The 288358-nt window shown below is 43.9% G+C and overlaps 1 protein-coding gene across 1 annotated transcript; it reads left to right on the forward strand.

Moving 5' to 3' along the window:
- The first annotated feature begins 16760 nt into the window (after nt 1–16760).
- Nucleotides 16761–168258, forward strand: LOC121275999 (uncharacterized protein C10orf67, mitochondrial-like). The gene is made up of 9 exons (XM_041183943.1): nt 16761–16938; nt 18465–18585; nt 26752–26895; nt 35686–35760; nt 98731–98877; nt 131553–131700; nt 132951–133009; nt 133366–133431; nt 168169–168258. Exons 1-9 carry the CDS (start codon nt 16802–16804, stop codon nt 168256–168258), a joined length of 987 nt encoding a protein of 328 aa, XP_041039877.1. The 5' UTR covers nt 16761–16801.
- The last annotated feature ends 120100 nt before the right edge of the window (nt 168259–288358 follow it).

A 288358-nucleotide genomic window follows, 5' to 3' on the forward strand; every position in this document is an offset into this window, starting at 1 on the left:
TTTCACCTCATTTCTATTTTTCTTTAGTTCTGATAAAGAGTCATTCGGAGTCAAAATGTTAACTCTGTCTTCCTCTCCACAGATGTTGTCTGACCTGCTGAGTTTTTCCAGCTATTTCTGTTTTTGTTTTTGTTTGTGATCAACCTAAATTTTCAGTGATGTTTATCATCTCTTATTCTCTTCTTTAAGCTGGCAAATGATTTACAAGTGGAAATGTGGAAGAAGTGAAGAGAACATTGCTCAAGAAAACAAGAAATGTTGGAATCTATTGAGATATCATTTGAAGAGACTGCCTATGAAGGCAAAAACTTAAATGGAGGCAAAATATTAACAATGTGGTCCTCCAAATTAAATGGAATACATTGCACTGATAATTTGATTTGATTCTCTTCTGTTGCCTGGACTTTGAATTTCCTGTGAAACTGAGAATCTGAGGATAGAGTAAGGGCTTTGAGTCAGGCTGAAAGATTTTGACTTTAAATCTCAGTTACACCAGATTACTTAATAGCAAATATCTTGAGTTATACATGGCTTGGGTACAGTGCAACACTCCAATCAGTGAATTGTGACATTTTTGAAATTCATTTGCTGTAATGACTTTCTACTGCAGCAAATAATAACAGCTGTCAGCCTGCTTTCTGGGAAAAATATGTCCTAAAGTGTTACATGGAGACAGGAGTTTCTTCCAGGAGTGGGAGAGAATGGTGGATTGGTTGGTGCCTTCATATAATCACCGAGGAGCTCAAAATTAACCATTCGATATTCCAATCAAAATGAAAACCAGCTAGAAACTTGTTTTTAAATGTTTAAATGGATTTCAATAATAATTTTTGATCCAGAAGCCAGTGGCAGAATTTCAATACAGCTCGAAGTACTGAAGATGCAAAACGCAAGATTGCCCATAAATCATTTTAGAAAATACATTTTACAATCTAAGATCTCATTTTCCTCTTCTAAAATTTATAAAGTCACCAATGCAGACATAGGCTTATTATGCCATGACAGTTCTGTCCCACTGTGTGCTTGTTGTAAGAGCTTATTTTTGTAAATCATAAAATTCTGCCACTGGCTTTTGGATCAAAAATTAATATTGAAATCCATTTAAACATTTAAAAACAAGTTTCTAGCTGGTTTTCAGTTCTCACAGAAAGACAGATTGAGATGGAGAATGCCATCCTAAAAAACTAACACACACACACAGAAATACAATTTAACAAAAAAGTTTTTTTTTTGACTCGGTTGCTTTGAAGGATTGGCTTTGGTCATTGGATATTATGGGGCTGTTTTGCAGCTGCACATTGTTTTTTGAGCTGTCAGCTTTTCTGCGGCTGCCAACATTTTTGTTCAGCAGCTTTACTGAATTTTTAGGTTGACATGTATGCATCAGTGCTCACTTTATGCCTGTAAAACTACAAAGGTATCATCAGCCTGGCTGTAGAGATAGTCTTGCTCACCCAAAAGCTCAGAGATTTATCTTTATGTGCAAAATAGTAACTACCTTAAAATGAAAACATTCTTGCAAGTGCTAGGAAGTGAGAATTCACTTGGTCAATGAAGTGCTGCTGGTTATGAATGAGCTGAATATTTAGCAGGTGGAATCCTTTCCTATGATACAGGTCCTGTCACTCAGTAAAGCAGAACTCTTTTACTTCTTGGACATTTGGGAATCCTGCCAATCTGTGAATTTATAGTTTTTTTTCATTTACAGGGTGAGGCTGTCACTGGTTAGGCCAGCAATTATTGCCCATCCCTAATTGCCCTTGATAAGGTGGTGGTGAGCTGCCTTCTTGAACGGCTGCAGTCATGTGGTGCAGGTACATCCGCAGATTTTCACTCAGCGACAGTGAAGGAACGATGATATATTTCCAAGTCAAGATGATGAGTGACTTGGAGGGGGAACTTCCAGGTGGTGGTGTTCCCATGTATTGGCTGCCCTTGTCCTCCTAAATGGTAGTGGTTGTGGGTTTGGAAGGTGCTGTCTAAGGAACCATGGTGAGTTTGCATCTTCTGAATGGTACACACTGCTGCCACTGTTCGTCAGTGGTGGAGGGAGTGAATGTTCGTGGAGTCGTGAATGGTACTGAACATTGTGCAATCATCAGCGAATATCCCACTTCTGACCTTATGATGGAAGGAAGGTCATTGATGAAGCAGCTGAAGGTGGTTAGGCCTAGGACACTACCCTGAGGAACTCCTGCAGTGATGTCCTTGAGTTGAGATGATTGGCCTCCAACAACCACAACCATCTTCATTTGTGCTAGGTATGACTACAACCAGCAAAGTGTTTTCCCCCGATTCCCAGTGACTCCAATTTTGCTTGGGCTCCTTGATGCCACACTCGATCAAATGCTGCCTTGATGTCAAAGGTAGTCACTCTCAATTCATCTCTGGAGTCTAGCTCTTTTGTCCATGTTTGAACCTAGGCTGTAATGAGGTCAGAAACTGAGTGGCCCTGATAGAATCCAAACTGAGCGTCAGTGAGCAGGTTATTGCTAAGCAAGTGCCGCTTCATAGCACTGTTGATGACCTCTTTCATCACTTTAGTGGACAGATGAGCTGGATTTGTCCTGCTTTTCGTGTACAGGCATGAGGAAAACCTTATTCATGCAGCGAGGGTTAAGGTTTGGAATGCACTGCCTGAGAGTGGGGCGGAGGCAGGTTCAATCGAAGCATTCAAAAAGGTATTAGACTGATACCTGAAAAGGAAGAATGTGCAGGGTTACGGGGAGAAGGCAGGGGGAATATCACTAAGTGAATTGCTTATTTGAACAGCCACGTAGAAGGCGGTAGGAGGGCTGAATGCCCTTCTTCTAAGCTGTAACAATTTTGTGATTCTGGATGGTGGCAGGGCAAGTTGAGCAGGTGGTTAAGAATATGCATGAGATATTTGCCTTTGCAGATACGGGCATTGACAAAACAAGTAAGCCATGGCAAATTTTTACAAATCTCTAGTTAGCTGGAATATTGGGCTGAATTCTTCCTGCCCTCACCCCCCTGCTGAGGGCTGAAAATAGAAGTTGGGATTATTTCTGGGTCCAGAATGGAGGGCCCTCTTAATTGGCCTGGAGCCAAGTTCTGTCCAGTTGAGGGGCTAGGTGGGTTCTCAAAGCTGGAGGGCAAATCAGAGGGCATTCCAGCTTGAGAGGGGCAGCAGGCTGTAATGGAAGGTAAGTAATAGAGAGGGCGCTTCAACGTGGAGCACACTCTCTCTAACATTTTACATACTTAATTAAGAAACAAATTCAGGAGTCAGGCTACCACTTTGTGGGGGTGGGGCTGAGATATGGGGAGGCAATCCATCTAGATGGCAGCCTATGGCTGCTCAGATACCCAGGCAGGCAAGGAGGGCCTGGGACACTGGCCCCTGAATCTGTAGCTGGGCACCTGAACTGGCTGCCACCCACTGCCCCCTCTGTGCCCCCCACCAGTGTTGGAAACTGGAGGCTGTGGAAAATATCAATCAGCTTCTTTTAAAATGAGTTAATTAGACACTTAATGAGTTTGATCAGCTATCTGCTGCGTGGGCATGGGTGGCTCTGCCAAACTCGATTCCATCTCTGCAAAAATGGTGGGGATCAAAAATCCAGCTATTGTGTACAATTCTGGGCACCACACTTTAGAAGGGATGTCAAGACCCTGGAAAGTGTACGGGGAGGTTTTATCAGGATGACACCAGGGATAAGAGACTTCAGTTATGTGGAAAGGTTGGAGAAGCTGGGATTTGTCTCCTCTCATCTGCTGAAGTAAATAAGCTGCAGCTGAGTAAGCCGAAGGCCCCAGCAAAGGCAGTTTGTAGTAGCAGTGGTACTGCAAAGTCCTGTTAATGGTGCTTAAGCCAACACTGGGCACAGAATTGTCCACCTCTGAAGGCAGAGTGTGACATCTGCAAGGAGTCTGCCAAACCATGTCAAAAGAAGGTAAATGGAGGAAATGCCAGCAAACTGATTGAAGAATACCAGGCTAATGTACGGGTTCGGAGGAACGGAAGTCCAGTTTATTGCAGGCCTTGTCTGGTACTCTATGCTGTAAGAGATAAGGTAGAGCTGATAAGACTTGAGTCCAAGAACATTATCTTTAAAGTAGAACAGAGTCATTGGGCTACTCCCATAGTGGTAGTGCCAAAGTCAGATGGTAGTGTAAGAATATGTGGTGATTATAACGTAACCGTAAATCAGGTACTAGAATGTAATCCACCCAATACTTTGTGAAATGTGGAGGATCGGTTTACAATGTTACCAGGAGGCCAGATTTTTTCAAAGTTAGATCTGACAATGCCTATCTGCAGTTTGAGTTAGATGATGCGTGTAAATCATATTTGACTATTAATACACACATGGGTCTACTTCAGTTTCAGAGGCAGAAACATTTGGCATTTATTCAGCCCCAAAAATTTTCCCTGGGGTGATGAACCAAATTTTGCAAGGAATTCAGGGAATAGTGTGCTATTTGGATGACATACTTCTTTCAGCTCCAAACAGGCCGACCCATGAGAACAAGCTGCACAAGGTGCTCCAACCTTTGGAAAGGAATCACAGAATTGTTATGGTGTATAAGAAAGCCATTTGGCTCTTCATGAGCAACTACTCACCTACTCCCATTCTCCCAACTTCTCACTGTAACGCTGCACATTCTTCCTTTTCAGCTAACAATCTAATTCCCTTTTGAATGCGTCAGTTGAACCTGCCTCCACTACACTCTCAGGCAGTGCACTCCTCATATCCCTATTGCTTCTTTTAATAATTGCTGTAATTCTGTGCCCTTTTGTTCTGATCCTTTCACGAGTGGGAACGGTCTCTCCCTATCTATTCTGTATAGAATCTTCATGAATTTGAATACCTCTATCAAATCTCCTCGCAGCCTTCTTTTCTCTAAGGATCACAGTCTTAACTTCTCCAATCTATCTTCATAACTGAAGTTCTTCATCCCTGGAACCGTTCTCGTGAACCTGTTCTGCACTCTCTCCAATGCCTTAACATCCTTCCTAAAGTCCAGCACCCAGAACTGGTCACAATACTCCACTTGAGGCTGACCTAGTGACTTATTCATGTTCAACATAACCTCCTTGCTCTTGTACTCTATGCCCCTGTTAGTAAAGCCCAGGACACTGTATGCTTTATTAACTGAGCTCTCAACCTGTTCTGCCACCTCCAATGACTTATACACATAAACACCCAGGTCCCTCTGCTCCTGCACCCCCTTTAGAGTTGTACCCTTTATTTTATGCTGTCTCCCCATGTTCTTTCTACCAAAATGAATCACTTCGCATTTCTCTGCATTGAACTTCATCAGATTCCACCAACTTGTCTATGTCCTTTTAAAGTTCTACACTATCCTCCTCACCGTTCACAATGCTTTCAAGTTTTGTATCATTCATAACCTTTGAAATTGTGCCCTGTACACTAAGGTCTAGGTCATTAATATATATTAGGAAAAGCAAGGGTCCCAACACTAAGCCCAGGGAACTCTATTACAAACCTTCCTCCAGCCCAAAAACATCCATTAGCCACTACTCTCTTTTCTTGCTACTCAGCAAATTCTGTATCCAATCTGCTCTTGTCCCTTTTGTTCCATAAGCTATAACTTTGCTCACAATTCTGTTGTACCAAACATCTTTTGGAAGTCCATGTACACCACATTAACAGCATTGCCCTCATCAACCTCTTTTGTTATCTCTTCAAAAAACCTCCAGCAAGTTAGTTAAACATGATTTTCCCTTAAAGAATTCATGCTATCTTTCATTAATTAACCCACATTTGTCCATGTGACTATTAACTTTGTCCTGAATTATTGTTCTTAGAAGTTTCCCCTCCACTGAAGTTAAACTGACCAGTCTGTAGTTGCTGGGCTTATCCTTACACCCTTTGCTGAACTAGGGTGTAACATTGGCAATTCTCTAGTCCTCTGACACAATCCTTGAGTTTAAGGAAGGCTCCGCAATTTCCACTCTCTATTCTCAAAGTACCGTGGGTGCATCTGAACTGGTCCTGGTGCCTCATCAACTTAAGTACAGATAACCTATCCAATACCTCCTCCTTTTCAATTTTAAACCTTTTTAGTATCTGAATTACCACCTCTTTTACCATGGCCTCGGTTGCATCTTCTTCTTTGGTACACAGATGCAAAGTATTCCTTTAATAGCTCAGCTATTCCCTCTGCTTCCATGGGCATTGACTCTGAATTGGCACTAAGTGCAGTGGCGGGCATGAAAAAAGATGCTTTTTTTGCCAGCCACAATGGCCAGTTTTTGCACCATATCTTCCGCTTCCTGGCATGTCCCACCTTATTAATAATGCATGGACAGGAAACATGCCGGATTGCTGGCAGGCGGGCTCAGTGATCTCAGTGCTTCCTTCTCTGGGCGCCATATTTAAAGCGGATGCCAACTTCGTGTCTTCAGACCAGAGGACTGCTCCAGGCAACAGATGGCCCTGAAAGCAAAGAAGACAGCGGCCCCCAAATTTAGTGGCACCTCTCTGGGGTGCCTGCTGGACACAGTGGAAGTCCACTGTGAACTCCTCTACCCCCACCTTGGGAAAAGACCAGCCACCAAGCTTGCCAATCCAGCAAGGGAGGCAGTGGCAGCCTCTCCAAAAGTGGACAGCCACCCAGTGCCGCAAGAGGCTTAAAGATCTCCTCCATTCGGTCAGGGTAAGTCATTCTTCTCAGTACTCTCAACTCACACTCACACAAACCCATCACATATTCACAGGGTTTGCTAGCTCAAGGGACATCACCACTCACTATCTCACAAACACCCTCATCTCCCCTGCCCATCGTGTCTTCATGCCATCCATGGCACCCCTCAAACTCCACACATGCCAAGCATTCTTCCCATCAGGCCTGGTAGGCATCTTGCTTACACTCTCTCTATCTGTCTCCATGCAGGATAAGCTAGTGCACAACAACAGGGAGACGTTGCAGACTGGTGGAGGAAAGCCTGACATCAAGGTCCTCATGGCCTTTGAAAATAGAGCCATCCAGCTGGCTGGCGAGAATGTGGACCGTTCCTGCGCAGAGATTAAGGTCGGCGGCACTCAACCAAGTGAGGATCCATCAGCCAACCATACTGTGAGTGATGCCTTCTGTTTCACAGTTCCCTGCCATGCGCTAATTATCTCTCTTTTCTATCGCAGGCACACCCGGGAAGCAGCTGAGGGCAGTCAGGAGCCAGGTCATCGACTCCAGCCCTGAGGACACCTCAGAAAAGGAATGCGCAGACACACCAATGGAAGACTCGTCACACTGCTCGCCCACGCCCTCCAGCAGCGCAGCTCGGTGGGACTTAGTTCTAGATTAGCCTTGGTGTTACAATCTGATGTGCACACTGCACTGTCTGATCCACAGCAGGTGGAAGCAGGGAAATCCAAGGATGCCGACACTCGGAGGGCAGCTGGAGACGAGGAGTCTGCTGAGTCCAAGTCAAATAACAAGCCTCTGGACTTGGTTCTATCTCAGTTGCTGGACCTGCAAAGACAAGCTTGGGATCATCAGGAAGGGTTGTCTGCTGCATTCCTCAGATTGCAAGGCATGATGAGGGAGTCCATCCACCTTCAGTCTGAGGTGATAGTGCTGGCGTGCTAATGCATTGAGGTCAGTACTGGTAGGATGGCAGCTGCCATGGTAACCTTGGTCCAAGATATTCATCCTGGGCTGCTGCAGGAGCTGCATTCCATTGCTGATGCACTTGCATGAGTGTCAATGTGAGAGGGGGACGGAGCATCTCGAACTCATTCCAGCTGCCCCTTCCTCTCAAGGTGGCAGCTGGGGGCCCTTGAGTACACATAGGTAGGAGGATCCTCAGGTGCACACCCACCGACCATCCATCCAGATGACTCCAGGAGTGTCTGGCCCATCCGATTACCCTCTTCCTGTGAGTCCCACAGCTCCATCTGCGCAGGCCAAGGAGAATGCCACTGCCACATAGCAGTACCCCGAAAGCAGGCTGGGGCCCTACAGATTTTGGCCCTCCAAAGGACGCCCGCCAAGGTCATCACAAACAGGGCATAGCAGTCCGCAGGCTGCCTCCACCTCCGCCGTGGAAGTGAGGAAAGCACCAAGATGTAGCGGCAGGGTTAGGAATGCTAAGAAAATGTAGTTGCACAGTGTGGACATGGGGGCTCATCAATTGTACGTAATGTTCACGATTGTAAGTAAACTCCCAAGAATGTCTCCTTGTCTATGGCTCTTTGTTATGATGACCAGTGTTTGTGTCATTCAGATGTGAAACCTTGATTCCTGCACAAGATGAAGGCAAGCGTCTCAGTCCAGGGCCTCTTCCCTGTGCAGTGTGTAATCTTCAGACCAAAATGATTGTTCGGCTTCACAGTCAATCAATACATCAGTGATGCCTGCACCTTGATGTGGGTTGTCATTGCTGCTAGAATGCCATGGGCAGGCGTCACAGAGTTCTATGATTTTTTCTGTGTGCTTTCAGTACCTTTGAGGAGGGGCTGGCCCCCCATCTCTTCAGTATCTGTGTCCCGGTGATGGTGTGGTCCTGAAGGATACAGGCGATGAAGACTGCCAAAGCATCACTACTGTGTCTCCATGATATGACCCTTTCCACAGAGTGCAAGAAATTGCCCTCAGCTAGACAGGAATCTGACATTCACTGATGCAATGTGAAGATCTACGGAGTGTCCTCACTGAATGTTGTGATCATCCACCTGGAATTTTGTGACTATTAGGGCCTCCACTGCGTCTCCATGACATGAGCCTGATCACAGAGGGTATGTGCACTGCCATCAGCCAGACAGGTGTCAGACTTCACAGATGCAATGTGAGGATGTCAGGAGTGTCCTCATTGTCTGTTGTCATCATCCCCCACAAATCTTGCGGCTATTAGGGCCTCATGAGCATGTCTGCTTCATGTGGTTAATGCAATGGCTTCATCACCAGCATCCTCACTTTCCAGGACCTCATCACTCTCATCCCCTTCAACATCCTCCTCATTAAAGGAGACGTGCAGCCTCCACTCCCTCCATCTCCTACTCAGCCAGATCCTCCCCCTTTGCAGCACCAGGGTGTGTAGCACACAGCAAGCTATGTTGATGCACAACATCCTCTGAGGACTGTACTGCAGTGCTCCACCAGACCTGTCGAGGCAGTGGACCTAATATTTAAGATACGAATCATGAACTTTGCCAAGTACGGGTTGTGGCATGAGCCTCGTTGTACTGTTTTACTGCTGCAGTCTGAGGCTGTCGCACAGGTGTCATCAGCCACATCATTTGTGGGTAACCCTTGTACCTGAGGAGCTAACGCTGCAGCCTCTATGGACCCTGAGACCTGCTGAGGATCTAGGAGTCATGGAGGTCCTGGGGGATTGTGTGCAGACCTGCAGGATGCATTTGTTGTGGTAGCAGACCAGCTGAGCATTCAGCAAGTGGAAGCCCTTGTGGTTCGCATACTGGACTGCTTGTTGCCACAGAGATCTAAGCACCATGTGAGTGCAGTCGATGGCACTCTGCATCTGTGGAAAACCAGAGATCGCCACCCTTGATTCCTGTCTTGCCCAATCCCAGTCAAAATGCACAAAGTTCTGTACCTTCGTGAAGATGGTGCCCATGACCTCCTGGATGAACTTGTGGGTGTAGGCTTGTGAGATCCTGCACAGGTCACCTGTGGAGCCCTGGAAGGAGCCGCTGGTGTAAAAATTGAGTGCCGCAGTCACTTTCATTGCCACTGGCAGTGGATGCTCTCAGTCAGTTGCAGGGTATCCTAACCTGCACAGCAAGGCTGCACTGTTAGCTTGAACCATGAGGATTACTGGTCCAAAGCTGAATAAATATATTGCAAGGGGCTCTAAGCGCCTTCATCAGTGATTGCTCCATGCTCACCTTTTGCAAAGAGATTCTACAACTTGTCCATTCATCTGTAACCCCCTAAAACTCATTAATGTGCAGTCTATGCCTGAGGAGTGACAAGGTCAGGAGCATTTGGTGGCACATTCATGCTTTTACATTACTTGAGTGGGCAGAAATGCTTGAGAGGCCCAACGCCAAGAATTCAATAGAGCTGCTGCTGAGCAGTCTCAGCTGTGGAAGAATGCTCACTTTTGACAAGCTTTTCCCAGTGCGTAGCCACTTCCCTCAACCTCCCCACCCCCTCCACCAACCCCCCAACCCTGACATGTGCTTGTGTGCTTCCATCACTCTGCCTTACACTCCCCTTGCCCTAGCACCACACTGAAAGCCAGCCAGGAAAAAGCGACTTGCCTGTGCATGTCCCCGAATGTGATGTCCTACGGGGAATCCTTGCGAGTGCTCCACAAGGTGGTATATATTCACCTCTGAACTTCCCTTGAAGTTCAGCTTACCAGGTTCACACCTTTTCAATGTGGTTGTAAATGACGCTGTTCTGAAGTCATGCCAACATGGGAATTAAATTTGATGTGGTGGGATGATTCTGGTGTGCGAGCACAATAATGAGATGCAAACACATTAAAATTGGATGGTGGGAAACATGGCCCGCCATTGACTGGGAGGAGGGAACAATTGTGTCCTGGATTTATGTCGCTTGGAAATGCAACTAAAGGCATCTTGCGATATTTTCCACTCACGCCAACAAACATGCCTGCCACAAAGGGGAGCGGAATATTCTGGCTCATGTGTAAATTCCCTTTTTAATCCCTTATCCTGCTTTTACCACCCTTTTACTATAGAAGACTTTGTGATTCCATTTTATCCTAGCTGCCAGTCTCTTTTCATTTCCCTCTTTGTTGCTCTTATTTGCTTCTTTACCTCCCCTCTGAACTCTCTATATTCAGCCTGGTTCTCAATTTTAGTTTCTACCTGACACTTGTCCTGAGCACACTTTTTCTTCTTTATTTTAATTTCTATATCCTTTGCCATCCAGGGAGCTTGGGATTTGTTTGCTCTACCTTTCCCTTTTGAGGGGATATACCTGGACTGTTCTCAAAATTTCTCTTCTTTGAAGGTAGCCCATTGATCAGCTACTGTTTTCCCTGTCAACCTTTGACTCTAATTTATTGGGTCCAGATCTGTTCTTATCCCATTGAATTTAGCTTTCCTCCAGTTATCTTATCTTACTCTGAACTGGTCCTTGTCCTTTTTCATAGTCAGCCTAAACCTTAGGATACAATGATCACTGTCATGTAAACGTTCTCCTACTGACACTTGATCCACTTGGCCCACCTCATTTCTAAGAATCAGGTCTAGTAGGTCTTCCTCATTGGACTGGAAACATACTGCTGAAGAAAATTTTCCTGAACACACTCTAGGAATTCCTAACCGTCTCTGTCTATTATGCTAATACTATTCCAGTCTATGTTTGGATAATTAAGGTCCCCCATTATAAGTACCCTATAATTCTTGCACCTTTGTACTCTCTTGCAAATTTGTTCACTTCCCACTGCTTGACGGCCTATAGACTATACCGAGCAATGTGATTTTTTGTTCCTTAGCTCTGGCCAAATAGATTCTGTCCTTGACCCCTTTGGGTCATCCTCTTCCTCCAGCACTGCAATACTCTCCTTAATGAATGCTGCCACTCCTCCTCCTTTTCTTCCTATCCTATCTTTACCTAGTATCTGAGAATATTTAACACCCAGTCCTGCTCTTCTTTGAGCCAAGTCTCTGTTATAGCCACAACATTATATTTCCACATGGCAATCTGTACCTGTAACTCACCAATCTTATTTACCACACTCCGTGCAATCACACACTTGCAAAGTAACCCTGATTTGGACTCTACTATGTTCCTCCTTACTCTGACCCCACCTATTAACTTACTATTCCTTATTCTAGTTCTATCTATGTTTTCCGATATTCTGTGCACCCTGGTGTTCCTTTCTGATATTATCTCCTGGTTCCCACACCCATGCTGAGTAAAACCTCCTCAACAGCACTAGAAAAATGCCCTGGAACTCAGTCCTGGCTCTGTTCAGGTGCAACCTGTCCAGTCTATACAGGTCCCATCTCTCCCAGAGCCAGTCCCAATGTCCCAAAATTCTAAAGCCCTCCCTCCTGCACCACCTTCCTATTTCTGTACTCAGTTGTGTGTGGCATTGGGAGTAATCCGGAGATTACTATTTTTGAGGTCCTGCTTGCTAATTTTCTACCTAGCTCACTAACGTCTGACTGCAGGACCACATCCCTATTTCTACCTATGTCATTGCTACCAATGAGAACCACGACTGCTGGCTGTTCACCCTCCCTGCTCAGGATGCTCTGCAGCTGCTCAGTGACATCTTTGACCCTGGCACCAGGGAGACAACACACCATCCTGAATTCACAGCTGCAGTCACAGAAACACCTATCTGTTCCCCTATCAAATCAATTATCACTATTGCAATTCCCAATTTTCTGGGCCCACCCTGTGCAGCTGAGGCACCCGAAGTGCAATGGACTTGGCTCTGGCTGAACTTCCCAGATGGACCATCACTTTCATCAGTGTTCGAAACTGAATGCTGTTTGGAGAGTGGGATAACTCAGGGGACTCCTGCGCTCCTGCCTGTTCTTTTTTGACAGCCTATTGATCACTTATTTCCTCTCTTCCTGGACTTTCTTAAGTTGTGGGGTGACCACATCTATCCATATTGCTCTCAGCCTCACAGATGCACTGCAGTGATGCCAGCTGCTGCTCCAGTTCCAAAATGCAGAGCCTAAGCTGCTGCAACTGACGACACTTCCTGCACAAATGGTTGCCCCAGAACACAAAAGCATCCTGGAGTTCCCACACTGCACAGGATATTCACTCTAGAGGTTGGTGCAGTCCTGCCATTTCTTTATTTATTAGTTAATATTGCTACTGCTAAAAAAAAACCTTATCAATACTAATTTACCTTACTACTATTACTAAACCTTAATAGTACTGATAAATACTACCAATACTTAACACACTTTACTAGTTGTAATAAAAAGTACTTAAAAATAAAAAATAGTATTCACCAGCTACTCACTTGTTCCTTATTATTAATACTTAATAGATTTATCGTTTCTAATCTTCCACTTGTTCAGACTCAGTGCCTACATTGCAATACTCACCAGCAAATCAACTTCTGACTTTTCTGTGATGTCACACCCTGATTTCTATTTCTGAGCTCTAGCAGCAGCTGCAGCAAGAGCAGCACCTAGCCTCAAGGCTGCTCCAAACTCTCACTCTGTCTCATTCCAGTTTTTTTCTAGCCCCAAGTCTCTGCCAAACCCTCACTCTATTTTTACTCCAGCCCTGAGTGTCCTCCGACTCTTGCTCTGCCTCACACCAGGTTTTTTTCTAGCCCTGAGTCTCCCCAAAATTCTCGCTTTGTCTCATGCTGGAATTTCTTCTCACCCTGAGACTCCTCTGAACTCTCGCTCTGTCTCACACTTGTTTTTTTCTGGCCCTGAGTCTCCTCTAAACTCTTGCTATGTCTCATGCCGGGTTTTTTCTCAAGCCCTGAGTTTCCTCCGAACTCTGGCTCTGTCCCTCTGTCCCCATCTCGTCTTCCAATCCCAGCCCCGGCCGTTCATTCACCATACCCCCTAACCTTCCCCTCTCCGATGCTGAATGTTCAGTGCTCAGCAAAGGATTTAGTTTCATACCCTTACGCCCTCATCTCAATGAATTTCGGGCTCGGTAAGATGCTGAACTCTTCTTCCGCCGCCTTCGTCTCCGTGCTTACTTTCTTTGGCCAGGAGTACGCTCCCTGTTCAACGGATCCTTTTACCTGCCTCCAATATTCTCCCTCCACCTGGACCCCTCCCTCTGGATTCTTAACTTCTCTTGATCTTTTCATTGAGAACTGTCGGCATGACATTAGTCGTCTCAATTTCTCTACTCCTCTCACCCACTGTAACCTGTCTCTCTCTGAACTTGCTGCATTCTGTTCTCTCAGGTCCAACCCTGACATTGTCATCAAACCTGCTGACAAGGGTGGTGCTATTGTTGTCTGGTGCACTGACCTCTACCTCGCAGAGGCTGAGCGTCAACTTGCAGACACTTCCTCCTACCTCCCCCTGGACCATGACCACACCACTGAACATCAAGCCATTGTTTCCTGGACTGTTACTGACCTGATCTCCTCTGGAGATCTTCCTTCCACAGCTTCCAACCTGATAGTCTCCCAACCTCGGATGGCCCGCTTCTACCTCCTACCCAAAATCCACAAACAGGACTGTCCCTGTAGACCGATCGTGTCAGCCTGTTCCTGCCCCACGGAACTCATTTCTTTCTATCTTGACTCCATTCTCTCTCCCCTTGTCCAGTCCTTTCCCACCTACATCCTTGATTCCTCTGACACCCTACATCATATCAAAAATTTCCAGTTCCCTGGCCTCCTCTTCACCATGGACGTCCAATCTCTCTACACCTCCATCCCCCACTGGGATGGTCTGATGGCTCTCTGCTTCTTCCTTGAACAGAGGCCCGAACAATCCCCATCCACCACTACTCTCCTCCGTCTGGCTGAACTTGTTCTCACACTGAACAATTTCTCCTTTAACTCCTCTCACTTCCTCCAAATAAAAGGTGTGGCTATGGGTACCCACATGGGCCCCAGTTATGCCTGTCTCTTTATGGGGTATGTGGAACATTCCTTGTTCCAGTCCTACTCTGGCCCCCTCCCACAACTCTTTCTCCGGTATATCAATGATTGCTTCAGTGCTGCTTCATGATCTCATCTGGATCTGGAAAAATTTATTAATTTTGCTTCCAATTTCCACCCCTCCATCATTTTCACATTGTCCATCTCTGACACTTCCCTTCTCTTCCTTGACCTCTCTGTCTCAATCTCTGGTGATAGACTGTCCACCAATATCCATTACAAGCCTACCGACTCCCACAGCTACCTCGACTACAGTTCCTCACACCCCGCTTCCTGTAAGGACTCCATTCCATTCTCTCAGTCCCTTCGCCTCCATTGCATCCGTCCTGATGATTCCACTTTCAAAAACAGTTCCTCTGACATGTCTTCCTTCTTCCTTAACCAAGGTTTTCCACCTGCTGTGGTTGACAGGGCCCTCAACCGTGTCCGGCCCATCTCCCGTGCGTCCGCCCGCACACCTTCCTCTCCCTCCCAGATACATGATAGGGTCCCCCTTGTCCTCATTTATCACTCCACCAGCCTCCGCATTCAAAGGATCATCCTCTGCCATTTCTGCCAACTCCAGCATGATGCCACCACCAAACACACCTTCCCTTCACCCCCCCCGGCGGCATTCTGCAGGGAATGTTCCCTCCGGGACACCTTGGTCCACTCCTCCATCACCCCCTACACCGCAACCCCTCCCACGGCACCTTCCCATGCAACCACAGATGGTGCAACACCTGCTCCTTTACTTCCCCTCGCCTCACCGTCCAAGGGCCCAAACACTCCTTATAAGTGAAGCAGCATTTCACTTGCGCTTCCCTCAATTTAGCCTCCTGCATTCGTTGCTCCCAATGCGGTTTCCTCTACATTGGAGAGACCAAACGCAGACTGTGTGACCGCTTTGCAGAATACCTTCGATCTGTCTGCAAGCATGACCCAGACCTCCCTGTCGCTTGCCATTTCAACATTCCACCCTGCTCTCATGCCCACATGTCTGTCCTTGGCCTGCTGCATTGTTCCAGTAAAGCTCAAAGCAAACTGGAGGAACAGCACCTCATCTTCCGACTAGGCACTTTACAACCTTCCGGACTGAATATTGAGTTCAACAATTTTAGATCATGAACTCTCTCCTCCATCCCCACCCCCTTTCCGATACCCCTCTTTTTTCCCAATAATTTATATAGATTTTTCTTTTCCCACCTTTTTCCATTATTTTTAAATGTATTTCCATCCATTGTTTTATCTCTACCTTTTAGCCCATTTTGATTCCTTCACCCCACTAGGGCTATCTGTACCTTGCTTGTCCTGCTTTCTACCCTTAATTAGCACATTCCTTATATAATATCAGCACGTTCAACACCGCTTTGTCCTTTTGTCTATGACATCTTTTGGCTATTTCCATCTATCACTGGCCCTCTATCCAGCTCTACTTGTTCCACCATCCCCCTCCCCCCCTTAAACCAGCTTATATTTCACCTCTTTTGTATTTTTACTTAGTTCTGTTGAAGTCATACGGACTCAAAACATTAACTGTATTCCTCTCCGCAGATTCTGCCAGACCTGCTGAGTTTTTCCAGGTATTTTTGTTTTTGCCTAGCAATATCTTGCTGCTTTCAGCTGTGATCATAATTTGCCATACCCCCAATAATATGCTGACAGCAAGTTTTGATACTTGCACCTTCAGAGCTCCCTTGCTACATCAAAAAACTTCTAATTAACCTCTGCAAAAATTGGACTTTAGGACAATGAAAGGTAAAAGAATTTGACTTATTCAGTCACCTTGAGACAGTGAGCTGGGCTATAAAGGATTGTTTTAAATTAAGAGGTTGGTTTTCAGTCGTACGGTGTTTTTGTCGGATGTCAGGAGCTCAGTTAGGTAAACGTCAGGAACTCGATCCGGCCCAATTCCGCAGTAGATAAAAGCGGATGCTGGAAATCTGAAACAAAAGCAAAAATAGCTGGAAAAACTCAGCAGGTCTGACAGCATCTGCGGAGAGGAACACAGTGTTCCTCTCCGCAGATGCTGTCAGACCTGTTGAGTTTTTCCAGCTATTTTTGCTTTCGTTCCAATTCCGCAGTAAGCGCCTACACTATTTATATTGCAAATTCGACTCGCTCAGGAACAGGCGCCGAGCTGTCACCGCGCCTGCGCACTTGGTGCCGGTGATTTCTCCCCCCCGCCCCCTCTCTCTCTCTCTCTCTCTCTCTCTTTCGCTTAGGCACAGCCGAGGACAGCGCGAGAGGTCTTGCCGGCCTCTCCGTTCGGTTACCATGGTGACAGCCATAGCCAATGGGCCGGGCGGCTGGAACATGGCGGCTGTCACTTCGCCCCTCGAGTCCGTGCACAGGAATGATCAGGATCTGGTCCTACTGTTGTCTTACTCGACCGGAGCCAAGCCTTTCCCAGGGTAAAGGCGGGCAAGGTTTTCTTTCGGTTTGTCAAGAGTCGGCGGCCCGGGAGAGTTGGATTTTACCCTCGGTGCCCTGCCCAACACAGTCTGTCTGTGAACTGCTGTCAGAATTATAACCTGCCGACAGCAATAGTAGAAAAAACTGCATCACTCCTGTTATTGCCCGGGGCTTAAAGATTTGAAGAATGCCCCACCCCCGCGCTTCTTTTCGCATTTCCTTTTGCCAATCGCCCTCCCATGAAGGGCTGGTTGACTCTTTGCTGGGATGAAATTTAATGGGCGCTGTCCGGTATTTTACAGTACAAGTGGCCCTTGGTCGTATATAAGCCCTGACAGCGCAGTGCGTGTGGACAGGTTATCCAGTTGCAGTGGGAATTACAGAGAATTAGCCCAGTCTTGTTTTACGGTCCACCTGCAAATACGTACTTCTCCAATAGAGGGTTACTCATAGTGAGAAAGGGCCGGATTTTGCCCGTTCAGGCTGATTTCATGGTCGGGAACCTGGGCGCGCTCATGGTGGGACATTGGGTGCATTCTTCCTGGAGGTGGTCAGTTAAGAAGCTGCCTCGATTTGCGATCGACCTCCAAGTAGGGATGCTGGGTTGCCGGAGGGCTGATCTGTGCACCTGAAGTGAAAGGCGGCTAGCAGACCCACTTTGAATGCTGGGTGCTGCTGAAATGGATTGAGGAGAGGGCAGCATAGGGCTGATGGGACCAGCACTATCCAGTGGATCCGTCTGGAGGTGAAAAGCAAACAATTCCAAGCATTTGCCTGAAAATGAACTAAGTTTGCCAACTTTGTCATTGAAAGTGACCAGCGCATGTGAATCCCATGGCACTCCGCGCCCTCTTGCCTCTTTTGAGTTGCAGATACAGCGGGGGTTCCGTGCGCGGTTGACAAAAGTCCATAATTTTATAAAAATGCTGCCATAATTAACCTTAATTAGCTTCCTAACGCTAATGGATGGGTTGCCAGCATTTGACGCACCTGGGGAAATGTACGTGGAGAGCAGGAATACGTCGGAGAGCTGGCCCAATATATTTTTCCTCAAGTTTTCCTGCCCCTCCAAACCTGCGGCCAATGGGTTGGGAAAACACTCCCTCCCCATGATGGGAACCCTAACTGATCTTTGACTTCTCACCCCATAGACGTTAAGGCTATTTAATGCCAGCTAAATTGGCACAAACTGAGAATTAAATTTGGTTTGTATGTTTCAAGTACTCTTTGGATTAAACTGACTAAACCTTCAGGGCTACTTGAAATGTACCTCTGCATTTGTTTTCTTATTCTTGATTTTCTAACCCACTCTTCCCTTCATTTCCTAACTTCAATTTTCTCACATTTGACCAATGCACGTTCATTGTTTTTCCTGCTAAAGCACTCCATATTCCATAAGTGGTATACTGCCAAGAAAACTGCCCATTGATTTATTTAGTTTAACAGAATTATCTGTGCTCTTATAGAGTGATATCCGTTTTAAACCATTTTTATGCTGTTTCTGCTGTTACATGTTTTTTTCTAGCTCTGGCCCCTCAGATCAGTTGAAGATTGGTTTCTTTAAAACAGATCGTGCTACTCAAACTGACGTCAGTGATATATTGGAATTGAAGGAAATGAGTAAACAAGTCGAGTCTCTGGTAAAGGTACTCAAATTTTTATTGAGCTTTATGAGACAGCTATGCTTAATATTTAAATAAGAGAATATGGTAATGTAAAATGGGATTAAAAGAACAGTAGCAGCATAGATACAAAATAAGCAAAAGGACGGAAAGCATAGAATAGATGTAAATGGAGGGAAGTGTACATTGATGTTCACTAGGGGTTGGTATAACGGCCATTGTTCTTTTCGATTAATGATCTGAACTTCTATAAGGGGCATAATTTAAAAGTTTGCAGATGATGTGAAACTTGGTGATGTAGTGAACAATAAGGATAGTAACAGACTTTAGGAGGACATAGTCTGGTAAAATAGGCAGACAAATGACAGATGAAATTTAATGCACAGGTGTGTGAGGTTATACATTTTAGTAGCAGGAATGAGGAGACAATATGAACAAATGGTACAATTTTAAAGATGCAGTTGGATTGTTGATGAAGAAATTGCAAGGCTACAGGGAGAAGATGAGGGATTGTGCTATGTCAATAAGACATGAAAAATTTAAAACTGTATGTATCAAAACTTTGTTCTTTTTTGCTATTTTAAAATGGATGTCTGCTGAACCACAAAATGGCAGCTACAGGTCACATGCCATCTGTTTTAGAAGGTTCCAACAGAGACTACAAGAACAAAAGAGTTCCACTTCCCTCCTTGTGGAATCTCATACCCCATTTTCAGTCCACATTAAAACCACGAAACTAGGTGAACTGACCCCTCCAGCTGGGATGATAACAAGGACAGAGACATACAAACTTGTTATACCTGAAGAAGTGTTAACAGCCACCATTTTGCTCTTAGGGGAAACAATGGATTTTAGCCAGGAGCACCGAAACTGCTTGCATGGCTGCAATTAATTCATTAATGGGTCGCCTCGCATGGCCCTATGTTTCGAGCCTTTTGGATCGTTTTCATAGTGATGTGATGCGAAATCCTTTTTTGCCACTTTTGGTAAAGTAGCAGGACATCTAAAATGGCCATCAGATACCTGGACCTTTTTGATCCAAGGGCTGCTGTCAGGGTGGGCCCAAGAAGTCTATTCCATGCTGACTCCTGACATGTTCACTAATTATGAACTGACCAAGGCTGCTATCCTTAGTGCCTGTGAGTTATTCCTGGAAGCATATCGCTAGCAATCCCGGAACACTCGTAAGAAACCCATGCAGACATACATAGTGTTTGAATGGCTGAAGCAAGTCACATTTGACTGGTGGGTCTGTCTTTAAAAATATAGTGCACCTATGAGGGATTGTGCAACTTGATATTGTGGAAGAAATTTTAAAACAGCTTACCCCACAACTTAAGAATGCACTTGGAGGAACAGAGAACCCTCACAGCCAGGGATGCAGTTGTTACAGCTGACAGCTACCGTTTCATCCATAGGCCCGACAACTCAGGCAGACCCTTTCCAAAACACCCACCATCGCCCCCACCCCGCAAAAAAATTGGAAAGATAAGAAAGGCATTATGGATAAAAACGGGGCTACAACCAGAAAGGAAAGTAGAAATGAGGGAGCGAGAAACCCTCCCCAAGCATGAAAAGAGAACACCTGGAGACCAGTGTGGTTCCATTGTAGCAAAATGGGACACTCCAGACCTGAATGCTGAAGGTGGAAAGGGAAGCCTGTGGGTCTTATAGGGCTCCATAAGAGTTGCCTCCAGAAGGATATCCTAGTAGGTAGAGCAGCAGAGCAGGCAGCAACACTCACAGAAACTAACCCCCCCTGACGGCATGGCCCTATGTGTGGCTGAGCTGGACAAACACACAAAAAGTTTTTGGAGTTTTGTCCTTCCAGGATCAATATCCCATACCCAACCCAGGGTGTGAGCAAGTCCGTCGTACTGCTCAGGGATACAGGCGCCACTTAGTCCTTAATTTTGGATGGAAACATAAACTAATCCCCGAGTCCTCCCTGAAGGCCAAGACACTGCTTGGTGGAGTAGAAGGAGGATACATGTCTCTCCCTCTCCATCGGGTCCACCTGCACTATGACGGTAGGAATTGTCCCTGAGCTTCTGGTAGCAGGGATAGATTTCCAACTCGGAAACTATTTGGCTGGCAGTCAATTATTAGCTAGTGAAAGAAAAGAGCCCGAGAAGGCTGGCAAAAGCCTGCAGGAATGTGTAGAAATGCAGGGAACTACAACAGGTTTGGGGGCGGGGTGGTAGGGAATGTAGAATCCAAAATGGTTGGAATAGCTAAGAAAAAGCTGCTTGCATTTAAGGATGGCCTCCACCAGCAGGAATCTGCAGGTGTGCAGGGTGCTGGAGAATGTTCAGAGGCTGTCACCAAACAGGAGCCCATCTGAACTGAGTTGCGCTATGGACTTTGACTTCTTGGATTCTGGAAATCACATAAACTAATATTCATTTCTGTGGTTCTTTTACTGTTGTTGCCCATAGTTGTAAATCTTCTTTTCTATCCCTCCTTTTGTGTGTGTGTGTGTGTGTGTTTGTGTGTGTGTTTGTTTGTGTGTGTGTGTGTGTGTGTGTGTGCGCGAATGCTCCTCAATCCTTTGTCCCAGTTGAATGAATAAACTAACCTTCTGAGTTAATCCTACCATACATTTGCTGTGAATTAATTTTAAGTTGGATCACACAAACTGAGGGACTGGGGAAACATGCCATAGCATACTTTGAGTGCAAAAATCTTTGCTAGATTGGGGAGATTTGAGCATATAGAAGTGATCATAAATGATGGAGATCCCTGGTTTTGTTTGTATATTTGGGTGTATTTAAATTGTGTTCAGATAATTCACAAATTTGGGAATGGAGAGAATTACACAGTTGAGTGAGAGTAAGATTGTGCCACAAAGCTAGTAATTATTCAATTGATTGGTGCAATTTAATGACCAACAGTATTGGAATATAGCAAAATAAATGTAAGCAGGAATAGGCCAAACGTCGGTTTGAGCTTGCTCAGCCATTCAATAAGATCACACCTGATCTATCTCATCTACACCTTCCTGCACTATTAGCTTTTGTTTGATAATGCTTGTAAATTGCCTTGGGGTATTTTATTATGTTAAAGGTATATATAAATGCAAGTTGCTGTTCTATCCCCATTTTCCTTAATTCTTTGTTGATTTCTGCCTTGAATATATTCCCTGACTGAGAATCCGTAGTTCGCTGAGAGAGAATTCGAAATATTCACAATTCTTTAAGTAAAGTAATTTCACCTCATCTCAGTCCTGTATGACTCACCTCTTATTCTGAAATGGTGGGCTAGATTTTCATGGAGCCGGGAAGACTCCGCAGACTTTTAAAAATAGTGGGCGTGACCCGGATGCGGAAGCCTGCCCCCATTTCTGGCACATCCAGTTTTTGCTGGTAAGGGAAAGTAGGCCGGGTATGAATAACATTGGAGGGAAACCCAAACTCAACAGGGAAGTTTGAACACAGTGCTGAATTCAAACAGACTCCGTTTTGGCTGTTGCATGGGCCTTAACTCCATATGCGGGAGTCACGGATTGATGGAGACATATCCACCCTTCAAGAGTGTTTATATGGTCTGTATACCTTTCACAGTATGGATTTTTTTTTTAAGTGCCCTGCTCTTTAAACTTGAAAAATAAAGGCTATGGTTGTCAGTGAGAGTTTTAAAAAAGCCTCTGCTTGACTACTTTGGCATAGATTAGGAAAAATATATAATATTTGGCCGTGCAGTTTCAATAGAGATTTTTGTTGCCATTTCTACAAGGGACATCATTATGTATTTATGAATGTTTGGCTGAGTTTCAAAAGCTACAATTATCTCAGGGGGTTCGGAGTTCACAGTTTGATTGACAGTTTAAAGAGTTTATTAAATAATTAGCTGTCTTTGTGGAGTCTGAATAGAAGCTTGTTTGTTTGAATAAGAGATTAACCACTTGAGGTTTAAGAACTTTTTGCCATAGCCAACTCCACCTTCAAACCCACATAGTTTGTTTTGATTAGATTTAAAGTATCAGCTTTGGACTTAACTAAATCACTTTCAAACTCAATTTAATCTAGTGTGGCCACTGTTCCCTGGAGGTCCCTTTTACTACAAGATTATTAATTAACCCTTTTTAAAAAAAAAAATCCAAAATAGCCTGTTCCTTAGTTGGTTCCTTGACATACTGATCTAGAAAACTACCTTGTATATATTCCATGACTAACTCCTCCAAATTATTACTACAAATTTGGTTTGCCCAGTGTATATAAAGATTAAAGTCCCACATATTCCATGTGCCTCCAATTTTCTGATTAATACTCTGCCATACACAACAACTACTGTTAGGGGGCCTAAAAAACCCTCACCAATGTTTTCTGATTTCTGTTGTTTGTTAGCTTCACCCAAACTGATTCTACTTCTTGAAATGCTGAGTTATTAACTTTAATCCACCCTTTATTATCTGGACTACCACACCTATTTTCCATTTTTACTATTCTAAAAGTTAGATATCCTGGAATACTTAGTTCCCAACCTTGGTCACTTGGCAACCACATCTCGGTAATGGATATAGATCAAACCTATTAATTACTAATGTGACAATTGTGAGGTTTATAAGTTTACTTTGTTTTAGAATTAGATCTTTTGGTTTATAAGATAGTGATATTTTGCAACTGTCGATGGGTGCATGAAAGGGGTCATGTGACTTGTGCTGAAGTCTGCCTTACAGTAAGCCTGGGTGGTTTAATTTTTTGAGACCTGAGGAAGACTCAGATTGTTTAATTGAGAAGGAGGCGCAAGGTTTTTATGCCGAGGGACAATGATAGTAGCTTCTAAGTCCATGATGAGTAGAGAATGAGTCAAAGTCTCAGAATGGTGCAATAGATGGATACTAAGTTGTAAACAGTTGTGCTGTAAACTATCTCTTTATTTCTATGACTAGAATGTGTTGGGATCAAAACTAATTAACATATCAACATAGGTACAAAGCTAATGCATTTGCCATGTGGAACAGGGTAGAGGAACCCATTTTGAGATCATGTTACAGATTTCTGTTTAAATACAGGGATATCACAGACAGACAGCAGTTGCAGTTTTGTCTTGTGTGGTCTGTAGCCAACTGAGAAATAGAGAACTAGAGATGGAACCAGCCAAGCCTGCACCATACGGAGAAAAAATGCTGACACTCTCGTCCACCACACACAACATGAGTGGGAGCTTGCCCTCAGATTGAAAACTGAGTTTATGAGGAATTAAAGGAGGCTAGAAGACTTGCCTAGCTTGAAGCTAGAGCGTAACTCTCACAATGAGAATGAGCCTGGGATTAGAGGCTACCTGATTGGGAAAGTCAATGGGAAGCAACCCATTGGAAGCTGGGAGCACCTGTGAATCATTTGTGATAACTATAATTCTGTGGAGAGTGCAATGCATGGTAAATACAAAGGAACCGTTTATTTCTGTAGATTATAAGTTGCCTACGAAAGAAAATGGTGTTTAGTCAATAGTGTTGACAGCCCTTTGATACAGTAGAAGTTTTAAAATGTGTAATCTTGATGTGTTATTCCTTCCATTGTTAACTCGAAGTTCGTATTTCTCTTTAAAAGTTATCAATCTGTACGGAGATCATAAAACCACCTGCTATTAAGTCATCTAATTTGTTGCAGATGCTTTACATGTTCAGATACTTGATCTTTGACCTTTGATACATTGACCTTTTTTCTCATTTTCTCTGATAGCACCTTCTTCACTAATGTCTTATTACCTTTATTACTCTGTCCCTTCCTGACCCACTGTACTTAATTTTATCCAAAATACTGCACTGCCCCAGAGCCTTGACATTTTCCTTTTCCTGAATTCTCCCCACCCCCTGGTTTATTAGTTTAAAGTCCTGTCAACTACCATGAACCGTTTACCAGGACACTGGTCCCTGCCTTGTTTAAGTGGAGCTTGTCTCAACAGAAAGTTACCTCTTTACCCAATACTGGTGCCAGGGGCCCAGTTTCCTACATCGCTTTTTCAGCCACGCATTTAATCTAATCTGTTTATCTCTTTGTCAGCTGGTTCGTGGCTCAAGTAGAAATCCAGAAATTATTACTTCTGGGGTGTGCTTTTTAATTTGGACTCTTTAACTCCACAAACTATCTCAGCAGAATATCATTTTTAGTTCTATCTACAGCATTCGTTCCTTCATGGACTAGACAACTGGATCCTTCCCCTCCCTTCCAAGCTCTTCTTCAACCATGAAGGAATGTCTTTAACCCTAGCACCAGGCAGGCAACACAACCTTTAGAACTCCTGGTCGCAGCTGCAACGAAGATTATCTATTCCCCTAACTGTACTGTCCCCTATTATTGCCACATTCCTTTCCACTGTCCCACTTGAATGACCTCCCGCACCATGCTGATATGGTCACTTTGCCCAACAGACCTGCAGTCCTTGTTCTCCTCCACACAGGTAGCAAAATGTTTTAGTAACTCTCCCCTTCCCTGATATTTGCTACTCAGACTCCAGCTCAACAACTCTGTGCCCAAGTTCTTCAAGCTGCAGAGACTTAGCACAGATACAGTTGTCCCTGATAGCAATGCCCTCCATAAACTCCCACATGCTGCAGTTACAGCATGCCTCCTGCTCTACCATGTCTGCCTAACCTTATTTATTTATTTGATTAGTGAATTAGTCATTTTAAAAAATTTAACCCAATTATTTTAGCTTAATTTATTAATTAATATATCTAATTTAAGTAATTAATTTAAGTATAATAGTAAGTTATAGTTTTCTAACTTAGAGATTTAAAAAAACTCACCAAGCTACTGGGCTACCTTGATCAACCCTTTGTATAAATTTATCAAAGAACTCAATCAGATTGATCTGACTTTTAAAATCTGTACTTATTAATCATCATTAACCCATAGGGCAGAATTTTCTGTCTGCCGGGCAGGCGGGCCCAACCCAATCTCCGGTGGGCGGGGAGACGATCGCCGCCAGAGAAGCGGGCCCCGCTGCCATTTTACGTGTGCAGGCCAATTAAGGCCTGCCAAGCATGACGTCCAGCAGGAAGCACTATAGCACTATGCACTTTCTGTGCGTGCGGAGGTGAGGGGGCGGGGGTGTGCGGGATTCCCCAAAAGCGAGAGTGCGCTCTTTTGCGCATGCGCACATCTCCCTGAGGCAAAGTGCTGCCTCAGGGAGATCGCTTCCACTTTTAAAAAGATTAAAAATAGAAAAAAAAATTCCCTAACATGTCCCCCTCATGTGACAATGTCACACGAGATGGGACATGTTCATAAATTACAGTAAAACTTTATTAAACTTTTTAGGACCCTGCATGAAACCTCATCCTGCCGGTGGATGAGGTTTCATGTTTTTTCTATTTGCCGCCGTGGCTCCTGGCCTGCCCGCCAACCTTAAGGTTGGACGGGCAGGTCCTTTAATTGTTTAAATGATCCTGTCAATGGCCAATTGAAGCCATTGACAGATCGGCGGATGCACATCTGATTTTGATGTGCTTCCCCCCGCCTTCCTGAAAATTTAAATGGGGGTAGGATGACGTTGGGGGTTCCGCCCGATGTCATCCCGTGTCGGCAAGCGGGCCCCGCCCCCCTGCTTGCCGATGGCAAAATTCTGCTCATAGCCTGTAAATGTGAATTAATTTTTACTTTATGATGGCTCCCAGCAGTTTTAGCATATCTGATGGTAGACTGATTGGCCTGTAGTTACCAAGTTTATCCCTCTCTTCTTTTTGGAAGAGGGTTGTAACATTTGCAATCCTCCAGTCCTCTGCACCACTCGAGTACCCAAGGAGGATTGAGAGATTGTGGTTGTAGCTTGTGCTGTCTCATCTTTACTTCGCAGTGCACCCTAGGATGCATCCTAGGATAACATACTACATTTGATGCCATCCTATTTTGCAAGTCTTTTCTATCTATCTTTATCCAATCTAATATTTTTACTCCCTGGTCCTACACTCTGGCATATCCCCTTCTTTGTGAAGACAGATGCCTGTTCAGTATCTGGGCCATGATCTATACCTATTTGGGAACCATTTTATGCTATTTGCTAATCTTTTCTCTTACTCTCTCCTAGTATCCTTTTTCCAGTTCTACCTGTGCTGTGTAATCCACCTGGTATTCTTTTGTATTCTGTCCCTGACATTTGTCATAAACCTCTTTTTTCTGTACATCATATTACATTCATGCAATAAAGTATTACTGCAATATGTTTAATATTTTGTGTCTTATTCAGGAAATTACCATACTTAAGAGAAGTGTAGAATCCAAAACACAGCTCCTAAAAGCAGACTATGAAATGAAACTGGAGCAGCAATCCTCAGAACTCTACAGTAGGATTAATGACCACAATTCTTATCTCCGAGATATGTACCTACAGGTAATAATTAAATTTAATTTCCTTTGTTAGGCTGTTATGAAATTTTACTATATTTTGTGTTTATAGGATGAAGGTAAGAAGTTAGTTTCACCATAAATCATGCTGCAGTCTTCATTTTAATCTTAGTAGGTAGATGCATGAATTAACTGTTGAGCTAAAACAGATATGCTGATGCACAGAACTTGGGCTTTCGCAATAAATGTTCAGTTTCTCAGTCAATTGGCTACCAAATCAATGTGTTCTTGCTAACTAAAACAATTTTATTCCAAACCAACAGGATTAGTGCAATGTATGTATATGAAGTGAAATAATAGTTCTCAGTTTGATATGGTTCAATTTATTGATCACTTTTTGATATGATGGAATCTGTGGTTTCAAAGCTTATATTGTTGAGACAGATCCTAATTGTAAAGGGAAATTGAGAAAGGAAATTGATTCTTACAGTTTTTAAGGAAACTAAGATTGAAACTGAGATTGGAAACCAAAATTTCTGGAGAGACTGAAACTGGTTGAAATCATACCAAAAAACTGAGAACCAGCAGAGCTCAGATTATGATCTCAGTGGTGTGTTATAGGCAGGCTGAAGAAGATAGAGGCTATCCAGAAACTGAAAATAGCCAAATATACAGCTGCTACAGCTGTTTCTGTTACTTGAAGGTAACATTGGTGGATCTACATAGCCAGACATCCATTGTAGACAGAGTTGAGGTTCTGCAGACATGCCATTTTTGGTGAAAACCGTGCCTGTGTTGACTGTGTGCTGCTGTTCGCTGTGGATCAGACTAAATCCTAGAAGAAGAGGAGCTGAAACTCTTTGTGAGAAAGACAGAGTTTTGAAATACTTTGTGGCTGAGATTGTTGACATAAGTGCTGAGTGGACTGTTGAGCCATTTCGTAAGATCTGTCTTAGTTGTATATGCCATTTAATGTGTAATTTATAGTTCATAATCAATCCCAATTAGCCTGTTAATTCATGTTTACTTATGTTGGATCTGGGTTTTAGCGTACAAGTGTTTACCCCAAGATAGTATTTGGTGTTTGGTTTGTTTAACCCTTGAATAGTAAACATTCTTTTCTTTAAACCGTGGAATCTTGTGGCTTCATTCTTTTAGTAAATAATTGAGATTTCCAATTTTTAAAAAAAAGTTACTGGCCTTGACCAAGGTCATAACAATGACTATACAGTTCTGCTGTTGAATTTTGTTACTGGGTAAGAAAAAACAATACTTGTTTCTATTGGTACACATTATTTGCTACTGCATGTGTGTGAAAAATCAGCATGACTTAATAGGAAATAGTTCTTAACATCTGATGACATATAGCATTCCAAAATTCATTTTAAGGCAAATTTTGAGAATTTAGTGACAACATCCGGTGCAATGAGTGATGATATTTAGATTCTCCCCATTGAATCACTGGGTGGGGGGAAAGAGAAAATGATGAACCAAGTTATATTAAGTGGGGTGATAAAAGTGCCATTTGTATTCTACGGAGCTGTGCACACTGACTAAATGAACTGTTTCCTATTAGTAATAATGGGCTGAATTTTGCCCTTGACGGGTGGGTGGGCCTGACGGACTCGGCAGTGGGCGAGCAGCCGATCGCCGCTGCCAAAATGGGCCCCATCGCCATTTTACGTGGGCGGGCCAATTAAGGCCCGTCCAGCGTGACGCCCCATGGGAAGGGCTGTGCGCTTCCTGTGTGGATTCCCCAACTGCGAGAGTGCGTGAAAGAGCGCTCATCGCCCTGAGGCTATGTGGTACCTCAGGGGGATCGCTGAAAGGTCGTGAAAGTTGAAAAATTAAAAAATCATTAACATGTCCCCCTCATGTGAAAATGTCATACGAAATGGGACATGTTAATAAAGTCCACAAAAACTTTATTAAACTTTTTTAAAGCTGAAATTAAACCTCATCTGGCAGTGGGTGAGGTTTGTTTAAAAAATCACATACCCGCCTGCCCATTGGGCCCGTGCACGAGCCGAAGTTCGCATGGGCTCTTCAAAATCCTTGTCAATTGCTGACTTAATGGCTTTAACAAGGTCTTTAATTAATGGCGGGCACGCGTTGCGCTGCATAGCGGTCCATCGACCTAAACATCGCGATGCCGCGCGCGACGTCAGCGCACGATATTTTAAGCGCTGATGTGCGGGCTCCACCACCCGCGTGTCAGCCAGAAAATTTAGTCCAATCAGCTTGAGAGAACCTTTCATTTATAAAGCATGCTAGGATGGATAGGATTTCCGACTATAATTCGGGTGGAAATACCAGAGAAATGGCACAAATGGTCACTTAAGACTATTTCTGAGTTTCCCATCAAGCTTCTAAAGAGCCCTTGTGGATATTCCAGGCCTGGAACATTTTTGCACCTGCACATTTATGAATTTATTTCTGTATATAGGTAACAAAGTTCTCCATCAGAGCATAGATAATGCTGCTTCTTGGGTAGGGAGGGAAAAAGAGAGATGCTGGTGGCTAATTGCATCAGATGTATATTCTAATGGTTTGTATGCAACGTGGTATCTGCAAACCAGAAAATCTGATCAGGTGCAAGGCAAATAAGGATGAACGAAAACAATTTTTTTGGAATATTTAAAAATATTCTCTGTAGCAGAAGAAGTGTAGTAATAATTTAAAATATCGCTTTGCTGAACTCATTATAATTTATAAAACCAATGTCATTTCAAATCTTATACTCAGCCTTTATTGTGTTAGGTGTGTGTGTGCTATTGTGGCATGAAGCAAATATTGTCAGGTAGTAAATTATAAGAATTAGTAAAGTTTGCCATCTTGCTAAATCTTTCAAATTAAAAGATTATCACTGAGATTTTTTTTTGGCGGTCTTCCGGCATTTATGCCTCAAAATTATTATTTTTTAAAAATTCATCAATCTCATGCAATGTTCCATACAACTGTCAATTTAATTCAAATGTTTCAAGTTAAGTGAGGGCGAAAGGAGGTTGATAGTGGAAGTAATGGAGGAGAAGGAAAATAGGAATGAAGGAGGAATAGGTGATGGGAAGGGGATTGAGAGAAAGTGAGGGAGAAGACAGTGGAGTGAGAAATGGAAAGGGAAGGAGAGAGGATGAGAATGCCAAGTAAGGGCAGTTCAAATCGGCAGAAGATTGAGATATTGAACAGCCAGCCAAAAAGCAACGTACACTCATTGGAGAGTAGGGAATGTTGTGGTTGGGCACTGGGATGGAGGAAGTTGCTGTAAGAGGGAAAATGAAATGATGCAGTGTTAGCCTACAAGGGACAACTGCTGAGTTATTCAGTTTTGGGGTGCAGGGGTTTGAGGGCTGAAAACATGCTCAGTGGCTAGGGTATTGAGACAAAATGAAGTTTAGTGTGTGTCAGGAGGAGTATGTGAGCCTAAATCTTGTTCACTGTGTGAAGCAAGGTGTTGAGAGATAGCTTTCTCAATGGTGGTGGGAATGTTGCTGAAAAACCTCAATTTGGGGGTGTGATGCTCTGTGTGATTGGAGGTTAAGCTGCTGAAACCTTGTTGTGATGGGGTTGTTACGGTATGAAATCTTGATCAACAGAAGAGCCCGTGAATTGGTAAACATCCCGTTTTTATATTCTTATTTCACTAAAAGGAAAGAAGTACCTTTTTACAGTAACTGATCTCATCAAACTGCATTGGACACCAGCATCATTCCAAAAATCCTTTTTATTTGTATTTTGGAAAAGTTGTTGCAGCATAAATGCAATTCTTCAGACATCTGCTTGTGCATATATATTTATATAAAACTGAATCTTCAAGGACGATGTAGATCAATAATTTAAATTGAAAAATCTGCTCTTTTCAGATGGTTGTTTTTAATTTTTTAAATCTTGTACCAAGATTGTTTTGGTTTAAAAGTGTGGGGTTGGCAGTAAACTGGAGTAGTGCAGTGGATTAAGAACAAAGAACAAAGAAAATTACAGCACAGGAACAGACCCTCCGGCCCTCCAAGCCTGCACCGATCATATTGCCCGTCAACTAAAACATTTTGCACTTCCGGGGTCCGTATCCCTCTATTCCGTCCTATTCATGTATTAGTACACTGATTTCACCCTCTGGGCCTTGTGTAAAAATACTAATGGTATGCAGTTCTCTTTTTTTTTATTGTTTCCAAGAGGCCTGTGTGAAGTTTTATCCCAGTTAATAGTGGGCATAGGTCCATAGCATAAAATTATCCATCTCTTGTCAAAATTGGCTCTGTTTCTTAGACCATAAGGATGCTGATATGTGAAAGTGGGGAAAGGAGCACTTTATTCCATTTACTTTACTATTGCAAAATAATGGGGGAGGCAGTGACGTAGTGGTATTGTCACTGGACTAATAATCCAGAGACCCAGGGTAATGCTGTGGGGACCCGGGTTTGAGTTCCACCATGGCAGATGGTGGCATTGAATTCAATAAAAATCTGGAATTAAAAGTCTAATGATGACTATGAAATCATTGTTGTAAAAAGGCATCTGGTTCACTAATGCCCTTTAGGGAGGAAATCTGCCATCCCTACCTGGTCTGCAATGTGGTTGGCTCTAAAATGCCCTCTGGAATGGCCCAGCAAGCCACTCAGTTGAATCAAATCACTAAAAACCCACTAAAAAAGAATGAACTCAGACGGACAACCTGGCATCGACCTAGGCACCAGAAACAAAACGGCTAACTTGGCGCTGTTGACCTTGCAAGGTCCTCCATAATAAAGTTTAGAGGCTTATGTGAAAATTGGGAGAGCTGTCTCACAGACTAGTCAAGCAACAGCCTGACATAGTCATTCTCACGGAGTCATACATTACAGATAATGTCCCAGACACCACCATCACCATCCCTGGATGTGTCCTATCCTAAACCCAGCAGAGGTGGCGGCACAGTGGAATGCACTCGGGAGGAGGTTGCTTTGGGAGGCCACAGCATCGAATCCGGACTCCATGAAGTCTCATGGCATCAGGTCAAAGGTGGGCAAGGAAACCTCCTGCTGATTACCATACACTGTCCCCCTCAGCTGATGAATCAGTGCTCCTCCGTTTTGAACACCACTTGGAGGAAGCACTGAGGGTGACAAGGGAGCAGAATGTACTCTGGGTGGGCGACTTCAATATTCCATCACCAAGAGTGGCTCAGTAGCACCACTACTGACCAAGCTGGCTGAGTCTTAAAGGAGATTGAGTCTGCAGCAGATGGTGAGGGAACCAACAATAGGGAAGAACATACTTGACCTTATCCTCACCAACCTGCCTGCTGCAGGTGTATCTGTCCATGGAAGTATCGGTAGGAGTGATGGCCACACAGTCCTTGTGCATACAAAGTCCCATCTTCACATTAAGGGTCCCCTCCATCATGTGTGGCACTACCACTGTACTAAATGGGTAGATTTCAAACAGATCTAGCAACTCAAGACTGGACATCCATGAGGCGCTGTAGGCCATCATCATCAGCAGAATTGTACTCGACCGCAATGTGGAACCTCATGGCCCGGCATATCCCCACTCTACCGTTGCCAGCAAGCTAGAGGATCACCCTGGTTCAATGAAGAGTGCAGGAGGGCATGCCAGGAGCAGCACCATCATACCTAAAAGTGAGAAATCAACCTAGTGAAGCTCCAACACAGGACTAATTGCCAAATTAGCCAAACAGCATAATTAGCAAGTGATAGAGCTAAACGATTCCTCAACCAACAGATCAAATCTAAGCTCTGCAGTCCTGCCACATCCAGTCATGAATGGACAATTAAACAACTCACTGGAGGAGGCGGCTACACAAATATCCCCATCCTCAATGATGGGGGAGCCCAGCGCATCAATGCACAAGGTAAAGCTGAAGCATTTGCAACAATCTTCAGCCAGAAGTGCTGAGTGGATGATCCATCTTGGCCTCCTCCGGAGGTCCCCAGCATTACAGATGCCAGTCTTTAGCAAATTTGATTCACTCCGCGTGATATCATGAAATGGCTGAAGGCATTGGATACTGCAAAGTCAATGGGAACTAACAATATTCCGGCAATGGTACTGAAGACGTGTGGTTCAAAACTTGCCATGCCCCTAGCCAAGCTGTTCCAGTACACCTCCAACACCAGGCATCTACCCGGGAATATGGAAAATTTCCCAGGTGTGTCCTGTACACACAAAGCAGGACAAATCTAACCTGACCAATTACCGCTCCATCAGTCTGCTCTGGATCATCAGTAAAGTGATGGAGGGCATCATCAACAATGCTATCAAGCAGCACTTGCTAAGCAATAACCTGCTCAGCAATGCTCTGTTTGGGTTCCACCTGGCCCACGCAGCTCCTGACCTCATTACAGCATTGGTTCCAACATGGACAAAGGAGCTGAACTCCTGAGGTGGGGTGGGAGTGACTGCCCTTGACATAATTGAAGCATTTTACCGAGTGTACCATCAAGGAGCCCTAGCAAAACTAGAATCAATGGGAATCAGGGAAAACTCTCTGCTGGTTATAGACATACCTAACACAAAGGTGTGATTGTTGGAGGTCAATTATCTCAATCCCAGCACATTACTACAGGAGTTCCTCAGGGTAGTGTCCTAGGCCAAACCATCTTCAGCTGCTTCATCAATGACCTGCTTTCCATCATAAGGTCTGTTATGATGTGGCAAATGATGTGTACCAGGCGGACCAGACCCGGGAAACTTGATTGCGCTATCACAATGGTTTTGCAATTTGTGTTTGTTTATTTTGAGATGCATGCACTGAATTCAGAAGTAATAAGTCCACCAAAACTTTGAGATTTAAAAAAATTAAATTGAAATATTTAACAAAAGAAAAGATTTCATGCACATACACAAGACTACAAATTACTACCATAATAACTCCTAAAATTCTCTATTAACCTGACAACCAGTTACGCCCCTATTTACGGAAACAGTCCAAAAATAGATTTCAGATTTTAAAACAGATCCAGCAAATTAACACAACACCCTGGACAGTGGAATTCCAAATGGCTTTTTCCAGCTTCAGTTTTGGTAGACAGCAGACTTATGTACAAATACTGGAGGCTTCATTAAGGCTACTTCACACACCTCTGTTAGATCCCACAATGCCTTCTCCTGACACACTGCCTCATTTTCCTTTATATATGTTTCTCTCTTCTGAGTATGTAAATTATATTGTTTTATATGTCTTTGAAATTGTATCTTCCTCACAATATAAAAACTTTCATGTTGCTGCTATTTATTGTCAATAACCTTTGGGGAAGAATAAACCCATTCCTCAGTCTTGTTTATCTAGCTAGCTATAAACAGACTGAGATCCCTTTGAAATCCAAATCTCCCTTTATTTATCTAACAATGGAAATTCCCTTCACCCTTTACATGCTAAGCCAGCATCCTTGTTTACTCATTAGCGTGTCAAGCACCTAGCTTCTTTTGATCAGTCAAAGCCTGCAGTCTACTTGACTCCAAATGTAATTAAATCACCCACGGATAGACCCAACTACTACTCCCCATAAACCTACTTTACAATAAACCATAAAAATATTATGAAAATGATTATACTCTCATGACAGGTCAGAAGTGGGGATGTTTGCTGATGATTGCACAATGTTCAGCATCATTCATGATTCCTAAGGTTCTGAAGCAGTCCATGTCCAAATGCAACGAGACCTGGACAATATCCAGACTTGGGCTGACAAGTAGCAAGTAACATTCATGCCACAAAAGTGCCAGGCAGTGACCATTGCCAACAAGAGAGAATCTAACGATCACCCCTTGATTCAGTGGCATTACCATCGCTGAATCTCCCACTATCAATAACCTTGGGGTTACCATTGACCAGAAACTGAATTGGACTAGCCATTTAAATACTGTGGCTACAAACGCAGGCCAGAGGCTAGGAATCCTGTGGCAAGTAACTCACCTCCTTACACCCCAAAGCATGTCCACCATCTAAAGGCACAAGTCAGGAGTGTGATGGAATACTCTCCACTTCCCTGGATGAGTGAAACTTCAACAACACCCAAGAAGCCTGACACCATCCAGGACAAAGCCTGCTTGATTGGCACCTCATCCACAAATATTCATTCCCTCCACCACCGACGAACAGTGACAGCAGTGTATACCATCTATAAGATGCGCTGCAGAAACTCACTAAGGCTCGTTAGACAACACCTTCCAAAGCCACGACCGCTACCAATCTAGAAGGACAAAGGCAATGGACACATGGGAACAACACCACCTGGGAGATCCCCCCCCACCAAGTCACTCACCATCCTGACTTGGAAAAATATTGCTGGTCCTTCAATGTTGCTGGGTCAAAATCCTGGAACTCCCTCCCTAACAGCATTGTGAGTGTACCTACACCACATAGACTGTGGCGGTTCAAGAAGGCAGCTCATGACCACCTTCTCAAGGGATGGGCAATAAATGCTGGCCTAGCCAGTGACGCCTACATTCCATGAACAAATAAAAAGAAAAATGGTGGTTCTAGTGTTGACTACAAAAAGAGTTATAGTTGGCCTGTGCCTCTGACAGCACTGCTACTGCTAACTGCATAAACGCTTGATAATAGAGATGAACATGTTTTGTCCTGGCATTTGCTGGCTGAACTGTTTTGCATCCACTGTAGTGATTATTTCTCAGTTGTTGTAAATATGTGGCTATATGTTGAGGCAGTGTACTTTAAATTTTATAAAACTTGAACAGAGGGAAAAATACTTATGTATGATTCTGTATTTATATTTGGTCTTGCATGCAGTAAGGGGAAAGTACAGTCTTTGAAGTCATCCTATTGGACAATATACTGTAGCTCATTGTATTAACTAGCTTGCTTTAATTTTTTCAGAGAATTGAAGTTCTTCGTAATAGCTTTAAACAACAGCTTGATGATGAAATAGCAAAGATCAATGCTGGATTCAAGGTTAGTATGACTGACTGTTTATGTTTACCTTTCAATATTGGCACCAAAAAGGATGCATTTAACAGTCAATGGTACAGCCTTCCGGACTGAATATTGAATTCAACAACTTTAGGTCGTGAGCTCCCTCCCCCATCCCCACCCCCTTTCTGTTTCCCCCTTCCCTTTTTTTTCCCAATAAATTATAAAGATTTTCCTTTTCCCACCTATTTCCATTATATAAAAAAAAACCCCACTAGAGCTATACCTTGAGTGCCCTACCATCCATTCTTAATTAGCACATTCGTTTAGATAATATCACCAACTTTAACCTTAACACCTATGTGTTCTATTGTACTATTGTCGTTGACATCTTTTGATGATCTGCTTCTATCACTGCTTGTTTGTCCCTACAACCACACATCCACCCCCCCCCACCTCTCTCTCTCTCTCCGCCCCCCCACACACACATCTTAAACCAGCTTATATTTCAACTCTTTCTTGGACTCGAACTCAAGTTCTGTCGAAGGGTCATGAGGACTCGAAACGTCAACTCTTTTCTTCTCCGCCGATGCTGCCAGACCTGCTGAGTTTTTCCAGGTAATTCTGTTTTTGTTATGCATTTAACATGTATTTTTTAAAAATTTGCCTTCTTAATGCATAATCTGATTTTTTTCATTCCTTATTGTTTATGGCCATAATATTTGGCTCTCTATCATCACTAATTTCAGTGCTACAGGAGCCAGATGTAAAAAAAAACAGGCAGGGGCTCCTCTCCCAATGACTTCCAACTCAGCCTGTTTTGTAGTATAATAGAGCGATGTCCTGTGTGTGCACCAAAACATTCGGAGTGGGCAGACTGAAGTCAGCTAGTGATGAATGCTGATTTGGCACCTGACCTGCCATTTTAGACCCCATCATTCCTGTTTAAGCCCTCCCTTAAACAAGCACAGCTGCACTAGAGTTCATCTGCATGAGGGAACCTCCACTAGCTTTACTTAAAGGTTCAACTTTTGGATGAGGCGCTTTTGATTTATTTTTTGCTGCTTGAGAGGTAGTGGAACTGTTGTGTTATTGGAGGAGTTGACAAGCTTTTTTCAATCACAAGGGACTGTGCTGGATCTTTGGAAGGATTTGTGTGGTTTTGAAAGGATTCTGAGTGCACCACTTGCACCTATTTGTAGAGGCTATTGTAGTTCTTCTTGTGCAATCGCATGACTGTGAGATGGAGCAGAGGTAGCAGAAAGGAGAAGCTGCTCACAGAGAGAGTGCAGAGGAGGGCTCTCACCAGGATGCCTTTTGCACCTAATGTCTTCAGAGAGCACTTTAACCCTCACCTAAGCTATGAGCAGTGTCTGCAGGGGTTACAGTTCACCATGTAGATGGCCACAGAACTGTGCCACCTCCTTGACCCGGACCTGCAGAAGCAGGATAAGGACAGCACTGCTAGTAGCTGTCAAGATCACCATGGCCTTCAATTTCTATGCCAGTGAATCTTTCCAGGCTGGAGCCAGCGATATCACTGATATACCTCAGTTTACCATCCATCTCAGAGGTCACCGAGGAGGGAACTGCATTGCCTTCTCAATAACTAGAGAGAAGCAGGAGGCATGAGCGTAAGGCTCTGCCAGGATAGTGGGCTTCCCCCATGGTGCAGGGAGCCATTGATTGCACGCGTTGCATCTTAATAGGAAGATGTACTGAAAAGGCAAAGGGTTTTACTTCCTGGATAAGCAGATGGTTTTCGAACAGGCATTCCCTCTGTGCTGGTAATAGTCCCAATGCTTTCATCTTGTGCCAGTCAGCAGACCCAGACACCTTTGAACCAGACCGGAGGATAGCTGCTCAGTGACAAGGGCAATCCACTGTTCACATGGCTGGTAACAGCTCTCCATCACCAAGGATGTGGAGGATTTGGAGTGGAGCGGTCCATTAGTGAACTGAAGCAATGTTTCTGCTGTCTGGACTGCTTGGGGGGAGCCCTTCAGTAATTGTCGGAGCATATCTCCCAATTCGTGATGGTCTGCTGTATCTTAGGAACATGGAAACATAGGAAATAGGAGCAGAAGTAAGCCATTTGGCCCTTTGAACCCTCTGCACTATTCAGCTAGATCAGGGTTGATGATCTACCTCAATGCCATTTTCTCACGCTATTTCCAAATTCTTTGATGTCCTTAATATCTTGAAAGCTATCAATCTCTGTCTTGAACATACTCAATGACTGAGCCTCCACTGCCCTCTGGGGTAGAGAATTCCAAATATTCATCACCCTCCTTGTCTCCACCCTAACTGGCCTACCCTGTATCCTGAAACTGTGACCCCTTGTTCTAGACCTCCCAGTCAGGGGAAACATCCTTGCTGCATTTACCCTGTCGTGCCCTGTAAGAATTTTCTGTTTTAATGAGATCACCTTTCATTCTTCTGAACTCCAGAGAATACAGGCCCAGCATCCTCACTCTCTCCTCAAATACAATCCTGCCATTTGAGGAGCCTGGTGATGCTTCGTTGCACTCCCTTTATGACAATTATATCTTTCTTTGGATGAGGAGACCAAAACTATACACACTACTCCAGGTGTGATCTCACCAAGGGTCTATACAATTGCCGCAAGACATCTTTACTCCTGTACTCAAATCCTCTTGCAAGGAAGGCCAACATACCATTTCCCTTTCTAATTGCTTGCTGCATGTGCATGTTAGCTTTCAGCGCCTTATGAACGAGGACACCTAGTCCCTTTGGACATCAACACTTCCCAGTCTCTCACCAATTAAGAAATACCCTGTATTTCTGTTTTCCCCACCAAAGTGGATACTTCACATTTTTCCACCTGCCATGCTCCTGTGCACTCACTTAGCCTGTCTAAATCCCCTTGAACCCTTCTTGCATCCTCCTCACAACTCACATTCCCACCTAGTTTTGTATCATTAGCAAACTTGGAAATATTACATTGGGTCCCCACATCCAGGTCATTGATATAGATTCTGAAAAGCTGGGGTCCAAGCGTTGATCCATTAGTTACAGCCTGCCAACCTGAGAATGGCCCGTTTATTTCTACCTTCTGTTTTCCATCCGTTAACGAGGAGATGGTGGCGCAGTGGTAATGTCACTGGACTAGTAATAGAGAGGCCCAGACGAATGCCCTGGGGAAATAGGTTCAAATCCCACCATGGCATCAGGTGGAATTTGAATTCAATTAATAAAATCCAGAATTGAAAGCTAGTCTCAGTAATGGTGACCATGAGACTATCATCGATTGCTGGAAAACCTATCTGATTCACTAATGTCCTTTAGGGTAGGAAATCTGCCGTCCTTACCTGGTCTGGCGTACATGTGGCTCCAGATCCACAGCAATGTGATTAACTCTTAACTGCACTAGCAAGCCATTCAGTTCAAGGGCACTTAGGGATGGGCAACAAACAAATAAATATAGAAAATAGGAGCAGGAGTCATTCCTGAGACTGTGACCCCTTGTTCTGGACCCTCCCAGCCAGAAGAAACATCATCCCTGCATCCAGTCTGTCCAGCCCTGTCAGAATTTTATATGTTTCAATGAGATTGCCTCTCATTCTTCTGTACTCCAGTAAATACAGGCCTAGCTGACCCAATCTCTCCTCATATGACAATCCTGCCATCCCAGAAATTAATCTGGTGAAAAAATGGTTGCCTGCATCCCATGAATGAATAAAGAACCAATTCTCAATCCATACCAGTGTATTACCCCCCAGTCCCATGTGCTCTAATCTTGTTTAGTAATCTCTTGTGTGGTGTCTTATCGAAAGCCTGCTGAAAATCCAAATACACCACATTCACTGGTTTCCCCTTAATATTTCTTGCGAGTTGTCCTGATGTGTGCAAGACCACAGAATAGGGATGGGGAATCTTTTTCTTATCACAGGCCATTCATATATAGACAAAATCAGTTGCGGGCCCCACACACATACAAAAATCGACTTAATAACCTTTTTTTTAGAGCGAATACAGAAACGTTCAACTCAGCTGTTGTTTTAATGCGATGGCTGAATTTGAATATTATATTATTAAATAATATTATAGTAATTTAGCTGATGCTTTTACCCAATGCAAATTTGTAACGATGATGATAAATGTTATTTTGAAGGTGCTATTGTCATAGGTCTGTATTTTTAGGAATCTTACTGCAGGCTGGATGAAATCGAGTAACGGGCCGGATCTGGCCCATGGGCCGAAGGTTCCTCACCTCTGTGATAGTGCCGTAGAAAAGTTACGGTGCAGAAGGAGGCCATTTAGCCTATCATGTCTGTGCCGGCCAAAAAAAGAAACTAGCCATCAATTTTAATCCCACTTTTCAGCACCTGGTCCATTGCCTTGCAGGTTACAGCATTTCTGGTGCAGACCCAGATACCTTTTAAATGAGTTGAGCGTTTCAGCCTCAACCACCAATTTAGGCAGTGAATTCCAGATGCCCACTACCCTCTGGATGAAAAAGCTATTCCTCATGTCCCCTCTAATCCTTCTACCAATCACCTTAAATCTATGTCCCCTGGTAATTGACCCCTCAGCCAGGGGAAACAGTCTTTCCTGTCTATCTATGCCTCTCTTAATTTTGTACGCCACAATTAGGTCACTCCCTCAGCCTTCTCTGCTCTATTGAAAACAACCCTAATCTATCCAATCTTTCCTCATAGCTGCAATTTTCAAGCCCTGGCAACATTCTCTGTATTCTCTCCAGAGCAATTATGTCCTTCCTGTAATGTGATGACCAGAACTGTATACAAAATTCCAGCTGAAGATGAAGATAAAAAGTTTCTTCAAAAAATGTGTTGTTTTCAGCAATACTCAAGTTCTGTACTACCAAGCGACTATCTTACATTTATGACCTCTAGTTTTGGACTTGCTCTCAAGTAGAAAATATTTCCTTCACATCCATTGTGCCTGTGCCAGATCTTGAAAAGAGCTACCCAATTTAGTCCGACTCCTGTTATGATACAGCAGTTGATAAAGGCTGAGTTGTTTAAATCCCAGAGGAAAACTTGAACAACTGTCATAATCTATATTTTCAAATGGCATGTTTGAGATGCAGCTCTGAATTCAGGAGTAAGACCACCAAGCCTCAAAAGGTTTTTTATATAAAACTAAATTAAACATTTATTAATTCAACAAAAAATTAAACACATACACATGTCTACAAATTAATACCATTATAACTTTTAAACAAATCCCCAAATTAATCACTCCCAGGTAAATCTTCACCAAGGCACTAATAACCCATAGACTTTAAACAGACACCAGGCAAAGCACGTTTGACCGTACAAATTCAAAATGAGGTTCCTTGCAATTTGGTTCCTTTGCAGACACATTGTATGCTTTCAGGCTGGTTAGATCTTAAATGCCTCTGTCTTACACACAAACTCCTTTCTGTTTATACCTAGCTTTTCCTTTGAATGTAAATTTCCCATTGTATCACCAGGCTTGTAATGTTACACCACCTAACAATAATATTTTCATCCCACTAATTTTATTAGCGATATAAACACATTGCTTGGCATCTCCCAGCTAGTTGCATGATTTTACTCCCACTCTTGAATGCTTCATTCAACAAGTACAAATGTACACCTTTAACATCTATGTTTCTAAACTTCCCCACAGTTACCTAATTACCATTTCAAACCTGCTTCTTTCTATACATCAAAGCACCCAGACTAGCTGGTTTTAATCCAATTAAGGCACACACACATAGACACCACTGAAACTATTTTAAAAAATAATTTCCAATAATATTATAGACATTGATCTCTTCATGACACTCCTATGCTCTTTTCCCATAACCCTGCAAGTTTCCATCAGGTCCTATCCAGTTCCCTCATAGAATTGTGGAATGGTATTACCAAAACCTATCACAGAGACTGTTGTGAAGATTTTCAAAAGGATGGTTTGTCAAAATGATTATTGAATAGACTTGACTTGTTAACCTTGGTCAGACCCTGGAGCGTTGCATGCACTTTTGATCCCACACCTCAGGAAAGCTATACAAGCCTTAGAGCAGTGAAAATTTTCCAAAACAATACTTTGCCTTAAAGGCTTAATTTATTAGAACAGATTGCATAAACTTGGCTTGAATTCATTTGTGCTTAGAGGGTCTAGCAGCATTGTTTACAATTGATGAACTATTTTCTTCTGTTGGGGGACACAATTGAACAGGGAGGCACAATCTTAAAATTAGAGCTAGGCCATTTGGGAGCAAAATCAAGAAGCACTTTTTCACATAAAGGCAAGTGGAAATGTGGAATTCTCTTTTCCAAAGGTCGTGGATGTGGAATAAATTGAAATTTCAATGACTGAGAATTAGATTGTTTATTAGGCAAGAATGTTAAGAGATATGGATCAAAGGTAGGTAAATGGAGCTGAGCTACAGTTCAGCCATGATGTAGTTGCACAGCACTAGAACAGGCTAAAGGGGGTGATCTTGGCTTCAACTGAAAGTAGGTTATAAGGATTTTGCTGCTTGTGTGGAATAAATAATTTATCATACAAAAGGCATAGCATTACTTTAAATTAGAGAGCACACATATATACATGAATGTTCACTGATTAAAAAAGAAAAGGGTTGAAAATTGCCTTAATAAAGTTTAGAAATTGAAGCGCTGCTGCCCAAATGAGGATGTAAAACACAGACTATTTTAACAGACAGCTGAATCATTTACTTGTATTTAAATTAGACAAAAAAACACACATTGTTCATGAGGCCAGCCCCAAAATAAAAGTAAAAAGAAATTCAGCTTTCACAATATTGTCTCTGAGAATGTGAATGCTTTCCAATCCTCTCCAGCATTCTTGAAGTATAAGGAGGAACTAAACTTAGAGATATTACTGATTAATATTATAGTTATGGGAAATTTACCTAAAGTCATGGGACAATGTCACCAAGATAGAAGGAGTTTGCTTCTGCAGCAATACTTCTCCAAATCACCAGAAAGCTAGGACAATGACCAGAAGGAATTTATTGAATAAAGATTGGTCATTTGTATCTCTCATAATACTGCTTGTATGGGAGTACAGTTGAAAAGCACCATTCTCCTGACATTACTGTTAGGAGTACCATTCACCATGCCAACTGTAGCTCAATTGGTAACACTCTTGCCTCTGAGGTAGTAAGTTGTAGATTCAAGTCTCAATTCAGAGCAGAAGTACAAAAGTTGAGGCTGACATCCAATGCACTATTGAGAGTGTGTTGCACTGTTGGAGATGCTGTCTTTCAGATGATATGTTAAACCAAGGCCCTAGCTGCCCTTTCAGGTGGAAGTAAAACATCCTAAGGCACGACTTTAGAAAACAGCACTTTTCTCCACTGTCCTGGCAACATTTATCCCTCAATTTGGTAACACTTGAGAAAAGAAAACCAGTTTATCTGGTCATGATTATATTGCTGTTTATGGGAGTTTGTCGTGTACAAATTGGCTGTCTCCTATATTACAATGACTACATTTCAAAAGTACTTCAAAGCTGTAAAATCCTTTGTGATGTCCTGAGGCTGTGAAAGGTGTTACATAAAGGCAAGTCTTTCTTTCCATTAACTAGCTTCAGTTTGTATTCCATGGCCACTGAACATGCACAATGTGATTGTGACATGGTGTCCAGTGTTATCATGACTGGTTGAGGGTTTTGCCAAATCTGTTTTGTTTGACTTGGGGTCTGTGGATTGTGTTGCTGCTAGTTCTGTGCCCTTTCTAAACACAGGAGCTAAGATTCAGAGGAGAGAAAATTTTTTCTTTTCCCACCATCTGTCTCTAAACATCAGGCTGTCAGCTGCTGGTAGCCCAAGGCATAAGAGCCAAACGATAACTACTGAAAAGACCATGACAAGAAGTGAATAGCACTATTACATACTATTCGATGTGGTCTAACTAAGAGTCTATATAAGCTGAACATAACTTCTCTATTTTTAAATTTTATCTCACTAGAAATGAATCCCAGTGCTTGGCTTTTTCTACTTATGGCTTTATTAACCTGCATTGCTACTTATAATGATTTGTGTATCTGTGTCCTACTGTATCTGCCTGTGCTCCTCCATCATATTAAGCCTCTTATTATCCAAGTAGTATGGCCTCCTTATTTATCCTAGCAAAGTCCACCACGTCACACTTACCTCTTTTTGAACTAATTTACCAGTTACATGCCCATTCTGATGCTGATCGATGTCCTTTTAACATAGAAACATAGAAAATAGGAGCAGGAGTAGGCCAATCAGCCCTTCGCGCTTGCTCCACCATTCATTATGATCATGGCTGATCATCCAACTCAATAGCCTGCTCCTGTTTTCTCCCAATATCTTTTGATCCCTTTCACCCCAAGAGCTATATCTAACTCCTTCTTGAAAACATACAATGTTTTGGCCTCAACTACTTCCTGTGGTAGTGAATTCCACAAGCTCACCACTCTTTGGGCGATGAAATTTCTCCTCATCTCAGTCCTAAATGGTTTACCCTGTATTCTGGACTTCTCCACCATCGGGAACATCCTTCCTGCATCTACCCTGTCTAGTCCTGTTAGAATTTTACAGGTTTCTATAAGATCCCCCCTCATTCTTCTGAACTTAAGCAAATATAATCCTAACTGACTCAGTCTCTCCTCATATATCAGTCCCACCTTCCCAGGAATCAGTCTGGTAAACCTTCGCTGCACTCCCTCTATAGCAAGAACATCCTTCCTCAGATAAGGAGACCAAAACTGCACATAATATTCCAGGTGTGGTCTCACCAAAGCCCTGTATAATTGCAGCAAGACATCCCTGCTCCTGTACTCAAATTCTCTCGCTATGAAGGCCAACAAAACATTTGCCTTCTTTACCACCTGCTGCACCTGCATGCTTACCTTCAGCGACTGGTGTACGAGGACACCCAGGTCACGTTGCACATTCCCCTCTCTCAATTTATAGCCATTCAGATAATAATCTGCCTTCCTGTTTTTGCTACCAAAGTGGATAACCTCACATTTATCCACATTATACTACATCTGCCATGCATTTTCCCACTCACTCAGCTTGTCCAAATTACACTGAAGCATCTCTGCATCCTCTTCACAGCTCACCCTCCCACCCAGCTTTGTGTTATCTGCAAATTTGGAGATATTGCATTTAGTTCCCTCATCTAAATCGTTAATATATATTGTGAATAGCTGGGGTCCCAGCACCGATCCCTGCGGTACCCCACTAGTTACTGCCTGCCATTTGGAAAGAGACCCGTTTATTCCTACTCTTTGTTTCCTACCAGTTTTCTAGCCATCTCAATACACTTTCCCCAATCCCATGTGCTTTAATTTTACACGCTAATCTCTTATGTGGGACTTTGTCAAAAGCCTTCTGAAAGTCCAAATAAACCACATCCACTGGCTCCCTCTCAATCAACTCTACTGGTTACATTCTTGAAAAATTCCAATAGATTTGTCAAGCATGATTTCCCTTTCGTAAATCCATGCTGACTCTGTCCGATCCTGCCACTGTTTTCCATGTGCTCAGCTATTAAATCTTTTATAATGGACTCTAGAATTTTTCCCACTGCTGACGTCAGGCTGACTGATCTATAATTCCCTGTTTTTTCTCTTACTCCCTTTTTAAATAGTGGGGTTACATTAGCTACCCTCCAATCCGTAGGAACTGTTCCAGAGTCTATTAAATCTCAGAAGATGACCACCAATGCACCCCCTATTTCTAGGGCCACTTCCTTAAGTACTCTGGGATGTACTCAGGCCCTGGGGATTTATTGGCCTTCAATCCCATCAATTTCTCCAACACCATTTTCCTACTAACACCTGATTTCTTTCAGTTCCTCCCTCTCACTAAACCCTGTGTTCCCCAAATTTCTGGTATGTTATTTGTATTCTCCTCTGTGAAGAGAGAACCAAAGTATATATTTAGTTGGTCAGCCATTTCTTTGTTCCCCATTATAAATTCCCCTGTTTCTGGCTCTAAGGGACCTACATTTGTCTTCACCAATTCTTTTCTCTTCACATACCTATAGAAATTTCTAGTCTATTTATGTTTCCCGCAGGCTTACACTCGTACTCTATTTTCCCTTTCTTAATCAATCCCTTAGTCCTCCTTTGCTGAATTCTAAACTGCTCCCAATCCTCAGGGCTGTTGTTTTTTCTGGCCAATTTGTATGCCTCTTCCTTGGATCTAATACTATCTCTAATTTCCCTGGTAAGCCATGGTTTGGCCACCTTTCCTATTTTACTTTTGCGCCAGACAGGAATAAACAATTGTTGCACTTCACCCATGCGCTCTTTGAACGTTTGCCATTGCCTGTCCACTGTCATCCCTTTAAGTAACGTTTCCCAATCCATCATAGCCAACTCGCACCTCATACCATCGTAGTTTCCTTTATTAAGTTTCAGGACCCTAGTCTCAGAGTCAACCACATCATTCTCCATCTCGATGAAGAATTCTATCATATTATGATTGCTCACCCCCAAGGGGCCTTGCACAACTAGATTGCCAATTACTCCTTTCTCATTACACAATACCCAGTCGAGGATGGCCTGTTCTCTTGTTGGTTCCTCAACGTATTGGTCCAGAAAACCATATACACTCCAGGAATTCCTCCTCTATGGTATTGTTACTAATCTGATTTGCCCAATCTGTATGCAGATTAAAGTCACCTGTAATTACAGATGTTCCTTTATTGCATGTGTCTCTAATTTCCTGTTTAATGCCATTCCCAACATCACCACTACAGTTTGGGGGTCTATATACAACCCCCATTAATGTTTTTTGCCCCTTAGTCTTTTTCAGCTCTACTCATACAGATTCCACATCGTTGGAGCTAATGTCTTTCCTCACAATTGCGTTAACTTCCTCTTTAACCAGCAATGCAACTCCACTGCCGTTTCCTTTTTATCTGTCCTTCCTAAACACTGAATACCCTTGGATGTTCACTTCCCTGCAGTCCCTTGGTCACCCTGCAGTCATGTCTCCGTAATCCCGACTATATCATACCTGTTTACATCTATTTGCGCGGTAAATTCACCCACTTTATTGCAAATGCTCCTTGCGTTAAGGCACAAAGCCTTAAGGCACGTCTTTTTAACATTACTTGTCCCGTTCCCACTATTTTTCACTGAGGCCCTGTTTAATTCTTGTCCTTGATTTCTCTGCCTATCACTTTTCTTATTCCCCTTTCTGTCTTTTGTTCTTGTCCTTGATTCCCCCTCCTCTGACTCCTTGCATAGGTTCTCATCCTTCTGCCATTTTAGTTTAAACTGTCCCCAACCACTCTAGCAAATATTCCCCCTAGGACATCAGTCCCAGGCCTACCCAGGTGTAGCCCGTCTAGTCTGTACTGGTCCCACCTCCCCCAGAACCAGTCCCAGTGTCCCAGGAATTTGAATCCCTCCCCCTCACACCATCTCTTCAGCCACATATTTATCCGATATTTCCTGCGATTTCTACTCTGACTAGCACGAGGCACCGGTAGTAATCCTAAGATCACTACCTTTGAGGTCCTACTTTTCAACTTACTTCCTAACTCCCTATATTCTGCTTTTAGGACCTCATCCCTTTTTTTACCTATGTCATTTGCACCAATATGTACCATGACCACTGGCTGTTCACCCTCCCCCTTCAGAATGTCCTGTAGCTGCTCTGACACATCCTTGACCCTAGCACCAGGGAGGCAATGTACCATACTAGAGTTTTGTTTGAGGCCACAGAAATGCCTATCTATTCCCCTTACAATTGAATCTCCTATAACTATTGCATTCCCACACTTTTTACTCCTCCCCTGTGCAGCAGAGCCAACCGTGGTGCAACAAATTTGGCTGTTGCTACTTTCCCCTGTGAGGTCATTTCCCCAACAGTATCCAAAGCGGTATATCTGCTTTGCAGGGGAATAGCCACAGGAGATTCCTGCACTGCCTGCCTAGTCCTCTTGTTCTGCCTGGTGGTCACCCATTCCCTTCCTGCCTGTGGACTCTTAGCCTGCAGTGTGACTACCTCTCGATACATGCTATCCACGATGCTCTCCACCTCGTGGATGCTCCACAGTGTCCCCAGCCGCCGCTGCAGCTCTGAAACCCAGGCTTCCAGAAGCTGCAGCTGGAGACACTTCCCACACACATGTTGGCCCCGGGCACTGGAAATGTTCCCGGCTCCCCACATAGAGCAGGAGGAGCAAACCATGGCTTTGAGCTCTCCTGCCATGACTTACCCCTTTAAATTAAATTAAACCTTTTGGAAGATACTTACTATTAAATAATATCAATTACTCTAGGGCCCTTCTTCCCTGCTCCTCATTATTACAGAATATAGCCCTTACAAACGATGAACCACAAAATAAGAACTTAAAGACTATAAGTGATATAAGTAGTAAATACTTACCCAACTGTACTCACGGTACTCAAAGAATCACTCACTTCGTTCCCTCCTCACCCTCAGTCACTTCTGCTCTCCCAGCTCCTTTTCAACTCCCGGCTCCTCTCTCACTTCTTTTCAACTCCTGACTCCTCTTGCGTTTCTCTTCAACTCCTAGTTTGTCTCGTGCTTCTCTTCAACTCCCAACTCCTCTCACACTCCTTTTCAACATCCAACTCCTCTCGCGCTTCTCTTCAACTCCTGGCTCCTTTCGCGCTCCTTTTCCACTCCCGACTCCTCTCGCGCTTCTCTTCAGCTCCCAGCTTGTCACGCACTTCTCTTTTACTCCCAACTCCTTTCGCTCTCCTTTTCTACTCCTGGCTCCTCTCCCAGCTCCTTTCCCTTTTGCACAGGAACATAAGAACATAGGAAATAGGATCAGGAGTAGGCCTTTTGGTCCCTCGAGCTTGCTCCACTATTCAGTTAGATCGTGGCTGATCATCTACCTCAACACCATTGTCCCGCACTATCCCCATCTCCCTTGATATCCTTAATAGCTAGAAATCTATCCATCCCTGTCTTGAACGTACTCGATGAATGAGTCTCCACACCCCTCTGGGGTAGAGAATTCCAAAGATTTGAAACATTAACTCTGTTTCTCTCTCCACAGATGCTGTCAGACCAGCTCAGCTTTTCCCATTCACTTGTATTTGTGTCATCAATTCATCGACTGATTTGCGGCTGCTTAGGATGCCTTTAATTTTGCCTTTTTAACATTTTTTGTTAACATTGATTCTACTTGTTGCTGGCTTTTGTTTCTGCTGCCTGCCAATTTTGCTTATTACTTTTCTTCCTATCATTAGGAGCTTTGCTTCTTTCTTACCTGAATTCCCTCTCAGGTTTCCAAACCCCTGACAATCTAGTTTAAACCCTCCACAACTTTGAGGGTACACCCCTTGCTTTGGTGACCGTTTCAAGAGGAGGAGGCAGCATCCGGGATATCATTTCTCTGGAGGGGCTACCTGTGAGTGTCTCATCAGACTCCGATTTCCCTGAACATGTCCCCAGATCACCATTGCTCCACTCCCCATCTACTATTCCCATGACCATCACAGAGTCCTCTTGGCCAAAATCCTGAAATAAAAGAAAACACAAAACAATCATTCCATATAAACATTTTCCAACAACACTTCCATAATATACTCAGCTATTCACTCTTGCGCTTTCCCTTAGTGTCTCTGTGTGGCCCAGTGCTCCCATGCAATGAAAGTCCAATGGCTGATTGAAGGATGCTGATTTTTGATGGGGGAGACTGCAGGCAGCCTTGCAGAACGCACTCACGCAGTCTGGGCTTGAGGGCATGCCTTTGGACTGAATCACTTCAGCGTAGGCAGCAGCAGCAGTCTGTGCTAGCTGGCAAGCTGATAGGTAGCAGCAAGGTAATGGTGGAGTGGCAGTGGTGGTTGCAGAAATACTGACATTCTGAAAGAAGACAGCAGGCTGGTGTACCATCAAGCCACTGCCACTCCCCTACAGCAGTGCATCAGCAATCCTAGTAAATTGCTGGTTCACGGATTGTCATATACTGCTGAGGGACTATGCAGAGCTCTTTGAGCACTGGTATTCACGACCATGATAGCAGCATTCTGAGCTTTCATGGCACCAAGATAGTTTGCATTGTAACAAGCAGCAATCTCATGACCTTAGTCTCAGCTTCCTTTGTAGCACCCAAGAATTCGGTGGCTTCTGCCTGTGCTGTAATGGAAGCTGGGACATTGGCCATCACATGCTGCATCACAGCTGAGTCGGCAAATGTTCTCATGGAACTGGGCACCACTTCCAAACTGGAAAGGATGGACTCAAGCTTTATGCAAAGCCCTGTGTCAAGTTACAGCCAGACTCCTCCATTCTCCCTCACAGTGACAACAGACTCTGTGGCAGACCTGCCAATACACCAAGCATCCCAGTGTGCATACCTTTCAGTATTATCCTGTACAACACCCCATTGAAGCCCTTAACTGAGTACTCTGCAACAGAACTCATCTGGAACATTGCCCTCCAGTGAACTGTCACACACACTCCCCTTTCCCCTCATCTGGCTGTAGCCCACTCGTGCCTGGTGTCCCACTGTGTGCATATCTTACCTCTATACTACTTGCCATTAGGCGTATGCAGTGCCAGAATCTGAGCTGGTAGCTCGGTGTCAGATGAATTGATGGTGCTTCTTCCTCATATGCGCTCTTCCATTGGGTCTTCATCCTTAGGCAGTATTAGCTGGCCAGAGGGCACTTCTTGAGTATCTGAAAGCATAAATGCACAGGGGAAGCATTACATTGAGGGTAGGGTGGTTGGGTGGAAAGCAAGAAGTGCATGGTTACACCATTGGCAACTTCTACATCTTACCAGATTGCAGAATGAGTGTGAAGTGGGATTTGAGAGGGTGAATAAAACAGGGGCATAGTGTCATCCTGGATGGCTTCAACAATGCCTACTGCCATGGCCTCAGTGACTTCTGTGCCAATAATACCCAAGCACTTTTTCTGTTGAGGGCTTGCAGCCATGCCTGTCCCCTGCTGGTTTTTACTGTTGCCTCCTGTTATGTGCCACCTTATCCTGCAAGGGAGATGGGGAAGATGTCAGTAAATGTGTTGCAATATGTTTAGCTAATGTGTCTGTCTTGCTGAATAGCTGGAAATATGTGGAAGCTGCGACATGTGGCTGTGAGGCTTGCAGCAGTGATAAGTATGTGAAGGTGAATTCCAGCATATGAATATTAGGTATGTCCTGATTTCTAAAGATTGGTAATGGTTGAATAATGGCGTTGTGATGTATTGAGCAGTGTATGAGGTTGACCACTCTTGTGAGGTCATTGAGCTTTTTCCAACATTTTATCCAGGCCCTCAAGACCAGACTCCTGACATTGATAGCTTGTCTGCTCCCATTGTCTTTGTGTGTCCAGAAAGATGAATCCTCTCTTTTCCATCTCCTACACTAAGGCTTCTGGTGCTCCATCTGAGAACCTAATGCCCAGTAATGCTGGACAACTAAAGAGGACAACTAAAAAAAAAATAAGGAGGGAGAAGATTAAATATGAGGGTAAACTAGCCAGTAATATAAAAGAAGATCGCAAGAGTTTTTTTAGATATATAAAGAGTAAGAGAGAGGCAAATGTGGACATTGGGCCACTGAAAGATTACGCTGGAGAAGTAGTCGTGGGGAACAAAGAAATGGCGGAGGAACTGAATAGGTACTTTGTGTCAGTCTTCATAGTGAAAGACACGAGTGACATCCCCAAAGTTCAAGAGAGTTGGGGGGCAGAGGTGAGTATGGTGGCCATTACCAGGGAGAAGGTGCTAGGAAAACTGAAAGGTCTGAAGGTGGATAAATCACCTGGACCAGATGGATTACACCCCCGGAGTTCTGAAGGAGATAGCTGAAGAGATAGTGGAGGCATTAGTAGTGATCTTTCAGGAATCACTGGAGTCAGGGAGGGTCTCAGAGGACTGGAAAATTGCTAATGTAACCCCCCTGTTTAAGAAGGGAGTGTAAAAGACGGGAAATTACAGGCCGTTTAGCCTGACCTCGGTCGTTGGTATGATTTTAGAGTCCGTTATTAAGGATGAGATTTCAGAATAAAATCGGGCAAAGTCAGCATGGTTTCATCAAGGGGAGGTCATGCCTGACAAATCTGTTAGAATTCTTTGAGGTAATGAGTAGGTTAGAGAAAGGAGAGCCAATGGATGTTATCAACTTGGACTTCCAGAAGGCCTTTGACAAGGTGCCGCACAGGAGGCTGCTCAGTAAGATAAGAGCCCGTGGTGTTAGAGGCAAGGTACCAGCATGGATAGAAGATTGGCTGTCTGGCAGGAGGCAGAGAGTTGGGATAAGGGGGTCCTTCTCAGGATGGCAGCCGATGACTAGTGGAGTTCCACAGGGGTCAGTGCTGGGATCACAACATTTCAATTTATACATTAATGATCTAGAGGGCATCCTGGCTAAGTTTGCAGATGATACAAAGATAGGTGGAGGGACAGGTAGTATTGAGGAGGCTGCAGAAGGATTTGGACAGGTTAGGAGAATGGGTAAAGAAGTTGCAGATGGAATACAACGTGGGGAAGTGTGAGGTCATGCACTTTGATAGGAAGAATAGAGGAATAGACTATTTTCTAAATGGGGAGAGAATTCAGAAGTCTGGAGTGCAAAGGGACATGGGAGTCCTAGTCCAGGATTCTCTTAAGGTTAACTTGCAGGTTGAGTCGGTAGTTAGGAAGGCGAATGCAATGTTGGCACTTATTTCAAGAGGACTAGAATATAAAAGCAGGGATGTACTGCTGAGGTTTTATAAGGCTCTGGTCAGACCACATTTAGAATATTGTGAGCAATTTTGGGCCCCGTATCTCAAGAAGGAGATGCTGGCCCTGGAGAGGGTCCAGAGGAGGTTCACGAGAATGATCCCAGGAATGAAAGGCTTAACATGTGAGGAACATTTGAGGACTCTGGGTCTATACTCGATGGAGTTTAGAAGGATGATGGGGGATCTGATTGAAACTTACAGAATACTGAAAGGCCTGGGTATAGTGGACGTGGGGAAGATGTTTCCATTAGTAGGAGAGACTAGGACCCGAGGGCACAGCCTCAGAGTAAAGGGAAGACCTTTTAGAACAGAGATGAGGAGAAACTTCTTTAGCCAGAGAGTGGTGAATATATGGAATTCATTGCCACAGAAGGCTGTGGAGGCCGGGTCAATGAGTGTATTTAAGACCGAGATAGATAGGTTCTTGATTGGTAAGGGGATCAAAGGTTATGGGGAGAAGGTGGGAGAATGGGGTTGAGAAACTTAGCCCTGATTGAATGGCGGAGCACACTTGATGGGCCGAATGGCCTAATTTCTGCTCCTATGTCTTATGGTCTTATGCTGCTCATTACTCTGGTTTCTTCCTCCTTAGTGATTCTTCCATAGCCACTTCCAGCACCTGCTGAGCCAGAATGCACCTCCCACTGAAGGGGTGCAGGCTGGCTTTAAGAGGTGCAGGTTAGCTTTAATTAAACAAAAGCAAAATACTGTGGGTGCTGACAATCAGAAATAAAACAGAAAATGCTCGGAACACGCAGCAGATCTGGCAGCATCCTTGGAGAGAGAAATGGAGTAAACATTTCAGGTCAATGACCTTTCATTGGAATGAAGTTTATGTGCTGTGTGCATCACTTCTATTGGGTGCAGGATAATCATGCAATGCAATTCGTTGATATTTAACTGAGGTACTTTTACCAGATGTTATTCTTTTTCATTTGGTGTCTCAGTTTTTGATTTTTGTTTGACTTGGGCATATTTATTTTCATGGTAGGTTGGGTGAGGAGAGGGCACATGGTACTCTGAATTACAGGTTTTAAGGGCTCCTTAATAGTTAGTCCCTCAGGATCGTGGATGACTTGCTTCCACTCTACTTTGATGAGTTCTGAGGTGGCTGATAAGTCCAATGCACAATCTGCAGACTGCCATGACTTCGCCTCTGCACATTCCTGATGAAGCTTCTCGATGTGTTTGGTGCCTTTCTGAATGAGCCTTCAGGGACTTGCATGAGTCCTTGAGGATGTTTGACATCTTCAGGAATGCTTTGAGGTCAATCCTAAAGCATTTCCTCTGTCTTCCTGGGAGTCTCCTGCCGTGACCGAATTCGGAGTAGAGCAGTTGCTTTGGGAGCCTGGTATCAGGCATATGAAGGTTGTGCCCCACCCCTCAGAACGGCCTTTGAATGATTAGCCCCTCGATGCTGGGTAGATTGGCTTGGGAGAGGACACTGTTGTTGGACTGCCTTTCTTGCCATGGAATTTGGATGATCTTGTGAAGGCACCGCTGGAGGCTCTTCTCCAGTGCTTTAAGGTTCCTGTTTCAGATTGTCCAAGTCTCTGAAGCATATACGAATGTGAGGATCATTGCTGCCTGATAAACTATGACTTTCGTCTCAAGTTTGAGATCCTACTCCTCAATACTCTTCTCCTCAGCCTGAAGGCTGAGCTGGCTTATTGGAGATGATGATGAATTTTGTCATCAATGTCTGCCTTGATCGAGAGAAGGCTCCCAAGATATGGAAATGATCCACATTTTCCAGGATCTCACTCTTGATAAGATGATATGAAACTTGGAAGCATTGTGAACTGTGAGAAGGATAGTGTAGAACTTCAAAAAGGACGTAGCCAAGTTTAGTGATGGGTGGACAGGTGGTAGATGAAGTTCAATGTAGAGAAATGTGAAGTGCTTCATTTTGTTAGGAAGGACATAGAGAGACAATATAAAATAAAGGGTACAAATTTAAAGGGGGTGCAGGAACAGAGGGACCTGGGTGCATATGTGCATATGTCATTGAAGATGGCAGGACAGGTTGAGAGAATGGTTAATAAAGCATGCAGTTTTCCAGGCTTTATTAATAGGGGTATAGAGTACAAGAGCAAGCAGGTTATATTGAACTTGTATAAGACACTAGTTTGGCCTCAGCTGGAGTATTGTATTCTGGGAACTGCACTTTAGGAAAGATGTGAAGGCATTGAAGGGAGTACAGAAAAGATTCATGAGAATGGTTCCAGGGATGAGGAGCTTCAGTTATAAAGATAGATTAATTAAAGAAGTTAGGACTGTTTTCCTTTGAGAAAAGGAGGCCGAGAGGAGATTTGATAGAGGTGTTCAAAATCATGAGGAGTCTAGACAGAGTAGATAGGGAGAAACAATTTCTACTTGTGAAAGGATCGAGAATGAGAGGGCAAAGATTTAAAGTAATTGGCAAAAGGAGCAAAAGTGATATGGGGAAGAACTTTTTCACACAGCGAGTGGTTAAGGCCTGGATTGCATTACCTGAGATTGTGGTGGAGGCAGGTCCAATCAAAGCAATCAAAAGGGAATCAGACTGTGCAGGATCATGGGGAGAAAGCGGGAGAATGGCACTAAGTGAGTTGCTCATTCGGCGAGCTGCTGCAGACACGCTGAACTGAATAGCCCCCTTCTGCGCTGTAACAATTCTGTGATCTCAATCAATGGGGGAAGTGTTGTGTGTGGGAGCTGCTTGGAACAGCACCTTAGTTTTCCGGTGTTTAGTAAAAGGTCCATTTTCTCATATGCTTCGGCGAAGGAGTCACAAATGACCTGGAGCTCAGTTTCTGTGGAAGCACAGGCAAGCATCATTCACATACTGAAACTCTATGACTGAGGTTGGAGTGATTCTGGTTTGGGATTAAGGCAGTGTAGGTTAAACAGTTTCCTGTCTGTACTGTAGATTATCTCCATACCAGTGGGTAATTTATTGGAAGTGAGATGCAGTATTGCAGCAAGGAACATGGAGAAGAGAGTTGGTGCAATTCCTTGTTTGACTCCAGTCTTTACTGAGATAGGGTTTCTGGTGGTTCCATTGGTGATGATCACGGCTTGTATGTCATCACGAGTAAACAGGGGATGCTGACAAATTTCTGAGTGCTGCAAAATTTGAGGGTACTCTATAAGCCTTCATGGTTGATAGCGTCAAAGGTTTTTGTGAGGTTGGAAAAGGCCATGAACAGTGGTTGGTGCTGTTCCTTGCACTTTTTCTTGAATTTTCTGTGCAGTGAAGATCACATCTGTAGTGCCCTACAGTGGGCGAAAACTGCACTGGAAGGGGCTCCTGGGCCAGTGGGAGGAGGTCATAGAGGAGGATCCTTGCAATGATCTTACCTGTGGCAGACAACGAGGAGACCTCTGTAGTTATCACATTCGGACTTGTTTCCATCATTGAATATAGTCACAATAACAAGTTACAAGTATTGGTTAACACACAATTGTAATCGGGAAGTATAATTATCTATCTCTTCCTAAAGACCTCCCCCAGCATGCGCGCGCACACACACACACACACACACACACACACACACACAATGTCAAACAAATAGAGTCTCTCTGCAGAGATGAGCTTTGGAGGATGGGCGTTATAAAATAAAGGTTAAAGGTGGCAGGGTCTCGATGCTGTTGACCTGGGATTCTCTTGTATGAAGATAGGCCATTGATCCCGGTGGATGCCTGAGTATTCTCACCATTAGTCTCAGCTTTGCAGGTCCAAATGCAGACTGGTTACACCCAGATGAAGGTTCTCTGGCTACAGTTTGACAGCCACACACAATTTTAGGCAAGGTAGAGAGAGAGAGAGGGAGTTAGTCAAGGTAGCCTTCTTTCCTCAGCTTATTCTCCAACAAGACTGCCTTCCAAACAAACAGGTTCACGACTTAAGTTTTTTTACTCTGCCATTTGATTGCCTTTCAGTCTCCCAGCTTTTCATTAATTAAAATGCCTTGCAGTTCAACAAACCAACAACTCCTCCTCAAGGACCATATAGGTCAGGTGATTTCTTAGAAGAGGCTTGCTTGTTTATAGTTCCAAGATGAACTTAGACCTTTTTAAAAAAAAAAATCCCAGGTTCGCTTCCAGATGACCAGATCATGCCAGGTCCTTCCATTTTGTCAAAGAAAACTTCAGTCTTGAGAGATACGATTCTAACAGTTGGCAGAAGAGGCTTTGGAAGCTGAGAGAAGCTCATCTGCCATGGGCCTTATTCTTCCAGGTCTTGGGGCCCTGTTGAGGAGCAGCAGCAGTTGCGATAGAGAGAAGTCCAGACACAGACAGAGTGTTGCGAGGGTCTGCTTTGAGGTTGGGCACGGAGGGGCATATGACCAACCTGAGCATAGAAGAAGCTACCCTCAAGAAAGGCCCTACCATCCAATGCACAAATACATGCAAATGTTCAAGTAGCAGTGTCTTCAAAGATTACACCTCTCCAGGGAGGCTGTCACCAATCTCCCTACCAGAACATTTTGACAGTTTGCATTCAAATACGCTCAAAAATGACCAGTAATCATTTGACATCAAAAGATGTAATTTGGAACCAGTTTTTCACTAGTTATCAGCATTTATTGCCATTTTTTGACATCAAATGTAATCAAAAGCAATCACTAGACATCAAACCACTCACTCACAGCTTCTCTCCCTACTCAGCCCCCACTCACTCACTCCTTCCCTTTTCTCAGCCCCGACTCACTCACTCCCTCACTCATTTCCTCCTTCTTCACCAACACCTCCCACATCTTGCCTTGATGCGGAAGAACTCCCAGCCCCACTCCCAGTCCAGGCCCCAAAGCACAGCCCCCTGGCTTCACTCTCCACCCCAGGCTTCATACCACTCTCTACTCCCAAGCCGCAGACCCGCCTTCTTCCAGCCTCAGACCCATGCTTTCCCCCATTGCAATTCAGATGTCTGAATGACTCAATCCTGCAGTGTGGGTGATTTGGCCAGCTAACCTAGCTTAATAGTCTGCAGAAGTGGAGTGGTCTTCAAACAGGAACTGGGATTCTTCACATTTCCTCCCTACTTCTCCCTCCTCCCCTCAGTTCAGCCCTGGATCACTAAACTAAGCCAAATCCCCAACTCGAACCTGGCACACTGTTGGACAAGTAGTTCTGGTCAACCATGTCTCGATGCAAAGGGAACTATTCCAACTTTTCTGATCATTTTTCCTACTTGTCTCCAGTTTTCTTGTTGTACTGGGGGAAGCAGTCAGTGCAGACCCAGCTCGAGCTGGGTTCCATGGCTGTGTGAGAGTCACATCCCCACCCCTGGCCATTTCTGACCCATGACCTCATCGGTACTGATAACCTGTTCATCAGGGTTATTCCCTCCCTTTTTTTATTGGTAACCCTGTCAAGCTCCGTAAAAAATTGAAGAGCCGTTACCTCCGTGTCCACGTCTTCCACAGCAACCATTTCAAACCAAAAAAGACCTTAGGATTTTTTGAACACAAGCCCTTAGTTTCTAATTGGCACTCAGATCTGTGACACGACTTTGCCGCTGAATGAACAAATGCAACTCCATAAGTGGAAGGCAGCACCGTGAAGATGGCCTAGCACAGTAAGGCACTCTATAGGCTGCTCATGAGCTACTAGGGGTGAGGCCTCTGTATCTCCCAATCATGAAGCAAATTAAAGACAGGTGACTTTGGTTCAAACATTGCTGGCAATGCATACATCCATGTGCGTGCTTCTGAGGTATGGTCATATGATTTCTGAGATGTAGTCATATGATATTACTTCCTTCTATTGAGGCCCAACAGTGAAGAAGTGTGTTGGGGACTGAAGTGATTAAAATTTGTTGTCTAGAATGGAATCATAAAATAGATACCACACCGAAGGAGGCCATTTTGCTTATCATGTCTGTGCCGGCCCTCTGTAAGAGAAGCTCCCCTAGTTCCATGCCTTGCCTTTTCCCCAAAGCTGTGCAATTTTATTCTGTTTATGATCAGGCAAGCTCCCTGCTCCTGTAGCTTAACATGTATCTACACACTTCTGCAATACCCAGGTTTCCTCCCCATTTACTTAACAATGCAAATGATTCACTTTTTGGCAGCCAGTATTTTAAGGAGAAAAAAGTGTCTTGGTTAAAAATGGTTTAATTTTGAAATAGTACTTATTTAACCTTCGCTTTTTATCATAACCTCTGTCCATTCCCTTTTGTGTTGAAATCTGATCCATTTCCAGTTAGAGAACCTAATTGACTTGGCAGATATGGACAGAAAGTTTCATTCATGTTTCCTTCAAGCAGTGTGTGAGTTTGACAAATGTTACTTGTACTGTATTCTCCTTTGCTGCATTTTGCAGTGTACAAAAACAATGTTAAATCACTTTCAAAACACTGGCACACAAAGTGCCTGTGATTTGACATCCTTTGGTGGCAATATGGTTAGGGCATGACTCCCTGGGCACTATTACAGTTTGTAGTGGTCCCCATTCTAGGCAACAGGATATCAGTGTGGATTTGGTTACTAATATTTAGGTTGGCTAATAAGTCATTAGTTGGCACTCTTGGCTTGTCAGTACAAACTGAAATTTAAGCAGCACATTGTACAGTAACCTACTTTCACTGACCAACAGGTACCCTGGGAATGCAAGATTGGTCTGTTGAATAAATTGCATTTAATTGTGCATTGCACAAGTTAAGGAACTAAATGTAGTAAAGTCTCACCTCACATACCCACAGCAAACCATAGGTTTATTGTGCTTAATGTTATGATCCCAGCTGCTGTTAATACTGGACAAGCCAGATCCCAGAGTGAAACCTAGCGTGATAGATCCTAACTATTTTTTGAAACCGTGGAGGAAAGTTAGTGAACAAATTCATAGGAGTCTGCTTATGAATTTTTAATACAAAGAATAAAATATTTATTAAAACTATATTATACCAGACAACAAGGTTGGAAGGATCTCGCTACAGACATCAGACGATGATTCAAATTCCCACTCCTCCTTTACCCCAGCAATATCTTTACAGCCACATAAACCACTAGCTTGACACAAAGGCTTCTTGCTTGGGGCTGGCATGGTTGTAAATGGTTTTCTTCCAGTGAATTCCTGAACATTCGCATGATGCTTCTCACCCAACTTGTACCTTGAGACACCCAAAAACCACAGTCTAAACACAATACTTTGTCAACTACAGAGTAAACAAATTAATTCTCTAAACTTAGTCTTCCAGTAGCACCTCCACTAAACTGATCCCTTTACTGAGTTCCATAACTGATTATTCAGTTAACTACTGTCCCATTAGCCTTGTAGTTTTTCTTCTCAGAGATCTTAAAAATCCCTGTCCCCCCTCTCTGACGTATACACTGACTACCCCTTTCTCACTCCTGTCTTTCCTGTGTCTGTGTTACTAGGCAACAGTAAAGCTTTTCTCCTTTGTGTTTTGTTTCCAGAATCTCTGAACTTTCAATCTCTTTTAACCCATCTATTTAACATCAGATCACATTAAAAATGTGTATATACAAACAAACCCAAAAGACTCAAAATGTTTTAGTGAAAAGTCTATCCAGACTCCCAGGTACCAAGGTTCATAAACAAAACCTAAATGAAACTGAAACCATGTTTACCTTTCTTAACATGCAAATATATATAAATTCAACTTAAAATTATACATGTTCATAACACTATGCTCTAGGGAAGTTAAATTGTCCTCCATTCAAATATGCCTCTCATATTGTTGCTAATAATCCTTAGTGAATTGGACAAGGAGGCTGCTGTGTCACAAAATAAAGCACTTACAAGTTCCCTGAAACTGTGGTGGATAGCATACTGGGTCATAGCCACGATAGTCTATGACAGGATCTAGAAGTGTAAATGTCAATGCAATCCTCACTTTTATTTCCCCAGTTAAAATAGTCCTATTGGTTGACTGTGTGTCCAGATCTGGATGTAGGAGAAAATATAATTTTATCACTATATCTTTGTTGATAGCACAGATTTTGCTCTCCCAGTAGCGGTGAACAGACATTCACTGCCATTGAGGGCCACAATGGCACTGCAACTTCCAATGATTTCACTTGAGCCAAAATCCAGAAATTGCAGTGTGCCTCAATGAGCTCCGGATGAACACAATTGACACAATGTATGCATAATATACTGCATCAGCTGGGATTTAGAAAAGTCCATGATATGATATTGTTGATGTTAAGTGACTGAAACTTGGGCTGGGATTTTCCAGCCCCGTCATGGTGAGACCTGCCGCAGGGTATGCAGCGGGCCAGCCAAAAGTCCATTGGCTTTTGGTGGGACCAGACGATCCCAATGCCGGGCAGTGCCGGAAAAGCCCGCCCTTAGTCAAATTTTGTCGTGATTGCAAGAACTTAGAATTTTTCCTCAGAACCTCTGATCGCTTTTGATGCCAGTTGAATGTTACTGAGAGCTTTGAAAGTAATTAGATGAAGCTAAATGATTGCAAATTAGTTTGCTTGAGCACTGTGACTTCATTTGCCAATTGGTGACTAATAATGTCAGTTGATCTTTACTTGGAATGTAAAATGAAGGCTAAATAATTGCTTTTGAGCATAGGTGATCACAAATAAGCACAAATGGTGCCTGTCAGAAACTATTGAACTCAACTGATGTCAAAATTTTCTGGTAGAGTCTGTGTGCCACACTGGAGGACAAGCTGAGTCCCATGGGAGGTCGTAACCAACCAATGCTATTGGCACTGAATGTCATCATGTTGTTGAACTTCTACGCCTCTGAATCTTTCAGGCATCCTATGGAGATATGTGTGGGATGCACATTAATGCATCAAAAGTGTTGACCAATGCCATGTTCAAGAGGGCCAGTGATTATGTGGGTATCTGCATTGATCTGGACAGTCAAGCTGAGAGCCATTGCGTTCAGAGTCATTGTTGGATTCCCCCAGGTGCAGGTTGTAATTGGCTATACGCTCGCGACCATTAATCACAGATCAACCAGCGGCCTTCATCAACAAGAAGGGCTTCCATTCCGTTAATGTCCAGTTGCTCTGTGACCACCACAGAAAGATTCTTTAAATGTGCGCATGGTTCCTGGAAAGTAGCCACCACACATAGAAAGTTTGGCAATCCCAGGTGCGATAGCTGTTCCAGCCCACCCACTGCAGATGTCCGGATTGGATAGTTGGAAATTAGGGTATCTACTGGGATCTTCTACCACCTGTGAGGAACCCATGCACAAATGCAGAAGAGAGATGCAACACTTGCAATAGGATACCCCAAATGATCATTGGGCAGACCCTAGGTTTTCTCAAGATGCGATTCTGGTGTCCTGATCAATATGGTGAAACCCTTCCATGTTCCCCAGCAAGGCTGTCGTGTATCGTGGTGGTCAGCTGTGCACTGCAGAGAGGTCAGGCATCGAAAAATGAGGATTTTGTGGATTGTGATGCCTCCTCTGACAATAAGGGTGTGGAGGAGGCCCCTGACCAGGCATTAAATGATACGAACGTATGAATTAGGAGCAGGAATATATGAATTAGAAGGGCCACTCCGCTCTTCTAGCCTGCTCCACAATTCAGTAAGACCATGGCTGAACTGATTTTACCTACAACTCCACATTTCTGCCTACATCTGATAACCTTTCACCCCCTTGCTTATCAAGAATCTATCTACCTCTGCGTTAAAACTATTCAAAGACTCTGCCTCCACCGCCTTTTGAGGGAGAGAGTTCCAAAGGCTCATTACCCTCTAAGAGAAAATGTTTTCCTCAACTGACCTAAATGGGCGACCATTTTAAAAGGGGCGCATCATCTGCCCAAGGCTCAGCTTCCCAACATCATGAGAGTATCTGCACGAGTGAAGGAATGATGTGATGGTGCGTCCTCTGAGGCTCTCTCTTCCTCAGAGGCATGTGTCTATCCCCTGCTCACTCCAGTTCCCCGTTCTTTGACATGACTTGCATGAGAGAGCAAATAGATTGATGGGGTTATCTGCTTCCATTGTATCCTTCCAGCTAGTCCTAGCGTAGAGCTAAATGTGTCTAGTGGTGGAGGCATGGGCACTATTCCTCGTATACACCAGAGGCCCCGCTGCACTCCTGCCTCTCCCATCAGCAATGCAGCATCCACCATGTTGGTCTGCTAGTTCTAACACCTTTTCCTGTATAGGGATTAGGATTGACAGGGATGGAACGTCTCCACTGGTCTTGGCCCATTCCTTGAGGTGAAAGGATTTATGAAAGGGAAATCATATTTAACAAACCTACTAGAATTTTTTGAGAACGTAAGTACAGAATAGCTGAGGGAGAACCAGTGGAGGTGGTATATTTGGATTTTTAGAAAGCTTTTGATAAATTCCCACATAAGAGGTTAGTGTGCAAAATTAAAGCACATGGGATTGGGGGTAATATATTGGCCTGGATTGAGAGTTGGTTAGCAGACAGCAAACAGAGAGTAGGAATAAATGTTTTTTTTCAGAGTGGCAGACAGTGACCAGTGGAGTACCGCAAGGATCTGTGCTTGAGCCCCAGCTGCTCACAATATATATCAATGATTTGGGTGGGGGAACCAAATGTAATATTTCCAAGTTTGCTGTAACTTGGTGGGACTGTGAGTGGTGAAGAGGATGTTAAGAGGCTTTAAGGTGATTTAGAGAAGTTGAGTGAGTGGGCAAATACATGCCGGATTTCTAACAGGATTGATGTGCAATGCTCGAACCTGTTTTATTGGAGCTATCACAATGGATTAGTTCAGAACCTCTTGGATAAGGAAGGGCAGCTCTAAGCTGTCCACAGTCATCCAAATCAGACATAAGTGACAGCTGATTGGTTCGGAAATGACATAAGTATGGAAAGATGCTCTCATTAGGCAGCTTAAGCATGTGATTGGAGGTAAAGTCAGTGATGTTGTAATAAGGAGTTTATGTCTCCTACTGCTGACTTCAATGCTGAAGATTCAGTGTTTGATAATTTACCAAGGAAATTAAATTTCCAAGCCTCTAGATTTGTCAAAGTAAATTGAGTGAATAGTCTTGACCTAGTTTCAGTGATAAGTTGGCCACAATGTCACGTCTCTTGGTTTACTGTTTCTTGATTCGCAGAATAACATGAGTTAAGTATGAATATATCCACATTGGTAGGAAAAACAGAATGGCAGAGTATTATTTAAATGGGAAATGATAGATTGGGAAATGTTGATGTACATAGGGACCTGGGTGTTCTTGTACACCAATCACTGAAAGTAAGCATGCAGGTGCAGCAAGCAGTTAAGAAGGCAAATGGTATGTTGGCCTTCATTGCGAGAGGACTTAAGCACAGGAGCAAGGATGTCTTACTGCAGCTGTACAGGGCCCTGGTAAGACCACAATTGGAGTATTGTGTGTAGTTTTGGTCTCCTTACCTAAGAAAGGATATACTTGCCATAGAGAGAGTGCAGCAAAGGTTCACCTGATTGATTCTTGGAATGGCAGGATTGTTGTATGAGGAGAGATTGGATCGATTAGGCCTGTATTCACTAGAGTCTAGAAGAATGAGAGGGGATCTCATTGAAACGTATAAAATTCTGACAGGGCTGGACAGACTGGATGCAGGGATAATATTTCCTCAATGTGGTGGGGAGTCTGGAACAAGGGGGTCACAGTCTCAGGATGCGGGGTAAACCCTTTAGGATTGAAATGAAGAGAAATTTTTTCACTCAGAGGGTGCTGAACCTGTGGAATTCTCTACCACAGAAGGCTGTGGAGGCCAAGTCACTGAATATATTTAAGAAAGAAACAGATTTCTAGACTCTAAAGATGTCCAGGGGTATGGGGAGAGAGCAGGAGTATGGTGTTGAAATAGAGGATCAGCCATGATCATATTGAATGGTGGAGCAGGCTCGAAGAGCCAAATAACCTACTCCTGCTCCTATTTTCTATGTTTCTATGATGAGCTGTCCTCTCTTGCAAGCAGAAAGCTGAGCAGTGTTAGTCATCCCATGCAGGCAAGCACAATACTTATGTTGGTGGAACCCAGTGATCAATGATGGGGGTACTCGAATGGCACTGGATCCAGGTCTGGGGGTGAGCCCACAGCTGCTGATCTGTTTTGCAATCTCCATGTAGGTTTGCTTGGTGAGTTGCACCAGTCTACTCCTCCCATTCCTGGGGAAGAGGATCTCCCACACTACTGGTGCAGCCTGGAGGAGAACCTGCATGGAGGCATAGCTGAACCATGGAGCCACCAGGATCCTCCTTTCTTTCTTTTTCCATCTTTCCAAGAAGTGACCATTACATTCCATGCTGATAGCCCTTTAAATATGGCAGCAGCACTTTCCTCAGCATGATCTGACGCTGCCTCTGTCAATTGTCTGCCCACCTCCACTTCCTCAGTGGTCACTCCTTCCCCCCACCCCCCCAGCCCCCTCAACTCCGGTTTCCCAACTGATTATTGGCCGGCCACTGGAAGATTGTGTGCAGCCAGCTGATCCTTGCCCGAGTGGTAGCGGCTCCAGCTGCTTGTCCGTACAGTGGGGCCTATGCCAAGACACAATATTCAGCCAAGGAGTGTCAACGTCATGGAGGAGTTTGAACACAAAATGAAGATGTTAAATTTGAGGCTTTGGTTTTGTTTTATTTATTCATGGGATGTGACCATTGCTGGCTAGGTCAGCATTTATTGCCCATTTCTAATTGTACTTGAGATGGTGGCAACGAGCTTCCTTCTTCGACCGCTGCAGTCCATGTGATTTAGGTACACCCACAGTGTTGTTACGAAGGGAGTTCCAGGATTTTGACCCAGAGACAGTGAAGGAACAGCGATATATTTCCAAGTCAGGATGGTGTGTGGCTTGGAGGGGAATTCCAGGTGGTGATATTCCCATACATCTGCTGCCCTTATCCTTCAAAATGGTGGGATTTGTGCATTTTGAAGGTGCTGTCAAAGGAGCCTTGGAGAGTTCTTGCAGTGCATCTTGTAGATGGTACACACTGCTGCCATTGTGCATCGGTGGTGGAGGGTGTAAATGTTTGTGGATGGGGTGCCAATCAAGCAGGCTGCTTTGTTGTGGATGGTATTGAGTTTCTTGAGTGTTGCTGCACTCATCCAGACAAGTGGAGAGTATTCCATCACACTTTTGCCTTGTGGTTGGTGGACAGACTTTGGGGTTCAGGAGGTGAGTTACTTGCTGCAGCATTCCTAGACTCTGACTTGTTCTTGTATTTATATGGCTAGTGGGCAAACAGTCAATATAGATCAGTGAGCACATTGTGATAGGTGAATGGATTTGGTGGAGTTAGGATTTGGCAGTAGAGTTTTGGATGAATGGAAGTTTATGGTGGATAGAAGATGAAAACCTGGCCAGGAGACCACTGAGTCTGGAAGTAACGAAAGATGAAGTTTTCAGCAGCAGATAGGCTGAAGCAGGACCGAACCCGGATGATATTACAGAGGTTCAACAGACAGTTTTGGTGATGGAGAGGATATGTGGTTGGCAACTCCCCTCACGGTCTGTTGGAATGCCTAAGTTGATAATAGTCTGGTTCTGGACCCCCTCCCCCACCTCACCACCAACCCTACAAAAATTGATCTATTTAATATTTTCATTCCACTGGTGCACGTTGAGCTTACGTCATAAGATGGAAACCTAAGATCGACTTAAGTGCTATCAAAATGTGGGTTACTGTTCATGTTAAAATTAAAGTATATTGCTTTTAAAATGGAGGAGGGATGGAATTGAATAATTGCAGTATATAAAACTAGGTAATGTCTATGTAAATATTAACGTTTTAATACAGACCTAAAAATGTCAGCAAAATATAGTTTATTATTTTGTAAATATGGCTTTCTAAAACAATTGATGTAGGACTTAGAAAACTTTAAAAAAAATAAATTTTCAGTGAGAATCTGTCATAGACATTGGGTTATTACTCTTTGGGACATTGAGACTATGGGCTGGATTTTATGGAGTGCCAGGGTTCTCACCACCCACTCCCCTGCCCAGCTAAAAAGCCAGGGGAGGGGGTGGCCCATGATCGTGATGGCTGCCTCACAGCAACTAAATGTTGGGAGCAGCATTAGTTGCTTTATGGCAAGACTTCCACCCCTACCTCAGGAGGAAGACCTGCCTTAGAGAGCTGCTGGCCATTCGAATGGCCAGCAGTTCTGTAGTCCCAGCCTGGAGTGGTGACCACTGCTGGGACTACAGGCAATCCCACCACACCAAGGAGCCCAGGTAGGTCAGGGGTCTCAGTCAGGGGTGTGGAGCCAGGGTCAATAGACCAGGGAGGGGGTGGATTTAAAGGTGGGGGTGACTTGAGGGGGAGGGCACCTGCAAAGAAGGTGCCCCCCACCACTTGCCCAACACCAACCTGTTCAGTTAAAGCTGCCAGGCTTCCTGCATGGCATGGGTCTCTCCCTTCCGCAGGTAAAATACCAGTGAGGGTGGGATAGGGTCCTTAAGTGATTGTTAATTGGCCACTTCAGGGCATCAATAGGCCCAAGGCACGTGTGCTGCCCATGCCTCCCCCATCCCTGTAAAATTTCAGACAGATTGCGGGTGGGTAGGCGATGAGAAGGCCAGTCACTGGATTTTTGTGCCCCTCCTCCTTCAAACCTGCTGGCAGAGGAACGTACAATCTAGCTCTATGTGTTTGATTAATCACAGTTGCCATCTGTTACAGCAATCTAAATGGAGTTGCTGGTGGAGTCAAACAAAGATTAAACTACAATACAATATTTATGTTTATGGCTCCTAATATCAGACAAGTGATTGTTGATGAGTTCTGAGTTGTTACACAGGATGCTATCAGTATTTCCAGATGAAATCCTTTGAAAAATATGCATTTCTTTCACTTTCTTCCAATGGTTAATTTGGAACAGTGCCAATAAGGCACTAATTTCACTTTCTCAATCCATAGCGTCTATGCCCTTCTGTCACTCCATCTACGATCACACTGTTGGGTCCTATTTCTGTAAATATGATTGATATGCAAAATATACAATTAATAGCTTGCTCATCTTCCCTCCTGTGACTAGTTCCTTGTCATTGTGTTATAGCTTTAAAACTATTAACTAGAGGTCAGTTGCTTTTTAAATAACAAGGGTGGAAACAGACGAAAAGCAGCATGTGGTTGTAACACAAAAAGCAACTGTATCTGCTTTGCCATCTTGTGGCCAGTTAACAAATGAATTTCACATGGACTTGGGACCCCTGTGATGCCTCTTTGTAATCTTTCATCAGCCTCTGGTAGCTATCTAATGATAAGCTTTAACTTCAGTTCACTGAGCTTTTAAAATCTGTTAGTCATTTCTGTAGTCAAACACGAATGGTATAATAGCCCTTAATTAACAATTGATACTTGAATTTTCAAAATACACATGGTATAATTCTTGTGGAGTTTATTGTTCATGTGGAAATGCTGGTTGATTTTTTAACATATTCTACAGAAAACTTTGAATGTTACTCCACAATCCAAAGAGCATAGTGCAAGATTGTGAATAGTTTCCTAACTACTTTTCCTATCAAATGTAAGCTTAAACTGCACCCAAAGATTTTTGCAAATATTTTCTGCGCTTTACCTCTGCCCTAATCACATTTTAAGCTAATTTCTCATTGTCCTTTTAAGGTCATCTTTCCTTCTTTTGTAGAGTGTACTGCTTCTTGATTGAGATGGTAAATAGATGACCTCCTTAAAAATCTTAGCTATTCATGCTGTATAGCAAACAATAACAAGTTGAATTTATATAGCACCTTTAACATAGTAAAATGTTCTAAGGGACTTCACAAAAGCATTAGCAAATAACACAGAGATAAAAACAAAAACAAAAAACTGCGGATGCTGGAAATCCAAAACAAAAACAGAATTACCTGGAAAAACTCAGCAGGTCTGGCAGCACCGGCGGAGAAGAAAAGAGTTGACGTTTCAAGTCCTCATGACCCTTCAACAGAACTAATTCTGTTGAAGGGTCATGAGGACTTGAAACGTCAACTCTTTTCTTCTCCGCCGATGCTGCCAGACCTGCTGAGTTTTTCCAGGTAATTCTGTTTTTGTTTCGCAAATAACAATTTGACACCAAACTATAAAAGGAACTTTTAGGACAGTTGACCAAAAGCTTCGACAAAGAAGTAAGTTTTAAAGAACATCTGAAAGGAGGAGAGATAGGTAAAGAGGCAGAGAAATTTATGGACGGAATTCCAGCTTTAGGGCCTAAGCATCTGAAAACACAACTATTAATGGTAGAGAAATTAAACAAAAACAAAAATAGCTGGAAAAACTCAGCAGGTCTGACAGCATCTGCAGAGAGGAACACAGTTAACATTTTGAGTCTGTATGACTCTTCATCAGAACTAAGAAATATAGAAATGAGTTGGAATATAAATTGGTTGAGAGGGGTGGGACAGGTAGAGCTGGATAGAGGGCCAGTGATAGGTGGAGGCAAAGAAAAGATTGCCAAAGATGTCATTAATTGGGTTTACTTAAATGACCAGATTAGAGAAGTGTGAAGATCTCGAAGGCTTGTAGGACAGGAGAAAGCTACAAAGGTCGGGAAGAGTGAGGACATGGAGAGATTTGAAAACAAGAATGAGAATGTTAAAATTTTAAACCGGTTATGAAGGGGTGTATAACAAAGAGGCTGTGATTTTTGTTTGTTCCTTGCTCAGAAGATTCAAACCTTTTCTAGAAGCCCATTGTCATTCACATGGCTGAGGTCAGAAACCTACTCATGCTCTAGTAAGGTGGACATAGAACCATGTAAGTCTATGAACCATTGTTGCAATGCGTTGAAACGTCAACACACTAAGCATAATGGACACTAATTTAAGGGTACTGCCTATTTAAAAAGAGGCATTGGTTCCTTAAAGGTCTGTTAGACCTCATGAATTTCAATTGAATTACAATAAGTAAATAGGTTAAAAAAATTTGCTAGAAGATTTCATAGAAAATATTCAGGTTGTAATATGAGGAGTCTGCCTGGCATAAGAATAATTTCCGTAAAGTTATGTTAATATGCACATTTATTAAATCGAATTTTGGAATTCATTGTAAACTAACATTTTGGAAACGTAATTTGGTGAAATTTTTTAGAAAGTACAACACGAGTTCAATCCTTCAAGCCTATTCTGCCATTCAGTTGGATCATACCTCATCTGTATCTTAACTTCATTTACCCATCTTAGTTCTGTAACACTAATATCCAGTCCTAACAAAATTCTGTCAGTCTCAGTTTTGAAATTTTCAACTGATCTAGCCTTGCTTTTTAGCAAGAGAATTCCAGATGTTCACAACCCTTTGTAAGAGGGCATGCTTTCTGATATCACTCCTGAAGGGCATAATGCTAATTTTAAAGTTATGCCCCCTTTTCTGGAGACCCCCAGTAGAGGAAATAAGTCTGCCAATCCTACCAAACAGGATAGGATATCAAATCTTTTAATCATGTTAAACACTTCAATTTGATCAGCACAGCGAAATGCAATCCTAGTTTATGCATATGACTCCCAACCCTTTTATCCAAGCATTCTTCCTGGTGAATCTTTGCTGCACTCCTTCAAAGTCAATATATGCTTCTGGAGGTGCAGTGCTCTAAATGGGGTATAAGCAGAGCTTTATATAACTGAGTATTGGTAACAAGGCCAGCTTTTGTTGCCCATCCCTAATTCCCCTTTAGAAGGTGGTGGTGAGCTGCCTTCTTGAACCACTGCAGCCCAGATGCTGCTGAAGGTGGCTTGACGATTTGCTGCATGCATCTTATTTATGGTACACACTGTTGTCACTGTGCGCTGGTGGTGGAAGGGGTGAATGTTTATAATAGTGGGTGGGGTACCGATGAAGAGGATTGCTTTCTTCTGGATGACATTGAGCTTCTTGAGTGTTGTTGGAGCTGTATTCAGTTAGGCAAGTGGAGTATTCCATCATATTCCTGACTTGTGCCTTGCAGATGGTGGACAGGCTTTAGGGATTCAGGAAGTGAGTTACTTACCACAGAATTCCTAGCCTCTGAGCTTCGAACCTTCCCTTGCTGCCGCAATATTTATATGGCTGGTCCAGTTTAGTTCCTGTTACACCGGGATGGTATTGGTGGGGGATCTAGTACTGGTAATGCCGTTGAACGGCAAGAGGAGATGGTTACATTCTGTTACGTAAAAGCAAAATACTGTGAATGCTGGAAATCTGAAATAAAAACAGAAAGTGCTGGTAAAACTCAGTAGGCCTGGCAGCATCTGTAGAGAGAGAAATAGAGTTAATGTTTCAAGTCAATCGTGGCTCTTCAGAATTGAAGAAGAATCATAATGGACTCCAAACGTTAACTCAGCTTTTCTCTCCATAGATGCTGCTAGACCTGCTGAGTTTCTCCAACACTTTCTGTGATTAGGTTCTCTTCTTGGATGTGGTCATTGCCTGGCACTTGTATGGTGGGGTGAATGTTATTTGCCACTTGTCAGCCCAAGCCTGAATGTTGTCCAAGCCTTGCTCCATGTGAGCATGGACTGTTTCAATATCTGAGGAGGTGCAAATGGTACTGAACACGATGCAATCATCAGTAAACATCCCCACTTCTGACCTTATAATGGAGGGAAGGTCATTGATGTGGCTTAAGAACATAAGAAATAGAAGCAGGAGTAGACCCTTGAGCCTGCTCCCCCATTCAGTACAATCATGGCTGATCTTCAGCTTCATATCCACTTTCCTGCCCAGTTGATTCCCTGAGAAATCAAAAATCTCTCTATCTCTTAATTATATTCAACAGTGAAGTATCCACAACCCTTTAGGATAGAAAATTCCAAAGATTCACAACCCTTTGAGTGAAGAAATTTCTCCTCATCTGTCCTAAATGCCTTATTCTGAAACTGTCTTTGTGTTTGGGATTCCTCAGCTAGGGGAAGCAGTGTCTACCCTGTCAAGTCCCTTCAGAATCTTATATGTTTCAATGAGATCACCTCTTGCTTGTTCTAACTACAGTGAGTGTAGACCTAATTTACTCAGCCTCTCATCATAGGACAACCCTCTCATTCCAGGAATCAATCTAGTGAGTCTTGACTGTATCATCTCCAATGCAAGTATATCTTGCCTTGAGTATGGAGGCCAAAACTGCACACAGTATTCCAGGTGTTGTCTCATTAAAACACTAAACAATTGTAGCAAGACTTCCTTATACTTGAACTCCAATACTCTTGCAGTGAAGGCCAATATGCCATTTGCCTCCCCAATTGCTCCCTGTTTCTGCAAGATAACTTTGTGTTCCTTGTACAAGTCCACTCATGTTCCTTTGAGTATCAATGTTTATAAGTTTCAAGCCTTTTAAAAAAAATTCTGCTTTTATATTCAATTTAAGAACATAAATAGGGACAGGAGTGGGCCATTTGGCCCTGTGAGCCTGCTCCACCATTCAATAAGATCATGGTTGATCTGATTGTGACCTTCACTCCACTTTCCTGCTTGCCCCCTATAACCCTTGACTCTTTTCTAGATCAAAAATCTATCTAACTCAACCTTGAATATATACAGTGACCCAGCCTCCGCTGCTCTCTGGGGTAGTGAATTCTAAAGAATAACGACTCTCTGTGTGAAGAATTTCCTGCTCAACTCCATCTTTAATGGGAGATCCCTTATTTTGAAACTGTGCCCCGAAGTTCTAGATTCCCCCATGAGGGGAAACATTGGATGGGATTTTCCAGCCCCATTATGGGTGGAACCCGCCGTGGGTGAGGCAGCACCCCAGCCAGAAGTCCATTGACTTGTGGCTGGACCGGAAGATCCCGGCGGCAGGCAGGTGCGGAAAATCCAACCCATTATCTCAGCATCTTCCCCATCAAGGCCCCTATAAGACCATAAGATGGAGGAGCTGAAGTAGTCTGCTCTGCCATTCAATGGGATCATGGCTGAACTGATAATCCTCAACTCCACTTTCCTGCCTTTTCCCCATAACCCTTGATTCCCTTAATGGTTTAAAAATCTGTCTGTCTCAGCCTTGAATATACTTAACGACCCAACCTCTACGGCCCTCTGTGATAAAGAATTCCATAGAATGACTACCCTCTGAGAGAAGAAATTCTTCCTCATCTCTGTTTTAAGTGGGTGCCTCCTTACTCTGAGATTATGCCCTCTGGTCCTAGACTCTCTCATAAGGGGAAATAACCTCTCAGCATCTACCCTGTCAAGCCCCCTAAGAATCTTATATGTTTCAATAAGGTCGCCTCTCATTGTTCTAAACTCCAGTGAGTACAGGCTCAATCTATTCAACCTCTCCTCATAAGAAAATCCCTCCGTCCCCAGGATCAACCTAGTGAACCTTCTCTGGACTTCCTCCAACACCAGTATATCTTTCAGATAAGGGGACCAATACCGTTCACAGCTGTGGTCTAACTAGTGCCTTGTATAGTTTTAGCAAGACTTACCAATTTTTATACTCCATTCCCTTTGAAATAAAAGTCAATGTTCCATGTGCCCTATCTATTACCTGCTGAACTTGTATGCTAGCTTTTTGGGATTCATGCATAAGGACCCCAAAATCCCTCTGTGCTGCTGCTTTCTTCAGTCTTTCTCCATTTAAATAATATTCAGTTCCTCTATATTTCCTGCCAAAGTGCATTACCTCACACTTTCACACATTATATTCCAACTGCCCCATTTTTGCCTACTCACTTAACCTGTCTATATCCCCCTGTAAACTCTTTGTGTAGTCCGCACTACATCCCTTCCCATCTATTTTTGTGTCATCCGCAAACGTGGCGATGGTACATTCATTTCCCTCATCCAAGTCATTAATATATATTGTAAATAATTGTGGCCCCAATTGTGACACTCCACTAGTTACACATTGCCATCCTGAAAATGCCCCCCTGTATCCCAACTCTCTGTCTTCTATTAGTTAGCCAAACCTCTATCCATGCTAATAAAATACCCCAACACCACAGGCTCTTATCTTATTAACTAGCTTTATGTGTGGTACCTTATCGAATGCCTTTTGGAAATCCAAATAAAGTACATCTACTGGTTCCCCTTTATCTATCCTGCTTGTTACCTCCTCAAGAATTCTAATAAATTTGTCAGGCATGTTTTCCCCTTCATGAAGCCATGCTGACTCTGCTTGATTATATTATGCATTTCTAAATGCTCTGCTATTTCATTATTTTATGATAGACTCTGACATTTTCCCAATGACAGATGTTAAGCTAACTGGCCTATAGATATGTGTTTTTTGTCTCCTTCCCTTTTTGAATAAGGGTGTTACATCAGTAGTTTTCCAATCCTCTGGGACTTTTCCAGAATCTAAGGAGTCTTGGAAGATTACTATCACTGCATCCACTATCTCTGCAGCTATTTCCTTCAATATCCTAAGATGCAATCCATCAGGTCCAGGTGACTTATCGGCCTTTAGCCCCATTAGTTTCCCTAGTACTTTTTCTCTTGTGATAGTTATTGTATTTATTTCGTCCCCCCCACTTTTGCCCCAAGATTATTTAGTATTTTTGGTATGCTATTAGTGTCTTCTACTGTGAAGACTGATGCAAAGTATTTATTCAACTCCTCTGCCATTTCCTGGTTCCTCGTTATTATTTCCCCAGCCTCATTCTCTAAGGGGCCTATGTTCACTTTGGCCTCTCTCTTCCTTTTTATATATTTAAAGAAACTCTTACTGTCCATTTTTATATTACTTGCTAGTTTACCCTCAAAGTTTATTTTCTCCCTCTTTATTATTTTTTTGGCCATCTTCTGTTGGTTTTCAAAACTTTCCATTGTTCATCAACCAAATTTTCTGCTAAACTCCTTTCCCATTCCACTCCAGCCAACCCTGCCCTCATTCCTTTGTAATTACCCCTATTTAAGTTTAGCACAGATGTTTCCAAACTAAGTTTCTCACTTTCAAACTGAATGCTAAATTCCACCATGTTATGGTCATTGTTTCCAAGGGGATCTTTTACTCTGAGATCATTTATTAAACCTGCCTCATTACACATTACCAGATCCAAAATAGCCTGATCCTTGGTTGGATCCACAATATATTGTTCTAGGAAACTGTCCTGAATATACCCTATGAATTCTTGCTCGTAGCTCCCTCTGCCAATTTGATTTTCCCAATGTACTTGGAGATTAAAGTCACCTTTGATTAATGTACTGCCTTTTTTACATGGCCTCATTATTTCCTGACTTATTCTCTGTCTGACAGCATAGCTACTGTTAGGGGGACCTACAGACTACTCCCACCAGTGCCTTCTTCCCTTTGCTATTTCTTACGTCCTCCCATATGGATTCCACATCTTCCGATCCAAGATCATTTCTTGCTATCGTACTTATTCCATCTCATACTAACAAAGCCATCCCACCACCCTTTCCTTCCTGTCTGTCCTTTCAAAAAGTCATATACCCCTGAATATTTAGTTCCCAGCTTTGATCTCCTTGTAACCACGTCTCCATAATGGCTCTACGATCATACCTATTTACTTCAATTTTACCGTCAATTCATTTGTTTTGTTCCGAATACTACGTACATTTAAGTAATGAGGCATTAATTTTGCCTTTCTACCATTTTTTCCTCCTTTTACCCTATTTGCTACTTTTTTTATGTCTGTACACTCTTTCCCTTCCTGTCACACTCTGTGACTATTACCATATAGCTGCCCTGCAATACCACCATATCCTTTTGCTTTGTAAGCCTACTTATCCCCTATCCAGAGCACTCCCATCCTTTATTTACTTTAAAGCCCTTTCTACAGCCCTAGTTATTCGAGTCACTAGGACACTGGTTCGAGCATGATTGCAGTGAAGCCCATCCCACTGGAGCAGCTCCCTTCTACCCCAGTCCTGATGCCCGTGCCCAATGAACTGAAACCCATTCATCCCACAACAATCTTTGAGCCACACATTTAACTCCTTGACTTTATTTACCCTATGCCAGTTTGCCCATGGTTCAGGTAGTAATCCCAAGACTACTACCTTGGAGGGCCTGCTTCTTAATTTAGCTCCTAACTGTTCAAATTCTTTCAGCAGAACCTCCTTTCTAATCCTATCAATGTCATTGATACCAATGTGGACGATGACAACTGGATCCCTCCCTTCCCATTCCAAGTTCCTTTCTAGCCCTGAGGAGATGCCCTTAAACTGGCAGGCAACACAGCCTTCGGGACTCAGGCTGCAGAGAAAAGTATCTATCCTCCTAATTATTCTGTACCCTACCACCACTGCTAGGTTCCTAATTCCTCCCCCCACTTGAATTGCTATTCTTAAGAAAGAGAAAATAAAGACTCGAGATCTAAACACTAACTGTAGACCTTCTATGTTTCACCTCTCATTCTTCTAAACTTCATTGAATATAGGCCCAACCTGCTCAACCTTCCCTCAGGAAACAACCACTTAATTCCCAGGAATTACCCTAGTGAATCTTCTCTGAACTGTTTTTAATGCACACGTATCCGTACTTAAATAGAGATGAAAACTGTACACAGTACTCTAAATGTGGTCTCATCAGTGGCCTTTACAGTTATAAAAATACTTCTCCACTTTTATCCTCCACTCCCCTTGCAGATAAAGTCAAAGTGAATAATCTTACACTTTCCCACATTATCCTTCCTCTGCCATCTTGTTGTCCACTCACTTAACCTGTCCATATCCCTTTGCAGCCTCTTTGAGTCCTTCTCATGCTTACACTCCCATCTAGCTTTGTATCATCAGCAAATTTAGATACTCTACCCTCTGTTTCTGTGTCCAAGTCATTAATATAGATTGTAAATAGCTTAGGCCCCTGCACTGATCATTGCTACTTCACTAGTTACAATTTGCAATTTGAAAATGCCCCATTTAATCCTGCTCTTTGCTTCCAGTTCATTAATCTCTATCTATGCTAATATATTACCCCTTATCTTGTGTATTAACCTTTTGTACGGCACCTTATCGAATGCCTTTTGGAAATACAAGTATAATATTTCTCCTGACTCGCCTTTTTCCACCCAACTAGCTATATCCTTAAAAACTTCGAAACAATTTGTCAAACTTGATTTCCCTTTTGTAAAACTTGTTGACTTTGTCTGATCATACTATGATTTTTATGTGCATTGTTAAGACTTACTTAATAATAGATTCTACACATCTCTGATTATTGATGTCAGGCTAACTGACCTGTAGTTCCCAGTTTTCTCTTACTGCTTTCCTAAATTATGGCATTACATTTGCTAACTTCCAATCCCCTGGCACCATTCTACAATCTCAGGAATTTTGGAAAGATCATAAACAGCACATCCACTATCTCTGTAGAACCATAGGATGTAGGCCATCTGGTCCTAGTGATTTATCAGATTTTTGTCTCTTAAGATTCTCCAATACTTTTTCTCTGCTGATATTGATGACCTTAAATTCCTCACTCTTACTGACCCTTTGGTTAGCCTCTATGTCTGTTGTGTAATTTGTGTGTCTTCATATGAAGATGGACACAAAATATTTACTCAATGCCTCCACCATTTCCTCCCCCTCTTGGAGAGGTGCATTTGTGCACTGTGGCTTACCATAGTCATGAGATCTCTGCTGTCATCCTTTGTGCATAAAGGTTGAGAGCAGCAGCCATTTCATCCACCAGTTGGAACACGGTGTCAGGTGTGTGCAGCTGAAATTGAGTGGATTTTGATAGCTGTAAGAAACAGCAGGGAATAATTAAAACTTCAGTGTGGAATTTTGTACAGGACATTGACTGCTGTGTGAGTCAGTATGGCTTTGAATATTCCAGTAGCTGCTCCTATAGAGATGAAGGGAGATTTGAGAATGAATTGAAAATTCTCCCTGACTCAATGGCAGAACAATGAAATTGCCACAGAGTTAAAGAAGAAACCTGAAAAAATAAGAGTAGCGGCTCTAGCATTGCTGAAAAAAGAGACATGTCAAACCTATTTGTCTTGCACTCATCAGGACATTTATAAATAACTTTTAACAATATAAATTATTTTCCCCTTATATTTGTATTCTTGTGAAGTGTCCTGAGAAGTGCAAGATGAAAAGCATCGACATGCCTCTTTTTTAAGCAGTACTCAACTTCTGTACTACCAAACGACCATTAGTAACAACTGTATTATTGGTGCAGGGGAAAGAGTTCTACAAGCCATATTGCACCCTAGACTTCACTGAAGAACATAAAACCCAGGCTTGTGAAATTTTGGAGGCCTTGAAGACTCACTTTGAGCCCTCTACTAATGTTATTTATGAACGGTACATGTTCAACACCTGAAATCAGGAAGAGGTGGAGAATATTGGCCTGTATGTGACTGCATGGAGACGTCTAGTTGAATCTTGAGAGTTTGAGCAACCGAATGATGATCCGCTCAGAGATAGAATTGTTTTAGGAACAATTGTTTTAGGATCCTGCTGTGAGAGCACGTCTGCTGAGACAAGAGAAACTTATTGTCAAGAAAGCTATTGACATGTGCAGAAGCTCTGAGGTTGTTAATCATCAGCTGGAGAGTATTAATGGGAAAACTGGCAAGGCTTTGCACCATGCTGAGAGGTGGTCCAGGCCTTACAAGCACAAGACAATGGAGAAAAGGGAGAACTATTTACAGAAAGGTCAAGGCCAGATGACTGGATGTAAATATTGTGGAGGACACCATGTGAAAGAAAAGGAAACATGTCCAGCATGGGGAAAGCAGCGCTCCATTACTTTGCACACAAGTGTTTTGCTGGAAAGAAGAGAAGCAAGCCTATAATGATGGCTGCTGGAGAGATGGGGGATGATGATTCTGACTTTACACCCTAGAATAGATGGGCATCTTAAAGTCTCAAGGCAAGAAATGGCTCGTGACTATTGGAATGATGACTGCAGAAGGACAGCATCTAGTTAATACAAGCGTCAGATGGACACTGGTGCTGCATGCAACATCATGAGCTTCACAGACCTGTGTGAAGCTGTCCAAGATAGTGACTAGAAAATGAAGCTGTTGAAAGTAAAGTTGAGGATAAGGACGGAATCCTCTACTCTTGCTAGCAGCAGGAATCATGGTGGGTGGGGGAACAAGACTTGGCAGGAGGCCAAAAATCAGTTTCCCAGTAGCGGGAAATTAGTTTGGAATCTTGTTCTCCTGACTTTCACGGTGGCTTAAAGATAGATGTAGTGTCCTCTGGAGCTATGTCGGGACCCCTTTTGCATCTTATGAATGCTCTTTAAAAGGCCAACACACTGGAATCTTGTTCCCCCATCAAATTAAGAGTCCCCCCGTGGCAATTTTGAATGTTCACTTTCACAACAGTCCATAAATGGCATATGCCTGGCGAGGTAGACTTCTTCCTGGACTTTGAGGTCAGTAAACGCTGCTTTCAGCTTCCTTTCTCACTGTCATTGAGAGCTTTCGACTGCTTGTAAGACAAGCTGCACCAACGTTGGTCACAGGGAAGGGGTGAGATCGAGGCAAGACTTGGGCATGGGGGCAGTCAAGAGGCATAGTGGAAGAGTGAATGGCTGTCTGTGTGCTGTTTAAACATAGCACCCAGACATTGGAGTCTATGAAGTAATGGCAGGGCAGTCCACTTCCTGGCTGCCCTGCCACGAGATTCAACATGCTCCTCATGGATGTATAATTAATGAGCTGTACAGCGTAAGATCTCGCGTGTTCAGCCATCCCACTGTACAGCAGAGGTCACGCCAACTTCCGCTCCCGCCACCCGGGCTAGTCTCCAAAACAGAAGATTCCGCTCTACATGATGGACCAATGCTCATACCAAGAGCACAAACTAAGCTGATAGCCCAATTACATGGGAAGAAAGAAGAATTTCAGTTCCAAATAGTAGATAATAGGCAAAATCCACCCATCTCAGCTGAAACAAGTCAAAAGCTTGGACTGGTTAATCTTCTATGTACCAGAAATTGTTTGCAGTGTTTCAAATGGCACCAAATCATTGACTACTGAATAGACCCTGAGAATTTACCAAAATGTTTTCGCAGGTTTTAGATGTCTTCCAGGAGAATATCATCTTGAAGTAGATGGGAGTATGAGACAACACAGCATCTTCTGAGAAGAGTTTCAGCCACCCTCAAGTCCAGCCTGAAAGAAGTTAGAGGAACTTGAAAAGATGGGAGTAATCGAGGAAGTGACAACTCCTACAGACTGGATTAGCAGCAGTGAAAAAAAACCTAGAAAGCTGAGACTGTGCACTGATCCAAAGGACCTCAATAAAGCTTTGAAGAAATCTCACTACCCAATGCCAACCATTGAAATTTTATGCTGCAACTGGCCAAGGCAAAAATCTTTACTACCCTAGATGTGAAGGATGGATACTGGCAAGTTAAGTTGGATGAATGTAGCCGTTTCCTGACTACATTCTGAACACTATTTGGGAGATACAGATGGTTGTGCAAGATGTTTGGCATTTCTGCTGCTTCAGAAGAGTATCAATGCTGCTAGTCAATGATCTTCCAGGAGTGGAAGCAATCATGAATTATCTGCTGCCAATCTATGGATGTGGAGAAATGATGAAAGAAGCCATTGCAGACCATGATTAGAAGCCTGTTAGAGAGAGTTTCCCAGATGAACCAGAAGCTGAACTAGAAAAAGCTGCAATTGAAGATGACTGAAATCAAGTACATAGGTCATGTACTGACAGTGAAATGTGTATGGCATGAACGTGACAAGGTGAGAGCTATAGCAGAGATGTGGCAACCAACAGATGTGAAGGCAGTGCAACGGTTTGTTGTATTTGTGAACTACCAGCAAAGTTCTTGCCCAATTTGTTGTCACAGTGTGAACCTCTACGTAAATGACCCTGCAGTGTGATGCCAGTGAAACAGGACTTGGAGGAATCCTCATGCAGCAAGGACAAACAGTTGCACTTGCATCCAGAGTGTTAACACAAACTGAACAATGCTACAGATTAAGAAAGGGTGCCAGACTATTGTCTTTGCTTGTCAGCATTTTACTCAGTACCTGTTTGGACAGACGTCATGACAATAGAGTCTGACCACAATCTGCTCCAAAGCGTCAGCAAAGGATGTTACTTTGTTTGCAGAAATATTATTTGGAAGTGAAATACAAACAGGGGAAGCGCATGCATCGCTGACATGCTGTCAAGAGTTGCACTCCCTTTGAAGAAAGTTGATGATGCTGGTACACAGTGTGAAATTTTCCAGATTCAACGAGAAGTGACAGCATGACATACCCTGGAACTCATCAACCCAGCAGAGACATTGAATCTGACAGGCAAATTCCTTGCTCAGATCAAGCAAACTGTACAATGAGATGCAACTCTGCAGCTGCTGCAGGAAGTAGTGATGACAGGATAGCCTGAAACCATCAAGGATGCACCTGTTGCTGTAAGAGAGTGTTGGGCATACAGAGATGAAGTGATTGCACAAGATGGCACCTTGTACAAAGGTACAAAGGCATCCCTAAGGAGATGAGAAAAAAGATGCTGAAATGCATCCATGCAAGCCACGAAAGAATTGAGTCTAATCTGAGGAAGGCAAGAGAAGTGCTCAATTGGCCAAATTTGAGCAGTGTGATCATGGACCACATCAGCTGGTGCAGTGCTTGTGATGAACATCAGCTAAGCAAGCTAAAGAGCTGCTCATGACCAATGACATTCCAGACAGGCCGTGGATAAAGCTTGGCGTAGATCTCTTCACACTCACTAGAATTGATTAGTTGACAACTATTCAGACTACTGGGAGTTAGCTGTTGACGTCAGTTGATCTAACAGTGAGATCATAGAATGCCTGAAAGCACACTTCAGTCATTATGGCATTCTAGACATTGAGATGAGTGATAATGGCCCTCAGTTCACAAGTTAAGAATTCAGCTGTTTTATAAATGATTGGGAAATTCACACTACACATCATCTCCACACCAGCCCCAGTGAAATGGAAAGGCTGAGGCAGCTGTGAAAATTGCCAAAGGGATCATCAATGAAATCACCTCTTATTATACTAAACTTCACAAAATAAAGGCCTTGTCCCCAAAGAATCAATCCAGTGAACCTTTATTACATTTTCTCTAAGGCAAATATATCCTTCCTTAGAGACCAAAATTGTATGGAGTACTCTAGTTGTGGCCTCACCAGTGTTTGGGATATCCTGGTGCCAGAGTTTGGGATATCGGCTCAGGGCTGGAGAGGAACTTGCAGTGGAAGTGGGAGGATCTAGTGTTCATGGTCCGTGTAGGTACCAATGACATAGGTAAGACCAGGAAAGAGGTTCTGCATAGTCAGTATGAGGAGCTAGGCACTAAATTAAAAAGGATAACCTCAAAGGTAATAATCTCTGGATTATTACCTGAGCCATGTGCAAGTTGGCGTAGGATAAATAAAATTAGAGAGATGAATGCATGGGAGAAATGGGATTCGATTCATGGGGCACAGGCACCAGTACTGGGGAAAGTGGGAGCTGACCATTGGGATGGTCTACATTTGAATAACGCTGGGGCTAATGTTCTAGTGAGTGGTAAACAAAGCAAGTACAGAGGGGTTTAAACTAACTAGAGGGGGGGAAGCGATCATGTAGGGGAAAATTATAGGAAAATTACTATCACACAGTGATTGCAGACTTAAGAGTATGCCAGTAGATAGGGCAGAGTTTACAAATACAGTTAAAAAAAATTAAGGGCTCTGTATCTGAATGCCTACAGCATTCATAATAAAACAGATGAATTGTCAGCTGAAATAAAAATTCATATGTATTACCTGTTAGCCATTACAGAGACCTGGCCACAAGAAAACCAAAGCTGGGATCTGAATATCCAAGGATATGTGACATTTAGGAAGGACAGGAGGCTGGGAAAAGGTGGTGGGGTAACACTATTAATTAAAGAGGGCATTTGTACTGTAGTGAGAGAAAATCTTAGTTCTAAAGATTAAGACATAGTCCAGAATTTTCCAGCTGCCGAGCCATTGAAATCTCTGCTCACGTCGGTCCCGCCAGCGTGAAGGGCTGGAAAATTCTGGCCATAAAAGCAGTTTGTGTGGAACTAAGAAACAGCAAGGGGCAGAAAACATTGATGGGAGTTTTTTTATAGGCCACCAAAGAGCAGTGGTCATGTAAATCACAGTATAAATCAGGAAATTAGAGCTGCGTGTAACAAGTACAATACAATAATCATGGGGGATTTCAATCTACATTTGGACTGGGGAAACCTAATCAGTATTAATGTTGTAGAGGACGAATTCTTGGAATGTATGCAAGATGGTTTTCTAGAGCAGTATGTTGGGGAATGAAAAAAGCCTAATTAATAATCTTATTGTAAAGGATCATTTAGGAAAGAGTGACGATAATATGATATAATTTAAAATAGAGTAAATTAGTGAGAAATATAAGAGTAGACTGTAAAAGCTTTTATAGGTATGTCAAAAGGAAAACATTAGTAAAAACAAATTTGGATCCATTACAAGCTAAGTCAGGAGAACTTATAATGGGGAATAAGGAATTGGTATAGAAACTAAATAAATACTTTGTGTCTCTCTTTACAGGAAAATACTAAAACCCTCCCAGAGATAATGGAGGAACAAGGGACTAGTGCAAATGAGGAATTGCACAATATTAATACTAGTAAACAAAAGTACTAGAGAAATTAATGGAACTTAAAGTATATAAATCCCCTGGATCTTATGATCTACATCCCAGACTGTTGAAAGAGGTGGCTGTAGAGGTAGCAGATGCACTCATGGTCATCTTTCCAAATTCTATGGACTCTGGAATGGTTCCTGTAGATTGGAAGGTGGCAAATGTAACCCCATTATTTAATAAAGGACAAATGAACATACAAAAAAGGAGCAGAAGTAGGCCACTTGGCCCCTCGAGTCTGCCCTGCCATTCATTAAGATCATGGCTGATCTGTTTGTGTTTCGAATTCCACATTCCCCATTTACCCCTCCCCCCCGATAAACCTTTGACTCCCTTACCTAACAAGAAGCTATCTACCTCCGCCTTTAAAAATATTCCATGACTCCGTTTCTACTGCCTTCTGAGGCAGAGAGTTCCAAAGTTGCACAAACCTCTGAGAGAAAAAAATTCTCATCTCGTTCCTAAAAGGGCAATCCCTAATTTTAAAACAGTGCCTCCTAGTTCTGGACTAACCCACAAGAGGAAACATTCTTTCCACGTCCACCTTGTCAAAACCGTCAGGATCTTGTATGCTTCAATCAAATCACCCCTCACTCTTATAAACTCCAGTGAAAGCGAGCCAGTCTGTCTAACCTTTCCTCATCAGACAACCCGCTCATTCCAGGTATCAATCTAGTAAACCTCCTCTGAACTGCCTCCAAGACATTTACATCCTTCCTTAAATAAGGAGACCAAAACTACACACAGTATTCAAGGTGCAGTCTCACCAATGCCCTGTATAACTGAAGCATAACATCCTTACTTTTATAAAAGCAAAAAACTGCGGATGCTGGAAATCAAAGCAAAAACAAAAATAAAAATACCTGGAAAAACTCAGCAGGCCTGATAGCATCTGCTGAGAGGAACAAAGTTAACGTTTCGAGTCCAAATGACTCTTCAACAGAACTAAGGAACACCTCTTTGTCCTTTTGTCTATAACATCTTTTGGCAATCTCCATCTATCCATCCTGGCCCCCTATCCAGCTTTACTTGTCCCATGCCCCCTTAAACCAGCTTATATTTTACCTCTCTTCTATTTTTCTTTAGTTCTGTTGAAGAGTCATACGGACTCGAAACGTTAACTGTATTCCTCTCCGCAGATGCTGTCAGACCTGCTGAGTTTTTCCAGGTATTTTTATCCTCACTTTTATGTTCAGTTCCTCTCGTAATAAAGGATAGCATTCCATTAACCTTCTTAACTACTTGCTGTACCTGCGTACTAACTTTTTCTGACTCGTGCACTAGAAGACCTGGATCGCTCTGCAGCTCTGAATTCTGCAGCTGTTCTCCGTTTAAGTAATACCCTGCTTTTTTATTTTTCCTGCCAAAGTGAACAACTTCATATGGTCCCACATTATACTCCATCTACCATATTTTTTCCCTTACTCATTCGCTCAACCTATGTATATCCGTCTGCAACCTCCTTGTGTGCTCTCCACAACATACTTTCCAACCTATCTCTGTCATCTGCAAATTTAGCTATCATGCCTTCACTCCCCTTACCTAAGTCATTGATATGAATTGTAAAAATTTGAGACCCCAGCACAGATGTCTGCAAGACTCCATTCATCACATCCTGCCAATCAAAAAAAGACCCATTTATGCATACTCTGTTTTCTGCCAGCCAGCCAATCTTCTATCCATGCTAATATGTTACCCCCTCCACGATGAGCTTTTATTTTTTGCAATAACCTTTGATGTGGCACCCTATCAAATGCCTTCTGGGATCCAAATACAGCACATCTACAGGCTCCCCTTTATCCACAGCACATGTTACTCCTTCAAAGAACTCCAATGAATTGGTTAAATGTGATTTCTCTTTCACAAAATCATGCTGACTCTTCCCGATTACCTTGGGTTTCTCTAAGCACTCAGCTATAACCTCCTTAATGATCGATTCTAACACCTTCCCCACAACAGACATCAAGCTAACTGAACTATAGTTTCCTCTTTTCTGCCTCCCTTCCTTCTTGAGTAGGGGGTTTATATTTGCTACTTTCCAGTCTGATGGAACCTTTCCAGGATCTAGTGAATTTTGAAAAATCAACACCAAGGCATCTACTACCTCATTAACCACCTCTTTTAAGACCATAGGATGAAATCCATGAGAATCCAGAGACTTGTCAGCCCACAGCTCCATCAGTTTGCTCAGACTGCTTCCCTAATGATTGTAATTTCACCCTCCCTTTCGCCTCCTGATTTACAGCTGTTAACTGAATGTTTTTTATATCCTTTATAGTGAGACAGAAGCAAAATAATTGTTCATTTCATCTGCCATTTCCTTAATCTACTATTAACTCTCCATTGTCACTCTAGAGGACCAACACTCACTTTACTTACTCTTTTCCTTTTTAAATATCTGTAGGAACTTTTGCTTTCCATTTTTACATTTCTAGCCAGCTTCCTCTCATACTCTTATTTCTTACTCCTGATTAATCATATAGTCATTGTTTGCAGTTCTATATATTCTGACTATTCATCTGATCTGTCACTCATCTTTGCACAGTTACTTTTTTCTCAAGTTTGGTGCTTTCCTTAACTTCATTAGTTAACCACGGATGGTGGGTCCTCCCTTTAGAATTTTTCTTTATAGTAGCAGTATGCTTATTCTTAGCATTCTGAAATATCCCCTTAAATATCTGCCACTACTTCTCTATTGATCTGTCCCCTAACTTAATATCCCAGTTCACATCAGCTAGCTCAGCTTTCATGTCCACATAGTTACCCTTATTTAAGTTTAAAATACACATCTTAGACTCACTCCTCCCTTTCAAAATGGATGTAAAATTCAATCATATTGTGGTTGTGGCTACCTAGGGGTCATTCTGAGGTCATTAATTAACCGTGTCACATTACACAATACCAAATCTAATATAACCTGCTCACTGGTTGATTCCAGAATGTGCTGCTCTAAGAAACTATCTGGAAAGCATTCTATGAACTCCTCATCCAAGCTATTATTGCCAATCTGATTTTCCCAGTTTATATGTAGATTAAAATCACCACGATTATTGCCATCCCTTTATCACAAGCACCCAATATTTCTTCTTGTATACTTTATCTTAAATGGTGGTTACTGTTAGGGGGCCTGTAAACAACTCCCACCAGTGATTTATTTCCCCCCTACTTTTTCTCACCTCCACCCAAACTGATTTTATATCCTGATCTCCTGAACCAAGGTCATCCCTAATAATGGCACAAATGCCATCCATGATCAACAGTGCTACGCCTCCACCTTTACCTAGCTTCCTATTCTTCTCGAATGTCATGTACCCCATAATATTCAGGACCCAATCCTTGCCGTCTGGCAGCCATGTCTCCGTAATGGCTATCAGATCATTTTTATTTACTTCAATATGCGCAATCAATTCATTTACTTTGTTATGAATGCTAAGCATATTCAGATGCAGAGTCTTTAGTTCTGTCTTTTTGTTATCCTTGTAACATTTAGCCTTGACTAGTGGTGTATTCTTAGGTTTTCTCTCTCTGCACCTTACTGCTATTCTAAGACCCTCATTTCCCATATTACTTTTATGGTCTCCTGCCTTGAGTCGAATCCTTGATTTGCCTCATCAACCCAAGCTTGATTCCTCACCCCCCTTCCCCCGTTTAGTTTAAAGTGCTCTCTACTTCCCCAGTTATGTGATTTGCAAGAACATGTGACCCAGCACAGTTCAGGTGTAGATTGTCCCAACGGTACAGTCCCCACTTTCCCCAGTGCCAGAGCCCCATGAATTGAATCCCACTTTTCCAGCAGCAGTCTTTGAGCCATGCATTCATCTCTCTAATGTTATTTGCCCTTTGCCAATTTGCACATGGCTCAGGTAATCATCCAGAGATAATTATCTTTGAGGTTCTGTTTCACTTGGTACCTAGTTTCTCATACTGGCTATGCAAAACCTCTGTCTTTGTCCTACTTATGTTGTTGGTACCAACATGAACCATGACCACTGGATCCTCCCCCTCCCATTGCAAGTTCCTCTCCAACTCTAAAGAGATGTCCCGAACCCTGGCACCGATAAGGCAATACAGCCTTCTGGAATCTCACTCTTTGCTGCAGAGAACAATGTGTCAATGCTCCCCAATATACTGTCCCATACTACCATTACATTCCTGTTTGCTCCCCCCAACTTGAACAGCTTCCCCTACCATGGTGCTATGGCCAAACTGCTCATCCACCTTACAGACCTCATTTGTGAGCACCTCAAACCTGTTTGACAATTACAAAGTCTGAGGCTCCTCCATTACTATCTGCTTGGTCCCATTACCTGCCTCACTCACAGTCCTCCTGTCCCTTGCTGCTGACCAAAACAGACCACCCTAATGTAAGAGGCGTGACTGTTTCCTGGAACAAAGGGTCCAGGTATTTCTTCCCTCCCTTATGTTGCGTGGTGTCTGCAACCTGGCTTCCGGATCAATAATCCTGATCTGAAATTATTCTAGCTGCTTGCATTTCTGCAGATGTGTTTGTCCTGGATCACCTTGGTGTCCAAAAGCATCCACATTCCATAGCTGCAACATAACACCTGTCCTGCTATTGTTATTTATGCTATTTAGTTAATTAACTTACTCGCTTAATTAACTTAGAATAACTCCTATGTATACCACACCTCTTTTCATTGTGCATCAGATTCCCAGGAGGGAGAAAAAATGGGGGACTACAGACCTGTTATCAGTAGCCGGGAAATGCTTGAATCTATAATCAAGGGTGTGGTAACAGGACACTTAGAAAGTAATGGTAGGATTGGGCAGAGTCAACGTGGATTTATGAAATGGAAATCATGGTTAACAAACCTGTTGGAGTTTTTGAGGATATAATTAGCAGAATATATAAGGGGGAACTGGCGGATGTGGTACATTTAGATTTCCAAAAAGCTTTTGATAAGGTCCCACACCGGTTAATAAACAAAATTAGACCAAATGGGATTGGGAGTAATATGCTGACATGGATTGAGAACTGGTTAATGGATAGAAAACAGAGTGGGATTAAATGGGTCATTTTCAGATTGGCAGGCTGTGGGGTACCACAAGGGTCAGTGCTTGTGCCCCAGCTATTCACAATCTATAGCAATGATGTGGATGTGGGGATTAAATGTATTATTTCCAAGTTTGCAGATGACACAAAACTAGGTGGAGTATGAGTTGTGAGGAGGATGCAAAGACACTTTAAGGAGATTTGGAGAGGCTAAGTGAGTGGGCAAACATTTGGCAGATGGAAGCAATGTGGAAAAATGTGACGTTATCCACTTTGGAAGGAAAAACAGAAAAAATAGAACATTTCTTAAATGGTGAGAGGCTGGAAAATGTTAAACCTCAAAGGGACTTGGATGTTCTTGTTTATGAGCCACTGAAAGCTAGCATGCAGGTACAGCAAACAATTAACAAGGCAAATAATATGTTGGCCTTTATTACAGTATGATTTGAGTATAAGAATAAAGATGTCTTATTGCAATTATATAGAGCTTTGGTGAGACCGCACCTGGAGTATTCTGTGCAGTTTTGGTCTCCTTACCCAAGGAAAGGTATACTTGCCATCGAGGGAGTACAACAAAGGTTCACTAAGTTCATTCCAGGGACGGAGGGATTGTCCTATGAGGAAAGATTAAATGGACTGGGTCTTTATTCTCTGGAGTTTAGAAGAATGAGAGGTGATCTCATTCAAACATAAAAAATCCTTACAGTGCTTGACAGGGCAGATGCAGGAAGGATGTTTCCCCTGGCTGGGGGAGGTCTAGAACCAAGGGACACAGCCTCAGAATAAGGGGCAGGCCATTTAGGACTGAGATGAGGAGGAATTTCTTCACTCAGAGGGTGGTGAATCTTTGGAATTCTCTGCCCCAGAGAGCTGTGAAGGCTCAGTCGTTGAGCATGTTCAAGACTAAGATCGATCGATTTCTACATATTAAAAACATCAAGGGATGTGGGGAGAGTGCAGAAAAATGGTGTTGAGGTAGATCAGCGATGATCTCATTGAATGGTGGGATGGGCCCGGACGGCTGAATGGCTTTCTGCTCCTGTTTCTTATGTCCTTAAAGCACCCTACAACTGTAGCAAGACTTCTTTACTCTTGTACTCCAATCTCTTTACAATAAAGGTCAACATATTATTTGCCTTCCTCATTACTTGCTGCACCTGCAGGTCACCTTTTTTGTTTCTGGACCCAGGATGTCCAACTACCTCTAAACACCAACATTTAACACTTTGTTATTTAAAAAATATTCTGTTTTTCTATTGTGTATCTCTTATACCTCCCCACATTATACCCCATCTGCCACCACCTTGCCTATTTATTTAACTAATGTATATTCTTTTGCAGACATGTCAGACAGAATTTTAACAGCCAAGTGGAGGCAGGCTTAAGGGTAGGCAGAGAGCTTAATCGCCATTAAGGCGCTTATATTCTCATTCCCACCCCTGTGGCCACTAGTTGGACCTGTCCTGCAGCCAATCAACAGGCTGCTCATATAAAAATTGGGGTTTGTGACTGCTTCCCCCTTCTCCACAGGATGGGTTCGAAACTCAGAAATGGTCCTGCTGTCCATTTCCTGACTTCGGAAGGAAAATCAGTCCCTACGTAGCATTGAAAACTCTCACCACTTCTAGAAACTGAGCAACAGCCAATAACAATCAATTAGCAAGTAGACTGAAACTAGTTGTTCCTTTTAAATAGCACCGGTTGGGGGTTATTCCAAAGCTGAACGAATGTTTAGCTGTACGAGGTTGAGAGGGTGTTGAGTGGGTTGCAGCATTGAAGTTGAAAATAGTACGCATACACTCAAATCAGCAGTGCATGCTGACTGATGTGACAATTTGCCTACTCTTCGTACTTCCAGTGCATGCTCCCAACACCCAAATGGTATCATTTGGTATCACCAAAATGGTATCCGTTTGCACCCAAAACTGAGCTTGCAGCACTGAGAAAACATACATTATGGAGCCGAATTTTGCAGCTTGTGTTGGATTGTGATTCATATTTGCAGTTTTGGATAATGCTGATAAATCACTTAGCTGCCTCTTCTGTGCTCAATGGTTGTAGCAGAACTCCCTGCTTGATACACCCAGCTCCTTTATATAGGGGGAGACAGAGGCATAGTGGTAATGTCACCGAACAAAAAAATCCAGAGGCCCTGGCTAATGTTCTGGGGTCATGGGTTCAGGGCCCACCATGGCAGCTGGCAGAATTTAAATTTAGTTAATAAATTTAGTTAAGAAAAGAAACAGAACTGGCTTAAGGGAATAGTTAGTGGTAGAATTACTAATGTTCCCATTCTACTACTAGCTAACTTTAAAAAATACTTTAAAAAGTGATGTCCTATTAGCTAAATAATTAATTTCCAGCAAATTAGCACACCTACTCCGCTACTGACATTGCTGATGTAAATATAGGTGAGCTGGGCAAACTGCAGATGCATTCTTGCCCACCTACAATCTGACCCTATTTCATATGCTGCTGATTGGACAGTGCGAGGCATGACAGACTCACTGTCTAACCTGTCACGTTAACTGATTTGGGACCAGCTGGGTAGAAATACACCACAGAAACTGTTACACAACAATGGGAAAATATATTTGATTGTGAAATCCAGAGATCTATAATACACTAATTTAAAATTTAAAGAATCTCATTTTGAATTGTCTTTCCCCATTGTTATTGAATTCGTTTTTCACCTACAGAAGAGATTGGATTGGCTGGCACCCCACCAGGTGCTAACTGTAATTAATTATAACATTTTAAACATAGAAGGAGGTCAGCCCATTGTGCCCATACCGCCTCTTTGAAAGAGGTGTCCAATTTGCCCCATACCCCTGCCCTTTCCCCATAGCCCTGTAAATTGTTACTTTTCAAGTATATATAGTATTATTTATTATATATTTCCACTTACAACTCTCCATTGCTCCTCCCCTGCACCCCCTCCCCCTGCATGACAAGGACATCCTAATCATAACTTTTGTGAATTCCAGGAAACAAAGACTCAGGTGTTTCATATTTATCAATTCATGGACAAGTATCTTGCACATAGTAGAGTCCTTCAAACTGCAACAGAATGAATGATCAGTTGATCTGTTTTGAATATACTGGTTGTAAGAGGAATGTTGGCGATCGATATTAGGAAAGCTCCAAGCTCTTCTTTGAATGGTGCCATTGGGTCTTTTGTATCCACCAGAGCATGTAAATTGGACCTCAGTTTAACCATTTTAGCTGAATGACCGCACCTCTGACAATGCAGCCTTGCCTCAGTACTGATGCCACTTTGGCGAGAGTGTTCCTTAATAATTCTGTCTTCAGCCCAGCCATCTTCAGCTGTCAATGACCCTCCTTCCATCGTAAGGTCAGAAGTGGGGATGTTCGCTAATGATTGCACAATGTTCAGCACCATTTGCGACTCATCAGATACTGAAGCAGTCCTCGTCCAAATGCAGCAAGATCTGGACAATATCCAGGCTTGGGCTGATAAGTGGCAAGTAACATTCACGCCGCACAAGTGCCAGGCATTGATCATCTCCAACAAGAGAGAATCTAACCATCGCCCCTTGACGTTCAATGGCAGTACCATCACTGAATCCCCCACTATCCACATCTTGGCGGTTACCATTGACCAGAAACTGAACTGGACTAGCCATATAAATACTGTGGCTGCAAAAGCATGTTGGAGACTAAGAATCCTGTGACAAGAAAGTCACCCCCTGACTCCCCAAAGCCTGTCCACTATTTACAAGACACAAGTCAGGAGTGTGATGGAATACTTCCCACTTGCCTGGATGAGTACAGCTCCCACAACACTTAAGAAGCTTGACACTGTCCAGGACAAAGCAGCCTGCTTCATTGGCACCACATCCACAAACATTCACTCCCTCCACCACGGACGCACAGTAGCAGCAGTGTGTACCATCTACAAGATGCACTGCCAGAATTTACCAAGGCTCCTTCAACAGCATCTTAAAAATGCATGACCACTGCCATCTGGAAAGACAAGGGCAGCAGATAGATGGGAACACCCCACCTGAAAGTTCCCCTCCAAGTCACTCACCATCCTGACTTGGAAATATATCGCCGTTCCTTCACTGTCGCTGGGTCAAAATCCTGAAATTTCCTTCTGGGTGCACCTACACCACATGGACTGTAGCGGTTCAAGAAGGCAGCTCACCACCACTTTGTCAAGGGCAAGTAGGAAAGGGCAATAAATGCTGGCCCAGCCAGCAAAGCTCACATGCTGTGAAATTATATTTCCAAGAGTCAGCTTGTATTTAGAATGACAACTAAATGATTTGCCATACCAATATGCCTTACAGTATGTTCCCTAACTGCTTGAAGTTGATAGAACAATTAAACCAAGCTTTCACAATGGATTTTCCGTAATGCCAGGCCAAAGCATTATGGAATGCACTCCACGTGTAGCATGGATTTCATTTGCCTTTTCTACCCACCACACATTCTTGATGACACATATCATTCCCTGAGCATCAGATTTGGGTGATTTGATGTGGTATAGATTTTGATACATAATGAAGGCTTAGCATTTCCGATCAACAAGTTTACATATTTATCATTCTCATTGAACTAGTTTTGGTGCCTGTGAAATTCAAACTCGATCTGGGTGAATGTCTCTTGGATCACAGATTTGATCTTGTCCCTAAACCCTTCCACACTGGCATCATTGGAGACTGTGAGAGCAGGAGAGTGGAATTGTTCTCTTGTTTTTATATCTTGGAGAATTTGGATGTTAAATCTTTTCTTGAATTTCTATGAGGATCTTCACTGTTTGGGTGGCAGGAGCATTCTCATGTTGGAGCATACAAGTCTGTAGTCTGTCTAGCAGTCATTTATTTGTATCCCGCATAGCTCGGGTTATGAGCACGTCCTTCCTATCCCGGCACAGGCAATGACATAGTACAGTAGGTGCCAATGTTTGGATCGGCGATGTTTCCACATTGCCTTGTATTTATCTTCCTGACGCAAGAGTGTGTTTGTAATTGTGAGCACTTGGTGAGGAGGAGGAGACCATTGGCATTTAATTTTCTCACTTCTTTCCGATGGTACCCTTCCCTTAGTGTAGTTGTGATTAACTCTGGCATTAAAATCTCCCAGTATGATAAGTTTGTCTTGTTTTGGGATGGCTGCTAGTATGGAATCCAGATCTGCATAAAAGAGCTGTTTGGTTTCGTCAGTAGAATCGAGTGTGGGAGCATAAGCTTTGATGATTGTGGCCCATTGGTTGCCATGAAGCTGAAAGCATAGGTCATGAGCGTTTGTCAATACAATTGGAAATTCTGTAGTATATCTGTGGCACTGTTTTTGATGACAAAACTAACTTCATGGATATGGCAATCTTCTTCTGGTTTCCCCTGCCAGAAGAAAGTGTAACCTCCATCCTTCTCTCTAAGCTGGCCTTCTGCAGTGGTTTCACTTAGAGCAGCAACATTGATGTTACATCTTGCAAGTCCTCGAGAAACTGTGGCAGTTCTCCTTTTAGAGTATTCAGTGTTTTGATTGTCCATAGGGTGCACACATCCCAGGTTCAGAATGTTTCTGTGTGTTTTTACCTTATTGGGCTTGGATCCCATTGGGTGGGGTTTATCAGTCAGGATCATTTGAGACAGTCTATGTTTGCAGCACCTTTTCTAGCCCTTTCCTCAAGTGAGGTGAGCAGCGAGGACCCAAAAAGAGACTGCTCAGTTGTGGATGCGGCTCCCAGGCCATTACTTCTGTCTAAATCCAAGAGCTCAGTGACCATCAAGCATCCACCACCTATGTGCAGATTTTTGACTAGAGACTTCCAGGTTCGCAATGTTGCCTCAATGCCATTCAACCATCGCTCTAGGGCTTTTTGGTGTCTGCATCAAGAGGACTGCGCGTGTCATCATTTAATGTGAGGTAGTCTGTGTGCAGTCCACAGCCACACAATCCTGATGGGTTGGCAACTTTACCCAGCTGCATGGCAAACCAAGATGACTGAAGAGTGCCAATTCCACTGCAGCCTTCATCTTCCTTCACAGCCTTTTATGTGTACATGTGCCTCATTCAACTGATATTGAGGACTTGAAAATGGGTGTTCTAATTGAGGTTTGCACCTCCAGATCTGCCTAATCTGTGCAGCAAGCTCACCTCATGCAGGTTTTAGCTGGGATGGTCTTGGTGGAAAGCCAAGATGTGAGCTGAGCCACAACCAGTCCATCTCCCTAGGATATGAGGACCAGTATCAAGGGGTAGATACTGCCTGGCAGAGGTGCTGAGCCCAGTGTCAGGTATCAGGTTTATGAAAGTTTTCATAGCTTGGAAGTTCTTAGTTACAGTTGGAAGATCTGGTTTGGGTGGTTTGAGGAGTGTGTGGCATGAGCAGCTTCTGCTGTTTTTCAAAATAATTTGTAAGTGAAGAACAAATTTCAAAAGCTTTATTCAGGTCAAGTTTAAGAGCAGGCATGCTGGCGTCACCCATATCCCCAGAACAAATAGTTTATAACAAAGTGGCTACTAAAGCTGCTAAAGAATGCAAGCACTTCAATAAAATGTGAAGGTATTATTTCAGTGCTAACCTTTCACTATCGTGACATGAGCTGTCCAGGTCTGCTTATATTTTGTTTTCAAGTAAGTTGAATTGAAAGATTCAGTATAATGAAGAGTAACATATAATTGTGCAAAGACAGATTGCAGTTCAGATGGACAGGATATAAAGAACAGCAAAAAATGACTAAAAGACTAATAAGGAAGGAAAAATTAGAGTATGAGAGAAAACTAGCCAGAAATATAAAAACACATGGTAAGAGATTCTATAAATATTTTAAAAAGAAATGAGTAACATAGTGAGCGTTGGTCCTATAGAAAGTGAGTCTAGAGAATTGATAATGGAAAACAAGGAGATGGCAGATGAATTGAACAGGTATTTTGCATCAGGTTTCACTATATAGGCTACAAGTAACGCCACAGAAGCAGCTGGGATATTAACCAGGACTTGGAAGTGGGGAAGGAAGTCAGGAAAATGACAGTCACCAGAGGAGTGGTACTGAGTAAATTGTTGGAGCTGCGGGCTGACAAGAGTTCAAGTCCTGATGGACATTGTCCTAGGGTTTTAAAATAAGTGTCTAGTGAAATAGTTGATGCATTGGTTTTAATTTTCCAAAACTCGCTAGATTTGGGAAGGTCCCATTAAATTGAAAGATGGCAAAAACTCCATTATTCAAAAAGGGAGGGAGACAGAAAGTGGGAAACTACAGGTCAGTTGGCTTAACATCTTTCGTAGGGAAAATGTTAGACGCTATTACTAAAGATGTTATAGCAGGACACTTGGATAAGCTCAAGGTCATCAGGCAGAGTCAACATGGTTTTGTGAAAAGGAAATCATGTTTAACCAACTTTGATGAAGTGAGATGGACTGTAGATAAAGAGGAACCAGTGGATGTACTGTACTAAGATTTCCATAAGGTGTTTGATGAAGTGTCACATCAAAAGTTATTGCGGAAAATAAAAGCTTATGGTATAGGGAGCAGCATATTGGCATGAATAGAAGATTGGCTGGCTAAAAGGAAGTAGAGAGTAGGCATAAATGGGTCTTTTTCAGGTTGGCAGAATGTAACAAGTGGTGTACCACAGTGATCAGTGCTGGGACCTCAACTGTTTACAATTTATATAAATGGCTTGGATGAAAGGATTGAAGGCATGGTTGCCAAATTTGCTGATGACACAAAGATCAGTAGGAAAGTAAGTTGTGAAGAGGACATAAGGAGGCTACAAAAAATATAGATAGGTTGAGCGAGTGGGCAAAGATCTGGCAAACGGAGTGTAATGTGGAAAAATGTGATAAAAGCAAAGGACTGCGGATGCTGGAAATCCAAAACAAAATCAGAAACAGAAATACCTGGAAAAACTCAGCAGGTCTGGCAGCATCAGCGGTGAAGAGCACAGTTGACGTTTCGAGTCCTCATGACCCTTCAACAGAACTAAGTAAAAATAGGGAAGGGTGTCATCTGCTCTCACACCTTCTCCTCTCTCCCAGAAACATGATAGGGTCTCCCTTGTCCTCACTTATCACCTCACCAGACTCCGCATTCAAAGGATCATCCTCCGCCATTTCCACCAACACCAGCATGATGCCACCACCAAATATATCTTCCCTTCACTCCCCCTAGCGGCATTCTGTAGGGATCATTCCCTCCGTGATATCCTGGTCCACTCCTCCATCACCCCTACTCCTCAACCCCCTCCCACAGCACCTTCCCATGCAACTGCAGAAGACGCAACACCTGCCCCTTCACTTCCTCTCTCCTCACCATCCAAGGGCCCAAACACTCCTTTCAAATGAAGCAGCATTTCACTTGCACTTCCCTCAACTTAGTCTACTGCATTCGTTGCTCCCAATGCGGTTTCCTCTACATTGGAGAGACCAAACGGAGACTGGGTGACCGCTTTGCAGAACACCTTCGGTCTGTCCGCAAGCATTACCCAGACCTCCCTGTCACTTGCCATTTCAACACTGCACCCTGCTCTCTTGCCCACATGTCTGTCCTTGGCTTGCTGCATTGTTCCAGTGAAGCTCAACACAAACTGGAGGAACAGCACCTCATCTTCTGACTAGGCACTTTACAGCCTTCCAGACTGAATATTGAGTTCAACAACTTTAGATCTTGAACTCCCTCCTCCATCCCCACCTCCTTTCCGTTTCTTCCCCTTCCTTTTTGTTTTTTCCAATAATTTATATAGATTTTTCTTTTCCCACCTATTTCCATTATTTTTAAATGTATTTCCACCCATTGCTTATCTCTACCTTTTAGTATTTCCCCCACCCGCACTAGAGCTATCTGTACCTTGTCTGTCTTGCTCTCTACTCTTAATTAGCACATTCCTTTAGGTAATATTACCACCTTCAACACCTCTTTGTTCTTTTGTCTGTGACATCTTTTGGTTATCTCCACCTTTCACTGCTTGCTTGTCCCAAAAACCACCCCCTCCCCACCTTAAACCAGCTTATATTTCACCCCTTTCCTATTTTGACTTAGTTCTGTTGAAGGGTCATGAGGACTCAAAATGTCAACTGTGCTGTCCTCCACCGATGCTGCCAGACCTTCCACAAACATGCACTCCCTCGACCACCGACGAACATTGGCTGCAGTGTGCACCATCTACAAGATGCACTGCAATAACTCACCAAGGCCCCTTAGACAGAACCTTCCAAACCCACAATTGCTACCATCTAGAAGGACAAGGGCAGCAGATACTTTGGAACAGCATCACCTGGAAGTTCCCTTCCAAGCCACTGTATACCCTGACTTGGAAATATATCGCCATTCCATCACTGTCGCTGGGTCAAAATCCTGGAACTCCCTCCCTAACAGCAATGTGAGTGTACCAACACCACATGGACTCCAGCAGTTCAAGAAGATAGCTCATCACCCCTTCTCAAGGAGCAATTAGGGATAGGCCAGGCCAGTAATGGCTACATCCCGTAAATTAATTTTAAAAAAAGATTCTACCAGCGGGCATCTTGCCAGTAAGCATGGGGTCCCAACTGTCAGGAAGATATAATTTTTTATAATGTTATTGGAATTTATTGTAGAGTAATAGTGGGGTCTGTTTCTATGGGTCTGTGTGTGTGTGGGGGGTGGCAGACTTAATTGAACTAAAGGCAGCTGGTCTGAAAGCTTTGATGGACCGGAAGATAAGATAGGTTTGAAATGTTAAATAGGTAAACATGGGGGAGGTTTTAGAATGTGAGATGTGAAGAGAGCATTTTCATTTTTAAATAAACCAGACTAGCTTGAATTCAAAAGAGGGGGTGAAATATTACACCTAGCCAGGAGAAATTAAGAAACAGTGTGTTTACTTTTCCCAAGATTACTGGTAAAATTGGTACTTTGATAGATTTTTATTATTAGTGAGGTAAAAGTCCAAAGCCATAGTGAAATAATGGGAATTTGCATTCTAAAGGGAAAATATGTATAAAGGAGAGAAGGCTATGTGTAAGGGAATGCATTCTAAGATCTAAGATCTAAAGTGTGAAAAGCCTCCCTACATCTAAGCCTCAAGCTGCTGTCAACAAGGAACCAAAGCTGAGAAAAACTCACTTTGAATTTGACTGTTCAGGTTATTGTGTGTTACTTTGCCTGGGTCGTTTAAATTCTATGTGTCTTACTGTTGCCTTAATGGAGGTGTAACTGGGGGTTAGATTAATCAGGGGATTTAGAAGTTATCAAAGTGAGTAATTTATAGATCTCTGTATGTGCTTAAAATCATTTCTTCTATTAATGAAGGTTTAATTTAGTTTCGTAAGAAACCTCTAAGACTTGGTTGCTTTCTCTTTACTGAATTCAAAGCCAGCATCTTGAAATAAATACAAATTGCAAATCGTTGTCGCAGCTGCTTTAAGTTTCCCTCTGGGATTTAGGCAGCTTGACATTTACCATCCGCCTGCCATAACACGACCCAGAAATGATCATGACCAGTGATTACTTTTAATGTAGGTAAGATTCCACCTACTATTTCCACTGCTTTGGGACTCCAGAATAAAGGCTCATAACCTTAAAATTAGAAGGAGACCGTTCAGGATGATGTCAGGAAGCATTTCTTCACACAAAGGGTAGTGGAAATCTGGAACTCTCCACAAAAAGCTGCTGAGGCTGGATGAATTGAAAATTTGAAAAACAAAATTGATAGATTTTGTTAGGCAAGGTTGATTGGTGATATGGAGCCAAAACAGGTAAATAGAGTTAATGTAAAGCTTGCCTGTGAACTAACTGAATGGTGGAACAGGCTGAGGTGTGAAATGGTATGTTCTTGTTCTATGTTCCTGTGAGATGATATGAAATTACAAAAATAGTTATGCATTTTGTCTTAAAATGTATATTATTTTGATTACAGAAACACTGTACAGAAATGTATGCACAGAATCAAATGTCTCTTGAAGATAATTTCACAACCTTGGATTTGCTTAAGCAGAAAAATACACTCATTTCATCTCTAAAAGAGAGATTAATGCAGTATGAGGCAGATGATGAAATGCATCAGGTAAGTGCTTGTGAAACTTGCCAGCAACAATAAGTCATTGCTTTCCATTTCTCTCCTAGTGTTTGACAAGGTGTTTACTAAAACCCGCTTTCACAGCCATATCTCCTTTCTCAGTGACTGTCTCCGTCTCCGACTTACCCCACATGGATTTCAACTGAAATTCCACCCCTCATGTTTCGAACCCACCCAGGATTACAGGTATCTCCGGGACATAAAACGTTTCTCGGACTGCTGTTCCCGTCACATTCTGAAATCCACTCTCAGTGCCATGCGCCGCCATATGAACACACTCGACCTCTCCCTCCAGCAGCACCGCCGTACCCTTTTTCAAAGCTGCGCGTGCCCCCAGTTTCATTTTATCCTTCGGCTCATCCGACGCCTCAACAAGAAACTTTTTCTCTTTCTCTCAAGTGCTAAGGAACGCAAGCTCCAACAACTCATCGACACCAACACCCATCTAGGACCCTCCACCCCTGCCTGTCCCTCCGTCCCCACCCTTTCTTCCAGTCCCAACCCCAGCCGTGTATTCACTATACCCCCTGACCTTCCCCTCTCCGATGCTGAACGTTCAGTGCTCAGCAAAGGACTTAGTTTCATACCCTTACGCCCTCACCTCAATGAATTTCGGGCTCGGCATGATACTGAACTCTTCTTCCGCCGTCTTCGTCTCCGGGCTCACTTCTTTGGGCAGGAGTCCTCTCCCAGTTCAACGGATCCTTTTACCCATCTTCAATATTCTCCCTCCACCTGGACCCCTCCCTCTGGATTCTTACCTTCTCTCGATCTTTTCATTGAGAACTGTCGGCGCGACATTAGTCGTCTCAATTTCTCTGCTCCTCTCACCCATTCTAACCTGTCTCTCTCTGAACTTTCTGCACTCCATTCTCTCAGGTCCAACCCTGACATTGTCATCAAACCCGCTGACAAGGGTGGTGCTGTTGTTGTCTGGCGCACTGACCTCTACCACGCGGAGGCTGAGCGTCAACTCGCAGACACTTCCTCCTACCTCTCCCTGGACCATGACCCCACCACTGAACATCAAGCCACTGTTTCCAGGACTGTCAGTGACCTCATCTCCTCTGGGGATCTCCCTCCCACAGCTTCCAACCTGATAGTCGCCCAACCTCGGACGGCCCGCTTCTATCTCCTACCCAAAATCCACAAACAGAACTGCCCCGGTAGACCGATCGTCTCAGCTTGCTCCTGCCCCACAGAACTCATTTCTCGTTATCTTGACTCCCTTCTCTCTCCCCTTGTCCAGTCCCTTCCCACCTACATCCGTGATTCCTCTGACACCTTACGTCACATCAACAATTTCCAGTTCCCTGGCCCCTACCGCTTCCTCTTCACCATGGACGTACAATCCCTCTACACCTCCATCCCCCACCAGGATGGTCTGAGGGCCCTTAGCTTCTTCCTCGAACAGAGGCCCGAACAATCCCCATCCACCACTACTCTCCTCCGTCTGGCTGAACTTGTTCTCACGCTGAACAATTTCTCCTTCAACTCCTCTCACTTCCTCCAAATAAAAGGTGTGGCTATGGGTACCCGCATGGGCCCCAGCTATGCCTGTCTCTTTATGGGGTATGTGGAACATTCCTTGTTGCAGTCCTACTCCGGCCCCCTTCCACAACTCTTTCTCCGGTACATCGATGATTACTTTGGTGCTGCTTCATGCTCTCGTCAGGACTTGGAAAAATTTATTAATTTTGCTTCCAATCTCCACCCCTCCATCATTTTCACGTGGTCCATCTCTGACACTTCCCTTCCCTTCCTTGACCTCTCTGTCTCAATCTCTGGTGATAGACTGTCCACCAATATCCATTACAAACCCACCGACTCCCACAGCTATCTCGACTACAGCTCCTCACACCCCACTTCCTGTAAGGACTCCATCCCATTCTCTCAGTTCCTTCGCCTCCGTCGCATCTGTTCCGATGATGCTACATTCAAAAACAGTTCCTCTGACATGTCCTCCTTCTTCCTTAACCGAGGTTTTCCACCCACGGTCGTTGACAGGGCCCTCAACCGTGTCCGGCCCATCTCCCGCGCATCCGCCCTCACTCCTTCTCCTCCCTCCCAGAAACATGATAGGGTCCCCCTTGTCCTCACTTATCACCCCACCAGCCTCCGCATTCAAAGGATCATCCTCCGCCATTTCCGCCAACTTCAGCATGATGCCACTACCAAACACATCTTCCCTTCACCCCCCTTATCGGCATTCCGTAGGGATCGCTCCCTCCGGGACACCCTGGTCCACTCCTCCATCACCCCCTACTCCTCAACCCCCTCCTATGGCACAACCCCTTGCCCACGCAAAAGATGCAACACCTGCCCCTTCACTTCCTCTCTCCTCACCGTCCAAGGACCCAAACACTCCTTTCAAGTGAAGCAGCATTTCACTTGCATTTCCCCCAACTTAGTCTACTGCATTCGTTGCTCCCAATGTGGTCTCCTCTACATTGGAGAGACCAAACGTAAACTGGGCGACCGCTTTGCAGAACACCTGCGGTCTGTCCGCAAGAATGACCCAAACCTCCCTGTCGCTTGCCATTTTAACACTCCACCCTGCTCTCTTGCCCACATGTCTGTCCTTGGCTTGCTGCATTGTTCCAGTGAAGCCCAACGCAAACTGGAGGAACAACACCTCATCTTCCGACTAGGGACTTTACAGCCTTCCGGACTGAATATTGAATTCAACAACTTTAGGTCGTGAGCTCCCTCCCCCATCCCCACCCCCTTTCTGTTTCCCCCTTCTTTTTTTTTTCCCAATAAATTATAAAGATTTTCCTTTTCCCACCTATTTCCATTATATAAAAAAAAAAATTAAAAAAAAAATAAAAAAAAAAAATAAAAAAAAAAACCCACTAGAGCTATACCTTGAGTGCCCTACCATCCATTCTTAATTAGCACATTCGTTTAGATAATATCACCAACTTTAACTTTAACACCTATGTGTTCTATTGTACTATTGTGGTTGACATCTTTTGATGATCTGCTTCTATCACTGCTTGTTTGTCCCTACAACCACACCAACCCCCTCCACCTCTCTGTCTCTCTATCTCTCCGCCCCCCACACACACACCTTAAACCAGCTTATATTTCAGCTCTTTCCTGGACTCGAACTCAAGTTCTGTCGAAGGGTCATGAGGACTCGAAACGTCAACTCTTTTCTTCTCCGCTGATGCTGCCAGACCTGCTGAGTTTTTCCAGGTAATTCTGTTTTTGTTTTGGATTTCCAGCATCCGCAGTTTTTTTGTTTTTAAGTCTGTTCCTTGTACCTGTTTTAGCATTTCAGTTTATTTTATAGTCATTAGTGTGTTGGAACCTTGATGATATGGCCGTTTTTAAAATAACTTTTTGCATATTGGCTATTTTGCAGAAATTATGCATGCCTACATGGATCAAGGCACCATTGTTCATGTATGCATGATTAGTCCCAATCGATGAACATACAAAACTGACGGGTAGACAAAGATCAGCTGATCCATGAAGCATTTCTCACACGATGTGATATGGCCATCATGGCTAAACACTTCATCCCACCCCCCAACTTGCACCTGGTTCCCTTGTCACATCGATGTAACCTCCTGGGGAAGGCAAAATAAAGAATAAAGGGCTGGTAAAGAAAAAAAACTTCTGAAAGCTCCTCTCTGCCTATCTTAAATGATCAAACCAGTCCAGGAGATCACATGAATCAAGTGTTAATCTATAAAGGCACTTACATTTTATTAGATGCAATCACTGGCCCAGACAGGAATTCCTTTTGAATGAGAGAGGCAGCACCCACTACATCAGCCAGCAGTGTATTCCATAGGCTCACAAACCCTGGGAAAAGAAGAAACGTCCAATGTCCAGTCTATTCCTGCACTTACATAGTTGTAAAACATTGTGTCCTGCAAATCGGTGATCAGCTAGGACTGTATAAATGACAAATTATAATGAAAAATGCTGGGAATTGCAGGATTGATAAATGAATGTGCAATAGGGAGTAGATAGCCAGGGAGCCAATGCAATTCAACATTAAGTTACTTAGATCTTTTATGGCATAAACACAGAAGAGTGGAGGTGGTGATGAACCTGCACAAAGGGCAGTATTTTAACCACCAAGTAGGCAATTTTGGGTGCAGTAGGGATTTAAAACCCTGAAAAGTGCTGGCAGATAGGGAACCCAACATGACCCTGCCCATTCCAGGTTTAACTGGGGTGAGTTTGGAGATGAGCTGGAAACCTCTGCAGAGCAGTCGGGTAACTTATTTCAATATTTAAATAGTAAATTAATTGTGAATTTACCCCAGGATTCTGGTTTGAACAGCTAGTGCACAATGGTGAGCCATTGATCAATTAAACTGAAAGGCTTGAAAACCTTTAAACAGTGAAACTGCATAGCTGCTCGACTGTCTATGTGAAAGGCTTATGCTCATAACACTTGTTGGGTGAGCCCTGTTTCACAGGTGATTTCCAACTTTTTGGAAGTCATTTCACCTACTTTGAACTTAGAAAGGGTATTGGAACCATGGAATTGGTACAATGTGCCTTTTCTATGATGCCAATGAGCATTTGAAGGTTCAACTGTGATGACAGTCTTGGAAAACCAAGCCTGTATTCATTGGAGCAAAGAAAGTTAAAAGAATAATGAAAATGATCAAAGTTATGAGTTTCATACTCCAAAATAGTGAAAGGTTATTTCCGCTAGTTGGTGAATTGACTCATAAACAAGAAGCATAAAGAAATAGGCTAGAATATTTTCCCATAGTGTTATCAGATTGTGCAATGGGTTACCATGAATGACTGTAGAAATTCTGATATGAAGCTAGCATAAGTACAATGAATACAATAACTGCTTGCTGTTCTGAACTTTCTATGATTCTAAATACCCAAAGTAAGTATGACTGTAGCTATGCAGTTCACTGTTTAAAGGTTTTCAAGCCTGCCAGTTTAATTGATCAATAGCTCATTATTGTGCACCAGCTGTTAAAGTTATCATCAAAACAATGATGATTGTTTTATTTGTTCTGTACCAATTTGTTGCCAATGTCAAAAACAATATATTAAGCAAAACGTAAATGGGGAAGTGAGGGCAACATTAAGCAAAAATTCAAACAAAAGGGGAGGAGGAGGGTGTCCTGCAGGACCAACACACCACAAATACCAACAACAATCCTATGTTACATATTCATATAAAGATAACTAACAATCTGGCAGGCTGGTAACATGAGAAATAGGAGTAGGTGCAGCTGTAACATAGATCTCTGGTGAAGAACAACAGGAACAGCCACACCACCAGCAACACCAGGAACCATGCCAACAGCAGTAGCAGCAGGAGCAACAACAACACTGTTATGGACCAAGATGGGAGGAGTGCGCAGTTAATTCTAGCCTCACTTCTCCACAGGTTGTAACAACAGTTAAAATGTTTAATTCACTCAAAAAACTAGCCAATCATTGCCCTTTGATACTGTTATCCCCAGTAAAAAAAAGACTCTAACCAGGCTTCTTTCAGTAAACACACAAAAATTAATCTATTATAAAACAAATTATTAAAAAAAAAGTTAATAAACTAGTTAACATACAAGTTGTAGTTTAGAAGTATAAGGATTCTCTCCTTTTTTAAAAAAGCACAGATTTTTGAACCCCCATGCACTCACATGAACACAAAACGGGTCAAAACAAACACAGTCCCCTTCAGATGCTGGAGTATGGGAAAGTTTCTTACAAAAAGATAAAAGTGCAGAGATCGCGATGCTGTTAATCTAACAGAATTCTGGTCACGATAGGTCTGGAAGTTCCTTCAGACAGATTTTTAGGTGAAACTGTCTGCGATGGCTCTTACTTATCACAACCTTGCAGATTTTCAAAAAAACAAATGAGGTATCCTGATTAGATGTTTGAGGAAATTTTAACACAAAAGTGGAGCAGACATAGGGAAAGAGACAGAGCCTTTTTCTTGCCACCTGCTTCTAAGGCACACACGCTAACTCTAACTGAGGGTCTTAAGCACTAAGATATTCAAAGAATACTTCTCTTAAGCCTGATGTTTTTATCCAATCAGCAAGAGTCTTTAGCCTGGCAACAGTGGTTCTTTGTTAACTTAGATATACAAAGTATTTCTTCCCTCAGCAGGTGTTCCCAGCTGGACATCAATCTTGACCTGGTGTTTCTTAAAGAATGGCATATTCACAGCCCGAATTAATATTCCAAACTCAGGAGGAAGAATGTCCAAAATTCCATGCCCTTCAAATTTTCCAAAAAACGGGTTCCTCACATGCCTTCACCCATAAGGAATGTGACACTGTTTTCAAATGCTTTTCTTTGCAAAACATGTAGAAAAACATATACAACTTATACACGCTCACGCATTCTCTCTCACTCCTTATACAGAATCTCTGTATAGGTTCTGATCTTTAGATTTCTATAGCTAGGATTTTCTGTTTTTGGGAGGGGCGGGGGGCGGGTGTAGCTCTACCATTTTATGCGGCGGGCCGATTAAGGCCTGCCCAGCGTATTTGCCGACTCCTGTGGGAGTGTGAGAGTGGCGGCTGGCATGCACAGACCGCCAAGTCCAATGTTGGCCCAGCAGTCTGTTTAAAAGAAGGCCAGGCAGCATTCTGTAGACTGCTCACAATGGCCAGTTCTAGGCCGCACCAGAGGGACTCAGGTGTGCAGGCCTGGCTGGAGGGAAGGTCAGAGGAGCAGGCCAGGCTGCAGGGTAGGCCAGAGGAGCAGGGAAGGCTGCAGGGTAGGCCAGCGGGGAGCCAAAAGCGCCCCTCGTTTTTCTGATGAATGCCTTGCTGCTCTCCTCGAGGAGGTGGCAGCACAGCGGGAGTTATTGGTCCCTTAGGATGGGAGGAGGAGGTCCCTCCACATGACCAAACATGCTTGGGAGGAGGTGGTGAGCTCCCGCGACATGGTGCGGATACCTGGATCCAGTGCCACATGCACTTCAACGATTTATTGCACTCTGGCAGGGCGAGTACCATGCTAGCGTTGGGCATTTAACCCAGCAGGTAGCCTTACCCTCTGAGGCCGCTGCCGCCCCCCCCCCCCCCCAAACCAAGTATTACTGTTGTGGCTGCATTGAAGCATTTAGGGCATTTTTCCTTTGTTGGGTGGCCATGCAGATAGTGCCCATGCTGAGTTCAGCCTGAGTGTGTCATGAGGAGTTGAGCTCTCCCCCACACCATGTGTTGTTTTTAGTCGCACATGACTAGTTTGGGGGCAACCTGGAGGAGCTTCAGCTAGGTGCATACTCAGAACTCCAGGACATGTCCTATTCAGGGTGATGAGATGGTGGAAGGGGAGCGTCAAGGTGTTTGTGGCAAAGAACCAGCTGCTGCCCTCTATGCTGCATGTGGTTGCACCTCCTTGCAATGGGAGGAAATACCATGTGATTCCTAATGTGATGTACGCAGCATGTGTCCAAGGTTGGTGGGTTGGGGAGCAGGCCTAGCATATTGGTCTGAGTGATCAGCAGCAGCGTGGAGAGGAGGCACTGGAGGCCTGATATGCCCCACTCTGGTTGGAGTGTGGCATGTGCGAGCAGAGTCCATGTGCAATTTGCCCTAATGAATGGTCTTCTCTCTTTTTCAGGAGAAGAATGGTCATAACGTGTCCAAATGTGTGGGGACTGGAGGCGGCCAGGCACAATTCTCCATATTAAGCCATTTCGAGCAGGAGGCCCTTGAGCTGGAGAGGCACCATACACCCAGGTCTACTGGTGTCAGTGAGGCTGGAGTGACATGGCCAGGTTTTTAAGGCCAATAGTGAGGTCCGCATTGTTCTCCCAACAGCCATAGCACTGAAGATTGTTAAATTAGTTATTGTTGCAACATTGCTGGGCCACTGGTTCTGGAAGATTGAGCGCATAATGAGCCAGGGGGGACAGGCATGAAGTTTGTCAGTGTGTGCAAGCTAACTGATCCACTCTCCTTGTTCTTCCTTTTGGCATCATCAGAGCATGGCCAGGAGGAGGAGCAGCAGATGCCTCCTCCCACACCTGAGGGCACTGAAGTCTCACCAGCTTCACACCATTTCTGCGAGGCAGGCACCAGCGCAGATACTAGCACCTTGGTGGGAATTCAAACATGGGCTAGTGTCCCGGGGCACAGTGGTGAGGGCACTTCACAGTCGCTGGAGGAGCTGGCAGTGACAGAGAGTGCCCATGGGGCCAGCAGTCGGAGGACTGCAGGGGACCAGGCACATGCTCAGTTGGTGCCTGATGATGTGACTCTGAAGTCATCTGCGATGCAGCAGGGGCAGGAAATGCGGCCTGGTGTGCAGGAGCATCTGGGTGAGATACATGAAGTTATGCTTGGCTTGGTCTCTATGGTGGAGGATTCTGTGCGGACGATCACCTAAGCAATGAGCCACATGTCCGAGTACCATGTGTCCTCCATGGAGAGAATGGCGACTCTCGTGGAGAGCCTACTCCAGGAGACCCATCAGGGCTTCCTGGGGATGTGCTCTGACCAACAAGTCCTCACATCAGCAATGACCTCAGCTGGTCAGTGCCAGTGTGGGAGATGGTGTGGGCACCAAGCTTTCCAGCTCGTTGCACATTCATCCACGGTGAGCAGGGAGGTCCGAGGCGAACTCATGTTGGTGCAGCATCTGCCTGTCATCTCTGCGGGCTTCTCTAAGGGTGCTCCAGATGAGGACACCAGCTTCTCCACCCCTCTCCCAGTGACCGTATCATCTGGTGAGGCTGCAACGACTGGAGAGATGGCAGCTGTGGAATTGGCAGCTCCCTCCGAGGCAGAGGCACAGGCTCCACGGGCCAGCGGATGACCGCCAAGGTCATCAAGGCCAACAGGACAGCAGAGTCAGCAGGCTGTCTCAGATACCACTCCCAGCGATGGGGCAGCACCAAGACATAGCACCCGGAAACAAAAGCATAAGGCACATTAGACACACCACGGGTTTTTCACTGGTGCTTTTCTGTTGGCCAAAGATCAGGTCCTTATGATTTATTTTTGATTGTTGACACTATTGTTTAGTAATTGTGAGAACTTCTGATTCACACATTAAATGTCAGATGTGTCACCATATCTGAGGGTGCCTTGTTTCCTCTGCATGTGTATGTTTAAGAAAAGTGTTATGAGTGTTTCTTTGGACATTCATCTTTATGTACAAGGCTGAGGAGACTGATGGCTATCTCCATCACAGCCCTTGTGGAGGCATGGTTCCTATTGTAGCGCTGCTCAGCTTCTGTTCTTGGATGGCAGAGAGGCATCTTGAGCCACCCTCTGAGGGGATAGCCCTTGTCATCCAGCAGCCATCCATCAAGCCGGGCCAGAGCACTGAAGAAACCCGGCACCTGGGAGTGTCTGAGGACGTAGGTGTCATGGGAGCTGCCTGGGTACCTTGCACAGACTTGTAGAATCAGCATCCTGTGATCACACACTATCTGCACGTTCATGGAGTGGAAGCCCTTTCCGTTGACAAAGACACCGGGCTCACCTGCTGGCATCTTGATGGTCACACGTGTGCAGTCTATTGCACCCTGGACCGGGGGAAGCCAGCAATGGCAGCGAAGCCTTCTGGCTTGCTGTGTCTGGCTTGCCTGGTCCCACTGGAAGTGGATGAAGGTCAATGCATGCCTGAACAGAGGGTCTGTGACCTGCTTGACACAAGTGTGGACAGCTGATTGGGAGACACTGCAAAGGTCACCCACCGAGCCCTGGAAGGAGTCAGAGGCAAAGAAGTTGAGGGCAGCTGTGACCCTCAGAGCCACTGGCATAGGGTGTCCACCCACATAATTAGCGGAGATCTCAAGCCCAATCATCTGACAGATATAGTTCACTGTCTCCCTTGACAGTCAGAGCCTCCTTCGGCACACCACCTCAGACATATTCAGGCATCGCCGCCTGTGTACCCTAGCAGGAGGATAGTGGCATCTTCTGCGGCCCCTTTCACCTTGGACTACCTCTTGGCCCTGTGCCCCTTGTGTCTGCGCCTGTACTCCCAAAGGTGGCTACCCTGGAGGCTGAATGTGCACTCCTGGCCTCCTGCTCCTTCTAGCCCTCACTTCCTCCTCAGAGGAGCTGCCTCCAGTGGACAGATCAGATCCCATACCCAGGCTAAGGGAAGGCTTCCTGAAAGCTACAGGCCCGGAAAAGATTACTCAATGCAGAGTGCTGACCTGAATGTTAAGAGTCCAGAAAAAGCTCCTGGGATGCGTTTGGAAGTACTGCAGATCACACAGGCAAGTTTAAAAAACTTTCTCCAATAAACATTTCACAGAGCAGATTCATGACCCCACTGAGCCATCTTATCCTGCCCGTGGATGAGGTTAATAGAAATGTCTCCTAGGCGCCAACCCAATGATCGCACGGGCGCCGAAAAATCGGTCTCAGTTGAAAACTAATGAGCCATAAAGTGGCCCGTTAATTAATGCTGGGCGCAGGTCAGACTTCATCGTGTGCCCGTCCAGTGAAATATTGCAATGGTGTGCGGTGACGGGACACTCACCCGACGTCACCGCGCGTCATTTTCCCCACATCAAATGAAAAATTCTGCCCTGTATTATACTAACCAGAATTACATTCTGGTTGACGCATTAGCAATTACATTATCTTTTCCAGCAATATGGACAACTTTCAAGTTATACGGCTGTTGTAATAAATTTCATCAAAATAGTCTGGCATTCTGAGTCTTAAACATTTCTGTAAAGACCAGTAATAATCCCAGGATTTCCTTTTCAATGGTAGAATATCTTTTTGATGCCAACTTAACTTTTTAGGAAAGTACCCCACTAGCTTTTCTACGCCTGATTCATCTTCCTGTAACAAGACCACACCCACCCCAAGTCACTGGCATCAATTGCCATCTTGAAGGGTTTAGTGAAATTAGGGACAGCCAACACTGGTTCAATTAAGTTAAAATTGCCTTCAAACTTTTACTGTCGTCTTCATCCTTCACTGTCCATACTACCTGACATACCTGCTCCTTCCTATACGCCTTCCAACATGTCACATGTTGATGTGACATATCCGATTCTTTTCCCTGTGATCTGGGGTGTCTATCAAATAATTTACTTTATTAACCTTCTTAACTACCGGGTATGAACCACTGAACTGTGCTTTCAGAGGATCTTCCTGTAAAGGCAATAACACTAACACTTCATCCCCTGGTTGAAATATTTGGATCTCAGTTTTTTATCTACCCATTCCTTCATTTTTGTTTGAGCAACTTTAAGGTGCTCTTGAGCCATTTTGCAGGCTCCTGTGAGCCGTTTCTGGAACATGGATACGTAATCTAATATGCAGGATTCGTCGCTAAAAACTTTGCCTTGATTAATTTCAAAGGACCTCTTATTTCATGTCCATAGATTAATTCAAAAGGACTAAAACCGGTAGATTCATTCGGTGAATCTTGGATGGCAAATAAAAGAAAGTCCAGTCCTTTATACCAATCATGGGGATATTCATGACAATATGCTTTAATCATTGCTTTGAGAATTTGATGGTACCTCTCTAAAGCTCCCTATGCCTGTGGATGGTATACTGTGGACTTTAACTGTTTTGTACCCAAACCACTCAATATGTTTTGAAAAATTCTAGACATAAAATTGGAACCTTCATCTGACTGAATCTCCATCGGTAATCCATATCTGGTAAAAAATTAGGTTAACTTCTCTACCACAACCTTGACTGTAATCATTCTCAAAGTAATGGCCTCTGAAAATCGAGTTGTCATAGCCATAATAGTAAGAATGTACTTGTGTCCCACTTTTGTTTTCAGTAAATGTTCCACACAGTCTACTAACACCCTACTAAATGGTTCTCCTAAAACTGGTATGGAAATTAAGGGTGCCGGTTTGATTGCATGTTGTGGTTTTCCCACCACCTGGTACATATGGCATGTTTTACAAAACTGCACCACATCCTTGTGAAGACCTGGCTAGTGAAAATGTTGACTTATGTATGCTTGGGCCTTTCAGATCCCTACATGTCCTGCCACATGAATCTCTTGAGCTATTCGTCATATTTCCTGATGATATTTGGGCGGTACCACTACCGTCTACAGGTCTGTGAAGAGGTCTTCATTTCCTCATCAGAATCCCACTTTTAATATGGTAGCATTCTGGAACCCTATCTGCTTCAGCTTTGGTTTGAGCTGATTGTGCCACTTTACTTGACTCTGGATCGGCTTGCTGAGCCTCAATTAGAGACAACTTACTTAACGTTTCCTTCAGATTGTCCAAATCCCCAAAGAAAGCTTCAGATAGCCGGATACCTGTGGTGTCAATTTTACCTCTGGTGATGGAACTTGCTTAGCCATTGCTTGGGTCACTACACAAGAAGGAAAATTTCCTGGAACCTTTTCTTGCAACTGCTCTGTCTCCTTGACTTAACTTGGTCTTTCCATAACTACTGGAGAAGCTATTACTTTCACTCTGGCCAAATAATTTCCGAGGTGTAAGTCAATTCTGTCTACAGGCAAACCATGAACAACTCCTATTGTCACCATTCCGGACCATTAGGTCACACACCTGGTGCATCCGATGCAAAGGTATGGGTATATACTCCCCTCCAATACCATTCACTAAAACCTTGGCATTTAGTGAACTCTCTCATAGGAAAGCCAGGCCTTTCCCCAGCAAAAGAGTTTGGGTAGCCCCTGTATCCTTAAGTATAACTATAGGTTTGCCTGCTTCACGTGAGGAATAAGGAGTTATTTTTCCTTTTGACAAGAATTCCCTGTAGCTTTCACCTCCCCCACACTCATAGTAGTGTTCACACTTGGACTCACAGCTGCAATTAACATTACAGTTGTATTTTCAGTCGGGGCCTTTTTTCCCTGAATCATTCTTACATACCCCAATAAGTCCCATAGATTTCCCATGCAACTTCCAGCAATTTCCCCGAATGTGTCCCATCTTGTTGCAGTGGAGAAACACTTAGGCCTTCGGACGCCACTCCCACCCTCAGAACTTTCTTTTCTGGTCTGAGGAGGAGATTTCAGCACATTCCTAGTTGTCCCTTCTCTTCCCTGGCTACTTGCCTTCCTTTTACTCCCCCACTTTCTATCTTTCTCGGGTTTGTGGGTGTTGAAAAAAGGATTTGGATTTATGGACATGCTTGTAATCATCAGCTATCTCCGCTGCCTGACTATCTGATGAAACCTTCTGGTTCTCTACTTACTACTGAAGGAAGTGAATTTTAAAATTCCTCCAGGAGAATTATTTCCCTAAGATTCTCACACGTGGTCTCTACCCTTAGTGCCCGTATCCAATGATCAAAGTTAGTTTACTTTACCCTCTCAAGTTCAATGTAAGTCTGTCCAGGCAGTTTCCTTATGTTTCTAAACTTTTACCTGTATGCCTCAGGGACCAGCTCAGAGGTACTAAGAATAGCCTTCTTTACTGCATCATAATGCATAGTTACCTCTTCCGAAAGTGATGCATAAACCTCATGAGCTCCGCCCAATAACTTACTTTGCAAGAGCAATGTCCAGTTTCCTTTGGCCACTTCATTTGCTTGGCCACCTTCTCAAACAAAATGAAGAATGTCTTTACATCGTTTTCCTCAAACTTTGGAAGGAAGTGCACAAATTTAAAACATCTCCCCTCTGGACTCTGGGTTGGGATAAGTTCTTCCATCCCTCGGTTTTACATTTCAGCCTTTTAAGCTGGTATTCCCTTTCACATTCCTTGTCTCTTGCCTGAAATTCCAGTTCTAGCTGCTTAACAGCTCTTTCTCTTTCTGCTCTGTCCATCAAATTTTCCAAAAAATGGGTTCTTCACAACACCTGCAGCAGCTGCCTTCATCGCAGCCACATGCTCTATAGGAGAGAGGGAATTAGCAAACAGTTCCAGCTTGAAGAAGGTAATACCCTCAGCACAGGTTATCCAAACAGAGGATCAGCTTTCTCAAAATGAAAGAATAACAGTGTTTTAGGAGGATCAGTCTTTCACAGCAGGCCACTGTTGATATCTGTAGCCTCCAGGAACAAGACCTACTTGCAAGAGGGCTACATGGGCATTTGTTGACAGTGGCCGTCAAGATAAACACAGCCCTGAATTTCTTTGCTTTTGGTTCCTCCCAGAATCTTTCGATCTCACAATCTGCTGCCCACAAGTGCATTTCCCAGGTCACCGATGTCCTGCTTGCCACATGTCCACTTTGACACTGATGAGGCTAACCGACACAGAGGGCTGTCAGTTCAGCTGCAGTGCCTGGATTCATACAGAAAGTCATTGACCACATACATTTGACAACGAAGGCACCTTCAGATCACCAAGTGTTCATCAATCCGAAGGGGTCCACTTCCTCAATTTGCAACTTGTTTAAAATGTTATGCGTATTTTGGCAAGATACGTGGAAGCTGCCATGATTCATTCATTCTGTGGTGGTCACAACTCGCACAGGTTTTCACACACCGACACAATATGTGTGGATAGCTCCTTAGAGACAACTGCTACTTTCTGAACACCTGGCTGATGGCCTGTAACAAATCCTACGACTGATGCAAAGGTAGAATGGGAGCCATGTGACCACAAGGGAGTTCATAGAGGATGCCATTTGGATGCTGAAGATGTAATTCAGGTGCCTTGACCAACCTGAGGTGTCCTTCAGTGTGCACTAACAAGGATCTCTAAAATGGTCGTGATCTACTGTACATTGCAAAGTATCATGATGCAGAGAGAATTGGAACTGCAGGAAAAGGAGGGTGGAGACTAATCAGTGGAGGAGGAAGACATAGTCATATGGGCATGGTGCCTGCAGTTGCCACCTGTCTGCCAGAGAAGCATGTAACTTCCTCACACAGGCACATTACAGCTAATCTGAGTGCACGATGGCGCCATCATAAACGCTGTCCCGTACCACCCTTCCATTACCTCCCCACCCCACTGGAACACAAATCACTAGTCCAGAACCCAACATTCACATTCGTATCCTTTCCTACAGCATAGTCATTCAGTTGAAGGCTGTTGTCCAATTGGAATTCAGGTTCCAAAAAAATAGTGGTCAGAAGATTGAGGAGCTCGATTCATTGAAATAAACATTAACATAATGCTGTTCATTGAAATAAACTTTAATATTGTTATACATACCCTGTGCAGCTATTTCTCATCCGATTCCTATTACCCCTAAATGGTGCAACCCCTGTGGCTTCATCAGAGCTGGAGGCAGGCTTCTTATTCCTCTGTTTTGACAGATGAGATGTCTGGGCATCACTCATCCCCTTCACTCTGCCTTCCCAACCCTACTTGTGCACCTCTCTTTGATAGAGAAGGGAGTCAAGGGTTATGGGGATATGGGGACAGACGACAAAGTGTAGTTGAGACCACACTAGATCAGATATGATCTTATTGAATGGTGGAGCAGGCTCAAAGGGCTGAATGACCTACTCATGCTCCTAGGTCCTATGTTCCTATCACTTCTCACACCAATTTACCTTGCTGGCATGTGTCTATACACTTCCTCGCATCTCCATCTGAACATCCACCACCGACACCCACTGCCTCATTTTAAGGCAATGTCTGTTCATCCATCCATTTTACATATTCTATTACTCTCACTCATAGGTCTCTTCCTTCCCTCCTTGCATGAGAAGAGAACAATCACCAGCAGGAAGAGGCAAAGAATTAGAGGTGGCCCTCTGGCCAACACTGACAGCTGCAGAGGTGACGGCTCTGGAGATAAACTAAGACTCAGTGGGCAGAGTTTTTCCCTTGATGGACCGTCGGGCCCCACCGGCTTGGTGACGGGTGGGCAGCTGATCGCCACCGCCGAAACGGGCTATGTGCTTCCTGTGCGGGGGTGGAGGGATTCCCTAACTGTTAAGGTGCGCTCTTTCGTGCATGAGCGTGAAAGAGCACACATCTCCCTGAGACTAAGTGCTCCCTCAGGGAGAGCGCTGACAGTTTTTGTAAGTTGAAAAATAAAAAAATTATTAACATGTCCCCCTCCTGTGACAATGTCACGTGAGATGGGACATGTTAATAAATATCACATAAACTTTATTAAACTTTTTAAAAACAGACATGAAACCTCAAGCTGCCGCTGGATGAGGTTTCATGTTTTTTCAGAAGCACGCTGGGGCTCCTGGCCTGCCCGCCAACCTTAAGGTTGGATGGGCAGGGCCTTTAATTGGCTTAATTATCCTGTCAATGGCCTCAATTGGCCATTGACAGGTTGGCGGGCTGACAGCTGATCGCGCTGTCCGCCTGCCTTGCTGAATATTTAAATGGGGCGGGATGATATCAGGGATTCCCCCGACGTCATCCCGCGTTATTTTCGCATCGACGAGCGGGCCCCACCCCCAGCTCGCCGGCGGAAAAATTCTGTCCATTGTGTCTGGCCATCAGAGGTGGAAAAATGGGAGTCTCCCAGCTACCTGGTGACAGAATGAAATTGCACACAGCCGTATGGCATACAATACTCTGTCTTGTTGACTTGAGGCCAGCAACCAGTGAAATATGATCATGTGCATAATGTTCATTTGTCACCTTACCTTCTCAGTCCTAGTTCCTGTTTTTAATCTCGCACAGGCTCATTAAGTGTGCCACAGGAGGTGGTGCAGGAGGAAGACAAAGACTCCTCAAAGGAGGTCTCACACTCTGAGAGCGTACTGTCATAAAACTCACATGGTCCATGCACCAGCTCAAACACGCACTTTGGTAGGACCGAGAAGCAAGATAGGTGGGTTTTGACCTTGTGGCTCATGCAACGCAAGTGAGCAAGAGTAAAGGGTGAAGGCAGGGACAGCAGTTGAAGAGTTCATTTTGGAGGGTGTAGGATACTCCAAGCTCTGCCCAACTGGTTGCAGGTGCTAAGTCTCGGGCCATTGACGAAAATGATAAATCTAAGCAACAGCAAAAAATTAGTGAGGTTCTGACAGGTTTTCCAGCCACTGTGCAGTTTGCAGAGAGATTTCAGAAGTTAGTCTCAGGCGTGAATGCTATGATCTCACAGGTCCATGCTGAATACCACTTGGAGGAAGCACTATGGGTGGCAAGGGTGTAGAATGTACACTGGGTGCGGGACTTAAATGTCCATCACCAAAAGTGCCTCGGTAGCACCACCACTGGCCGAGTCCTAAAGGGCATAGCTGCTAGACTGGGTCTGCAGCAGGTAGTGAGAGAACCAACAAGAGGGAAGAACAAACTTGACCTCATCCTCACCAACTTGCCTGCCACAGATGCATCTGTCCACAACAATATCGATAGGAGTGACCACTACATCGTCCTTGGGAAGATGAAGTCTCATCTTCATATTGAGGATACCCTCCATCGTGTTTTGTGGCACTACCATCGTGCTAAATGGGATAGATTTAGAACAGATCTAGCAACGCAAGACTGGGCATCCATGAGGTGCTGTAAGCCATCAGCAGCAGCAGAATTGTACTCAACTACAAACTGTAACCTCATAGCCCGGCATATCCCCAACTCCACCATTACCACCAAGCCAGGGGATCAGCCCTGGTTCAATGAAGAGTGCAGGAAGGCATGCCAGGAGCAGCACCAGGCATAACTAAAAATGAGGTGTCAACCCGGTGAAGCAACAACACCGGATTACTTTTGTGCCAAACAGTATAAGCAGCAAGTGAAAGACAGATCTAAGCAATTCCATAATCAATGGATCAGATCTAAGTTCTGCAGTCCTGCTACATCCAGTTGTGAATCGTGGTGGACAATTAAACAACTCGCTGGAGGAAGAGGCTCCACAAATATACCCATCCTCAATGATGGAGGAGACCAGCACATCACATCAAAAGGTAAGGCTGAATTATTCGCAAGAATCTTCAGCCGCAAGTGCCAAGCAGATGAACCATCTTGGCCTCTTTGGGAGGTCCCCAGCATCACAGATGCCAGTCTTCAGCCAATTCAATTCACTCCACGTGATATCAAGAAATGGCTGAAGGTACTGCAAAGGCTATGGGCCTTGACATTATGCCAGCAACAGCACTGAAGACTTGTGCTCCAGAGATTGCTGTGCCCCTAGCCAAGCTGCAATCATACAGCTACAATATTGACATCTATCAAGCAATATGGAAAGTTGCCCAGGTATGTCCTGCACACAAAAACCAGGACAAACCCAACAAAGACAATTACCATCCTATCAGTCTTCTCTCGATCATCAGCAAAATGATGGAAGGGGTCATCAACAGTGCTATCAAGCAGCACTAACTTAGCAATAACCTACTCACTGACGTTCAGTTTGGGCTCCGCCAGGGCCAGTCGGCACTTGATCTCATTACAGCCTTGGTTCAAACATGGATAACAGAGCTGAACTCCAGAGGTGAGGTGAGAATGACTGCGCTTGACATCAAGGCAGCATTTGACTGAGTGTGGCATCAAGGAGCCCTAGCAAAACTGGAGTCAGTGGGAATCAGGGGGACAACTCACCACTGGTTGGAGTCATACCTAGCACAAAGGAAGATAGTTGTGATTGTTGGATGTTAGTGATCTCAGTTCCAGGACATCACTGCAGGAGTTTCTCAGCGTTGTACCCTGGGCTCAAAGATCTTCAACTGCTTCATCAATGATCTCCCTTCCATCATAAGGTCAGAAGTGGCGATGTTCACTGATAATTGCACAATGTTCAGCACCATTCGCAATTCCTTGGATACCAAAGAAGTCCATATCCAATTCTGCCACACCTGGACAATATCCAGGCTTGGGCTGAAAAGTGGCAAGTAACATTCACGCCACAGAAGTGGCAGGTAATGACCATCTCCAACAAGAGAGAATCTAACCATTGCCCCTTGACATGCAATGACGTCATCACTGAATCCCCCACGATCAACGTCCTGGGGGGTTGCCATTGACCAAAAACCAAGCTGGATTAGCCATATAACTACTGAGGCTACAAGAGCAGGAATCCTGCAGCGAGTAACTCACCTCTTGATTCCCCAAAGCCTATCCACCATCTACAAGGCACAAGTCAGGAGTGTGATGGAACACTCTCCACTTACCTGGATGAGTGCAGGTCCAATAAAATTCAAGAAGCTTGACACCATCCAAGATAAAGCAGCCCACTTGATTGGCACCCCTTCCACAAAAATTCATCCCCTTCACCACCGACGCACAGTGGCAGTAGTATGTTCCATCTACAAGGTGCACTGCAGGAACTCACCAAGCCTCCTTAGACAGCACCTTCCAAACCCACGATTGCTACTGACCTGAAGGGCAAGGGTAGCAGATACATGGAAACACCACTACCTAAATGTTTCCTCCAAGTCACTCACCATCCTGACTTGGAAATATATCGCCATTCATTCATCTTCGCTGGGACAAAATCCTGGAACTCCCTCCCTAACACCAATGTGGACTGCAGCGTTTCAAGAAGGCAGCTCACCACCACCTTCTGAAGAGGCAATTAGGGACGGGCAATCAATACTGGTCTAGCCAGCGAGGCCCACACCTTGTAAATGAATTAATAAAAGGAACAGAAGTTTCTGAAGTTATAGTAATCATACATGTGCATCATAAACAACAATGGACGAGCACTGACCCCCGTTGTGCCCCATGATGCAGCTCCATGTACAACTGTATTTTCTAGTTCAGGCAATTTTCAGACCACCTCAGAAGCTTGTCTCTGAGCCAATGCCTTTTCTATCGTGTGAATTAATCATTTGTATATTACAGTATCAATGCCGTGCGGAATTTTAACTTACATACATTTATTGGCTTTTGTTGCCTTTCCTTTCTAAAGTCCTTGAATGTGTTCTCACCTTCCAAATACATGCTCATCTTTCCCGGAATTCACCTCGAATCAGGTTTCAGCCCCTCCCACAGCTGCAGATAGCTCTTATCAAAGACACAAATTACACCCTATGTAACTGTGACAAAGGTCACAGTTTCTTTTCTCATCCATCTCAGTGTCTGTAGTCTTTGACATTTTTGACCACGCCATCCTCCTCCAAAGTTTCTCCTCTAATGTATAGCTGTATGTTACTGCTCCTGCCTGGTCCCATCCTTATCTATCTAATTGTAGCCAGAGTACCACTTGCAATGGCTTCTTTTCCTGCTCCTGCACCAATGCCTCTGGTGTCCTCCCCAAGGATCTATCCTGCCCCCCTCCAATTTTTTATCTACATGCTCCCCTCGGCAACATCATTTGGAAGCACAGCAATAGTTTTCACATGTATGCTGACACCCAGCTCTTACTCACCACCACCTCTCAACAGCTTCACTGTTGCTAAAATTATCAGGTTACTTGCTGAAGTTCTGTACTGGATGAGGAGAAATTTCCTCCAACTAAATATTGGCAAGATGCAGCCAATGTTTTCGGGCCCCACTGCAAAATCCGTTCTCTAGCAACTGACTCCATCCCTCTCCCTGCTATTTGTCTGAGACTTAACCAGACTGTTCACAGCCTTGGTGTCATTTGACCTTGAGATGAGTTTCCCACCACATATTTGTGCTACAACTAAGACTGCCTACTTCCACCTCCATAGCTTCATCTGACTTCACCCTTGCCTCAACTCATCTGCTGAAGCCCTCATTAATGCTTTGTAACCTCTAGACTTGACCATACCAATACATTCCTGGCTGGTATCCTACATTTTCCCCTCTGTAAGCTTGAGGTCATCCAAAATTGCTGCCCGAGCCCTAACTTCTCCAAGTCCCATTCACCTATCACTGACTTACATTGGCCCCTAGTCAAGCAATGTCTTGATTTTAAAATTCTCATTCTTGTTTCAAATCCCTCCATGGACTCACTCTCCCTATCTCTGTAATCTGCCCCAGTCCCACACCATCTGAGATATCTGTGTTCATCTAATTCTGGCCTCTTAAGCATCCCCGATTTTAATTGCTCTCCACCATTGGTCACCGGTCTTCAATTGCCTGGCCTTAAGCTCTGAAATTCCCTCCCTGGGCTTCACCTTTCTACTTCGCTTTCTTCCTTTTGAAACACTCTTTAAAACCGACTTCTTTGACCAAGCTTTTGATCATCTGACCTACTATCTCCTTATGTGTCTTGGTGGCATATTTTGATTTATAGTGTTCCTTAAAGCATCTTGGGATGTTTTATTACATTAAAGGCACTGTATAAATATAAGTTGCTGTTGCTGTCAACAATTTCCTCAAAGTACCACAATACATTTATGTACCTTCCTCCCATAAGTCTACACTGACTCCCTCCTAACAGACCATACCACACTAGGTAATAAAAACAAAAAGTGCTGAAAATACTCAGCAGGTCTGGCAGCACCTGTGAAGAGAGAAACAGAGTTAATGGCCAGGATTTTGCCCTTGTTGTGCGGGCTCGACTGGGGCAGGCAAGAGTGGTCGGGAAGTCCACTGCCGCCCATGATCGGGAGCGGTTGGGAAGTTGACCGCTGCCCACAATTTGGGCTGGACTGTGATTTCACAATGGCGGGCCAATTAAGGTTCTGTGACTCTGTCACATGAGCAGGGACATGTTATTAATGAAAAGTAAACATTTTTATTTTGTTTTTAGTTGCTGTCGGAAACCTCATCCCACCTGTGGATGAGGTTTCCTAAAAAATACAAAGGCCGCTTGACCTTTTCACCTGCTCACCATTGGAAGGGCAGCGAAAAATTGCATTTAATTGGTACTTTAATGGCCTTAGCAGGCCTTTTAATTGTTGGCGGACACACTGCTGACTGAAATATCGCGTGTCATTTTACACTTGTTTGGGTTGGGCGCTTGCCTGCCCGATGAGCGTAATATTCTAGTCAGCATTTTGAATTGATAAGGCAGAAGAGATCAATACCTCATAAGCTCATAAGAGATAGGAACAGGAGTAGGTCTGTTCTGCAGTGCAATAAGTTCATGGCTGATCTGATTGTGGTCTTAACTCCACTTTCCTGCCTGTCCCCCATAACACTTGAGTCCCTTGTAGATCAAAAATCTGTCTAACAGTGTGTTATGTCACAGCAGTTGGTAAAGCTGAGTTATTTAAAAATCTCAGAGGGAAATTTTAAACAACTGTCATAGCCTATGTTTTCAAGTGGTATGTTTGAGATGCAACTCTGAATTCAAGCTTAAAACCACCAATTCTCAAGAGGCTTTTAAATCAAATTACATGAGACATTTATTAATTTACACAGGTTAAACATATACACATGGCTACAAATTGCTACTATCATAACTATTAACAAATTCCCAAACTAATCTCCACTAAGGCAACAGCAACCCATAGACATTAAGCAGACACCAGGCAAAGTAAATTCAAAATGAGGTTCCTTTCACTTTCATTCCTTTGCAGACACAGTGGTAGGCTTGCAGGCTTTGCTGTTACATGCCTCTGCCCTGCACACACCCAACTTCTGTCTGTTCTACCCAGCACATCTCTTTGAATGTGAATTCTCATTGTACCACCAGCCCCTTTGAATTCCACCTCTTCTAACAATAAAACCCCTTTCATAGTACCAATTTTATTAGTAATATAAACGTTGCTTGGTCTCTGCTAGCTAGGTGCCAAATTTCACTCCCCTTCTTGAATGCTCTATTCAACAAAATGCAAATACACGCCACCTCTCTTACATCTCAAAACTAGTATACATCAAAGCACCCAGACTTTAATACAATTAAGACAACACACAGACATACCCACAGACTAAACCTCTATTTTAAAGAAAATAATTTCCAACTTTATACACATTAATAGCTTCAGTGAACATATTCAGTGGTCCGCTTCCACTGCTCTCTGTGGGAGAGAATTCTAAAGACTAACGACTCCCTGAGAGAAGAAATTCCTCCTCATCTGCATCCAAATGAGACACCCCTTATTCTGAGACTGCCTCCTAGTTCTAGATTCAAATAAGGGAAGACATCCTCCCAGCATCTACCCTATCAAACCCCCTCAGAATCTTATATGTTTTAATAAGACCACTTCTCATTCTTCTAAACTTCAATGAATATAGGCCCAACCTGCTTAACCACTCCTCATAAGACTTCCTGGAACGACATCTGTTGTACATCTTTGGTATTTAATTAGGTTTAAAATCATTAGAGTTCAAGTCCTCCAGTGTGTAAATGTCAAATTTTTGTCTAAAATAGGGTAAGGTAAGGCCAACCCGTCCCTATCTGTGATTCCTTGCAGCACTATGTCGCATCCTAACGTTCTGTTCCTCTGATTTTATACTTAAGTATATTCTCCCAATCCCCCATTTCCCTGTATTGGTGGCAGAACTTTGGGTCTACTCTTTGGAATCCCCTCCCTAACCCCCTCTATCTTTCTTTCCAGCTTTATAAACCTCTTCAAGATTTCACTCTTTGAACTAGTATTCAGTCACACCTTCTAATCTCGGCTTCAGGATTGGCATCCATTTCTTTACGCCTTATTATGAAACGTCACTTCAGTAAATTATATAAATGTAAGTTGTTGATGATAATGATGATGTTGGAGGGTATAGAAACCTTGCTAAAGTTTAAAACCCTAGAATTTTGCTGCTTGATAATTTGAAGAATAGCAAAATACCTGATAGGCTACTTTGCTTGTTTTCTGTAAGACTAAACAAATTATTTGAGATGGAAATGCCTTTTTTCAGTTATCAGCTTTCTAGCTTTCCATTTTCTTCGAGGATTGTGGAAATCGATTTATATACTTCTTTTCAACCTTCCTGACCCCTTGTCTTCTTTTGATTGGGAACAGTGCCACAATATTAGCTGGCTACTTGCTTACTTCCTCTAATCCTCACCTTTTTGAACTTAAAGCTCTCATTCTTTTCGTTCTAACATCAACATCGTTGAATCTGCTAACAGCATGAAGCTCTTTTGTGGCACAAGGAACTAACTGTATTTGGGTGAGAACAAGTAACATGAATCTGACTCACCTTCTTATTTTTTACAACCATTACTCCACTACCAATATTGAACCATCATTTCTGTCACTGAGGTTTATTGCCACACCTGCTGCATCTAACCTCATTGTTTCCCAATCCCACTTTATCTTTTTCTACTCTTTCCTAAGATTCTAAAAAAAAGGACGGCCTTAGCAAACTCTTTCTGCTTGCTCCTTCCCACTCAATACATCTTTGTCTGACCTCACTCTCTCTACTCTTGTTCAGTTGCTCCCTGCCTGTATCTTTGAAACTTCTGTTGCTTTCTCGGACTTTGATGATGTCAGTCTCCAGCCCACATCTAGCGTACTGTATTTGTTGTTCATGGTGTTGCCTTCTCTATATTGTGAGAACTAAACACAAATTGGATGACTGCTTATTGAACATTTCTGCTCTGTCTGCAATTGTGTTCCTGGCTGTGCTGTGTCTCATCATTTGAACTCCTCATCCCATTTTTTGCTTTGATCCTTTCTTTTACCTGTTACACTGTTCCAAACAAGCTAAACACAAACTTCAGAAACAGTATCTCAATCTTTCTCATTGGCACTCAGTAGTCATCTGGCCTGAGTATTTACTTTAACAGACTTTGGGTGCTTTTCCCATCTTGTCCACCAACCTTTCATTTAATTCATGTTGAAGCAATTTCTTTGCCCAATTTTAAAAAATGGCCTTTCTAATGCACTGGCTGAAAGTTTACATTTATGCATCAACCAACACTGTTTCGCCTCAATACATTTTTTTAAATTTGCAAATTACAGGCCATTTAATGTATTAACTTGAGTTTTCCTGGCTTTTACCTGCTATTCTTCCTCTTCTCACTACTTTTAATTTATTCAGCACAATGAAGGGCCTTGCTTATTTCCCATTTTACAAATTCTGACAAACATAACTGCATTGTCCCTGTATTGTGTTTGTATTTCATATTTATTGCTTTTGCTGTTTTTCTGTTGTTTCCCTGTAGACTACTTGCTCTCTAGTATTTTGTTGAGATGTTATTGATGTATGAAAACAAATTTTTCTGAAATCAAATTTAATCACTAGAGTTTGGTTACATTTTACACCTTTGAGGACTGTTGCAGTGAATAGATCACCAGCCAGAAACTGTTAGAGTAATAGAATTGAGCCTAAAGTTTAAATCCACTATAAAATCCCAGTGAACTTGTTTATACTCTTTTTTTTTAGATATGTACAGAAAGCATTATTTCCTGATGCATGTGTTTGGAAATAGAAATAGTTTAAGCAAGTTATATTTGTATTTGTGGGTCTTAGGATTGAGTTTTAGCTTTAAACTTTAAGTTTGATTTGTATTTCTGTATTTTTGTATTTTAAGAAAAAGTCAAGTTGAGTTTTAGTTTCACTTTAAAAAGTGCCTGCATTTCTAATGAGATTTACCACTCCTGAAGAGAAGTTGAGCAAAAAAGAGCAAAAAAAACTGTGCTGCTGCCTAGAAACTTGAGGTAACAAGTAGGATAGATAAAGGGGAACCAGTAGATGTAATATATTTGGATTTACAAAAGGTGTTTGATCAGGTACTGCACATAAGGCTACTTAAAAAGATAAGAGTCCATGGTGTTGGAGATAGTATATTAGCATGGATAAAGGATTGGCTAACTAATAGAAGATAGAGATTTGGGATATGGGGGCATTTTTAGGATGGCAACCTGTGAAATCAGTGCTGGGGCCATAATTATTTATAATATATACTAATGATTTCGATGAGGGAAGAGAATGTACTATCGCCAAGTTTGCGGATGACACAAAAATAAGTGGGAAGGCAAGTGGTGAGGATGACACAAAGAGTTTACAAAGGAATATAGATAGGTTAATTGTTTAGCAAAAGCTTGGCAAATGGAATACAATGTGGGAAAGTATGATGTTGTGCACTTTGGCAGGAAGAATAGAGGGGCTGAATATTATTTAAATGGAGAAAGACTGCAGAAAGCAGTGGGACAGAGGGATTTGGGGGTCCTCATTCATGAATCACAAAAAGCTAGCATTCAATTTCAGCAGGTAATTGGGAAGGCAAATAGAATGTTGGCCTTTATTTCAAAAGGAATGGAGTATAAAAATAAGGAAGTCTTGCTAAAATTATACAAGATACTAGTTAGACCACACCTGGAATACTATGAACAGTTTTGGTCCCCTTATCTAAGGAAAGATATACTGGCATTGGAGGCAGTCAAAAGGAGGTTTAGTAGGATGATCCCGGGTATGGAGGGATTTTCTTGTGAGGAGAGGTTGAGTAGGTTGGGCCTGTGCTCATTGGAGTTTAGAAGAACAAGAGGCGACATAAGATGAAACATAAGATTCATAGGGGACTTGAGAGGGTAGATGCTGAGAGGCTCTTTCCACTTCTGGGAGAGTCTAGGACCAGAGGGCATAATCTCAGAGTAAGGAGTCACCCATTTAAAACAGAGATGAGGAGGAATTTCTTCTCTCAGAGGGTGGTGAATCTTTGGAATTTTTTACCGCAGAGGGCTGTAGAGGCTGGGTTGTTAAGTATATTCAAGGTTGAGATGGACAGATTTTTAATCAGTAAGGGAATCAAGGGCTATGGGGGAAAGGCAGGAAAGTAGAGCTGAAGATTATCAGATCAGCTATGACCTCATTGAATGGCAGAGGAGACTCAATGAGCCGATTGGCCTACTTCTGCTCCTACGTCTTATGGTCTTATGACAAGGGTCCAGTGAGGCAGGCCGCGCACGCACTAGCACACACATGCACACACACACGCGCACACATGCACGTGCGCACACACACACACAAAACACCTGCAGTTTTGAGTTCAGTTTGAAGACAGCTGCAACCTAGAAGGGGCAGATAGCCAATTCCAAACCAAAGTGGTTGAAAGTAGCTGCTAGAGAGAGACTGGAGAAAAAAGGACAGTAAGCAAGTCCCAAGCTAAAGAAGAAAGTCCCCAAATCCAGAGGAGTGGAACAGGAGAAAGTCCCATGAAGACCTTCTAGTCAAAGGAAGATCAAGAACCTGGAAAAGGTCCTGTTAAGTGAAGTTAAGAGCAAGGAGCAGAGAAAGACTCCAAGGTTCAAGCTTAAAGAGCTAAAGGCTTGGGAAAAGTCAGGTCCAAAGAGACAACTGAAGGTCTGTAACACTTTGTATGGGCATGTGAAGCAGCGATGCACTGTTGACAGCTGAGTTGGTGAGAAGGAGCCCGTGGAGGAAAGCTTGAATGTATGTGGTGACCCAGGAGAGAGGAAGATCGGAAGGAGAGTTTGAAACCCTGGAGGTAGACCCTTGTGGAAGGTGTCTGTGAGAAAGTGTCAGTTTGGGAGAAGGTACCAAATCGAATTCTTGGTAAGTGGAGATTGGAAATTGTCGTGCGAAAGACGGAGTACAGTGAGACTGGTTTGGCTCATGGTGTGACAAGCATCTGGGGGGTGGTGGGTTGGGGGGGGGTGTGGTGGTGGTGTTGGTGGAGTTGAGGAGAGATCCTTAGCACCTGTTTGGGGTGGCATCTGTCACTTGGTTTCAGAGTGTGGTGTGCCTGACCACAGGTCGCTAATTGTTTTACATGGGCTGCGTACTTACTGTGAACATTAAAGTATAAGGCAGCTTGTGCAACTTGTGTTATCCTTACAAATCTGTATTTATCTGTAAAAGTATAGCTGTGGGTGAAGAAGTATTGTAAAATAGTTCATCGTTTCTTGTCTAATAAATGTTTTATTCTTTTGCTAAAAGTTCATCAACTGATTCTTGTGACTCACTTCAGTAACTCCTCTCCACATATCTAAACTTAGGGTCTATCAAGCTTGGTTCCGCCCTGGGATCAGGCTTGTCCAGTAATAATGTCAGCTGGGATTGTAACATGAAAGAAACTTTAGAAAAGAGCTTTGTGCAACTAATGCTATAAACATCTATTAGTTTCATTTCAAACCATCAGCTTGATCCAATGGCAGTACGTAACTCTGAATTTTAAAAAAAATGGGTTCAAACTCAATTGCATGATTTTAGCATATATTTAAGAGTTGCATTTCAGTGTAGCACTGAAATATGTCAACTTTTGGATGAGACTTGAAATCAATGTCTGCCTGTTTAGGTAGTTGCGAAAATTCCCTTGGCACTACTTGAAGAAATACATGGGCGTTCTACCACTGACCTGGACAATATGTATCATCAGACAACTCCAACTAAATAGATTAACTGGTCATTTATCCCATTGTTATTTGTGGAACATGTCTGTGCGCAGCTTTGGCTGCTGAATTTGCTTACACAAATGACCACTTTAAAAGTAACACATTGTGAAATGTCTTGAAACATCCCATAGAGGTGAAAGGTATTATGTTCATGCAAATTATTTTCTTAATAGTCAAGTGCACTTATTTTGGGGAAAACATCAAAATCAATAGCTAAAGAGGAGTGTTACATATTAATGTGTGGTAATTATGTTTTTGAACATTTTTTAAAGTATTCATAAAGGAAATCTATCTGAAGACCATAAAGTCAATGATAACTAGCGATGAGATAAAAACAAAACAAAAACAGAATTACCTGGAAAAACTCAGCAGGTCTGGCAGCATCGATGAAGAAGAAAAGGGTTGACGTTTCGAGTCCTCATGACCCTTCGACAGAACTTGCGTTCGAGTCCAAGAAAGAGTTGAAATATAAGCTGGTTTAAGGTGTGTGTGTGGGGGGCGGAGAGATAGAGAGACAAAGAGGTGGAGAGGGGGTGTTGGGGGGGTGTGGTTGTAGGGACAAACAAGCAGTGATAGAAGCAGATCATCAAAAGATGTCAACGACAATAGTACAATAGAACACATAGGTGTTAAAATTAAAGTTGGTGATATTATCTAAACGAATGTGCTAATTAAGAATGGATGGTAGGGCACTCAAGGTATAGCTCTAGTGGGTTTTTTTTTTATATAATGGAAATAGGTGGGAAAAGGAAAATCTTTATAATTTATTGGAAAAAAAAAGGGGAAGGGGGAAACAGAAAGGGGGTGGGGATGGGGGAGGGAGCTTACGACCTAAAGTTGTTGAATTCAATATTCAGTCCAGAAGGCTGTAAAGTCCCTAGTCGGAAGATGAGGTGTTGTTCCTCCAGTTTGCATTGGGCTTCACTGGAACAATGCAGCAAGCCAAGGACAGACATGTGGGCAAGAGAGCAGGGTGGAGTGTTGAAATGGCAAGCGACAGGGAGGTTTGGGTCATTCTTGCGGACAGACCGCAGGTGTTCTGCAAAGCGGTCGCCCAGTTTACGTTTGGTCTCTCCAATGTAGAGGAGACCACATTGGGAGCAACGAATGCAGTAGACTAAGTTGGGGGAAATGCAAGTGAAATGCTGCTTCACTTGAAAGGAGTGTTTGGGTCCTTGGACGGTGAGGAGAGAGGAAGTGAAGGGGCAGGTATTGCATTTTTTGCGTGGGCATGGGGTGTTGCCATAGGAGGGGGTTGAGGAGTAGGGGGTGATGGAGGAGTGGACCAGGGTGTCCCGGAGGGAGCGATCCCTACGGAATGCCGATAAGGGGGTGAAGGGAAGATGTGTTTGGTGGTGGCATCATGCTGGAGTTGGCGGAAATGGCGGAGGATGATCCTTTGAATGCGGAGGCTGGTGGGGTGATAAGTGAGGACAAGGGGGACCCTATCATGTTTCTGGGAGGGAGGAGAAGGCGTGAGGGCGGATGCGCGGGAGATGGGCTGGACACGGTTGAGGGCCCTGTCAACGACCGTGGGTGGAAAACCTCGGTTGAGGAAGAAGGAGGACATGTCAGAGGAACTGTTTTTGAATGTAGCATCATCGGAACAGATGCGACGGAGGCGAAGGAACTGAGAGAATGGGATGGAGTCCTAACAGGAAGCGGGGTGTGAGGAGCTGTAGTCGAGATAGCTGTGGGAGTCGGTGGGTTTGTAATGGATATTGGTGGACAGTCTATCACCAGAGATTGAGACAGAGAGGTCAAGGAAGGGAAGGGAAGTGTCAGAGATGGAGCACGTGAAAATGATGGAGGGGTGGAGATTGGAAGCAAAATTAATAAATTTTTCCAAGTCCTGACGAGAGCATGAAGCGGCACCGAAGTAATCATCGATGTACCGGAGAAAGAATTGTGGAAGGGGGCCGGAGTAGGACTGCAACAAGGAATGTTCCACATACCCCATAAAGAGACAGGCATAGCTGGGGCCCATGCGGGTATCCATAGCCACACCTTTTATTTGGAGGAAGTGAGAGGAGTTGAAGGAGAAATTGTTCAGTGTGAGAACAAGTTCAGCCAGACGGAGGAGAGTAGTGGTGGATGGGGATTGTTCGGGCCTCTGTTCGAGGAAGAAGCTAAGGGCCCTCAGACCATCCTGGTGGGGGATGGAGGTGTAGAGGGATTGTACGTCCATGGTGAAGAGGAAGCGGTTGGGGCCAGGGAACTGGAAATTGTTGATGTGACGTAAGGTGTCAGAGGAATCACGGATGTAGGTGGGAAGGGACTGGACAAGGGGAGAGAAAAGGGAGTCAAGATAACGAGAAATGAGTTCTGTGGGGCAGGAGCAAGCTGAGACGATCGGTCTACCGGGGCAGTTCTGTTTGTGGATTTTGGGTAGGAGATAGAAGCGGGCCGTCCGAGGTTGGGCGACTATCAGGTTGGAAGCTGTGGGAGGGAGATCCCCAGAGGAGATGAGGTCACTGACAGTCCTGGAAACAATGGCTTGATGTTCAGTGGTGGGGTCATGGTCCAGGGAGAGGTAGGAGGAAGTGTCTGCGAGTTGACGCTCAGCCTCCGCGAGGTAGAGGTCAGTGCGCCAGACAACAACAGCACCACCCTTGTCAGCGGGTTTGATGACAATGTCAGGGTTGGACCTGAGAGAATGGAGTGCAGTAAGTTCAGAGAGAGACAGGTTAGAATGGGTGAGAGGAGCAGAGAAATTGAGACGACTAATGTCGCGCCGACAGTTCTCAATGAAAAGATCAAGAGAAGGTAAGAATCCAGAGGGAGGGGTCCAGGTGGAGGGAGAATATTGGAGATGGGTAAAAGGATAACTAGCGATGGCTTGGTTGTGTTAAATTACTTTTGTAGTTGAGTTGCAAGAGGGATCCCTGTGCCGTAAGAGATCACCAGTAGCTACTTGAGTCGCTCTAAAGACAATATTTTGTATTATTACTCCTTAAAAGGAATGAGTGTAGATAGTTATTGTGGTATTGAGTAGATAGGTACTTACAAATCATACCTTACTATAATCTTAATAATCTAATATTATTGCAAATCTTTTAATTATGTTCAAATTAGGTGCAAACACAGGATGGTAATTGTATATTAGCAGCCTTTATTCAGAAACTGTAAGTGAAATAGTTCTCACTTGCCCAAGCCTGCTTCTCTCACGTTTTGCTTCAGTGTTGTACATAGCAAGTTCCTTGCTTTTTTTGAAGCTCAGGACTGCTGCTGGGGGCAGATGGCAGAGAACACCAGCACAAAACCTGCCACTCAAAGTGTGACAGATGACTGTAGCTACAGAAAACCGTCCCTTTGTTTGTCTTGCTAATGAGTGTCCTCATTGCGGCAGGAGACTTGAATAGTTAATTATCTGCAATTCTTAACTGCAACGGGTGGTGGGGCTAGAAGTAAGAGTTAACCGTTCAAAGGATAAGCCAAAACTTGAAAGATAATTGTGCCTTTGCAGTTTTCTGGCAGTGTCAAAAGAAACGGATACCTTTACCTTTTAATGAATCACTTACTTACCCAAGTGAGTATTTCATTGGAATAGTCATTCCAATGTAATGTAAAGTTAAAAGTCTTTCTAACATTTATCTCATATGTTTCAGCAAGGACTACTGAAAAAATTTCTAGCCATTTTAATTTTTAATCCAGAGCTCATAGAATTGATGTATTGCAGATATAGATATCCTGTAACCTTCCTGTAACCTATTACTGTCTAATGCTGGAAACTTTTAGTATTACATCTTTCCTGATGCCTTATTGACTTTATCACCCTAATCACTTCAAATTCAAACAAAATTTTTATATATGTATTTACGTCTGTTTACTACTAAGAATGTTTATTCGACTCAAAAGCTATCCCCAAGCAAGTGTATTTGGGATTGCTTTTGTGTAGGCTAGGAAAAATTAAAATAGAAAAATGATATTTAAATTACTTTGATCAAGTATTTACTCATAAACACCTGCTTTAATAAAGGTTTCCGAAAACATTACACTACACTAGTGAAGAGTAAAACTGGTCTTTCTGTAAATTGAAGAGAGTGTTCAATAGCATCAACCCGCCTGCACAGCCTATGCGTGACAGGCATGCAAAGCCATGTTAATGTTCAGAATATGAATTATCTCCGGGTGGCTCCATCACAAAGTAGAAAACCAACTGTGTATATATCAGCAGACCTGATGGACTCCATGCGGCTTCAAGCCTGAAAACTTCACTACTTTGACATGTGACGTGCTCTTTATGACTGTGGCAGTACTGTCAGTGAGGAATGGCAACAATGGCAACAAGCCCCCTCCTTAGCTCTGTGCTCTGCCACCCCTGGTGTTGTCCGGCTACACACTCTCCTGCCTGCCTAGTTACGGACAGCAGTCCTCGAGCACACGGGGGGGATGTGGGTGGATGGGCCACAGCTGCCTGCCTGGACACAGCTTCCACAATACATGGACCTGAATGATGAGGGCACACAAACAGTATGATATGTATTATTCTCATCAATAAAATGTCCCCATGAATTATTGTCTTTGTATGTAATGTACTACCGGCTTTTTACCAAGATTCGGTTTTGGAGGGGTCTACTTTTTTCCCTCTGCACATTTCTCTTTTTTTGTGTTGTTTCCTATTCATATTCCAAATGATTCATAAAAGCCAGAAAGTTGGATGACAGCTCTGTTGTGGAATAATTTTCATATTGGCTACACAGCTTGCCATTTCTACTTTTTGTTTCCTGTTCTGACAAAAGAGTTCTGTGATTTTGCAGATCAATTTGGACTTTATGGATGACTTTGAGAAAGAACAACTTGTTGAAGAAAATGAAGACCTGAAGCAACAAATTAATTTCCTGAAGAAGAGTACTGAAAAGATGTCAGAAAACATTAAATTGGGCGAAATTCGAATAAAAGAATTAGGTATTTTTAAATCATTCCAAATAAACTGTAATGCAGAAAGGCAGTATTTGAGAGATCTTTCACTTGAATTCAGTTTTTTTGAGAATGAGTAATTTCACAGATTGTCACACAAGAAAGTGAAAGACTGTTTTCTATTTAGCCTGGATATAGATAAATGCAAGGTGTGTATTTTTACGAGTATGTTTGAGGAAGTAAATATTCAACAGGTGTTTTTGTCACACAATGATGCAGGTGTTAGAGTTTACACATAGTAACTGTTTTATTTTATCTATGTGCTGTCATAACTTAGATTGCAGCTTTTTTCTCCCTAATGTTAAACCATAGTCATCATACAAAAACTGATATTAAAAGTATTCTTACTACTATTATAGTGTAATTAAAAAATTGTATATGGTTTTCACAAATTTTAACTTCTCGCATACATTCTTTCCTTATTTAAAAAATGTTCTCCTCCATTTCATTTTATTAGTTTATCATATTTGTTCCTAATGAAATAGAGTTATAGACTATCCCAAAAAGACTCAATTCATTTTAGTGAATTTGTTACGGAGGCATGACCCTACCCAAAGGTGGTATCGAAGAGAAATTCAACATAGTTTCTTTCCGGTAGCAATTACCCCAAAGACTTGAGAGTTGATGAAACTCTATTCATGTAGAAGGTAATTTGGACAATTAATTTCATGGGCATTTTATTTCAACTGCATAGGTGTGATATGTGCTCCTCTTTATTTGCAACGAATTGTTGTATGGTTTCCACAAACACAGCAATATAGTGCTTCATTCCATTCAATTGAAAATTAACTACAAAAATGTTCTTTTGTACTTTAATTGATTAGATACAGCACAAGAAAATATTAAGTTGTATTTGACAGATACCATATTACTTATTGCTGTTTGTGAGTTAATTTAATGGTGTGTCTTGCTTTTGATAAGAATTGCTTTGAGCAGATAAAGAACCACCTGCTAAACCACTTTGTATTGGCTGTGACTAACAGAGAACGACATTCATGGGCTGGGCACACAGCCACACTTGGCCCTTGAACTACTACCTAATATCCATTAGGCCAGCCGGCTAAACAGCAGGGGCAAAGCAATGAAGGTCAAGGGTAGTGTTTAGGGTTAGAATCCTGCTAGGTACTCCATCCAATGTGGATTCCAGTAGGCTCTGGATTCTGACCTTCAGCATTGAGAAAGAACACAGGCATCTGAAGATCTGATTTTCACAGTCTGTCCTGCTTCTTTATTTTCAGATCAGGAGCTTTTAGTACTAAAAGAGAAAACTGAAAAATCTATGACTACAATACGAAAGGTACTGTTTGTTATAAAATAACTTGCTTTTCAATTCACCTTAAGGAATTATGTTGTACATTTGAGAACAATGACATGTCATAAACTTCCCAGGCTAGATAGATGGAAAAGACTATAGATGGATACGAAAAGTATGCTTAGTTACATTAATTAAATAACTTCTTGACCTTTGAGTTTAAATGTAATTTAAAGTAAAATATGTAATGAGTATATACAGGGACCATATATGCTAGTACAATGTTATTAAAATATAGGTGTCCTGCTGAATTAGTATGTAAGGAGTAAATAAGAATAATAGCTGTTTAACTTCCCTGTGTTGGTGATCAAATACTTGCTTACCTTGTTTTCTATTTGTAGTTGTTTGAATCTGAAGAGAATTTGATAGAACAATTGCAAACTGAGAAATCCATAAGGGAAAAAATGGTGAGCAAACTGTTGAGCTATATCAGTTTCTTTAATTGTTGCAATAATGGCAATGTAGTTTACCATATTGCAGTCAATCGTGTATGATTTGCAATATTTACATTCATGATTTTACTTATATCTACATACTTGCATCTAAAGTTAGTGAAAACATTATGTTGAATTTGAGTGCTAAAAAATTGCTGATATAAACTAGGTGTTGTGTAAGCTCCTGTATGAAGGTGATTTGAAAACATAAATCTTGCAAACTAAATTGAGAGCATTTTAGGTTTATCCATGCTTTAAACTGTACACCCAGTCAAGGCACCTGAATATTTTTGTGACATATCCATGACACTATAACTTGATTGAGATTTTATTGTTGACAAGATTTCTAGATTATGGAGCAAATAACTTTTGAATTGGAAGATCAACATAAACTATATTCTGTTCTATGCAACTCACAGTCATTCTGCTAATATTGTAAAAGTTGGTTTTGGAATAGTTCTAGTGAAAACCACATTCTAAAGCAAACTTTTTGTATTACTCAGTCTCTTGCATGAAATTGAATTTTCTAAAAAAAAGGGATACGGTGAAAACATAAAATAAAACAGTTTCCTCTTACTCTCTCCCCCACCAACACCGTGTCCAAAAGAATTGACATTGAGATCACCGTTGGTATTACAAGTTTACAAAATAATTGTTGATAAGGAAGGCTTGATTCATCCATCGAGAGAAATTCTAATATGAACTCTCCATCTTCCCCCACTCCCCCACCGCCCCTCAAATTATAACATTCTTTTGTTTCTTAAATGATTGTGTTTTTTTTCCTCCACTGTTCTATCTGGAAGTTTATTCCAGTTGTTAATTATTCTTTGTATGAAGGAGAATTTTTTGACATCTGCTCCTAAAATTAGCATTTTCTAGTTTGAACCTATATCCTCTAATGCTATTCCCACAGTTTAATTTAAAAACATTTTCTGGGTTAACTTCTCTTAATACTTTTAATAAGCTCTTATAACTCTATATAGGATAATCCCCCAGATACTTCCTTGCTTTGCTGAAAAGCCAAGTTCCTTTTTCTTTTCTCATAACTCTTATCCCTGAAATAACATGGGGAATAACTTTATGGCTATTCTCTGTGCTGTCTCCAGTGCTTGAATAAATTTCTTGCTTCTTGGCAACCAGAACTGGATGAAGTATTCAAGGTGTGATCTGACTGGAGCACTTGAACACTACCTTCCTTGACTTATATTCTACTGTTTTAGCTTTATAGTTCAACATCCAATTGACTTTAGTGATTGATTCTCTCCATTGATTGGACATGTTTAGCTTTAAGTCTGTTAAGATTTCTAGGTATCTTTTAACTTCATCCATAGCTATTTCAACACCATTCATGGACTGTCACCTTTTTCCTCTTCCTAAGTGAGCACTTTGTATATATTCACTTTAAAATTCAGCTGACAGTATCCTGCCAATTTTTAGTTCAACTCATTCTGTGATTTCTACCAATTCCACAATCTACCAATTTGACCACTTCTAAACACGTTTCCAAAACCAAGTTATTTATCTAAATTAGAAGCAGCAATTGTCTCTGCACTGAACCATATGGCAGAACATTTAGTATTCGCCATTCCCCCACCCACACTCTGGTTAAATGCTATAGTTGCTGGAGATTGAATATCTTAACATTATTCTCGGAAATTAAAATCTGCCTTCACATCAAGTGGAACTTTAATAAACAACAAACTAATATGAGAATTCTGCACTTGCCACTATGTTTACATATTTTTTATTTGCACTAGATTGTGTCATGTCTTGATGAATCTACATATATTATCAAAAACAATTACTACTGCTTTTTTTCTAGACGCTTATTGAGATAGTTCAAATGATTTATTTAAACTGTTTTTATTAGCCAATGGTAAATAAAGGCTGAAATATTTATGGCACACGTTATCTACCTAAAATAAGAACATATCAGCTGTACTCCTTTATTCTATCTTCAATATAAGGTTCACCATAGATAGGAGTGTTTCTTTTTTCTTCCTCAATCAGGATTCGGTAAGCTACCGTTTGGTAGATGTGTTTTTGTTAGATATACTTTGAAGTTCAATTTATAATTTAGTTTTATTACCATTGTAAGTTTCTGTGCCAAAAGATAGCCAAGCTATCAAACAAAACCCGCCAAAATTTTACATATCCCAGGTTTCACACATCATCTACCTCATATGGGTGAACCTAATGTCACCCCATCAATTGTAATGCTTTTCCTTTTGTTCCTCTTATTTCATGCAGAAATTCTAGTTTAAACTATGGTGGGGGTGCAGTATCCTGAGAATCCTGGAATAACTATTAGAGATCCCTAATCATTCCACCTTGCAATAATAGCATCTGTAAATTAGGTACAGAATAGCTTTGAACATTTGTGAATCAGAAATCCTGGAATTAATGCTAGAATGCAATTGTGAGGAACCTTTGCCACTGCACCTCTTTCGGACTATGTGAATTCAGGGAGAGCTTCCCTCATCTGCATGATCCTGACAAGCACAACACACCAATATTGATACTGCTCAGGCATCTGCCACATCAAGGGAGGTGGGAGAAGTGGTGCTGTCTACTGCTTTTCCCAGATTTGTGCCACCCACTTTAAAGTATTTTTTATGGACTCCATTGGTTCCATTTACCATAGGGACAATTACTTCCCCCATATCAGGCCTACTTTAATAGAGGGGCCCATGTTTGAGGCAGATAGAAATTGCACCCCAAACAACCATGCCTTTCTCAAGAAACAGACAGAAACTTGAGGTAGAAGTGACCTGGAATATCCAAGTTCCATCCTAATTCCTGGGCTTTCTGCTGCATTCACATCCAATTTAAGGTGGGAGTGTATCATAAGGCTTGTGGAAATTTGGGGTGACTAATAAAATGCATCAGATTTTTTTAGCATTTGAGGCTGTGTGGAGTAACTAGCAAGTTAGCAGAAAGTAAATAAAACTTTTTATTCATTGGACCACGCTTTGGAGCAATCTTTTTATCTATATTTCACACTTGTTATGACTGCATAATACATTTTCACCTCTATTCATTGAGGAGGAATTTATATACAGTCAAGATACCAAGTTGAATTCATAAACTTCAACAATTTAACCTATATGCAGGAAAAATATATTAGAAATAAAAATTGTATGCAGTGTGTGAATTGTCTATCTTCTAAATTTTTAGGGTCATGCTTAGACAAAATTAAAATATAAAGAAACAAAGACAGTCATTTAGAATGTACAGCGAAACAATCCATGATTGGAAGGTGCTGGAGTCAAAATGTCTGCAGCCTCTTTAATTGACCTTACTGATATCAATTTATATATAAGAAAACACCCAGGGTGCTGACTTGAAGCCTGAATAGTAGGAACAACCTACATTAACTTCTTGAGTGTTTCCTTAACTTCAATTGTAACCTTAAGGGGAGACTTGTTCAGTAGTAGATGTAATGCTTTGTTACAGCTGTGACAGTATAAAAATGTTATTTGCATGGCTCTTGATCAAACAACAGTTAAAATCTTAATGATCTCAGGCTCTATTGACTTAAAATTTAGCATTTATGGCTTTAAAGAGGCATAACTACATTCACTGCGGAATAAAACAATTCTGTATTAAATTAGCAGTTTTGCCCTTAAAAACATGTATTGATTGACTTGCAGTGAGCAACCCTAAAGAAAATCTACCAGTAATCATTAAAAGATCGTACCTCTGGAGATACATGTGTCTGTCACACTTAAGGCACCATATAAAACTTCTTCCTTTGTGTTAGGAAATGAACACTCTTACTTAAATGTGTTATTCCACAAGATTCAAAGGCAGTTAGTGACTTTCATAGAAATTATGTGTATACAATTATAATGCTAAGCCTTACTAAATTCTGCTGTACCTATTTTAAAGCAATCCTCTTTATGGGCTGAATTTTACATTGATCGGGCAAACGCATGCCCGACCCAGTCGGGTGTGAAATCACATGAGGTAACGTCAGGCAAGTGTCCCAATGTCATCGCGCACTTGCGCAATATTTCGCTAGGTGGGCATGTGCAAAAGTCAGGAGCACGCCCATCGACAGTTAAGAGAGCAAGTAATAAAAACAAAAAACTGCGGATGCTGGAAATCCAAAACAAAAACAGAATTACCTGGAAAAACTCAGCAGGTATAGCAGCATCGGCGGAGAAGAGCAAAGTTAACATTTCGAAATAATTTCACCCCTCTCCTAATTTTACTCAGTTCTGTTGAAGGATCATGAGGACTCAAAACATCAACTTTGCTCTTCTCCGCTTGTGCTGCTAGACCTGCTGAGTTTTTCCAGGTAATTCTGTTTTTCTAAGAGAGCAAATAAGGCCATTAACAGTGCAATTGTCTGCTATTTTTTGTTGTCTGTCCAACCTTACTGTTGGTGGGCGGGCGAATTGGCCAGGCAGCCTTTACGTTTTTCATGAAACCTCATCCAAGGGTGGGATGAGGTTTCCGTTACGAAATAAAGTAAAATAAAAATAAAAACCTGTAGGTAGTATTTTTATCATCTATATTTTCAGGTGCCTGATTGTGATGCTTGGACATTTTTTTTCTGTTTTTCAAACTTTATTGGAACATTTTTGGGTCTGCTGCTCCCTGAGGCAGCTCTCTACATTCAGGGAGCTTTCTCTCAGCGCTCGCCCCCCACCCATGTTGATGTCATAGCCCACCCTCCTCCCGCCCCCACCTCAGCAGCACTCAAGTTATTTAGTGCGCGCTTCATGCTGGCTGGCCAAGCTAAAAGTTCAGGCCTATATATTTTTTCACTTGCCTCAAGTTTCATATTCTTAAAAGAAAAACGAGTTAGAACTCTGGCTATGAGAAGTGACCAAAATTACCAATATAAGAATCAGAAACCAGGCCCGTCAAATATTCAAAATAAAAAAAAGTCTTCAAATTCTCCAAGAAGAAAGAAGATGGAGTTTGGGATGACTATAACATACAGTCATCTTAAAAGAAGTATTAGAGGGCCAAGAGACCTAAAATAAAATAGCTGGGCTATAGAAAACACAACCATAAGGAGTTCATTCAGCATTTCAAAAGCGAGAGCGTTTAGAGAAAAGGTGAGAACCATGGATGAGGGAGATCATTTGGCTCATCTTAGTTCATGGATCCAAAAGAATCTTAATACTCTCTCATTGTGACATCCAATTGATTTTAAATTATTCCATGATTTTTTCCTCCATTGCTTTAGCCTGGAGTCTATTTCATGTATTGAATAATCCTTGAGAGAAGAAGGACTGCCTTACATCTGGTATAAATCTACCTGGTACTACTATTTACCTGCACCATTTGTCTTAGTGCTACAATTAAGTTTAAAGCAATTCTCTAGATTCACTTTTATATACTGTTAACATGTTTGTGTTTCTACAAGATTAATTATGCATCCTCTTTCAAGACTAAAAGCCCATGTTTCTTCAATATTTTCTCTGATCCCTGACACCAGCGCTGCAAAATTCGGCTTGTAGCACCTGGTTTTGTGGTAATGTAAGTGCAATTTTGCCTCCAATATGGGTCTGCGGCAAGTGCACACATTTATGTTGCTAGCTGCACTGGATGGCATTTTGATGAGACACAATTTTGGTGAAAGTGTGAACACATGCATTATGAGCTTCAGCTGTAAGTGTGCAGAGTAGGCAGATCCTGATGGCAGTTAGTGTATAATGCTGATTTGACACCAGCATTGTTATATTGGAACTCAACATTCCAGCTCACTTAACCTCACACAGCTGAACATGTGTTCAGCAGCAGGAAGGACCCTCACCAATACTATTTAAATAGATCAAGTTCTTTCATGTTAGTTGTTGACTCATTTCTACTGGCTCTTGCTGCAATTTTAGAGGTGTTTGGTTGTTTCAAGTTGCTAAAGTCTACAGGGAGTGTTGTGACAGGTCCAGAAGGAGTTTATCCTGATTTCAAACCTTCTGCAGAAGCCACTTAGTCCCAGGCATGAGTGCAGTAGTTCACATTCCTCTTAGCCTATTGGACAAGAAGAATATGCAGAAGTGACACAGAATATGACAAGTTGCTAGAAGAGGGAGAAGTTAAAGTGGAAGAAGAGCTCTCAAGATAAAGGTGATAGTATCCGCAATATACTTAAAGGCTGCCTAGTTCTACTTCCACAATATCATCCAACTCTGCCCCTGCCTCAACTCACCAGCATTATCAAATACTGTGTGATATCAAGTGCCCTAATATCACTTTATTAAAGAGTTTAGATTTTAAGAAACAGATGAAGGAAGAGGGAGACACAGAGAGGCTGAAGGAGGGGAATTCCAGAGCTCAGGGCCCATGCAGCTAAAGGCATGACTGCCAATGGTGGAGCAATTAAAATTGGGGATGCACAAGAATCATAGAAATTTACAGTACAGAAGTAGGTCATTCGTCTCATTGGGCAGAATCATCCCAGATTTGCACTAGGTGCGGTAGCAGGCGGGAAAAACGTTTTAACCACTGGCCACAATGGCAGCTTCTCACAACATATCATTCTAATCCCACTGCATTAATTATGCATTCCTGGGAAACACGCTGTTTCAATGGTGGGGGGTGCTCTTTCACCCGCCACGCCATCACTTCACTGCCTCATCACGCCTGGCACCACTTTTAAAGTGCACCCACGTGCACACCTCTCAGTGCTTCCAGTCCATGACTGCTGCAAAGAAGACATGGCCCCGAAAGCCAAAAAGATTTAGCCCCCCCGGTTTAGTGATGCATTCCTTGAGTGCCTTTTGGGTGCAGTGGAGGCCTGCCATGATGTCCTCTAGCCCTGCTCTGGCCGCAGCTCGGGCAGCAGCATCACCAATCCAGCATGCAAGGCAGTGGCAGGGGTGGTCAATGCCAATGCCCTTCAAAAGAGGACAACAATGCAGTGCCGCAACAGGGTGAATGGTTTCATCCGTTCCGCTTGTGTCCTAATCCCGTCCATGTCTCCTCTCACCACACAAACATTCTATGTGTCATGTGTCCTGCTTACACACTCTCCACCTGTTTTCATGCTGTTGTGAGAAGGAGAAGCCTGCTCACAACAGCAGGGAGAGGTCCCAGGCTGGGTTTGGAGTGGCCCCTCACTCACTTTGAGCAGTGTGCCATTGTGCTGACTAATGAAGATGTGAATCATGCCTGTGGTGATGGTGAGGTTGGTGGTGAGCACCCTCGTGAGGATCCTGCACCACATCATTCCTCTCTCAATGCAGCTCTGAGTGCTCTCTTTCCTGCTTTTTACTGTGCTGCCATGCAGTAATTATCTCTACTTTGGTTTACAAGGAGCTCTGGCAAGTGACCAACCCCTTCAGCCAGCCAACCCCTCAGCTCCACCTACATCCTCACCTCCAGCCAAGAGGACACCTCCTGCATGGAAATAAGCAGCCTGGAAGACCCGTCACAGCGCTTACCCATACCCTCCACCAGCACAGAGACACTCGCCTCGGTGGGACCTAGATGTAGAGCAGGATCGGGTTCACAATCTGGTGGTCATCACACAGACATGTGTCCACAGCAGGAGGAGGTAGATTCAATCGAGCTCCCCGGCATTTGGAGGACTGCTGGGAAAGAGGCATCTGTGAGGTCTGAGTCAGATGACGACCCTCTGGATTGGGCCTTCCAACTCATCGTGGAGAGTCAGCAGAAGGCTGAGGAACATCACACAGAGCTGTTGGAAGCCCTCAAAAGAATGGCATGCGAGTTGGAGGAGCGCGTCCACCTGCTCTCGGATGAAGTGGTGCCTACATATGCGCATATGGAAGTCTCTGTGGAGATCCTGGTCCCTGGTCCAGCAAAACACAAAGATGTGTGCAGACCTGTACTCCATCACAGTAGTGACGCAAGAGAGCAACGGGCACCTTGACATCCCCCTAGGTGCTCCTTCCCGTCAAGGAGTTAGGCCGTGGACCCTGGGCACCCAAAGAGAGAAGGAGCAGCAGCTGGACATTACTGGGTTATTCACTCAGGAATCTCTCCCTCCAAGCCTCCTTTGCCTGTGACCCCCTCAACCTCATCCTCTGTTACTGCAGAGGGAGCAGCTGGCACACAGGAGGACAGCCACAGCAAAGCAAGCCAAGGCCCCCCAAGGCCTCGGCTCTCAAGAGGACCCAGGCCAAAAACATCAAAGGCAACAGGGTTAACCATCGCACTGGCTGACTGCTGCAGATGTCAGGGCAGCCCCCAACTAGAAGTCTAAGGCGTTCAAAGTTAGTAAATTCTGATCACAGTTGGTTGCATGGGGAACACATTTTGTCACTTTACAATCTGGAAATATATTCACTTTCACTGAATAATGTGCAATGGTGTCTTTCAGCTTCATTGACAGGCTTCGCGAGTCCTCCCACTGCATCCTGCCCACCCCCCCCCCCCCCCTATTATCAGTTCAGCTGCTCACAACTGGCCCGCAAATGATTGTGGAGGGAGAAGTGTGTGTGTGTGTGTCAAGGCCTTTCAGAGCCTTGTGCAAGCACTCTCCCACGCATGCAGATCCTTCCCATATCACACTCATCTCAATGTCCTGAGCTTTTCCAGTGTTGCCAGCTGGGGTTTGCTTTCAGTTGACCATGTGAGCTGACCTGCATCTCCACCTACCTATTGATCGCACTCCCATGCAGCACCTGATCTCATCTGCCACAACTTTCGATTTAGCCAGCATGATAGTAAAAACATTTTTTTTACCCTCCCCCAGGCGCGAGGCCTCATCCACCAACTCAAGAGCTGGCGAGAGCCCGACATGACCCCTTTTCAGGAAGGCCGCCGCATCTTTTGCCACTCGGGCACTTGACAGGCCAGCGACAGGCCTTTCCCCAGAATCAAGGACACTGGGGACTAAAGTTCTGCCTACCAATCAGAGGCCAGAAGCTGTTCTGTACGCAACAACGCTACCTGGGCGGTGGTGGCTGCCACCAGTACAAAACCTACCCTAGGCCTCAGATCAAAGAAGGACACAGGCACAGGTGATTGATGGTAGATGAGGTCGTGGGACAAGGTCACCGGGGAGGGAGGGAGGTTGGCAGCAAGGGCAGGGGCGTGGGCAGACCCCCACCCTTCACGATGCCTGGTCCCTCTATCAGGCACAAGGTGCCTTTGAATGAGAGGACCCCCATTCCTCCTCCCACCATGAACCTGTAAACAAACCTGCCAGGGTTTGCTTGTTGTGCTCCCCAGAAAGTGTGCCCCCTCCATGATGTGTCCCCCATCTGCCATGGGGTTAATGGGAGATGGGCAGGAAGACAGTCCACTTGGCTTCCCACCCCAGACTTAATCGGGGTGGAGGGGGGAAGGTGGCAGGATGCCCATCTGCCACCCTCCCACTCAATTAAAAGCTCCATACCACCATACTCACCACAGTGGGGGGCACAAGATTCTGCCCTATGTATTGGTGTTCAGAGTAGAGGATGTGGTAATAAGGTACCAGAGATTAAAGGAAAGATTAAAAATTAAATCAAGGGGATTTGATAGAAAATTTTAAAATGGTGATGGAGAAGCTAATGGTACTAAAAATATACAAATGAGGGCAGGTGGTAGCATAACGGTAATGTCATTGAAATAGTATTTGAGAGGCACAGGCTAATGCTCTGGGGATACAGTTTTAAATCCTGAAATGGCAGTTGAAGGAATTTAAATTCAATTAATAAAATCTGGAATTAAAAGCTATCGTTATAGTGACCAAGAAACCATTGTCGGTTGTCATTAAAACTCATCTGGTTCACTAATGTCCTTTAGGGGAGGAAATCTGCCCATATGGTCTGGCCCACATGTGACTCCAGATCCACAGCAATGTGTTTGACTCTTAAATGTCCTCTGAAATGGCCAAGCAAGCTACTTAGTTGTATTAAACCACTATCAAGTCAAAAATAGGAATGAAACCGGACACACCACCTGGCATCAACCTAAATACTGGAAATGAGAATAGCAAACCCAACCCTGTCGACCCTGTAAAGTCCTCCTTATTATCATATGGGAGTTGTGCCAAAATCGGAAGAGCTGTCCCACAGACGAGTCAAGCAATAGCCCTGACAGTTATACTCATGGAATTGTATCTTACAAACAATGTCCCAGACACCAGCATCACTATCCCTGGGTATGTCCTGTCCCACTGACAAGACAAACCCACAAGAGGTGGAGGCACAGTGGTATACAGTCAGGTGAGAGTTGCCTGGGGGTCCTCAATATTGCCTTCATCTCATGGCATCAGTTCAGATATGCACAAGGAAACCTCCTCCTGGTTACCACCTGCTGTCTCCCCCTGAGCTGATGAATCAGTACTCCTCCATGTTGAACATCATTTGGAGGAAGCACTGGGAGTGGCAAGGGCACAGGATTTACTCTGGGTAGATGAATTGAATGTCCAGCATTAAGGGTGGCATGGTATCACTACTACTGACCGAGCTGGCCAAGCCTTAAAGGATATAGCTGCTAGACTGGGTCTTCGGAAGGCAGTGAGGGAACCAAAAAGTGGAAAAAGCATATATAACCTCGCCATCTCCAGCCTACTTGTCGCAGACGCATCTGTCCTTGACAGTATTAGTAGGTGTGACCACCACACAGTCCTTTTGGAGACAAAGTCCCATCTTCACATTGAGGATACCCTCCATCATGTTGTGTGGCACCACATCGTGCTAAATGGATAGATTTGGAACAGATCTAGCAGCTCAAAACTGGGTATCCCTGAGGTGCTGTGGGCCATCAGCAGCAGCAGAATTGTATATAACCACAATCTGTAACCTCATGGCTGGTATATTGTCCACTCTACCATTACCATCAAGCTGGGAGTTCAATGAAGAGTGCAGGAGAGCATGCCAGGGGCAGCACCAGGCATACCTAAAAATAAGGTGTCAACCTGGTAAAGCTACAACATAGGACTACTTGCATTTCAAACAGCGTAAGCAGCATGCAATAGACGGAGCTAAGCGACCCCACAACCAATGGATTAGATCTAAGCCCTGCAGTCTTGCCACATCCAGTCGTGAGTGGTGGTGGATAATTAAACAGCTAACTGGAGGAGGAAGCTTCACAAATATCCCCATCCTCAATAATGGGGAAACTCAGCACATCAGTGCACAAGGTAAGGCTGAAGCATTTGCAGTCATCTTCAGCCAGACGTGCTGAGTGGATGATTCATTTCAGCCTCCTCCAGAGGTCCCCAGCATTACAGATGCCAGTCTTCAGCCCATTCGATTCACTCCACATGATATCAAGAAATGGCTGAAGGCACTAGATACTGCAATGGCTATGGCCCTGACAATATAAGACCATAAGACCTAGGAGCAGAAGTAAGCCATTCAGCTAATCAGGTCTGCTCTGCCATTCAATGAGATCTTGGCTGACCTGATAATCCTCAACTCCACTTAACCACCCTTTCCCCATAACCCTTGATTCCCTTACTGATTAAAAATCTGTCTCAGCTTTGAATATACTTAAAGACCCAGCCTCTACAGCTCCCTATGATAAAGAATTCCACAAATTGACTACCCTATGAGAGAAGAAATTCCTCCTCATCTCTGTTTCAAATGAGCGCCCTCTTACTCTGATATTGTGTCATCTGGTCCTAGACTTTCCCACAAGGGGAAACGGCCTCTCAGCATCTACCCTGTCAAGCCCTCTAAGAATCTTGTATGTTTCAATAAGGTTGCCTCTCATTCTTCTAAATTCCAATGAGTACAGGCCTAACCTACTCAACCTCTCCTCATAAGAACATCCCTCCATACCTGGGATCAACCTAGTGAACTTTCTGTAGACTGCCTCCAATGCCAGTATATCTTCCCTTAAATAAGGAGACCAAAACCGTTCACAGTAGTCTAGGTGTGGTCTAACTAGTGCTTGTATAGTTCTAACAAGACTTCCCTATTTTTATACGTCATTCCCTTTGAAGTAAAGGCCAACATTCCATTTGCCTTCTCTATTACCTGCTAAACTTGTATGCTAGCTTTTTGGGATTCCCCCCCTCTGTGCTGCAGCTTTTTACAGTCTTTCTCCATTTAAATAATAATCAGCTCCTCAATTCTTCCTGCCAAAGTGTATAACCTCACACTTTCCCACATTATATTCCATCTGCCAAGTTTTTGCCCACTCACTTAACTTGTCTATAACTCTTTCTGTCACCCTGACCACTTGCCTTCCCACTTATTTTTGTGTCATCCGCAAACTTGGCAATAGTACATTCACTTCCCTCATCCAAATCCTTAATGTATATTGTAAATAATTGTGGCCCCAGCACTAATCCCTATGGCACTCCATTAGTTACAGGTTGCCATCCTGAAAATGCCCCCCGTATCCCAACTCTCTGTCTTCTGTTAGTTAGCCAATCCTCTATCCATGCTAATATACTACCCCTAATACCATGGGATCTTATTTTATTAAGTAGCCTTATGTGTAGTACCTTCTCAAATGCCTTTTGGAAATCCCAATATATTACATCTACTGGTTTCCCTTTATCGACCTTGCTTGTTACCTCAAAGAATCCTAATAAATTTTTCAGGCATGATTTCCCTTTCAGGAAGCCATGCTGACTCTGCTTGATTAGATTATGCATTTCTAAATGCTCTGCTATTACATGCAACATTTTCCCAATGACATTTTAAGCTGGTTTATAGTTATCTGTTTTTTGTCTCCCTCCCTTTTTGAATAAGGGTGTTATTTGGCTGTTTTCCAATCCTCTGGGACTTTTCCAGTATCTAAGGACTCTTGGAAGGTTACTACCAGTGCATCCACTATCTCCGCAGCTATTTCCTTTAATATCCTAAAATATAATCCATCAGGTCCAGGTGACTTATCGGCCTTTAGTGCCATTAGTTTCCCTAGTACTTTTTCTCTAGTGATGGTTATTATATTTAGTTCCTCCCCCCATTTTGCCCCATGATTATTTAGTATTTTTGGCATGTTATTAGTGTCTTCTACCATGAAGACTGATGCAAAGTATTTCTCAACTCCTCTGCCATTTCTTGGTTCCCCTTTATTTCCCCAGCCTCATTCTCTAAGGGGCCTATATTGACTTTGGCCTCTCTGTTTTTATATATTTAAAGACACTCTAACTGTCTGTTTTATATTACTTGCTAGTTTACCCTCAAAGCTTATTTTTTCCCTCTATTATTTTCTTTGTTCATCTTCTGTTGGTTTTTAAAACTTTTCCAATGCTCTGGCTTACCACTAACCTTTACCACATTGTATTTTTTTTTCACTTTGATGCTATCCTTAACTTGCTTGGTTTATCCCCTTCCTACAATCCTTCTTCCTTACTGGGAAATATTCCAGCAATAATACTGAAGACTTGTGCTCCTGAACTAGCTGCGCCCCTAGCAATGCTGTCCCCGTACAGATCCAACACTGACATCTACATGGCAATGTGAAAATTGCCCAAGTATGTATTGTACACAAGAAGCAGGAGAAATCCAACCTGGTCAATTTTCACCCCATCAGTCTATTCTTGATAATCAGCAAAGTGATGGGAGGGGTCATCGACAGTGCCACGAAGCAGCACTTACTCAGAAATAATGTGCTCATTGATGCTCAGTTTGCTTTCCACCAGGGGCACTCAGCTCTTGATCTCATTACAGTCTTGGACAAAAGAGCTGAACTCAAGAGGTGAGATGAGAGTGACTGCCCTTGACATCAAGGTAGCATTTGACCAAGTGTGGCATCAAGGATTCCTAGCAAAACTGGAGTCAGTAGGAATCAGGGGGAAACTCTCCACTGGTTGGATTCATACCTAGCACCAAGGAAAATGGTTGTGGTTGTTGGAGGCCAATCATCTCAGTCATGGGACATTAGAGCAGCAGTTCCTCAGGTTAGTGTCTCAGTCCCGACCATCTTCTGCTGCTTCATCAATGATCTTCCCTCCATCATAAATTCAGAATTGGGGATGTTTGATGATGATTGCACAATGTTCAGCACCATTCATTTCTTCTCAGATACTAAAACAGTCCCTGTCCATATGCTGGTAGACCTGGACAACATTCAAGCTTGGTCTGATAAGTGGCAAGTTACTTTCATGCTACAAAAGTGCCAAACAATGACCATCTCCAACAAGAGAGAATCCAACCATCTTCCCTTGACATTCAATGGCATTACCATCATTGAATCCCCCGCTATCAACATCCTTAGGGCTACCATTGACCAGAAACTGAGCTGGACTAGCCATATAAATATTGTGGCTACAAGAGCACAGGCTAATGCTTTGGGGATACGGGTTTAAATCCCACCATAGCACTGATGGAATTTGAACTCAATTCATGAAACCTGGAATTGAAAGCAAGTCAGTATTTGTGACCATGAGACCATCATCAATTGTCTTAAAAACCCATTTGGCTCGCTAATGTCCTTTAGAGAAGGAAATCTGCTGTCCTTACCTGACCTGGCCTACATGTGAGTTCAGACCTTCAGCAATGTGGTTGACTCTTAACTGCCCTCTGAAATGGCCTGGCAAGCCACTCAGTTCAAGGGAAATTAGGGTTGGGCAACAAATGCTGGCCTTGCCAGCGATGCTCACATCCCATGAAAGAATACATTAGGTTAGAGGTTGGAAATTCTGTGACTTTCCTCAGCCTGTCCACAATCTAGAAGCCACAAGTCAGAAGTGTGATGGAATGCTGTCCACTTGCCTGGTTGAGTGCAGCTCTAACAAAACTCAAGAAGCTTGACATCATCCAGGACAAAGCAGCCCACTTGATTGGCATCCCATCTGTTCAGGTGAATGTAAGTTGCTCTCATTCCAAGGCTAACATATCTTTCCTGTGGTGCAATATGCAGAAAGCTGTAACATACTTCCACCCTTTTGTATTCCAGTCACTATTGATATAAAAGCCACATTCCATTTGCCTTTTTAATGATTTGTTGCCTCTCTCCATTTGCTTTCAGTGAATTCTGGACTTGGATCTCCGAATATCTCTACTCATCCACAGATCCTAGGTTCTCATCAGTTAGAAAATACCATTATCACAGCTGAGGGTTCTGAGTTCATAATTTGGTTACCAGCTTAAAAAAGCTATTAAAGGATTAGTGGTCTCTGATGTGGGGTTTAAATGGAAAGTTTGTTTTTATAAGGGATTAACCACTTAAGATTTATAAAGCTTTGAATCAACTTTATGAATGGAAGTTTTTTTCACTATCAAGTGTGCAGAAGTGAGAGCTGGATTAGATTGTTAGAAGTCTTTTTTATTCATCTCTATTTGGCTCCTAAGGTATGCCCATGGTGGATACTGGGTGAATGGCTATGGGTGTGGCATGGAGAGTATGAGGGCCCATAGCGGGTGACATGAGTTGGTATGAGGGACAATGGGAGTATGTGGGGCGGGTGGTCGTGGGGTGTTATGAGGGATGAGGGCTAGTAGGTCTAACAATTTCTAAAACTGGGATGAAATCCCAGAGAACCAAAGTGGACCTTATAACCAGCCTGCTATAGCATTTGCCCACCTCTCTGGCTGCTTAGGATCTGCTTCTGGAATCAGGGGGTTTAAAGAGGAGAGTGTGAGAGGAGGACCCTGGGACTGGCAGTCAGCAGCACCTAGAGGAGAAGGTGAGGAGGATCTGTTTCTACTTGTTAGAGTGGAAGTGTGACATCAAAGGGGAAAGGTAGGTAATTGGTGGGTATCTCTTCCATGTCTCTTTTGATTAGCCAAGTGGTTTAGATCAGGAGACATGATTACAGGTGAAGAATACAGTTCAGAAATTCACTTTTAAAATAGTTAACATTCAAATTAATTAATTAAATAGAACAGAGATGGCTGGGCAGGCGACATGTTGCAGCTGTAGTATATGGGAGCTGGTGTATGCTGGTGCGATCCACTGTGACCACATCTGCAGCAAGTGTTGGCTGCTCGAGGAACTTCGACTCAGAGTTGATGAGCTGGAGTCCGAGCTGCGGACACTGCGACACATCATGGAGGGGGACAGTAACCTGGACACTGTTTCAGGAGACAGTCACACCCCTTAGATTAAGTACATCAAATTTGGACCATGGTCAGGGACAGGAGGGTGTGACTGAAAGTGAGGCAAGCATGGGAATCCAAATTTAGCTTTGGAGGAGCTTTAGCCAGTGCCCTTGTCCAATAGGTACGAGGTTCTTGCTCCCAGTGTGGACGAGGGCACAGACTTCAGGGAGGGTGAGCAAACTGACCACAGCATCGTGGGACAGAGCACCATTTAAATTGGGGGGAGAAAAGAGAAATGTAGTAGGGGATAGCATAGTTAGGGGAATAGATACTGTTCTCTGCAGCAAAGCCAAAGACTGTGTTGCCCAAAGGCTGTGTTGCCTACCCAGTGCCAAGGTTAAGGACATCTCTTCTGGGCTGGAGAGGAACTTGGGAGGGGAAGAATCCAGTTGTCGTGGTCCATGTAGGCACCAACACATAGGTAGGACTAGGAAAGAGGTTCTGCTGGGACTGCGAGCATCTCGGAGCTAAATGAAAAAGCAGAACCACAAAGGTAATAACCTCCGGATTACTACCTGAGCCATGTGCAAATGGCATAGGGTAAATAAGATAAGAGAGGTAAATGCGTAGCTCCAAGAAAGGTGTGGGAGAAATGGGTTCCGATTCATGGGGCACTGACACCAGTACTGGGAAAGGAGAGAGCTGTTCCTTTGAGACGGGCTTCATTTGAACCGTGCAGAGACCAGTGTCCTGACGAGTTGTATAACTAGGGTTGTAGAAAGGACTTTACACTAATTAGTGGTGGGGGGCGGGGGAAGGGTTCAATTGAAAAATCAAAAAGAAACAAGAGAGCAGAGGTGCAGGGTGATGAACAGGTGAACGATAATCAAAGAGTGACAGGAAGGGGCAGAAAATATAAGCAGAAGAGTGCGGTAGAAATCAACCAGAATGAGCAATAATGGTAAAAAGTCAAAGCTTAAGGCTCTTTATCTGAATGCACACAGCATTTGTAACAAGATAGATAAGTTGGCAGCACAAATCGAAATAAATGAATGTGACTTGATAGCTATTACAGAGACGTGGTTGCAGGGTGACCAAGACTGGGAACTCAATATTCAAGGGTACTCGACGTTCCGGAAAAATAGGCAAAAAGGAAAAGGAGGGTGGGGTAGCTTTGTTAATAAAGGAAGGTATCAGTGCGGTGGTGAGTAGTAATATAGGAGCAATACATTGTGATGTGGAATCATGATGTGGGTGGAAATAAGGAATAGCAAGGGGAAGAAGTCACGGGTGGGAGTCATCTATATGCCCCCAAAGGGTTGCCTCGCCGTAGGATGAAGTATAATTCGGGAAATAATGGAGGTGTGTAAGAAGGGTGCTACAATTGTCATGGGTGATTTAATTTGCATTTTGACTGGACAATTCAGATTGGCAGGGGTAAGATGGAAGACAAATTTGTAGAGTGCATCAGGGATTGTTTCTTAGAGCAATATTTTGCAGAACCTACCGGGAACAGACTATTTTAGATCTAGTAATGTGTAATGAGGTGGGATTAATAAGAGATATTGTAGTTAAGGATCCTCAAGGGGGTAGTGATGGTAGAATTTCAAATTCAGTTTGAGGGCGAGCAACTCGGGTCAAAACCAGTGTTCTCAACTTAAATAAGGGCAATTACAAAGGTATGAAGAAAGAGTTGTCTAAAGCGGGCTGGGAAAATAGACTAAGGGGAATGAGCAGTGGCAGACATTTAAGCAGATGTTTCATAACGCTCAGCAAAAATTTATCCCGGTCAAAAAAAAGGACTCGATGAGAAGGATGAACCACTCGTGGTTAACAAAGGGGGTCAATCAAAAATTAAGGCATACAAAGCAACAAAAACTGGCAGGCCACAGGATTGGGAATTTTTTAGGAACCAGCAGCGGATGATTAAAAAGCCATTAAAGAGGAAGAAAATTGATTATGAAAGTAAATTGGCAAGAAATATAAAAAGAAATAGCAAGAGGTTCTACAGGTATATAAAAAGAGAGTGGCTAAAGTGAGTGTGGGACCCTTGGAGAATGCGAGTGGAGAATTGATAATGGGGAACAGGGAAATGGCAGATAATTTAAACAAATATTTGCGTTGGTCTTCATGGTGGAGGACACTATAAACATCTCAAAGGTATCGGATAAGCAAGGAGTAATGAGAGGAAAGATCTTGTAACAGTCTCTATCACAAGGGACAAAATATTTGACAAACTAATGGGACTAAAGGCAGTCAAGTTGCCAGGACCTGGTGGCCTGCATCCAAGGGTTTTAAAGAGAGTGGCTGCAGAGATAGTGGAGGTAAAAACAAAAAAACTGCGGATGCTGGAAATCCAAAACAAAAACAGAATTACCTGGAAAAACTCAGCAGGTCTGGCAGCATCGGCGGAGAAGAAAAGAGTTGACGTTTCGAGTCCTCATGACCCTTCGACAGAACTTGAGTTCGAGTCCAAGAAAGAGTTGAAATATAAGCTGGTTTAAGGTGTGTGTGTGGGGGGCGGAGAGATAGAGAGAGAGAGAGGTGGGGTGGGGGGTGTGGTTGCGGGGACAAACAAGCAGTGATAGAAGCAGATCATCAAAAGATGTCAACGACAATAGTACAATAGAACACATAGGTGTTAAAGTTAAAGTTGGTGATATTATCTAAACGAATGTGCTAATTAAGAATGGATGGTAGGGCACTCAAGGTATAGCTCTAGTAGGGTTTTTTTATATAATGGAAATAGGTGGGAAAAGAAAAATCTTTATAATTTATTGGAAAAAAAGGAAGGGGGAAACAGAAAGGGGGTGGGGATGGGGGAGGGAGCTCACGACCTAAAGTTGTTGAATTCAATATTCAGTCCGGAAGGCTGTAAAGTCCCTAGTCGGAAGATGAGGTGTTGTTCCTCCAGTTTGCGTTGGGCTTCACTGGAACAATGCAGCAAGCCAAGGACAGACATGTGGGCAAGAGAGCAGGGTGGAGTGTTAAAATGGCAAGTGACAGGGAGGTTTGGGTCATTCTTGCGGACAGACCGCAGGTGTTCTGCAAAGCGGTCAAAAAAAAAACCCCTACTAGAGCTATACCTTGAGTGCCCTACCATCCATTCTTAATTAGCACATTCGTTTAGATAATATCACCAACTTTAACTTTAACACCTATGTGTTCTATTGTACTATTGTCGTTGACATCTTTTGATGATCTGCTTCTATCACTGCTTGTTTGTCCCTGCAACCACACCCCCCCCCACCTCTCTCTCTCCCTATCTCTCCGCCCCCCACACACACACCTTAAACCAGCTTATATTTCAACTCTTTCTTGGACTCAAACTCAAGTTCTGTCGAAGGGTCATGAGGACTCGAAACGTCAACTTTTTTCTTCTCTGCCGGTGCTGCCAGACCTGCTGAGTTTTTCCAGGTAATTCTGAGATAGTGGAGGCTTTGGTCGAAATATTCCAGAACTCACTGGATTCCGGGAGGGTCACAGCGGATTGGAAAACCGCTAATGTGACGCCCCTGTTCAAGAAGGGACAGAGACAAAAAGCAGGAAACTACAGGCCAGTCAGAAATCTTTCATTGGGAAAATGTTAAAGTCCATTATTAAGGAAGAAATAGCAAGACATTTAGAAAAACTTAACACAATCAGAGTCAGCATGGTTTTGTGAAAGGGAAATCATGTTTGACAAATTTGCTGGAGTTCTTTGAGGCTATAACAAGTAGAGTTGATAAAGGGAAACTGGTGGATGTAGTATATTTGAATTTCCAGAAGGCATTCAATAAGATGCCACGTAAAAGGATATTATATAAGATAGGAGCTCACGGTATTGGGGGTAAGGTATTAGTATGGATTGAGGATTGGTTAACATAAAGAAGACAGAGATTAATGTGTCTTTTTCAGGTTGGAAAGACATAACTAGTGGAGTGTCGTAAGGATCAGTCCTCAGGCCTCAATTATTTACTATCTATATTAATGACTTGGAGGAGGGGTCAAAGTGTAATGTATCCAAATTTGGTGACGGTACAAAAATAGGTTGGAGGGCATGTTGTGATGAGGATGTAAGAAATCTGCAAAGGGATATAGATAGGTTGAGTGAGTGGGCAAAAACTTGGCAGATGGAATTTAATGTAGTGGAGAGTTGGTGTTTGAAAATAGGAAAGTCTTGTTACAGCTGTACAGGGTGTTGGTGAGGCCACACCTGGAGTACTGTGTACAGTTTTGGTTCCCATATTTAAGAATGGATAAACTGGCGTTGGAGGCAGTTCAAAAGAGGTTCACTTGGCTGATTCCTGGGATGAAAGGGTTGATTTACCAAGAACAGCTTAACAGATTCGGCCTTTATTTGTTAGAGTTTAGACGAATGAGATACCTTTTTGCAACATACAAGATTCTGAGGGGGCTTGACAGGGTAGGTGTTGAGAAGATGTTTCCACTAGTGGGAGAATCTCAAACTAGGGGACATAGTTACATAGAGCACTCATTTAAAACTGAGATGCGAAGGAATTTCTTCTTTCAGAGGGTAGTGAATGTCTGGAATTATCTACCCCAAAGAGTTGTGGAGGCTAGATCACTGAAAGTATTTGAAGAGGAGGTAGATAGATTTTTGAAATATCGGGGAGTTGAGGGCTTAGAAGAGCTGGCACAAAAGACCCGTGGAGGCCTGGAGTAGATTGGCCATGATCTTATTTAATGGCGGGGCAGGCTTGAGGGGCCGGATGGCCTAATCCTGCTCCTATTTCTTATGAATCTATCCTGGACACGACCCACAACCCCCCCCCCCCCCCCCCCCCCACCACCCGACCCCAAAACCTGGGGCGAAAATTGAGCAATTTGTGGAACTTTTTACCAAAAGTGGGTCCAGTGAGTCAGGAAATTTTCCAACTCACGCTACCCACCTCAGTAGTGAAAATTTGGCCCTAAGTGTGTGTGGAGTCAGAGACCAGTAAGAGCAATGGATTGAAAATGGTTGCAAAATACAAAACAAAGAATGGGAGTGAAGCAAGCTTCTCAGACCAACAGAAAGTGGTAAGAAGTGGCCCACAAGGATATGTGCAGGAAGCATTGCTGTCGACCATCTACTTAAAACAGAATTTGACTCAGATTTTGGAGTTATGCTGTCGAAATTTCCAGACTAGGACTATAGCTAATAATGTGAAGAATTGCCCAAAAAGCAGTAGGCATAAAGAGTTGCAGAGTAGATGATAACACCAAAGGAAATTCAGGGTGAGATGGTTCATGTTGGAGTGCAGCAAATTATTACCTAAGGATTACACTAAGAAACTAAGGTTGTGAATTTGGGCATGGTGGTGCCTGTTGTTGGGGACTTTAGATGCTGTTCAGTGTCCAAAATGGCAACTCGTCCTTGTACACACATCAGTTATGAGTTTCCTGGGCATAATCTTGGTCAGGGTGTTGACGCAGCCGATGCTTGCCAGAGGTATGCAGAGCTGGCAGACCATGACATCAATCAGGGTGCAATGTTGATTTAATGCAAGCATTGTGACTAGGGGACTCAATGTTACAACCAGTGCCCTCTCTTAACGTTGCATAGCTAAACACAAGTGAAGCAACAGGAACTAGCCTCTACCAGTGTTATTTAAAGAGATCATCAACTACTTACGGGCTAGATGCTGGTTGATCTCTTCTGGCTTTTGCTACAATTGGACAAGTGTTTGGTGGTGTTGGTGGTGGGGAAAGTAAGAGATGCATGCTTAAACCACCTGCAGCTTGTAAATCAGAAGAGGTTGGAGAAAGTGTGTGAAAAGACAGATTAGGTATGAGGATACCATTATTTTCAGTGGTTCAAGCACCACTGACCATCTGAACAATGGCTGTTCCAATAATGGCCAACGTCACCTCAGCCATGAGAGTTAGACAGGCAGGCACGTCAATCCCGCACTGGTTGGCTCTTGCTCCCTCCAATTTCTTCTGCTTTGTTCTGCAAAGAGAGAGGGATGTGTGTTAGTGAGTCCCATGTAATCTGTTTTGCTGTCATGGTTGAATAGCTGACCATGTGTAAGTTGTAAGATGTGAGCGTGAGGCTTGCAGCAGTGCTAAGTGTGTGAGACTGAGGTGAAGTTATGAATGTTCAGTATGAGCCCTGATTGATAGAGATCATTGGTAGGTGAATAATGGGAGTGTGATGAATTGAGTAGTGTCTGAGGCAATGTATGCAGTTGATAGGATATGGAAGTTAAACATGCACTCACTTTCCTTGACCACTCATGTGAAGTCATTGAACTATTTATAATACTGCATCAATGTCCTCAGGGCTAATATCCTGTCATTGACCTCCACAACTAGCTGCTCCCACTCCCTTTTGGCCATGTGTCTGGAGGGCCTCCTGGTCTCCTTCAGATATAGGTCATCTGTTCTGTTTCGCTCCTCCTCCACCACCAAGACCTCCCATGTAGCAGACTTCACGGTTTCCTGGGACCAACTCATTTCCTGTGTGACTTTCAGCACTTGCTGGACCCACAAATTGAGATGTGCTGACTTCTTTAAGCATTGCATGTTGGCTTTAAGTAATGTTAGGAAGTAACGATTTTGAGCCTCCTGCTAATTTAGCATGCTGCCTGCATTTTAATCAATAGACATAGATTAAATGCACTCTTTATCCATTTTCAGGGAGAGTCCAATTTCCCTGAGTAGAACAAAATGATCTGGGAATTTGGATGCATACATCACTAATTGTAGCAACACAAGTTGGTATAGCCATGAATAATGAAAACAAAGTACTAGGATGCATTTCTAAAGGAATAGAATATCAAAGCAGGGAAGTGATGTTAAACTTATATAGAACCTTGATAGTTCAAACTTGGAGCCTGTGTGCAGATTTGGCTTTCATACTACAAAAAAGATGTGAAGCACCACAATGAAGATGGCAGGGAAGGTGATGTCTTGCAGCTGTAGCATGTGGATGTTGGTGGGCATCAGTGTAATCCACGACAAAGACAACTGCAATAAGTTGTCTGTAGCTCGAGGAACTTTGGCTCGGAGTTGATGAGTTGGAGTCCAAACTTCAGGTACTGCGATGCATCAGGGAAGGGAAAAGTTTATTCCAGGCGACAATCACGCCCTGTAGGCTGGGCACTTCTGATTTGGGCCATGGTCAGGGGTGTGACTGCGAGTCAGGAATGTTTGGGGACCCAGAAGTAATAATGGAGGAGACTCAGTCCCTGCACTTGTCCAACAGGTTTGAGGTTTTTGCAGGTTGTGTGGATGAGAGCAGGGAATGCAGGGTGGGTGAGCAAATTGACCAGAGAACCGTGATGCAGGGAGTCTTTCAAATGGGGGGAGTAAAAAGGAATGTAATTGTAGTAGGGTTATGGGGATAGGTAATGATCTCTGCAGCAGAGAGTGTGAATCCTGAAGGCTGTGTTGCTTGCCCGGTGCCATAGTTAAGGTCATCTCCTCTGGCCTGGAGAGGAACTTTGAGTGGGAGGGGAAGGAATCATTTGTCGTAGTGCTCATGGGTACTAACAAAAGTAGAACTTAGGAAGAGGTTCTGCTCAGGGATTATAATAAACTAGGGGCTAAATTAAAAGGCAGAGTCACAAAGGTAATAATCCCTGGATCACTACGTGAGCCACAAGCAAATTGGCATAGGGTAAATAAGAGTTGAATGTGTGACTCAAAGATTGGGGTGGGAGAAATGGACTTTGATTTATGTGGCACTAGCACCAGTATTGGAAACAGAGTGAGCTTTCCCTTTGGGATGGTCTTCACCTGAACCACACTGGGATCAGTGTCCTGGCGCGTCGTATAACTAGGGCTGTAGAGAGGGCTTCAAACTAAATAGTGGGGGAGAGGGTTCACATGAGGGGAGATTTGAAATGTTAAAGAGAAAATATAAGGCAACAGTGCAGGATAACGATATGGGTAATGGTAACCAGAGTGTGACAGGAACAGACAGGAAGAGACAATTATTAGAGTGCGTCACTAAATATGGTCAGAGTAGAGAAAATGGCTTTAAACTAACAGAGGCAGGAGAATTCGGGCGAAGAGAGATTTAGAAATACAAAGAAAAAAGCTGAGGCAATAGAAAAGTATATCGCTGTGCTTAAAGTCAAGCTAAGTGGGATAAGAAGTGACAAAGAGTAATAGTGCATCAATGAGTAAGGTCCATGCATAGAATATTAGTAAAAAAAAGAAGCGAAGTCACTTTATTTGAATATACAGAGCATCCGCAATAAAATAGATGAACTAATGGCACAAATAGAGATAAATGTTTTAGATCTAATCACTATTACAGAGTCATGGTTACAGTAACCAAGGCTGGGAAACAAATATTCCAGCGTACACAGCAATTCAAAAAGGTAGGGAGAATGGAAAAAGAAGAGTAGCCTTGATAATAACGGATAACATAAGGACATCAGTTAGAAAGGATCTTGGCTCAGAAAATCGGGAAGTAGAATCAGTATGGAAGGAGATTAAGGGTCAAATTTCCCCATTGGTGTGCAGGGGCGGGCCCCGCACGCACGCGTAAAATGACATGAGTGTCCCGAAGTCACTGTGTGCCATCGCAATATTTCATTGGGCGGGCACACGATGATATCCGCCGCGTGCCCGCCATTAATTAACAGGCCACTTAAGGCCCTTGAGGTTCCAATCGACCGCGATTTTTTGGCGCCTGTGCAATCTTTGGGGCGGCACACAGGCACAACAGGCAGGCAGGTAGGACACATTTGTATAAGCCTCATCCACAAGTGGGATAAGAGGGCTCACTGGGATCGTGAGTGTGCTCTCTCAAGTATTGATATTTCAAAGTTATTGAAACTTGCCTGTGTGATCTGCAATACTTCAAAACACATACCAGCTGTTCTGTCTGGACTCTTAACCTTCAGGTCAGCACTCTGCAATGAGGAATCTTTTTTGGACTTGCAGGTTTCAGGAAGCCTTCCCTTAGCCTGGGAATGGGAGCTGAACTGTCCACTGGAGGCACCCCCACGAGGAGGAAGGGAGGGCTAGAAGGGGGAGGAGGCCAGGAGTGCACATTCAGCCTCCAGGGGAGCCAACTTTGGGAGGATAGACGCAGGCACAAGGAGTGCAGGGCCAAGAGGTAGATCAAGGCGGAAGGGGCCGCAGAAGACACCACTATCCAGCTGCCAGCGTATACAGGCGGCGAAGCAGCTACCTCAATATGTCTGAGGTGCAGTGCCGAAGGAGGCTCCGTCTCTCAAGGGAGACAGTCAACTATATCTGTCAGATGATTGGGCCTGAGATCTGCGCTAACTGTGTGGGTGGACACCCCATGCCAGTGGCTCTGAAGGTCCCAGTTGCCCTCAAATTCTATGCCCCTGGCTCCTTCCAGGGGTCGGTGGGTGATCTTTGCGGTGTCTCCCAGTCAGCTGTCCACACATGTGTCAAGCAGGTTACAGATGCTCTGTTCAGCCGTGCATTGACCTTCATCCACTTGGGATCAGGCAAGCCATACACAACGAGCCAGAGGCTTCACGGCGATTGCTGACTTCCCCTGCATCCAGGATGCCATAGACTGTACATATGTGGCCATCAAGGCACCAGCAAGTGAGCCTGGTGCCTTCGTCAACAGGAAGGGATTCCACTCCATGAACGTGCAGATAGTGTGTGAGGACAGGATGCAGATTCTACCCAGGCAGCTCCCACGACGCCTACATCCTCAAACCCTCCCAGGTGCCAGGTCTCTTCAGTGCTCCAGCCCAGCTTGATGGATGGCTGCTGGGTGACAAGGACTATCCCCTCAGAAGGTGGCTTATGATGCCTCTCCGCTGCCCAAGAACAGAAGCTGAGCAATGGTACAATAGGAGCCACACCTCCACAAGGGCTGTGGTGATGAGAGCCATCAGTCTTCTCAAGATGCACTTCCGATGCGTGGATCATTCAGGGGGCGCACTCCAGTACACCCCAGATCATGTGTCGGTGATAGTGGTAGCATGATGTGCTCTCCGCAATCTTGTGCTGGAAAGTGGGGGGGGCGCAGTGGACGATGAAGACGTCTACGCAGTGGCTGCGGCTGCACACGATGAGCCCAGCAGTGAGTTTGAGGATAAGCATGCACAGGGTAATGCTGAGGGGGTAGACACTGACCCGGGCATACTCCAGGGAGGCAGGGACACCCGGGAGGCTTTAATCCAATGAAACTTCAGCTAGCACACCACAGATGTACCGCCAGGACAAGCCTGGGCTGTAGGCTCCATACTCGATACCCCACTGAAAAATCTACCAGGTTAGGAAGAGTCACTAAGGGCCTTGTTAATAAAGCTGAATGTCCCCCAAAGCACTCTTAACATTCTTGGAAACCATACACATGCTGAAGAAAAGAGGCACCCTCAGCCATGGTCACATGTCTGAATTTAATATCACAGCAAAGAAACTTAAGCAAAAAAAATGACAATGGTGTTTAAATTCAAAGCAAATCATAGACCTCATCTTGGGCCAACACAAAAGCACCAGTGATAAACCCGTGGTGTGCCTAAGGTGCCTTATGTTTACGTTTCCGGGTGCTACGTCTTGGTGCTGCCTATCGCTGGGAGTGGCATCTGAGACAGCCTGCTGACTCTGCTGTCCTGTTGGCCTTGACCTTGGCGGTCATCCTCTGGCCCGTGGAACCTGTGCTGGCCCCACCTGGGAGGAAGTGGCCAGTTCCACAGCTGGCATCTCCCCAGTCGTCGCAGCCTCACCGGATGCAACGGTCACTGGCAGAGGGGCGGAGGAACTGCCGCCCTCATCCGGAGCACCCTGAGAGGTGCCCGCAGAGACGACAGGCAGCTGCTGCACCTAAGTGAGGTTGCTTCGGACCTCCCTGCTCATCGTGGATGGATGGGTACCAAGCTGGGAAACTTGGTGCCCAGACCGTCTCCCACACTGGCACTGACCAGCTGAGGTCAGTACTGATGTGAGGCCTACTGGTCAGAGCGCATCCCCAGGAAGCCCTGATGGGTCTCTTGGAGGAGCCTCTCCACAAGAGTCGCAACTCTCCATGGGGGTGCATGGCGCTCAGACATGTGGCTCGTTGTTACAGCGATCGTCCACATGGACTCTTCCACCCTGGAGACCAAGCCAAGCATAGCCTCATGTATCTCCCCAGATGCTCCCGCACACCCAGCCACATTTCCTGCCCCTGCTGCGTTGTGGACGATTCCAGAGGCACATCACCAGGCACCGACTGAGCATGTGCCTGGTTCCGTGCAGTCCTCCAACTACTGGTGCTATGGACACTCCCTGTCTCTGCCAGCTCCTCCAGCAACTGTGAAGTGCCCTCATCGCTGTGTCTCGGGACACTAGCCAATGTTCTAATTCCCACCGAAGTGCTAGTATCTGCGCTGATGCCTGCCTGGTAGAGATGGTGTGACGCTGGTGAGACTTTGGGGCCCTCAGGTGCGAGAGTGGGCCTCTGCTGCTCCTCCTCCTGGCCCTGCTCCGCTGATGCTGAAAGGAAGAACAAGGACATTGGATCCGTTAACGTGGAGACAATGACAAAGCGCATCACTGTCCCCCGGATCGTTATGCGCTCATCCTTCCATAATCAATGGTCAAGCCATGTTGCAAAATTAAATCACTTAACATTCAGCATTGCCATGGCTGCTGGGAGAACAATGGTGACCTCACTGCTGAGCATACATACCTGGCCTTGTCACCTCAGCCTCACCGACACCAGTGGACCTGGGCGCATGGTGCCTCTCCAAATCTAGGACCTCCTGCTCAAACCGGCTGAGAATGGTTAACTGTGCCTGGCCACCACCAGCCCTCACACGCCCTGCAGCGTTATGATCATTCTTCCCCTGAGAATGAGAGAAGAGCATTGATTTGTGCAAATTGTACATGGACTCTCTTTGCACAGGGCCCACCCCAACCAGAGTGGGACATATCAGGGCTCCAGTGCCTCCTCACCCCACTGCTGCCAAACACTCACACAAAGATGTTAGGCCCGTTCCCCACCACCCCCCTTGGCCACATGCTGCCTACATCACATGAGGCACCACACGGTATATCCTTCCATAGCAAGCAGGAGCAAGCACGTGGAGTGCAGAAGGCAGCAGATAGTTCGTTGCCATGCCACCGTGAAGCTCCCCTCCCGGCATGTCATCACCTTGACTTTGATATGTCCTGGAGTTCCAGCACTGCGCCTAGGTGCAGCTCCACCAGGTTGCCCCCAAAACAGTAATGTGGGCCTCAGTGCACCACATGCAAGGACACATGCCATCAATGATTCAATGCAGTCACTACAATCAGACTTGGTGCAGGGCGGTGGGGGGAGGTGAGGAGCAGCAGGGGGGAAAACGTCCTGCCGGGTTAAGTGACCAATGCCAATATTGTCCTCACCTTTCCAGAGTGCAACAAGCCATTGAAGCACTTGTGACACAGGATCCAGGTGCGCCACACCCCATCGCGGAAGTTCACCACCTCTGCCACCTCCTCCCGTCCTGGGGTGCCAGCACCTCCTGCCGTGCTGCCACCTCCTTGAGAAAGGCAGCAAGGCAGTCATCGGAAAAACAAGGGGCACATGCCCCCCCCCCACCCTACCCTTCGGCCTAGCCTGCCCTGATGGCCTACCCTCTGGACTTGCATCACCTCCATTGCCCCTCTGCAGAGCCCTTCACCCAGCCACTGTGAGCAGCCTTTCCAAGGCTGCCAGGCCTTCCTTTATGCAGGCCACAGGGTCACCATTGGACCCGGCAGGCTGAGTGTGCCCAACGCCACTCGCCCACTCCTGCTATGCATGGGAGTCGTGAAGGACACTGGATGGGCCTTAATTGGTGCACCCACGTAAAATGGCGGCGTGGACCTGATCACGAGCGGCAATCAGATCTGCGCCCACCTGCTCCCACTCTGCACCCACTCCGCACACCCCTGCCAGCCAGAAAATTGAGCCTTAAGAATCGTATGGGTCAGAAAATGCAGGTGGGAGTTGCTTACATACCTCCAAAGAGTAGTTATACCATTGGACAGAGCATTAAACACGAAATTATTGAAGCATGTAACAAAGGCAATGGAATAGTTGTGGGGACTTTGATCTTCATATGGATTGTACCAATCAAATTGAAAAAGGTATTCTGGAAGGTGAATTTGTCAAATGCTTCCATGACAGCTTTGTGGAGCAATATGTTGTGGAACCAACTAGGGATAAAGCTATTTTAGATCTAGAACAAAGAACAAAGAAAAGTACAGCACAGGAACAGGCCCTTCGGCCCTCCAAGCCTGCTCCGATCATATTGCCCGTCAACTAAAACATTTTGCACTTCCAGGGTCTGTATCCCTCTATTCCCATCCTATTCATGTATTTGTCAAGCTGCCTCTTAAACACCACTATCATACCTGCTTCCACCACCTCCTCGGGCAGTGAATTCCAGACACTCACAACGCTCTGCGTAAAAAACTTGCCCCACACATCTCCTCTATAGTTTTCTCCTCTCACCTTAAATCTATGTCCCCTAGTAATTGACTCTTCACCCTGGGAAAAAGGTTCTGACTAGCTGCTCTGTACATGCAACTCATAATTTTGTAAACTTCTATCAAGTCGCCCCTCAATCTCTGTCGCTCTAGAGAGAACAATCTGAGTGTCTCCAACCTCTCCTCATAGCTAATAACCTCCAGACCAGGCAGCATGCTGGTAAACCTCCTCTGCATCCTCTCCAACGCCTCCATATCCTTCTGGTAATGTGGCGACCAGAATTGCACGCAATATTCCAAGTGTGGCCTAACCAAGGTTCTATACAGCTGCAGCATGACTTCCCAGCTTTTATACTCAATACCCCTGCCAATGAAGGTAAGCATGTCAAATGCCTTCCTGACTACCTTTTCCACCTGCGTTACCACTTTCAGTGACCTGTGGACCTGTACACCCAGATCCCTCTGCTCGTCGATGCACTTAAGGGTTCTGCCATTTACTGTATAATTCCTGCCTGTATTAGACCTTCCAAAATGCATTAGCTCGCATTTATCTGATTAAATTCCATCTGTCATTTCTCCGCCCAGGTCTCCAACCGATCTATGTCCCGTTGTATCCTTTGACAATCCTTTTCACTATCTGCAACTCCTCCAACCTTAGTGTCATCTGCAAACTTACTAATTAGCCCAGTTACATTTTCCTCCAAATCATTTATGTATACTACAAACAGCAAAGGTCCCAGCACTGATCCCTGCGGAACTGCACTAGTCACAGCTCTCCATTCAGAAAATCACCCTTCCACTGCTACCCTCTGTCTTCTATGACCAAGTCAATTCTGTATCCATCTTGCCAGCTCACCTCTGATCCTGTGCGACTTTACCTTCTGTACCAGTCTACCATGAGGGACCTTGTCAAAGGCCTTACTGAAATCCATGTATATAACATCCACTGCCCCTCCATCGTCGATCATCTTTGTCACTTCCTCGAAAAACTCGATCAAGTTAGTGAGACACGACCTCCCCTTCACAAAACCATGCTGCCTCTCACTAATACGCCCATTTGCTTCCAAATGGTAGTAAATCCTGCCACGAAGAATCTTCTCCAATAATTTCCCTACCACTGACATAAGGCTCACTAGCCTGTAATTTCTTGGATTATCCCTGCTACCCTTCTTAAACAACGGAACAACATTGGCCATTCTCCAGTCCTCTGGGACCTCATCCGTAGCCAGTGAGGATACAAAGATTTCTGTCAAGGTGCCCGCAATCTCCTCCCTTGCCTCCCTCAGTACTCTGGGGTAGATCCCATCAGGCCCTGGGGACTTATCCACCTTAATATTCTTCAAGACGCCTAACACCTTTTTTGATCTCAACATGATCCAGGCTATCTACACACTCTTCCCTAGACAAATCGACCGCTAAGTCCTTCACTTTGGTGAATACTGATGAGAAGTATTCATTTAGTATCTCTCCCATTTCTTCTGGCTCCACACACAGATTGCCACCTCTGTCCCTGAGTGGGCCTACCCTTTCCCTGGCTACCCTCTTGCTTTTTACATATGTATAAAAGGCCTTGGGATTTTCCTTAATCCTGGTTGCCAGTGACTTTTCATGACCCCTTTTAGCCCTCCTGACTCCTTGCTTAAATTTCTTCCTACTTTCTTTATATTCTCCACAGGCTTCATCTGTTCCCAGCCTCCTAGCCCTTACGAATGCGTCCCTTTTCTTTTTGACTAATCTCACAATATTCTTCGTTATCCAAGGTTCCTGAAACATGCCATGCTTATCCTTCATCCTAGCAGGAACATGCCGGTCCTGAATTCTTATCAACTGACGTTTGAAAGCCCCCCCACATGTCAGTTGTTGATTTGCCCTCAAACATCCGTCTCCAGTCTAGATTCCTCAGTTCCTGCCTAATATTGTTATAATTAGCTTTCCCCCAATTAAGCACCTTAACCCGAGGACTCCTGTTATCCTTATCCACCAGTACCTTGAAACTTACTGAATTATGGTCACTTTTCCCGAAATGCTCCCCTACTGAAACTTCGACCACCTGGCCGGGTTCATTCCCTAATACCAGGTACAGTATTGCCCCTTCCCTAGTTGGACTATCTACATATTGTCTCAGGAAGCCCTCCTGGATGCACCTTACAAATTCTGCACCATCCAAACCCCTAGCACTAAGTGATTCCCAGTCAATATAGGGAAAGTTAAAATCACCCACCACAACAACCCTATTGCTTTTACATCTTTCCAAAATCTGCCTACATAATTATTCCTCAGTCTCCCTTCGGCAATTGGGAGGCCTATAGTATACCCACAACATTGTGACTGCACCCTTCCTATTCCGGAGCTCTACCCATATTGCCTCGCTGCAAGAGCCCATTGAGGTGTCCTCCTGTTGTACAGCTGTGATATTCCCCTTAACCAGCAGTGCAACTCCCCCACCTCTTCTATACCCCTCTCTATCCTGCCTGAAACATCTAAATCCTGAAACGTTTATCTGCCAATCCTGTCCATCCTTCAACCAAGTCTCTGTAATAGCAATAACATCATAATCCCAAGTACTAATCCAAGCTCTAAGCTCATCTGCCTTGCCTGTTATACTTCTTGCATTGAAACAAATGCAATTCAGACCCCCACTCCCACTGTGTTCAGTAATTTCTCCCTGCCTGCCCTTCCTCTTAGTCCTATTGGCCATATTCACTGGTTCCCAGTCATTTATTTCACCTGCTGACCTATTGCTCTGGTTTCCACCCCCCTGCCATACTAGTTTAAACCCTCCCGAGTGACACTAGCAAACCTCGCAGCCAGGATATTGGTGTCCCTCCAGTTTAGATGCAACCCGTCCTTCTTGTACAGGTCCCACCTGCCCTGGAAGAGATCCCACTGATCCAGATATCGGAAACCCTCCCTCCTACACCATCTGTTCAGCCACGTGTTCAGCTGCACTATCTTCCTATTTCTAGCCTCACTGGCACGTGGCACAGGGAGTAATCCTGAGATTACAACCCTAGAGGTCCTGTTTTTTAACTTTCTGCCTAACTCCCTGAACTCCCACTGCAGGACCTCGTCACTCTTCCTGCCTATGTTGTATCTAGTATTGTGTAATGAGGCAAGGTTACTTAGTAAAGTAATTGTAAAAGATCCGCTGGAAGGTAGCGAGCATAATACAACTGAATTCTACATAAAGTTTGAAACCAATCACAAACAAGAATCTTAAACTTAAACAAAGCCAATTACAGAGGAGAGAGTTGTTAAGATTGATTGGGTAAACAGATTTTTTAAAAATGGCATAACTAAAAAGTGGAAAATATTTAAAGAAACAATTCAAACACTTCAACAAAATTACATTCCATTGAAAAGCAAAAACTCAGGAAGAAAGATCCATCTGTGACTTACTGAAAAGATTAAGGATAATTTTAGATTAAAAGAAGAGACTATTAATGTTGCAAAGAATAGTAGTAAGTCTGAGGTTTGGGAGTGTTTTGGAACAGGAAAGGGCACCAAAAAGTTGACAAAAAGGGAAAAAAACTAGAACGTGAGAGTAAATTAGCCAGGCATATAAAAACAGAATGTAAGAACTTTTGCAAGTATATAAAACTGAAGAGAGTAGCTAATGTAAACATAAGCCCCCCTTAGAAGCAGAGACAAGAGAAATTATCATGGGGATTGAGGAAATGGCAGAGAAAATGAACCAATATTATGTGTCTGATTTCACAGTAGAAGCCACAACTTACATACCAAAAGTAGAAGGTAATGAGGAAATTAAGGTAACTAATGTCAGTGGGGAAAAGTACTGGAGAAACTAAAACCTGACAAATCACCAAGACCTGATGGCCTACATCCTAGGATTCTGAAAGAGGTCACTGCAGAGTTAGTGGATACTCTGGCTATGGTTTCTCAAAATTCTCTATATTTCTGGAATGAACCCAACAGATTGGAAGTTAACAAATGTAATACCTCTATTCAAGAAAAGAGGGAGAGAAAAAACAGGAAACTACAAGCCAGTTAGCCTGACATAAATGCTGGAATCCATTTTGGAGGAAGTCTTAACTATGCAATAGATTGGTTGGTCCCAGGCATCTCTACCAGGTTAATTGGCCAGCTGCCACGTGATCACATTTAGCCGACCACATTCGCCCCAAACGGCAATGCCATCTACTTCCAGGTCCGCTGTCGGACCCGCACTTTTGGCATTAAATCCTGCTCCTAGGGGAACATTTTCCCCCCGTGGGGGGGGGGCGTAGGGAAGTGCAGGAGCAGGCGCCGGTGACTGGCCTTCCAATCGGCGGGGACCCTTGGTTGGGGTGGCGCTGTCATTTTACGTGGGCAGGCCAATTAAGGCCCGCCCAGCATGATGTGCACCAGGAAGCGCTATGCGCTCCCTTAACAGGCTGGGGGAGATTCCCTCAGTTGGGAGCGCGCTTTTTCATGCACGCGCACAAAAGACCGCACAGATCTCCCTGAGGCAAAGTGCTGCCTCAGGGAGATCGGCTCCGATTCAGAAGTTGACAGAAAGGTAATAAAACAATTTCCCTGATATGTCCCCTCATGTGACACTGTCACATGAGTTGGGACGTGTTCTCAACTTTTATTTAAACATTTGATAAATATTTAAAAGCCTTCATGAAACCTCGTCTTGCCCATGGATGAGGTTTCATGCTTTTTCCAAGGCCCGCCTGGGCTCCCAGCCTGCCCGCCAACAGTAAGGTTGGACGGGCAGGTCCATCAATCAAGTTAATTAGTTTTTTAATGGCCTTAATAGGCCATTGACAGCTTGGCAGGCACGCAGCTAAATCGGCTGCATGCCCGCCAAGCTGAAAATCTAAATGATGCAGGGTGACGTCGGGACGCACACCCGACATATCCCTGTGTCATTTTATGCGTCAGCGAGCGAGCCCCGCCCCCGCTTGCTGACCAGAAAAACCTGCTCCTAGTGTGGAACTGAAAATACATTATTTCAGTCTGGGTAGGTGGGTCAGCTTCCATTCCCTGTAAGAAATTAGTGAAGTATTGGGCTTTAATGGTAATCCAGCAGCTTTCATGAACATTTATTTTTTCGGGTTGCAGCCTGCCAATATACTGAATAAAATTTCACTGCTTTCTAGGGTGGGATTTGAACTCAATATCTCTGCATTGCTAGTAGAGGATTACAAGTAATATAACTACTACTATATTTGAATAATGTGACGGCAAAGAATGGTAAGAAACTGTAGATCTTTTCTGGCTGGGTGAGTTGAGATAACTTCTGTGATCCATATTTATTTCATGAAGTCAACCTATTTTGTTTTCACACATCCTCAAGTTGCTGCATCTGCAGTGGTATGTGGTGCAGTGCTGGTCAAGGGAGAAAATAATTTCAAGATTTGGGATAAAAAACAGAATATTTAATTGTTTAAGGGCAATGTAGATTTCTTAGGAAATCATTGAGCAGGAACTGATGTATAGCACGTAACAAATTCTGTTCATTTTTTTGTATTGACAGTTGGAAACACAGAAATTAGAAATGGAAAGTGTATTAACTGCTACAAAGTTGAAGGTAAGTGGGCCACTACTAGCAAGTCTGATTTTCTGAACAGTCAGGTATGCTTTGTCATGAACGGAGCAAGTGTGTTTAAAATCTGGATTAGCCAGCAGAAAGCACGCTAGACACCATTGTTTAAGATGAGTAAACTTTTATCTGGAAAATGGTGGTTCATTAACAAATCTTGCACTGAAGAATTTAAAAAGAACCCATAGCAGATAAAACCCATTCTGATGTAAAACAAATGGTCACTATGCAAGATTCAGTGCTTTATTTCTTGTACAATTACTGGCAATATTTAGCCAAAGGAGTTGGAGCTCACCAGGGTTCTTACTGCTGCACCATTAGTAACCTCTTTTGTCTGTCATGCTATGTAAATGAGGTGCATTAAATACTTATTCCACATAACTGTCTCTTACTCTTTGATAGTCATTTAATTTTTAGAAGTTTAGACAAACTACTTAAGACTGACAAGAAAAATGGGATCAGGTGATAAGGAACCTTTCCCACACTATTTGAACAGTCTCCTAGTAAATCAACCATGGAGCAATGTTGAGTTGGGCCATCTTGTATTCTTAGCAAAAGCAGATAGTACAATGGGGGAGACTAACAATTAACAAATGGGAAAGCAAGGGATAGAGAAAAGTTTGTTATAAAGTTAATAGATGTAATCTATCCACACCCAATTTATTTTTTAATCAGAACTGTTGTAGTTCCATATAATTTTCTAATTTTGTTACTATACTTATTATAGTAGCAGCTGTGAAGTGGTAGAATCTATAACTGTAGAGATTAAGCAAGCATGTAGCAAAGCTAGGGTGGTTTCAATGAGATATTTTAATTTTCATATAGATTGCGATAAGCACTCTAGCTCACGGTCAGATTGGTATTAGATTTCTTGACTGTGTTCAGGATAGTTTTCTGCAACAATATTTCATAGAATCAACATTGGGGATAGATATGGTCAACAATGGCCATGTTAGATTTAGTAATGAGTAATGAGCCAGATTTAGTTAACAACTTAACAATTCATGACCATTTATTTAATATGACCATAATATGATGAATTTCAAAGTAGTGCTTGCAAGAGAGAAAGTGCTGGATTTTCATCTTTGAAGTCAAAATCAAGAGTCAGTCGATTTCTAGACGTTGCAATCCTTGCAGTGCTCACCCATGTATCTACATGACATTGAGTGGGGGATGGCTGGAGTCAGGGCCACTGCCTCCTGCGCCAGCATGGAGGCGCAGTAGATGATGAGAACAATTTTGGGCATGGGGGGAGGTGCATCCTGTCTTGGGACCTATAAAAGGCCCACCTCTGCTGCCATCTAGACGTTGCAAGAATTTGAGGCAGTTGTTTGGGGAACTTATCAATAACGCACTAACATTTGGATGACCTTTGAGCTGTCAGTATTTAACTGTCATTGATAATATCATTGCTAGCTAATAATAGGTTGCCGCTCTAAAAGTTGGCCCAATATGAAGAAACTCTCAGTAAACTCCCAACCCCTTGCTGTCATGATCTGCTGGCTGAGAATACCCAGCTCTGAGGAATCTGTTAGACCAGCCTTTCTCTGTATTGCCCTGCAAGTGGTTGAATTTTCCCAAGTGAACATGCAGCAGATCACAGTACAGCTCTGCAAGTGGGCATAGCAGCCCAGCTCAGGGGCTGCTCCCTTCACTCTGACCTCACACAACCCATCTCCCTACAATCCCAACAGATAAGGCTAGAAACTGAGCACTCCTCTGGCTATACCTAGCTTTACTTCATCCCAAGGCACATCTGCCCCTCAAGAAGTTCTGGCCACTTAGAACATTGCTGTACAGTGTCAACGCTTGCCACCCTGGCACTTGAGCGGCAATGGTGAGGCCACCAAGCTTGTACATGGCAAACCCATCGCTAATATATCAGACCACAAAACACCATCCCCTTGTTATCATGTCATCCTACCATGCTAATGATGTATCATACACATGGACAATACTCATACTGACCCATGTACTTCATCTATCCCAATGAAAGGATGGCTGGAGCAGGAAAAAGCAAGGAGTGCTGGGACACCCCAGCTCCTTGCTTCAACAAACGTATCCTTGACATCCTGGTCCAGGTGGTCAGCAGCAGGGGGGCATGCCCTTCTTGGCAGGCTGCAAGATATATCCCATCATCACCAAGACGGTGCAGTTGCATATCATGCAGTTGGTCAGCACCTTGGTTGAGCACCGACGAAATTGGGTGCAGTACCACAAGTGGCACAGTGACCTGCTACACTTCGGAAAGGTGCATGAGTCTTCCACCTACCCTGTGTCCACCATTGGATTGCAGCATACAACATGCAAAGCAACTGGGGGACACAGGGCGCATACTGCTCCTCAGCTTCGGCAGAGTGTGTGCCCAAGTCACTGAGGCAGCAGCCAGTGCTAATGAGTAAGACTGCCAAAAAAGAGATGCTGTTTCAAACAGATGGAGGAGATTCACTTCTTCATGCAGCACAGGACCGTCTCTCCACCTTTTCCTATTGTACTTGGGTGAGCAACTGACGGGGATATCCTATAGAGGTCAGCAGCATAGCCCTGAAAGGAACCCAAGGTGAAGAATTTGATGGTCATAGTGATCTTCAATCCTACCATCAGGGTCTGTTGACGGATGGTTCTCAAGGTCAGCTCATCATTTAGGAGGGCACAGAGGTCGCCCTGCACAGCCGAAGTCTCCTTCTCCATTGGCACTCTGCCATCTCCAGCTAGGTAAGTCTTTTGGGGTACATATGTTGATCACGGTATTCACTGCTCCTTCTCCTCCTCAGTGGCTGCTGAAGTTGTGCCTCTTTCAGCCTGGGGACCCTTTCTCGAGGCACATAGGGCTGCTGCTGAAGCTGCTGTGCCTGAATGACCTGCAGATTTGAGGGAGATGCGTCCATGTTCAGTGGCAGACTTCTTGTGGTATAGATTGCTCAAGCCTGGGTAAATGGACTGATGCCCCGTTGGTGGCAGATTTTTTTCCCAGGCTCTTTTTGTTCAGGCACCATGCCCCTGCCGCCTGCCTATTGTCCCTGGTGTCAATTCAGAACCTTCCTGACTTTCTGGTCAAGGTACTGCAAAAGTTTCCTTTTGTTTTAGATTTCCAGCATCCATAGTATTTTGCTTTTTTTTCCCTTATAGTTGTTTGGTAGTAATTGAGTATTGTTAAAAAGAGAGACATTTTTGTCAAAGCTTTTCAATTTGCACTCATCAGGACAATTTGCAAGAATACCAAATGTAAAGGGAACAACAGTTCAAACTGTATGAGAAGAGAATGCTGACTGTATTATTGCGAATTGTCCTGATGAGTGCAAGGCGTAAAGCTTTGACTTTTTTTTTCAGCAATACTGAAGTTTCCTTACTTGCAAAGTTTTCAAATTTTTACCACACTTCTGAGGAGCTTCCCGCTGTGTTCCTGAGCTGACGTGGTTTACACAGACTTCCAAAGCCCATGCAACTCCTTCAAAATATCAAAATGACTACTTCAGCAATCTTCACTATGATGCGCCTAACGTCCATTGCTATGCATGTCAGATTGCAACTGTCCCCTCTCTCCACACCAGCACTGGAAATGGGGGCAGGAATTCGGGATTCAGGTCCCAACTGTCTCTTTTTTTTGCCCACTGACTTGGGTCAGCCCCATGTCGTGAAGGGAAAATTCAGCCCAAAGACTCTAGATTTGGGTCGGGCAAAACATTGGAAGATCCGTGGAGAGTGTTAAAAAAGAATTTGTTGCGATACAGAACCCCTGAGGAGCAAGAGCTCAACTTGCCAAAAAGCAACCAAGGATGATGTAAGAAGTAAAGAATAACATAAAATTTAAAAAAAACATACAAAAATGTGAAAACAAGTACAGATCCTGGCAACTTGGGGGATACAAGGAACAATAGGAGCTTATAAAACAGATAGTAAAAGCTACAAAAAGGGAATACGAAAAGAAACATCTGAGGGATATCAAAACTGACACTTTTTTTTTACAATTACTCTAAGAAAAAGTGAGTGGTCAGGAGCAATGTTGGTACAAGAAAGCCAGAATTAGGAGTAGGAGTAGGCCATTAGGCCGCTTGAGCCTGCTCCGCCATTTGATAAGATCACGGATAATCTGATTGAGGCCTCAACTCTACTTTCCTGAAAACTGATAACTGATAACCTTGAAAAATTATAACTGATACTGTCATTGAAAATAAGGAAATTATTAAATAATTACTTTGTATAAATATGTATTGTATTCAAAGAGGATAACATGCCAGATATCCCAAGGAAACTAATATACTGACCGGCATAAGCAGCATAATAGTATTGAAGAAAAAAAATGGCACTTAGGAGTGACGATGAGAATGAATGTTAGTTTTAAAAATATTTTTGGGGAATATTGTGTTATTCAGTGAAGAAGGCTGTGTGCCTGTGTATGTGTGTAAATGATTCGATTAAGTTACTAGAGACAGGTTGCCTGGGAGGTTTAAAACAAGAAATGATAGAAAAGTCTTGGCTGCAAAAAGTTGTCTTGTTCTGAAGTCTTGGATTTCTGCTGCAGAGAGGAAGAGAGTTTAAGAGGTTGTGTGGTATGCCTTTAGTAAAGTTACAGCAGTTTGCCTTGGGTAATATTACTGGATTTTTAGAGTTAAACATCTATAAGGAAGTGTTGACTTGAAGGTGTTTACTTGTGGATCTGACCCACTAGGGAGTCTTTTAGGGAATGTTTTATAAGACTATTTTTAACTGTGTAAGTATAATTCTGTGTGCTTAAGTTTTCTTTTCTTCTTGTTAATAAAACTTTTACTTTTAATTTTTAAAATCCCAGAAGTGTTACTGGACTTTTTGCTGCTGAGATCTGTACATTTTCTTCTCATTTTCAGAATACAAAAAATAGGGAATGGTTCATAAACCAATTTTCCCTCTGGAATTTGGTTTGCTTAGCAATTAACATCTGCTGTGATCATAACAGTGACAAATACTCGGGACTGGACAGTTTCCATCCTAGGGTTTTAAAGGAAGCAGGTGAGCACATTGCTGATGTCCTAACAATAATCTCCCAAAGTTCCCTTAGTTCAGAATGCTCCCTTTAGATTGGAAAATTGTGCATGTCACTCAGCTATTTAAGAAAGGTTAGAGAGGGAAATCAGGGAATTATAAGGCAGTTAGCCTAACATCTATTGTTGGGAATGTACTATAGTCTGTAATTAAGGATTGAGTGACTGAACACTTGGAAAATTTTCAGCCGATCAGAGATCCAGCATAGATTTGCAAAGGGTAGGAAATGCCTGAAGAACATGATTGAAGCTTTTGAAGAGGTGATGAAAATAGTTAACAGGGGAATGTCTATTGGTGTTATTTAGATAGATCTCTGGAAGACATTTGATATGGGATTATTAGATAAAGTTGAAGCTCATGTAATTGGAAACAAATTATTGACTTGATTAGGAAATCGGTTGAGCAACAGGAGACAAAAATTAGGGATAATGTGCAGGCACTCAAATCGGCTGGATGTGACTAGTGGCCTGTGTTGGGGCCTCAACTATTCACTATGTTTATTAATGACTCAGATGAAGGGATTAAAAAGCCATTTGTCGAAATTTGGCAATGGCACTAAAGTAAGAGAGTATTGTTAGCAGTGTAGATGGAAACATAAAATTATAAAGAGATATTGATAGATAAATGGGAAATCTATGGCACATGGAATTCACTGTATGTGAAGTTATCTACTTTGGACCTTTAAAGGATAAAGCAGCATACTTTCTAAATGGTGAAAAACTAGAAGCAGTGGAGATCAAACGAGACTTAAGAATCCATGTACATAGATCATTAAAATAATCAGAAAAGCTAATGGAATGCTGGCCTTAATATCTCGAGGAGTAGAATATAAGCACGTCAAAATTATGCGACGTCTGTAAAAATTCTGTGGCCAGACCACACCTGAGCAATTCTGGGCACCAAAACTTGGAAAGGATTTTTGGCCTTGGAGGCAGTGCAGCAAACATTCACCAGAATGATTCCTGGACTCCAAGGGTTAAATTAAGAGGAGAGATTTCACAAACTAGGGCTGTATTCCCTGGAATTTAAAGAAGGTAAGGGATGATTTGATTTTCAAGATTTTGAGGGAACCAGATAGGATAAATATAAACTATTTCTGTTAGTTGGGGAGTCGAAGGCCATAAGGTTTGGTCTAAAAATTAGACCCAAAACTTTAATTTAGGAAACACTTCTGCTGCCAAAGGATGGTAGAAGTTTGAAATTTTTGCAACTGGCAGTTGATCAATTGTTAATTTTAAATCTGAGATTGTTGATCTTTGTTAACCAAAAGTGTTAAGGGATATGAGTCAAAGGGGTATATGGAGTTAGGTCACAGATCAGCCATGGTCTCATTGAATGGCGGAGTTGGCTCGAAATGCTAAATGGCCTACCCCTCTTCCTATTATAATAAATCTACAAAAAAATTGTACATTTGTTTCATGGCAAACAATGTGTTTATTTTAAAAGTTCCAAACACATTCGATGCAACGGGGTTCTTTTTGCATTCATGGTATGTGCTTCACTGGCTGGGCCAATATTTATTGGCCATCCCTTGTTATCCTTGAGAAGGTGGTGGTGAGCTGCTTTCTTAAACCACTGCAGTCCATGTGGTGTAGGTATACCCACAGTGCTGTTAGGAATGGGGTTCCAGGATTTTCACCCAACAACAGTGAAGGAACAGAAATATCTTTCCAAGTCAGGATTGTGAGTGACTTGGAGGAGAACTTACAGATGGTGGTCTTCCCACCTATGTGCTGCCTTTGTCCTTCTAGATGATAGTGGTCGTGAGTTTGTAAGGTGCTGTTGAAGGAGCCTTGGTGAATTTCTGCAGTGCATCTTGTAGATGGTACACACTGCTGCTACTATGCGTCGGTGGTGGAGGGAGCGAACGTTTGTGGATGTGGTGCCAATCAAGCGGGCTGTTCTGTCCTGGATGGTGTCAAGCTTCTTGAGTGTTGAGGGGCTGCACTCATCCAGGCAAGTGGGGAGTATTCCATCACACTTCTGACTTGTATCTTGGAGATGATGGACAGGTTTTTGTGAGCGAGGAGGTGAGTTACCCGTCACATAATTCCTAGCCTCTGATCTACACTTGTAGCCACAGTATTTATATGGCTAGTCCAGTTCAGTTTCTGGTCAATAGTAACCCCCAGGAGGTTGATAGTGGGGGATTCAGTGATGGTATTGCCGTTGAACATCAAGGGCCATGGCTGGATTCTCTCTTGTTGGAGATGGTCATTGCCTGACGCAAATGTTACGTGCCACTTGTCAGCCCAAGCCTGGATATGTTCCAGGTCTGCTGCATTTGGACATGGACTGCTTCAGTATCTGAGGAGTTGTGAATAGTGCTGAACATTGTGCAATCATCAACAAACATCCCCACTTCTGAACTTATGATGGAAGGAAGGTCATTGATGAAGCAGCTGAAGATGGTTGGGCTGAGGATACTACCTTGAGGAACTCCTGCAGTGATGTCCTGGAGCTGAAATGACTGACCTGCAACAACCACAACCATCTTTCTTTGTGCTAGGTATGACTCCAACCAGCAGAAAGTTTTCTCCCCGATTCCCGTTGACTCCAGTTTTGCCAGGGCTCCTTAATGCCACACTCAGTCAAATGCTGCCTTGATGTTAAGGGCAGTCACTCTCACCTCACCTGGGCATGTTACTAGGCACATTTCGTGATGACCTCAATGTAAGCTGTGATTATAAATGAATTGTGAGAAATGGAAAGACGTTTGTCTTAAATAAAACCTCACAAGCATTGTGCACAATAACCGTGCATGATAATGACAGTGACCTTATATATCATTGTCATTGCCCCACAAGATACGAAATTTGCACAATCTGGGGTTGTGTAGCTCGCATCACAATACTATAGGAAAAGTCAAAAATCAGATGGGATAAGGTTGTCTGCAAAACTGAAACAGAAAAAGAAACCTGATTTTACATACCAACAGGTGTTATTGAATAAATTACAACATTGCAAATCAAGAAACCTAAGCCACAATTTTGCGCCTGTCAGGCGCATACGATCGGTGGGCTCAGAAGTGGCCGCGATTTCTGCTTGCAGCCGCTATCAGACCTCGAACATGATTTCACGCTGGCTGGCCAACTAAGGGCCGGCCAATATGAAACACAGCCGGACATTGGCGAAGCACTTGCGACAGGGACAGGAGCATGGCAGGTGCTGGGTCCAATGGGGACCCAGTATGGCATTTATAATCAGCAGTCAGCTCCCTGAAGACTGCCAGGAGTTGGTGAGGACCCTCAGGCAGCTGTCCAGGAGAGACTGTAAACATTTGCAGCAATTATGGCCTCAGCATGCGCTGGGCAATACCGGTGGGTACTCTGCCCCCGCTTCTTGGATGAGAGGCAGAGTGCCAGGTGCGATATTCACATGCTGTGGGATGACAAGAGGAGGCCACCACACCAAAGGAGGCCTGGACAAAGTTGGCAGTCCAGGTCAGTGGGTATGACATTTTACATCGCTCTTGGATCCAGTGTCACAAAAGGTTTAATGATATTCTGCACCTGGAAAGGGTGAATATTGAGTTGGCATGGTACTGTGTGGAGATGTCATGCAGGGTGGCCATCGTTTGTGTTGCATAGGAGCGTAATATTCAGAGTGACAAAAGGCATATATACCTGTGCCAGCCAAGGTTGGGAGATGTGGCCACTAGCCTTGGGGGCGTAGAAGGGGGGGATGTGCAAATCTGACGGGTTCCTCAACCTGGTTCTTCTGGGGCTGAACGTGGTGCGAGACTGGTATGGTGTTGAAGGTAGAGGGTGGACTAATGAATGCACTTTTTTCCGAACAGGAGAAAAGAAGCCATAATGCTGTGGAGCACCAACTAACGGGTGGTGGGGTGGGCAACCTGCTCATTTTGAGCAAATTTGAGATGGACGCCCTGGAGTTAGAGTGCCAGCATGGAACAAGATCCTTAGGTCATGAAGAGGCAGGGGTCTTGGAGAAAGGTAAGAGTCCAGTGGACTGGTGGAGAGTGCAACAATGCAGGGTTGCCTCATCTCAAATGAGAAGTTGTCAGCAAGAGCCCACAGTGATCCAGCAATCACAATGCCACCATGATGCAGTTGTCCGTAGCCTCACCAGCCTGCCTAGCATGCACATTGATGATAGATAATACTGATATAGTGTCTTATCCCCTCAGAGGAGCCATCGTCCAGAGGCTGCCGGCACCCCGAGGAATCTCCTTTGACATCTGAAGAGGAGCCACAGACACTCTCTCACTACCAGGCACCAGCACAGATACAAGCACGGCATTAGTTCATTGGCTCAAATGGTAGCACACTGTGGCGGGGGGGGGGGCATGGCACACTCAAATGAGGAGCTGGCAGAGGCAGAGCATGCCCAGGATGCCAGCTGTTAGAAGATTGCTGGAGATCAGGACCATGCTGAGTCGGAGGCAGATGACGAGCCTCTGGAATTGTCCATCAGGCGTCAAACGCTAGATGTCCAGTGGGATGCGCGGGAAGATCTGGTGGATATCCCGGAGGGTCTGTGTGTCACGGTCTTTGTCATGTAGGAGTCCATGTAGAGCTTGAACACTGTGTTGACCCTGAGCACTGAGCGCACAACCTCCTCCATTGAGAGAGTGGCAACTCTGATGGAGAGGCAGCTCCAGGAACAGAATCAGAGGTCGTGCTTGGACCTGCACTCCCACATATCAACAGTAACCTCAGGAGATCACTGCCAGTGTGAGAGATGGATGAGGCACCTAGTCTCTCTGCTAGGTACTCGCCCATCAGTGGTGAGCAGGAAAGTCCAGACATACCTTACGCTGGAGGATGAACTGCCTATCATCTCTGTGGCCTCCTCTTATGGCAGTCCTCACAAGGATGGCAGCTCCTCTGCCCTTCTGCCAGTGACCGTGGCATCTGATGAGCCCGCAACGACAGAGGAGTGCCCAGCCATGGCGCTGGTCGCATCCTTTCAGGCGGTACCTGCTCAGGCCCCACTGGCCAGAGGACACTGCCAAGGTCATTAGGCCAACATGACAGCAGAGTCAACAATCTGCCTTCAATGCTGCTGCCAGGGAGGGGCAGGGGGACACCAAGATGTAGCACTCACAAGCGTAAAGGCATCGTGAGCACAGGATGGGTTATCATGGATGACATTCTTTCATTTCATCAGTGTTATGTATTATTTTTGTGTGACAGTAAACACAAAATTATGTTATGTTCCTTTTTTTGCAACTCTGGAAAATATATCAATCTAGATTTTGTTTCATTGGCCTGAGTGTCCTTCATGTTTTCGATAGGTGCAGGGCTCAGCAGTGCCTTATGATAGTCGGCAAGGGCAGCAAACTTTGTTACAGAGGTTGTGAATCGACAATGGGGTCATGGCCTCCCCAGAAATGTATGGTAAGGAGGCGACGCCCCTGCCATGAGATCGAAGCCATGCCTTGGCTGCTTAGCTGAAAGTGTGTACAATCAAGGCCTCCTTGAAGGTTTCTCACATCTGCCTCCACGTCGTCACCCTGTGCATCCCTGGGATCTTCATCAGATCCATCAGTATAGTCATCCTCTGAGGCCTGTGGAGCTGCCTGTCTATCATCATCCTCCAGTGGGTTCCTCCTTGCCAGTGCTAGATTGTGCAGAGCGCAACTTACAACAACTATAAGCGACAAGCGCTCTGGAGGATATTGCTGTGCACACCCAATCAGTCCATCAGCATCAGAACCTCAGCTTCAGCAGTCCAAAGGTCGTCTCAACAACTGCCTTTTGGAGATATAACTTCTATTCTACCTCTCATCCACTTCAGTCCTAGGGTGCCGGAGTGGTATCATGAGCCACCTTTTCAAGGGTAATCCTTTGTCACCTGGCAACCAACCATCCAACTGAGCTGGAGCCACAAACAGTCTTGGCACCTGGGAGTGTCGCAGGATGTATGCATCATGGGAGCTGCCAGGGTACCATGCACAGACTTGCAGAATCTGTGTCTTGTGATCGTATACTATCTGCACGTTCATGGAGTGGAAACCCTTTTTGTTAATGAAGGCAGCCAACTCACCCACTGGCATCTTGATGGCCACATGAGTGTGCATTATAAGGCACCCGAGATGTGGGGGAATCCAGCAATTGCTGCAAAGCCTCTGGCTTACTCAGCCTAGCTGTCTCGTCCATTTGGAAATGAATGTCATGGCCCATCTGAAGAGAGCGTTGGTGACCAGCTTGATGCAACTGTAGACAGCCAATTCAGACACTCCATACAGATCCCCCACTAACCCCTGGAAAGAACCAGCTGTGAAAAAATTAAAGTCTATTGTGACCTTTAGAACCACTGGCCTAGGGTGCCCACCCATACAGTTGGAGGCGATCTTTGGTCCAATCATCTAGCATGTGGATGACATGGTGTCCCTAGAGAGGCGGAGCCTCCTTTGGCACTGGACCTCAGATATGATGAGGTAGCTGGATTGCTGTCTATACACTCTGGCTGCAGGATAGTGGCGTCTTCTGCAGTCCCTTCCGCCTTGCACTCCCTGCTGGCCCTGCACCCCCTGTGCTTGCGCCTCTCCTCCTAAAGGTCGCTCCCTGGGACACTGCTTGCAGATATTTGGCCTCCTCTCCCTTCTGCCCCTCTCTTCTTCAGAGGAGAGAATTGGAAAAACCAAACAGCCCTCAAAACAAAGCTAACAAAGCAAAGTGTTCAGCAGGAACCACAGGAAATGGTATGAAATCTCAGCACTAAAGTAGCATCAAACCTTCTTGTGAACTCCTAACAACTCACATAGCCCTTTTATCCTGCCCTTGGATGAGAAATGTTAAGAAACACATTAGCCGCCTGCCCATGTTGCTTGTGCAATGAGTGCTAAATCACATGGGCAACGTAAAATTCTGTTCAAAAACAAAAATACCTGGAAAAACTCAGCAGGTCTGACAGCATCTGCGGAGAGGGATACAGTTGACAATTCGAGTCCGTATGACCCTTCATCAGAACTAAGACATATAGAAATGAGATGAAATATAAGCTGATAGAAGTGGGTGGGACAGGAGAGCTCGATAGGGGGCCAGTGATAGGTGGAGGCCAAGAAGAGACTGCCAAAGATGTCACAGACAAAAGCACAAAGGGGTGTTTAAAATTCTGTTCAGTTGGCTTGTTAATGGGCTTAATTGCTTCCACATGCGCCTGCTGACCATAATATTGCGCGCAAGTGCAAAGACGTTGGGATGCACACCCGACATCGTCTTGCATGATTTCAAGTGATTTTGGGTTGGGTGCGCGCCCACTCAATCAGCGTAAAATTCTGGCCCTAAAGTTTAACAGCATTTTGCTGTTTTACCAATTTAAATACCTTATCAGTTAGCAGTTTAATGTAATTAAATTGTATTAAGTTATTTAAGATGCAGATTTATATGGCAAATGTTTTGATAAATTCTGTAATAATGTGGCTGAAAATTATTTTCTTTCTGATTACATTTGTAAATGTGCTTCATGGTAGTACCACACTTACAAACATCAGTTATGAGAAGCTGAAACAGCTGAGGCTGGAATTTATTTCCATATATCTGTGGCACTAAATGATGCAACATGTTTAAAAGCTAAAAGACTAAAGATTAAAATTAGTTTGCTGGCTCAGTTTTAAAGAAGTAATTTTTGGAAAGAAAGCAAGTCCATGAATTTAATAGCGCATATTAAGAAGATAATGTTCAATATCACACTGTCATGGGAAAAGGTGAACAGTAGCTCAAACGACACAATTGATTTGCCCTTGAAATGTAATAATAATCATCAACTTAATGTGTTATTTTTAGCAAGTCTTTTTCTTACATCACAGCACTCTATGTAACAGTAAAAAACCCAGTTTATCCTACATGAAAGAATCTACTTAATTTATTTTGTCACTGAGTTCTAAAATCATCTTCATTCATTAAATTAAATCTATATTTACTGTCTCCTACTGTATATCCTTACATATATAATCATATTAGTGGTTCAGTTCCTGTATTTAGCCTTATAACTTGTGAAAGTAAGCTTGACTTCATATTATATATTTACTGAAAAAAACTTGAATGGAATTACAATGGCATGTGCGGAAACCGGTTTGTGAATTTACCAACTGAAGAATTGTGATTTTTTTTTTACTAAATCATGTCAGATATGTGGAACAGTTTAACATCTAAGCTACAAAGTCAAACTGTGAAATCAATACAGGTGAAAAGTGGTCTCTCAAAGCTTATCCTATAAGGTTTCTTCTGTGTTTAGAATCATAAAACAGAATGGTTACAGTACAGAGGAAGCCATTCAGCCTGTCAAGCCCATATTGGCTCTCAACAGGAGCAATGTAGCTTGTCCCACTCCCCCAGCCTTTCACCTTCACCCTGCAAATTCTTTTCCTTCAGCTGCTTATCCAATTCCCATTTGAAAGTCATATTTGAATCTGCCATACCAAAGAAGAGTTATATTGGACTTCAATCGTTAATTCTGCCTCTCTCTTGTCAGATGCTGCCAGATGGGGGGAGGCGGTGGCATAGTGATATTTTCACTCTACTGGTATTCCAGAGACCCAAGGTAATGTTCTGGGGACCCGGGTTTGAATCCCACCACGGCAGATGATGAAATTTGAATTCAATAAGAAAAACCTGGAATTAAAAGTCTGATGATGACCATGAAACCATTGTCGATTGTTGTAAAAACCCATCTGGTTCACTGATGTCCTTTAGGGAAGGAAATCTGCTGTCCTCACCTGGTCTGGCCTACGTGACTCCAGACCCACAGAAATGTGGTTGACCCTTAAATGCTTTCTGAACAAGGGCAATTAGGGACGGGCAATAAATGCTGGCCAAGCCAGCGATGCCCACATCCCATGAACGAATAAATAAATAAACCTGCTGAGTTTTTCCAGCATTTTCCGTTATTTCAGATTTTCTGCATCATATTCTTCTTTTTGTTTGAATCTGCCTCAATCATTCATTCAAGCAGTGCATTACTGATCACAACAGCTTGTAATTAAGCCTTTCCTCACGTCACCTTTGATTTTTTTGCCAATCACTTTAAATCCAGGCCTTGACCCTGATGTTTCGGAAGTCCATCTGCCTATCCATTCTTCCCAAAGGCAGCCAATTAAGGCTTGGGGAGCCCTAAAAAATTAGGGACCGTGGACGGGCTCCACAGGCAGGAGGGCCAATCGTCTTTAGGTGGAGGCGTCCTCTGAAGATTTCAAAAGTACTTAAGTGTGGCCACAGATGCCAGGCCATCATTGAAGAGGGAGAGCTCCTGCACGGGATGGTCTGCAGTTGCAGCTGTCGCCCTCTGACACCCATGGCATCATGGGGAGGGAAAGTAAAGGAGGCCTCGTTGCACCACCCCACCTGCCCCCAGTCTGCCACTGGGAGGCCACCTTCAGACATCTGGGCTATGGCATTAGCAGGGGGATAATCCTCTGCTGGTAATATCCTGGTGGCTCACCAGTTACCCCTTAATTGGGCACTTACTTGCTCCTAATTAGCAATCCCCTGCTGCCAGGTGGGTAGCTGGTGCCTTTCAGATCCCATCTCTGTAAAGAGCATGCAGAGGCAGGAACACATCAACACAATATTTTCTATCATTCCTCATTCTCCCACCTCAAAAACTGCCTCCATGTGGCTTAGATTCCACCCTGCTCACCATCCAGGTCCAAACCTGGAAGTGGGTGGGATGATGTTAGGTTCCTGACCTGGCAATATTTTTCAGGAATTTCACCCTGTGTCAGCTTCTCCTTTCCCCTTAAAAGTACCCCCAGTACTCCATTTGAGGCCAAACCAGTGTTTTGCAAAGGGTCACTTAAATTCCTTGCTTATGTATTCTATACTTTATTTATAAAGCGCAAAATCCCATATGCCTTTTAACCATTTTCACAACCTGCCCCGCCACATTCATTGCTTTGTGCTCAAACACCCCAGAGCCTGAACTTTATCTTTGGCGGGCACGCGACCAGCGGGCCCAGGAGTGGCCAGGAAACGGACCGCCAACTGCGATTAATGGCCAGCTAGCATGAAACATGCACTGTAAAGCTCAGCGCTGCTGGGGAGGGGGTAGGCAATGATGTCACTGCACACGTAGGTGAACGCCGCGAGAGAGTTTCCTGAAGGCAGACAGCTGCCTCAGGGAGCTGCAGACCTTCAAATAATGAAATAAAGGTTTAAGAAGTAGCAAAAAAATGTCCATGCATCACAATCAAGCCCCTGAAAATATAACTCATAAAAATTGCACAATGTTCAGCACCATTCACAACCCCTCAGATACTGAAGCAATCCAGATCCAAATGCAGCAAGACCTGGACAATATCCAGGCTTGGGCTGACAAGTGGCAAGTAACATTCGTGCCACATAAGTTCCAGGCAGTGATCATCTCCAACAAGAGAGAATTTAACTACTGCCCTTTGATGTTCAATGGCATTACCGTCACTGAATCCCCCACAATCAACATCCTGGGGGGTTACCATTGATCAGAAACTGAACTAGACTAGCCATATATATACTGTGGCTACAAGAGCAGATCAGAAGTTCGGAATGCTGTGACGAGTAACTCACCTCCTGACTCCCCAATGCCTGTCCACCATCTGCAAGGCACAAGTCAGAAGTGTGATGGAATTCTCCCCACTTGCCTGGATGAGTACAGCTCCCACAACACTCAAGAAACCTGACACCTCCAGGACAAAGTAGCCCACTTGATTGGCACCACATCCACAAACATTCACTCCCTCCACCACCGACGCACAGTAGCAGCAGTGTGTACCACCTACAAGTTGCACTGCAGGAGTTCACCAAGGCTCCTTCGACAGCACCTTCCAAACCCACAACCACTACCACCTGGAAGGAAATGGGCAGCAGATGGATGGGGGCAGCCATTGGATGGGAACATCACCATCTGGAAGATCCCCTCCAAGTCACCATCCTGACTTGGAAATATATCACTGCCGCTGGGTCAAAATCCTGGAACTCCCTTCCTAACAGCATTGTGGGTGTACCTATACCACATGGACTGCAACAATTCAAGAAGGCAGCTCACCACCACCTTCTCAAAGGCAACTAGGGGTGGGCAATAAATGCAGGCCCAGCCAACAAAGCCCACATTCTGTGAATGAATTAAAAAAAATGCTTTTCACAGATATTTATTTTTGTTTTATTTCATAACAGAGATTTCATCCCACCCTTAGATGAGGTTTGATGAAAAATGTGAAGGCCGCCTGGCCGATTTGTCCATCCACCAACCATAAGGTTGGACAGGCCATGGAAGATTGGAAACAATTGTTCTGTTAATGGACTTAATTGCCTGCTTAATTGTCGGTGGGCACACTTCCAACTTTTGTGTGCACCCGCCGAGGGAAATATCGCCCGAGTGTGTGATGACATCAGGACACTCGCCTGACGTCATCTCACGCTATTTTACACCCGATCAGGGCAGGCGCATGCCTGCTCACAGGACGTAAAATTCTGCCCCAGGTCTCTGTGTTCTGCACCCTCTTTAGATTTATATTCTTTATCTCATATATGACATTCCTTGTTCTTCTTACCAAAATGTATCACTTCACACTTCTCCGCACTAAGTTCCATCTGCCCATTCCACCAAGTTTGTCTACGTCCTATTGATATCTATCACTATCCATTTCACCACTCGCTATACTCCAAGTTTTGTGTTCATCTGCAGATTTTTAATTTATGTCTTGTAAAACCAAGTCTAAGCCATTAATAAATACCAAGAAAAGCAGTGGCCCTGGGGCACACCACTGTATATATCTTCCTCCAATCTGAAAAACAACCATTTACCCTGCTCTCTGTTTCTTGTCATTCAGCAAACTTCATACCTGTGCTGCTGCTGTCTCTTTTATTCTGTGAGTTTCAACTTTGCTGCCAAGCATATCATGTGATACTTTGTCAAATGCCTTTTGGAGTCCATATACCCCATATTATTATGAATGCTGGATTTTATAAGATGGTTACATTTTAAAATGTTTCCTTTAATTCAAGGTAAAATGGAGCAGTTTGGAGAGGGGGATGTGTCCTTCTACAGAATCTGCACACAGACAAGCCCTTGTGACTTTATACTAAATCCAAACAGAGACAAACCCATGTAACCTGCTCATTAAGGAGACAGAATCTCAGAATGAAACTTAGTCAAATTTAGGTGCAAATTTTAACACTTTGAAACAAAGGAGGCAGCTGGTCATATTGCAGTCAGACCAAAATATTTGTGGGTGTAGGGGGGTGGAGGGGTAGATTGAAAGCAGGTTCTGCAATGCCTGGCAGAAGAAAAGGACTACTTTTGGGCTAATCACCAGTCAGAGCGCTGATAAGGACAGAACCCCTGTTCAAGGAAACAAGGATTGTGGAAAGATAAAAATCAAGGAATCACTAGAGGATACCTTGCTACTGGAAATCCATTTGATTAAGCTCAGGAGATTGAGTGAGGGGAACTTTGTTTAAAAGGGCATTGGGAGATTCACCCTGAGAGTGAGTTCCTGCTAAAGCGAAGTGGAGGTAGGAATTTTTAAACACAAGTCTACATTTCTACTAACAGAGTTCAATAGTGTTTAAATGTAGCATGGGTTTTCGGTCATGTTAAGAAGTTAATAAGGAATAACTTTTCTGTAGTTTGTGGCATTAGTTGCCTCCTTAGTAATGAGGGAAGATGGTGATGTAATGGTAATGTCACTGGATTAGTAATCCTGAGGCCCAGGCTAATGCTCTGGGGGCATAAATTCATATGTTGGCGGCTGGTGAGATTTAAATTCAATGAATTAATAAAAATTAATAAAGGAACTCTGCTGACAAAGATCAGGAGGAGACAGTTGGAATTGCTTGGGCACATATTAAATCCTGATTTAGAAAGTCTGATGCTGATGGGAAAGATCGATGGTGAAAGTGATTGCGGTAGAACGATCTTTCTAAAGACCCTCAGAAACTGGATGAAGATACCACCAATGAAGATGATCCACACCTCCAGAGCAAGAGTAACATGGAGGTTCATGATCACCAACACCCCCTTAGGGCATAGTACCTGAAGAGAGAGAGAATTAATTAAAAAATTATTTTTTTTAAAATCTGGAATTGAAAGCTAATCTCAGTAATGGTGAACATGAAACTATTATCAATTGCCCTAAAAACCCATCTGGTTCACTGATGCCCTTTGGGGAAGGATATCTTCCATCCATTCCTGGTCTGGCTTACATGTGACTCCAGACGCACAGCTTTGTAGTTCACTCTTAACTGCTATCAAGGGCAATTAGGGATGGGCAACAGGTGCTGGCCTTGTCAGTGGTGCCAACAGCCTACAAGTGAATATAAACATAGAAACATAGAAAATAGGAACAAGAGTAGGTCATTCGGCCCTTCAAGTCTGCTCCGCTATTCAATATGATCCCACGCTCTCCCCATACCCCTTGACGCCTTTAGAGTCCAGAAATCTATTTCCTTCTTAAGTATATTCAGTGACTTGGCCTCCAAAGCCTTCTGTGTTAGAGAATTCCATAGGTTCACCGCCCTCTGAGTGAAGAAGTTTCTCCTCATCTCAGTCCTAAATGGTTTACCCCATATCCTGAGACTGTGACCCCCTTGTTCTAGACCCCCCAGCCAGAGGAAATATCATCCCTGCATCCAGTCTGTCCATCCCTGTCAGAATTTTATACATTTCAATGCGATCTCCTCTCATTCTTCGAAACTCCAGTGAATACAGACCGAGTCGGCCCACTCTCTCCTCATAGACTATCCTGCCAATCCCAGGAATCGGGCTGGTGAGCCTTTGCTGCACTCCCTCTATGGCAAGTATATCTTTTCTTAGGTAAGGAGACCAAAACTGCACACAATACTCCAGGTGTTGTCTCACCAAGGCCCTGTACAGCTGCAGTAAGACATCCTTGCTCCCGTACTCAAGTCCTCTTGCAATGAAGGCCAACATACCATTTGTCTTCTTAACTGCTTGCTGCACTTGTATGCTTGCTTTCAGTGATTAGTGGACAAGGACACTCAGGTCCGTTTGTACATCAACATTTCCCAATCTATCACCATTTAAATAATACTTTGCCATTTTGTTTTTCCTACCAAAGTGGGTTACTTCACACTTATCCACATTATACTGTCGTGGATTTGCCCACTCACTCAAGCTGAATAAATCGCCTTAAAACCTTTAACCCCCTCCTCATCATTCACATTCTCACCAAGTTTTATGTCGGCAGCAAGCTTGGAAATATTACAAAACAAAAACAAAAACAGAATTACCTGGAAAAACTCAGCAGGTCTGGCAGCATCGGCGGAGAAGAAAAGAGTTGACCTTTCGAGTCCTCGTGACCCTTCGACAGAACTTGAGTTCGAGTCCAAGAAAGAGTTGAAATATAAGCTGGTTTAAGGTGTGTGTGTGGGGGGCGGAGAGAGAGAGAGAGAGGTGGGGGGGTGTGGTTGTAGGGACAAACAAGCAGTGATAGAAGTAGATCATCAAAAGATGTCAACAACAATGGTACAAAAGAACACATAGGTGTTAAAGTTAAAGTTGGTGATATTATCTAAACGAATGTGCTAATTAAGAATGGATGGTAGGGCACTCAAGGTATAGCTCTTGTGGGGGTGTTTTTTTTTATTAAAAAATAATGGAAATAGGTGGGAAAAGGAAAATCTTTATAATTTATTGGAAAAAAAAGGAAGGGGGAAACAGAAAGGGGGTGGGGATGGGGGAGGGAGCTCACGACCTAAAGTTGTTGAATTCAATATTCAGTCCGGAAGGCTGTAAAGTGCCTAGTTGGAAGATGAGGTGTTGTTCCTCCAGTTTGCGTTGGGCTTCACTGGAACAATGCAGCAAGCCAAGGACAGACATGTGGGCAAGAGAGCAGGGTGGAGTGTTGAAATGGCAAGTGACAGGGAGGTTTGGGTCATTCTTGCGGACTGACCGCAGGTGTTCTGCAAAGCGGTCGCCTAGTTTACGTTTGGTCTCTCCAATGTAGAGGAGACCACATTGGGAGCAACGAATGCAGTAGACTAAGTTGGGGGAAATGCAAGTGAAATGCTGCTTCACTTGAAAGGAGTGTTTGGGTCCTTGGATGGTGAGGAGAGAGGAAGTGAAGGGGCAGGTATTGCATCTTTTGCGTGGGCATGGGGTGGTGCCATAGGAGGGGGTTGAGGAGTAGGGGGTGATGGAGGAGTGGACCAGGGTGTCCCAGAGGGAGCGATCCCTACGGAATGCCAATAGGGGGGGTGAAGGGAAGATGTGTTTGGTGGTGGCATCATGCTGGAGTTGGCGGAAATGGCGGAGGATGATCCTTTGAATGCGGAGGCTGGTGGGGTGATAAGTGAGGACAAGGGGGACCCTATCATGTTTCTGGGAGGGAGGAGAAGGCATGAGGGCGGATGCGTGGGAGATGGGCTGGACACGGTTGAGGGCCCTGTCAACGACCGTGGGTAGAAAACCTCGGTTAAGGAAGAAGGAGGACATGTCAGAGGAACTGTTTTTGAATGTAGCATCATCGGAACAGATGCGACGGAGGCGAAGGAACTGAGAGAATGGGATGGAGTCCTTACAGGAAGCGGGGTGTGAGGAGCTGTAGTCGAGATAGCTGTGGGAGTCGGTGGGTTTGTAATGGATATTGGTGGACAGTCTATCACCAGAGATTGAGACAAAGAGGTCAAGGAAGGGAAGGGAAGTGTCAGAGATGGACCACGTGAAAATGATGGAGGGGTGGAGATTGGAAGCAAAATTAATAAATTTTTCCAAGTCCTGACGAGAGCATGAAGCGGCACCGAAGTAATCATCGATGTACCGGAGAAAGAGTTGTGGAAGGGGGCCGGAGTAGGACTGCAACAAGGAATGTTCCACATACCCCATAAAGAGACAGGCATAGCTGGGGCCCATGCGGGTATCCATAGCCACACCTTTTATTTGGAGGAAGTGAGAGGAGTTGAAGGAGAAGTTGTTCAGCGTGAGAACAAGTTCAGCCAGACGGAGGAGAGTAGTGGTGGATGGGGATTGTTCGGGCCTCTGTTCGAGGAAGAAGCTAAGGGCCCTCAGACCATCCTGGTGGGGGATGGAGGTGTAGAGGGATTGGACGTCCATGGTGAAGAGGAAGCGGTTGGGGCAGGGAACTGGAAATTGTTGATGTGACGTAAGGTGTCAGAGGAATCACGGATGTAGGTGGGAAGGGACTGGACAAGGGGAGAGAGAAGGGAGTCAAGATAACAAGAAATGAGTTCTGTGGGGCAGGAGCAAGCTGAGACGATCGGTCTACCGGGGCAGTTCTGTTTGTGGATTTTGGGTAGGAGATAGAAGCGGGCCGTCTGAGGTTGGGTGACTATCAGGTTGGAAGCTGTGGGAGGGAGATCCCCAGAGGAGATGAGGTCAGTGACAGTCCTGGAAACAATGGCTTGATGTTCAGTGGTGGGGTCATGGTCCAGGGAGAGGTAGGAGGAAGTGTCTGCGAGTTGACGCTCAGCCTCCGCGAGGTAGAGGTCAGTGCGCCAGACAACAACAGCACCACCCTTGTCAGCGGGTTTGATGACAATGTCAGGGTTGGACCTGAGAGAATGGAGTGCAGTAAGTTCAGAGAGAGACAGGTTAGAATGGGTGAGAGGAGCAGAGAAATTGAGACGACTAATGTCGTGCCGACAGTTCTCAATGAAAAGATCAAGAGAAGGTAAGAATCCAGAGGGAGGGGTCCAGGTGGAGGGAGAATATTGGAGATGGGTAAAAGGATCCGTTGAACTGGGAGAGGACTCCTGCCCAAAGAAGTGAGCCCGGAGACGAAGATGGCGGAAGAAGAGTTTAGCATCCGTCGCATCTGTTCCGATGATGCTACCTTCAAAAACAGTTCCTCTGACATGTCCTCCTCCTTCCTTAACCGAGGTTTTCCACCCACGGTCATTGACAGGGCCCTCAACCGTGTCCGGCCCATCTCCCGCGCATCCGACCTCACGCCTTGTCCTCCCTCCCAGAAACATGATAGGGTCCCCCTTGTCCTCACTTATCACCCCACCAGCCTCCGCATTCAAAGGATCATCCTCCGCCATTTCCGCCAACTCCAGCATGATGCCACCACCAAACACATCTTCCCTTCACCCCCCCCCCCCCCCCCCCCCATCGGCATTCCATAGGGATCGCTCCCTCTGGGACACCCTGGTCCACTCCTCCATCACCCCCTACTCCTCAACCCCCTCCTATGGCACCAGCCCATGCCCACGCAAAAGATGCAATACCTGCCCCTTCACTTCCTCTCTCCTCACCGTCCAAGGACCCAAACACTCCTTTCAAGTGAAGCAGCATTTCACTTGCATTTCCCCCAACTTAGTCTACTGCATTCGTTGCTCCCAATGTGGTCTCCTCTACATTGGAGAGACCAAACGTAAACTGGACGATCGCTTTGCAGAACACCTGCGGTCTGTCCGCAAGAATGACCCAACCCTCCCTGTCGCTTGCCATTTTAACACTCCACCCTGCTCTCTTACCCACATGTCTGTCCTTGGCTTGCTGCATTGTTCCAGTGAAGCCCAACGCAAACTGGAGGAACAACACCTCATCTTCCGACTAGGCACTTCACAGCCTTCCGGACTGAATATTGAATTCAACAACTTTAGGTCATGAGCTCCCTCCCCCATCCCCACCCCCTTTCTGTCTCCCTCTTCCTTTTTTTTCCAATAAGTTATAAAGATTTTCCTTTTCCCACCTACTTCCATTATTTTTTAATTAAAAAAAACACCCCCACTAGAGCTATACCTTGAGTGCCCTACCATCCATTCTTAATTAGCACATTCGTTTAGATAATATCACCAACTTTAACTTTAACACCTATGTGTTCTTTTGTACCATTGTTGTTGACATCTTTTGATGATCTGCTTCTATCACTGCTTGTTTGTCCCTACAACCACACCCCCCCCCACCTCTCTCTCTCTCTCTCTCTCTCCGCCCCCCACACACACACCTTAAACCAGCTTATATTTCAACTCTTTCTTGGACTCGAACTCAAGTTCTGTCGAAGGGTCATGAGGACTCGAAAGGTCAACTCTTTTCTTCTCCGCCGATGCTGCCAGACCTGCTGAGTTTTTCCAGGTAATTCTGTTTTTGTTTTTGTTTTGGATTTCCAGCATCCGCAGTTTTTTTGTTTTTATCTCTGTGTTGGAAATATTACATTTGGGTCCCTCATCCAAAGCATTGATATATATATATTGTGAATGGCTGGGGCCCAAGCACTGATCCCCTTGGTACCCCACTAGTCACCGCCTGCCACTTCATAACCACTATTTAGCAGACCAAGGTTGTTTGTACTTCCCCTAGGGCATGGCTTTCCCACCAACATTCCAGTGTAAATTTTCCAGGTCTGTCATGACACTAATGCATCAGGAAAGGTTGCAATGATTGCCAATTGAAAGCGAAAACCAAAGCTTCAAACTTCATGATTTTGTGGGAAGTGGATTGACATCATTTCATTCTATACCAAGCTAATTCCACTTTGCAACCATAATTGCAACAATAGTAGCATTTGATGAGAGAAAAGCACTTTGGTTATTTTGTTGGTCTAATATGTAAGTTCGCAGCGGTTTTCCTCTGTTAAATGTAAAGTTAAGAAAAAACTGGTAAGGCAGTTGCCAGATGTTTGTTGATGTCCTGCACCAGATGCTGTCTGACCTGCTGAGTATCTCAGCATTTTCGGTTTTGTCCCTGACAATGGGAGCACGATCAGAGATAAATTTGAAACCAAAACCAAAACCCTGAAGTAAACAATGCATAAAGGATCTGAGGTTGGATAAAGTACTTAAGATAAAAGTAATCAACAGAGAGAAAGCAAAGCACGCAAAAATCAAATGTGTGAGAAAAAGTAAAACTGAAATATTAAAAGATAAATATTTTAAAGCAGAAAAATAGTAAAGAGGAAACAGCAAGAGAAAATAAAAACCAGAAAGGAAAAGTGAAAGTTGTGGTGTTAAGAAGGGCCAGACCTTGACTCTCCATCTGACCATACTACACTGCTGTTTGCTAGAGCATAAAGATGTCAACTTTAATGGACATATGTTAAGAATGTTCTGTGGGCTCTCAAATTAATGGAGTGGATTGCCTGGCCACTTTAGAACCTGATGGATTTTTATTGCAAATTGTCATGAGCCATGTCTGCAGAGGGTTACTTGAAGTCTCAACAGCCAACCTGCCACTCTTCCTTTCAGTCCAAATGGCCTAGGCACAGGATTATTTTAAAATTAAAGAATCGTGAACATTCCTGGAGACCGAGGCTTTCATTGGCATTCTTTTGTGTTAGAGAACACGAAATGATGGAGAAAAAGTACGTGAAGTTGATATAGAACATTGCATTGTGCACAGATGTTCAAATAGCAACATGCATGGCTCTCTGGACTCTCGGCAAGCAAGGAAACCTCTGCAAGTGTGATGCCTTAAATTGCTAGTTGTCAGTTGGAAAGCAATAGAAATATTGGACTTGCAGACAGTTAACATTTCTCTGATAGATCTATGTATAGAAAAGTCGCTGAGACTGTCTATGTTGTCAAGATTTGCCTGAAATGGCCGTGAGACATAACGCCAGCATTTTCTCGATCTAACATTTGTGCCTATTTCCACACCAATCTCATTGATGGCAACTAATGCTCAAGTTTCCTCAGAAGCTAATTAGCATTTTCCCAAATGTAAAAGTGAGCATAAGCCAATTGGAAGTCCTGGTGAAAATTGGGGCACAAGGAAGATGCAAACCATCTTTCTTTTATCATCTACATTACAATTCTTTGTAGCGATTCTAAACTACTCACTTGAAACTTAATCAAAATGGTTTGTATTTCTTTGCTGGAATAGTATGAACAAATCCATGCACATTCCAGTTTCCAAGGGATCCAAAAATAAGATCACAATGGTGTGTAACATACGTTTTTTCTTCACCTTTTAGATTGCACTATATTTGTGCCACAAATTGCTGGCAATGTAAATAATAATACACAATGCGATCAACAATACATCTGGCATCTCATGAACATTGTGCCTAATGGTCAATGGAGTGAGAACTGCCCGCGATCAGCTGCGTGCCGCCATTTTATGTTGGCCCGCCCAGCGTGACACACCCGGAAACGCTGAGCACTCCCTGTGCAGGTGGGGGAAGTAGGCTGAGTCGGGGCCTGCGCTCTTTCACACATGTGCGCGAAACAACACAGAAATCTCCCAAAGGCACAGATGCTTCAAGGATATTAGTTTCATTATCATTGATTTAAATAAAGAAAAAAAATGTTTTAAGACATGACCCCTCATGTGACATATGTCAATGAACTTTAATAAAAATTTTATTCAATTTATAAACACTTCATGAAACCTCATCCCGCCCGTGAATGAGGTTTCATGATAACTGTGAAGGCCACCTGGGCTCTTTGTCTGCCTGCCAACCTTAAGGTTGGACGGGCAGCTCTGTTAATTATTTTAATTGATATTTAAATGGGCTTAATAGGCCTTTGACAGTTTGACAGGCGTGCAGCCGACTGCTGTGCATGCCCGCCGAACTGAAAATCGGAATGACGTACGGTGTCATTTTACACGTCGGCGTAAGCGGCCCGCCCCTGCACACTGACCTGAAGATTCTGGCCTATGTGATCAAAAGGCCACCTTTATGGATGAGCACAGACAAGGTATGTTCTCACAAAGTAGAAAGGCAGGGTAAACAAATGCAGAGCTCCCAATATGGCAAAAGAGATGAAGATTAAGATGAAAAATAAAAAGTGTACTTATGACAGATGTCAGGTGGACAATACAACTGAGAAGCAGGCTGAATATACAAGGTTCAGATGGGAAAAGAAAGAGCATACAAGAGAAGCAAAGATAAGGTATGAAAAGAGACTAGCAGCTAATATAAAAGGGCAGCCAAAAGTCTTTTAATGACATCTAAATAGTAAAAGGTTGTTAAAAGAGGAGTGGGCCCAATTATGGACCAAAAAAGGATTTACTCATGGAAGCAGGGGGCACAGCTCAGGCACTAAATGAATACTTTGCATCTGTCTTTACCAACTGTCAGGAAGACATAATTTTAATAATGTTATTGGAGTTTATTGTAAATTAGAGTAACAACAGAGTCTGTGTCTATGTGTATGTGGGGGACTTAATTGGTTTAAAAGGAAGCTAGCCTGAAGGCTTTGTGTCAGAAGATAAGCTAGATTTGAAATGCTAAGTATGGGGGAAGTTTTAGAATATAAGGTATAAAGGGAACATTTGCATTTTTAAATAAACCAGACTGGCTTGAATTCAAAAGAGGGAGTGAAATGTTGCACCTAGGCAGGAGAAGTTAAGAAACAGTGTGTTTATTTTTCCCAAAGATACTATGATAGATTTTATTATTAGAAAGGTCAAGTCCAAAGACATGTGAAACAATGGGAAATTGCATTCAAAAGGGAAAATATCTATAAAAGAGCGAAGATTGTATGTAAGGGCAGGCATTCTAAGATGTAACACAAGTGTGAAATGACTCCAGTATCTAAGCCTCAAGCTGCTGTCGATAAGGAAATGAAGCTGAGAAAAATTTACTTGATTCGACTGTTAAGGGTATTGTGTGTTACTTTGACTGGGTCTTTTAAAATCTGTGTCTCGCTGTTGCCTTAATGGAGGTGGAACTGGGGTTTACATTAATTAGGGGATTTAGAAGATAGCATAGTGGTAAGTTGTAGATTTATGTCAGTGCTTAAAATCATTTCTTCCATCAATAATAGTTTAATTTAGTTTTGTAAGAAACCTATAAGACTTGGTGGCCTTCTTTTACCGAATTCAAAGCCCACATCTCGAAATAAGTACAAATTGCAAATAGCTGTGGCAACTGCTTCAAGTTTCTGTCAGGGATTTAGGCAGCTTGGCATTTTCCATCCATCTGCCATAACACCAAGGAACAAGATGCTGCACAGGTCATGGTGAAAGAGGAGGTAATTCAGATACTTGAAGCGTTTAAAGTTGGTAAGGAGGATGGATTGACTAGGTTATCTGTACTTAAAAGTTGATAAGGCACAAGGACCAAGTGGGATGTGTCCAAGGATCCTAAGGGAAATGAGAATGGAAATTGCAGAAGCACCGGCCACAATTTTCCGTAGACTCAGGGATGGTGCCAGAGAACGAGAGAACTGCAAATGTTACTCCCTTGTACAGAAAAGAGTGTAAAGATAAGCCCAGAAACTACAGGTCAATCAGTTTAACCTCACTGGTGGGGAAGCTTCTAGAAACGAAAATTCAGAAAAAATTAATGGTCACTTGGGCAAATGTTGGTTAAGTAAGCAAAGCCAGCATGGACATTTTAAAGGAAAATCATGTTTAACTAACTTGCTGGAATTTTTTGATGAGACAACAGAGATGGTTAATGAGGGTCATGCTGTTGACATGGTGTAGATGGACTTCCAGAAGGCATTTGATAAAGTGCTGCATAAAGGACTTGTAGACAAAGTTAAACATCATGGAATTAAAGGGACAGTAGCAACATAGATAAGAAATTGGCTGAGTGACAGGAAACAGAGTAGTGATTAATGCATGTTCTTTGGACTGGAGGGAGGTTTGTAGTGGACTTCGCCAGGGATTGGTGTTGGGAACCTTGATCTTCCTGATTTATATTAATGACACAGACTTTGGTACACAAGACACAATTTCAAAATTTGCATATGTTGCGGAACTTGGAAGCATTGTGAACTGTGAGGAAGATAGTATAGAACTTCCGAAGGATTGAGACATGTTGTGGGTGGACAAGTGGTAGAGGGGGAGGTGGTGGCATAGTGATAAACTAGTCACTAAACTAGTATTCCAGAGACCCAGAGTAATTCCCTGGGGACCTGGGTTTGAATCCCACCACGGCAGATGGTGAAATTTGAATTCAATAAAAACCTGGAATTAAAAGTCTGACGATGACCATGAAATTATTGTCAATTGTTGAAAAAACCCATCTGGTTCTTTTGGGAAGGAGATCTGCTGTACTTATCTGGTCTGGCCTACCTGTGACTCCAGACCCACAGTAATCTGGTTGACTGTTAAATATGCCCTCTGAACAATGAGCAATAAATGCTGGCCTAGCCAGCGATGCCCACATCTCATGAACAAACAGAAAAATAGATGAAATTTAATGCAGAGAAGTGTGAGGTGATTCATTTTGACAGGAAGAAGGTAGAGAGACTATAAAAGAAAGGTTACAATTCTAAAGAGGGTGCAGGAGCAGAGACCTGGTTGTATATGTGCATAAATCATTGAAGGTGGCAGGACATTTTGAGAGAGAGGTTTGTAAAGCACCAACACCCTAGGCTTTATTAATTGGGGCATAGAGTACAAAAGCAAAGAGTTTATGGGCAGAAGTTTTCTCTCATCAGGCGGGCACACGCCCAACCCAAGCAAGTGTAAAATGACATGCGATGACATTGGACGAGCATCCCAATGCCGTCGCGCACTCACGCAATATTTTGGTCAGTGGGCGTGCGTGGGAGTCGGCAGCTTGCACACCGACAATTAAGCAGCCTATTAAGCCCCTTAATTAATTGACTAGAAATTTTCGCTGCCTGTTCAACCATTCGGTTGGCTGGCAGGCGAAAAGGCCAAGAAATCTTTGCATTTTTGATGAAACCTCATCCATGAGAGGGATTAGATTTCAACCAGTGATTAAAAAAACCTTTTAGCACTCAACATGACACAGTCACATGAGGGGACATGTTTTCATTATTTTATGTATCTTTATTTTTATTGTTAAAAATCTTCAGCTCCCTGAGGCAGCTCTGTGCCTCAGGGAGCTTTTACTGCGCGCACTTGCATGCATCCATAACTTCCGCGCTTGCCCTTCTCATCCCCCACAACCCCAGCTGCAGCACATGACTCGCGCTGGCTGGCCATTAATTGGCCAGCCAGCGTGAAATCACGATCGGGGCCTGATCACGGGTAGCAGTCGGCTTCCTGACTGCTCTCAGGCCTGCCTGCCGAGGCCACCCGATGACCAGGAAATCCTGACTAATGTTAACTTGCACAGAACAATGGTTTGGTCACAATTGACATATTGAGTCCAGTTCTGGATGCCACATTTTAGGAATGATGTGAAGGCATTGGAGAAAGTGCAGAAAAGATTCACGAGAACAGTCCAAGGGATGAGGAACTTCAGTTACGTGAATAGATTGGAGAAGTTGGTACTGTTTTCTTGGAGGAGAGAAGTTTGATAGAGGAATTCAAACTCAAGAGAGATCTGAAAGGGCAGATAGGGAAAAACTGTTTCTATTGGTGGAAGGATCGAGAACAAGAGGTCACAGATTTTGTTTTGTTCATTCACAAGATGTGGGCTTTGCTGGCCGGGCCAGCATTTATTGCCCATTCCTAGTTGCCCTTGAGAAGGTGGTGGTGAGCTGCCTTCTTGAATTGCTGCAGTCCATGTGGTGTACACCCATGGTGCTGTTAGGAAGGGAATTCCAGGATTTTGACCCAACGACAGTAAAGGAACGGCGATATATTTCCAAGTCAGGATGGTAAGTGACAGATGTAAGGTAAGGGAGGCGATGGCATAGTGGTATTGTCGCAGGACTAGTAATCCAGAGACCCAGGGTAATGCTCTGGGGATCCTTTGAATTCTGCCACAGCAGATGGTGGTGGTGTTTGAATTCAGTGAAAATCTGGATGACGATGGACCTGTTGTCGATTGTTGTAAAAACCCACCTGGTTCACTAATGTGTTGTCCTTGCCTGGCCTACATGTGACTCCAGACCCACAGTAATGTGGTTGACTCTCAACTGCCCTCTGAAATGGCCTAGCAAGCCACTCAGTTGTATTAAATCACTACAAAGCCTCAAAAAAGGAATGAAACTGGACAGACCACCTGGCATTGACGTAGGCACCAGAAATGTTCCAAATTCAAATAACATCTGCCGTGGCGGGATTTGAACCCAGGTCCCCAGAGCATTACCCTGGGTCTCTGGATTACTAGTCCTGCAACAATACTGCTATGCCATCAACTCCCTTACCTCACATTTGACTTGGAAATATATCGCCGTTCCTTCACTGTCGCTGGGTCAAAATCCTGGAACTCCCTTCCTAACAGCACTGTGGGTGTACCCACACCACATGGACTGCAGCGGTTCAAGAAGGCAGCTCACCATCACCTTCTCAAGGGCAACTAGAGATGGGCAATAAATGCTGGCCCAGCCAGCAAAGCCCACATCCTGTGAATGAATAAAACAAAATCTGTGACCTCTTGTTCTCGATCCTTTCACCAATAGGAACAGTTTTTCCCTATCTGCCCTGTCCAGATCTCTCTCGATTTTGAATACATCTATCAAACTTCTCTCCTCCAAAGAAAACAGTACCAACTTCTCCAATCTATCCATGTAACTGAAGTTCCTTATCCCTTGGGCTATTCTCGTGAATCTTTTCTGCACTTTCTCCAATGCCTTCACATCATTCCTAAAGTGTGGCACCCAGAACCGGACACAATATGTCAATTGTGGCCAAACCATTGTTCTATACAAGTTAACATAGGCCAGGATTTTCTGGTCATCAGGTGGTTATCGGGCAATCTCAACCCTGTCGACCCCGCAAAGCCCTCCTAACTAACATCTGGGGCCTAGTGCCAAAATTGGGAGAGCTATTTCACAGACTAGTCAAGCAACAGCCTGACATAGTTATCCTCACAGAATCATACCTTACAGATAATGTCCCCGACACCACCATCACAATCCCTGATATGTCCTGTCCCACCAACAGGACAGGCCCAGCAGAGGTGGGAGCACAATGGTATACAGTCAGGAGGGAGTTGACCTGGGAGTCCTCAACATCGTCTGGCCCCCATGAAGTCTCATGGTGTCTGGTCAAACATGGGCAAGGAAACTTCCTGCTGATTACCATGTACCGTCCTCCCTCAGCTGACGAATCGATGCTCCTCCATGTTGAACACCAGTTGGAGGAAGCACTACGGGTGGCAAGGGCGCAGAATGTACTCTGGGTGGGAGACTTCAATGTACTTCACCAAGAGCCAATTGGTAGTACCACTACTGACTGAGCTGGCCGTGTCATAAAGGACATACCTGCTAGACTGGGTCTGCGGCAGGTGGTGTGGGAACCAATAAGAGGGAAAAACATACTTGACCTCATCCTCACTAACCTGCCTGCCACAGGTGTATCTGTCCATGACAGTATCAATAGGAGTGACCACCGCACAGTCATTGTGGAGACGAAGTCCCGGCCTCACATTGAGGACGCCCTCCATCGTGTTGTGTGGCACTACGACCATGCTAAATGGGATAGATTTTGAACAGATCTAGCAACTCAAGACAAGGCATCCATGAGACACTGTGGGCCATAAGCAGCAGCAGAATTGTACTCGAACACAATCTGTAGCCTGGCATCTACCCCACCCTACCATTACCATATGGCCAGGGGATCAACCCTGGTTCAATGAAGAGTGCAGGAGGGCATGCCAGGAGCAACACCAGGCATACTTAACAATGTGGTGTCAACCTGGTGAAGCTATAACACAGGACTACTTGCGTGCCAAACAGCATAAGCAGCAAGTGGTAGACAGGGCTAAGCAATCCCACAACCAACGGATCAGATCTAAGCTCTGCAGTCCTGCCATAGCCAGTCATGAATGGTGGTGGACAATTAAACAACTCACTGGTGGAAGAGGCTCCACAAATATCCCCATCATCAACCCAATTGAGGAGCCCAGCACATCAGTGCAAAAGATAAGGCTGAAGCATTTGCAACAATCTTCAGCCAGAAGTGCCAAGAGGATGATCCATCTCTGCCTCCTCCGGAGGTCCCCAGCATCACAGATACCAGTCTTCAGCCAGTTAGATTCCTTCCACGTGATATCAAGAAACGGCTGAAGGCACTGGATACTGCAAAGGCTATGGGCCTTGACAATATTCCGGCAATAGTACTGAAGACTTGTGCTCCAGAACTTGCCGTGCCCCTAGCCAAGCTGTGCCAGTATAGCTAAAACACTGGCATCTACCCGGCTATGTGGAAAATTGCCCAGGTATGTCCTGCACACAAAAATCAGGAGAAATCCAACCTGGCCAATTACCGCTCCATCTATCTACTCTCAATCATCTGTAAAGTGATGGAGGGATCATAAACAGTGCTATCAAGCAGCACTTGCTTAGCAATAACCTGCTCACTGATGCTCAGTTTGGGTTCTGCCAGGGCCACTCAGCTCCTGATCTCATTACAGCCTTGGTTCAAACATGGACAAAAGAGCTGAACTTCCAAGGTGAGGTGAGAGTGACTGCCCTTGACATCAAGGCAGCATTTGACAAAGTATGGATTCAAGGAGCCCTATCAAAACTGGAGTCAATGGGAACCAGAGGGAAAGCTCTCTGCTGTTTGGGGTCATTCCTAGCACAAAGGAAGATGGTTGTGGTTGTTGGAGGTCAGTCATCTCAGCTCCAGGACATCACTGCAGGAGTTCCTAAGGGCAGTGTGCTCAGCCCGACCATCTTCAGCCGCTTCATCAATGACCTTCCTTCCATCATAAGGTCAGAAGTGAGGATGTTCCCTGATGATTGCTCAATGTTCAGTACCATTCACGACTCATCAGACACTGAAGCAGTCCATGTCCAAATACAGCAAGTCCTGGACAATATACAGGCTTGGGCTGACAAGTGGCAAGTAACATTTGCACCATACAAGTGTCAGGCAATGACCATCTCCAGCAAGAGAGAATCCAACCATCACCTCTTGATGGTCAATGGCAATATCATCACTGAATCCCCCACTATCAATATCCTTGGGGTTACAATTGACCAGAAACTGAACAGGACTAGCCATATAAATACTATGGGTACAAGAGCAGGTCAGAGGCTAGGAATCGTTTGATGAGTAACTCCCCTCCTGACTCCCCAAAGCCTGTCCACCATCTGCAATTCACAAGTCAGAAGTGTGATGGAATACTCCCCATTTGCTTGGATGCGTGCAGCTCCCATAACACTTAAGAAGCTTGACACCACCCACGTCAAAGCAGCCCGCTTGATTATCACCGCATCCACAAACATTCACTTCTCCACCACTGACGCACAGTAGCAGCAGTGTATACCATCTACAAGATGCACTGCAGAAATTCAGCAAGGCTCCTTCGACACCACCTTCCAAACCCACGATCACTACCACCTAGAAGGACAAGGACAGCAGATAAATGGAAACACCACCACCTGGAAGTTCCCCTCCAAGTCATTTACCATCCTGACTTGGAAATATATTACCATTCCTTCACTGTCGCCGGGTCAAAATCCTGGAACTCCCTTCCTAACAGCACTGTGGGTGTACCTACTCCATATGGACTGCAGCGGTTCAAGAAGGCAGCTCACCACCACCTTCTCAAGGGCAACTAGGGATGGGCAATAAATGCTGGCCCAGCCAGCGAAGCCCCCATCCTGTTAATGAATAATTTTTTTAAATTGGCAAAAGAAGCAATGATGACATGAGGAAAAACCTTTTCACACAGCAAATGGTTAGGAACTGGAATGCACTGCCTGAGAGTGTGGTGGATCAATAGAGGCATTCAAGAAGAATTGGATTGTTATTTGAAAACATACGAACAAGGAAAAAGAAAGAATGTGCAGCGCTATGGGAAGAGGCGGGGGAGTGGCACTAGGTAAATTAGTCCACTGTAGATAGCTAGATGAAAAAGGAAGTGCAGGGACGAAGTAAAAAAGGAAATAAGGAAATCAAAGAGAGGGCAAGAAAAAAGATTAGCAAGTAAAGTTAATGATAACCCAAAGATGTTTTACCAATACATTAAAGCTAAAAGGTTAGTTAAGGAAAAAGTGGGACCTATCAGAGATGAAGATAGAAACTTGTGTGTAGATGCAGAGGCTGTGGGAAAGGTTTTGAATGAATATTTTGTCTCTCTGTTTACAAAGGAAATGGAGAATGTAGACTTAGAAGTCCAGGAGGAACACTGCGAGATATTGGATGGGATAGTCATAAAGAGAGAGGAAGTACTCAAAGGGATGAAATCCTTGAAAGTTGATAAGTCACCAGGACCAGATGGATTGTTTCCGAGGCTGCTGAAGGAAGTCAGGGAGGAGATAACAGATGCTCTGAGGATGATTTTCCAATCTTCACTTGATACAGGGGAGGTACCGGAGGACTAGAGAAATGCAAACTTGTTCCATTGTTTAAAAAGGATCAAAGGAAATGCCAAACAATTATAGGCCAGTTAGTCTTACATTGGTGGTGAGCAAATTAGTAGAATCAATCCTGAGAGAAAGGATTAACTGTGATGTGGAAAGGCATAGACTAGTGAGGGATGGTCAGCATGGATTTGTTAAAGAAAGGACTTGCCTCACAAATTTGATTGAATTCTTTGAGGAAGTGACAAGAAGGGTTGATGAAGGTGGTGCAGTGGATGTTGTGTACATGGATTTTAGCAAGGCATTTGACAAGGTCCCACATGGCAGATTGGTCAAGAAAGTAAAAGACCATGGGATTCAGGGTAATGTGGCAAACTAGATAAAAGGTTGGCTTTTTAACAGGAAACAAAGGGTAATGGTCAATGGATACCCTTGTGAATGGATAGTTGTCTCAAGTGGTGTTCCACAGGGCTCGGTGTTGGGACCCTTGCTGTTTGTGTTATATATTAACGACTTGGACATGAACGTGGGGGGCACGATTGGGAAATTTACAGATGACACAAAGATTGGCCGAATAGTGGATAGTGTAGAGGATAGCCATAATCTCCAAAACGATATAGATGGGCTGGTGGAGTGGGCGGTAAAGTGGCAGATGGATTTTAACTTAGAGAAATGTGAGGTCATACATTTAGGGAGGTCAAACAGTTACAGGCATTACACAATAAATGGGAATATACTAAGAGGGGTAGATGAAGTGAGACATCTTGGCGTACAAGTACACAGGTCCCTGAAGGCAGCAGTTCAAGTAGACAAGGTTGTAAAGAAGGCATATGGAATGCTCTCCTTCATTGGCAGAGGTATAGTATATAAAAGTAAGGATATAATGTTAGAATTGTATAAAACACTGGTGAGGCCACAGCTGGAGTATTGTGTGCAGTTCTGGTCACCACATTACAGAAAGGACGTAATAGTTCTGGAGAGAGCGCAGAGGATGTTTACAAGAACGTTGCCAGGGTTAGAAAAGTGTAGCTATGAGGAGAGATTGGATAGGTTGGGGTTGTTTTCCTTAGAACAAAGAAGGCTGAGAGGAGACTTGATTGAGGTGTACAAAATTATGAGGGGAATAGATAGTGCGGACAGGATAAAATTGTTTCCCTTGGTGGATAATTCTAGAACCAGGAAGCATAGATTCAAGATAAGTGGCAGAAGGTGTAGAGGGGACATGAGGAAGAACTTTTTTACGCAGAGGGTAGTGGGTGTCTGGGATTCGCTGCCCAAGTTGGTGGTAGAGGCAGAAACTCTAAACTCTTTTAAAAAGTACTTGGATCTGCACCTTAAGTGCTGTAAGCTGCAGGGCTATGGGCCGGGTGCAGGAAGGTGGGATTAGAAAGGGAACCTTGGTGTCCTTGGGCTGGCATTGACAAGATAGGTCAAATGGCCTCCTTCTGTGCTGTAACTTTTCTATGGTTCTATGGAAAGCCAGCCCTCACACGATGGACCAAGTAGCTTCCTCTGCTCTGTAACAAAGCTGTGATAATGTAATCTCTCAAACAATGAAATTTAAGAATGGGGAAAGAAATAGAATGGACAAGAAAATAGGGTTAATTCAAGTCAAATTAAAAACTGAGAGAGAAATAAAGAGAAGGAAAGAAATAGAGTGACTTGAGGGAGGGGAAACAAAGAAAAACATGTTATTTTTAACAGAACAAGCAGAGGAAGAAGACCTTGTAATCCATTCGTGCTTGAGAATTATATTGGCTTGGCAAGTAAATAGTGAATGAGTAGTAGGGTACATGTGTGAAATGTACAAATATTCTTACACATAAATTGAATCCCAAAATTATTATCTGTAGTAAATCTATTTTATTCATGTTTCTGAGTGTCAAACAACTTTGCATCCTGAAAATAATTGCCATCTGACATTAGCAGGAGGGTGGGTAGCAAAAGTATTATCAAGACAGATTTTAAAATGTTTAAAACAGGTCTAGGAACAATTCACTATCTGCTGGATTACAACTCCTCACCTGGATTTGTTTCCTTTCTGAATATTCAAGGCTGAGTTTCATGTAGGCTTGAGGGGCTGAGTGGCCTACTCCTGCTTCTTGTTCGTATGTTCATAGGAATCATAGATCAACAAGATCCTTACGACATGAACCATCAGCCCTAATCATAGTGGTAGCATTAGTTTGCATTTATGATGCATATTCAACAATATCATAGTATGTAGTAAATTTCAATGGAGAGGTTCATGGGGAGATTGCAATGTTGAAGCTAACATTCAGCAATTTGTGTATAATTGGAACCCATGACGTATCTCCTCTTTGCAAGAAATTACTTGATTTTTACAAACAAATAATGATGAACACTATTAATTTGCAGTTATTTTTCCATCAATTTCTGCATCAATACTATGCCTGTTGTTAAAAAATATCTTGCATAGAAATTGTAATTAAATTCTATGGTTTATTGTAATTTTTAACTCACCAATACCAGCTAAACCATTAAGAAACTAACTAACTGATTTTTCTGATAAAGTAATGTACTTTGAAAATGCTTTATCCCAAGCTTAAATTTCATCAATTGAATCCATTGTTTCTGCAAACTTAATTTGTTTTTATGTAGAAGTACATACTTACTGTTTTACACCCAAAAATGTTATTGAAGATCATGTATGCAATTATGATGTAAAGATCCATTAGGATCCAATTTTAAGAAAGTATCACTATTTTAGTTAACACAGCCTATCAGAACCTTGTTTTTCTTCTATTGATGCACGTAACTTACATCAAATTTTGAGTACAGTTCTAAATGTGCAAATGTCCATCTCATTGATTATAATAATTTGGCATGGGCATGACGTTTGGTGAGAACAGCACATATGTTTAGATAAGTTGAACTTGAAAAATTTATATATTTAGTATGTGTGTTATCCATTCAACAAAAGAAGTATTGTGTAACCATTTCTTTTAACGCAAGATCCATAAACAGGCTCTAACTGTGTATATTTCTCAAAAAGGCAGATTAAAGATTTACTATCAAAGGCGCTGTCAAAATTCAAATGTATCATTGTTTAATCCTGCCCACTTTAATTTTTTTAAAAATATTTTTATTTAAACAGCTCATGCTAATCGCAACACGTAGTTATTGCGTGGAAGAGCTGCTGAGTTGCAAAACATGAGGTGGCTAAGTCACCATACATGGTTCTTGCCAGAATCATAGAAAACACAGAAAACTCCTCAAACCTGTCCACCATCTATAAGGTACAAGTCAGGAGTGTGTTGGAATACGCTCCACTTGCCCACAACACTTAAGAAGCTTGATACCGCCCATGTCGAAGAAGTCCGCTTGATTATCACCACATCCACAAACATTCACTCCTCCACCACTGACACACAGTAGCAGTGTGTACCATCAACAAGATGCACTGCAGAAATTCAGCAAGGCTCCTTCGATAGCACCTTCCAAACCCACGACCACTACCACTAGAAGGACAAGGACAGCAGATAGATGGGAACACCACCACCTGGAAGTTCCCCTCCAAGTCGTTTACCATCCTGACTTGGAAATATATCACCATTCCTTCACTGTCGCTGGGTCAAAATCCTGGAACTCCCTTCCTAACAGCACTGTGGGTGTACCGACTCCATATGGACTGCAGCAGTTCAAGAAGGCAGCTCACCACCACCTTCTCAAGGGCAAATAGGGATGGGCAATAAATGCTGGCCCAGCCAGTGAAGCCCCCATCCTGTTAATGAATAAATATTTTTTTTTAAATTGGCAAAAGAAGCAATGACGATATGAGGGAAAACCTTTTCACATGGCAAGTGGTTAGGATCGGGAATGCACTGCCTGAGAGTGTGGTCAATCAATAGAGGCATTCAAGAAGAATTGGATTGTTATTTGAAAACATACGAACAAGGAAAAAGAAAGAATGTGCAGCGCTATGGGGAAAGGCAGGGGAGTGGCACTAGATAACTTGGTTCTATGGAAAGCCAACCCTGCCACGATGGACCAAATAGCTTCCCCTGCTCCATAACAATAATGTGATTCTTTAATCTCCTCAAACAATGAAATTTAAGGATGGGGAAAGAAATAGAATGGACAAGAAAATAGGGTTAATTCAAGTCAAATTAAATACTGAGAGAGAAATAAAGAGAAGGAAAGAAATAGAGTGACTTAAGAGAGGGGAAACAAAGAAAAACGTGTTATTTTTAACAGAACAAGCAGAAGAAGACATTGTAATCCATTCGTGCTTGAGAATTGTTTTGGCTTGACAAGTAAATAATGAATGAGTAGTAGGGTACATGTGTGAAATGTGCAAATATTCTTACACATATATTGAATCCCAAAATTATTTTCTGAAGGAAATCTATTTTATTCGTGTTTCTGAGTGTCAAACAACTTTGCATCCTGAAAATAATTGTCATCTGACATTAGCAGGAGGGTGGGTAGCAAAACTGGCACAAAAGTACAATCAAGACTGACTAAAACATGTTTAAAACAGGTCTAGGAACAATTCACTATCTGCTGGAAACCTGGATTAGTTTCCTTTCTGAATATTCAAGGCTGAGTTTCATGAAGGCTTGAGGGGTTGAATGGCCTACTTCTGCTTCTTGTTCGTATGTTCGTAGGAATCATAGACCAACAGGATCTTTACGACATGAATCATCAGCCCTAATCATAGTGGTAACATTAGTTTGCATTCATGGTGCATATCCAATAATTTCATAGTACGCAGTAAATTTCAATAGAGAGGTTCATGGGGAGATTACAATGTTGAAGCTAATATTCAACAATTTGTGTACAATTGGAACTCATGACGTATCTCCTATTTGCAAGAAATTACTGGATTTTTGCAAACAAATAATGATGAACACCATTAATTTGCCATTATTTTTCCATCAATTTCTGCATCAATACTATGCCTGTTGTTAAGAAATATCTTATACAGAAATTGTAATTAAATTCTGTGGTTTACTGTCATTTTAAATTCACCAGTACCAGCCTAAATCATTCAGAAAATGACTAACTGATTCTTCTGATAAAGTAGCATACTTTGAAAATGGTTTACCCCAAGCTTAAATTTAGTCAATTAGAACCATAGAAAACTTACAGCACAGAAGGAGGCCATTTGACCCATCTTGTCCATGCCAGCCCAATGACTCCCAGGTGCCCTTTCTAATCCCAGCTTCCTGCACCCATAGCCCTGCAGCTTACAGCACTTAAGGTGCAGATCCAAGTACTTTTTAAAAGAGTTTAGAGTTTCTGCCTCTGCCACCAACTTGGGCAGTGAACTCCAGACACCCACTACCCTCTGTGTAAAAAAGTTCTTCCTCATGTCCCCCCTACACCTTCTGCCACTTATCTTGAATCTATGTCCCCTGGTTCTAGAATTCTCCACCAAGGGAAACAATTTTATCCTTTCCACTCTATCTATTCCCCTCATAATTTTGTACACCTCAATCAAGTCACCTCTCAGCCTTCTTTGTTCTAAGGAAAATAACCCCAACCTATCAAATCTCTCCTCGTTGCTACACTTTTCTAACCCTGGCAACGTTCTTGTAAACCTCCTCTGCACTCTCTCCAGAGCTATTACATCCTTCCTGTAATGTGGTGACCAGAACTGCACACAATACTCCACTTTGGCCTCACCAGTGTTTTATACAATTCCAACATTATATCTTTACTTTTATATTCTATACCTCTGCCAATGAAGGAGAACATTCCATGTGCCTTCTTTACAACCTTGTCTACTTGAACTACTGCCTTCAGGGACCTGTGTACTTGTACACCAAGATGTCTCACTTCATCTACCCCTCTTAGTATATTCCCATTTATTGTGTAATACCTGTAACTGTTTGACCTCACTAAATGTATGACCTCACACTTCTCTATGTTAAAATCCAACTGCCACTTTACCGCCCACTCCACCAACCCGTCTATATCGTTTTGGAGATAATGGCTATCGTCTACACTATCCACTACTCAGCCAATCTTTATATCTGCAAATGAGTACTTTTCTAAATGTGCAAATGTCCATCTCATTGATTATAATAATTTGGCATGGGCATGACATTTGGTGAGAACAGCACATATGTTTAGATAAGTTGAACTTGAGAAATTTATATGTTTAGTATGTGTGCTATCCATTCAACAAAAGAAGTATTGTGTAACCATTTCTTTTAACGCAAGATCCATAAACAGGCTGCAACTGCGTATATTTCTCATAAAGGCAGATTAAAGATTTACCATCAAAGGCTCTTTCAAAATTCAAATGTACCATTGTTTAATCCTGCCCACTTTAATTTTTTAAAATATATTTTTATTTAAACGGCTAGTGCTGATTGCAACACTTAATTACTGGGTGGAAGAACTGCTGAGTTCCAAAGGAAGAGGTGGCTAAGTTACCATACACGGTTCTTGCAGAATCATAGAAAACACAGAAAATTTAACATCTCTGGTCTTTCATCTGTATTGCTACTGAATTTTACCTCAATTCTCTTGAAGCTAGATGCAGAACACCTTAATTCAAGGCACAGTTAATGACATTAGCACTCAAATTTTTTCCCTTTTAATTAAACAGACATGATTAGAGTAAACTTATAACTAACTCTTTTGAAAATTTATTGATAGGTATCTCCCTTTATGAGGTCACCTGCTATCTAACAAAAATGTAGGATTGTTTTAATACAGGTGAAGAAAGCCATAACTAGAAATGAGGGGCAGACCTCAAAACATACTGTGTGCAAACTGTTAATAGCAGTATTATTAGTTTTTTTTTATTCATTTACGGGATGTGGGAGTCACTGGCTAGTTTTTATTGCCCATCCATAATTGACATTGAGAGGGTGGTGGTGAGCTGCCTTCTTGAATCATTGCAGTCGCTATGGCGTAGGTACACCTAGAGTACTGTTGGGAAGGGAGTTCCAGGATTTTGACCCAGCGACAATGAAGGAACAGCGATATATTTCCAAGTCAGGATGGTGAGTGGCTTGGAGGGGAACTTCCAGGCGATGGTGTTCCCATCTACCTGCTGTCCTTGTCCTTCTAGATGGTAGCGTATTTGGTTTGGAAGGTTCTGCCTAAGGAGCCTAGGTAAGTTTCTGCAGTGCATCTTGTAGGTGGTTCACACTGCTGCTATTGTGCGTCAGTGGTGGAGGGAGTGAATGTTTGTGGAAGGGGTGCCAATCAAGTGGGCTGCTTTGTCCTGGATGGTGTCAAGCTTCTTGAGTATTGTTGGAACTGCACTCATCCAGGCAAGTGGAGAGTATTCCATCAGATTCCTGACTTGTGCCTTGTAGATGCCGGACATGTTCTGGGGAGTCAGAAAGTGAGTTACTCGATGCTGGATTCCTAGCCTCTGGCCTGCTTTTGTAGCCACAGTATTTATATGGCTAGTCCAGTTCAGTTTCTGATCAATGGTAACCTTCAGGATGTTGATAGTGGGTGATTCAGCGATGTTAATGCCACTGAATGCCAAGGGGCAATAGTTAGATTCTCTCTTGTTGGGAGATGGTCATTGCCTGACACTTGTGTGTGCAAATGTTACTTGCCACTTGTCAGCCCAAGCCTGGATCTTGACCAGGCCTTGCTGCATTTCGACGCGGACTGCTTCAGTATCTGATGAGTCATGAATGGTGCTGACCATTGTGCAATCATCAGGAAACATCTCTACTTCTGACCTTTTGGAAGGAAAGTCATTGATGAAGCAGCTGAAGATGATTGGGCCTAGGACACTACCCTGAGGAACTCTTGCAGTGATCTCCTGGAGCTGAGGTAACTGACCTCCAACAATCACAACCATCTTCCTTTGTGCTAGGTATGACCCCAATCAGTGGAGAGTTTTCCCCTATCCCCATTGACTCCAGTTTTTTTAGGGCTCCTTGATGCCATACTCAGTCAAATGCTGCCTAGATGCCAAGGGCGTTCACTATTGCCTCACCTTTGGAGTTCAGCTCTTTCGTCCATGTTTGAACCAAGGCTGTGATGAGGTCAGGAGCTGAGTGCCCAAGGCAGAACCAAACTGAGCATCAGTGAGCACGTTATTGCCAAGCAAGTGCCGCTTGATAGCACTGTTAATGACCCCTTCCATCATCTTACTGATGATCGAGAGTAGACTGACGGGGAGGTAATTGGTCGGGTTGGATTAGACCAGCTTTTTGTAAATAGGACATACCTGGGCAATTTTTCACATTGCCGGTTAGATGCCAGTGTTGTAGCTGCACTGGAACAGCTTGGCTAGGGCCGCAGAAAGTTCTGAAGCACAAGTCTTTAGTTCTATTGCCGCAATATTGTCAGAGCCCTTGGCCTTTGCAGTATCCAGTGCCTTCAGCTGTTTCTTGATATCACGTGGAGTGAATCAAATTGGTTGAAGACTTCAAAGATGCTGGGAACATCTGTAGAAGGCCAAGATGGATCATCCTCTTGGCACTTCTGGCTGAAGATTGTTGCAAACACTTTGGCCTTATCTTTTACACTGACATGCTGGGCTCCTCCATCATTGAGGATGGGGATATTTGTGGAGCTTCCTTCTCCAGTGAGTTGTTTAATTGTCCACCACCATTCACATAACTGCTGAAAGTCATCAACCTGAAATGCTGAGGGGAATTTTAACCTAGACTAGTAGGTGGGTTTATATGTGGATGGAGGTGGGGGCGGATGTTAAAATCAGGAAAAAATGTGTATGCATTGGAAAAACTGGCTCCAACCTGCCAATTTCGATGTTTAAATTGAGCAGAAAAGACTGGTTGCACGCAACATCCTCTGGAGAGGCAACTGGCCTGTTAACACATAGTAATTGTTGCATTGGAACCATTTTCAACATAGTTTGAAATTTAACATCTGAAGTATGGTTTTCCTAGGCTTCCTGAACTCAGCATTGGAAATAAGGTGAACAGCAATTGAGGGGACTGATTAATCCTCATGGAAATACTGCAGTAAATACTCAATACTCACAGCTCATTTCTTACCTACTGATGGGAACGAGCTTGTTCATAGTACTTTTGCTGAGAGTTTACTTTCTACAGTGTAGAGGTTTGCTGAATCACTTAAGGACAGGTGACACCTTGGCAGCTTTAGACTGGTCCTCTGATGAGGAACAATACAACCAACAGTAGCAACCTGCTGTTCAGAAATCTGCAACTGGACATTAGAGGAGGAACCAGCAGCAGCGACAGCCTGCTATTGAGAGACCTGCTACTGGCAACACAGACAGGCTGAGTTCCCTTGACATGTCAGAACAATAGTGCTTCAGGAGGCTCAGGATTGGCACATCAAGAGGTGGAAGCCAGCTGCAGCCTCCTTAAAGAAGACATGCTCGCTTTTGGTCACACGTTACCAGTGGCTGTCAAAGTGACCATCGTCCTTAACAGTTTTCCCTCTGGATTATTCCACCGCTGTGCCAGAGATATATCCAGGATCTCCCATCGGCAGTCCACATGTGCATAAAGACAGGGTTGTTTGCCAAAACTGGCAATTATGTCAGTTTTGTCTGCAATGACGCTAGTCAAAATGAGCCTGCACTCATACTTGCATCTCTGACTGGCTTCCCACAGATGCAGGGCTTCATTGACTATAAACACATGGCAATCTGTGCACCCTGAGATCAACCAGGAGTGTTTGTGAACCACAAGGACTTCCAGTCCATCAATGTATAGTTAGTATGCAACCATAAAAAGATAGTAATGTAGGTGTACTTGAGATTCCTAGGGAGCTGTCTTGATGCATGCCTGAGAGGAGGTAAGAGATACGGACTTCAGACTTGGCTGATGAAACCCATTAGAAACCTGACCAATGAAGACCCACAACACTACGGTGAATGCCTGATGTATGATCAGACAAGCTGTTGATAAAAATAAAAAACTGTGGATGCTGGAAATCCAAAACAAAAACAGAATTACCTGGAAAAACTCAGCAGGTCTGGCAGCATCGGCGGAGAAGAGAAAAGTTGACATTTCGAGTCCTCATGACCCTTCAACAGAACTGAGTAAAATTAGGAGAGGGATGAAATATAAGCTGGTTTAAGGTGGGGGAGAGGAGTAGGGGGGTGGTGTGGTTGTAGGGACAAGCATGCAGTGATAGGAGCAGATAATCAAAAGATGTCACAGACAAAAGAACAGTGAGGTGTTGAAGGTGGTGATATTATCTAAACGAATGTGCTAATTAAGAATGGATGGCAGGACGCACAAGGTACAGCTCTAGTGGGGGTGGGGTGGAATAGGACTAACAGGGCATAAAAGGTATAGATTTAAAAATAATGGAAATAGGTGGGAAAAGAAAAATCTATATAAATTATTGGAAAAAACAAAAGGAAGGGGGAAGAAACAGAAAGGGGGTGGGGATGGAGGAGGGAGTTCAAGATCTAAAGTTGTTGAATTCAATATTCAGTCTGGAAGGCTGTAAAGTGCCTAGTCGAAAGATGAGGTGCTGTTCCTCCAGTTTGCGTTGGGCTTCACTGGAACAATGCAGCAAGCCAAGGACAGACATGTGGGCAAGAGAGCAGGGTGGAGTGTTAAAATGGCAAGTGACAGGGAGGTTTGGGTCATTCTTGCGAACAGACTGCAGGTGTTCTGCAAAGCGGTTGCCCAGTTTAAGTTTGGTCTCTCCAATGTAGAGGAGACCACATTGGGAGCAACGAATGCAGTAGACTAAGTTCAGGGAAATGCAAGTGAAATGCTGCTTCACTTGAAAGGAGTGTTTGGCCCCTTGGACAGTGAGGAGAGAGGAAGTGAAGGGGCAGGTGTTACATCTTTTGCGTGGGCATAGCGAGGTGCCATAGGTGGGGGTTGAGGAGTAGGGGGAAATGGAGGAGTGGACCAGGGTGTCCCGGAGGGAACGATCCCTACGGAATGCCGCCGGGGGGTGGTGGGAGGGGAGGTGAAGGCAAGATGTGTTTGGTGGTGGCATCATGCTGGAGTTGGCAGAAATGGCGGAGGATGATCCTTTGAATGCGGAGGCTGGTGGAGTGATAAGAGAAGACAAAGGGAACCCTATCATGTTTCTGGGAGGGAGGAGAAGGCATGAGGGCGGATGCGCGGGAGATGGGCCGGACACGGTTGAGGGCCCTTGCCATCCGTTGGTCTTCAGGGTTCTTCTCCTCCCTTTGGCGAGCCTGGCGCCCCCTACGCATTCTTCTACTTCTTCTCTCCTGCCTAAGTGCATTCGGGCAGGCAGCGAGATCACCAGACTCCATGTTCCTGATGATCTCCTCACTGCAATGTCAAAGAGAGAGACACAAGGATCAACAATTGTCTCCTAAGGACAACTCTTGGTCAAGTCATCACCTGCGGCTGCCTCTCAAGGCCCCTTAAGAAATGCTGGAGAGTCCAGGCCACCACATGGAAGCCCAATGTTCAGTGCACATGATGGCTCACCACCATGGCCACACCCAGCATCGTCCCACCCCACATGGCGGCAGCTTCAGCCATTCGACAACTGCATCTTGAACTCTCACCTCAGGCGCAGGCACTTTCCTAACCCGGACCCCAAGGCTGCGGGGTCTGCTTGTACCATGAGGGTGACTTTTCAATGTCAACTGAAACATAATGCAAGGGACTTGGAGTTCACCCCTCCATCACTGTTCCATGGCCACCTTTCCCAACAGGATTCTCAGCCTTGCCCAGTTGTGCAATTGTACTGCAGCATCGTAGCACTCATTCGAGTTTGAAGTGTGCACACAAGGGGTTTAACAGTAGAGGAGCAATTATTGGCACTGTGAGGAATTAATGCTGCATAAGTGGGCACAACTGCTTGACTAGGCTGACTCCAAGCATATCAATTGAGCTCAAGCTAAGTACTCTCAGCTGCAGTGGAGTGCTCATATTTGACATATTTTGCGTTAGCTCGGACATTTTCATACTCCCAACCGCATCCCCTCACCCCTAGCATCTGTTTTTGTTCAAACTTCAGTCAGTGCTGCAGGCCAACCCCTTCCCCACCAACACTGTTGCCCTTGCCCCGAGGTTGTCTTCTCCCCCTTCCCCCCTTGCACTGTGACCCTTGCCCTGAGGTTGCCTTATCCTCCTTTCACCCTTGTACTATCGCTCTTGCCCCAAGGTTCCCTCCTACCCCCCTTCTCCCTGGCACCCTTGCCCCAGCACCACAAGCCAGCCACGAAAAAGCCACTGCAGAGACATAACTTTGCCCCCCCCGAATCCGCAGAGCCACTGGGATCATCGCGAATGCTGCGCAAAGTTGTGTGCACTCACCTCCATGTTCCCCTTGAAGTTGAGGTCACCAGGTGCACACCTTTTAAAGGCAGTTGTAACTCACACCTTCATGAAATCACACCAACATGGGATTTAAATTTGATGATGGAGGATGATTCCAACGTGTGGCCACAATATTGAGATGCAAATTTATTCAAATTAAATTCCCGATGTCATTGGGAAACATGGCCCACCACTGTCATGTTCTTCTTTTGCTTCCAACTCCAAACAGACTTCCATTGTTATATGGTCCTTTAAATACTGGAGTGGAGTTCATGTCATGCAGATCCTCATAACATCCACTGGTGCACGAATTATGCCAAACCTGGAAGTAAATAATAATGCGGTAGCTGCATTGAAATGCCACAGACAGACAGACATGCTGAAATTCCTTTTGATCGTCCTACCTGTTATCGAATGCCTCCCACTTCACTCCCAAAACACCTTTGCATTGATTTAAGGGCCATTAAGTCTGTTTCTCTCCCCACAGATACTGTCTCACCTGCTGAATATACCCAGCATCTTCAGTATTTTGCTTTTGTTTTAATGTGGGATAGAAATTATCTTTGAAGGGAGAAAAGAATATGAATGTAAACTAGCAAAAAACATTAAAACAGACTGTCAGAGCTTCCATAGGTACGTAAGAAGGAAATGTTTGACTAAGACAAATGTGGGTCCATTACAGGCAGAGTCAGGAGAGTTTATAATTGGGAGTAGAGAAATGGCAGAAAAGCTAAATGATTACTGTGTCTGTTATCACTGAGGAAGATACAGGAAATATCCCAGAATTAGAGATCCAAGAGACTAGGAAGAATAAGGAATTGAAGGAAATTAGTGTTAGTAATAATGTTATATTTGCAGAAATTAATGGGACTGAGGTTGATAAGTCCCTGGGACCTGATATTCTACATCTCAGAGTGTTGAAAGAGATAGCTATGCTAATACTGGATGTAGTGATCATCTTCCAAAATTCTACAGGTGGTTCTGCAGATTGAAAGGTAGCAAATGTCACCCCACTATTTAAGAAGGGAGGTAGAGAGAAAACGGGGAACTACAGACCTGTTAGACTTACATCAGTAGTGGGGAAAATGCTAGAATCTATTCGATAGGATTGATAAATGGACACTTAGATAATAATGATCTGACTGGGTGTAGTCAACATGGATTTATGAATGGGAAATCATATTAATGAACCTGTTGGAGTTTTTTGAGGATGTAACTAACAGAATTGATAAAGGGAAGTCGGTGGACATAGATTACTTGGATTTTCAGAAGGTTTTTGATAAAGTCCCCCACAGGAGGTTGGTTAGCAAAATGAAAGCACATGGGATAGGCCGTATTATACTGGCATGGATTAAAGATTGGCTAACAGGCAGAAAACAGATAGTATGAATAAACAGGCCATTCTCGCTTTGGCAGGCTGTGACTAGTGGAGACCACAAGGATCAGTACCTGGGCCCCAGCTGTTCACAATTGTTATGTTTTAACTATGGGTCGCTTTGCTCGCGAACTAGTTGCATACTTATCTGATGGCAGGCGAATCGACTGCAATATACCACAGACGCAGAGACCAATATGAAATGAAGCACGTACTATTTATTCACACAAACAACAGAGCATTAACATGATGTGTGCTTCTCTAGCCATTGGGTCCCTATTCTAGAGTAGCCTTAACCTGATAGCCCATGCTACATAGCCATTGGGTCCTCCAGTCATGTGGTCAATCATTTCACTGTCTCTTAAAGGTGTGTTACACCTCAGATTACTACATCCCTTCCCCTTTACTTGAAAGTACATTTTACAGTATATTAACTATTTACAAAAATGAACTATTTACAAATTTAGTCTCTCAAGAGGCTTTCTCAAACGTGTCAATCGTCGTAGTCCTATGACTTCGGATAGTTTATCTGAGGCTCCCTCACAGGAGTTATCTGCCCACTAGGGTCCCCAGTAGGAACCTGCAAGTTTGCCTCTTCAACTCTCTCAGGCTCAACGGTTTCTGCAGGTACTTCCAAAGAAAGAGGAGTTCCTTCTACCTTTGCTGTCAACTCCAACGGGAATGCTTGGTGCACCCTGTGGATCTGTTTCCTGTTTCCTCAGGTGATCTATATGTCTCCTGATTACCTGATCTTCAACCGATATATGGTAGGACAGGGATCCTGTCACTGCACTGACTTCACTTGATAGCCATATGGGGCCCATCTCCAAAGTTCTTCGCGAGAACAGCTTCCCCTACAGTGAAGTTTCTTTCATGACTATGGTAATTGTGTTCATTTTTCTGGCTTCCTGGATCCAAAATTGGCTGAGGCAGGAAGCAGAGGATAATGGTAGAGGGATGTTTCTGTGACTGGAACTCTGTTTCCAGTGGGGGTCCACAGGGCTCAGTGCTGGGGCCCTTGCTGTTTGTGGTGTGCATAAATGATTTGACTTAAATGTAGATGGTATGATCAAGAAGTTCACAGAAGACATGAAAATTGGTAGGGTGGTCAATAATAAGGAGGATAGCTGTGAACTGCAGGAAGATATCAATGGCCTGGTCAGGTGGGCAGAGCAGTGGCAAATGGAACTCAACCCGGAAAAGTGTGAGGTAATGCACTTGGGGAGGGCTAACAAGGCAAGGGATTACACAATGAATGGTAGGACCCTGGAAAGTATTGAAGATCAGAGGGACCTTGGTGTGCATATGCACAGGTCCCTGAAGATAGCAGGGCAGGTAGATAAGGTGGTTAAGAAGGCATATGGGATACTTTCCTTTATTAGCCAAGACATAGAATACAAGGGCAGGTTATGCTCGAACTGTATAAAACGCTGGTTAGGCTACAACTGGAGTACTGTGTGCATTTCTGGTCACCATATTATAGGAAGGATGTGACTGCACTGGAGAGGGTGCAGAGGAGATTTACCAGGATGCTGCCTGGGCTGGAAGATCTGAGCTATGAGGAAAGATTAGATAGGCTAGGGTTGTTTTCCTTGGAGCAGCGAAGGTTGAGAGGGGACCTGATCCCATGGGCTCTTACTTTCTTGACTAGTCTGCCATGAGGGACCTTACCAAAAGCCTTGTCAAAATCCATGTATACCACATCAAATGCATCCACAAATTACCCCTGTCCATCAGGAGTAATCGGCTCAGCGCGTCAGCATTGGTAATCTGGCTTCCTGGCCAGTGGATTAAAGTATATTCGTAAGCAGCTAGAATGAGCGCCCATCTTTGGATGCGTGCCAAGGCAATTGGGGGTATTGCTTTATCTTAACCAAACAAGCCTGGTAGTAGCTTGTGGTCCGATACTATGGTGAAGTGGCAGCCATGGAAATATTGATGGAATTTCTTAACGCCAAATACGATGGATAAGTCTTCTTTTCCTATTTGTGAGTATCTTCATTCTGCCTCACTGAGTGTTCTTGAATGGCCAATGGGCCATTCAGAGCCATCAGTCATCCAGTGGGAAAGTACTGCCCCTGCTCCATAAGGGGATGCATCATATGTTAAAATCAATTGTTTCTTTGGGTCAAAATATACCAACAGGATCCGATGAATGTAGCAACTGCTTTATGCCATAAAAGCCTGTTGTTGTGGGGCTTGCCAAGTCCACCTGTGGTTTTTCGTGAGTAACCCATATAATGGAGCCAGTACTGTCGACAAATCTGGGAGAAAACAACCATAGTTAACCATTCCCAAGAAGGACTTGAGTTCTGTGGCATTTTTCGGGGCTGGCGCTTCACAAATAGCTCTCACCTAGTCTTCTACAGGGTGAAGGCCCTGCGAGTCAATCCTGTGACCTAGGTAAATCACTCCTTTTGCTTGGCAGATATATTTTCCCCTTTTCAAGCGTACCCTGGCTTGTGAGAAATGCTTCAATGCCTCTTCCAAGTTAGCCAGGTGTTCTTCATCAGTTAGTGCTGTTACTAGGACATCATTGAGATTAACCACCACATCGGGTAGATCTTGGAGCAAATTTTCCATAGTCAGTTGGAAAATGACACAAGCCGATGAGACTCTGAAGGGCAACCTGGTATACAGGTATAACCACCTATGTGTGTCGATAGTTACAAAATCTCGAGAGGTTTTTTCTAGGTTGACTTGCTGGTAAGCGTGGCTGATGTCGAGTTTACTATATGTGGTTCCCCCTGCCAGCTTGGAGTACAATTCATCAGTTTTCAGTATAGGGCGCCCATCAAGTCTGGCTACTTTGTTAACGGTCAACTTGTTGTCCCTGCATATTTGCACACTCTGGTCAGGCTTTAGAACTGGAACTATGGGCACTGCCCATTCTGAAAATTGTACAGGTTGTGAGACTCCCAACCTTCCTAGCCTGTTTAGTTCAATATCCACCTTTTCTTGTAATGCATAGGGGACTGGCCTTGCCTTCAAATATCCGAGGGTTGCTGTAAGCTCCACGTGATTTTAGCTTGCAATCCCTGAATCTTCCCGAGCACTTCCCTGAATACATGGCATATTTCTGTAATAATTCTTGCTAATCTTTCATTCTGAATTAGAAAATTTCAGTCCAATCCAATTTTATTTCCTTAAGCCAGTTCCAACCAAGTAGAGCTGGACCCTCCCCTGCTACCACTATCAGGGGTAAGTTAGTAGACTGGCCTCCATATTATACTGGAACCTTGCATATACCTTTCACTCGTATATTTTTGCTAGTATATGTCTTTAATCTGGTATCTGAGTTTTCCAGCTTTAGTGAGTGGCCTCCTCTGTTCAGTTGCTTAAGTGTGTGTTCTCCTAAGACTGTCATGGATGCGCCTGTATCCACCTCCATTCGAAGGGGTTTTCTGTTGACTTCTACTGTCACGTAGATTGGCTCTCTTTTACCCATTTTTAAATTGTGCAGGGATTAAATATCTGACTCTGTTTCTTCTGGCTCCTCCATGATATAAATTTCACAACCTTTGCTTTTTTGTATGAACTTTGGCCTCAATCTTTATTTACAATATCGCATTTGCGATGGCAGTAGAAGCACTCAGTTCTTTTAAATTGTCATTCATTTGTAGGCTGTCTGGTTCCAATTCTGCTATTATGAATGTGGCTTTTATCTGTTAAGCTGTTGTTTTTTGCTGGTCTGTTAATGGCAGCTGTGTTCCGCCTTTCCGTGGATCCTGCGATTCCACACTATTTCTACCCAGTGCCTCCCTCCTGACGTGAAGAACGGCGCCATTTTGTGCTCCCTTGATTCCTTCTGAGTCCCTGATCACACTTTCCATTGCGAGCGCCAACTCCAGGGCTTTGCTGAAATCCAAATTTGTCTGAGATAGCAACCTTTTTTGAATGGCATCTTTGTTAATCCCATACACTAATCGGTTTCTTAACATATCATTAATCGACGTCCCGAACTCAGTGTTCTGCCAATTGTTCTAAGGCTGCTACATAGCAGGTGTCTGTCTCTCCAGGGGCGCGACACCTTGAATTGAATTTAAAATGCTGCGTGGTTACCAAGTGTTTCAGTTGGAAATGGCCTTTCACTAGATTCACCAACTCATCAAAGCTCTTGGAATCTCGGGCATTGGGTGCCAATAGACTACAAATTAGGCTGTATGTTTTACTGCCACATGTCGACAAGAGGATAGCCTGCCTCTTCTCCTCCCTCGATATGTTTTAGGGCAAAAAGAAAAACGTGAGGCGTTCAATATAATGTGATCAGTCATCGGTAGTCATGGTTCAATGCGGCCAAATTGTGGCATATTGGCTTCGACTATGGTGAGGGTTTACAATTGTAACGTACTTACAATCAGCCTGCAGACATTGCTACTTCAGTACAGTTGAGTTTTCGCGGCTTTCCTTGGTGTCGTCAACTGGTAGTGCTTTGCCTCATCGGCAATTGTTATGTTTTAACTGTGAGTCACTTTGCTCATGAAACAGTTTTGACCCAGCGACAGTGAAGGACCAGCGATATATTTCCAAGTCAGGGTGATGAGTGATCTAGGTAGTGGTGTTCTCATTTATCTGCTGCCCTTGTCCTTCTAGGTGGTAGTGGTTGTGGTTTGGAAGGTGCTGTCTAAGGACCCTGGGTGAATTCCTGCAGTACATCTTGTAGATGGTATACACTGTTGCTACTATGCATCGGTGGTGGAGGGAGTGAATGTTTGTGGATATGGTACCAATCAAGTGGACTGCTTGGTCCTGGACGGTGTCCACTTTCTTCAGTGTTGTAGGAGCTGCACTCATCCAGGCAAGTGGGGAGTATTGCATCACATTCCTGACTTGTGGATGGTGTTATGGGTTTGAGGAGTCAGGGGGTGAGTTACTCGTCACACGATTCCTAACCTCTGACCTGCTCTTGTACCCACAGTATTTATATAGCTAGTCCAGTTCAGTTTCTGGTCAATGGTAACCCCCAGGATGTTGATAGTGGCGGATTCAACGATGATAATGTCATTGAACATCAAGGGGCGATGGTTGGATTCTCTCTATTTGGAAATGTTACTTGCCACTTGTCAGCCCAAGCCTGGATAATGTCCAGGTCTTGCTGCATTTGGACATAGACTGCTTCAGTACTTGAGGAGTCGCGAATGGTGCTGAACATTGTGCAATCATCAGCGAACATCCCCACTTCTGACCTTATGATGGAAGGAAGGTCATTGATGAAGCAGCTGAAAATGGTTGGGCCTAGGACACCACCCTGAGGAACTCCTGCAGTGATGTCCTGGAGTTGCGATGACTGATCTCCAACAATCACAACCATCTTCCTTTGGGCTAGGTATGACTCCAACCAGCGAAGAGCTTTCCCCTGATTCCCATTGACTCCAGTTTTGCTAGGGCTCCTTGATGCCACATTCGGTAAAATGCTGCCTTGATGTCAAGGGCAGTCACTCTCACCTCACTTCGGGAGTTCAGCTCTTTTGTCCATGTTTGAACCAAGGCTGTAATGAGGCCAGGAGCTGAGTCGCCCTGGCAGAACCCAAACTGGGCATCAGTGAGTAGGTTATTGCTAAGCAAGTGCCGCTTGATAGCACTGTTGATAACCCCTTCCATTACTTTACTGATGATCAAGAGTAGACTGATGGGGCGGTAATTGGCCAGGTTGGATTTGTCCTGTACAGGACATACCTGGGCAATTTTCCACATAGCCGGGTAGATGCCAGTGTTGTATCTGTACTGGAACAGCTTTGCTAGGGGTGTGACAAGTTCTGGAGCACAAGTCTTCAGTACTATTGCCAGAATATTGTCGGCGCCATAGCCTTTGCAGTATCCAGTGCCTTCAGCAGTTTCTTGATATCACGTGGAGTGAATCGCATTGGCTGAAGACTGGCATTGTGATGTTGGGAACCTCCGGAGGAGGCCAAGATGGTTCAGTCTTGTCTTTTGCACTGCTATGTTAGGCTCAACCATCATTGAGGATGGGAATATTTGTGGAGCCTCCTCCTCCAGCAAGTTGTTTAATTGTCCATCACCATTCACAACTGGATGTGGCAGGACTGCAGAGTTTAGATCTGATCCGTTGGTTGTGGGATCGCTTAGCACTGTCTATCAGTTACTGCTTATGCTGTTTGGCACGCAAGTAGTCCTGTTTTATAGCTTCATCAGGTTGACACCTCATTTTTAGGTATGCATGGTGTTGCTCCTGGCATGTCCTCCTGCACTCTTCATTGAACCAGGGATGTGACCATGAGTGAAGCAGCTAATGGGACCGAGGAGACAGTAGTGGAGGAGCCTCAGACTTTGCAATTGTCAAACAAGTTTGATGTGCTTACAACCTGTGTGGATGAAAGCGAGGTCTGCAAGGTGGATGGGCAGGCTGGCCATGGCACCATGGTACATGAAGCCATTCAAGTGGGGTGAGCAAACTGGAATGTAGTGGTAGTAGGGGACGGTATAGTGAGGGGGATTGACACTGTTCTCTGCAGTAAACAGCGAGAGTCCAGAAGGTTGTGTTGTCTGGGTCCCAGTGCCAGGGTCCGGGCAGATGTTGCTCAGTGCAGGAGAGGATCTTGCAGTGGGATGGGGAGGATCCAGTCGTCGTGATTCATGTAGGTACCAATGATATGGGCAGGACAAGGAAGGAAGTTTTGCATAGGCAGTATTAGAAGCTAGGTACCAAATTAAGAAGCAGAACCTCAAAGGTAATAATCCCTGGATTATTACCTGAGCTACATACAAATTGGCATAGGGCAAATCAAGTTAGAGAGATGAATGCATGGCTCAAAGACTGGCATGGGAGACGTGGGTTCTGGTTCATGGGGCACTGGCACCAGTGCTGGGAAAAGTGGGGGCTGTCCCATTGGGACGGTCTACACCTGAACCATGCTGGAACATCTATTCTTGCAAATCGCATAACTAGAGAAATAGAAGGGGCTTTAAACTAAACAAGGTGGGGTGAGGGATCAAGCTGAGGTAGATGTGGCAAATCAAGAAGTAGATTCAAATCAGGAGACCATAATAGTAATATGGGAAATGAGAGTCATAGAATAGCAGGAAGGGACAGAGAGATAAAACCTAAGAACACACCAGTAGTCAAGACTAGATGTTACAAAGATAACAGAAAGACAAAACTAGAGGCTCTGTATCTGAATGTGCGTAGCATTCTTAACAAAGTAAATGATTTGATAGCACATATTGAAGTAAATAAATATGATCATTACAGAGCTGTGACTGTAGGATGACAAGGGTTGGGTCCTGACTATTGAGGGGTTATCGACATTCAAGAAGAATAGGAAACTAGGTAAAGGTGGAAGGGTAGCACTGTTGATCATGGATGGCATTGATGCAATAGTTAGAGATGACTTGGTTCAAGAGATCAGGATGTAGAATCGGTTTGGATGGAGATGAGGAATAGTAGGGGAAAGAAGTCACTCGTGGGAGTGGTCTACAGGTGCCCTAACAGTAACCACAATTTAAGACAAAGTATTCAAGAAGAAATATTGGGTGCTAGTGATAAAGGGACAGCAATATTCATGAATGATTTTAATCTACATATAAACTGGAAAAATCAGACTGGCAGTGATAGTCTGGATGAGGAGTTCATAGAATGCTTTTGAGATAGTATTTTAGAGCAGCACATTCTGGAACCAACCAGAGAACAGGTTATATAAGATTTGATATTGTGTAATGTGACAGGATTAATTAATTACCTCAGAGTGAAGGCACCCCTAGGTAGCAGTGACCATAATATGATTTAATTTTACATCCAGTTTGGAAAGAAGAAGGGTCGGTCTAGGACTATTATTGTAAACTTAAATATGGGCAACTATGTGGGCATGAAAGCTGAGCTAGCTGAAGTGAACTAGATACTAGGCTAGGGGATAGTTCAATAGGGAAGCAGTGGCAGATCTTTCAGGGAATATTTCAGAATAGGTATTCCTTCTATGAGGAAAACTTCTCAAGGGAGGACCCACCGTCCTTTGTTAACTAAAAAAAGTTAAGGAAAGCATCAAACTAATGGAAAAAGCATATAACTGTGCAAAGATGAGCAGCAGGTCAGATGATTGGTCAGAATATAAAGAATGGCAGAGAATAGCTAAAAGGTTAATCAAGAGAAAGAAATTAGAGTATGAGAGGAAGTTAGCTATAAATGTAAAGACGGAGAGCAAGAGTATTTAACATGGAAAAGCGTAAGTAAAGTGAATGTTGATCCTCTAGAGATTGAGAATGTGGGTTTAAAAGTAGTTAATAAGGAAATGTCGGATGAAATGAACAAATATTTTGCTTGTCTTCACTATAGAGGATACAAAAAACATTCAAATAATAGCTGTAAATCAGGAGGTGGAAGGGAGAGGGGAACTTGGTGAAATTAGAATCACTAGGGAGCAATATTGAGCAAACTGATGGAGCTGCGGGCTGACAAGTCTCCAGGTCCTGATGGACTTCATCATGGGGTCATAAAAGAGATGGCTGATGAGGTAGTCGATGTATTGGTGTTAATTTTCCAAAATTCACTAGATCCTGGAAAGGTTCCATCAGACTAGAAAGTGGCAAGTTTTCTGTCTCTCACCCTTCATTCAGGAAGGGAGAGAGACAGAAAACAGGAGTCTATAGGCCGGTTACCTTGACAAAAACAGAATTACCTGGAAAAACTCAGCAGGTCTGGCAGCATCGGCGGAGAAGAAAAGAGTTGACATTTCGAGTCCTCATGACCCTTCGACAGAACTGAGTGAATCCAAGAAAGGGGTGAAGGGTCATGAGGACTCGAAAGGTCAACTCTTTTCTTCTCCGCCGATGCTGCCAGACCTGCTGAGTTTTTCCAGGTAATTCTGTTTTTGTTTTGGATTTCCAGCATCCGCAGTTTTTTTGTTTTTATCTCAGTTACCTTGACGTCTGTTGTGGGGAAGGTGTTAGAATCGATCATTAAGGAGGTTATAGCTGAGTGCTTAGAGAAACCCAAGGTAATCAGGAAGAGTCAGCATGGTTTTGTGAAAGGGAAATCATGTTTAACCAATTTATTGGAGTTCTTTGAAGGAGTAACATGCGCTGTGGATAAAGGGGAGCCTAAAGATGTGCTGTACTTGGATTTCCAGAAGGCATTTAATAGGGTGCCACATCAAAGGTTATCGCAAAAATAAAAGCTGATGTTGGAGGGGATAACATATTAACATGGATAGAAGATTGGCTGGCTGGCAGAAAACAGAGATTATGCGTACATGGGTCTTTTTCTGATTGGCAGGATGTGATGCGTCCCGCAGGGGTCTGTGCTGGTGCCTCAAATTTTTATAATTTATATGAATGACTTAGATGAAAGGAATGAAGGCAAGATAGCTAAATTTGCAGATGACACAAAAATAAGTGGGAACATATGTTGTGAAGAGGACATAAGGAGGCTACAGATGGATATAGATAATTTGAATGAGTGTGCAAAAATATGGCAGATGGAGTATAATGTAGCAGAATGTGAAATTGTTCACTTGGCAGGTGGAATAAAAAAGCAGAGCATTACTTGAATGGAGAAAAGCTGCAGAATTCCGAGGTGCAGAGTGATCTAGGTGTTCTAGTGCATGAGTCACAACAAGTTAGTATGCAGGTACAGCAAGTAATTAAGAAGGCTAATGGAATGCTATCCTTTATTATGAAAGAAATTGAACATAAAAGTAAGGATGTTATAACAGGGCATTAGTGAGACCACATCTTGAATATTGTATACAGTTTTTGGTCTCCTTATTTAAGGAAGGATGTAAATATCTTGGAGGCGGTTCAGAGGAGGCTTACTAGATTGCTACCTGGAATGAGCGGGTTGTCTTATGAGGAAAGACAGACTGGACTTGTTTCCACTGGAGTTTAGAAGAGTGAGAAGTAACTTGATTGAAGTATACAAGATCCTGAACAGTATTGACAAGGTGGACATAGAAAAGATGTTTCCTCTTGTGGGTGTTAGGGGTCACCCTTTTAGGAGAGATGAGGAGATGTTTTTTCTCACAGAGGGTTGTGTGATCTTGGAACTCTGTACCTCCGAAGGCGTTGAAGGCGGTGTCATTGAATATTTTTCAGGCAGTTCCAAATAAATTCTTGTTAGGCAAGGGAATCAAAGGTTATCAGGGGTAGATGGGAATGTGGAATTCAAAACACAAACATATCAGCCATGATCTTATTGGATTGCAGAGCAAGTTCAAGGGGCCGAATCGCCTACTTCTGTTCCTATTTTGTTTGTGCATATGTTCATATGAAAGATGGTAGACAGGCTTTTGGGAGTCAGGAGGTGAGTTGCTCTCTGCAGAACTCCCAGCCTCTGACCAGGTTCATGTAGCCACAGTATTTATACGACTGATCAAGTTAAGTTTCTAGTTAATGGCAACTTCCAGGATGTTGATAGTGGGAGATTCAGATTTGGTAATGCCATTGAATGTCATGGGATGATGGTTAGATTCTCTCTCGAAATATTCCAGCACTCACTGGATTCCGGGAGGGCCCCAGAAAATTGGAAAACCGCTAATATGATGCCCCTGTTGAAGAAGGGAGGGAGACAAAAAGCAGGAAACTATAGGCCAGTCAGCCTAACATCTGTCGTTGGGAAAATGCTAGAGTCCATTATTAAGGAAGAAATAGCAGGACATTTAGAAAAGCTTAACACAACTAGAGTCAACATGGTTTTGTGAAAGGGAAATTATGTTTGACAAATTTGCGAAAGTTCTTCAAGGATATACCAAGCAGAGTTGATAAAGGGAAACTAGTAGATGTAGTGTATTTAGATTTCCAGAAGGCATTCAATAAGATGCCACATAAAAGGCTATTGCACAAGATAGGAGCCCACAGTATTGGGGGTAATGTATAAGCATGGATTGAAGACTGGTTAACACAAAGAGTCGAGATTAATGGATTTTCTTCAGGTTGGAAAGACATAACTAGTGGAGTGCCACAAGGATCAGTCCGAAGGCCTCAATTATGTACTATCTATATTAATGACTTAGAGGAGGGGGCAGAGCGTAATGTATCCAAATTTGTTGATGGTACAAAAATAGGTGAGAGGGCATGTTGTGATGAGGACAAAGGAATCTGCAAGGGGATATAGATAGGTTGAGTGAGTGGGCAAAAACTTGGCAGATGGAGTTTAATGTAGGAAAGTGTGAGGTCATGCACTTTGGTAGGAAGAATCAAAAGGTAGACTATTATTTAGATGGAGAGAGACTGCAAAAAGTGCAGCACCGAGGGATCTGGGTGTCCTTTTGCATGAAACACAAAAAGTTAACATGCAAGTGCAGCAAGTAATTAAGAAGGCAAATGGAATTTTGGCCTTGCTCAGGGGTTGGAGTTTAAAAATAGGGAAGTCTTGTTACAACTGTACAGGGTGTTGGTGAGCCCGCACCTGAAGTACTGTGTACAGTTTTGGTCCCCGCAATTAAGAAAGGATATACTGACAAAAGAGAGTCACTAGGCTGATTCCTGGGATGAAGGGGTTGACTTATCAAGAACGGCTAAACAGGTTAGGCCTTTATTCATTAGAGTTTAAAAGAATGAGGGGTGATCTTATTGAAACATACAAGATTCTGAGGGGGCTTGACCGGGTAGATGTTGAGATGATGTTTCCACTCGTGGGGGAATCTTGAACGAGGGGACAGAATAAGGGGACACTCATTTAAATCTGAGATGCGAAGGAATTTCTTCTCTTGGAGGGTAGTGAATATCTGGAATTCTCTACCCCATAGAATTGTGGAGGCTGGATCACTGAAAGTATTTGAAGAGGAAGTAGATAGATTTTTGAAATAGCGGGTAGTTGAGGGCTATGAGGAGCTGGGATGAAGGAGGAGTTGAGGCCTGGGCAGATTAGCCATGACTTTATTGAATGGTGGGGCAGGCTTGAAGAGCCAAATGTCCTACTCCTGCTCCTATTTCTTATGTTCTTATATTCTGTTGTTAGGGATGGTCATTACCTGTGTAGCACGAATGTTACTCGCCATTTATCAGCCCAAGTCTGAATATTGACCAGGCCTTACTGCATATGGACACAAACGGCTTCAGTGATGAGTCGTGAGTGGTGTTGAATGTTGTGCAATCCTTAACGAACATCCTCACTCCTGACCTTATTAGGGAGGGAAAGTCATTGATGAAACAGCTGAAGGTGGTTGGACCTAGGGTACTGCCCTGAGGAACTCCTGCATTGATGTCCCGGAACAGAAATGATTGACCTCCAACAACCACGACCATCTTCCATTGTGCTAGATATATCTCCAACCAGTGGAGAATTTTTGCTTTGTTTCCCATTGACTTCAGCTTTGCTCTTGGTGCCACACTCGGTGAAAAGCTGTCTTGATGTCAAGGGCAAAAACAGAATTACCTGGAAAAACTCAGCAGGTCTGGCAGCATCGGCGGAGAAGAAAAGAGTTGACGTTTCGAGTCCTCATGACCCTTCAACAGAACTTGAGTTCGAGTCCAAGAAAGAGTTGAAATATAAGCTGGTTTAAGGTGTGTGGGGGGTGGGGGGGGAGAGAGAGAGAGAGAGAGAGAAGTGGAGGGGGTTGGTGTGGTTGTAGGGACAAACAAGCAGTGATAGAAGCAGATCATCAAAAGATGTCACCAACAACAGAACCTCCTCCATCCCCACCCCCTTTCTGTTTCCCCCTTCCTTTTGTTTTTTTCCAATAAATTATATAGATTTTTCTTTTCCCACCTATTTCCATTATTTTTAAATATTTTTAAATCTTTTATGCTCTCCCCACCCCCACTAGAGCTATACCTTGAGTGCCCTACCATCCATTCTTAATTAGCACATTTGTTTAGATAATATCACCAACTTTAACACCTATGTGTTCTTTTGTTCTGTTTTTGGTGACATCTTTTGATGATCTGCTTCTATCACTGCTTGTTTGTCCCTACAACCACACCAACCCCCTCCACTTCTCTCTCTCTCTCTCTCTCTCTCTCCCCCCCCCACCCCCACCCCAACACACACACACACACACACACACACACACACCTTAAACCAGCTTATATTTCAACTCTTTCTTGGACTCGAACTCAAGTTCTGTCGAAGGGTCATGAGGACTCGAAACGTCAACTCTTTTCTTCTCCGCCGATGCTGCCAGACCTGCTGAGTTTTTCCAGGTAATTCTGTTTTTGTTTTGGATTTCCAGCATCCACAGTTTTTTTGTTTTTACCTTGATGTCAAGGGCAGTCATTCACACCTCACTTCTTGAGTTCAGCTCTTTTTCCTATGTTTGGACCAAGGCTATAATGAGGTCAGGAGCTGAGTGCTCCTGGAGGAACCCAAACTGAGCAGCAGTGAGCAGGTTATTGCTGAGTAAGTGCCGCTTGAACGCACACTTGACAACACTTTCCATTGCTTGGCTGATGATTGAGAGTAGCCTGATGGGGCGGTAATTAGACCATAAGACCATAAGACATAGGAGCAAAAATTAGGCCATTCGGCCCATCGAGTCTGCTCCGCCATTCAATCATGGCTGATAAGTTTCTCAACCCCATTCTCCCGCCTTCTCCCCGTAACCTTTGATCCCCTTACTAATCAAGAGCCTTTCTATCTCGGTCTTAAATACACTCAATGATCTGGCCTCCACAGCCTTCTGTGGCAATGAATTCCATAGATTCACCACTCTCTGGCTAAAGAAGTTTCTCTTCATCTCTGATCTAAAAGGCCTTCCCTTTACTCTGAGGCTGTGCCCTTGGGTCCTAGTCTCTCCTACTAATGGAAACATCTTCCCCATGTCCACTCTTGGCCGGGTTGAATTTGTCCTGCTTTTTATGGCGTACCTGGGCAGTAGGTGCCAGTATTGTATCTGTACTGGAGGAACTTGGCTAGGAGCCCAGCTAGTTGTGGAGCACAAGTCTTTGGTACTATTGCCAGAATGTCGTCAGGGCCCATGGCCTTTGGAGTATCCAGTGCCTTCAGCCATTTCTTGATATCACATGGAACATGATATCATATCTGTGATGCCTGAAACCTCAGGAGGAGTCTAAGATGGATCATTTACTCAGCACTTCTGGCTGAAGGTGGCTGCAAATGCTTCAGCCTTGTCTTTTGCACTGGTATGCTGGGCTCCCCCATCATTTAGGATGGGGATATTTCAGGAACCTCCTCCTCCTGTTTGTTGTTTAATTTTCCACCACTATTTAGAACTGGATTTGGCAGGACTGCAGTGCTTAGCTCTGATCTGTTGGTTGTAGGATCACTCAGCTCTGTCTGTATCGTGCTGCTTCTGCTGTTTGGTATGCAAGTGGTCCTGTGCTGTAGCTTCACCAGGCTGACACCTCATTTTTAAGTATGCCTGGTGCTGCTCCTGGCATGCCCTCCTGCACTCTTCATTGAACCAGGTTGATCCCCTGGCTGGATGGTAATGGTTGAGCGGGGGATATGCCAGGCCATTAGGTTACAGATGGTGGTTGTATACAATTCTGCTGTTGCTGATGGCCCACAGCACCTCATGGATGCCCAGTTTTGAGTTGCTAGATCTATCCCAATTAGCATGATGGTAGGTATCCTCAATATGAATATGGGACTTTATCGCCTTTAGGACTGTGCGGAGGTCATTCCTACCAAAACTGTCATGGACAGATACATCTGCAACAGGTAGGTTAGTGAGGATGAGGTCAAATAGGTTTTTCCCTTTTGCTTGTTCCTTCACCACCTTCTAGCAGCTATGTCCTTCAGAACTCGGCCATCTTGGTCAGTAGAGATGCTGATGGGCCATTCTTGGTGATAAACATTGAAATCCTCCAGCCAGAGCACATAATGTGCCCTTCCCACCCTCAGTGGTCCTGCTGCATTTGGACATGGGCTGCTTCAGCATCTGAGGAGTCGTGAATGGTGCTGAACATTGTGCAATCATCAGTAAACATCCCTACTTCAGACCTTATGATGGAAGGAAGGTCATTGATGAAGTAGCTGAAGATAGTTGGACCTAGGTGCTTCCCTGACCTTTTTATAGCATTGAGAAGAGAACTGTGTGCAGTATTCAAGTGCAGCCTTTTCAGGGTTGGATAAAGATTATCATAAGTTTGCTACTTTTAAATTCTATAGCCAAGAAATAAAGGCTAATACTTTGCTCGCATTTTAATTGATTTGCATAGACGTAAAAGATTTGCATTTACTTTCATGAATTACATTTAATAAAATAGTATTTCAATTTGATGTATTGCAGTTATTTATCTCAGAAGTTGAAGTTAAGTGATTTAATGATTAGCTGCTAATTCCACCAAGTGATCAGGGATCAACCGTGTTCCTATCATTTTTGCTTTCATCAGGCCAGTTATGTTAGTATATTGAAATTCTGCGCTCAGATCATTAAATCTTTGTTTTCCTTGTTTTTTTCTATGAAGGAGCATATTTTATCTCCATGGCCATTATCTTAGGATTGTAATTAACTATCTTTCATAGAATTGGCCTGTTTATCGATTACTTGGTGTGATACAAACCTGCAAACAGGAAGATAAAGTCTCAGATGGAACATTATGGAAAAAAAACAACTGTAATATAATTTAATCATTTTCAGAAATGCTGACTGCTTTACCTAGAATTTCCTCTAATTCATCAGTAACAATTTAAAATGATAGGGTGCAAAATAAATGTTATCAAATTTTACATGGTTGACATTGCTTCGGAAGAAAACTATTTAAGGTGTATTCTCATTATGAAGTAAAACGTTGCAAAAGATGCACAGGTTATGAATTCATGAAATGGTGACTACATACAGCTGGTTAGAGTGACAAAGTGACTTGATATTTACCTTTATATATTGCATTTAAGTAATAGCACTGCACAACAGGAAGGTCATTGTACAAACTGTAAAGCACTTTGTCTCTACTCAGTACAAGTGAGGTCTTTACAGCACACGTTTTGCTACACAAGAGTATTGATTTGCTATGTTGGATTTGTTAAATTGCAACCTAAGATAAAAGAGATTCTGCCTGTGCTGATAAAAAGGAAGAAATACCTATACTGTGCATAATGTTTGTCAGTGTTGTTGACAGCATAATTAACCAAGGAAGCTCTTACACTGATAAGTAATTCATCAATTTAATTCTTGTATTCAGCTAAACTTATTTTTTCGAATCGTGATCTTTGTTTCTTGTCTGCTCCTTTTCACTAAATATTTACATTGTCATTAATCTATTTGTATGTTTTAATTAATGTCAAACCTCATTGTTACAAAGTTTTGGGGACTGACAGAAAATATCTCATTATGGGCCTACACCAGATCAGTGTTTGAACTGTTCTGCTGATTGTACAAGTGAGCATCATGCAGACCCCAGGGAACATTTGATATTAATGGAAGTTTTCATGATCAGAGTTTGTAATATTGACATTCATTATTTACAAGCTAAACTAATAATAGTCAATTTAAGAGACTGATCATTCTTAACAACTGCCTTACTAAGTTTTATGCATTTATATTGCCAATAAAAATTGCTATATATCTCAAAAAATGCTGCAGTTGAAGAAGCAACAGCTGATGATGAGAGGAAAAACTGATGAGAAATCTACAGAGTTTTGTTTAGGATCTACAGTTCAAACTATACATAAAAAAGTGGAGGAAAATATATTTATCACCATCTTTTCTGATAATTAGATGATTAATATAAAGAAGATTGATAGCATTCATCTGGACCAATGATATGCACTGACAATTGGCAGCTGAATCTTACTGTGAATAAATGCAACAACATCTACATTACACCAGAACAAAGGTTATAGGGGAGGGGTTCCCAAATTGTGGGTTGCGACCCCACAAGGTCCGAGACCATAATGGCGGCTGTGGAAAGTCCAAATGGAACTCTTGCAATGGGCCACTTTGATAGGACTACAACTCCCCAGCATGCTCTGTGACAAGAGTCTGGTTGGTTACTATGAGATCTGCTGGAGTTGGGAAGTGGATGGAAGCAACGACTGGAAGGGCCAGCGACAAGGAGAAAGGTGGCAAGCTTTGATATCATGGAGTGGCAGAGGAATTCTCTCTCAGTTGCTGGGGATCAATTCAGGTAAAGGTCAGAGTCTTCAAAACGGCATTGTAACTCCCCCACTCTCTGCTCTCACTCCCCATCACCCTCACAAACCCTCCCCATCTCACTCTCACACTGCCAATCAGGGGTCACATCAATTTAAAAACATTAGAATGGGGCTATAGTGTGAGAAAGTTTAGGAAGCACTGTTATATGTAAGTTAAAACATAATTGGTTGCTAGGTTGCAGGAGTTAGAATGTTGAATATTGATATTATTAACCATGCCCTCCTGCTCCATCATCTTACTCTGTTGCCCTATTCTGTTGGACTGCCATTATATAGCTTCATTCGCATCAATATAAATGGAATCCCCGTATTCCTTCATCTCTTAGTTTCAAAAAATCTATTGTTCTCAGTGTTGAATATAGAATAATGGCTGAGCATCTACACCCTTCTGGGACAGAAAATTCCAACAATTCACAACCCTCTGAGTGAATCCATTTTTCATCATCTCAGTGCTAAGTGGCTGATGCCTTATCCTAACACCATGACCCCTGATCCCCTGATCCGTCATTCAATAAGATCATGGCTGATCTGTTTGTGGTCTCAATTCCACTTTGCCATTGTGCCCTCCATAACCCTTGACTCCCTTGTCAATCAAAAATCCCTTGAATAAATTCCATGATCCAGCCTCCACTGCTTTCTGGGAAAGAGAATTCCACATACTAACAACCCTTTGAGAGAAAAATTTCTCCTATTACCTGTTTTAAACAGTAAACCTCATTCTTAAACTGTGTCCCCGGTTCGAGCTCTGAAGAGCTCTTCAGAGCTCTAGCTCCGAAGAAGAGTCATACAGGTGCTAAACATTAACTCTGTTTCTCTCTCCATGGATGCTGCCAGACCTGCTGAGTTTTTCCAGCATTTTCTGTTTTTATTTCAGATTTCCACCATCCACAGTATTTTGCTTTTATCCCCCCCAGGATCTTATATGTTTCGATAATATCACCTCTCACTCTTCTAAACTCCACTGGGTTTGGCTCAACCTGTCCAACCTTTCTTCATAAGATAAGCCCCTCATTCCAGAAATGAGTCAAGTGAACCTTCCCTGAACAGCTTCTAACGCAATTATATATTTTTTTCAAATAAGGAGACCAAAACTACACACAGCTCACCAAATGTGATTTCACCGCTGCCTTGTACAGCTGCAGTAAAACTTCCCTACCTTTATATTCCATGTCCCTTGCAATAAATGCCAACATTCAATTTGCCTTGCTAATCACTTGCTGTACCTGTACACTGACTGATGTTTTGGGATTCATGTACCATTACATCTGGATCCCTCTGTACCACTGAGTTCTGCAATCTCTCTCCATTTAAATACTATACAGCTCTTCCATTCTTCCTACCAAAGTGGACAAGTTCACATTTTCCTATCCATCTGCCAAATTTTTGCCCACTCACTGAATCTGTCTATATCCTTTTGCAAACTCTCTACTTCCTCTTGACAACTTACTTTCCTACCTATCTTGGTGTCATCAGCAAATTTAACTACCATATATTCGGCCCCTTCATCCAAATCATTGATGTAGATTGTAAATAGTTGAGGCCCCGACACTGATTCTTATGGCACTCCACTTGTCACAGCTTGCTGATCCAAAAAAGAACCATTTATCCCTACTCTTTGCTTCCTGTTAGCTAACCAATCCTTTATTCATGCTAATATGCTACCCCTAGACCATGTGCTCTTATCTTTGATGTGGCACCTTAGCAAACGCCTTCTGGAAATTGACAAAAACTCTAATGAATTAAACACAATTTCCCTTTCACAAACCCATGTTGCCTCTGCCTGATCAAAATTTGTTTTTCTAAGTATCCTGCCATAACCTCCTTGATAATGGATTCGAGCAATTTCCCTATGGCAGATGTTAGGCTGCTTGGCCTGTGATTTCCTGCTTTCTGCGTGCTAGCGAGCTCAGAAATAGGAGAATAGCACAGGTGAATATGTGGCTTAAACGTTGGTGCAGGAGGGAGGTTTTTAGATTCCTGGGACCATTTCTGGGGAAGGGGGGACCTGTACAAGCGGGACGGTCTACATCTGAACCAGAGCGGGACTAACAACATTTGTGGGCAGGTTTGCTAGTGCTGTTGGGAGGAGTTTAAACTAATTCGGCAGGGGGAGGGAACACAGAATGTTAGCAGAATAGGGACACATCATAATACAGTAAAATGATCAAGTCAGAGGGAATACAGCTGTATTAAGCTTCAAGGGAGTAAGGCAAGGCTAGATGGCCTCTACTTTAATGCCAGGAATATTACAGGTAAAACGGATGAGTTAAGGGTGAGGATTGAATTATGATATAGTAGCCATCACTGAGACGTGGTTGAGAGAAGGGCAGGATTGTCAGTTCAACATTCCAGGATATAGAATCTTCAGGCGAGACAGGGGAGGGGGTAAAAGAGGAGGAGTCAGTTACTGCAGTAGGGAGAGATGATTTCTTGGAGGGGGTATTGAATGAAGCTTTGTGGGTAAAGCTTAGGAATAAAAAAGGGGCAGCCACATTATTAGGTGTTTATTATAGACCCCCCCCAGATAGTGGAAAATTGAGGAGTAAATATGTGCACAATTTGTGGAGGTGTGTAAAAACAATAACAATAGGGTAATTATATTAGGTGATTTCAACTTTCCCAACATTAAATGGGGTAGACGTAGTGTTAAAAGCTTGAATGGAGTGGATTTCTTGAAATGTGTACAGGAGAACTTTTTAGGTCAATATGTAGAGGGTCCAGCAAGGGACAGCGCAGTGCTGGACCTAATTCTGGGGAATGAAGCCGGACAGGTGGCTGAGGTGGTGGTGGGCGAGCATTTTATTGATAGCGACCACAACATGGTACAGCTTAAGTTTGTTTTGGACAAAGAAATCGACAAGTTGTAAAAAAATGTTTTGGATTGGGGGAGAGTGGATTTTAGTAAAATAAGGCAGGATCTGGCCAAGGTACACTGGGAACAGTTACTTGTGGGGAAATCTACAGAGGAACAGTGGAGGGTGTTCAAAAAGGAAATGGGGAGGGTACAGGCTCAACATGTTCCCTGTAGGGTGATAGGAAGAAGTAACAAGCCCAGAGAACCATGGATGACCAGAGATATTCAGGTTACGATGAGAAGGAAAAGAGAGGCTTTTAGCAGGTACAAGGGAAGCAAATCAGCAGAGGCATTAGTGGAGTACAGAAAGTGCAGGGTGGAGCTTAAGAAAACAATTAGGAGAGCAAAGAGGGAATATGAGAAAGCTCTAGTTGGTAAAAGTAGGGAAAATCCCAAGATATTCTATAAATATATCAATGGGAAGAGGATAACCAGGGAAAGAGTAGGGCCCATAAGGGACTAAAGGACAATCTATGGATGGAGCCAGAGGACATCTTTAGAGTGTTGAATGAATACTTCAGATCTGTCTTCACCCAAGAGAATGAGGATGAAGGTATCGAACTCGGGGAGAGAGACTGCGAGGTTCTTAAGCAAATTGATATAGGGAGTGACAAGGTATTGGAGGTGTTGGCAGGCTTAAAAGTGGACGAATCTCCAGGTCCAGATAATTTGTATCTCAGACTGCTGAGGGAGGCAGGGGAGGAGATCGAAGGGGCTCTGACCCAAATTTTTAATTCCTCTCTAGCCACGGGGGAGGTGCCAGAGGACTGGAGAACAGCTAATGTGGTTCTGCTATTTAAGAAGGGTTGTAGAGATAAGCCAGGGAACTACAGGCCAGTGAGTCTCACATCAGTTAGAGGAAGTTCTGCAGGAGGGTATCTATCTCCACTTGGAGAGGCAAGATTTGATCAGGGATAGTCAGCATGGCTTTGTCAGAGGGAGGTCATGCCTAACAAGTTTGATTGAATTTTTTGAGGAAGTGACCAGGTGTGTGGATGAGGGTAGTGCAGTTGATTTCAGCAAAGCCTTTGACAAGATCCCACATGGGAGACTTATAAAGGCAGCAAATGCACATGCGATACGGGGTAATTCGATAAGGTGGATTCAAAATTGGCTTAGTTGTAGGAGGCAGAGGGTGATGACAGAAGGATGCTTTAGTGACTGGAAGCCAGTGTCCAGTGGCATGCCACAGGGATCTGTGCTCAGTCCCCTATTATTTGTCATTTATATAAACGACATAGATGACTATATGGAGAGTAGGATTAGTAAGTTTGCGGATGACACAAAAGTTGGCCGGGTGATTAACAGTGAGGTTGAGTGTCTTGGGCTACAGGAAGATATAGACGGGATGGTCAAATGGGCAGATAAGTGGCAGATGGAATTTAACCCTGAAAAGTGTGAGTTGATACACTTTGGAAGGAGTAATTTGACAAGGAAGTATTCAATGAACAGCATGACACTAGGATGTTCTGAGGAACAAAGGGATCTTGGCGTGTGTGTCCATAGATCTCTGAAGGCAGAGGGGCATGTTAGCGGGGTGATGAAAAAGGCATATGGGACACTTGTCTTTATCAATCAAGGCATAGATTACAAAAGTAGGGAGGTCATATTGAAGTTGTATAGAGCTGTGAGGCCACAGCTGGAGTACTGTGTGCAGTTCTGGTCGTCACATTATAGGAAGGATGTGATCGCACAGGAGGGGTTGCAGAGGAGATTCACCAGGATGTTGTCTGGGATGAAACATTTACGTTATGAAGAGAGGTTGGATAGACTTGGGTTGTTTCCGTTGGAGCAGAGAAGACTGAGGGACGACCTGATCGAGGTGTACAAGATTATGAGGGGCACGGACAGGGTGGTTAGGGAGCAGCTGTTCCCCTTAGTTGAAGGGTCAGTCACGAGGGGGAATAAGTTCAAGGTGAGGGGCAGGAGGTTTAGGGGGGATGTGAGGAAAAACTTTTTTTTAACCCAGAGAGTGGTGATGGTCTGGAATGCACTGCCTGGGAGGGTGGTGGAGGCGGGTTGCCTCACATCCTTTAAAAAGTACCTGGATGAGCATTTGGCGTATCATAACATTCAAGGCTATGGGCCAAGTGCTGGTAAATGGGATTAGGTAGGTAGGTCAGATGTTTCTCATGTGTCGGTGCAAACTCGATGGGCCGAAGGGCTTCTTCTGCTCTGTGATTCTGTCTCCCTCCTTTCTTAAATAAAGGTGTTACATTAGCTATTTTCCAATCTACTGGGACCCTTCCAGAATCTAAGGAATTTTGGAAGATTATAACCAATGCATCTATCATCTCTGAAGGCAATTCTTTTAAGACCAGAGGAAGCAGGCCATCTGGTGCTGTGGACTTGACAGCCTTCAGGTCTAATAGTTTTCCCATCACATTTTCCCTATTGATGGTGATTGTTTTAAGTTCCTCCTTCCTGTTCACCTCTTGATTTTCAAGTATCTTTGGGAAGTTTTCTATGTCTACAGACTCTGTGATTTCCTTGTTTTCCATTATCAATTCCCCAGACTCACTCTCCAGAGGACGAACACCAGCCTTAGTTACTCTTTTTCTATTTAAATACATGTGGAAACTCTCACTATTTGCTTTTATATTATTAGCTAGCTTTCTCTCATAAGCATCTTTCTCCCTCTCTATTTTTTTTATAGTCATTCTTTGCAGGTTCTTAAAGTTTGAGCACCTTCTAACTTACCACTAATTTTTGCAAATTTATGCAGCATTTCTTTCAATTTGATACTACCTTTAACTTCCTCATTCAGCCATGGATGAAGCATCCTACTCAAAGAGTCTGGCTTTCTTACTGGGATAAATCATTGCTGAGAATTATTAAATATCTTCTTAAAAGTCTGCCACTCTACTGTCTTACCTTTCAACCTCGAGCGAAAATGTCCCAGAAATCAGCAAAGTCCGATATCGGACAGGGAAAGTGGCATTTGACCCGTTGACGGCAATGTTGGTTTTTTTCTGCTGTATCGTGTGGCACGTTGTTGAAAAAACTCAGAGACACGAGTTTCACGTCGGATCACTGGTGGGGCAGCCTCTGATTCGCCTGCCCCGCCATGACCTCAGGCCTTCACTAATCCAGGTGCCATATTTAAAGGGCAACGCTGCTCAGAGCTTGCACTCTTTAAAGGATTGGAAGCTGCTGGAAAGTCATGGCAGCCAAAGGGAGGAAACAGGCGGCCCCCAGATTTAGCGACACCTCCCTTGAGCACCTACCGGATGCAGTGGAGGCCTGTCACAATGTCCTTTACCCCCACTCTGGACAAAGACCAGCAAACAAGGTCACCAATCCAGCATGGGAGGCGGTGGCAGTGGTGGTCAGCGCCAACACCCTGCAAAAGAAGACAGCCACCCAGTTCCAAAAGAGAATGAATTATCTCTTCTGTTTTTCCAGCGTAAGTCACTCTTCTCAACACTCTCAACTCACACACTCACAAATCCATCACACATCCACAGGGATCTCACTCACTGCAGGTTCAAACGACATCACCATTCACTCTCTCATACACACTTTCATCTGCCCTGCAGATCGTGTCTTCATTCCATCCATGGCACCACTCAGCACCCACACATGCCAGGCATTCTTCTCATCTGTCCTGCTTACACTCTCCCCATCTGTGTTCATGCAGGACAAGCTGGCACACAACAAAAAAGAGAGGTCGCACACTGGTGAAGGAATGCCCGACATCAAGGTCCTTACAGACTTTGAAAATAGAGTCATCCATCTGGCAAGCGATGATCTGGACCGTTGCTCTGCTGAAGGTGAGGTTGGTGGTACTTAACCAAGTGAGGACCCAGAAGTGCAACATCCATGCTATGAGTGAGGTCCCTGTTCCACAGTCCCCTGCCATGCACTATATTATCTCTCCTTGCTTTCGCAGGCACATCTGAGAAGCATCCAAGGGGGCCCATGAACTAGTCCTCAACTCCAGCCCCAAGGACAACATGGAAGAGGAATCCGCAGACATCAACATTGAAGACCCATCACAGCCTCACCCACACCCTCCACCAGCACAGAGACACACACCTTGGTGGGACCTAGTTCTAGAGTAGCCTTGGGGGTCACAATCTGGTGAGCACACTGCACTGTCTGATCCACAACAGACGGCGGCAGGGACTCCCCAAGTTTCCAGCACTCAGAGGACTACTGGAGGCTAGAAATCTTCTGTGTCTGAGTCAGATGAGGAGCCTCTGGACACGGTTTTACCACAGTTGCTGGAGCTGCAAAGGCATGCTCAGGAACATCAGAAAGGGATGTCTCCTGCACTCCTCAGTTGGAAGGCATGATGGACGAGTCCATCTGCTTTCAGTCTGAGGTGATAGCGCTAGCATGCCAATGCATCGAGGTCAATACTGGTAAGATGGCGGCCGCCATGGACACCTTGGTTCAGGATATTGGTGCTGCACTGCTGCAGAAGCTGCACCCCATTACTGAGGCACGCAGGCATCCATCAGTGTTAATGTGAGGTGGGGGTGCAGGGCAACTCAAGCTCACTCAGCTGCCCTTTCTCCTCAAGGAGTCAGCCAGGGGTCCTAGGGCACCCATAGAAAAGAGGATCAGCAAGTACACACCCTGGGGCCATCCATCCGAGAGGGTCTGACCCATCCAAATCCCCTCTTCCTGTGACCCCAACAACTTCAGCTTCACAGGTCTAGGAGGGTGCCACTCCTCACAGCAAGACCCCAAAAGCAGGCCTGGGCCCTCCAGAGGACGACTGCCAAGGCCATCACAGACAACAGGTCATAGCAGTCAGCAAACCACTTCCACCCCTGTTGTAAGATCCCGCAAAGATCCCCAGTGTAACCCTGGAAAGAACCACTGTTGTAAACATTGAGCACGGCGCTAACTTTAACTACCAATGGCAGTGAATGCCCTCTGAGTCCCCATGGTGCCAAATCCTGCATAAGGTGGCATATGTGCAATGGCTGGTTCCCTTGACATGCACAGGCATCGGCGACACTGGTTCTTGCTCATCATGGTCCGTCCGTAGACCCTGGGTTTAGCGATGCGCCTACAAATGACGGCTCTGTGGGGTTCATCCTCTGCTTGCAGAGGAGGCCTTGCCATCCCAAACAAAAACAGAATTACCTGGAAAAACTCAGCAGGTCTGGCAGCATCGGCGGAGAAGAAAAGAGTTGACGTTTCGAGTCCTCATGACCCTTCAACAGAACTAGGCGAATCCAAGGAGAGGGGTGAAATATAAGCCGGTTTAAGGTGGGAGGTGGGGGGGCCGGGTGGGGGGAGAGAAGTGGGTGGGGGGGGATGTGGTTGTAGGGACAAGCAAGCAGTGATAGGAGCAGATAATCAAAAGAAGTCACAGACAACGGAACAAAAGAACACAAAGGTGTTGAAGTTGGTGATATTATCTGAACGAATGTGCTAATTAAGAATGGATGGTAGGGCACTCAAGATATAGCTCTAGTGGGGGTGGGGGCCATAAAAGATTTAAAAATAATGGAAATAGGTGAGAAAAGAAAAATCTATATAAATTATTGGAAAAAACAAAAGGAAGGGGGAAGAAACAGAAAGGGGGTGGGGATGGAGGAGGGAGTTCAAGATCTAAAGTTGTTGAATTCAATATTCAGTCCGGAAGGCTGTAAAGTGCCTAGTCGAAAGATGAGGTGCTGTTCCTCCAGTTTGCGTTGGGCTTCACTGGAACAATGCAGCAAGCCAAGGGCAGACATGTGGGCAAGAGAGCAGGGTGGAGTGTTAAAATGGCAAGCGACAGGGAGGTTTGGGTCATTCTTGTGGACAGACTGCAGGTGTTCTGCAAAGCAGTCGCCCAATTTACGTTTGGTCTCTCCAATGTAGAGGAGACCACATTGGGAGCAACGAATGCAGTAGACTAAGTTCGGGGAAATGCAAGTGAAATGCTGCTTCACTTGAAAGGAGTGTTTGGGCCCTTGGACGGTGAGGAGAGAGGAAGTGAAGGGGCAGGTGTTACATCTTTTGCGTGGGCATGGCGAGGTGCCATAGGTAGGGGTTGAGGAGTAGGGGTGATGGAGGAGTGGACCAGGGTGTCCCGGAGGGAATGATCCCTACGGAATGCCGCTGGGGGAGTGGTGGGGGTGAAGGGAAGATGTGTTTGGTGGTGGCATCATGCTGGAGTTGGTGGAAATGGCGGAGGATGATCCTTTGAATGCGGAGGCTGGTGGGGTGATAAGAGAGGACAAGGGGGACCCTATCATGTTTCTGGAGGGAGGAGAAGGCATGAGGGTGGATGCGCGGGAGATGGGCCGGACACGGTTGAGGGCCCTTACCATCCGTTGGTCTTCAGGGTTCTTCTCCTCCTTTTGGCGAGCCTGGCGCCTCCTACGCATTCTTCTCCTTCTTCTCTCCTGCCTAAGTGCATTCAGGCAGGCAGCGAGATCACCAGACTCCATGTTCCTGATGATCCCCTCACTGCAATGTCAAAGAGAGAGACACAAGGATCAACAATTGTCTCCTAAGGACAACTCTTGGTCAAGTCATCACCTGCGGCTGCCTCTCAAGGCCCCTTAACAAATGCTGGAGAGTCCAGGCCACCACATAGATGCCCAGTGTTCAGTGCACATGATGGCTCACCACCATGGCCACACCCAGCATCACCCCACCCCACGTGGCGGCAGCTTCAGTCATTCGACAACTGCATCCTGAACTCTCACCTCAGGCGCAGGCACTTTCCTAACGCGGACCCCAAGGCTGCGGGGTCTGCTTGTACCATGAGGGTGACTTTTCAATGTCAACTGAAACATAATGCAAGGGACTTGGAGTTCACCCCTCCATCACTGTTCCATGGCCACCTTTCCCAACAGGATTCTCAACCTTGCCCAGTTGTGCAATTGTACTGCAGCATCGTAGCACTCATTCGAGTTTGAAGTGTGCACACAAGGGGTTTACCAGTAGAAGAGCAATTATTGGCACTGTGAGGAATTAATGCTGCATAAGTGGGCACAACTGCTTGACTAGGCTGACTCCAAGCATATCAATTGAGCTCAAGCTAAGTACTCTCAGCTGCAGTGGAGTGCTCATATTTGACATATTTTGCGTTAGCTCGGACATTTTCATACTCCCAACCGCATCCCCTCACCCCTAGCATCTGTTTTTGTTCAAACTTCAGTCAGTGCTGCGGGCCAACCCCTTCCCCACCAACACTGTTGCCCTTGCCCCGAGGTTGTCTTCTCCCCCTTCCCCCCTTGCACTGTCACCCTTGCCCTGAGGTTGCCTTATCCTCCTTTCACCCTTGTAATATCGCTCTTGCCCCAAGGTTTCCTCCTACCCCCCTTCTCTCTGGCACCCTTGCCCCAGCACCACAAGCCAGCCACGAAAAAGCCACTGCAGAAACTTAACTTTGCCCCCCCCGAATCCGCAGAGCCACTGGGGTCATCGCGAATGCTGCGCAAAGTTGTGTGCACTCACCTCCATGTTCCCCTTGAAGTTGAGGTCACCAGGTGCACACCTTTTAAAGGCAGTTGTAACTCACACCTTCATGAAATCACACCAACATGGGATTTAAATTTGATGATGGAGGATGATTCCAACGTGTGGCCACAATAATGAGATGCAAATTTATTAAAATTAAATTCCCAGTGTCATTGGGAAACGTGGCCCACCACTGGTGGGGAGAGGGGACAATCCTGTCCTGGATTTACGTCTTTGGGAAACGCGACTAGGGCCTTCTCGCAAGATTCTCTGATCTCGCCATCAAACATACCCATCACGATCGGGCGTGGAAAATCCCAGTCGCCAGTTCCCAGTTCGCTTTATCTAGATCTGCTTTCATACCCTTTTAATTACTTTTATTCAGGTTTAAAACACTAGTCTTAGAGTCACACTTCTCCCCTTCAAACTGAATGTGAAATTGTATCATGTTATGATCACTGTCACCTGGAAGCTCCTTTATTATGAAGTTTTTGATTAATCCTATCTCATTACGCATTACCAGGTCAGAATAGCCTGCTCCCTGGTTGGCTACAAGAAATTTTGCTGAATACACTCTGTGAACTCATGTTCCAGTCTCCCTTTGCCAATCTGATTCGCCCAATCTACATGTAGATTCAAGTCACTCATGATTATTGCAGGACCTTTCTTACACACCCCATTAACTTCTTCCTGTATTCCCTGTTCTACTGTGTAACTGTTAGGTGGCCTATAAACTACTCACACAAGTGACCTCTTGACTTTTACTATCTTTTATCTCTACTCAAACTGATTCTACATCTTGATCTTTCGAGCCAAGGTCACCTTTAACTACTATACTAATTGCATTCTTACCTAACAGAGCTACCCCACCACCTTTTCCTAGCTTCCTATCTTTTTGAGACGTTAACGGAATCAGCTCTCATTCTTATGCTTTCCAGAGAATATAGGTCCATTCTACTCCATCTCTTCTCATAGTTGAATCCTCTCATCCCAGGAATCAATCCAGTGTACCATTGTTGCTCCTGTTATAAGATATATATATCCTACACCATGTAAGAAGACCAAAACTGTACACAGTAGCCCAGGTCTGGTCCCCCATCAAGCCCTACATAATTGCATCAAAACTTCCTTACTCTTATATACCAACACCTAAGCAGTAAATGCTAACATGCTATTTGCTTTCCTGCAAACATTCTTGCTGCACCTGCATGTTGCCTTTGTGTATCTTGTACAAATCACTGAACAACATTTACTTGTCTCTCAACATTTAAAAAGCATCCTACTCTTGTATTCTTCCTACCAAAGTGGATAATTTCATGCTTCCCCACATTGTACCCATCTGCCACCTTCTTGCTAAACCACTTAGCCTTTCATAACATCCTGGCTGTACAGCTGAAGACTTGTTTTTCAGAACCAGCATGTGATAGAGCTAAGTAATTGCATAACCAGTAGATCAGATCAAAGTTCTGCAGTCCTGCCACATCCAGTTGTGAACAGGGGTGGAGGAGACTCCACAAATATCTCCATCCCTAATGATGGGGTAGCTCAGCACATCCGTGCAAAAGACAAGATTGAAGCATTTGCAACCATCTTCAGCCAGAAGTGCAGAGTGGATGATCCACCTTGGCCTTTTCCTGAGGTTCCCAGTAACACAACTGTCAATCTTTATCCAATTCAATTCACTCCACATGATATCAAGAAACAGCTGAATGCACTAGATCCTGCAAAGGCCACGGGCCCTGACAACATTCTGACAGTAGTACTCAAGAGCTCAAGAGCTATGCTCAAGAGTAGTGCTCAAGAGCTATGGCAAAACTGTTCCAGTACAGCTACAACACTACTAGCATCTACCCAACAATGGGGAAAATTGCCCAGATATGTCCTGGCCACAAAAAACAGGACAAATCCAACCCAGCCGATTACCATCCCATCAGTCTACTCTCAATCAGCAAAGTGATGGAAGGTGTCGTTGACAGTGCTATCTTTCCCATTTCTAGCTTTAAACAGGATGGTAGAGAGATAAAAATAGCCCCCATAAAATTTTGAAGCACAGCAGGCTTTTTGGCCCATTCTGCTTATGCTGGTTCTCTGAAAGTTTGGGTGAGATTTTGGAGGTTGGGTGATTGGAGTGGTTTTCAGGTACTGGCAAGCTCAGGCAGGAGGTGACAATCACATCTGCTACAAGTTTTGACACCTCTACATAGTTTGAGAGACAAGGACTATATTCTGAAGACCTGCTGATTACTCCTGTGAGGAGTTCAACCACTGATTCAGAGAAGTGTAACAGGTGCCACATGACCACAAGAATGATCATAGAGCTGAAGGTATGATTCAGCTGCCTGAACAGATCTGGGGGAACCATTCAGTATGCTTTATCAAGGGTCTCCAAAATGGTCGTAAACTGTTGTGGCTTGCACAACATCATGCTGCAGAGAAGAGTGGAGCCGCAGGAAGAGGAAGATGCAGACTTAACAGCATCCTGTTCGGAGCAGGAGGAGCCAGATGTGACTATGGTGCCTGCAGCCACTCACCTACCTGACATTCACTTGAAGCCTAATGTGAAATTGAAATTAAGGATGCAACAAAGTAAAGGCCAGGAGAAAGAGGGTTTCAAATAAAGAGTTATGTTCATTGAAATGAACGTTAACATAATACCAGAAACATTGTTATACACACCCAAGTGTACAACTATTATGGCTTTCTAATTTGCTTGCTATTACTTCTACATGATGCAGACCCTTTAGCTTCAGCAGAAGAGCGGGCAAGCTGCTTATTCTCTTGCACCGACAAATGAGATGTCTATGGTGCATATCTTCTCTGTTTTGGAGTCTGTGAGGGCCCTGCCAAAGGGCCACCTACAGACATCCATGCATGAGGCACCTTGCGCAGTTCTATCTGAGTGGCGTTGGTGAGTGCAAGGGATGAGGTGGGAGTGCCTTGAGCAAAGTACCCACAGCCTGTGCCCTTTCTCCATCTTCTCCCTCATGGCTCACCTGTTCTTCCCAAGATCTGGAGAGTACTTGGCTAAATTTAAACGAGGTGTTGAGCCACTAAGGAGAGATTTGCCTCTATCCTCTGTAAAGTAGCAGACTGAGTGTGCAGCCATCATGCACTCAGTTGCCTTATATATCTGATTGTCCATGCGGCACTGCCTCTAAAAATGCGAATGGAAGTGCACATTTCTGGTTGCTGCTTCACAGGTTCCCTTTCATGGATGACCCTTAGGTTCAGCATTGAGGACTACTGTCCCTATCTCCTGCAGTTGATCCTGCTCACATGTTGTGAACCTCACTATGTGACAACCTATCTCTTTTGGTGTCCCCACCAAGGTGTGTGTATCTTAGCTGATGGAGGGTGCACATGAGTCACATGTCCCTCAGCTTGCATGTCCTACTCTGAGGACTTCTTGACCTCCTCCTGCTCCAGCTCCTCTGCTACCTTTGAAGCAACTGTGGGAAATGAAAGACATTGATTAGAGTTGATATGTGGAAAAGATTCAAAGCCCGCATTGTATTGATCTCGGCATTTTAGTTGGTGGTGAAAGAAATTCAAAATGAGGGTTTGTTAAGTACCAATTGGCATTGTTATATCTAATTCTGTCAGCAGATTTGTGGGCAACCCCAGCTCTTTATCGCTGATGTCTTAATCTCTATGCCGCCCTGCCAATTTCCGAGGCATGCTCTTCCAATGCTGTCGGGGTGGCTATGGCTCCAGGTGCAGCCACCAGTTCTCTGGAATTGTGCAATATCAAATCCTGCAATAAGGAAAACAGAGAGTTATGAGTACGTGAAGTGAAATGTGTAGAGGGGAAAAAATTAGAATATTTGTGGAGGGTGACTATGAGGGATGGTTGCAAGATGGCAATTGGACGAGGGTGAGGGTGAGTGTTGACTGTTCAGATGGACATTTGAAGAAATGCCTAGAGAGAAAGGAATGCATGGAGCTGCAAGGTTTGTTGGTCACAGGGGCGCTGTACAGAAGAATGCCAGGGTAGTCAGAGACTGATGGAAGACACCTGCAAGTGATATGGCACCCATCTTTCCGAACATAATAAGGTCATTAAACCTCTTTCAATACTGTGTCCAGGTCCTCAGCACCACACTCCTGCTGCTGACAGCCTCTGCTATTTTAGCCACACTTGCTTTTTCCACATGGCTGGCCTTCTCCCCCCATCCTGAGGAAGCAGCACCTCCCTGTGGAACTCTCATTGTCTCCAACATGATCTCCAGGGCAAAATCAGAGAACCATGGGGAAACCTACAACATCTTTCTTCCATTTCTTCGCTCACATAAACCTTTAGATTAATGGTTAGCTGCAGCAATTCTGACCTTTATTGAGCTCCATTTAAATAGAAATTCTTCCTTTGACAGAGTGCAGGTTGTCATCATGCCTGCCCTCTGTGATGAGTTGAGAAATATGGAAACAGGATGCTAATAACATGGTTGACTTAAAGTGCCACGATAAAATTTGCTGATAAAGCAAATGGTTTCCTGATCCCCTCTAGGCTCTGTCCCCACTGCGAGTGAGTCAGTTTCAATAAAAACTGCCCAATAAGCCTGATTTTAACCCTAACTACCCAATAAAAAAGGGGCATGCAGTGGTTAAATTGGCTGTTGGGCAATTCTCAAAGCATTCTTGCACACCAACATTTTAATCCTGCCACCTCGGATCATGTAGAATGTACTCCCTGCAAGGTTCAATTATGTCATTTGAACCCTGATGCACCATTAACTGCCAATTATGGCAGTGGCGCATAGTGCCAGCAGTGCCAGTGAAAGTTGACAGCCAGCAGAATCATGGTCAGAAGAAGCCCAGGCAAGTTTATTCTTTGTAAGGTTTCCTTGTGGTGTGCTCCTGTGGGTCCCATAAGGAAACATGGGCGTTCCCTCCCCAGGCTTCCCTTCCCTAATTACAGTTGCCTTTGGACACCATCCCCCCTGCACCAACCCCAGCTTACCAAACATTACACTGGTGGCCATTCCTGCAGCCTCCAAAATCTTATTCACTGGCCTTCTCATCATTCCAGCCAGGATCAGACAGTGGTCCATCCAGGAGGTTGATAATCAGACCTAGAAGTTAAAATTGTCTGGACCTTCCACTGATGATATCATTGGCTTCAGCCCTCTTCTGCTGCACCTTCACCGCAAGTTAAAATCTGGTTAATATTTTCCAAACTGAAGGCTTTTAAAATGAATTGAAATTATAATCAGTGACTGCTTTATTATGCTCAATTGAAGGTACAATTTGTCCTTTACTAATTTTTTAAGATTTTAATCTCCACAGGAACCCAAGAAAATATAATTGGCAGGATTTTTAAGTATCTATAGAGATTATTACCATGGTCTCTGTTTTTGAAAGGACTCGGTTTTAAGAGATAGCTATGTGTGCTAATGCTAATTTACATTTGTGAACCATTTTTCTTGTTGCTTATTTATTTTATAATAAATTACTGCTGCATATGTAATTCAAATGTCACCTGTATCTTATCTGGAATAACTGTAAAGGTACTGTTACATCTATTTATACTTGGTGAACAAGCTGCCAAAACTAATTTGAATACAGGGAAATAAAAGGCTTTCTAGGGCAAATATTCATCTGGTGTTTATCATGGATTCAAAAAAGAGTTACCATGGTGCAGCTTTAATGCTTTGACTTTTCTGAGCTGTATTGCGATAAGAAAATGATGCATCGGTTTTGTAATGAGGTCTGCAGCAAAGGTGATGCCTTTGGTTTTAAGAAAAACTATTCTAATCGGTGCCATGTGTTTACAAGCAGAGTTGTTCATACTGAACAAATCCTAGGTGTGAGATTTCCAGGCGGAAATCATATACCTCAGGTGTCCACTCATGGCGGAAGCATAAATGTGACAAAAAATGACATGCTGCGGCTGTGATATAGATGATCAAATGGCATTAATTTTTTTTACTACATTTATTTTTTTTTTTCATGTTATGTCTTCATTTTTGAATTTCTGTTTTTATCTCAAAGCAACTCGGCATGGAATTTGGGAGTGTTAGCTCCTCTGGATAAAGTGTAAGAGGAGTAAGGGACAAGCATGGAGACAAGGGTATCCCAGCATTCACAGTGATAATGAAAACTTTATATTAAAATAATGGAACTTTAGCTTTAATAGAAGGCCTTTAATATTTCTGTAAATGCTGGGATGGTCTATCCCAACAGCCTCCTCTTGCTTTCTTAAACTCTTTTGTGAGAAAGCAAATTAAATGCTTAATTACTGGAAATGTGTGATTACTTTCACACAGATCTAACCAACTGTCTTCCATGAGACTGCAGCCAAATATATGGATATTGGTTGTCATTCATACAATACATATATATCCTAATCTTGGCAAGAAAGAGGGAAAATAATAAGTTAAATCACCCCAGGCTCTTAGTAATCATGGGGCTCAGGGTGCAGATTGTTGACTCATGTCATTTTCTCAGAACAAATAACTTAAAAATGGAGGGGTAGAGAATATATTTGCATTTTTAAAATATACCCTGCACAATTTATATGGAAGTTATTTGATTTGTGTCATAACATCATATAAATTATTGATCAATTCTGCAAAACAGTGGGCTGAATTTTAGCGTTCTCACCAACTCACGCTGCGTGTTCCATGTGGCTTCTGCCCCAGTCCTTTACTCATAAAGGAGTGACACCAGAAGTCACATGACTCAGAGGTCACATGACTATGGCAAGCCATCACTGCCATCACTGCCAGCTCAAGGGACATCACCACTCACTCTCTCACACACACCCCATACCTCCATCTGGCCTCATCTCTGGAGACTGCCTCCTCAACCCTCGTCATCTTGAAGCCACTTGCCCCACACAACATGTGCCCCACACCCAGGCATACCCTCCTTCCCCAGTACAGCCCTCGCTCTGCAGTCTCTTCCCTTGCCTGAGGCCACTTCTCCTCCTTTCCCAAGCAAGCCCTAGCCCTGCAGCTGTTGAAAAGCCATCCGCGCCTTACAGAAGGTCTGGTAGGTAGAGAGACCTGCCCATGAGGCTCCCTAAAAGTGATGCGGTGCTTTCTGTGGAGCCTGGAGCTGATGACCATGAGTGCTGACAGAATCCAGGTAGGCAAACAAACTTCAAAGTTTCGAGCCAAGTGCAGCCCAACAGGTGCACGTCACTTAGGTACAGTTATGGAACCTGCACACTGACATGCTCAGAAAATCCAGCGTAGGGGGCTTATAATGATATGCAGGTGCATTACAATGAGGTTCCCAATGTGCAGTGGTGGGAAACTCAGCCTGCCATTGATAGATGGAGCGGACGATTGCAAACTGGTTTCACGATGCCATGAAACGGATCTTTTACCTATCTGCTCACGCCTGCCACAACACCCGATGCCAGCGGGCACAGGAAATTCCACCCAATGTCCTGTACAAAGTTGCAGACCGAAGCTTTAATTATTCTCTGCTATTTATTACAGTGGCTGGCTCTCTCACAGCCTTCAAAATCCACTCAATTTCAGTTTCACACTCCTGACACCATATTCCATATTGTGGGCTTTTTTAAAATGGCTTTGCCCCAATCCTTTATTCACAAAGGAATGACACCAGAGATCACACGAATCAGAGGTGACATGACTATGGCAAGCCACAGTACACAATGGGGTGTGCACAAAGACAATTCTCCAAACAGTAGGGCAACCCAGCAGTGCAAGGGACACTGCAATTTTCAGCAGCCCATTGATCAGTAACAAAGCCACTGCATTTGGATCTGACTCCCCAGTTTCCTCACCAGGTGTGATCAGGACCCATAGCAGTTTATTTTCAGCAGAAGGGACATACAAGGATCAGCCTTGTAGCATGGTACATTTTAGGGAGGTAGGTAGGAAATTAGCAAGCAGGACCTCAAAAATAGTCATCTCCGGATTACTCTCAGTTCCACACGCAAGTGACTATAGAAATGGGAGGATAGAGCAGATGAATGCATGGCTGGAGAGATGGTACAGGAGGGAGAGGTTTAGATTCTTGGGACATTGGGATCAAATCTGAGGGAGATGGGATAGGTTACAGATAAAGCCCAAACTAATTTCCTTGCAGAGCAATTTCCTAGTGCTACTGGGGAAGGTTTAAGTTAACTTATCAGGGGTGTGGAAGCATGAAGGTAATATTAAAGGGAAATACCAAGGTGCAAAGAATATTGGGAGGGGCAGATAGTACTGGAGTAGAAAATAGTAAGGTATTAGGTGGGTTCAGTGTAAGAGAGAAAGTAATAAAGTGTAAATTAGATTACAGTGCATGTATGCGAATGCGCAGAGTGGAGTAAATAAGATTGGTGAATTGCAGACACAGATAGCCATGTATGATGTTGTGGTGATAACAAAGACCTGGCTCAAAGAAGGGCGGGACTGGGTATTAAATATTCCTGGATATAAAGTGTTCAGGGAAGGTAGGAAAGGATGCAAAGAAGGAGGGGTGACGGTATTGATTAACAAGAATATTGCAGTGCTGGAGAGACAGAATGTCCCAGAGGGATCAAGGACAGAATCTATTTGGCTAATGCCAAGGAACAAAGAAGGTGCATTTACATTGCTCAGTGTAGTCTATAAGAAAGATGTAGAGGAACAGATTTGCAAGGGAATAACAGAAGTGCAAATATTATATGATAGTTATAATGGGGGACTTTCTTTCAAATATAGACTGGGATAGTAGTAATGTGAAGGGCAAGAGTTCCTAGAATGTGTTCAGGACAATTTTCTACAGCAGCATGTTTCCAGTCCAAGGAGAAAAGAGGTATTGCTGGACCTAGTTCTTTGGAGTGAGTTGGCCAGGTGGATCAATAGGAAAACATTTAGGGGACAGTGATCATTGTAGGTTGGCTATGGAAAAGGACAAGGAGCAATCCAGAGTAAGAGTAATTAACTGGGCAAAAGCCAACTTCAATGGGGTAAGAATGGATCTGGCCTTGATAAATTGGAATAATAGAAGGCAAAACTGTAACCAAACAATGGACTGTCTTTAAGGAAGAGATAATTCAAGTGCAATCAAGGGGAAAGGTAAGGCAAAGAAACCCAGAGCTCCCTGGATGACAAAAGATATAGGGATTAATATTAAGTAGAAAAGTGTGCTTATGACAGATGTCAGGTGAATAATGTAATTGAGAACCAGGTCAAATATGGAAGGCACAGACAGGAATTGAAAAAGCAAATAAGAAAACCAAGGATAGAGTAGGAGAAGAGACTGGCAGAAAAGGGAATCCAAAAGTCTTCTACAGACATGTAAATAGCAAAAGGGTGGTAAGAGGAGTGGGGATGAATAGAGACCAAAAAGGGGATTCATGCATGGAGGTAGGAGGCATGGCTGAGGCATTAAATGAATACTTTGCATCTGTCTTTACCGAGGAAAGTTATGCTGCCCAAGTCATGGTGAAAAAGGAAGTAGATCAGGCACTTGAAGGTTTTAAAATTGTAAGCAGGAGGTATTGAATAGACTGTCTGTACTTAAGGCATCAGGACCGGAAGATATGCATCCAAGGAGACTGAATTAAGTGAGAGTGGAAGTTGCGGAGGCACTGGCCATAATTTTGCAGTCTTCCTTAGACTCAGAGGTTGCATATGTTACACTCTTATTCAAAAAAAGTGTGTAAAGATAATCCCATGCAACTACAAGTCAGTCAACTTAACCTTGGTGGTGGGGAAGTTTTTTGAAGTGATAATTCAGGACAAACTTTTTAGTCATTCGTGCAAATGTGGGTTAATTAAGGAAAGCCAGCATGGATTTAAAGGAAAATCATGGCGTGCGTTCTTTGATGGGTTTTGATGAAAGCATTGATGAGGTTCATGCTGTTGATGTGGACTTCCACATTTGATACAGTGTCGCAAAACAGACTTGTGAGCAAATCTAGAGCTCATGAAATAAAAGAGACAGTAGCAACAAGGATATGAAATTGGCTGAGTGACACGAAATAAAGAGAAGTGGTGAACTAGAGCTAACAGATCAGATTCTGTTGAATCTGTTGAAGGGTCATCAGGACTCGAAACGTCAACTCTTTTCTTCTCCGCCGATGCTGCCAGACCTGCTGAGTTTTTCCAGGTAATTCTGTTTTTGTTTTGGATTTCCAGCATCCGCAGTTTTTTGTTTTTATAGATCAGATCTAAGCTCTGCTGTCTTGCCACATCCATAGCAAAAGGGTTAGGAAGGTTAAGAAGATGTAATTGCACAGCCTGGGCAGCCTTGTACATAATGTTCACTATAATCAATAAACTCCCAAGAATGTCTCCCTGCCTATGACTCCTTCTGATAAGCAGATATGAAACCTTTCTGCACAGGATAAAGGCAGGTGTCTCAGTCCAAGGCCACTTCCCTGTGCTTTGTGCAGCCTTCAAACCAAAGTAATGGTCAATCCCCACACTCCCTGGACACATTACTGATGCCTGCACCTCATAGTGCTTGTCATTGGTGTCAGAACGTCCTAGACAGGCGTCACAGAGTCCCATCATTCTCTCTGTATGCTCGCAGCACTTTTAAGGTGAGCTGGCCCCCCTCTCTACACCATCTGTGACTAGTGACGCTGTGCTCCTGAAGGAGTCAGGTGCTAAAGGCAGACAAAGGATCAGAAGCTTTTAAAGTTCCATGGCTGCGCCTCTAATATGACCCTGATCACAGAGCACAAGCAAGCTGCCTTCAGACAGGAGTCAGACATTCTCAGAGGCTGTGTGAAGATCTATGGAGTGTCCTCACTGCATGTTGCCATCATTCTCCTGCAATTGAGCGACTATTAGGGCCTCCACACCATTCTATGACAGGAGCATTATCACAGAGGGTATGTGTGCTGCCATAGGCCAAACTGGAGTCAAACCTTCATAGATGCAATGTGAGGATCTTATGATATCTCCTCACTGCATGTTGTCATCATCCTCCACAAATCCAGCAGCTATGAGGGCCTCCTGAGCACACTTGCCTCGGCTGGCCAATGTGAGGGCCTCATTGCCGTCATCGTCGCCTTCGAGGACCTCCTCACCCTCATCATCATTGACATCCACCTCATTGGAGACCTCCTGCTTCTGCATCTCCTCCTCAGCCAGTTCCTCTCCCTGTTGCAGGTTATAAAGGGTGCATTAGGTAATGACGATGCGTGATACCCTCTGTGGACGGTATTGCAGGGCTCCACCAAACCGGTCCAGGCACCGGAACCTCATTTTCGGCATCCTGATGGTTTGCTCTGCCAACTTGCGAGTCGCAGCATGAATCTATTGTCCCTTCACTCTGCTGCAGTCTGTTGCTGTCGCACGGGTGTCATCTGCCACATCCTCTGTGAAGAGCCCTTGTCCCCGAGGAGCCATCTCTGCAACCTCCGTGGACCCTGGAAGCTGTCAGGGATCTGTGACCAACTGAGAATGTCAGAGTTGTACACATTCGCTGGAAACTGTGTGCAGACCTGCAGGATGCATTTGTGGTGGTCACACACCAGCTGCACATTCAGCAAATGGAATCCCTTGCATTCGACATAGGTGACCGTGTGTTGCGACGGAGATCTGAGCACCACGTGAGTGAAGTCGATGGCACCCTGCACTTGTGGGAAAATGAGATCTGGTCAAATCCAATCGCTCTTGCATCCTGGATTTCCTGGTCCTGGGCAAAATGCACAAGTTGTGTGCCCTCACAAAGATGGCATCCATGACCTTATGGATGCATTTGTGGGTGGAGGCTTGTGATACCCTACAGAGGTCACCTGTGGAGCCCTGAAAGGAGCCACTGGCATAGAAACTGAGTGCCAAGGTCATTTTCACAGCCAATGGCAGTGGATGCCCTCCATGTCCACATGGCGCCAAATCCTGCAGTAGCTGGCAGATGTGACCGACCAGTTCCCTCAACATGTGCAGTCTTCAGCGCCACTGGTTCTCGGACATCTGCAGGAATGAAAGGCGACATCTATGGACCCTGGGTCTAACTCGACACCGACCAGCAATGCCTCTCTGTGGCTCTTCAGCGGCATGTGCAGGAGACCCAGCCACCCCTTCTTCCAGAGGATGCTGCTCTTCCTTCTGTGGAGCCAGGCGCCTCAGTCGCTCTATTCTCCGTCGTCTTCGCACTTAGTATGCCACGAGGCGTACAGCTAGTTCACCAGGCTCCATGATCCTGATGTACTCCTCCTGCAGGATGAAAGAGAGACGCGTGGGTTAGAATGGGTGGACCAAGAGCCTATCTTGGTGAAGTCTGAAGGCCCCTTATCACATCCTGGAGAGTATTGGCCACCACTTGGATGGCCAGCGATTAGTGCGCTGCATGGCTGCCTGAAACCCCACCTTCCTCTACCCCACTCTACCTGACCAATTGGCGGCAGCTTTGCCCTTTGGACTGCATGCTGTACCCCCAACTCAGGTGCAGGCATTCTCTTAACCCACACTGCAAAGCTGCACTGTTAGCTTGAACCATAGGGGAGACTGGTCCAAAAGGGATGATGACTTTGCAAGGGGCTATGAGCGCCTCTACCAGTGACTGCTCCATGGCCAGTTTTGGCAAGGAGATTGTACAATGCGCCCAGTCATCCAGCTGCTCTGCAGTCCATTAAAATGCTCATTAGTTTGCAGTCTGTGTTTGAGGGATGAAAAACTCTGGAGCACTTGGTGGCACTTTGATGCCTCTGCATTGCATGAATGGGCAGATAAGCCAGAGGCCCGACTCCAAGGATATCAATGTGGCTGTGCCTGAACTATCTCAGCTGCAGAGGAATGGTCACTTTATACGTGTCCCTAATGTGCTGCCGCTTCCCTCGTCCACCCCGCACATGCTTGTGCACTACCTTCAACCATAGGGCAGCGTTTGAGCCTTTGACCTCCTCTGCCAAAGTCGCCTCAACCACAGGGCAGCCTTTGCCCACCCACCCCAAAAAAGTCACCTCAACCACAGGGCAGCCTTAATTCCCCTACCCCATAACGCACCTCAAATTTGAAGTCCAATAGGCTTCCCTTGCTAGCACTCCGTAGTGTTACCGTGCACTCCCACCTCCAGGTTCCTCTCAGAGTGCAGCCTGCCAAGTGCACGCTGTTGTGAAATACGTCAGCGTGTCACATTGACGTGGGTGGACAATCCAGCGGTGGGAGGATGAGTCCGATGAACTAGTCTTATAATCATATGCTGATGTATTACAATGAGGTTTCCAACATCTGATGGCAGGAAACGCGGCCCGCCATCAATGGGCTAAGCAGACGATCGCAAACTGGTTTCACAACCTCGTGAAACCGATTTTTGGCCTTTTCACCATATTGTCCACTCATGCCACTGAACACCAGCGGGCATGGACGATTCCGTCCACTCTCTCACATAGTCTGTCTCGCCGTCTGTTTCACATACCCTCTCACACACACACAATCTCTCTCACAAACACACTTTCTTTCTCCCTCGCACACACACACACTCTCTTGCACGATCTCTCTCCCTCACACACACTCTCTCCCTCACACACACTTCTTTCTCTCAAACACACTCTCACACATACACTTTCTGCCTCTTATACACACACTCTCTGCCTGACTCTCACAAACACTCCCACACACACACACTCTCCCTCACAAAAACACTCATTCCCTCCCAGACACACTCTCACACACACACACACTGTCTCTCTCTCTCTCTCTCTCACTCTCTCACACAAATACTCTCTCTCACACACACTCTTACTCCAGTGTGCCCCACTCTCACTCCAGTACGCCTCGTCCCCGTACTCACTCCAGGCCCTCTGGCCCTGGTCTCACTCCACCCATCTCCAGTGCTCAGCCCTGCTTTCACTCTGGCACCACCCAGTCCCCCTGGCCTTCACTGCAGCCCCACTCTTGCTCCACCCCCACCCAGCCCTGCTCTTGCTATCCCCTCCCCCCAGCCCCACTTTCACGCTGTGCCCTCCCAGCCCCGGCCCTGTTCTTGCTCCAGGCTTCTCTGCATCCTCCCAAACCCCCCCCCCCCCCCCCCCCCCCCCCCCCCCCCCACCAATCCCAGGCCCTGCTCTCTATGTGGCACCTCTCCCGGCCCCGCTCTCGTTCCTGCCCTACGCTTTCTCCATGCTCCCCATTGGCCCTGCTCTTGCTCCGAACTCCGTTCCCCCAGCCCCACTCTGGGCTTCAGCCCTCCCTCCCCCGACCCTGCTCTCACTCCGACTTCCACACCCCCACCCCTGGCCCCACTCTGTTCCAGGCTCAGGCCCCCCACTCTCACTCCAGGCTCATGACCCCCATCATCCAGGCTCAGATCCCCCAGCCCCGGCCCTGCTTTCCGTCTGGGCGCTGGAAATTACCTTCCCACTGTTTGCTGCTTATCCAATCAAAGGCTGGTTTCTCCCTGCACTAATGAGCCAATCAGCAGCAAATTCAGGAAGAAACTAGCTTACGATTGGATGAGCAGCTTCACACATTTTTCAAATCTAAGTTTGTTTTCCGACAATGTTTGGCAGGCTGGGTAGTGACGGGCCACCAGTTCGACATGCCTGACCTATTCCTTGGTATATAAGCCACAATTTCAAAATTTATGAATGATACAAAACTTGAAAGTTTTGCAAACCATGAGAATAGTGTTGAATTTTTTAAATAAAATCTCCAACAATAATTAAAGTCTGAAGAAATGAGACTCAGGTGACTTCTCTGGCACTGGAAATGAATTTCCAGTGCCAGAGAAGTCACCTGACAGTAATTAAGAATTACTTTGCTGTTATAAGGGAACCTACACTGGAATGGACATGTCCTAATTTTTTATGGCACATTTAGCTCATATCTATAAGTACAGGGACTTCATATGTTTCAATGTATTTGAACGGGAGTCAGTCAGCATTTTTGGAGGAACATTGTATCTGAAACAGCAACCTCTGATTTTCCATGTTTGTCTACACATGTGCAGTTGCCAGAATTTGCTGTCCGATTTCCATGTAAATAATACTGTTAGCCTCATCATTATTTTTACTGCAAATCTGGCAGATTGAGTTAGAATCATAGAAAAGTTACAGTGCCAAAAGAGGCCATTCAGCCCATCGTGTCTGTGCCGACCGGAAAGAGAAAAAAGAAATGAGTCGCTCATTTTTATCCCACTTTCCAGAACCTGGTCCATAGCCTTGCAGGTTACAGCACTTCAGGTGCAGATCCAGGTACCTTTTAAATGAGTTGAGTGTTTCAGACTCAACCACCAACTTAGGCAGTGAATTCCAAATGCCCACCACCCTCTGGGTAAAAATCCTTTTCCTCATGTTCCCTCTAATCCTGCTACCAATCACCTTAAATCTATGCACCCTGGTAATTGAACCCTCAGCTAAGGGAATCAAGTTTTTCTTCTCTACCCTTTCTAGGCCCCTCATAATTTTGTACACCTCAAGTAGGTCACCCCTTAGCCTCCTCTGTTCTAAGGAAAACAATCCTAGCCTATCCAACCTCGCCTCATGGTTGCAATTTTCAAGCCCTGGCAACATTCTTGTAAATCTCCTCTGCACTGTCTCCAAAGCTATTATGTCCTTTCTGCTCTGAAGAAGGGTCATACGGACTTGATACATTAACTCTGTTTCTATCTCTACAGATGCTATCAGACCCGCTGAGTTTTTCCAGCATTTTCTATTTTTATGTCCTTCCTATAATGTGGTGACCAGAACTCTACACAAAAATTTCAGCTGTGGCTTAACCAACATTTTATACAGTTCCATCATTACACCCCTGATTTTGTATTCAAAACCTCATCCAATAAAGGAAAGCATTCCATATGCTTGCTTTACCACCTTATCCACCTGTCCTGCCACCTTCAAGGGCCTGTGGACATGCACTCCAAGGTCTCACAATTCCTCAACCCCTCTCAGTAACTTTCCGTTGCTTTGTTTGCCCTTCCTAAATGTATTACTTCACATTTTTCCAGGTTGAATTCCATTTGCCACAACCCACAAGCTACCAGGTACACCTCTGATAGGCCATACCTTTCCTTTAGTTATTCTCTTGCTCGTAATGTACTGGTAAAACATCTTAGGATTTTCTTTGACTTTACCTGCCAGTATTTTTTTGTATCCTCTCTTTGCTTTCCTAATTTCCATTTTTACTTCACCCCTGTACTTTCTATACTCCTGTAGGCTTTCTACAGTATTAAGTCTTTTGTGACTGTCATAAGATTTCTTTTTCTGCTTTACCTTGGTCTTTATGCTTCTGGATAACCAGGGGACTCTAGATTTGGTAGTACCACCCTTTTTCTTTGTGGAGACACGTCTACACTGTGCCCGTAGAATCTCGCCTTTGAATGCCCCCCACTGATTTGACACCATTTTTCCTTCATATAGCTATTTCCAGTCTACTCTCCCCAGCTCACCTCTCAACTTTGTAAAATTTGTCTTACCTCAGTTTAGAACTTTTACTCCTGATCTATCTTTGCCCTTTTCCATAATGATGCTAAATCTAACTATATTATGGTCACTTCTCCAAAATGGTCCCCCACTGCTACATCATCCACTTGCCCAGCTTCATTTCCTAAGACTAAGTATAGAATTGCGCTCCATTCTCATTGGGCCTGTTACGCCTGGCTAAAAAAGTTCTCTTGAATGCAGCTCAAGAAGTTTGCCCTTCACACTGTTTGTATCCCAATTGATATTAGGATAGTTGAAGTCCCCAGTGATTACTGCCCTCAGTTTTGCACTCAGAAATCTGTCTACAATTTGCTGTTCTAAGACCCTTCCACTCCTAGCAGTGTGGCTGCCCCTTTTTTATTTCTGAGCTCAACCCATTTGGCCTCTTTTGATGCTTCATTTAGTACCATCATCCCTCCTCACAGCTAGAATTAATTCTTTAACCAATAATGCTACACCCCCACCTTTTTATCATCCTTCCTATCCTGCCTGAAAACTATATATTCAGGGATGTTGAGCTGCCATTTTTGCCTCTCCTGAAGCCAAGTTTCCATTATAGCGATGATATCATGCTGCTATGCTCCTTGCATTTACATATATACCTGTGCTGTGCACTTTTTAACCTGTGCTGCTTCTGTCTTTCAGAGTCGCACACTGGGCTTCCTAGATCTGCACTAGGTGCAGTAGCGGGTGGGTAAATTGACGTTTTACCCACCAGCCGCAATGGCAGGTTTTCCCGCAATATCATCCCAAACCCATCGCATTATTTATGCATTCCCGGGAAACACACTGTTTCCATGGCTGGCGAGCTCTCATTTACCCACCATGCCACCACCTCGCTGCTTCATCACGCCAGGCGCCATATTTAAAGTCCAGCTGGCACACATCTGTGTTTCCAGCCCAAGGCTACTGCAGGGAAGATGTCCATGAAAGGCAAAAAGACTGCAGCCCACAGGTTTAATGATGCATCATTGGAATTCCATTTGGATGCTGTGGAGGCCTGCCATGATGTCCTCTACCCCCTCTCTGGCCGCAGGACGGGCAGCAGCATTACCAATCCAGCATGTCAGGCAGTGGCAGTGGTGGTCAGTGCCAATGTTGCAAACAGAAGAGGTTGGCCATCCAATGCAGATAGAGGATGAATGATCTGATCCGTGCAGCCAGGGTATTGCAGCCAACCCATCACTCTAAACTCACACACTCAAGCCCATTACACATTCGCTGGCATGTCACTCTGCCAATTAAAGGGACATCACCACCCATTCTCTCACACATGCCCTCACATGTCCATCAGGTCTCATCTCCTCTTGAGACTGCTCCCTCACCCTCACCATCTTGAGGCCACTTGCATAGATCAACATGTGCCCCCACACACACCCTGGGATACCCTCTTCCCCAGTACAGCTCTCGTCCTGCAGCCTCTTCCCTTGCCAGGGGCCACTTCTCCCCCTTCCCCGAGAAAGACCTTTCCCCGCAGCCACTGAAAAGCCACACACATATGGCTGATCTGGTAGGTAGAGACCTACTGTGAGCCCCCCTAAAAGTGATGTGGTGCTCTCTGTGAAATCTGGTGCTGATGACTGCAAGTGCTGACTGAAGCAAGGTGGGCAAACAAACCTTGAAGTCCTGAGTGAAGTGCAGCCCACCATTGTTTACAGGAATGAAAGCAAAATACTGCGGATGCTGGAAATCTGAAACAAAACCAGAAAATGCGGGAAAAACTCAGCAGGTCTAACAGCATCTGTGGAGAGAGAAATAAAGTTAAGGTTTCGAGACCATGTGACCCTGCTTCATCACTTATGTGCTGTTGTGAAACACGTTGGCGTGTTTTCCACCAACGTGGGCAGACAATCCAGTGAGGAGCTGGCATTACAATGATATGCTGATATATTAAAATGAGGTTCCCGACATCCAATGGCAGGAAACAAGGCCCGCCAATGCCATGCTGAGCTGACGATCGCAAATTGGTTTCACATCGTCATGTAACTGATCGCGTCATATTGTCTGCTCATGCCACCAAACACGCTCGACAACGCCGGGCACGGAAAATCCCCACCACTAATTCTCCATCTCTCGTTCCCTGTTCTGTATTTGCCCTCAGGTTCCCATCCCCCTGCCAATCTAGTTAAAACTCCTCCCAACAGCATTAGTAAATATCCCTGCAAGGATATTCATCCATGTCCTGTTCAGGTGTAGACCACCCGGCTTGTACAGGTCCCACCTCCCCAGAACTGGTCCCAATGCCTCAGAAATCTGAAGCCCTACTTCCTACAGCAGCTTTCCAGCCATTTGTCTAATCACTCAATTCTCCTACTTCTATAATCACTTGCATGTGGCACTGGGAGTAATCCTGAGATTAATGCTTTAGAGGTCCTGCTTTTCAATCTGCTTCCTAGCTCCCTAAAGTCTGCTTTCAGTATCTCATCTCCTTTCCTACCCACGTCATTGGTATCAACATGGACCATGACCTCTAGCTGATCACCCTCCCCCCGAAGAATGCCCTGCAGCCGCTCCATGACATCCTTGACCCTGGCACCAGGGAGGCAACGTACCATCCTGGAGTCACGTCTATGGCCACGGAAATGCCTGTCTGTTCCTCTAACTAATGAATCTTCTTTCACTACTGCTCTTTCCCTCTTCTTCCTCCCTTCCTGTGCAGCAGAGTTGCCTGTGGTGCCACAAACTTGGCCCTGACTGCACTCACCCAAGGGACCAATGCCCTCACCGGTATCCAAAACAGAAAACCGATTTGTGAGCGGGACCTCGTGGGACTTCTGCACTACCTGCCTAATTTTCTTGGACTGCCTGCCGGTCACCCATTCTTTTTGTGCCTCCAGGCTCCTAAGCTGCGGTGTGACCATCCCTCTGAACGTGTTATCCACGTAGCTGTCAGCCTTGTGGATGCACCACTATGACTACAGCTGCCGCTCGAGCTCCAAAATCCAGAGCTCAAGGTTCTGCAGTTGGAGACACTTCCTGCACATGTGGTTGTCTAGGACACTGGTAGCATCCAGAACGTCCCACATATTACAGGACACTCATTCCACACATCCAAGCTGTCCTGCCATGGCTTCAATTTACTTCCGTTGGCTTAACTTTATTTTACTTAGGTTTACTTATGCAATTTTATTTTACCTGGCCTCGACTTAACTTTATTTCCCTATTGCTTGTGTTTCTTACTTAAATGTAAGTAGCCCCTTCTTTTAAAAATAATGTTTTTTTCTAATACTGAACTACATGATGACACAGCCTAACAGCAGTTTCTCACCAACCAATAAACATATGTTTCTCCTGTGATGTTAGGTGCTAGGTGTTGCTGACTACCTGACTCGGGGTCCACCTCTCCCGCTCTCCTGTAGGTGCAGCTAACTACCTGTCCCAGGGCCTTCTTCTCGCATTCTCCTTTTGGGTCAGAAAGCTTGCTTAATCTAACCAGCTATTGCAACACATAAACGAGTGTTTGTATGAATGCAACATTTTAAGTGTGTACGACTACATTTAATGAAAGAATTCCCTAGATTTACTGAAACCATGAAAGTCAATAATGTGTTTTTTAGAGTTTTCATTTGCATTGTGTCCACAATATACAGATAAAGCAATTCCGCTCTGTTCGAAAAATACATGGATCATGCATCGTCACCTCTACCTATTCTTCCTCTGTCACATGTCTGCACCTGTCAACAAACTAACCCGATAGACACAAGCATTTATAATGCAGAGAAAGTGGAATGTGTCAGCAGCTGACAAAACAAAGTGAAGGTTTAGAGTGGAAAGAGCTAGGGTTCATTATATTTTATAATAGCAAAGTTGAAAGTTCAGTTCATAAGGAAGTGCAAACAAGATATCCAGCATGTCCATCAAAGATGATATATTCTTTTTAAGTAGCAGTTGGATTTACCTCACCTGTTCTGATGCAGCTGGAATTTCCATCTTTTCTCAATTGAAATACAGAGTCACAAATATTACTCTAATGCATTTGTTGTATGAAATGGTGTCTCTAAATCACTAAGAAAGTTACTAGATGTTTAGGACAGTTTTAATTTAAAAATATTAAATTTGCTTTAATCAGTGTGTGAACCATGCTCATCAAAATTCCAGTCTGAATTAATAAAATATTATTTGCTTATAGTTTTCAGTGACGTAATTTTTGTTACAAATCTGTTTTTATGCAGCTGCTATAGCTAATGTAACTACTGTAGGGACTGGGTTAGACAACACTACTAGTGAGATTGGCATAGATTGTCAAGAACAGAAATCCAAGGTAAAACTTAATTTCTATTCTACAGAAAGTAGCCTGCTTATGGCAGATGGCAGGCTCTTATTTTGCACCTTGAACCCTTTGCCCTCACCAGAAAAAAATTTCCATTTAAATAGCTGTCTGTTTTGGTGAAAAGGGGCTTTTGTGAGGGCAAAGGGTTAAAAAATGTACAAAAATGACAAAAAGAATCCCTTCCCAGTCAGAGCAGAAGTATAATTCCATGTTAGGATGCTTAAAAACTTCAGAGATTCTGTCAATTACACATTTAAAAATGATTTAATCCTAGTGTGACATTTGCTTCTCTACCAGGCAAAATTTCTTGTTTTCAGTTTTTTGTCCCTCCATGTATTTCCAACTTTCTTTCAAGCCTCTTTTATGGATCACTTTCATGATTTTCTTTATCTTAACAAAAGCTTAATTTTCTTAACTTCTTTTGTTTTATGTCGTTCTGTTATCAATTGTAGCCTTTTTTCTAAACTGTATGGGAAAAAAGTCAATATTTTCATGTTTCTGAAGTTAGGTAGCAATAGTTACACTTTTAACATAATTTTCATCTGAAAGTTCCTACCTTTTGTTTCAAAAGTTGCTTTAAGAAATGGCCGAGATTTAACAAACCCCTCCAGAAGTGGGCTTTTAAGCAGGAGGGGCTTAAAACCATGGGATGACAGAGTTGCCATGCCTGTTGCCTTCCTGCCACCACTGAGATTTTACCAGGGGCAGTGTAAGGTGTGGGCTGCCCACCCACACTTAGGCATCTTCTCACTGCCACTGATATTTTACTAGCAGCAGCTGGGCACCTTGCCACACAGGGATACTGCCAAATAAAATCTGGATGCCTCTCTGTGTATTCTGGGAGGTTTGTTTCCCTCCTGATTGTACACCCCATGGCCCACGGAGGGCCCTTCCAGCAACAAGTGTCACCACCACTAAAAGATCCCAACTGCTGTCACGACCTATCACCACTCCCAGCCCTTGCCAGTGCCTGACTGACCCCACTTACCTGCATTCCATGTCCCCTCGATGGCTGTTGCTCAGGGTCCTGCTGTAATCCCAGCAGTGGCCACTGGTCCTGGTCCTTTGATTTGCTGGCAGCTCTTGGAGGTGGGACATCTTCTTCTCACAGGCATAAGGCAATTAATTGCCTAAACAAAGTAAAATTCATTCATAGCTACCAGACCCGGCAGAGGCGGGGTTTTTGGCCTGTGGATGGGGCCACAGCCGCCCTGTAAAATACCAGACATTATGATGTTTTGTTCAGTGCAGAGTATTACAATATTTGGGTGAAAATTATTTAGATTTTCTTCAACCCTCTTATTTCTTGCTATGGCTTGTCATGGTTTAAGATGAAGTTCATATTTGTTTATCCACTAGCTGTGGATCAAGTTAAAGTAACATCCAGTTTTGAATAATTTTTATTATTGTCTAAATGGATCCTTATTTAGCTTGGTATAAAGAGTGCTTTGAATCAAAGCCGGGTTTTTAAATGTTTAATTGCACAAGATTAATGGCAATTTTCACTATCTTAATCCCATTGTTGCAAATATAAACACAATACTAATTTAAATAACCAGCCAGCTATTAAATAGTCTCTAGAAATCACTCTACTTCAGTGTACATACAAAGCACTAACTCAGTGCCAGCATGACAAGTAGAAAAATTGGTAGCCAAGTCCTTGGAACATTACAGAAATTCTTCTGCCCTCCATCATATGAAATCCTGATAAAAACAAGTGTAACATATCTTAAATTAATCAATAAGTTACCTTTAGAAACAAATGTGCCTTGGCAAGAACAATATTTATCTAATTAGATCACTTGTGTATCATCAGCCTACATCAAAACATTCTTCTGACATCCATAATGCTTCTCATTTTTGCCAGTGCAAATCACACTGTTCGTCTACTAGAAATATTACTGTGTCAAATTCCACAGTGATCTGCAGAAAGGAACAACTGTCACCTGGCAATTGCTTTGCTCATTCTCAGATCACATGATTGCTACAACTGAACAACACAATATAATACTACTAATAAATAATTCAGAATTCACCTGAAGCAATACATATTGGACTTAACAACAATTACAAGCGTCCAAACATTGCCAGGATTTTGTGGGGCTGCTTGGATTTGGAATCTAGAATGAGGTATCTAACATGGAGCAAATAGCAATTATTTTTCCTAACTGTGGAGATAGATTTTCTCCTCAAGTGGGACTTCGGATGGTTGGACAGCAGAATGTGACAATTGGTCTCCACAATATTTGGCAGGAAGAATGTAGGTCTGTGGGGCGCAGTCTTCGGAGAGGGGGGATATTGAGCTACAATGATCCAAGGTCATTCTGTAGACCCTGGAGGAGCACCTCTGCTGCTCCTGACTTCACAAAATTAAACGCAAGCTTACCTGTTGGCACTTCTTCAACTGGACTTCCAGCTGATACTGGGCAGAACATTGATCATTGTACAGGAAACGTGCCGTCCTTACCTGGTCTGGCCTACATGTGACTCCAAATCCACAGCAATGTGGTTGACTCTTAATTTCTCTCTGAAATGGCCTAGCAAGCCACACAGTTGTGTCAAATCGCTAAAAAGTCAAAAAGGAATGAAACCAGACAGAACACCCAGCATCAACCTAGGCACCGGAAATGGCAATCACAAACTCAGCCTTGTTGACCCTGCAAAGTCCTCCTTACTAACATCTGCGGATTTGTGCCAAAATTTGGATAGCTGTCTCACAAACTAGTCAAGTAACCGTCTGACATAGTCATACTTACAGAATCATACCTTACAGATCACGTCCCAATGATCACCATCACCATCCCTGTCCTGTCCCACCAGCTGGATAGACCCAGCAAAGGTGGCGACATAGTGGTATACAATCAGGAGGCAGTTGCCCTTGGAGTCCTCAACATCGACTCTGGATCACAAAGTCTCATGGCATCAGGTCAAGCATGGCAAGGAAACACCCAGCTGATTACCACATACTGTACCCCCTCAGTTGATGAGTCAGACTCCTCCACGTTGAGCATCACTTGGAGGATGCACTGAGGATGGCAAGGGTGCAGAATGTACTCTGGGTGGGAGGAGTTCAATGTCCATCACCAAGAGTGACTCGGTAGCGCCAATACAAACTGAGTTGGCTGAGTCCCAAAGGATGTAGCTGCTAGACTGAGCCTGCCGCAGGTGGTGAAGGAACCAACAAGAGGGAAAAACACACTTGACCTCATCCTCACCGACCTGCCTGTTGCAGATGCTTCTGTCCATGACAGTATCGGTGGGAGCAAGCACCACAGAGTGTTTGTAGATTCGAAGTCCCATCTCCACGTTGAAGATACCCCCCATCTTGTTGTGTGACACTACCACCATGGTAAATGGGATAGATTTCGAACAAATCTAGCAACTCAAGAATGGGAATCCATGAGGTGCTGTGGGCCATCAGTAGCAGCAGAATTGTACTCAACCACAATCAAAACCTCATGGGCCCAGCATATCTCCCACCCAACCATTACAATCAGGCCAGGGGGTCAATCCAAATTCAATGAAGAGTGCAGGCGGGCATGCCAGGAGCAGCACCAGGCATGCCTTAGAATGTCAATTTGGTGAAGCTACGACACAGGAAGTAGCAAAGCAAACAGCATAAGCAGCAAGTGACTGACAGAGCTAAGCAATTTCACAACCAACGGATCAGATCTAAGTTCTGCAGTCCTGTCACATGAACGGGGGTGGACAATTAAACAACTGATTGAAGGAGGAGGCTTCACAAATATCCCCATCCTCAATGAAAGAAGAGCCCAGCACATCAGTGCAAAAGATAAGGCTGAAGCATTCGCTACAATCTTCAGCTAGAAGTGCCGAGTGGATGATCCATCTTGGCCTCCCCCAGGTCCTCAGCATCACAGATGCCAGTCTTCAGCCAATTCGATTCAGTCAACATGATATCAAGAAATGACACAAGTCACTGGATACTGCAAAGGCTTTGGGCCCTGACAATATTCCAGCAATAGTACGGAGGACTGGTGCTCCCGAACTTGCTGCGCCCCTAGCCAAGCTGTTCCAGTGCAGCTACAACAGTGGCATTTACCCGGTAATGTGCAAAATTGCCCAGGTATGTCCTATAGCCAAAAAGCAGGACAAATTCAACACGGTCAATTACTGCCCTATCAGTCCACTCTCGATCATCAGTAAAGTGATGGAAGGTGTCATTAACAGTGCTATCAAATGGCATTTCCTTAGCAATAACCTGCTCACTGACACTCAGTTTGGGCTCTGCCAGGGCCACTCAGCTCCTGATCTCATTACAGCCTTGGTTAAAACATGGACAAAAGAGCTGAACTACAGAAGTAAGGTGGGAATATTTGTGGAGCCTCCTCCTTCAGTCAGTTGTTTAATTGTCCACCCCCATTCATGTGACAGGACTGCAGAACTTAGATCTGATCCATTGGTTGTGAAATTGCTTAGCTCTGTCAGTCGCTTGCTGCTTATGCTTTTTGGTTTGCTATTTCCTGTGTTGTAGCTTCACCAAATTGACACCTCATTCTAAGGCATGCCTGGTGCTATTCCTGGCATGCCCTCCTGCACTCTTCATTGAACCTGGATTGACCCCCTGGCCTGATTGTAATGGTTGGATGGGAGAAATGCTGAGCCCATGAGGTTTTGATTGTGGTTGAGTACAATTCTGCTGCTACTAATGGCCCACAGCTCCTCATGGATTCCCATTCTTGAGTTGCTAGATTTGTTCAAAATCTATCCCATTTACCACAGTGTAGTGTCACACAACAAGATGGGGTGTATCTTCAACTTCGTCTCTACAAACACTGTGGTGCTCACTCCCACCAATACTGTCATGGACAGAAGCATCTACGACAGGCAGGTTAGTGAAAATGAGGTCAAGTGTGTTTTTCCCTCTTGTTGGTTCCCTCACCACCTGCGGCAGGCCCAGTCTAACAGCTACATTCTTTGGGACTCAGCCAACTCAGTTTGTATTGGTATTGGTGCTACCGAGTCACTCTTGGTGATGGACATTGAATTCTTCCCACCCAGAGTACATTCTGCACCCTTGCCACCCTCAATGCATCCTCCAAGTGATGCTCAACGTGGAGGAGTACCTTGACATCAAGGCCGCATTTGACCGAGTGTGGCATCAAGGAACCCTAGCAAAACCTGGAGTCAGTGGAAATCAAGGGGAAAACTCTCCGTTGGTTGGAGTCATAGTTAGCAGAAAGGAAAATGGTTGTAGTTGTTGGAGGTCAATCATCGCAGTTCCAAGACATCAATGCAGGAGTTCCTCAGGGTAGTGTCCTAGGCCCAATGATCTTCAGCAGATTTATCAACGAACTTCCTTCCATCATCAGTCAGAAGTAGGGATGTTCACTGATGATTGCACAATCTTCAGCACTATTTGCGACTCCTTAGATACTGAAGCAGTCTATGTACAAATCAATCAAGACCAGGACAATGTCCAGGCTGACAAGTGGCAATTAACATACATGCCACGTAAGTGTCAGGCAATGACCCTCTCCAACACAAAAGAATCTAACCATCACCCCTTGACATTCAATGGCATTACCTCGCTGAATCTCCAATGTCAACACCCTGGGGGTTACCATTGACCAGAAACTGAACTGGACTAGTCATATAAATACTGTGGCTACAAAAGCAGGTCAAAGGCTAAGAATCCTGTGGCAAGTAACTCACCTCCTGACTCCCCAGAGCGTGTCCACCATCTACAAGGCACAAGTCAGAAGTGCGATGGAATACTTGCCACTTTGCTGGATAAGTGCAGTTCCCACAACATTTATGAAGCTTGACATCATCCAGGACAAAGCAGCCCATTTGATTTTCACCCCTTCCGCAAACATTCACTCCACCACCGACGAACGATGGCAGCAGTCTGTACCATGAACAAGATTCACTGCAGAAATTCACCAAGGCTCCTTAGACAGCACCTTCCAAACCCACAACTGCTTTCATCTAGAAGGACAAGGGCAGCAGATAGATGGGAACATCACCACCTGGAAGTTCCCCTTCAAGCCACAAACCAACCATACTTGGAATTATATCACTGTTCCTTCACTATCACTGGGTGAAAATCTTGGAACTCCTTCCCTAACAGCACTATGGGTTTACTTATACCACAGGGACTGCAACAGTTCAAGAAGGCAGCTCACCACCACCTTCTCAAGGGCACTTAGGGATGGCAATAAATGCTGGCCCAGCCAGCAAAGCCCACATCCCGTAAATGAATAAAAATACAACACACAGACACAAATACACACACATACACAATTATCAGAAATAATTGAAGCTGGAGTCCAATAAAAAGTATATAAAAGAATATACTGTTGTGTCCTTTGATTGTCCTTGAGGTGTACATTTTGAACATCGTGGCCAATTTGGATTAGTTGGTTTCTTGGATTTTGACAGGTGTAGAGGATGTTGCAATTATTACGAGATCTCGGTTTGCTGGTACATTTCTAGTAGGGTTGACTTCTCAAACTGGGCAACACACTTATTCCAAAAGGGAGAGAAGGAGAGAGAGCAGCTATCAGCTTGTTTCCTCTGCTGAGGACTTTCTTGACACTGCTTGAGTCGCTTGCAATCTCTATCTAGTGGCTGGGTTGCCTTGCTTTGAAATACTTCACCCACTGTATTTCCAAGAGATTTTGTCTGTGTCTCTCTATGGCAGTCATTCTTTCAATGTCCAGTACTTCGCATTTTTAATGTCTCTTTCTTAGAAAGTTACAAGTTTTGATTGGTGTCTGGGTTTTAGGAAATGTCTCTCTCTTTACGCTTCCCTGTGAGTGATTTGTTTGTTTCTCATCTTTCACCTTGGAATGTAGCCTTGCATTTATTAAACAGTTTGCTCTGTCTCAGTTCAAATTGCAAAATTTCCAGTCAGTTGAAAGATCTTATTTTCAAAAAAAAGGGCTTTGCCCAACCTGAATGTTGTCCTCGTCTTCCTGCATATGGGCATGGACTGCTTCAGTATTTGAGGAGATGCGAATGGTGCTTGACACTGTGCAATCATCACCGAACATCCCTACTTCTGACCTTATGCCGAAGGGGAAGTCATTGATGAAACAGCTAAACATGATTGGGCCTAGGACACCACCCTGAGGAAATCCTGCAGTGATACCCCAGGACTGAGATGGTTGATGTCCAACAACCACAAACATCTTCCTTTGTGCTAGATATGACTCCAGTCAGTGAAGGGTTTTCCCCCTGATTCCCATTGACTCTAGTTTTGCTCGGGCTCTTTGATGCCACACTCATTCAAATGCTGTCTTGATGTCAAGGACAGTCCCTCTCACCTCACCCTTTGAATTGAACTCTTTTGTCCATGTTTGAACCAAGACTGCAATGACATAAGGAGCTGAGTGGCCCTGGCAGAACCCAAACGTCCATATCCTATGAAAGAAATAAAACAAAGCTCTAGGGTCTCGACCCTCCCTATCTCTGTAACCTCCCCCAGCCTTACATCCCTCTGAGAACTTGGATTCGGACCTTTGGGGTCCTCCAGCATTGGCCCCTTGCACTACTTGTACATCCAATACTTCATTCACCTATTAGAAGCCATACCTTTGGCCACCTAGGGCCTAAGCTCCAAAATTCACTTCCCAAACCTCTCCACCTCTCTCCCTTTCTCTTTTCCTTTAAAGCATTGCTTACAACCTTCACCTTTGATCAAGCTTCTAGTCACCAATCCTAATATCCTTCATTTGCCCGGTGCCAATTTTTGTCTGATTACTCTTCTATGAAACACCATAGGACATTTTACTACATTAAAAGTGTAATATAAATGCAAGAGTTGTTATCACCTTGCCAACTGTTTTATCCTCTTCCTTTGACAAATGAATAACCCATAAAGAATGCCATGAAAGCTTTGGTCACCTCCTATATCCTCCACCTTCAGGTACCATGTCCTTAGAGGGTGTTGGTTAATATGGACTTCCATTAGATTGGTCCATGATTCTGCTTGGCAAAGTACTGCAGCGATTTTCAGTTGCCTTCTGCAGTATGGTTGACCAGGAAACTCTCCCACTCTTACCACCTGCCATCATGCATATTGGAAGGATTTACAGGCTGATAATAAACCCTTTTGGCCACATTGTGAACTCACCTTGCATGGCCATCAAGTCTTGAAGCGGGTCTTAAACCCTAACCCCTAACCCTATGCAAAATGCTAATAGAATCACGTCAGGATCTTGAAAGGACCTTCTGATGAAGAAATTTAAAATAAATTAGCAGTTGTTTGGCTATGTGTCTAACAGGCACAAAGGTCTAAATCTGCAATAGGCAGATCACAATTTCAAACCAAAACACAATTTTATACCTGCATGGGGAAAACAAATGGATAATTTATGCAAACCTGAATAATTCAACGTCTGTATTTAACCTAGCATCCATGGTAACAAATAATATTACAATAGGACCTTCTATGCTATTTATGCGTCACAAGTAAAAGGAGAATTCCAACCCATGTTTTCTTTTGTGTATCATCAATTGGCTATTGAGTAATAGTAGAACATTGTAAAATTTCTTGTCCTGCACTATTAACTAATTTTGTTTCTCCATCGGATTACTTCTAAATCCACCATTTCACTGTCCACTCTTTGTTTCAATGCAGATGGCAGAGAAGGACCGAGCTGCTAAAGAGCTGGAAGCATCCTTAAAAGAAAAGGAAACTCAATTGGCTGTACAGATAGAAATCACTTCAATGCAGGAAGAAGTCATTAACACAAGGACGAAAGATTGCCCAGTGACAGCAAAGGTAAAGAAACATATAATTCCTATTAAATGGTTTGATAGGGTTTGCTGTAGGAATAAAGAGAGATTTCCTATCTGCGCAATGGGTGACAAATTCGCAAGTATGTTGAAAAATAATTTTACATTTTTGTTACAAAATTGTACAGAGAAAATTTTCCCTCAAAATATAGATATCTTTGTAAATCCATTAATAATATGTATGTTTTAATGTTAGTAATTTTACAAAAATAAAAGCTTATGGATGTAGTTTGCAAGCATTTTGGATAACTTGTTAGAAAGCTATTGTTTTTCATTTTCATGTCTCTTTGCAGGAGAAAATTGAGTTTGTGAGACGAGGCAAGCCCATTGAAGATTTAGAGAAACTCCAGAAGAAAGAGAGAGATCAAAGTCAACTTATAGAGAGGTAGCTAGAATGATATGTGATGAATGCAGCTCAGTAGGACAGCACATTGAAGTCTCAGCATTAAATGTTAAGATTTTTTTCACTTATTTTCATCCACCTAGCAAGTAACCATTTTTGTTCATATTCCTGCATTGACTACTGAACAGAGACCTAAGCCCGGATTTTTGTGGAGTCAGGCCAACTCCAAAGTCATTTAAAAATTGCAGACAGGACCCAACTCCAGGATTCCCATCCCTCATTCCAGCACCAGCAATCTTCGCCAGCACAGGGTAAGAGTGCTGGTAGCGAATCCACATCCTGCACTTCTGACTTCGCCGACTCCATTGTAGAGTAGGTGTCTCACAGCTCCCACCACTTTCGTGGAGTTGGGCCAACTTCTCAGTGACTCATGATTCTCAGCCCCTTAGAGGAGCCACAAACCATTGTCTAGATTCGGAAACCTTTTGAAAGTTAAGTTTAAAATGTCTCAGCCATGTCACCTCCATGCCCCTTCCATTGCCCCTATGCCCTTCCATGACCTTCATTGCACCTGCATTCTCCCTTGCCCTCCATGTCCCCTCCATGCCCATTCACTCATTATGCACTATGTACAGAACCAATTAGCCAAATAATAGCAATGGCGAGTGGTTGAAATGCTGAGGGGACAAAATACCCATTCGGAAATCTGCTTTAAAAAACTGGTGTTCTTACAACCCTATAAAAGTGTCAATCAGATAGAACTATTATAGTATCAATATGAGAAGCTTTACCTCACATCACACCTCTTGATCTTGTCCAAATAAACATACTGATATTGACAAAACAGATCAAATAAATAAGCACTTATTATAACCTCATCAAGATGTAATTCAATCAAAGCAAACATTCCAGTTCAGCCTGTCAAAAGGACCCCTGCTGAGCTAATCCATTTGTGAGTTTTGGAGCTCAGCTAAGCATTCATAATGCAACCACCTGGGAACTGTATCAGCAGAAACAGATGACCAGACATTTGTTTCTCCAGCTGGGCAAAGGTATGGAAAGAGTCCCCCGCATTCTTGATCATGTATAACTTCAACATGAGTTCAATTTTAAATTCCAAATCTCTTTATCAAGATCAGCTGTATAAGGAGCAGGGTCATCCAGATTCAGATATGATCTTGGATTTAAGGTAGTGGGACAGTGATTTAACAACTGAAACAATTAATCTTTTCTGATATGTTTTAGGAGAATATTCCAAGAAGATCCTGAATAACAGCTAAAAGTCCCTCATAGCACATCTAAGCCTAAAAATATTTTATGATTGAGGATTTAACTGTTGTTATAATTCACATAATAAGGCTGCTAAATGTTAAACTGAAAGTCAGAAAGTGACAGAAGCCCTCAGCACAAAAGATCATTGACCTGAGACATTTATTCTATGTCTCTCTCTACAAATGCTGCCTGACTTTGCTATTATTAATATTTTCTGTTTTTATTTCTAACTTGCAGCGTCTACAGTATTTTGCTCTTGATGAATGCTGATTTGATTTGTTTAAATTTAAAGCTTTTCATTTTCAGGGGAACAATTACAAAGTTATGGAAAAAATATGCAATCTCCATCTTCAAGGAAAATAATTATTTCAATGGATGGCATGTGGGTGACAAACCTACTTTCTACTTGCATGGATTATGATCCTACAAAATGTTTCCCACTCAATAGCAGAGGTGTGCTACAATGAGGCTAGAGTGCCTTTGAGAGGCTCAACAGGGTCTTAAAGGAGAGTCTTACTACTTTGACAGGTCAGAAAGGGCTCTGCATTAAGGCCCAGCTCTTGTGTCCCACATAGTTGTAGCCTCCTCTGTCTTGCATTTTGCCATACAAAAGGGCATTTCAATGGAAGATAGCCTGGGCTGCTTTGGAGGCATAAGTACAGGGAGGAAAACATCAGGATGAATGTCACTCAGAGAACATCTCAGTGACTACATTAAGGGGCATCAGAGCAGTCATCTCTGGTCCTCTCTTTTGTTTAATTAAGTCTACCTTGTTGCCACTACCTTTACTTATTCTCTCCCCATTTCAAATAAAAGACCAGTTTTTCAGTTCAGTATCTATTCCAGAACATGATAAAATATCAGATCTTTTTGTCTCTACATTACCATGCAAATAACAATCACAAGATTGAATAAGTTATCATGAAATAATTGCAGCCTTTTCTGTATGAATCTAATCTTCACGAATTACATAGCATGGCATAATTCCACATTATCCTTTCCTACAACAAACTCCAAAGTGAACAGAAGCCAACTTATTCAGTCCTTACACCAAAATTGATAAATGGCTAAATGTGTCCTTATCATGGAAGAATTATGGAAGCATAGAAATTTATGGCACAGAAGGAGGCCATTCTGTCCATCATGTCTGTGAAAAAGAACTTTCCAGCCTAATCCCACTTTCCAACCCTTGGTCCATAGCTATGTAAATTACAGCAACTCCCCTCTAATCCTTTTACCAACTACTTTCAATATATGTCTCCTGGTTATTACCCTTTACTCCTCTGGTAAGAGAAATAGGTCTTTCCTAACTTTTGCTGCTTTTCACTGCTGCATATTGCTGTAAAATTGCTGTTAGAATAATGCTTAAATAGAAATATGCTGTTCTAATATTTTTAATCAAAACAAATAGTGTATTTCATAAAATGCTGATCATTTTTGTTGCAAAGGCTGTTTGTTTTACTACTTTAAAGAAAGAATATAAATACAAGTTGTTGTTTATGAATAAACAACAGCTGTATGTATCATTTTCTGCATCAAAGAAATACTTTATTTATTTCTAATTGCATTGAGTAGGCAAACATTATTTAATTATTTTATCCAGGAACTGATTGTAAATTATTTTGTTGTTTCTCACTAATCTTCTCTAATTCATTAAAGGTAAGATGCATCTTCTGCATACTAATACCAATTCCCCACAAAGACTTAGCCACCAACTCTGGAAGCAAAAGCACAGATGATCTGTCATTGCTTAACAAGTATCTTTTGAAAACAATACCTACTGAATATGAAACAATACTTTTTGCTATCTCTCATCAGCTTTCAGGGCATGAAAAGATATAATTAAATAACTAAGAATAGTTATAGCCTTGCATATATTTGTCTTTCATTCATTAATTAAGTATGCTTGTTTTTTAGCCTTAATAAACAGCTGGATCGAACAAATCGAATGTGGGAAAAGAAATTTGCTATAATGAAACAGAGGTATAATTTTTAAACCCATGAACAACATACTTTATTTTCCCTGGCAATCTACATTGTGTTAATTCTTCAGTTAATTATTATCATAGTGAACTATTAAGGTGACTTTCCCCCCGCCACCCCCATTGCCACACAATTTTATTCTAAAACAAGTCTGTAAACTTGCAGTTACCATGCAATAAAGGATGAGATGTACCTGAGATGTTCTTTGCAACGCCAAGCACCAACCCTCCACTGCGCATTTACACGTTACACAGTAAGTACCTATTAATTAAATCTTCAATTGTAGAAATATGCACCCATTAATTTCAGAAGCCTTTTATAATGCCCAATCGACAGTACAAAAGTATCTCTGTTAGCTAACAGGTAATGGCAGGAAGAAGATAAGAAAGTAGCCATAAACATTCAATTTCCTAATAGTAATATGTAATTCAACTATTATTAAAATATCATTGCAACATCTAGTTGAAAGGCCAAAGCCATTGCTGCAGGACATCATGAAGACTGACAAAAATAAGATAGAAGATACTTCAATTAGAAGGTTAGGTGATGCCAAGCTTGAGATTTAAAAAGTAGGGAGCTCCAAAAACTTGGTGCCCTGAGAAGCAATGGTTAAGAATAAGAAAGAAAGTGGGATAGAAAATAGGAATCTGTATCTTGACTTCAATGGTGGGAATGCAGGAAGGAGCCAATGCATGTAAAATATTGTACTTTGACTCAGATAGAACATGGGGAAAGTTGGAAGAACAATAATTTTACAGGGATAAAAAGAAAAAACTGCGGATGCTCAAATCCAAAACAAAAACAGAAACAGAAATACCTGGAAAAACTCAGCAGGTCTGGCAGCATCGGCGGAGAAGAGCAAAGTTGACGTTTCGAGTCCTCATGACCCTTCAACAGAACTAAGTAAAATTAGGAAAGGGGTGAAATATAAGCTGGTTAAGGGGTTGGGGGGGGGGGGGGGTCGGTGGTTTGTTGGGACAAGCAGCCAGTGATAGGAGGAGATAACCAAAAGCTGTCACAGACAAAAGAACAAAGAGGTGTTGACGGTGGTGATATTATCTAAAGGAATGTGCTAATTAAGAGTATAAGACAGGACAGATAAGATACAGATAGCTCCAGTGGGAGTGGGGGAATACTAAAAGGTAGAAATAAACAATGGTGGAAGTACATTTAAAATTAGTGGAAATAGGTGGGAAAAGAAAAAATCTATATAAATTATTGGAAAAGACAAAAAGGAGAGGGAAGAAACAGGAAGGGGATGGGGATGGAGGAGAGAGTTCAAGATCTAAAATTGTTGAACTCAATATTCAGTCCGGAAGGCTGTAAAGTACCTAGTCGGAAGATGAGGTGCTGTTCCTCCAGTTTGCGTTGAGCTTCACTGGAACAATGCAGCAAGCCAAGGACAGACATGTGGGCAAGAGAGCAGGGTGGAGTGTTGAAATGGCAAGGGACAGGGAGGTCTGGGTCATTCTTGCGGACAGACCGAAAGTGTTCTGCAAAGCGGTCACCCAGTCTGCGTTTGGTCTCTCCAATGTAGAGGAAACCGCATTGGGAGCAACGAATGCAGCAGTCTAAGTTGGGGGAAATGCAAGTGAAATGCTGCTTCACTTGAAAGGAGTGTTTGAGCCCTGGGACGGTGAGGAGAGAGGAAGTGAAGAGGCAGGTGTTTCATCTTCTGCGTTTGCATGGGGAGGTGCCATGGGTGGAGGAATAGGGGGTGATGGAAGAGTGGACCAGGGTATCACGGAGGGAACGATCCCTACAGAATGCTGCCGGTGGTGGGGGGGGAGGGAAGATGTGTTTGGTGATGGCATTATGCTTGAGTTGGTGGAACTCCAATACTTCATACAGATTTTTTTCTTTTCCCACCTATTTCCACTAATTTTAAATGTATTTCCACCATTGTTTATTTCTACCTTTTAGTATTCCCCCACCCCCACTAGAGCTATCTGTACCTTATATGTCCTGTCTTATACTCTTAATTAGCACATTCCTTTAGATAATATCGCCACCTTTTTGTTCTTTTGTCTGTGACAACTTTTAGTTATCTCCTCCTATCACTGGCTGCTTGTCCCAACAAACACCACCACCCCCCTCCCCACCACCTTTAACCAACTTATATTTCACCCCTTTCCTAATTTTACTTAGTTCTGTTGAAGGGTCATGAGGACTCAAAACATCAGCTGTACTCTCCTCCACCGATGCTGCCAGACCTGCTGGGTTTTTCCAGGTATTTCTGTTTCTGTTTTTGTTAATAATTTTACAGGTATTGATAAAATAAAACTAGAAAGTATTGCTGAAAGTAAGAGACATGCCGAAGCTTTTTGTCTTACACTCATCAGGACACTTCACAAGACTACCAGTACAAGGGGAAAAGACAGTTTATACTGTAGAGAAGAGAGTGCAGATTGGTTGGCAAGTGGACTGATTGGTAGAGACATTGCACCAATTGATGGTGACTTAAAACAGGCAGCTTGACCCATGCAGCTTGGTTTAAATTTCAAACAATGCTTGGCAGTTAACTGTTAGTCACCATCCTTTGGTGCATTCTCCATGACAATGCCTGTACTATTCAGAGTCCACTTGTCAACAAATCAGTACACTCTTCTCATACATTGTATAAATTATTGTTTTCCCCTTGTATTGGTACTCTTGTGAAATGTCCTGATGAGTGCAAGATGAAAAGCTTCAGCACGTCTCTTTTTTCAGCAATACTCAAGCTCTGTACTACTGAACAACTAAAACTAGGAAGATTATAATGAGGCGATTGATGGCTTAAGGTGAGAGCGTGAGCACCTAACAGGCATGTATCTTTTCTTTTATGCTGCCCACAAATGTTGGAGATAGAATCATAGGCGTTTGTAGTATGAAAGAAATCCATTTGACCAATAATGTCTTCACTGGTTCTTTGCTGAAACAGTGCAAAAGCAACCTCAGTCCGCCGCTCCGCTCCTCCCCATCCTTTGTCTTGCCCAAATAATTAAACAATTTTCCTTTTAAAACTGGATTCTCCTTGTGGCAAGTCATTACATGCTCCACAAATCTTCAAAAGTATAGATTTAATGGAAAAGTACTAAAGGGTGAGGATGCACAGTGAGATTTAAGACTTCAGATAAATAATTGCCTGAAAGTGCAAGTGGAAAAAAGGTAAAGCCATAAAAAAAGGATAGAATTTTGGGTTTTATAAGTAGAAGCAAAGTGTCCAAGAGTATAAAATATTTTTTTCAGAAGATTTGTTAGGACATAGAAGTAATATGTGCAGCTTTGGGCACCCCCGTGGAACTCCTTACCTTTTTGCAGTCTTTTCTTTCTTTTACAATCCTCCAGCTTTTAAATCCCCTGTGTAAAGAAGTTCCTCCTATGCTCTCTTCTCACTCTTTGCATAGTAATTTTAAATTGATGACCAATATCAACATCCCAACCAGAGGAAATAAACTTACCCTAATCATGCCATCAAATTTAATAACTGACTAAAATTCATCTTAGATTTCTTTGGTTCAAAGGAAATAGTTCCAGTACCTTGGTTTCTCCTCATACCTATAATTGTCCATCCCTGACTTCATCCTTCTGAATTTACACTATATGTGCTCCATGGCTTTAATACATTTCTGTTATGGGGCACCCAAAGCTACACACAATACTCTAAACTGATTTGTCTACTCCTTAGCCCATCCACACCCTTCAGTGTCTTTACGTCAAATGTATACTCCAATTACTTGTAATACTCTTACCCAGAATTGGCAACTGTCTGAGGTTAAACCAGAAAGAACACAACCTTGGTGTCACATTTGACCCTGAGGTGAACTTCCAGCTACGTGTCTGCTCCATCACCAAGACCAAATACATATCACCTCCGTAACATCCCTAACTCTGCCCCATCTTATCTGATCTGCTACTGAAACCCTCATCTGTGCTTTTGTTACCCCTAAACTTGACTATTCCAACACTTTCCTGCCCAGCATCCCACCTTACATAAACTTGACTTCATCCAAAACGCTGGTGCCCATATTCCAAATCTCACCAAGTCCCACTCACCTCATCCTCCCTATGATCCCTGACATTAATTGCCTCCTGGTCTGATGCACCTTGATTTTAAAATTGTCTTTCTTGTTTTCAAATCTTCCATGGACTAGCTCCTCTAGCTCCTCAAATTCTCTGTAACCTCCTCCAGCTCTACAGACCCCCAAGATCTCTATATACCTTTAATTCTGCCCTGCCTCCAATTCAGCATGAGCGGCAGAAATCGGTTTCATGCCAGCATGAACTCACAGTGGGATCATCTGACGGTGTCCAGAGGGGCAGAACACAAATCACACTGGAGGCTGGCATGAACTCGATTTGCATCACAGTAATGAAATGCAAAGTGAGGCCCGACCTTAATCGTTTCCCCACACCTGATTTACTGTTATGCCAGTGGGAAAACACGCTGGCCCAGAATATGTCTGGATGAGTGTAATGCGCAAAAAAGTCGGGATTTACTGTTAGGGCATCCAGATCGTGGACATCCAAGAAGGAGAAGATGCTGGAGCCCTACAGCTACCAGATCCTGGAGGAACACGTGCATCGCATGCTGGGTGGATTTTCATGGACATGGCTCCGCCTTGAAACAGCTATTGGAAGGTGGGAGGTCTCCATAGATGCTTCGGTTCCACTTCGGAACATCATGGTCTTGGCCATGGGCTGCTACGGATGATCGGCAAAGGGAGGGAAGAGGAAGGTCGAGCTGTGAATGGGAGAGCAAGGTATACCAGGGAGGGTGGTAGTGAAAGGTCTAGGTGTGAGCGGGAGAGGAAGGTCTACCGGGGGGCGCGAGTGAGGTCGGAGGGGGGGGCTGGGTGGCGCGAAGTTGTCGGGAGTGAGGTTAGAAAGGGGAGCAGGGAGTATGTGGGGAGGAGGGAGTACAGGGGAGAATGCTGCAAGTAGGGAGAAAGGTGTAGGGTTAGGTGGAAGGTGTAAGGGAGTTCGGAGGGGGGGAAGGTATCCATGAGGAAAAGGGTATTTGAAGGTAAGGTGTGCAGGGGGAGAAGGGAATTCGGAGGGGGGGAAACGGTGTCCGCGGGGAGGAGGGATTAAGGGTAGAGGACGGAGTTGGGGGGGATCTCCAGGGAGGGGAATCTGAAGTCAATGACTGCCTCCTGGGGGTGGACTTGGTAGGAGGGAATGGTGAGTGTGAGAGGAGGCGGAGGGAGCCATTTGGGTGAGAGGGTGAAGGTGCGTCAGTAACAGTAGAAGGGACAGCGAGGGTGGTTGGTGGGGACTCGGAGGCAGACGTGGATCCTGAAGCTGGGAAGGAGGAGATCAGGGCGGTCAATGTGGATGGGGTGGGATTCTCAAGAAGGTGGGGAGTGTGACCCAAAATAGAAAATTCTGGAATATCTCAGTAGGTCTAACAGCATTTGTGAAGAGACAAAAAAACAGTTAACGTTTCGAGCCCTTATGACTCTTCCACAAGGCTGTTAGGCCTGCTGAGTTTTTCCACAATTTTCTGTTTTTGTTTCAGATTTGTAGCGTCCACATATTTTGATTTTATCTTAGGGAATGTGCACGTTCACCTGGACATCGTGAAATGACAAGCGTTCAGGTTGGTAGGTGGTGGGGATGTAGAAGGTAATGTCAGGAGGGTCCACAGTGATGGGAGAAAGGATATGGATGACCCAGGGAGGGGAAAGGACGGGGGAGCTAACAATAAACTTGACAACTACCATTTCACAGAAATCAAAAGTGAGCGGAGCCTCATATTGGGCAGGCGCAGGTGCTGCATGGGAGTGCAACCAGTCGGTGGTGTAGATGCAGCTCAGCTCAGATGAACAACTGAAAGAGACCCCCCAGCAGGCAGCATTGAAAATACTCAGGACATTGAGATGAATGTGAAGGCTCTGCGTACGTGGAATAGTGCTTGCACGAGGCTCCGAAAGGCCCTGCCACATACACACACTTCTACCTTTCGACCTATTCATGGTCTGGCTGCATGCAGCTGAACTACTAGTGGGGGGGAGGGGCGGGGGTGGATGCATTGGGAGGACTTGCAAAGCTTGTCAATGAAACTGAAACACAACGTTACACGTTATTCAGTGAAAGTGAATATATTTTCAGATTACAAAGTGACAAAATGCATTCACCAGTGCAACTACAGAATTTCATAACTTTCCTACGCCTACCACTTCTTTTAGGTGCAAGGGTGGAGACAGCCTGTGCAATTGTTGGCCCTTTGGCCTCTGATAACTTCAGCGTGGGTCCTCTGGAGAGCCGAGATCTTGGGGGCCCCGGCTTGCTTTGGCTGCCCTCCTGTGGGCCAGCTGCACCCTCTGCGGTGACAGAGGACAAAGTTGAGGGCTTCACAGGCAAAAGGGACTCAGAAGGCATGGACAGCCTCTGAGACTCCTAAGTAGATAACCCAGGCGTGTCCAGCTGCCACTCCTCCTCCTTTCTGGTGCCCAAGGGACCCGGCCCAACTCCTTAAGGGGAAGGAGCACCTGGAGGGATTTTGAAGTGCCGCATTCCCCTCTCATGTCGCCACTGCAGGAACTCACCCATAACTACCACAATGAAGTGGAGGTCATGTGTGCATCTCTACGTTCTGCTGGACGTCCATACACACATATGAGAGCAGGCGGATGCACAAAAAAACTTAACATTTCGAGGATTTTGATTTGTGTGCCACTCTGTTGAGGGTTTCTAACAGCTCTGTGTGATGCTCCCCCCAACTTCTGCTGACTCTCCAGGATGAGTCGGAGAGGCTCATTATCTGACTCGCAGATGCCTCTTCCCCAGCAGTCCTCCAAATGCCCTGGAGCTTAGCTAAACCTGCCTCCTCCAGCAGCAAACACATGTCCATGCGGTGACCACCAGATTGTGAACTTAAGCCTGCTCTAGATCTAGCTCCCGCTGAAGTGTGTGTCTCTGCTTTGGTGGAGGGTGTGGGTAAGCGCTGTGATGGGTCTTCCAGGCTGCTAATTTCCAGCTCTTTAATGGGTGAGGTGTCCTCTTGGCTGGAGGCGAGGACGTGGATGGAGCTGAAGGCTGGCTGAGGGCATCAGTCACTTAGCAGAGATCCCTGTGAACCAAAGTAGTGATAATTAGTGCATGGCAGCAGAGTCAAAAGCAAGAGAGAGAGCACTCACAGTTGTGTCGAGGGGGGATGATGTGGTGCAGAATCTCACATGGGTGCTCGCTGCCGACCTCACTGTCGCTGCAGGCACGGTCCACGTCCTCAAATCAGCGTGATGGCAAGCTCCTCAAAGTGAGTGAGGAGCCTAATGTGGGCCATTCCACCCTGCTATTGTGAGCCAGCTTCTCCTGCATGAAAACAGATGGAGAGAGTGTGAGCAGGACGAATGGCACTGCGTGGAATGTTTGTGTGAAGCCATGGACAGGATGAGGACATGAGCTCCAGAGGATATGAGCCTGATGGAGGTGTGAGGATGTGTGTGAGAGTTAGTGGTGTTGTCTCTTGAGGTGTGAGATCCCTGTGGATGTGTGATAGGTTTGTGAGTTGAAAGTGATAAGGTGGTTGACTTACCCTGGCAGAACTGATGAGAACATTCATCCTCTTCCTGTACTGGATGGCTGACCTCCTCTGTGCTCTGGTGGCGATAACCGCCGCCTCCCAGGCCAGATCGGTGACTCTGGTGGACCTCCTGTGGCCAGAGGGGGGCAGAGGACAGCACAGTGGCCTTCACAGCATCCAATGGAAGAGAGATATTTGGAGGCTGCTGTTTTCTTTGCTTTCAGGGCTGTTCCCTGGAGCAGCCCTGGCCTGAAGATATGAAGCAGGCTGCACTCTGGCGCCCAGAGCGAGGAAGCACTGAGTTCATGGTTTGGCAGGCAAATCCAAACCCACCTGCCAGCAATCCGGCGTGTTTGTTGTGAATGCATTATTAACAAGGTGGGACATGCCGGGAAGGGGGCGAAATGGCGCGAAATCCCGTTTCATGCATTTTCCAAAGCCCACCAGGGCTCCCAGCCTGCCTGCCAACCTTAAGGTTGGATGGGCAGTTCCATTAATTACCTTAATTAGTTTTTCAATGACCTCGATAAGCCATTGACAGGTCGGCGGGCGCGCAGCTGACTCGGCTGCGTCCCCACCAACCTGAAAATGGAAATGACGTGGGTTGACATCAGGAGTTCTGCCCAAAGTCATACTGTGTCATTTTATGCGTCAGCGAGCGGGTCCTGCCCCCACTTGCCGACCAGAAGATCCTGCCCTATAATTTTAAATTTAATTTGTATGTTTTTGAGGCAGGCCCTATCTCAAAATAGAAGCTGAAGTGAAAATGAAATTTAAAGAGAAACAGGGAAGATAAACACTGGCCTGAATTTTTCAGTCGTCGGGCATGCGCGATCGGCAGGCCCAGGAGCAGCCAGGAAACAGGCCCCCGACTGCGATCAGCTTCAAACCACAATTGCACACTGGCTGGCCAATTAACAGCCAGCTAGCATGAAACTCGCGCTGAAGAGTTCAGCACTGCCAGGGTAGAGGTGGGAAGAGGGCGGGTAACGACGTCATCGTGGGCGCGGGTAAGCACTTTGAGAGAACTCCCTGAAGGCAGACAGCTGCCTCAGGGAGCTGCAGACCTGCAAATAATGAAATGAAGCAATAAAAAGCTGCAAAAAAAATGTCCATGCATCACAGTCAAGCACCTGAAAGCATAGCTCATAAAAATACTGTCCCCAGATATTTATTTTAATTTTATTTCCTAATGGAGATTTCATCCCGCTCTTGGACGAGGCTTCATGAAAAATGTAAAGGCTGCCTGGCTGATTGGCCCATCCGCCAACCATAAGGTTGGATGGGCCACGAAAAATCGCAGACAATTGCGCCATTAATGGGCTTAATTACCTATTTTAATTGTCGGCGGGTGCACTTCCAACTTTTGTGCACGCCCACTGAGCGAAATATCATGCGAGTGCATGACAAGGTTGGGGCACTCGCCCAATGTCATCTCGCACAATTTTACACCCGATCGGGTTGGGCACGCGCCCGCCCGCAGGACATAATATTCTACCCACTGAAATGAAACTGAACTTCCCAGTCGCTAAAGAAATCCATTGCAAGTTGAGGTTGGGAAATCGAAACTAAACCTTGGTGAAAGATATAAAAGGACACAAATGAATCAAAGCTGAGCAGTCGCAGTTGTTGAGTGCACTAGAACAGAACAGACAAGCATAAGAAGACTCAAGAAGTGACTAGATCCAGAAGCTGAGAATAAGCAAAGCTGCTTCTATTACTTGAAGATAACAATGGTGGAACTAGCCCATTTAGACCGCATTGAGCAGGTTCTGCAGACATACTATTTGTGGTGAAGACTGTGCCTGGAGACCTTGGGTTGTTTGTGCACGGCTGTTGGCTGGGAATCAGACTAGTTCCTCGAAGGAGAGGAACTGAAATTCCTCATGAAGACAGGGTTTGAAGGACTTTGTGATTCACTATGATCACTAAAACCTGAATGGACTGTTGAGCCAATTCATAAGATCTGCCACTTAATTTGCAATTTTTAGTTTCAATTCAACCACAATTTGTCTGTTAGTTCACATTTAACTCCTGTTAATTCTGGATTATAGAGTATAGGATAAATAGTATTTGCTTTATTGACTCTTGTATAGTAAATATCCTGTTTTAAATCATGGAACTTGTAGTTTCATTCTCTTAGAAAATAACCAGGATTATGAATTTAAATTTAAAAATAAGTTACTGGTCTCTACTGAGGTCGTAACAATATGAATTTGCCAGAGTCAACCATCCTGAAAACAAATAAATGGTGATGGTTGTCAACGGGACCTCCACGGAATGCTTATAGAGCTGGTGGAGGTAATGGGGATAAGAGAGGCACGACAGATTGAACCAGAAGGATGAGAACTTTAAATTTGATGTTTGAGGACTGGGTACAGAAGGACAGAAGTGATGAGTAATCAGAACTTGGTGCAGAATGGAATGATCAGGGTTTTGGAGCTGTTCACGTTTGTAGAAAATGGGAGGCTGGCAAGGAGAGCATTGGAATAGATGGGCCTGAAGGGGACAGCAGAAGGTGGGCAACCAATGTTATACAGGTACAAGAATGTTATCTTTGTGAAGAAGATGATATGGGATTAGAAACTCAGCTCAGCGTTGGATATGAGGTTATAGTCTGGTGCAGTCTGAAGTAATGACTGGGTAAGGGGGTGGAGCAGGCGTTTCTTTTTCATTCATGGGATGTGGGCATCGCTGGCCCTTGAAACTTCCTGGAGCAGTCACTGTCAAGCAGATTACAAAATTTACAGGATGGTAATTCAGAGGAACTAAAGAATACTCGATTGACTCTATCTCTGGAATTTAAGGATCTTTCTAATTCCATGAGGACCATTATCCCACTGATCACAATACCAGTGGAGATCTATTGTGTACATCTCAGAGGCTACTTCCCTTCAAGACAGCAGCAACAAAAGGAGCACTCCCTCAGCTTCCCACAGAAGCCCTCGTCTGTTTGTGACTAGGCTACCAAGGAGCCCTTGACAAAGGGTTACCCTCTCTCATATCCAGTGCAGGATTAGAGGGCTCTTAGAGAAGGCCACCTCTAACACATCTTGCAGCAATCACCTTAGGTTCCAGGAACCATGTAGAACTGATGTTAGAATGGGGTTGAGAAAGGTTCATGGTGACAAAATCAAATATTTTTTGTATTTTGCATATTAGTTATATCACTGGAATATTTTGATATAAGGATAACTTAGTGTTTAGTTCTCGCATATGTCAAAGAGGAACAGATAATATGCTGCTGTTAAATGTTAGGCTTAGGATATGATGCCTAGCTGTTAGGACCAAGGATTTTACTTAGACTGTAGAGAATTTGAAGAGAGGAAGCAAATATTACTCTATTCATCTGTAAAAGAGTGCCAAATGAGTTGGTCTCTCTGATGTTGTCACTGTACCTTTCCTTCATAGACTGGATCTACAACAAGAGCCATCATGAGGCTCACTGCAACCTCTAGGACATCTACTATCAATTCTTTCTTCTTTGTTAAGTTCAAAATATGCTGCCAGGATGTGTCAGATGGTGCTGAGTGCATACTGCAAAGATCTATTCAGAACATCAGACTTTCCTTTAAACATTCCAAAAGCTTTCTCAATTGTTATCCTGGCTTTGTGTGTGCTTCACTGTCATGTTCTCCTGCAACTGTGGTGGTCCTACAAAGTGTTGCCATGAGTCCTAGGGGTAGCACCTATCCCTTGTCACCTAGCTGCCAACCTATCCATTCTGCTGTTGAAATACAGCTGAGGCATTGCATAAAAGCGTAAACAAAGCTCCTGCAATGTCATTGGCAAATATCTGCTCATTTGACAGCCTTTATTTTTCTTATTAATATTGTTACTATCCCCAGAGAGACCGATAACTTATAAAAAGATATTTGAATTTTCAGTGGCGGACTGATAAGATCACATGACAAGAATTCACGAATGAGTAATGTGGCATACCAATTTCAGTACTAGTATGTTGACAGGAATGTAGGATCTAAGTCCCAATTACTGGTGGATCATATCAAACAGCACATCCCTTCATCCCTTTGGCTGTTCACAACAGGGAAAGTACTGACCATACTCAACCAGCCTGTGCTTGCAAAACTCAAAACATAGGGCGGAATTTTCCCATCCTGCCACGGCGAGTTTCATGGTGGGCGGGAGCGGATAATCTAGCAGGAACCAAAAAATCGGAAACCCGCTGACGTAAAAGTAGTTTGCAATTCTCCTGAAGACGGGTTAATAGCGGGTTGGGTATCACACCAAGCAGTGGCATGAATGCCATTTGCATTCATTACCATCTCACAAATGCTCATTAAATTAGCTTCTCTCTGGAATCATGTGCAGCCTTTCAATCTTGCACCATGCCAGGAGGAAATCAATAGGTCTGAATCTCATCCGAAAAAGGGTGGCGTGCACAGGTCTGACCTCACTTTGCTCACAACTTCGAGGTGAGTGCAACATATATAGCCTATCTTCAGAAGCGCTTTGCCTGTCTCGTTGCGATGTCAGTGGAAAGCCACACCGCTAGGGATGTAGGGTTGGTCTGTTCCCAATGCTTGCCTCCATAGCCACAAGGACACCGCTGTGCAGCAGTACTTAGGCAGGGCTCAACTTTCAGACACTGACCATTATTACGACCAGTGTGGCTGAGGGTGTGGGGCTTGTGATGTAGAGGTGCTCTGCTCCAGGTGCCACCTTTATCCAGAAGGACAGCACTGTGCAGCGGTATTCATACAGTGCTGAGCATTCAGAAACCAGCATTTCAACCGGGGTGGGGGGGGGGGGTGGGTGGGAAAGGT

The sequence above is a fragment of the Carcharodon carcharias genome, chromosome 3, assembly GCF_017639515.1.
Source record: "Carcharodon carcharias isolate sCarCar2 chromosome 3, sCarCar2.pri, whole genome shotgun sequence".
Classification (NCBI taxonomy): Eukaryota; Metazoa; Chordata; class Chondrichthyes; order Lamniformes; family Lamnidae; genus Carcharodon; species Carcharodon carcharias.

Excerpts from the sequence above, each read along its gene's own strand:
- LOC121275999 (XM_041183943.1), top strand. The coding sequence starts at position 16,802 with ATGGTGACAGCCATAGCCAATGGGCCGGGCGGCTGGAACATGGCGGCT. Across the intron at positions 18,586-26,751 it reads AAGTCGAGTCTCTGGTAAAG|GAAATTACCATACTTAAGAG; the intron begins GTACTCAAATTT and ends TGTCTTATTCAG. Across the intron at positions 133,432-168,168 it reads AATCCATAAGGGAAAAAATG|TTGGAAACACAGAAATTAGA; the intron begins GTGAGCAAACTG and ends TTGTATTGACAG.